Source organism: Dasypus novemcinctus, chromosome 9 (genome assembly GCF_030445035.2).
Source record: "Dasypus novemcinctus isolate mDasNov1 chromosome 9, mDasNov1.1.hap2, whole genome shotgun sequence".
NCBI classification, from domain to species: domain Eukaryota; kingdom Metazoa; phylum Chordata; class Mammalia; order Cingulata; family Dasypodidae; genus Dasypus; species Dasypus novemcinctus.
This window is the reverse complement of record NC_080681.1, coordinates 115,318,511-115,600,415: the sequence shown is the minus strand read 5'-3', so window position 1 is coordinate 115,600,415 and position 281,905 is coordinate 115,318,511. Positions and strand designations below refer to the sequence as shown.

Genomic DNA, 281,905 nt, shown 5'->3' with positions numbered 1-281,905 from the left:
TAAAAGCCCTAAATAACGGGAAGAACATTCCATGCTCATGCATTGGAAGACTAAATAACATTAAAATATCAATTCTACTCAAACTGATATATAGAGTCAGTGCAATCCTGATGAAAATTCCACCAGCATTTTTAAAATATTGGAAACACAATTATCAATTTTATTTGGAAGAGTAAGGGGTCCTGAATAGTTAGACACATCGTTAAAAGGGAAAGCAAACCACCCTCTCCAGGCTTTAAATCATATCACCTAACTATAGTGGTAAAAACAGCATGGTGCTGGCATAAAGACAGACACATAGACCAATGGAGCCATATTGATTGTTCAGAAACAGACCTTCATATAGTCTGTGGTTTTTGACTAGCCTGTCAGACCCACACAGCTCAGGCAGAACAACAGTCCATTCAACAAATGGTGCTGAAAGAACTGGATATCCATAGCCAAAGAAGGAATGAGGACCCCTATCTCACACCTTATCCAAAAATTAACTCAGAATGGATCAAAAGCCTAAAAATAAAAGCAAGAACCATAAAACTTCTAGAAGAAATTGTAGAAAAATATCTTCAAGACTTGGTGGTAGGTGGTGGATTCTTAAAGGAGATAAGAGGAGGACTGAGATGGACTACTGATGTTTAATGTATGTAGAAGTTTTAATTAGCTTTCCCGTAAAAGTGTAGACATGTATAGAGTAGATGGTAAGCATAATGAGTAATAGCTAGTTTATAAATGGGGATGTGGCTGAAAATTGTAGTCTAGGTATGTAAATGTCAGTTCCTAGAGAATAATCTAGGAACTGAGTAGCACAGTAAGCTAAGAGGTGGATGAGAATTGTGGTTGATGGTACAGGTGCAAGTGTCCTTTGTGAGCTAGAGCAAATGTACATCGCTACTGCAGGAAGTTGGGAATGTGAAGCATAAGAAAAATACAGCTGGAGTGTCCTATGGACTGTGGTTAGCAGTATTAATATAATATTCTTGCATCTATGTGAAAGCTGTACTGTGTTGATAATGAGGCAGTATAGAAAGTGTGAACCAGGCTCCAGGTCCCCCACCCCACCTCGGGGAGTTCTCTGGGAAATGCGCGTGGAAAGCATTGAACCTGTTTCTGTCTAATGTACAGAAGCCTTCCAAAGATGAGTGGGGCAATACCCTGGATGCCATGGAAGCTGCCCTGGTCCTGGAGAAGTCCCTGAACCAGGCCCTTTTGGATCTGCTTGCCCTGGGATCTGCCAACGCAGACGCCCATCTCTGTGCCTTCCTGGAGAACCATTTCCTAGATGAGGAGGTGAAACTGATCAACAAGATAGGTGACCACCTGGCCAACCTCCACAGGCTTGCTGGCCCACAGGCGGGGCTGGGCGAGTATCTCTTTGGAAGGCTCACCCTCAAGCACGCACGACTAGGAGCCTCTGGAGCCCAGAGGCCGTGGGGGAGGGCTCTCTTCCCCCAGCATCCAGGCTCCTGCCTGAGCCCCTCCAGCCAGGAGGCATCTTTCTAACTGCCATCTTGTAGCCCTCTAACAAGCCCAAGTGTAAACAATAAGGCGTTTTGCAGCAAAAAAAAAAAAGAAAGTGTGAACCAAATGTACAATATGGACATGGTAACAATCATGATATGATCTTATCTGTAGCAAATGTTCCACCACAGTGTGGTGTGTTGATAGAGGGGTGTTCTTTGGGAATTCTGTACATGTGCATGATTGTTTTATAAGTTTACAACTTCTGTCATAAAAAAATATATTTAAAAAATAATAGTGTGGGTTGGGCAGGGGGACACACCAAATGTGAGATAAGGATTATGATTAGTAGTAAGATTTTGACAATAGTCTTTCTTTCTTTTTTTTTTTTTTTAAAGATTTATTTTTATTTATTTAATTCCCCTCCCCTCCCCCGGTTGTCTGTTTTCTGTGTCTTTTTGCTGCGTCTTGTTTCTTTGTCCGCTTCTGTTGTCGTCAGCGGCACGGGAAGTGTGGGCGGCGCCATTCCTCCGCAGGCTGCTCCCTCCTTCGCGCTGGGCAGCTCTCCTTATGGGCGCACTCCTTGCGCGTGGGGCTCCCCTACGCGGGGGACACCCCTGTGTGGCAGGGCACTCCTTGCGCGCATCAGCACTGCGCATGGGCCAGCTCCACACGGGTCAAGGAGGCCCAGGGCTTGAACCGCGGGCCTCCCATGTGGTAGACGGACGCCCTAACCACTGGGCCAAAGTCCGTTTCCCTTGACAATAGTCTTTCATAGTTTGTAACAAACATCTCATGACAATACAAGGCATTGGTGGAGGGTTGATGTATGGAACCCCTGTATGATGTTATGCATGTTTGCTTTGTAAGTTCACAATTTTTACTATACACTTAATTGTTTATGTATGTTCATCTATAAAGTATATAAAGATAATAATAGGGTTGGTTGGGGGAAAATACTTTGGTTAGTAGTAATATTTTGACAATGCTCTTTTATCATTAGTTAAAAAGGTTTAACAACAATGCAAGTTATTGGTGGTAGGGTGAGTTATGAGAGTCCTGTATGATGTTATATATGTGTGATGGTTAGGCTATTGTGCCAACTCAGCCAGGTAATTGTGCCCAGTTTTTGGTCAAGCAAGCACTGGGCTAACTGTAATACAGGGGCATTTATGGACTTTAGTCACCATTGACTTTATTGCAGTCATAAATCATAGATAGCTGGATATAATTATATCATCAGGGAGATTGCCATCAGCAGTGAGTGACACTTAACCCAATCAGTTGACTCCCTTAAAGGGGGAAGTGATTCCAGCATTGAGAGAGAATTTCCCAGCTCTTCTTTGGACAGCCAGCATCTCCCAGAACTCATCAAGAACCTTCACTGGACTTTCATTGGAGCTCCTATTTGCAGCCTGCCTGTGGAACCTGGACTTGTGCATCCCCATGGTTGTGTGAGAGACTCTGATAAATCTCTTACTATTGACAGATATCCCTTGCTGATTCTGTTTCCCTAGATAACCCTGACTAATACAATATGTTTGTTTTGTAAGTTCACAACTACTACTATACAACTTATTGTTCATATATGTTTATGTTATGTATGAGCTATATACTTCAATAAATTAGTTAAAAAGTGAAAAATAAATTTAAAAAAGTGATACAGAAGACAGAACAGTTAAAATTGAAGAGAGAAAAGAACAAGGGGAGAAAAGAATGGAAACTATTGAGCAGAGAGGTGCTCAGAAAGTTGAATGATACCACAAAATGCAACAAGATAGCCATCATTAGAGTTCCAGAAGAAGAAGAGAATGGAAAGGGGCAGAAAGAGTACTGAGGAAATAATGGCTGAAAACTTCCCAACTCTCATGAAAGAAATGAATTTGTATATGCAAGAAATGCAGGGTACCCCCAAGTACAATGAATCCAAATAGACCTGCTCCAAAACACATACTGCTCAGAATGTCAAACATCAAGGATAAAGAGAAAATTCTGAGAGCAGCAAGAAAGAAGCAAATCATTACATACAAGGGATGCCCAATAAGACTTAGTGATGATTTCTCATCAGAAACCATGGCAGTGAGGAGACAGTGGTATTGTATAATCAGGATAGTGAAGGACACTATAAATTACTAAAAGGGTCAATCCACCAAGAAGAAATGACAGTCATAAATATCTATGCACCTAATTAGGGTGCCCCAAAATACATGAGGCAAACTCTGGCAAAACTGAAGGAAGAAATAGACATATACAATAATAGTTGGAGACTTCAACGCAACACTCACATCATTAGATAGAACTAGATAGACAATCAACAAGGAAACAGAGAACTTGAACAATATGATAAACGACCTGGACCTGACAGACATATATAGAATGTTGCCTCCCAAATCAATGGGTTATACATTCTTCTCAAGGATCAACCACATGTTAGGTCCCAAAGCAGGTCTCAGTAAATTAAATTTTCAAAATATCTGGAAAGATTGAAATTATATAAAGTTCCTTCTAGATCATAATGGAATGAAATTGGAAATCAATAACAGACAAGAAAGGGGGAATTTTGCAAATGTGTGGAGGCTTAATGACACACTCCTGAACAATCAGTGAATCAAAGAATAAATTGTAAGTGAAATTAGTAAATATATGGAAATGAATGAAAATAAGAACATAATTTACCCAAGCTTATGGGATTCAGCAAAAGCAGTGATTGGGGGGAGGGGGGGAAGAGCTAAAATCAAAGCTCTAACTGAACAACTGGAGAAACTAGAAAAAGAAGAGCTAACTATTTCTAAAGTAAGCAGAAGGAAAGAAATATAAAGATTAGAGCAGAAATAAATGAAATTGAGAATAAAATTTTTTTAAAAAATAGAGAAAATCAACAAAACCAAAGGCTGGTTCTTTAAGAAGAGCAATAAAATTGAGAAGCCCTTAGCTAGACTAACAGAGGGAAAAAAGAAGCAGCAAATAAAATACAATCAGAAATGGAAGGGGAGAAGCTATGACTGACTACACTGAAATAAAAAAAAGATCATAAGAGGCTATTTTGAGAAACTAGACAACCTAGAAAAAATGGCAAATGCCTAGAAACTCACAACCTACAGCAAGCCAAGTGACCGTGTGGTGAGCTGAGTGTCCACGTGGCGAGCCAAGTGCCCATATGGCAAGCCAAGTGCCCACACAGCAAGCCAGTGCCCACGCAAGTGAGTCACATAGCAAGATGAAATAAAAAGAGAGACGAAGGAGAGAGTCAAGGTGAAGTGCAGCAGAGACCAGGAATTGAGGTGGTGCAATTGACAGGGAACCTCTTTCCACATCAGAGGTCCCCAAGATTGAATCCTGGTGAATCCTAGGGGAGAAAGATGAGAAGAGAAGATAAAAAAGAGAAATAGATACAAAAGTTTACACAGTGAACTAGGCACAGACAGCAAAAACAGCAGGGCAGAGGAGGGGGAGGGGAAGGGGGAGGAAAAAAGATTAAGATTAGATTGAGATTGATTAGATGAGATTAAGAAGTTAAAATTCCTTTGAGATTGTGGGATGCAAAGTACAAACTATAACGTAAACAATAGACCATGGTTACTAGCAGTGCCTCAACATGTGTTCATCAAGTGTAACAAATTACCACACTAATTAACTAATGTTAATTAGTTAACATTAACTAATTAATGTTGTTAAAGGGGGAAAGTGTTTGGGGGAAGGGAGTGATATATATGGGAATCCCCCTATATTTTCAATATAACATTTACATAATCTAAAGCTTCTTTCAAAATAAGATCTTTTTTAAAGTTAAAAAAAGAAAAAGAGAAACAAAAAGGATTGTTGAGGGCTTTTAGAGTTTATCGAATCAGTAAGGCGTGGCTCAGGTTGAGTCCCTGCCCTTTATAAATACCCTTTATAAAAGCAAACAGATTGGTGGTTCCTCAGGAAGCTAAATATAGAGCTGCCATATGATCCAGCAATTCCATTACTAGGATTATATCCCAAAGAACTAAAAACTGTGATGGGAACAGACATTTGCACACTAATATTCATAGCAGCTTTATTCACAATTGCCAAAGGATGGAAACAACCCAAGAGTCCATCAGCTGATAAACGGATAAACAAAATGTGGTAAGTATATACAGTGGAATACTATGCTGCTGTAGGAAGAAATGAAATTGGAACACATATGATAATGTGGATGAACCTTGAAGATATTATGCTAAGTGAAATAAGCCAGGCACAAAAGGACAAATATTGCATGATCTCACTTCATGTTTAATATGAACTAAATATGAAGAATAAACATATGGAGTTAAACCTAGGGTATAGGTAATTAGGAGATAGGAGGAAGGCTGAGAAGGGGTACTGATGCTTAATGTATGTAGAAATTTCAATTAACTTGACTAAAAGTATGGAAATGGATAGAGATGATGGTAACACATAGTGAGTAGAACTAATGCAGTTTGTTTATGAATGGGATTGTGGCTGGAAAGGGTATTCTAGGGATGTAAATGTCAATTGAAAGAAAGCTAGAGGATAATCTAGGGACTGAATAATATAGTGAACCCAGAGATGGATAAGAATTGTTGTTAATAGTACAAATACAAGAATGTTCTTCTATGAAATAAAACAAATATACATCACTATTGCATGGTGGTAAGAATGTGGAGAAGCATGGGAAAATACAGTTAATGTATCCTATTGACTATAGTTAACAGCAATACTGTAATATTCTTGCATCAATGCCAAAGATGTACTGTATTAATAATAGGAGTGTATGGAAAAAATATACCAAATATGCACCATAGACCATAGTTAGTGGTAATAGTCTGATGATATTATCTCATAATCTGTAACAAATATTCCACAACAACATAGTGTGTTGGTGGAGGGTTGCTGTATGGGAATTCTACACATGTACATGATTGTTTTGAAAGTTCACAACTTCTCTAATAAAAATAGGGGAGCGGCTGCATCCCATGTACAAGGTCCCAGGTTAGATTTTTGTTACCTCATAAAAACAAATGAGAAAAAAAACAACTCTCCTTGAGGGACGGAGGTTGCTCAGTGGTTGAGCACCTGCTTCCCATGTATGAGGTCCTGGATTAATCCCCAGGAGCTCCTAAAAAAAAATATATATATATATATATATATATATATATATATATATATATATATATACACACACACACACACACATACATACATACATATATATATATATATAGAGAGAGAGAGAGAGAGAGAGAGAGTCAGAGAGTCTGTGTCGATTGAGATAATAATGTGGGTTTTTTCCTTCAGTTTCTTCATGTGGTGTATTATGTTGACTGATTTTCTTATGTTGAACCACCGTTGCACACCAGGAATAAATCCCTCTTGGTCATGACGTATAAGTCTTCTGATATGCTGTTGAATTCAATATGCAAGTATTTTGCTGAGAATTTTTGCATCTATGTTCATTAGAGAAATTGGTCTGTGATATTCTTTTATTGTCACATCTTTATCTGGCTTTGGTATTAGGGTGATATTGGCTTCATAAAATGTGTTCGGTAATTTCCCCCCCCCTCTCCCATTTTTTTGGAAGAGTTTAAACAAGATTTTTGAAATGTTTGGTAGAAGTCACCTGTGAAGTCATCTGGTCCTGGGCTTTTCTCTGCTGGGGGATTTTTGATGATAGATTTAATGTCTTTAAATGTGATTGCTTTGTTAAATTCTTGTATTTCTTGTAGTGTCAGTGTAGGTTGGTTGTGCATTTCTAGGAATTTGTCCATTTCATCTGCCTAGTTTGATGGCATACAGTTTCTCATAATATCCTCTTATGATCCTTTTTATTTCTGTAGGGTTGGTTGTAACTTCCTCCCATTTCATTTCTGATTGTATTTATTTGCATCTTCTTTTTTTCTTTGTAAGTCTAGTTAGGGGTTTGTCAATTTTATCAATCATCTCAAAGAACCAGCTTTTGGTTTTGTTGATTTTCTTTATTGTTTTTTGTTCTCAATTTCATTTATTTCTGTTCTAATCTTTATTATTTCTTTCCTTCTGCTTACTTTGGGATTGGTTTACTGTTCTACTGTTCTTCTTCTAGATTCTCTAGCTGTTCAGTTAAGTTTTTGAGTTTAGCTCTTTCTTCTTTTTTAACATATGCACTTAGGGCAATAAATTTTCCTCTCAAGACTGCCTTCACTTTATTCCATAAATTTTGATACATTGTGTTCTTGTTTTCATTTGTTTCAATGTATTTACTGATTTTACTTGCAATTTCTTCTTTGACCCACTGGTTATTTAGGAGTGTGTTGTTCAGCCTCCTACATTTGTGAATTTACTTCTTTCCTGTCTATTACTGATTTCCAGTTTCATTCCATTATGATCTGAGAAGGTGCTTTGTATAGTTTCAATCTTTTCATATTTATTGAGAGCTGCATTGAGTCCTAACATGTGGTCTATCCTGGGGAAAGATCCATGGGCACTTGACAAGAATGAATAACCCACTGAGTTTGGAGATAGTGTTCTATATATGTCTGTTAGGTCTAACTATGTTATCATATTCTTCAAGTTCTCTGTTTCTTTGTTGATTTTCTGTCTAGTTGTTGTATCTAATGATGTGAGTGGGGTGTTGAAGTCTCTAATGATTATTGTAGAGATGTCTATTTCTCCCTTCAGTTTTGCCAGAGTATATCTCATATATTTTGGAGCACCCTGGTTAGGTGCATAGATACTTATGACTGTTATATCTTCCGGATGGATTGTCCCTTTTATTACTATGTAATGGCCTTCTGTAGCTCTTATAACTTTTTTGCATTTAAAGTCTGTTTTGTCTGATATTAATACAGCTTCCCCTGCTCTTTTCTGGTTACTACTGGCATGTAGTATCTTATTCCAAACTTTCACTTCCAGCCATTTGTATTCCTGGGTCTAAGGTGAGTTTCTTGTAAACAGCATATGGATGACTCCTGTTTTTTCATTCATCCTGTCAGCCTGTATCTTTTGATTGGGAAGTTTAGTCCACTCACATTCAATGATATCACTGTAAATGCACTGTTTACTTCCACCATTTTATTCTTTGGTTTTTATATGGCATATTTTAGTTTTGTCTGTCTTTTTTCTGTTTTGGTATCCTCTCTGCTATTCTTTCTTCTATACTCTCCTCCAAGCCTGTCTCTCCTGTCTTTTTCTTTCATGTTCTAAGGCTTCCTTTAAGATTTCCTGCAAAGGTAGATTCTTTTTTGCAAACTCTCTTCATTTCTGTTTGTTTGTGAATATTTTATACTCACCTTCATATTTGAAGGACCATTTTTCTGGATAAAGAATTCTCAGCTGGCAGTTTTTCTCTTTCGGTATCCTAATTGCACCACTGTCTTCTCATCTCCATGGCTTCTGAAGAGAAATCTGCACTAAATCTTACTGGGCATCCCTTGTACGTGATGGTTTGCTTCTCCCTTGCTGCTCTGAGAATTTTCTCTTTATCTTTGACATTTGTCATTCTGAATAGTATGTGTCTTGGAGTAGGTCCATTCAGATTTATTCTGCATGGAGTACTGTGTGCTTCTTGAATGTGTAAGTTCATTTCATTAGTGAAAGCTGGGAAACTTTCAGCTATTTAATATACTTTCTGCCTCTTTTCCCTTCTCTTCTCCTTCTGGAACTCCCATGACATGTATATTGTTGTGTTTTGTGTTGTCATTCAACTCTCTGAGCCCCTGCTCAATTTTTTTCCATTCTTTTCTCTGTTCAATTTTACCTGTATTCCCTCTTCAATTTTACCTGTCTTTCTTCTATGACTTTGAGCCTGCTGTTGTATGTCTCATCTGTGTTTTTTATCTCACCTATTATCTTTCATTCCCATGTGTTCTGTTACTTTTCTGTTCAGGATTTCACATTTTTCTTTGCACTCACTTGATGTCATTTGTCTCTTTGACCATACTGTCTTTCAACTCATTAATTTGACTTTGGAAATTTGTGCGCATTTTGCTAATTAGTTCTCTCAAATCCTGTGTCTCCTCTGGGGCTTTAATGTATTCCTTTTCTTGGACCATGTCTTCCATTTTCTTAGTATGGTTCATAGTTTTTTTGCTGATGTCTAGGCACCTGATTCAAATGTAGTTTGCTCAGATGCTCAATTTCTTTCTCTTTTCTAGGGATTTTTTTGGCAGGAGGCTGTGTGTCACTATTGTCCTGTGATTCTTGGCTCTACCTGGAATGTTAGGCTTTTCTCTGCTATTTGCTCAAAATGCACTCTGGACCCAGTAATTGATTGCAGACCTGCTTCCTCATTTTTTTTGGATCCATCTGTCAGCTGTATTTTTTTTTTAATTTATCTCCCCTCTTGTTTATTGTACTCACTACTTTCTGTGTCTGTCTGTTGTGTGCTCATCTTCTCTTTAGGAGTCACCACGAACCAAACCTGGGAACTCCCTTATGGAAGGGAGGCTCCCAATGGCTTGAGCCATCTCTGCTCCCACTTGCTTTGTTTCTCATTGTGCTTCCTAGTTGTGTCTCTTTGTTGCATCACCTTATCATGCTAGCCCATTGTGTTAGCTTGCTGTCTTGCTCATCTTCTGTAGGAGGCACCAGAACTGAACCTGGAACTTCCTGTGTGGTAGGCAGACACCCAACTGCTTGAGCCACATCTGCTCCTCCAGCCTATATCTTTTGATTGGAGAATTTAATCCATTCACATTCAATGATATTTCTGTAACTCCGTTATTTACTTCTAACATTTTATTCTTTGTTTTTTGTATATCTTATTTTCATTTTTTTCTCTTTTGGTTACGCTTGCCACAATTCCTGCCATCTACACTCTCCTCCAAACCTCTCTCTCCTGTCTTTTTCTTTCAGGCTGTAAGCCTCCCTTTAATGCTTCCTGCAAAGGTGGATCTTTTTTTCTACAAACGCTTAGTTTCTGTTTGTGAATATCTTAAACTCTCCTTCAAATATGAAGGACATTTTTGCTTGAAAAACAATTCTTAGCTGGCAATTTTTCTCTTCCAGTGTCCTAATTATACTATACACTCTCTTCTTGTGTCCATGGTTTCTGATGCGTAATCAGCACTAAACCTAACTAGGCATCCCTTTTATGTGTATCTTCCTTGCTGCTCTCAGCATTTTCTCTTTATCTTTAATATTTGGCATTCTGAGTAGTTTGTGTTTTAGAGAAAGTCTATTTGGATTTATTGTGCTTCAGATACACTGCACTTCTTTGATATGTAAATTCATTTACTTCATGAGCGTTGGAAAATTTTCAGCCATTATTTCCTCAAATACTCTTCCTGCGCCTTTTCCCTTCTCTTCTTCTGGAACTCCCATGACACATATGTTGTTGCATTTTGTGGTATCACTCAACTCTCTGAGTCCCTGCTCAATTTTTTCCATTTTTTCCTCTCTCTATTCTTTCCTCTCTTCAATTTCAGCTGTTCTGTCTTCTGTGTCATTTATTTTTAATTCTATCACTTAGAGTTTGCTATTGTATGCCTCTCATGTGTTTTTTTAAAGAAGATACCAGGCATTGAACTCAGGACCTCATATATGGGAAGCAGGTGCTCAAACCACTGAGCAACACACACTCCCCTCTATTGTTTGTTTGTTTTTTTTAATTTTTAACCACCCCCCCCCTCCCAGATGGCTCCCTCCTCTTTCTGCTCATCTTCCTCAGGAGACACTAGGAACTGAACCTGGGGCCTCCCACTTTGGAGGCAGTTGCCAATTGCTTGAGCCACATCTCCTCCCTAATTTTTTGTTGTTGTTGTTGTCTCATGTATCACATCTTTCATTCCCATGAGCTCTGTTATTTTTCTACTCAGGTTTTTCCACAATTCTTTGTGCTCACTCAGTGTCTTCTTTTTTTTTTTTAAAGATTTATTTATTTATTTAATTTCCCCCCTCGCCTGGTTGTCTGTTCTTGGTGTCTATTTGCTGCGTCTTGTTTCTTTGTCCGCTTCTGTTGTCGTCAGAGGCACGGGAAGTGTGGGCGGTGCCATTCCTGGGCAGGCTGCTCTTTCTTTTCATGCTGGGCGGCTTTCCTCACGGGTGCACTCCTTGCGCGTGGGGCTCCCCCACGCGGGGGACACCCTTGCGTGGCACGGCACTCCTTGCGCTCATCAGCGCTGCGCATGGCCAGCTCCACACGGGTCAAGGAGGCCCGGGGTTTGAACCGCGGACCTCCCATATGGTAGACGGACGCCCTAACCACTGGGCCAAAGTCCGTTTCCCCAGTGTCTTCTTTTTTAAACTTTTTTTTTTTTAGGAGGTGCCAGGTATTGAACCTGGGACCTCATACATGCAAAGCAGGTGTTCAACCACTGAGCTACACCTGCTCCTCTCAGTGTCTTCTTGATGTCCTTTATCTCTTTAGCCATATTATCTTTCAACTCACTAATTTGACCTTGCAAATTTGAATGAATCTCACTGATTACCTCCCATGTGGTAGGCAGGAGCTCAATCACTTGAGCCACATCCTCTTCCTCTACTCATGGTCTTAATGTCAAGGATCTTTTTTTTTTTCCTCTCCCCTTTCCCTTCTGTTCCCTCCCCCCCCCCCCCCCCCCCCAGTAATCTGCTCTCTGTGTCCATTCGCAGTGTGTTCTTCTGTGTCCATTTGTATTCTTGTCAATGGCACCAGGAATCTGTGTCTCATCTTGTGTCATCTTGCTGCGTCAGCCCTCCGTATTAGTGGTGCCACTCCTGGGTAGGCTGCACTTTTTTTCACGCTGGGCAACTCTCCTTACGGAGTGTACTTACGCGTGGGGCTCCCCTACACAGGGGACACCTCTGCATGGCACGGCACTCCTTGCGCGCATCAGCACTGCACGTGGGCCAGCTCATGACATGGGTCCGGAGGCCCTGGGTTTGAATCTTAGACCTCCCATGTGGTAGGCAGATGCCCTATCCATTGGGCCAAATCCGCTTCCCTCTAGTCCTCTTATTTCTTCTTTTCTTTTTTTTCTAACCCTCTTTTAACCCCCTCCTGTCTTCCTCCTCAATATCCTAGCTTAGCCTAACTCCTCTTCTGTAGTGGTAAGATTTCCCAAATCCTACTGAAGAACCAATTGGTTTTGCAAAAATTAAAACAAAACAACAACAACAACAAAAGCAAAAAACCTTGCTCTTATCACTCAGACTTATGAGCCGGAATATGAGCCCTTCACCAATTAATTTACACGACTGCTGGAGGTCATGCCAAAATCTGTATAGACAAAGCCAACTGGAAAAATCCCTTAAATAACTTTTCAAAATGAAGAGGGGTGGACAAAATTGAAGCATTTAAGCTCACTGAGGAGCTTCGTAATGCCATAGGGTCATACCTGAAGCTTTCCCCCAGATTACTGAGGCAGGTTAGTACAGGGAAAGGAGGAGAAGACAGGCCACAGCTGAGAGCCACAGACAACATGGCTGCAAGGCCCCGCCCAGAAATTCCTACTACTAAAATCAAAGCAGGGGGCCCTGTGAAAACCTTGACCAGGAGGTCCCATTTCCTTGGAATCCTTTCCCGGGTCAAGGGGAAGCCCCAGATATTTCCAAACAGGCCTCCCCATTGGTCCCAGACAACCCCGAACAAAAGGCCTCCTCATTGGCCCACTGAAAGCTAACAGGTGGGGCAACCAATCAGGACAGCAACATTAAGAAGGGGGAGGAGTGAAGAGCAGCCTTAATAAAGGCAGATTCTCCACCCCAAACAGGCGCTCTGCCTAGAGGAGCCCACGTCAGTATCTCGATGCATAACCCTATTCTTTTCTCCCATTTCTCAATAAACTGCTCTTTTCTCCCTGTTCTCAAGAAATTCTTTTTACTGGACTAATTAACCAACATTTTCTTAAATTCTTTTATGCAACATAGCCAAGAACCTAGAGGAATCCAGCAATCCCCTGACTTCAGTACTGATTGGAAAACAATCCAACATATACCCAGAAACCTGATGACCCCAAACATAAATACTTCAGCAGTTGGGAAAAAAATTTTAAACAATTCTCAGGTCTTGAAGCTGCTGCTCTACTAACCCCTGACAGAAGGACCGGTTTCCTACTGATTTATTAAAGTTTCCATTTCCTTAGTTTTAAAACACCATCCCCTTTATGCATATTAATGGAAAACTTATCTCGCTTTATGCGTAATAATGAGACTATTGGATGATCCACACACAAGATCCAGGTTAAATCTTGTTTTTGAATTTCACTTTAGAACTAGAAAAACAGCAAATATATACACTGATGTTATGGAGCACAAACGGGGTTCTTTGCCCGATGCTCTTCAAAATGAACAATTGCTGAGACATTAGGGTTTCAAAGAAAGAAAGAGTTTATTGCAAGCACATAGCAAGGAGAGCAGGTGGCCTAATGCTTTAAGATCTATCTCCCCGAGTTTAAGGAGTTTAGGGTTTTTATGAATTCAAACAGGGGAATATGGAGTGGTAACCATCAGGATAGCAAGAAGACACAAGGACGAGACTAGTTTGGAATAAACATAAACAAGAGTGAGACCAGTTCGGAATGAGACTGGTGAGTTTCAGTGATTTCAGGTATTAACTTTTGGCTATCCTGTAATATACTGAAAAAGAAAGAAAATAGCATCTATGTACTGAAGCCAGGTTCCTCTGGGTTCTTGGCTATGTTACACAAAAGAATTTAAGAACATGGAAGTGTAGGCCAGTAGTTTACTGAGGAAAAGGGGAGAAGAGAAGAGAAACGGGAGAAAACAAGAGCTTACAGATCCCCAGGTGTAGGTGTGGGCTGCCCAGGTAGAGAGAGAGCGATTTGGCTGGTGTGGTTACTCTTTAAGCTACTAAGTATTCCTCCCCTTGCTGTTTGCTGTTCTGATTACCCGACTGGTCAGTTCCCCAGGGGGCAATGCTGAGGCCCCTGAAGGATATCCGGGCTTTCCCTTGACCCCCCCGGGGAAATCTCGTTCCAAATGGAGTTCTCGGGGCCAGGTTCTCGGGCGGCCTTCTGGAGGGTCTTTCCCTCGGGGCTGCAGGGGTGGTTCCATGGCCACGTGTTTCACAGCCATGTTTTCCTGCCAGGTTTTAGACTCATCTCTCCTTTCCCTAAACTAGCCTACCTGATAATGATTCAGTAATCATAATTATTTGTTCATTCTTAACCCTCAGTTAACTGATAGCTTGTATACTTGTGGGGTTGTTCATGATTTTGGAATGTTATGGAAAAAAAGAGGTTATTTAACCTCCAGTGGAGGAAAAAAACAAAACAAAGCATCTTTTATATAATAAAATTGCTAGATGCTATACTGTTAATATAGGCTTTGGCTCTAATCAAAATTCGTGCCCATTCTCAGGCAAATACAGAGGAAAGCACTGGCAACTACATGGCAGATTCAGCTGCAAAAAAAATGTGGTGATAAAGTCTAATTCTATTCCTGTTTCTATAATGAATTTTGAACCAAATAAGTCTATTGGAAACACTAAAAAACTTTCTCCTTGAGATTCCACAGAATGCTTCTCCTCAGAAGATTAAAAAAAAGAAAGGAAAAAGGCTGGTTGCTTTTATAGACCTGCAATCAAATCAAGGTGTAACCCTATTGGTAAGCCAGTCCTCCCTACTTGCCTCCAGGAAACTGTTCTGGAAATTATTCATAATATGTCTTACTAAAATACTGATTAAAAGTAAGTTAAGGAGAAAAACAACAACAACCAGAAAGCTAAGGAAAGCAGTGTGTCCAGAAACCATCCCCTAAGATAGCTGTGAAAATGTATTACAATTGTTTAAATTATTCCAAGCATAATCAAAGAAAACTTTTCCATAGCACTCAAGGATATTTTCCCTCAGCAGCTGGACCTTTTGAAATTTGACCCTTAGACTTTATTCAATTACTACCATGCCAAGGCAATAAATGTGGTTTTTTGTTTGTTTGTTTTTTGTTTTTATTTTAGGAGGTACGGGGGATTGAACCCAGGGCCTTGTATGTGGGAAGCAGGTGCTCAACCACTTGAGCAATTTCCACTCCCCAATAAATGTGTTTTATTTTTTATTTTTTCAAAGATTTATTTTATTTATTTCTCTCCCCTCCCCCCTTGTCTGCTGTGTGCTCTTCTGTCTCTCCTTGGATTCTAGTAATGGGGCACCAGGAAAATGTGTCACTTTTTTGTTGTGTCATCTTGCTGTGTCAGCTCTCTGTGTGTGCGGCGACGCTCCTGGGTGAGATAAGCTTTTCTCACGTGGGGCTGCTCTTCTTGCAGGTCGCACTCCTTGTGCATGGGGCACCACTACATGGGGGACACCCTTGCATGGCACAGTACTCCTTACACGGCAGCACTGGGCGTGGGGCTCACCACACGGGTCAGGAGGTCCTGGGTATCAAACTCTGCACCCTCCATGTGGTAGGCAGATGCTTTATCAGTTGAGCCACAATCGCTTCCCAATAAATGTGTTTTAATAATAATTGGTATGTACTCCCATTGGGCTGAAGTCTTTCCTTGTAGACAAGCTACTGTTGCTACAGATGCAAAGGTCTTATTGGAAAAAACAATAATTCCAAATTGGGAAATTCCCTCAGAACTTCACAGTGAAGGAGGAACCCACTTTACAAGACTAATTATGAAAACAATATGCAAAATATGGCCTATTTTGCCACATTTTCATTGGACCTATTACCCCCAATCATCAGGCTTAATAGAAAGAACAAATGATATAATTGAAACTCAATTAGTGGAGAATGGGTGTAGCTCAGTGGTTTGAACAACCTGCTTCCCATGTATGAGGTCTCAGGTTCAATCCCTGGTACCTCCCCCTACTCCTCACCACCCCCCCCCCCAAAAAAAAGGCCAATAGCTGAGTGAATGGAGTCCCTCAATCTACCATGGCAAAAAGCCTTACCTATAGTCTTAGGAAATCTAAAATCCACTCCTTTTAGAAAATCTAAGTTATCCCCATTTGAAATTATAAAAGGGGGATCTATGAAAATAAACTCTGGAACATATGAGTCCTGCCTCATAAAAGGAAATATGCTAACCTATTATCAGGAACTAATCAAAGCCTTAAAGAAAAAGAAACCATGGTAGAACAATCCTTTTGCAGCGTGCTCATAGGAGACGAAGATATTAGAAACTTCACCTTCAGCCTGGCAGCTTTGTATACTGGCAAAGACACCTCTGTAAAGATGTACTCCATCCTCTCCAGAAAGGACCTTGTCAGGTGCTTTTAACTAAACCATGTGCAGCTAAATTAGAAGGTATTGATTCTAGGATTAATATTTCTCATTTAAAGAAATGTCCCAGCCCTGCCTGGAAATCCATTCCTCCTGGGGACTTACAGCTCAAAACTACCAAGGATCAGAAGTAGACGGCATCTGATATAAACAGCTCTCCCAAGACCTGGACCAAGCCTGTGTAATTAATACTTAGTGTGATTTCAAGCTTAAGTCACCCCGAAGTAGTAGGCCTCTGACTTGAACAGCTAACCCAAGAACCAGAACCAGACCTGATTTTCACCAGAGTGAGATGAACCCAATGAACTATAATTTTCATTATTACATTATTAGCTGTATTACTTGCATTTATTCCTCCCTTACCCCTTTGTTGCACCCCAGTCCATCTCTATCCCTCCTGCATTGAATCCCACCCCCTTTTTACTTTTTATTTTTTAGGAGGTACCGGGGATTGAACCCAGGACATCATACATGGGAAGCAGGCACTCAACCACTTTGGCTACATCCATTCCCTAGCAACATCTGCTCCCCCTACCCCCTTTTTAAAAATTTTCAGTGAAGTAGTTCATTCATACATGAACATACATAAGCAATAAGTGTATAGGAGAAGTTGTAAACTTACAAAACAAGGCTCCCATACATCACCCCACCACTATCACCTTGTATTGTTGTAAAACATTTGTTAAAAACTATGAAAGAACGTCATCAAAATATTACTAACTATGGCCCAAATCTTACATTCGGTGTATTTTCCCCCAACCCACCTGATTATTAACACCCTGTATTAGTATTATATATTTGTTATAGTTCTTGAGAGAACATGCTTATGTTTGTTCTGTTAATCACAGTCCATCTTCCACCATAGGATCACTGTTAATCATGCCCATGCTTTGTACAACCCATTCGAAGTGTACACTCACGGCTCTCATTTTCATCACAGAGCTGTGCTATCATCACCTCAGTCAATTTTAGAACATTTTCATTACTTCAAAAGGAAAAACCCCATGCCCCCTTATAAGCCCCTATTGTTTCCCTTAGAATTAATATATCTTCTTGGTCATTGCTGCAAAAATTTTACAGTATTACTATTAAACATTGTCCATAAGTTACATTAGTTGTAATTTTCCCATGTGTCACCATATTCTTAACACTAACCACAATCTTCATCCACCACTGAAATCACTATGATACACATTCCCTCGATCATTCTCTAGTGTCCTTTCAATTGACATTTACATTCACAGACTTTCGGCCACAATCACATTTATATATCAGCAGTGGTAGTATACTCACTACAATGTGTTACCATCAACTCTATTCATTTCCAGACTTTTATAATAAACTTTATTAAAACCAATACATAAGTTAAGCCTCAGCTCCCATTCTCAACCCACATCTTATCTCCTAGTAACCTATACTCTAGTGCTTACCTTCATGAGTTTACTCATCGTATTTCGTTCATATTAGTGAGACCATACAATATTTGTCCTTTTGTATCTGGCTTATTGCACTCAATATAAGGTCTTCAAGGTTCATCCATAATGTCAGTGCCTCCTGATTTCATTTCTTCTTGCAGCTGAATAGTATTCCATTGTTTGTATATATCACATTTCATCTACTCATCAATTGATGGACAGTTGAGCTGTTCCCACATTTTAGCAATTGTGAATAATGCTGCTATGAACATTAGTGTGCAAATGTCAGTTTGCATCCTTGCTTTCAGTTCTGAATATACTCCTAGTAACAGGATTGCAGGATCATACAGCTGTTCTATATTCAGCTTTGAGGTACTGCCAAACTGTCTTCCCAGAGGCTGCACCTTTCTACATTCCCACCAGCAGTGAAGGAGTGTCCCTGTTTCTCCAGCACTTACACTTCTCTCTGTTTTTTAAAATTTTAAGTAATGACCTTTTTTAAAAAAAAGTTTAGTAGGTTTTATTTAAGTAATACAATTTAACTTCATTAATTTGAACTTTTCTAATTTAAAATAAAAAACCATGTAACTCTGGAAAGGAAAGTTTAGGTAATCCATGCAAGAATACAGAGAGAATGTGGAAGCTACTTAAGAGAACACATTATTTTGAAGCTCTCTACACATAGAAGCCACACAATAATTATTAAACTTCTAATGAACATTCCAAGTCTCGAGTTCTTCCTAACCACGATATACATATTAATTACTTTAAAAGATCCTTATTTGGCAATTCGGCCATTTTAATTCAAGCAGATTATTTGTGCATATGTTCTCCTTTTGCTGATGAAAGGTGAGCTGCCTAAGGGTATTCCTTCAGCTGTGTATTTCCCAGAAGGCATAAAACACTGTCTTATGCCAAATATAGTACTTGACAAATATTTGTAAAAATCACTGCATGATGCACTTGAAGCTTATTCAGTATATTATAATTGACATTTTTTCACTAATTTGTTCTGATCTTTCCTCACAGTTTTAGTTTTACTCCCAAAAAGGACACTACATACCCCTTTATTAACTTGTGCAAATTTAGTTTTAGTAAAAATACAAATACAAATATTTTCCATTTGCAATTGTTCATCTGTGATACTCAAAACCACTCCCTCACTTCTAGGACTGCTTTGGAACTTCAGCCTCATTTAAGGGAATGGCGCCCCCTGGAGCTGGGCAGTGCAACATCCTGTTCGTTTCTTTCTCTGCTTCAGGGCAAAGAAAACCTAATTCAGAAGATTCCCATTCTGCTAAGGACAGAGATGTACAATTCAGCACTATTTTTTTTTTAAAGAGTACAAAGATGCGGTATTCTGTTCAGAAGAAGAAAGAATAGACATCTAAGGTTTAGTTTATTCCTCCAGTATTGTCAGGAAAAAAAAATCAAACTTATTTTGTGGTATTTTAATGCCTATGTTACACTTCACTTCTCAATGAATTAAAAAAAAAATTTTTTTTTAAACTACTGGGGTCAGGGATTGAACCCTGGACCACATATGTTGGAAGCTGGGGCTCCACCACTGAGACACATTGGCATCCCTGAGTTGGTTTTTCATTTGTTTGCTTGTTTTTCTTGTTTTTAGGAGGCACCGGAATGAATCTGGGACCTCTTATGTGTGAAGCAGGTGTTTCCTCTTGAGGCATATCCACTCCTCTAAATTTTGAAATATTTATTTATAAGCTTATAACTGTCTTTGAAATTACTTGTTGAGCAGATAAATATTTTTTCAATACACATTTATGCTGCTCTAAGTAAGATATTCATAATTCTTTCAGTTTCAGTCTGAACATTTAACTTGTGGTGATAATATATGGGTTATAATACCAGATCTTCTAATTAGTTGTATGGCCCTAAACAAGCCATTTTGGAGTACTGCCTTCACTGAAATAAAACAGAGACAATCACAGCTTTTTTTTTTCAAACACAGCTTTAAAAAAAAAATGATTCATTTATTTATTTTCATTTATTTTTCCCCTCCCCTTGCTGCTTGCTTGCTGTCTGCTCTACAGAGAGCAGCGTGTTCTTGGGTCTGCTTGTCTCCCTTCTGTTGTGTCATCTTGCTGTGCCAGCCCTTCCTGGGCGTGTGCTGTCAACTCTGCACTGGCGAGGGCCAGCCTGCCTTCACAAGGAGGCCCTGAGAAGCAAACCCAGCGCCTCCCGTATGGTAGACGGGAGCCCAGTGGATTGAGCCACAGCTGCTTCCCCAACCACAGCTTTTTAATCTACCTTACAGTTAAGCAGACATAAGATTTACACAAAAACATTTTGCTAATGTCATTAAACAAACGTAAGGTAAAATGTTAGGTTTTAAACATCATATTAACTGTTTTCCAATATTTGGTTAACATTTTACAATTTAACCAAAATAAAGATTGCATACTCTCAGAACGGCAAACTCTCAGAACTGCAAAATTCAGTAGTTATACAAGGTAAATTAAAATAGTAAAGCTACTTATAACAATAAATCCATTCATCCATGCTTTCATTTAATTACATTAAGAAAGATACATTACAAAAATAGGTAAAATTTCATGAAAATATTCCTACATATTATTGCAGCTTAGGAGTTCTTGCCATATCGATGGACTGCCTGGCATCGGCCACTGCCAGGGACTGGAACAGTGTCTTGTCCACAGACTTGGTCCCACAGATTTAACAGCCCAACCGCGATTTGTCTGTTAGTCCAAAGGCCACATCAGGCAAGTCATTCTCCTCATCGCTGATGGATTCTAACTTCTCAAATATGTGCTCCTCAAAGACGAGGGGCCAGGTAGAGCAGCTCAGGTTCCCTCACACGCACCCAAACCATCAACAGCTACATTATTTTCACCCTCAACATCGAGCAGAGTCGCCGACTTTTCCTTTGGCTGTTAAAGTGTCACCACCTCGGTTTATAGAGTGGACTGTTACTTACCTTCTGCGCTGCAATGCGCAGGCGCCGACAGGCTCAGCGGGCGGCCGGCCCTGCGCTCCCCCGCCCCGGGCCTCTCGGTTCCCAGGACCCCGCAGACTCCCGCGCGGGGTCCAAGGAGGAGCTGCCACAGCCCAGCGGCGCCGCCTAGAGGCGCGGAGACGCCGCGCAGGAGCCGGGCGCTCCCGGCTGCGGCCATCGCCTGCGGACTGACCATTCATATTAACGTGTGAAATAGTACCTTATTGCAGTTTTGATCTCCATTTCCGTAATAGCTAGTGACGGTGAACATTTTTTTAAAATATACTTTTATTAGAGAAGTTGTGAACTTACAAAACAATTGTGTATATGTGTGGAATTTCCATACAGCAGCCCTTCACCAACACACTACGTTGTGTAACATTTGTTACAGATTATGAGATAGCATCATCAACAGACCATTACCACTGACTATGGATTATAGCGTAAATTTGGTATATTTTTTCCATATTCCCCTATTATTAATACAGTACATCTTTGGCATTGATGCAAGAATATTACAGTATCGTGTTAACTATAGTCCATAGGTTACATGTATTTTTCCATGCTTCTCTACATTCTTACCACCTTGTAATAGTGATGTTCATTTGTTCTAGCTCATGGAAGGACAGTCTTGTATTCGTGCTATTAACAACAGTTCTCATCCACCTCTGGGGTCACTAGGTTATTCAGTCACCAGATTATCCTCTAGCTTTCTTTCAATTGACATTTATAGCCCTGGACTACCCTTCACAGCCACAATCCCATTTATAAACGAACTGCATCAGTTCTACTCACTATAATGTGTTACCATCAACTCTGTCCATTTCACACTTTTATAGTCAATTAAAACTTCTATATGCTTTAAGCAATATCTACATTCTCAACCCCCTTTTTATCTCCTAATAACCTACACTCTAACTTTTAACTGCAAGCATTTATTCTTCATATTTAGATCATATTAGTGAGACCACGCAATATTTGTTCTGTGTGTCTGGCTTATTCCACTTGGCATAATGTCTTCAAGGTTCGACCATGTTATCATATGTGTCCCAATTTCATTTCTTCTTACAGCAGCATAGCATTCCATCATCTGTACATGCCACATTTTGTTCATCCATTCATCCGTTGATGGGAACTTGGGTTGTTTCTACGTTTTGCCAACTGTGAATCACGCTGCTATGAACATCAGCGTGCACATGTCTGTTCGTGTCACAGTTTTCAGTTCTTCTGAATCTATTCCTATTAGGGGAATTGCTGGATCATATGGCAGTTCTACAGTTAGCTTCCTGAGGACCCGCCAGACTGCCTTCCACCGAGGCTGCACTGTTTTACACTCCCACCCACGGTGAGGGAGTGTTCCTATTTCTTCACATCTTCTCCAGTACTTATTCTTTTCTGTTTTTCAAAAATAATAATGGCCATTCTATGCAGTGCAGGATGATATCTCATTGTTGTTTTGATTTGCGTATCTCTAATAGCTAGTGATAATGAAAATTTTTTCATGTGCTTTTGGGCCATTTGAATTTCCTCTTTGGAAAAATGTCTATTCAAGTCTTTTACCCATGTTTTAATTGGGCTGCTTGTCTCTTTTATCATTGAGTTTTATGATCTGTTTATATAACATGAATATCAAACCCTTATCCCCTTATCAGATATGTGGTTTCCAAATATTTCTCCCATTGAGTAGGCTGCTTTTTCACTTTCTTGACAAAGTCTTTGGAAGAATAAAAGTGTTTAATTTTGGGGAGTCCCACTTATCCATGTTTTCTTTTGTTGCTGGTGATTTGGGTGTAAAGTTTAAGAAACTACTGCCTACCACAAGATCTAGATCATGAAGACGTTTCCCTAGATTTTCTTCTAGGAGTTTTATGGTAGTCACTTTTATATTTAGGTCCTTGATACATTTTGAGTTAATTTTTGTATAAGGTGTGAGATAGGGGTCCTCTTTCTTTCTTTTGGATATGGCCCACCACCTTGTCTGTAGATGTGAAAGTCTATTTCCTTTTTTTTTTTAAGATTTATTTTATTTATTTATTTTTCTTCCCACCCCCTTGTTGTTTGCACTTGCTGCATCTGTTTATCTTCCTTGTTTCTTTAGGAGGCACCGGAAACCAAACCCAGGACCTGCGATGTGGGAGAGAGGAGCCTAATCAGTAGCACCACCTCCTTTCCCTGCTTTGACATGTCTCGTATTGCCTTTCCTCCTCTTGTTGTTTCTTGTTGTATCAGCTTGCTGCACCTGCCAATCATGCCAGCCCGCTGTCTTCTTTAGGAGACATCAGGAACCGAACCAGCACCTCCCGTGTGGTACGCAGGAGCTCAACTGCTTGAGCCACATCTGCTTCCCATGAGTTCTCAATTTTGTTCCATTGTCAACATGTCCATTTTTATGTCACTACCATGCTGTTTTACCACCGTGGCCAATCAATATGATTTAAAGTCAGGAAATGAGAGTCCTTCAACTTCATTCTTCTTAAAGACATTTTTGGCTATTCGGGGCCTCTTACCCTTCCAAATAATTTGATATTTGGCTTTTTACAACAAAGGCTGTTGGGATTTTTATTGGAATTGCATTGAATCTTTAAATCAGTTTGAATCCTGCCCCTTTTAAAACTCTTCACTCTTGCCTTTACTCTGTCTTCTTAGTCCCTTGCCATTCATCATCCTTTTTCCCAGCCAGACAAAAAGCTGACGACCTAGGCAATCTGTCAAACTACTGGGTCAGTGCTAGTTTAGATTCCACAGAAGGGCCACAGTTACTGGCTGCACCCATAGGCACTTATTTAGTCATATAAATCTCAGATCCTATAGAGACTAGATTCATAACATATTTCAAACTTTGCTAATACTTTTAAATTTACAGTCACTACAATGTCTCATTTGCTGTCTCATCTCCAGAATAATAGCTGCAACTAAGCCAGAGCCTTGATCTTGGTTATAAAACTTATTTCTGTAATGATGAAACTAAGCCTAATTATAATTAATGCCTAAGAGTTACCTCCGGAAGACCTTCTGAAATGTAGCCCGTCTCTAAGCCAAACTCGGAAGTAAACTCACCACCTGCCCCCCTAAGCGAGACGCGATTCCGGGCGTGAGCCTTCCTGGTGTTGAGGGGTTAATACCAAATGCTGATCAGTGACGCTTCCAGAGAAAGATCTTGGTCAAAAGGGGAAGCGTTAAATGAAACTAAACGAAATAGAGTTCCAGGGCTAAGAGATTTAAAATGGAGTTGGGAGTCATCCTGGAGGTTAGTTACTCTTACGCAGGTCTCAGCCAGGTATCACAAACTACCAAAATATGTAAAGCCTCAAGCAACAATGTTCCTCAAAACCCCAGGGACATCGGGACCATAAAAAATTTAAAAAAAATAAAAAGACAAGATAAAGAATTCAGTTAACTATCCAACCTAAAGAACAATTAGAGTACCCCAAATATCCACCAACCATAAACATCTTGACTGATCTTTCCCTTTAAATAACCTTTGCCTAGAAATGCCAAAACTGGACATTGACTGGGATTGCTACCTGAATCTGTGCTCTCCGAATTACAATTCCAAGACCCTAAATAAATGCCTTTGTTGCCTTGCAGCTTAGCTTGTTATTTCTCAGTCGATACCTCCCAAATTGGTTAAAAATCTAAGCTACTTTCTTGAGTTCTTTGTGTTTCCTTCCATAAGGTAATGTATATATCAATGCAGAAGAATTATTATTCTAGTAGGGTTAGCTAGTCAAAGAATCAGAGTCAAAGTAATTGCCAGGTTAGAAGGCCCAGATGCCTCGTTAATCAAATATTAACTACTGGATTTCCATTTCTTAAGAAAGTTGATAATAAATGTATAACTTTTATACATAAAATATTTGTTGACATTTACCATCTACCATGGGCGGCACGAAGGCCAGAAAATACAAATCTGAACTCGTCTAAGCATCTTGGATAATTACTATTTTCTGAAGTAGAAGACTGTCTGAAGATTATGATTTAACTTGTGTAGACCAGAGGGTTCTTTTTTTTGTATCAGTATGACACATATATTTTTGTTTAGATTAAATAACTGCTCTTTTAAATTACACTTGCTCATTTTTCATTCCAAGTTTTCTTATGCATAGCAGATTAGTACAGAAGTTGTTGTTGATCTGTTGCTATCAATAGTAGAAAAACATCACAAATAATAAAATGACGCCAGTCTTATATTAGTGTCAGTTAATTCCAATATAATTTGACTATTTTTCCCATCCACTTCATGGAATCAAAGTAAAGCTTTTGGGAGTTCATTTTGTCAAAAGTGAGACATATGATAATTGTAAATGCTATTTTAAATTCAGTTATAAAGTTCAACATTGAAGATGAAAGTTTATTGTTTGCAATAAACTTACTATGCTTACAAATTTTGGTGGGACACTGTCATGGTAAAAATAGTCTTGCTAAAGTAAAAAATCTATGGAGGGAATGGGTGTAGCTCAGTAGTTGAGTGCCTGCCTCCCACATGCAAGGTCCCAAGTTCAATCTCTGATACCTCCTAAAAAAGGAAATCTATGGAGCCAAGTGTACTCAAAATGGGTTGTAGTACACCCATCGTTCATAATTATATCCAATCTTCAATATTCTACCTATAAAATAGAAGCTGTAGTTGTCAATTTACAAACACTTAAATACATATAGAATAAATGAATTATAAAGTTTATAGGTAAGTTGAGGTTGAATGAATACAAAATCCTTCAGAATGTCAGTACCTACCTTCATTTGCTGTGGATAGGCTTTTAAAATTTGCACCTTTGAAAACTGCTTTGTAAATAAGACCAAGTGACCTCTAGTGATACTACATTTTTGTATATAAACCTTGGTTGCATTTTGTTCCCTGCTGCGGCCGGCGCAGCGCAGTCGAAACCGAACACGGCCTGCGCAGACCGGAGGCGGGGGAGGGGAGAGGGCGAAGAAATGAAAGACGCACAGGAGGGGACCAGGCGGGCTGTGAGGACTGCAGGAGGGCGGCAGCCACCTCAGGCACGCAGTTCAATCAGGCACGTTATTTTATACCTCGAGTGACATCAACACATCCAGCAGTTCTCAGGGGAAGCTCTTGTTTCTAGGTCAGTACGTATACAAGAGTTCTTCTTTTCACTAGCCCTCTGATAGCAGTTCTCCTGGAATTCTTATCCCCACTGAGCATATTTTGTTCAGCACACCACCTTTGCCCAGGGGCACCTCCTTCTTTATCTACATTCTTCCTGCGAACTTTGGAGCCTGCTTTGCAGGGCTCCCCACAATTCAAAATGAGCTAGGAATATTTAATCCAAGTATTCAGTGAATGGAAACTTCAGTTAGTGAAGCTTTTCAATAATGGTGATTACGGAAAACAAGTTTTCAAACAGGAAGACATTGACATTTATTCCTACAAAATGAAGGGAGAAACTGAACTTAATAAATAGTGAGAAATCAAATGGGGCACAAGATTTATTTTTCTTTGTTTGTTTTAGGATTAATTAAAAAACCCATCATTGCATTTTGGAGTATCCGACTTTTAAAATATTTGTTGATGCTTTTATACATGCAGGCCCTGTGCTTGGTGGTGGAAATAAAGCAGTCAGCCAGACTGACAAAACACCTACCTTCCTTGTGGGAAACAAAGGCATGTTGTTTCCATGGAAGCAAGTTACTTCCTTGACCACTGAGTCAAGCTGTCCCTTATGATTATCGGTGCGGAGCACGGTCTTGGCTGGGTAAGCACACCTGCAGGCAGAACAATACATATAGAACAGAACAACCTGGGTAACAGGATTTATGAGTATAGTTACTGATTCTTATAATAATAGTTCCAGTAAAGTTTGTTGGGTGTTCATCAATCATTAGTTAATATAGCATGAGGTAAGGGTAATAGGTAACTTGATTTTGTGCTGAATATCACGTAGGTTAGGGGTATATATACTAGCCCCCCAACTCAATAAACTTGTCTGATGAGCTTGAGAAATCAATGCTCTCAGATCCCCTGAACCCAATCTTTCTTTGTCTTTCATTCCCGATACCTCGGGTCGCCGAACAAGACTCCGACAGGTGGCGCCCAACGTGGGGCTCGAGGCAGAGGATTCATCAAAGTACGGCAGCGTAGGTTCTTCCACCTCTGGATCGGGAACGCGGAAAGCTGAAAAGCCTTTTTGAAGGTAAGGAGCGTCAAAATTAATTAACCCGGGTAAATTGCTGCTTCATATTATTAAGTTTTGCTTTCCGTTAGCATCAGGGTATGGGTAATCAACCAGGACGCTTGGAAGAATATTCACAGGTTTTGAAAACACTGTTGCACAGTGTAGGCGTCACAGTTAAGACTGCAGATTTGTTAGAATTGTTTGCTTTGGTTCAAAACCATTGTTATTGGTTTCAACTGCAAGGAAAGAATTTGATGAACGTTAAGCAATGGAGGCAAGTAATGAAAGAATTGCGGAGAGCATATCAGAAAGGAGAGAATATACCTGTATCAGTTTGGGCCTTAGGACAGCATATTGCTGCTGCATTAGATTCTTTGCAGTCTGACAAAGAGGATGAGATTGTTCTTTTCTCAAGGGAGGAAACGGCTATGAATGATACAGGTAAAGATAGGAATTCAGAGGAGGAACAGGAAGAAGAGGAGTTATTTGAAGTTAGAGATACAAATCCATTCTTAACTAAATCTATGTCGGAGCTAAATATTTCTAAGGTAAACATATATCCTAATTTGACTCATGAGGTTCCTTCTGCACCTCCGGAACCTGGAAAAGCACCTAGTGGACTTTTCTCTACAGACCTGCCTTATGTTCGTAGCAGCTTTAAGCCAAATCCTGTGCCTGTTACTCCATTAATGGGATGTCTTTTACTGGGATCTAGTCAAGGTGAGCCTCTGGCTATGCAAGCTGTAGCAGCTTTTCCTGTAACTATTCAACAAATTCCTCCTGATGCTCAAAACCCACAAGGGGGTGTCAAGTTTCATCCTGAGCCAAAAACTTTTAAACTATTGAAAGATTTAAAATGGGCAAAGATACTGAATAATGTCCTTGTTAGTGAAATCAGGCTTGTAAGAAAACTCTCTGTTAAAGTGTTAACTAAGATAAGGAAACTATTCTGGCAGCAACTCTGCAAGCCCCCTGCTGTCTACATGACAATGTAGCTGTGGGCTAGTGGGGTTAATAGAGTTAAGCCACTGAAAAAAGAGAAAAACATGGCAACATTGGTGTTCTGTTTCCATGCTAATTCTAACTGGGCTTATTTAACCAAGATAATAAAATCAGTACAAAATTTTTATCAAGGTTTAAAAAGGAATTTTCAGTTTTAAATCAATAGTTTACTCCTGAACTTCAAGTCTCAGTATAGTCTTACAGAGTAATAATCCAAAAATGTGTGTTAACGGTCTGTCTAAACTGCTAAATTAGAGTTTTAACTACATTTATGCTGCTCAAGTTATCTTAACTGATTGCTGATAACTAATAAAAATATTTCCAAGCACAAGCTTACATGTTACAGGTAACATGGATTCCAGAAGAAATCTGAAGAAGTGATATTTAAAATGTGATATAATGGAGAGCTTAAAAGCAGCTATACCAAGAAAGTAAGAATTTTGAGTTAACTGTAAACTGTATGTTTCTTTTACTGTGTTGTGATTGTTCTGTGTTTGTTCGTTCAATGTCAGTGTATATTTTGATACCTCCGGATGGTAATATAAATTAATAAAAATTTATAAAAGAGCTCTATTCAAATGGCCAAAAATTAAATAAGCGCTTATATTAATACATAAGTTTAAATGTTAATAAGGTCTCTACAATGATAAAAATTGTGAGTCTTGATTAACAAAATTATTCTAAGTCTTTTTATAAAAAGTTGTTCTTGCCTAGATTGAAATGAATAGCTTATTTTTCTTCACAGGATAATATGAAGGATGTAAAACTTAAATGAATATTAAAAAGGTTAAAAGTTTGTGAGAATGCTAATTGAAATTTAATAAGTTTTTGCAAAAAAGTGTGTTTTGCCCTAAAGTAGGATGGCTGATTTTCATAAACTCTTGGAACTTAAATGCATGTGGCAAGTTATAGAAAGTATTGTGGTTTTAATTATTATAAAAGAGTGTGTGTCACAAAAACAACCTCTTATCATAGATTAAACTAACAACACTGTAGTATGCAGCAATCCCAAACACTGCTAGTTGCAAAAGTTAATGTCCAGCTGTGTTGCTATCACTTTGTTTTAAAACTTGCTAAGACTTTCTTTAGTGTCTTCTTAGACTAATCAAGCCAGCTGCATTCCTCTATCTGTAAAAAACACAACAATAAACTTTTACAGTGCTTTTCAGGGCTATGTGCATAGCCCAACTATCTTGTACAGTATTTACTATAGTAATAGTAATAAAAAAGCAGCATAAGTTACTTCTTGAAAAGAGCAGGCTTGGCAGACTCCATTCACGTCTGCTCAGCGTACTGAACTTGCTGCCATCATTAAGGTATTAACAATATTTAAGAAACCTTTGAATACTGTTTCTGATTCTGAATATGTATGCCTTACTGTTAAGCATATTGAAACGGCTCATATCTTTGTTACTGATGAATTATCTCAACTTTTTGCTGATTTGCAACATCTCATTAGATTAAGACAGCATCCTATTTACATTACACATATACGTTCTCATACATCTTTGCCTGGTCCTATGACAGCAGGTAATGCTCGAGCTGATTTATTAGTGGGGTGTTTACAAAGTGCTCGTGATTACTATGCTTTAACTCACATTAACGCTAAAGGCCTGTGAAATAAATATCAAAAGCTTACTAGACTACAAGCGCAGGACATTATTCGTACTTGTCCGACCTGCGGACCCCTGACAGCAGTGCCTTTTCAGGCTGGAACTAATCCCAGAGGCCTGACTCCTAATCAATTATGGCAGAAGGATGTTACTCACATTCCATCCTTTGGTAAATTACAATATGTTCATGTTTGTATTGACACTTATTCTCATTTCATTTGGGCTACTGCTCAAAGTGGGGAACGGTTTCATCATGTTCGCTCACATCTCTGGTCTGCTTTTGCTGTGATGGGATGCCCTCTAAAGATTAAAACTGATAATGGACCCTCTTACATTAGTAAATCCTTTGCTTCCTTTTGTAAAAAATATGCTATTGAACATGTTACCGGCATTCCCCATAATCCTACAGGTCAAGCTATTGTTGAAAGATGCCATCATACTCTCAAGACTATGCTTTTAAAACAAAAAGGGGGAGATGATGGTATGATTTCACCTAAAGATCAATAGGCTAAAGCTTTATTTACCTTAAATTTTCTTAACGTTTATGATTCTGTGACACTGGCTGAATGTCATTTTGGACATTCTCAAAAATCCACAGAAATTGCAGACTCTGAGAATCAACCAGTATTTTGGAAAGATGTTTTAAGTAATGAATGGAAGGAAGGCAGGGTTAGAGTATGGGGGCGAGGCTATGCTCTTATCATTTCAGAAAATGGAGAAGAAATCTGGCTTCCGGCAAAAAGGATTAAACCTAGGACTGAAGAAGTGGAGTCTTCTACACAAATGGATCCTACTGATAGTGAGTGAAACCGGCAATGGTAATTACACATATTGGGCTTATATCCCTAATCCCCCATTACTTCGAGTGTTAACCTGGAAAGATCCTTCTTTTCCTGTCTATTTGAATAAAACTATTATATTTCCTGGACCCGTGGATGATAGACTACCACTTAAGCCACGAGAAGAAGGACAAAGGATTTATAATCTCCTTCTTCCATTTGATTTCCGACCTCTTTGCATTGGCAATTGCCCACCATGTATGGCTGTAAAAAGTAGAACTATGATCAATTTTAGCCATAATAATACTAAATCTTTGGTAACTTTATTCCCATCCTATCAATACCAAGAATATAAGTATCCAAGTTATAGTTGTCCTAAGAGGAATGCTGGTGATATGCAAAGATGGTATGAATGCCCTACGGGAAGAGGATCTGTCATTTTTAATGATTCCTATGGAATAGTTTGGGAAAGTGCCCCTATGGGGAATCCCAACAAATATAAGGACAGATTTATTTGGTATGGTATAAATAGCTTGGGACAACAAATTAGTAATATGCAGTATCCTTTTCATGATTCTCTTGATATGGATGAGAAAGTAATCTTTACCAAAAATAATAGTGATTGGAAAAATATAGGGAAATGGGTTCCTTTCCCATGGTGCAATAGCACTGGAATCCATGATCAAAAACAAATATGGAAAGTCTTCTTAGGAGTGGCATCTACTTCTGTATGGAAAGGTAATAAAAGTATGGATGGACAATATTTACAATTAGATCAAATTCATCATTTTCAATCATGTGTCAGAGACCCACATGTGTTCGTGGTAGGGAAGGCTACCATTACTGAAAATGCTTTGTTCTATAAGGATGGTGCTTTGTATACCTGCTTGTCTGAGAATATTTTACAGAATGGAAATATTATCACCATGGCTCGCCGAAGACGAGGAGTGTGGATCCCGGTGCAAATGAATCGGATGTGGCAGTCATCACCTGAAAGTCATCTTCTTTTCCACCTGGCTCAAGGACTGTTGAAACGATCTAAGAGATTTTTGGGACTTCTCATAGCTGGCATTCTTGGCCTCATTGGTGTCATCACTGCCGCTGCCACTGCTGCTGTTGCATTGCATGAGACGGTGCAGACCCAGCAATACATGCATGATTGGCACAAGAATGCAAGTGACTTATGGCATAGTCAAGAGCACATTGATGACGGACTTAATAACAGAGTTAGTGATTTGGAATCTGCTGTTTTACACTTAGGAGATCAAGTTTATAATTTGAATATGTTAAGAGGATTGAAATGTGATTGGAATGAAAGTAATTTTTGTATTACTCCTTTGGATTATAACATGTCTATGTTTCAATGGAATAAGATCAGAAATCATTTGTTAGGACATAAAGGAAATATGTCATTAGAAATTGAGGAATTGCAGAAAAAGATTTTAGAAATGTCTCATAATCAGATATACGTAGATAGTGATAAGGATATCTTTAATGATTTGATTTCACATTTAAATAAGTTTAAACCTGTTGATTGGTGGAAATCTCAACATTTCTTATCTGCCTTAGGAATAGGGATATGTGTATTAATCCTGGTGCTCATGGTTGTCTCTTGCCTGGGAAAAGGTGTTTGCCAGAGATTGCACCGTGTGGACACAATGGGACAAGCAAACAACATAGTACTTGCTAAAACTCTACAATAGTACCCCGAAGTCAGTGCGCTTGGCTGGTAGTCAGTGACGGGCAACTTGGCTAGCCTTTCAGTCAACCTAAGACAGGGACGTGGCCTTTCGCTGCCACGCTTCCCCAGGACGGGTAAGGCTGATTGTGCGTAGCCTCGACCTAAGACAGACACAGTCACCCTGACTAAAACAAAAAGGGGGAAATGTGGGAAACAAAGGCATGTTGTTTCCATGGAAGCAAGTTACTTCCTTGACCACTGAGTCAAGCTGTCCCTTATGATTATCGGTGCGGAGCACGGTCTTGGCTGGGTAAGCACACCTGCAGGCAGAACAATACATATAGAACAGAACAACCTGGGTAACAGGATTTATGAGTATAGTTACTGATTCTTATAATAATAGTTCCAGTAAAGTTTGTTGGGTGTTCATCAATCATTAGTTAATATAGCATGAGGTAAGGGTAATAGGTAACTTGATTTTGTGCTGAATATCACGTAGGTTAGGGGTATATATACTAGCCCCCCAACTCAATAAACTTGTCTGATGAGCTTGAGAAATCAATGCTCTCAGATCCCCTGAACCCAATCTTTCTTTGTCTTTCATTCCCGATACCTCGGGTCGCCGAACAAGACTCCGACATTCCTGACATGTACAAATTAGCTCCGAAGCAGAGCATATCTCATGTGTTCTTTTAGTATGATTACATGGAAGGCTGGTAATAGCAAACACCCCTGATAATGAGTTAAAGAATTTACAGGAAAAGATGGCACGTGTAGACCTGGATCTATTTTTGCTCTTTCCTGAGATGCCACTAAAGCAAAGTTAAAGGCTATTACATTTTTGTTCATTTTGTTTGTTTTATTCAGTTGAAATCACGTAACATATAATTTTAAAGTGCACAATTAGCGGTATTTATTGTATTCACAATGTTGTGCAACCATCAGTTCTCTTTAATTTCAAAACTTTTTCATCACCCCATTAAGTACCCACTACTTAATCACATACCTCCCTCCCCACAGAAGGTAACCTCTAGTCTGCTTTCTGTCCCTATGGATTTGCCTATTCTAGATGCTTCATATAAAAGGATCCATACAATATGTAACCTGGCTTCTTTCACTGAAAATATGCTTGGCTTTTTCACCGAGCATAGTGCTTTTAAGACACATCCAACTTGTAGCATGTAGTGGTACTTCATTCCTTCTTACGGCTGAATAATATTTCATTTTGTGTTTACACCACAAATCTGTTTATCCATTCGTCTATCCATGGACGTGTGGCCTGTTTCTACCTTTGGCTATTATGAATAATGCTGCTATAAACATTAACACACATGCTTCTGTGTGGACACATATCTTCATTTCTCTTGATAGATACCTAGGAGTGGAATTGCTGGGTCATATGCTAATTTCGATTCTTTTTCAGGAATCTGCACACTTTTCCACAGCGACCGCACCAGTTTACATTCCCACCAGCAATGTACAGGGGTTCCAATTCCTCCAGAACTTCCCATCACTTATTTCCTATTTGCTTGATTAAAGCCATCCTAGTGGGTATGAGGTAGTATCTCACTGTGGTTTTCATTTGCTTTTTCTTAATGACCAGTGATGTTGCATATCTCTTCATGTGCTTGTTGGCCATTTTTATATCTTCCTTGAAGAAATGTCTATTCATATTCTTTGCCCATTTTTTAATTGGGTTGTATTTTTTAAAAAATTTTTCTCCCCTTCCCCCCCACCCCATTGTCTGCTTTCTGTGTCCATTCACTGTGTGTTCTTCTGTGTCCACTTGCATTCTTGTCAGTGGCACCAGGAATCTGTGTCTCATTTTTGGTGCATCATCTTGCTGCATCATCTCTCCGTGTGTGTGGCGCCACTCCTGGGCAGGCTGTGCTTTTTTCGTGCAGCGTGGCTCTCCTTATGGGGTGTACTCCTTGTGCGTGGGGCTTCCCTACTCAGGGGACACCCCTGCATGGCAGGGCACTCCTTGCACGCATCAGCGCTGATCTTGGGCCAGCTGGACCTCCCATGAACCCTGGACCTCCCATGTGGTAGGTGGATGCTCTATCAGTTGAGCCAAATCCATTTCCTGGGTTGTTTATCTTTTAGTTGTTGAGCTGGAAGGTTTCCTTATATATTCTGGATATTAAGACTATTAGATATATGATTTCCAAATATTGTTAGAACCCCATTTTATGGGTTGTCTTTTTTTTTTTTCTTATTTTCTTTTAAATGTTACATTAAAAAAGTATGAGGTCCCCATATATCCCCCACCCCACCCACCCCGCCCCTCCCACATCAACAACCTCTTCCATCATTGCAGCACATCCACTGCACCTGGCAAATACATTCTGGAGAACTGCTGCACCACATGGACAGTGGTCCACATTGTAGTCCACACTCTCCCCCAATTCACCTAGTAGGCCACGGCAGGACACACAACGTCCAGCATCCATCCCTGCAGCACCACCCAGGACAACTCCAACTCCTGAAAATGTCCCCACCCCATATCTCTTCTTCCCTCTCCCGACCGTCAGCAGCCACCGTGGCCACCCTCCCCACATCCCTCCTACAATTTCTTCCCTTGCTAATCACAATAGTTCCCCAGCAGAACACCAGTAAGTCCACTCTAATTATGGATTGTCTTTTAACATTCTTGACAATGTCCTTTGATGCACAGAAATTTTTTATTTTGGTGAAGTCCTATTTATCTATTTTTATGTCATTGTTGCTCATGCTTTAGGTGAGGCAGAATCTTTTGATGGTGGTCCTATTTTTGTATTGGAAAAACTTATATTCTGTACTAGAGTTGAACAAAATTGAGAAGGTCTGTGATTTTGCAGCATTTCAATTAAGCAAAATAGCCAAAGGATTCAAACAGAGAGACAACCTACTTGATTAGCTTCAACTTGTAAAGTATTTCTCAGGAGCAGATGTGGCTCAAGCAGCTGAGCGGCGGCCTCCCACATGGGGGGGTCCCGGTTCAAAGCCTGATGCCTCCTTATTATTTCACATTTCTATATGAAAAAATTTAGCAGAATATGTTCTGCATTTACCTGCTAATACAGCACCTGTAAAAAGAGCATTTCTCAAAGAACATATAATAGTCTATGCAGTCTTTATACTCGATTAAAAAATCTGAGGATCTACAGCAGGAGTTAGCAAATTTTTTTTTTTTTTTTGCCAGGGACCCTGTCATTCCACCCCAGATTCTAATGTAAACATTTGTGGGCCTCTTTCTTACTGGTAGAGATCCAAGTAATCAATAACTTGTCCTTAAACTTCGAGAGTGAGAGGTGATCCTGGCATTTCCCAGACTGCTGGTCTAGTAAGAACTTCATCGTGGTGGCAGATACACTCTGGGAAATTTGTCTTACCAAGGCATCCAAAGCACTTGCCACTTGGAGTTTTCTTCCACCTGAGTATCTTCGTTGGGTGAGGAAGAAGTATTCAGAGGGTCTGTGCCAGTTTGAAGCTTTTTGTGGATTCCAGAAAGTTTCAGGTTCTTGGAACTAATCCATTCCTGTGGGTGTGGGACCCCTTGATTGGACTGAATTCAGTTGGTGGCTTGATTGGATTACTTCAGTGAGGCGTGACCCTGGCTGGGTCGGGTCCTCTTGCTGGAGTCGTTTATAAATGGAGGACTGAGAGCAGAGACACACAGAGAACAGCAGCAGAGACAGAGAAAGCCCCAGAGGCTGTAATTGGGCCTGGAAGAGGCCCCTGAGAAGCTGAAAGAGACAAGGCCAGGAGGAGAAGGGAGAGATGAGCCATGTGCCTGGCTGCCCACAGGTGAGCTCAGGTAGAAAGTGAGCATGGAGAGGAAGCAGAGCTCTGCAGAGACCAGCAGCCTTTGTGCCTTGCCACGTGGCAGGAGCCCAGGATCGTCAGCAGCCAACTTCTGGGGAGAGAGCCTCTCTGATGATGCCTTGATTTGGACACTTTCACAGCCTCAGAACCGTAAGCTTTTTTTTCCCTTGCAGGAGGTACCAGGGATTGAACCCAGGACCTCTAGAACTATAAGCTTTTCATCTAATAAATTCCCATTGTAAAAGCCAACTCATTTCTTGTATATTGCATTGGCAGCCTGTGGCAAACTAAAACAGGGACCATTGGCCTTTTCTACCAAAACAGCTATTAGTTTACAGATCAGAACAACAGTGAGATAGCTGCCACCTGTTAATATTCCCTCCTGATTATGCATCCAGGGATTGGAGAAACGACCAATACGTCCTCAGAGCCTTTGGATATTCTGTCTTCTATCCTATGTTCCCATTCTAACAGGGGGCCGTGTGTCCTTCTGGAGTCCCTGAGATCAGTGAAAGTTCAAAAGGCCTCTAAAGATAGGGTTTCTCCCTCCCGCTATTGTCAAGTCACTCTGGGCAACAGATATCAGTTCCTTTGCCAAAGAACTTGGGAAATATATTCTGCATTTACTGCTCTAGGTCTAGGAACTGGACCAGGTCTATAAATGAGGCAAGAGATCGTGATTTTCTAATGCAGTGGCTCAAATCAGCCTTTTGCCTGGCCACTGTTTTTACTGTTATTGTTATTCCTCTAGGAACACTATGGTATATTGACCACTGGCACAGCTCTCTGTGGGTCAAGTGCCTCAGGTTGCCATTCTGGCTTATATGACAATGATGCCTCCCTTGTTTTTAACAGTTATGTACTGTGATTTCCAAGTTCGATCATCCCCATTGACACCAGGGAGCACGGTTCCATAGCAGCCCCTTCTAGAGCAGTCTAAAATTGGCCTCCAGAGGAGCCACATGTAGCTTCTCAACAATGGCAGCGTCCTCTGTCGCCAGAGAAATCCTTAACATTTTTTTGACCATCACAGAAAGCTTTTATTACCAGAAGAGGAAATCAGGAAGTGCTGGAGGCCTTGCCTGGCAATGTTGGCAGTGCGTTTGTTCACGGAACTACCAGACTGTTTTACAAAGTGTCTGCACCATTCACATTCCCACCAGCAATGGACATTCCAATTCCTTTACATCTCACCAACACATATCCTTTTTCATTCTAGCCGTTCTGGTATCTCACTGGAGGATTGACTACATTTCCCTAATGACTAATAATGTTGATCATCTTTTTAATGTGCTTATTGGCCCTTTGTGTAATATATCTTCTTTGGAGAAATGCCTGTTCAAGTCCTTTGCCCATTTTTATATTGGGTTATTTGTTTTCTTTTATTAGTTGTAATAGTTCCTTACATACCCTAGACGCAATTCCCTTATCAAATACATGATTTGCAAGTATTTTCTCCCATTGTATGGGTTGTACTTTTACTTTCTTGATAGTACCATTTGAGCATATGTTTTTAATTTTGATGAAGTCCAATCTATCTACTTTTTTCTTTTGTTGCTTGTACTTTTGGTGTCATATCTAAAAATACAACTGCCTAATCTAGGGTCATCAAGATTTACACCTATCTTTTCTTCTAAGAGAGTTATGATTTTAGCTGACATTTAGGTCTAAGATCCATTTTGAGTTTTTTGTGTATTGATTCAGGGGGTTATCCAACTTCATTATTTTGAATGTGGTTATCTAATTGTGCCAGTACCATTCGTTGTTCCTTCCTCATTGAGTTGTTTTGGTACTTTTCTCTAAAGTAAATTGACAGTAAATGTAAGGTTTTACTACTGGACTCTCAATTCTACTTCACTGAACACATGCCAATCCTTTTGCAAATACAATACTGCCTCAATTACTACAGCTTTGTAATAAGTTTTGAAATTGGGAAGCATGATTCCGCCAACTTTGTTCTTCGATATTGTATTCTGGGTCCCTTAAATCTCCATATAAATTTTAGTATCAGTTTGTCCATTTCTGTATAAAAGCCAGTTGGGATTTGATAGGGATTCTATTGAATCTGTAGACCAACTTTGGGAGTTCATTGTCATTTGTTTTGTTTTCTAAATGCCCATGCATGTTTTAATAATAATATCTAACAGTGTCAAGTTAAATAAGTCAAACAATTAAAGCCTCTTTATAGCCCATAAAATATTACATAAAAGTTTCTTTGGTTTCAATAAAAGACTATTGTTTTAGAACAGGCAGCTAACAGCAACTGTGCAGTTAATTGTTTCATGAATAAATTTTAAAAGAGACTACTGCATGTCCTGAAATTCCTTTTTCTGTTTATAAAAAAAGAACTATTAAAAATGATTGACAAATTTTGGGTTAAAAAACTGTTAAAACATTCTCTATATTTAATTTAAACTTTATAATAGATTACATAAAGATGCTCATGAAACAAATACATTATTTGTTTTAGTAGGTCTTTAAATGATAGACTTATAAGTATACAAAGAACTATACAATAAAAAGTTTCCAAACGTTGATTATAAGAAATCAGGTGAATTTTACCATAAGCAATAAACCATTCCAAGCCTTCAAGATAGTTTATATAGCTACACCAGCATGGCAATAAACTTTTACCAAACAAACAAAAACAAAAAATCCTTTGCAGTTTGTCTGCTGAAAAAATAGAGAAAAAAAAAAAAAAAAGTGTATAAACCTCATGGAATCACAACAGTTAATATAATTTAAGGGAAAATAAAGGCATAATAAAAATTATGATGCTTAATGTTTTAAGAAGTAGAGTGTTGTTATTTTGCTTGGTTCTTTGGGCACTGCATGATTTAACAAAATAAAAACCCATGTAATCTTGCTATCCATCAGTTTGTGGAACCATTCAAAAAATAGTGCAAATAATGGGCATTCAGTGTATCATTTTCCACAAAAGGAGAGCATTTTTATTTTCATTGATGTGGATGAAGTACAATTTCTTCAGCAAACTCTGCAAGAATTGTTAAGGGGCAAAAATGAACTCTGAATTTAAAAAAACAAAAACAAAAAACCCCCACAAGATCCTAAGAAGTAAATAAAGATTCTATATCAACACACTGATATCAAAACATACATCCAGGGAAACAGATGTGGTTCAACCAATGGGGCTCCTGTCTACCATATAAGAGGTCCAGGGTTTGATGCCCAGGGCCTTCTGGTGAGGGCAAGCTGGCCCACGTGGAGTGCCGGCCCACACGGGAATGCGGCCACTTGCAGGAGTGCTGTTCTGGGTGGGAATACCAACCCGCGTGGGAAAGCCACCCTGTGTGGGAAAGCCACCCCGCGCAGAAGTGCCGGCCGATGCAGAGAGCTGGCACAGTAAGATGCAGCAACAAGAGACACAGAGGAGAGGGAAGTGTTTGTGGCTCAACTGATAGAGCGTCCACCTACCATATGGAGGGTCCAGGATTCGGTACCCAGGGCCTCCTGACCCATGTGGTGAGCTGGCCTACGTGCAGTGCTGCCACACACAAGGAGTGCCGTGCCATGCAGGGGTGTCTCCCATGTAGGGGTGTCCCACATGCAAGGAGTGCACCCAGCAAGAAGAGCTGCCTAGTGTGAAAAAAGTGCAGCCTGCCCAGGAATGGCACTGCACACTCGAAAAACTGGTGCAGCAAGATGATACAACAAAAAAGCAACACAGTTTCCCAGTGCTGCGTGACAAGAATGTAAGTGGACACAGAAGAACACACAGTGAATGGACAGAGAGATTAGACAATGGGGGGAAGGGAAGAGAAATAAATAAATAAATAAAAAGAGATACAGAGGAGAGAAAATAAGAAGACGTAGCACAACAGGGAGATGAGGTGGCACAAGAGAGTAATCACTTCTCTCTCACTCCAGAAGGTCCCAGGATCAGTTCCCGGAGCCACCTAATGAGAATACAAGCAGGCACGGAAGAAAACACAGTGAATGGACAGAGAGAGCAGACAACAGAGGGGACAGGGTAGGGGGAGAAACTTTAAAAACTCACACAAATCTCAACACCACATTTTAAAATATCTACAAAAAACAACCCTTGCTTACTTATTGGAGGTGTGTATCTAAATTCAGTAGCTTACCGATATCTTTATGGGGGTAGGCCAAAAAGAAACAGAAAAACCCACATTTTAAAAAAAATGTTTCTTTCTCATTTCTAACAATTTTTCCTGAAGCTGAATTTGACCAAGGAAGGGGAATCTATAAGCCAAGAAAATTGGTCTTCATTGTGATTTTCATTAAAGTCATCATCATCATCATCGTCTTCCCCTATGTAAGACACAGGCATCTCCACCCTGGGGCCACTGTACTGAGACCCACTGGAACTCGTGGCCAACATGCTGTCTGCACCACTGGTCAAGTCACTGGCAGAAAGCCTTGTGCCATTTGAAGTTGAACCTGATGATGTGACAAATACACCACTGATTGACCCCTGAGCCATTTCTGTCACATAAGGCTCCAGGGCTTTACGTACCAAACTTCTTGCCATTTTAAGGTTTTCAGTTGATATAAGGTCTTCCTGATTCTAGTCCACAAGCCATTTCCATTTGCTTTAATACTTCTATGTCATTGTGGATTTCAAACGTGTTGTCAAAATTAAACAGATAGTCAAATTTGTCATTAGCAATAGTGCAGTCGATCACTGTCTTCTTGCTGGTGCTCACGATGACGGACGGGAGGTGGATGATGGAGTTGGAGGGAGGCGCCGGCTGCTCTGCTTGGTGGTTTCTCTGCAGCAAATTCTTGAAGGCGATTTGCTGTAGATTAAGTGCTTGAAGTTGAGACCACTTCTGTTTTATTCTTTCAAGTCTTCTCTCTCTCTCTGCCTCTAAATTCTGACATTCCTGAGCCGAGTTAGCAGGCAGGCCAATCCATTGGATTCTTTCTTCTCCTTAGAGATAATGTTCATGGCATCATAGCCTTGTCGTCTTATAGTCTTCTGGTCATAAGCGGATTCAGTTGATAAAATGTGGTTATCAGCAACACTGAACTCCACAACCAATTCATCTGCCTCTTTATTATATGAAGCAGTGCCTTCCTCTGGACCTTCTCATAGACCTCCACTGAAAAGGGCCTCAGACCCTCGCCATTTTTCTCTCCTTTTCTTTTTAAATATTTCTCTCCCCTCCCCCCCACCCCGGTTGTCTGTTCTTTGTGTCTCTTTGCTGTGTCTTGTTTCTTTGTCTGCTTCTGTTGTTGTTGACAGCGGCATGGGAATCTGTGTTTCTTTTTGTTGTGTCATCTTGTTGTGTCAGCTCTTCGTGTGTGCGGCACCATTCCTGTGCAGGCTGCACTTTCTTTCGCGCTGGGCGGCTCTCCTTACGGGGCGCACTCCTTGCGCGTGGGGCTCCCCTATGCGGGGGACACCCCTGCGTGGTACAGCACTCCTTGCGTGCATCAGCATTGCACGTGGGCCAGCTGCACACGGGTCAAGGAGGCCCGGGGTTTGAACCGTGGACCTCCCATGTGGTAGATGGACGCCCTATCCACTGGGCCAAGTCCGTTTTCCCATCTTCTCTCCTTTTCTGTTGCATTTCCACGTGCTGTGCAATGCTGACATTGGACTGTCTGAAGAATTTGGGCAGTAGTTGCTTTCCAGGGCAACTGTCTGAAGAATTTGGGCAGTAGTTGCTTTCCAGGGGTGTTTGCTGTAGAAGGGTGAACAGCTACTGATACCACACCTTTTCCAGGACTAAGATTCTGGTCTATAAAGACCTTTAGTTCTCCATTGGCTTCAGATGGGTCGGCATCGCCTGCCCTGTTACCTGATCTGTGATATCAATTCTACAAATGCTCACCCTCCAGAGAAGAAACTGTGATTTTTCTGGAGGTCGGCTTCTTCCCCCAGCCACCCACCCACCACCCACTGAATGGCGGCAGCGGGCCCCGCAGCCCACCACCCAGTGCAGCGGCTACGATGAGGCGCAGCAGCGAGGGGGTGCAGGGCGGGGAAGGTTTACTGACTGTACATGTGCAGTGCACACAGAGCACCAGGCTCACTGTCATTTTAAGCAACTCAATTTTGGGGTGCTTTGTTGTAGAATAGATTACTGATATGCCACCTGTCTTGGGGGATGAAGGACATTTCATTTTTGCTATGGATGAAGGACAAAGGGGGTGACTTCTTTTTATGAAGAATAAAATTTTGTCTGTAGCTTTCTCTCTCTTAACAGTAAATGAGAAATATGTTCGAATGAAGAGTCTTTTGGATTTGTGCTTTTGCCTGGATTTCCAAGTTCAGCCCCTTGGATAGTTTCAAGAGACTGCTGAGTGCTGGCTGCTGCCTCCCTTCTGCCCAGCCCCTACCCAGGCTGGGCTCACTTTGCTGCACTGGGGGTGGTCAAACATCAACCACCAGACCTGGGATTTCTTCTCCAGCCAGGGTGCCTCCAGTTTGGAGTAGTGATTTGCTGAGGGAACCTGGCACCCTGGCGACTCTTGCCCCACACCTCACTCCCAGCAAGAGAAGGCTGAAAATCTTTTTTTTTTAAAAGCAGTTTTATTGAGATGTATTCACATATCATAAAGTTTTTCGAAAGTGTCCACTCAATGGCTTTTAGAATACTCACAGTGCTGTGCATTCATCACCACAAAAAACTTTAGAACTAAATTTGATTACTCCAACAAGAAAATTCTACACCCCTTCTCAGTCACCTCTCAATCCCTCTATCCCTCCTCAGCCCTACATAACCACTAATCTAATTCCATCTTTATATATAAATTGATTTATATTGATATTTTATATAAATGGAATCATACAATATGTAGTACTTTGCATCTGGTTTCTTTCAGGCTGAAAATCTTGTGGATCCCAAGATAGAAGGTTGGAGCTGAGCTAAGACAGAGACACTGCTAGAATTAAAGTGAGTGGACTAGTTAAAGCGTCCCACAGCCTCCTGGGAGGTTTTACTCTTTTCCTTAGAGGAGCATCTAATGTTAAATTTTGTTCAAACTGTTTGCTAAGTTATTTCTGAATGAAAGTATCAGGGTGTGGCAAGAGACTGAGGAGACCCTCAGGAGGGCGGGTGGCCCTGAGCCCCTCCCCGCCACCACCTTTCCCCTTGAAGGCTCCAGTTCATAGTTCTGCCCTTTCTCAGCAGGCTCCCAGGCAAGGTGGGAATCAACCTGGAAGCAGTAGAGGAGACAGGTTCGTGGCAGTCACTCCACGCCTGGGCGAAGCCAGGTCAAGAGCCTGCTTTATTCAGACAGGAAATGCCCAAGCGGTGCTCAGCCGCGGCCTTTACACATCACGAAAGCAACAGGGAGGGAGACAGAAATTTAAAAAAACATTGCACAGACTGAGAAAATCAGGAAAGACCACCTAAATCAGCTTAAGGCAAAAACTGGTCACAATGAAGGAATGGAAGGCATTAGAGAGAAAGCCTTTTCCAGACGGAGCCAGGACACACCTTAGCGGAAGTAGTTGGGACACTCGTGGGCAACCAGATCCCAGCCTTGATCAAAGGCCTCCACGACTGCAGGCTCCAGGGGCCCTTCGTCAGACGCCGTCAAGTTCTGCTCCAGCTGCTCCAGGCTGGACATGCCCACGATGACCGCATCTCCACGGGCACCCTACGGGGCGGAGGGATGGCCAGATTCCACGCGGTTCTGAGCACAGGGACTGCAGTCACACGCCCCGCCCAGCCCCAGCCCTGCCAAGACTTAGGATCTGGTGTTTGTTTATAACTTGTTATAACTTGCCTAGTTCCAGAGGAATTTAAGGTGATTGCGGCAGTTGTAGCTATCTGACGCTAAACCCTATATTCTTTTTCCTTGCTGCCACCGATTCAGCAGCTTCGCAAACTTGGCTTTATTAATCTCTGAGACTCAGTCTTCCCTGTTTAGCAGTGTGCTTATGGGAACGCACTTATCTCCCATTTATTGAACACCTACTATTCTGTTAGTGTAAAAGGGTGAAGCTGGAGAAGACATGGGAGACAAGAAATAGGAAACTCCATCTCCTGGCAGAAAGAGTAGTAGGACTAATGAGTTTTGAGTTAAGCTGTGTTAAATTTCTTGCCCTCCCCCTTAATAGCTGTGTGAACCCTTGTTTCCACATCACTAAAATCTGGATAATCGTATTTCATAAGCTAAAGAACAAACCCATGTTTGCAAAACCCTCATCCCAGGCACTTAGTTAACTGCTAGAACAATGGAAGGACTGCCCCTGAGAACTGGAACCAAGAAACTGCAGCGGAAAGACAAGAAGTCATCAGGTAAAGGTACTGCTGGCTCCCCTAAAAGGCAGAAACGGAAAGCCAGCGGCGGCCGGATACCTGGAGCTGAGAGTGGTGGTACATCCAGCGGAGGGCGGCCGAGGCCATGCTGGGGGCGCTGGTGCCATAAGCCGCCTGCAGGGCTTTCTCCACCAGGGCGATGGCCTGGAAGTGGTGCTCCTTCCAGAAGCTGGCACAAGGGGCGAGTTCCACAGAGGTTAGGATCATGGAACTCACCCTTGGGACCGCGGCAGAGCCAGCAGGGGCAGTGGCCCCACCCCACGCGGACCACAGGGGCCAGGTCCTCTCCCCCAGTGGTTCTGCTTTACTGGGGATCAGCACCTCCCAGGAGGGTGGTTCCTTCACCAGAGACATCAATGACGCCTTTACCGAATAATTCACAAAATCTGCCTTTAGCAAGTAGAACAGAAGCGGCTCGTACAGGAAGAACTAGCTCCCCAGCTCAGTCCAGGGAGCCTCCTCTCCCTCGGCAGGTGGTGAGTACTTCTCAGGGAAGAGCTGTGATTTGGCAGACTGGGTGGGCGCAATGTCCAGCGAGCCTCCTCTCCCTACTGAGGCCCCACGGAAACTAGAAATATCAGTGTTTGGTGTTTGCTGCAGGAAACAGGCGACGTGGTTCTGGGCAGCAAGGGAAGGCCCTGACTGCCCACCCCCACCACCCAGAAAGCAGCTGGAGGGCTTCTCCAGTCCGGATACGGGGGACCCCACCTCACCTACCCTGACACACCTGTCCCCTACTCACCGATTCCTGTAGATCTCGGCCCAGCTGTTCCCAAAGAAGCGGCCCACAGGCTGTTTCTTGTCCTTGTCCTCATACTTGTACTTGCCGGTCAAAAGGCCCCCTGCAGGAGGGCTGCAGTCAGGTCCCCTGCTCTGACTGCTCCGGAGGCCGCATACCCCGCAGGGCTCTAGGCTGAGGGAGGTGGGAACCCAGGGAGGGAGGACACAGCCCAGCCTCTTGTGGACCCTCCCTGCTTCCTGGGCTGGGTGTCCAGCGGGCCAGAAATGCGCAGAGGTGGGGACAGGAAAGCCCTCCCACCCCAGGGCGGAGCCTGGCCCAGGGCAGCCCATACCAGCCAAAGGGTTGTAGGCATAGAACCTCAATCCAAAGTGTCGGAGGCAGGGGAGGAGTTCCGTCTCCACCTGCCGGGTGGTGGCGTTGTACATGCCCTGCAGGGAGAGGGGTGGGCTGGAGAGGGTGACATGTTAGGGAAGGGACCCCTTCCTCTCTTAAAACCTTTGGTTCAAACCTGCCCGGTCTTCAACTATTTCTAAAATCATTCATGGTGGTAAGAGATGGGGAGGGGGTCTCGAGCCCAAGGAAGGAAACCAGGCCTGGAGTTTTTGTTACAAAAATGTTGATGAGCAGAAATGGTGGACTAAATACTGGATTTATAACCACAAGCATCTGACAAGGTCTCTGCCTCTAACAAACATTACAGTCAAGGTAAAAAAACAGACAAGAAGACAAAAGTAAGTTCCACGATCACAGTAGGTCCTCAAAGAATTCTCTGAACAGACTGGAGGAGGCCCTCTGGGGCATTCAGGAAAGGCTTCCCAGGGGAGGAACTGTCTGAGATCTGAGCACTTTTTCCAAGGCCGAGAGCTTGGACTATCCTAAGGACAAGCAGGAGGCACCAAAAGGCTTTCGGCAGGGGAGTGGCTGCTACAAGGGGACATTGGCTGCGGTTGGAGGCAGAGGAACCCGAGACCCCTGGAGGCTGGTGCCTCTTGCCTGGCCCTCACCTGGTACACAGTTGGCAGGACCCAGCCGTTGCTCCTGCAGAGGGTACAGATCTCGGCCACCTCCCAGGCAGCGTAGTTGGAGAGACCAAGCTCCACAAACTTGCCCTACACGGAAGGGGCTGCGGTTAGACCTCCCACAGCCCAGGGGCCAGAAAGGGGAGACTGGAGAGGGGCCCCAGGCAGAGGGGTCTGTCCCCAACTCCACCTGGGGCCCACACTGGTACCCACTTCCCCGGCTAAGGACAGGCCAGGAGAGGAGCCACAGACCACCTCCCGGAGCTCAGGGGGCCGCCCTCACCTCCTGGTGCAGCTGGTGGCAGGCGTGCAGGGTCTCTTCCACGGGGGTGCTGTGGTCCGGCATGTGCAGGTAGAAGAGGTCCACCCGGGAGCACTGCAGTCGTTTCAGCGATGTCTCCAGCTGGGCCCGGACACTGTCGAGCTTCAGCGACTTCCCTTCCAAAGGGTTGGCCTTGGTAGCGATTTTCACTTAGAGGAAGGTGGAATGGTTAAGAGACTTTTATAGCCATGTACCTGGGCTGAATTATGTAACTTTGCAAAGCCTCAATTCCCTAAACTGAAATGGGGGTGTCCTCCTGGGGAGGTCATGAGGATTAAACAGGGTCTATGAGCATTCCAGAGTGCGGGATCACGAAGTCAAGAGGCAAGAACAACTGAGTAAGCAGGAGGTCCTGCCAGCAATTCTGTGTTCAAGAGCATAAACTCCAGGGCAGGAAGCGGTGGAAAGCAGACAAGAGAAGGGCACACACCTGATCCCAGAGGGTCTCAAAGACCACCCATAGAATCTAGACATGATCATGCAGGCCGTGGCGTCATTCACAATTTTGTCAGGATGTGAACCTGCCAGCTAGGTAGAGTTGGAAATTCACTCTGGCTGCAGTGCCGAGAAAGAACTGAAGGAGGCAGGTCTGGAGGCAGGGAGGCCAGTGAAGAGGCTGTTACAGGAGTCCAGCAGAGATGCAGCCTCCTGTTCGTGGCCAGGGCAGAGGCCAAAGACAGATGAGCAGAAGGTAACTAAAGCTCCCTGCCCTTCCAGACTCAGGAGCTGTGCACATGCCTCTTGGAGGACACGGTCCCATGAGAACAGCCAGTGCCTGCCATCCAAGCAGTGTGGAGGTGTGTTATCTTAGCACCTTTCCCTCCCCTAGAAAGAATCCCAGCTGCCTGGACGGCTGGCTGAGCAGAGGGTCTTCTCTGCACTTCTCATGCATGGCAGCGTGAAATCGGCAGGTCAGGGAGGAGGCATCAGATCACTGGGATAAGGGAGAGAACAAGTTTCCCAGCTTCTCCTCCACATCTCTCTGTCCACCTCCCACCCCCACCCCGCCACCATTCTTGGTGTGAACTCTGCCTGCGATCTGATCTGAGGATTTTGATCCCATTAGCCTCTGAGCTCCCTGAGAGTGGGTCAGTCACTTTTCCCTCTATGGTCCCATGACAAGGGCTGGCACAGAGTGGCACAGTGCCTATGGCATTGCCAGAGTGCTCCCTGATAGCTACAAGTAGTACTGGAGAACAGGGCAAAGTCTAGGGCAGAGTGAAAGAGCTAAAGTGTAAAGAAGCACAGATCTCCCAGCGACACAGGACCGGGCTGGGGTGGGTGCTCCAACTGGGTCTGGGGTGGGGATAGCAATGGGGGGTGGGGTGAGAGGAGAGCGCAGGACCCCGTTATGGGCAGCTGGCAGGGTGGGAGGGGGGCTACACAGCTCTGGAGGCCGGTGGCCCAAAGAGGTGCAGCAAGAAAAGAATGGGGGTGGGAACCGAAGGGCTCAGCCAGGTTCCAGGGTGAGCCTCGGGAGTTCCCGAGCTGCAGCCCCCCCAAAGAGGGATAGAGGAAGAGGGTCAGGGTGAAGCCCCGTCCAGTTGTCCCGGGGTCCGAGGAGCTCTGAGGGTTCACAAAGCTGCAAGGTGGGCCACTAAGCCGTCTGTCCTGACCACGGACGGGCAGGAGCCGGAGCCGGTGCACCGCCGGGGCCGGGCGTTACCTTTGCAGTCACTGCTGCCCAGCCGCAGCCCCAGGTCGCCCAGGATGCTCTCGGACTGGCCGTCGCTGTACATTAAGGCCGTATCCAGCTCGGTGTGGCCGCGATCCAGGAAGGCGCGCACGGCCGCGGCGCTGGCGGGCGCGTCCATGCGGCGCCCCAGCTCCATGGTGCCCAGCACCGTGGCGGGCCGGACGGGGGCTCCTGAGGCGGCCCGTGGCGCTGGCGGCGCTGGTGGCGAGAGGGACATGGCTGTGGAACTAGCCACACACGGTCCGCCACGACTCGCGCAGCGGATAACGGCGCGGTTCACAGCCCGAGACGCCGCGCTCAGCATGAGGACGCCGCCTGCGCGCAGGAGCGTCTCAGGCCCCGCCTACCCCGGCCGGGGCGGAGCCGCCCGAGGAGGTCAGGGAAGGGGAGGAGCTTAAGGATGGAGGGGGAGGAGCTTGTGTCGAGAGGGGTGGGGCTTAGGGAAAGAGCGTGGGGGAGGAGCTTAGGCAAGGCGCTTGGGGAGGAGCTTAGGGAAGGCGCTTGGGGAGGAGCTTAGGCAAGGCGCTTGGGGGAGGAGCTTAGGGAAGGAGCGTGGCGGAAGCGGCGGAGGCGGGGAGGAGCGCATTGCCACGCGCGCACGCTCGGCGCCGCGCCCCAGGGACCTTATACCAAGTGCGCGCGTAAGAGGCGGAGCCGCGGGAGTGGCTCCCGGGGGCGGGGTGGCCGCTCGGGTCAGCTGACCCAGGGAGTGGGGACTGCGCCCCGAAGCCGGGCGGTCGCGGAGAATCTTGACGTGGTGAGCCAGACTAGGGGCCGGGGCAAGCCCCGCGGCTGGGCCCGGGACTGCTGGGGCGTCCTTGCCAGGTCTCCGCCCCTCTCCCCTCCCCAGCCTCTTCTCTGACTCGTCCAGGGCCTCTTGTCCCTTCCTTCTGGCACGAGATCCTGGGGCGAGGCCTGGCACAGCGGGTGGGTGTCCCCGGGGGCCCATGCTCCCGGCGCCTCTGTCCCAGGAGCTACCAGCACGGCCTCTTGGCCCCCCTGGCCGGGGATCGGCGCCTGGGTCCCTTGCCCACCTCCTGGCCCGGGCCGCCGGCCCCTCGGCTGCTGACGGCTTTGTTTTTCCCTGGGCGGACCGGCGGGGACCCAGTGCCTGTCCCGCGTCTGCCCTGTTATTATCCCCGCCAAAGAGGCGGCCGCGCTGGGCTGAGTCAGGAGGAGGGAGTTGTGGCTGAGACCCGCAGGACTGGAGTGGGTGGTTTCCCTAGGCCGGGACCCTTCTTCCCTCCCTGTACTCCCAGGTGTGCCGGGAGGGGAGCCCAGGGCCTCCTCCCGCCGAGTACCTAGGGCAAGTTTCCCAGTGTGTACATGGCCACTGTGAACTGGCCTGGGTTTGCAAGCGTGAGGACTGGTAGGCTTTAGCAGGTCTTGTCCGTTCAAGCCTTACTGAAGGCTTCCGTGTGCCAGGATCCTGTGTGGGCTGAAGTGAGAACAGTAAGAGCCAGCCCTATTCCCAGCCAGCGCCTCCCCTGTGCCAGGCACCATTCTAAAGACCTGGCCGGAATGATCTCTTTCACCTCTTGCGTTATCCCCCATTATACAACTTAGAATCCAAAGCTCAGGCACTTGCCCAGGAGTTTAGAGCTTTGAGGCATCAAGCAGGTCAGTTCCAGGATTGCTTTTTTCCCAACCCTTGGCCATGGGCACTCACACTAGATCTTTCATGCACTCATTGATTCATTCATTCATTCAATATTTTGTGAACCTTTGCTGGACAGCTAGTGCGTCTGGGCCATGGAAATTAGAAGTTTGCATCCAGGATTAGTGGAGAGGATTGGGTTGGAAGAGCAATGGCTGCTTCTAAGCATTCTTTAGGTGTGTGGAGGCGGGGAGGGGACAAGTGGCAGGGCTTGTCCAGCCAGCTCCTGTCGGCCTCTCTGAGAGTGTCATTTAGGCCTGCGTCTTGAGGGGGAGGAGGGCTCTGCAGGGGCAAGGGCAGATGCAGAAAGAAGCCTGGAGACCTGAGGGCCCTGGGATAGAGGGCAAGAATTTAGACTTCATTCTGGAGCCAAAGGAGAAACAAAAGAGTGTCATGGAAGAGTGAAGCTTTTCAATGCTTCAAGGGGTGAGGAGAGAACTAGTTCCCTTTCCTGACTCATTTTAGGATCAGAAGAGAAACTTGGGCATGGCCGGGAGATGCCAGCAACCCAACATTTCTCAAAGTGTGGCCCCGGACATCGGATTCTCCTGGAGATGCTTCTTAAATTCAGGGTCCCTCTGCTTTAGCCCAGAAGCACTGATCTGAAATTTTGAACATGCTCCCTCCCCCCCCCCCAACTGTGATTCCAAGCATTACTGCCTGAGTCCTTATCATCCCTGTGGATGAAGAAGTCAAGCTTTGATAGAACTGTCAACTGAGAAATAACTAATTAAGCTGCAGGGCAACAGAGGCATTTATTTGGGGTCTTAGAATTGCAATTTGGGGAGCACAGATTCAGGTAGCAACCCCAGGCACGTTCCGTCCTGGCATTTCCAGGCCAGGGTTAGTCAAGAAGTCTCTAGGTGGTGGGTATTTGGGGTACTCTAATTGTCCTTCAGGGTAGCTAGCTAACAGTTCTTTATCTGGTGGTTTGCTTTATGGTCTGTGTCCTCGGGGCTTTGAGGAACATCCCTGCTTGGGGCTTTGCATCCTTTGTCAGTATGTGACGGCTGCTGAGATCCGCAGAAGAGTGACCTCCAGACTGACCTCCCAACTCCATTTTAAATCTCTTAGCCATAAGGACTTTATTTTGTTTTATTTCTTTTAGCAATACGTCTCAGGGCGTCCTGGACCCCAAGCTGCACTCGGGCCCTGTCTGAGGACAGGGTTCCCCCTGTAAGCCAAGTTATAGTCCTTGAACCCCATCTCCCCCATCCCTGGGTCCCCCTCACTTCCTTCCTAACCTGGTACAAGACGAGTGAGAGAGAGGGGCTGAGAAACTGGACTCTCTAAACATCACGGCCGTTTCTTCTGTCTGGCACTGGACTGAGAGCTTTATGTGCATTTAATCTGTACAACACGCCCTGAGGGGCGAGCACCTACTGGGGTAGTTTTATAGATAGGCTCAGACTGGTTAACTCACTTGCCCAAGTCGCTCAGCCTCGGGCTCTGGCCCCAGGCAGCCTGTCCAAGCACAGGCCTGAAACCCTCCCCTTAGACCCATGGGCACTTCTCCAGCAGGCTGAGTCTGGGGATCTCTAGTAACTTGTCACTAATGCCAAGACATAAAAGCGTGCAACTGCACCCAACACAGAATCATGGCCCCGCTCCTCCCTGTAGGCTGAGACCAGGCGGAAGCTCTGGGGCCGCTGCTGGGGGTGACCTGATGTTAGATTTATGCTCTTGTAGAGTTGGGTTCACAGCTCCTTTCTAGTCACTTAACCGCTCTGGGCCTCAGTTCCTCATCTGTAAAATGGAGCAGTATTCCCTGGCTCTCCGGGGAGTTGTGAGTGCTAATCTGTCATCCACTGCAGCGGATCTTCAGAATCTCCAAGAGGAGGTGAGGAGGCAGGCCAGTTAGGATGGCTGGGGAACCAAAGGACTTATTTTGAAGGGGCTTTGGCATTGCAAAGGTACCGTTCACCCAGGGACTCTGTTAATTTGGGACGGTTTGCAAGCGCGGGTGGCAGTCACTGTGGTGGGTACTGGCAGAAGCTTTTGGCCCCCCTGTGCCAGGCCCTGGAGATACGGCAGTGAGCCGGGCACGGTGAGCAGAGCTGGAGCCCCCTTGCCCCAGCTCCAGGGCCTCTGCCTACAGCCAGTCACATTAGGCTGAGAGTCTGAGTTTCCCGGACTCTCAAGCTGACCCGCTTGCCATCCCTCCCCGACGCTCTCTGGACGCTGCAAGCTCAGCAGTTCTGTGGCTCAGCTAGACCTTGCCTCGCCAGGGGCTGGGGCCTCCTGACTTGAGCAGGAGCCGAAGGTGGCTGGAGGGAGCCTCAGCCAGGGTGAGGAAATCCCCTTTGAGCACAGCAAGAAAAGGGGAAGCCTACTTTCGGGCTCCATGAGCAGCTGGGCAGCTGCACCAGACCACAGGAGCGTGGGCCACACCCGCGGCCAGGAGCCGCTGGGACAGCGTGGCGCGATGGCTCTGAGCGGAGGCTCAAGTCACGATCCTGGGGTCGACTTCTGGCCCTGCTGCCATCCAGCTGGTTGGCCCTGGCCGGTCATGCATCACCACCGGTCTCAGGTTCCCCGTGGCTCTGTCAGGAGCCCCACTTCCTGGAGTTGCTGCGAGGACAGTGTGTTAATTCAAGATGCTCAGCACAGAGTTAGCCAAGGGCTCTGTCATCGGGCTGTGATGGTTGTCACCACTGGCTAGAGGTGGCTCCACTTCCTCTCCCTTCTCTAGAGGCACCACCCAAGCAGCCCCTGCTGCAGTCACTGTCCGGGCTTTCCTGGCTGGCCCTGCAGGCAGCCATATTGCTGCTTCGACCGTGGGGCCTGGCTCTGGACTCCGCCGGCAGGTGTCCCACTACCACGTGAGCTGGTGCTTTGGTGGGGAATACGGCCTTGAGCATCCAGCTGCCCCCAGCTTGTATCCCAGGCACCTGCGCCACTCTGGGGGCTCACATGGCCCTCGTCTCCACTTGCCTCACCGGACAAATGGGGATGGCCTTGTGGGTGTATTAAATGAAATAATGTGTTTCATGGGCCCAGCTTCAGAAGGCCCTCATGGAGTAGTTTACAATAACAAAAAATTGGATCTAAATGTCCAAGGGTTGGCAAGCAGACTTGGCCCAATGGATAGGGCGTCCATCTACCATATGGGAGGTCTGCAGTTCAAACCCCGGGCCTCCTTGACCCTCGTGGAGCTGGCCCATGCGCAGTGCTGATGCACGCAAGGAGTGCCCTGCCACAGGGGTGTCCCTGTGTAGGGGAGCCCCACGTGCAAGGAGTGTGCCCCGTAAGGAGAGCCGCCCAGCACAAAAGAAAGTGCAGCCTGCCCAAGAATGGCGCCACACACACGGAGAGCTGACACAACAAGATAATGCAACAAAAATAGACACAGATTCCCGGTGCTGCTGACAAGAATAGAAGCGGACAAAGAAGAACACACAGCAAATGGACACAGAGAACAGATAACTGGGGCAGGGGGCTGGGGGGGGGAGAGAAATTAAAAAAATGTCCAGGGGTTATAGCAAAAGGCGATATTATTGAAAGCTCAGTTCTACGTACCATATTTACAAACTCATTTAAAATCCTGAACCCTATGAGGGAGGCAGGATTAGCACCCCCATTCTTACAGGGCGCCGGGGCACAGGAGGGTTGAGTCACTCGCGCAAGGTGGCAGCGTTAAGGAGTGGGGAAGCTGCGCCTGCCCGCTCCCGCCCTGCGCGCACAGCCGGCTCTCCCTGCCCGTGTGGGCGCGGGTCCGCTGAGCGCTGCAGCCGGAAGGCTGCCGGCGGCGCCCTGGGCAGGGGCTCTGTCCGCATTTTCCTCTGGCTCAGGGGCTCCGTCGCGCGAGGTGGCAAGGCGGGGTGGCCCGTACCTAGGACTTGAAGCCCTCCTCTCTTCCTCCCCGTAGATCCCCCGTCTGCCTCGGTTCTCCAGCTCGGGCCTCCTGCGCAGCCCACCCTCTGCAGCCATGGGCTGGAAGAAGCTGGGCTCGGGCAACTTCTCCAGCTGCCCCAACGGCTCCCGCCAGTGGATCTGGGACGTGTTTGGCGAATGTGCCTGGGACAGCTGGGACGAGGCCAGCGTGGGCCTGGGCTTGATCTCCATTTTCTGCTTCGCCGCATCCGCCTTCCCGTGAGTAGCCGCGGTGGCAGGACCCGGGCGGGGGGTGCGGGGTGGGGCGGTGGCTCCAGGTACTGCCTGGGGAAGGGGCTTCGTGGCTGGCGTGGGTCTCTCCCGAGTCAAGGCATGTGGGAGCTCCTCCCCCACCCCCACTCACTGACCTCTGACTTGCCCCGGAATAGACCTGCGCTGAACCCCACTGTAAGCCAGGCCTCGTGCTGGGCAGTGTGGATACTGAGGTAAAAGTGACGACAGAGAAATAATTACCATTCCCTACTGTTTTTTGACAGTCCACTATGTAGCAGGCTTAATTCTAAGCTCATGACATATTTTTACCTCATTTAATTCTCAAAACAACCCTGTGAAGTAGATGCTATTGCTATCCACATTCTACAGATGAGGAAACTGAAGCCCAGAGAGGTTAAATTACTTCTTCTAGGTTGCACAGCTTATTCGGATGGGTCCAGGGAGGGGCCCTCTGTCCCCAAGGCTTTTTATAGTCTCTTGGTAAGACAGACAAGTGGCGAATACAAAATAGTGTGGCCACCGGGGTGATTGGGGCGTAGCAGCACAGTGGTTAAGGGTGTGGGCTCTGGATTCAGGCAGTCTGCTCTGACGCTGACCAGCTGTGACCTGGGCAAGTCACTCACAGCTCTGTGCCTCGGTTTCCTCGTCTGCAAGATGGGACGATCGTCCCCTTCCTCACAGGACTGCTCTGAGGATGGCAGGAGGAAGGGTGCAGAAAACACCTGCTCGGGGCCTTTCCAGAGACGTGCACGGTCCCCAAAGAGCTGTGGGTGGGGAGGCCTTGTTACACACTCCCGGGCTGCGGCCTGTAGGACAGGTAAGGGGTAGGGAGGTGGGAGGGAGGGCCAGCTCCTGGGAGCAAGCATTCCAGGCAGATGAGGCTGGGCAATGCTGAGGGCGCTGAATCCCCAGCACACGTGACCACGCCCTCTGTCTCTATGGATTTACCTGTTGTGGACTTCTCATGTCAGTGGAATCATGTGTCCTGTGGTGAGTGCTGCTTTCACGGGGCCTCGTATCTTCAAGGTTCAGCTACATTGTAGCTGTGTCTGTACTTCATTCCTTTTGATGACTGAACGTGTGGATGTGCCACATTCTGTTTATTCAATAATCAGTTGATGGACATTTGGCTTGCTTCCATTTTTTGGCTTTTATGAATGTTCATGTACACGTTTTTGTGTGGATGTAGGATCTCATTTCTCCTGGGCATACCTAGGAGTGGAATTGCTGGGCCGTATAGTAACTACGGGTGACCTTTTGAGGACCTGTCGAAGGAGCTATGCTGTTTTGCTATTCCAGCAGTGGTGAATGTTGGTTCCACTTTCTCTGATCCGCATCAGCCCTTCTTAGTGGGTGTGATTCTAGCCATCGCAGTGGGTGTGAAGTGGCATCTCTTGGTGGTTTTGATTTGCATTTCCCTATGACTAATGATGTTGAGGGTCTTTTCATGTGCTTCTTGGCCATTTTATATCTTCTTTGGGGAGATGGCTATTCAGATCCATTGTCCATTTTTAAACTAGGTTATTTGACTTTTTGAAAAATTGTGTTGTAATAGTTCTTTATATATTCTAGATACAAGTCCCCTATCAGATATATGATTTGCAAATATATTCTATCTGTGGGTTGATTTTAACTTTTTTTCTCTCAATTAATTGTACTGGATACATATAAAATTTTAAAAAATCATACAATATGCTACACAATATATATTTGGTTCATAACAACACAGTCATACAGTAATTGTCCTTTTGTGTCTGGCTTGCTTCGCTTAACATAATGCCTCCAGGTTCATCCATGTTGTCGTATTATTACAACTTCATTTCTTCTTACAGCTGCATAATATTCCATCATGTGAATAGACCACAGTTTGTTTATCCATTCATCCGTTGATGGACATCTGGGTTGTTTCCAACTTTTGGCAATCGTGAATAATGCTGCTATGAACATCGGGATGCAAATGTCTATTTGTGTCACTGCTCTTAGTTCTTCTGGTCATATACCCAGTAATGGTATTGCAGGGTCATGTGGCAACTCTATATCCAACCTCTTTAGGAACTGCCAAACAGTCCTCCACAGTGGCTGCACCATTCTGCACTCCTGCCAACAGTGAGTAAGTGTTCCTGTCTCGCCACATCGTCTCCAACACTTGTTGTTCTCTGTCTTTTTAGTAGGGTCCATTCTGATAGGTGTGAAATGATACCTCATTGTAGTTTTGATTTGTATTTTCCTACTCATTAGTGATGTTGAGCATTTCTTAAAGTGTTTTTTGCCATTTGTATTTCTTCTTTGGACAAATGTCTAGTCAAGTCTTTTGCCCATTTTTAATTGGGTCGTTTGTCTTTTTATTGTTGAGTTGTAACATCTCTTTATACATCCTGGATATTAAACCCTTATTGGAAATGTGACTTCCAGATATATTCTCCCATTGAGTTGGCTGCCTTTTCATCCTTTTGACAAAGTCCTGTGCGGTGCAAAAGTGTTTAATTTTGAGGAGGTCCCATTTATCTATTTTTTCTTTTGTTGCGCATGCTTTAGGTGTAAGGTCCATGAAACCACAACCAACTATGAGGTCTTGAAGATATTTCCCTACATTTTCTTCTAGTAGTTTTATGGTCCTGGCTTTTATATTTAGGTCTTTGATCCATTTTGAGTTGATTCTTGTATAGAGAATGAGATAGGGGTCCTCTTTCATTCTTTTGGTTTTATATATCCAGTTCTCCCAGCACCATTTGTTGCAGAGACTGTTTTGTCCCAATAATATTAACTTGGTAGGTTTGTCAAAAACCAGTTGACTGCGTAGGTGAGGGTTTATTTCTGGATTCTCAATTCTGTTCCACTGATCAATGTGTCTATATTTATGCCAGTACCCTGCTGTTTTGACCACTGTTGTTTTGTAATATGTTTCAAAACTACACATTGCTCTTCTTTTTTAGAATGCTTTTGGCAATTCGGGTGTACTTTCCCTTCCAAATGAATTTGGTAATTGCCTTTTCTAACTCTATAAAGTAAGGTGTTGGGATTTTGATTGGTATTGCATTGAATCTATAAATCATTTGGGTAATGTGGACATCCTCATGATATTTATTCTTCCACTCCATGAACACTGATTGTCTTTCTTTTTTTTTTTTTTTTAAAGATTTATTTATTTATTTATTTAATTCCCCCCTCCCCTGGTTGTCTGTTCTCTGTGTCTATTTGCTGTGTCTTGTTTCTTTGTCCGCTTCTGTTGTCGTCAGCAGCACGGGAAGTGTGGGCAGCGCCATTCCCGGGCAGGCTGCACTTTCTTTCGCGCTGGTGGCTCTCCTCACAGGTGCACTCCTTGTGCGTGGGGCTCCCCTACGCGGGGACACCCCTGCGTGGCAGGGCACTCCTTGCGCGCATCAGCACTGCGCATGGGCCAGCTCCACACGGGTCAAGGAGGCCCGGGGTTTGAACCGTGGACCTCGCATGTGGTAGACGGACGCCCTAACCACTGGGCCAAGTCCGTTTCCCTGATTGTCTTTCCATTTATTTAGGTCTTTTGAAATTTCTTTTATCATTGTTTCGTAGTTTTCTGTATATAAGTCCTGTACTTCTTAGTTAAAATTAATTCCTAGGTATTTGAGGTTTTATTACTATTGAATATGGAATTTTTCTCCTGATTTCCTCCTCAGACTGTTCAGTACTAGTGTACAAAAACATTACTGATTTTTGCATGTTGGTTTTATATCCTGCCACTTTGCTGAACTCATTTATTAGTGCAAGTAGCTTTGTCGTGGATACTTCAGGATTTTCTAAGTACAGGATCATATCATCTGCAAACAGTGAGAGTTTTATTTTCTCTTTTCCTATTTGGATGCCTTTAATTTTTTTTTTTCAATTGTCTAATTGCCCTAGCTAGAACTTCTAGTACACTATTGAATAACAATGGTGACAGTGGGCACCCTTGTCTTGTTCCTGACCTTAGAGGGGAAGCTTTCAACCTTTCCCCATTGAATACGATGTTGACTCTAGGCTTTTCATATATGCCTTTTATCATGTCCGGGGATTTTTCTTCTATTCCTATCTTTTGAAGTGTTTTTATTGAAAAAGGATGCTGGATTTTGACGAATGCCTTTTCTGTGTCAATTGAGATGATCATGTGGTTTTTTCCTTCAATTGTTAATGTAGTGTATTACGTTGATTGATTTTCTTATGTTGAACTAGCCTTGCATACCAGGAATAAATCCCACTTGGTTGTGATGTATAAGTCTTTTGATATGCTGTTGGATTTGATTTGCAAGTATTTTGTTGAGAATTTTTGCATCTATGTTCATTAGAGAAACTGGTGTGGGATTTTCTTTTGTTGGAGCATTTTTATCTGGCTTTGGTATTAGAGTGATGTTGGCTTCATAAAATGTGTTGGGTAATTTTCATTCCTCTTCAGTTTTTTGGAAGAGTTTAAATAGCATTGGTGTTAATTCTTTGGAAATTCTTGGTAGAATTCACTTGTGAAGCATTTGGTCTTGAACTTTTCTCTGCTGATAGCTTTTTATATTGGATTCAATCTCTTTAAATGTGATTGGCTTTTTAAGGTCTTGTATTTCTTGTAGCATTAGAGTAGGTTGTTTGTGCATTTCTAGGAATTTGTCCATTTCATCTAGGTTGTCTAGTTTGTTGGCATACAGTTTCTCATAATAACCTCTTATGATACTTTTTATTTTTGTGGGGTCATACTTTCCCCTTTCATTTTTGATTGGATTTATTTACATCTTCTCTCTTTTTTTATTTGTTAGTCTGGCTAGGGGTTTGTCAATTTAATTGATCTCAAAGAACCAGCTTTTGGTTTTGTTGATTTTCTCTATTGTTTTTTTATTCTCAATTTCATTTATTTCTGCTCTAATCTTTATTATTTCTTTCCTTCTGCTTGCTTTGGGATTCATATGCTGTTCTTTTTCTAGATTCTCTAGTTGTTCATTTAGATCTTTGAGTTTAGCTTTTTCTTCTTTTTTAATATAGGTGCAGACCTATAAATTTCCCTCTCAAAACTGCCTTCACTGTATCCCATAAGTTTTGATACGTTGTGTTGCTTTCATTTGTCTCAATGTATTTATTGATTTCACTTGCAATTTCTTCTTTGACCACTGATTATTTAAGAGTGTGTTGTTCAGCCTCCACACATTTGTGAAATTACTTTTTTCCAGTGTATTACTGATTTCCAGTTTCATTCCATTATGATCTGAGAAGATGCTTCATATAATTTCAGTCTTTTTATGTGTTGAGAGCTGCATTGTGCCCTAACATGTGGTCTACCCTGGAGAAAGATCCATGGGCACTTGAGAAGAATGTATAACCCCCTGAGTTTGGATGCAGTGTTCTGTATATGTCTGTTAGTTCTAATTCATTTATCATATTGTTCAAGTTCTCCATTTCCTTGTTGATCTTCTATCTAATTGTTTTTATCTAATGATGTGAGTGGGGTGCTGAAGTCTACAACAGTTATTGTAAAGATTTCTCCCTTCAGTTTGCCAGAGTTTGTCTCATGTATTTTGGGGCACTTGTTTAGGTGCATAGATATTTATGACTGTTACATCTTCCTGGTGGATTGTCCCTTTTATTAATATATAATGCCTTCAGTATATCTTATAACTTTTTTGCATTTAAAGTCTGTTTTGTCTGATATTAGTATAGCTACCCCTGCTCTTTTTTGGTTATTATTTGCATGGAATATCTTTCTCCCACTTTTCATTTTCAGCCATTTTGTTTCCCTGGGTCTAAGGTGAGTTTCTTGTAAGCAGCATATGGATGGCTCATGTCATTTTTTAATCCTTTCTGTTAGCCTGTATCTTTTGATTGGGTAGTTTAATCCATTCACACATTCACTGATATTACTATAAATGCACTATTTCTCCTATTTTATTCTTTAGTTTTCATATGTCATATCATATTTTTGTCTGTCTTTTTACTCTTTCGGTTATCCTTTCTGCTATTCTTTCTTCTATACTCTCCTCCAAGCCTCTCTCTGCTGTCTTTTTTTTTTTTAGATTTATTTATTTATTTATTTTTCTCCCCTTCCCCCTCCCTGCCCCAGTTATCTGTTCTCTGTGTCTATTTGCTGCATGGTCTTCTTTGTCCACTTCTGTTGTTGTCAGCAGCACAGGAATCTGTGTTTCTTTTGGTTGTGTCATCTTGTGTGTCAGCTCTCTGTGTGTGCAGCGCCATTCCTGGGCAGGCTGCACTTTCTTTCGCGCTGGGCGGCTCTCCTTACGGGGCGCACTCCTTGTGTGTGGAGCTCCCCTACTCAGAGGGCACCCCTGCATGGCATGGCTCTCCTTGCGCACATCAGCATTGTGCATGGGCCAGCTCCACAAGGGTCAAGGAGGCCCGGGGTTGAACCGCGGACCTCCCATGTGGGAGACAGACGCCCTAACCACTGGGCCAAGTCCGCTTCCCTCTCTGCTGTCTTTTTATTTTCAGGTTCTAAGGCTTCCTTTAAGATTTTCTGCAAAGGTGGATTCTTTTTTGCACACTCTCTTAGTTTCTGTTTGTTTTTGAATATTTTATACTCATCTTCGTATTTGAAGGACAGTTTTGCTGGATAAAGAATTCTTGGCTGGCAGTTTTTCTCTTTCAGTAAACTAATTGCATCAAATGACTGTCTTCTCGCCTCCATGGTTTCTGAGGAGAAATCCACTCTAAGTCTTATTGGATGTCCCTTGTGTGTGATGGTTTGCTTCTCCCTTGTTGCTCTGAGAATTTTCTCTTTATCTTTGACATTTGACATTCTGACTAGTATGTGCCTTGGAGTAGGTCTATGTGGATTTATTCTGATTGGGGTACAGAGTACCTCTTGGACATGTAAATTTATTTCTTTCATGGGAGTTGAGAAATTTTCAGCTATTATTTCTTGAAATATTCTCTCTGTCGCTTTTCCCTTCTCTTCTCCCCCTTTTCCCTTCTCTTCTCCTTCTGGAACTCCCACGACTTATATGTTGTATTTCGTGTTGTCATTGAACTCTGAGCCCCTGCTCAATTTTTTCCATTTTTTTCTTTCTCTGTTCTATTCTTTCTTCAATTTCAGCTGTCCTGTCTTTGGTGTCATTTATTCTTCTGTCATTTTGAGTCTCCTCTTGTATTCCTCAAATGTGTTTTTGATCTCACCTGTTGTGTCTTTCATTTCTGTGAGCTCTGTTACTTCTCTGTTCAGGATTTCAAATTCTTTTTTGCGCTTGCTCAATGTCTTCTTGATGTCATTTATCTCTCTAACCATATTGCCTTTCAACTCATTAATTTGATTTTGGAAATTTGTGTACATCTCACTGATTAGTTCTCTCAAATCCTGCATCTCTTCTGGGACTTGGATATATTCCTTTTCTTGGGCCGTGTCTTCTATTTTCTTAGTATGGCTTGTAATTTCTTGCTGATGTCTAGGCATCTGATTAGGATGTAGTTTACTCAGATGCTCAATTTCTTTCTCTTTTGTAGGGATCTAGTGGCAGGACGCTGTATGTTACTACTGCTCTTTGATTCTTGATTCGACCTGGATTGTTAGGTTTGCCTCTGCTAGTTGCTCAAAACTGGGCACTGGACCCAGTAATTGGTTGTAGACTCGCTTCCTAGGGCCTTGGGAAATGGAGGCTATAGAGGCTGGAAAAAGCCTCTCCTACTATTTTTTATTTTCTCATGTGCACTTCCTTGGTCTTCCAGCAGATGGCGCTTTTTGACAACTCTCAGTTCAACGCCTGGTGGGAGTGTATTTGTTGCAGCACAGATGGGATCAGTATGATAGAGCTTCCTGTCTGGAGTCTAAGAGCCTTGTAGTTCAAACTTTCTCTGAGACAGTTCTTCAGCCTTCTCTGGCAGCCCCCCTCCCTTTTCCCAGCTAAGAAATATTTCCACTCCCCTCTGAGTCCTCAACAATCAGTCCTGGTTAGAAGAGAAGAAGATTGGGAGGGCAGTTTATTTTTAACCCCTTGTGCAGGGCAAAGCAATGGTGCAGCCCCACCCAGCCTGGAAGGGCTCCTGGGACACAGAAGACCAAATTTGTGAGTCAAAAGCTGAGTCAGCCTTAGGCATGTCCCTCTCCCCTTTCCTGGGCAGGTACATCATCAATGATCAGTCCATGCTGGAAAAGAGGGACATTGTGAGAGTCGGATTTCTCTAGTCTTGGGTGGGCTCCCAGGGCAAACCAGTGTGTGCTGGTAGGACACAGCAGACCAAATTTGTGGGTCAGCCTTAGGCTGTGTCCCTCTCTCTCCCCTTTTTGGGGGTGGGGGTGGTGGTAGGTCCCTGGAGACCTTTGACTGTAGCCACATGCCCAGGGGCCCAGGAATTCTCGTGTCTTCAGTGTGGGGGAGGAGGCTGGCAGCAGCAGCCGCTGGTTGCAACTCACAGTCCTGTCATTGCAATTTCCCTCCTTTGTCCCTCTCTCCTCTGGGTAGTGTCCAGCCTTCGCCTGGTGTCCTAAATCCTAGAAGATATTTTTCTAGGCTGTTTCAGCCTGTCCTCTAGCTATATTTCTGGAGGAGAAGAGAGTCCCATGTCTTTTTAGTCCGCCATCTTCCTGGAAGTCTGACTTTTTACTTTCTTGATGTTGTCATTTGAAGTATAAGAGTTTTAAAATTTTGAATAAGTCCAAATATCTATTTTTTTCTTTCATTGCTTGTGTGTTTATTGCCATAACTAAGATGCTATTATTAATCCAAGGTATAAAGATGTATGCCTATTTTGTAAAGAATTTTACAAATTTAACTCTTACATTTAGGTCTTTGGTTCATTTTGAATTAATTTTTGTACATGGTATGAAGATGAGTCCTGCTTCATTTCAAAAAAAAATTTATTTAACACATATAATAAATAGGAACTCCCATTTTACCCATTTGTAAGTGTACAATTCAGGGGCATTCATTATATTCACAAAGTCATGGAATCATCACTACCATGAATTGCCAAAATTTTTTCATCACCCCATACAGAAGAAACCCTGTACCCAGTCAGTTTTTTTTTTAAGATTTATTTATTTATTTTTAAAAATTTCTCTCCCCTTCCCTCCCCCAGTTGTCTGCTCTCTGTGTCCATTCGCTGTGTGTTCTTCTGTGTCCGCTTGAATTCTTGTCAGTGGCACCGGGAATCTGTGTCTCTTTTGGTTGCGTCTTCTTGCTGCGTCAGCTCTCCATGTGTGCGGTGCCACTCCTGGGCAGGCTGCACTTTTTTCGCGCTGGGCGGCTCTCCTTATAGGGCGCACTCCTTGTGTATGGGACTCCCCTATGTGGGGGACACCCCTACGTGGCATGGCACTCCTTGCGCGCATCAACGCTGCACGTGGGCCAGCTCACCACAAGGCCCTGGGTTTGAACCCTGGACCTCCCATGTGGTAGGTGGATGCTTATCAGTTGAGTCAAATCCACTTCCTCCCATTAAGTATTAACTCCCCATCCTTCCTGCCCTCATCCCTGGGAGCCTCTAATCTACTTTCTGTCTCTACAAATTTGTTTATTTTAGATATTTCATGTACTCACTTTTGCATGTGGATACCCAGGTGCTCCAGCACCATTTGTTGACAGCTTTCTTCTTCACTGAGTTGTCCTGCCCCTCCTGCTGGGGGCTGACGTGTTTATTAGGTTACCCTATTCTGGTCCCCATATGAGGTAGGGCACAAGTAAACAGAGGAGCTATCATCCTTGCCTGGCAGGGCTTCCACGCTGGCACCCTTTAAAAGACATTCTGGGAGTCATACGGAAGAAGGACGAGAGACAAGTGGTAGGGAGCCCGCCCAGGAGGTTGTGGGAGTGGTCCTGTGAGCAGTGATGGGGCAGGGGCATGGAGAAGCTCCCGCCCTGGGCTGTGAACTTCCCCAGAGCTAGCGGAGCAGTGGGTTTCCCTTCTTGCCCCGGCACAGCATAGGCCTGCCTGGGTCTGGCTGATAAACCAGAGAGGTGGCTCCGAGGCCTGGGAGAGGGCCCTAAAGTGACAGCAGGAAAGGCAACCACCTGCCCAATCCCCTAGGACTCAGCCTTTCCTGGGTGTGACAAAATCACTTTCCCTGCAATTAACAGAGACAAGTCAAGTCACAGCTTCCTAGGAGGAGCTCTGTTAAGAGCCAAGAGGGGGCGCGCCAGTGGCGAAATCGGTTAGCATGCGGTACTTATAAGAGCCAAGAGGGGAAGCAGATGTGGCTCAAGCTACTGAGCCCCTGCCTATCACACGGGAGGTCCCAGGTTCAGTTCCTGGTGCCTCCTGAAAAAGACGAGCAAGGCAGTGAACTGGAGCCATGTGTGGCGAGCTGATGCAACAAGATGATGCTACAAGGAGATACAAAGTGGAGCGACAATGAGAGAGACAACAAAAACAGCAAGGAGCTGAGGTGGCTTAAGCAATTGAGCACCTCTCTCCTACATGGGAGGTCCTGGGTTTGGTTCCTGGTGCCTCTTAAAGAGAAGATGAGCAGACACAGAGAGCACACAGTGAATGGACACAGAGAGCAAATAGTAAGCACAAATGTGGAGCAGTGGGGGATAAATAAATCTTAAAAAAAAAAAGAGAGAGAGACAAGGGCTAAGAAACACCTAAAAAGGGAGGCTTAAAATACGTGGTGGCACCTGCCCATCCCTGGCTCACTGGCTAAACGTTTACTTACTAAGGCCTGCACGATGCCATGCCTGTGCTTGGCACCGTCCCTGCTCTCTGGAAGCGGGAATCCAGGAGGGATGAGGAAGAGGCACGGAGCCATGGAGGAAGGAGAGGGTGCCAGCCGTGCTCACTGCCAGGAGGCCCTGAGGGGGAGCCAAGTCCCCGAGATGTGAAGGTGGCAGCAGGTGGCAGGGCCAAAGGAGGGCAGGGCCGCTTCTGGAGACGAGTGTGGAGGAAGGGAAAGCAAGCCCGTGTGGGCTGCCAGCCTGGGCCGAGAGGCCGGGGGTCAGCCGAACCCAGGGGCCCGGGAATGCCCCGCAGGAGGACGTGGGCCTTGGTCCCCGGGCAGCCGGGGCTCTGAAAGTTTGGGGCAAGATCAGGGTTTTAGAAAGACTCTGAGAGGCGACCTGGATTGGCAGGGAGCCGGACTTGGCTGGGAGCCTGAGAGAGGGGCGGGCTGGGGGGCTGGGGGAGAGGGGGAGGGAAGGACCGCCCTTGGCAGAGCCAGGGCCTGTGGCTCTGGCTTAGGTGATGGGGTGGGGGTGAGGTGCCGCCTGCAGAGGATTATCATGGAATTGATAGTGAACGGCAGGCCGTGTGGCCGCTACGAACAAGGTGGGGCCTGAGGACCCGGGTTTGAATCCTGCCTCCAAACCTTCGGAGCTTGTCACCCACCCGCCCGGGTCCCCAGCAAGGGCGATGATGACAGTCCACCTCGGGGGCCCATGAGGTTGCCTGAGTTAAAGCTCACAGAGGACAGAGAACTACAGCACTGCGGTCTGCACTGGGCTCACGCTGAGTCTTGGCCTCATCCCCTGACCAAAGGTCCAGAGAGGGCCCCAGCACCCGAGACCTTGGGAAAGCAATGAGGGGGGCCAAGCCCGGCTTCCAGACTGTTCTAGGAGCCGCAGCCTTTTCCATTGCCCCCTGAAGGTGGTCGGGCTGTGATTTGGCCGGTCTCAGCACACCCCGGCTGCTCCTGCGGCCCACCCCCACCCCTGCCCCCACCCCCACATCCTCCTTCAGCCCTTCACCGTCCCACCCATAGAAGGAGGATCCAGGGTCCCTGTGCAGCAGCTCTCGGGGTCTGACACAGAAACCGCAGGACCCTCTGCGAACCCCAAGCGCCCCTCTGGGTAACTGCAGGTGCCGGGGCGGGACGTGGGTCTCCCTGGAAGGGTGCGTGTGCGCAGAGCTCCAGGGTGGTAACTCCCCGTAAGAGCCCCGCACAGGGCAGAGAGGGCCTGCGGGAAGGCTCGGCACCCGGGTGGTCTCTCCGTGCCCTGCCCCTGCTCCGCGGTCTCTGCCCCCAGCCCACCCCCGCCCCGCATGGACCCTCCGCGCTCGGCCTCTGAACGTGGGGCTCCCTCCTCCACAGCCAGTACGTCAAGGCCTGCAGGGCGGGCAACATGCACCAGGCCCTGTCGCTGTGGTTCCTGCTGGGCTGGCTCGGTGGAGACTCCTGCAACCTCGTGGGCTCCTTCCTCGCCGACCAGCTGCCCCTGCAGGTGGGCTGTCCCTGGGCGGGAGCGCTGCCAAGCCCGGCCGGGGCGGGGGCACCGGGGCAGGAGGAGGGGCCCAGACCCCAGCTCCCAACCCGCCCTCCCCCCTCGTGGGGGCCCTGGGCTGTAGAGAGGCCTCTGCCCTGCCCCGCTGTGTGACGGTGTTGGGCCTCAGTTTCCCCATCTGCCACGTGAGCACATCCAACCAGGAGATACCTGACGTGCTGTGGTCCTGACAGTCCCCAGAGCCAGCCCTGGGCCCTGGGGGAGGACAGGGGTTTCCACAGAAGCCCAGGTGCCCCGATTCTCCTGCGGCTGGGCCGACCTGGGCGCCACAGCTGGGACTCCACTGTCTCCCCAAGTGGACCGCTAAGTCGGAACTGCTAGTGAACAGGCAGCCCGAGCCGTCACTTCCCAGAGCCCTGCTCCCTGCAGCTAGTCACCTTAGCTCCTGTTTCCTCAGCCCCTGCCCTGGCCGGGCCCTCTGCCTTCCCAATGTCTAATTCGGCCAGGTAGCCACCAGGACCTCCTCCTTTGCACGGGCGGTCGGAGGCTCAGAGAGGTGAAGTGACTGGCCCAGGGTCACCCAGCTGGGTAGTGGCCGAGTGCCGCTCGGTTCCTGGGGCCTGGGACCACAGCCAGCACCCCTGCTCCCTTGCAGACCTACACGGCAGTGTACTACGTCTTGGCCGACCTGCTGATACTGACGCTGTATTTTCATTACAAGTACAAGAAACGCGTGTGTGAGTACAGGCCGTCCCTCTGGGTCCGGGGCCCTGGTGGCTGCAGGGAGGGCCAGGAGTTCAGGAGGAAGTGGATTTCCTATCGCGGGGTGAACGGGGGCGTCCCCAGGCCGGCGTATCTACAAGCCTGAGCCTTAATCTGCCTAGATAAGAAGCCTCAGCCGCAAGGGGCACGTCCCCAGCCAGGCGGCAGAGAGGCTGTGGTCAGAAGGGGCGGTAGACAACACGAGTGGAGGCGCCCCCGGGGCGCTTAGCCTGCCTCCCTGGCCTTTCTGCTTCTGCTGATCGCCCTGCTGACCCCACTGCTCTCACTGGAGGCGGGTACTGTTCTACCCATTCTGTGGATGAGGAATTGAAGCACAAAGAGGTTAGGACACTTGCTCAAGGTCACCCAGCTCCCGAGGGCAAGGCCAGGATTCAGATCCCAATCCGTCTGTGGCTACTCGCACGTCTAACCTCGGCTTCCCTCCTGCCTGTGTCTAGTGTCTGCCCCCATCAATTCCGTGCTCTTGCTCACCCTGGGGACGGCCCTGACCACCGCCCTGCTGCGCAGCCCCGGCCCCGCCGCCAGCCCGAGGGAGGTGTTCCGGGGACGGAGGCTCCTGTCCGTGGAGCCGGGCAGTAAGGTGAGGTGCGCATGCGCGGTGGGAGGCGGGGCGCGCCCCTGCCCCGCACGGCTGCCCTGTGGCGCAGAGGGGTCGCCCCCCAGGAGGGAGCGTGGGGACTCTGCCTGCGCCTCCGGCCCCTCCTATGCGCCGACCGCCCCGTTCCGCCCCGCCAGCCCTTCACCCAGCAGGAGATCATCGGCTTTGTCATCGGCTCCGTCTCCAGCCTGCTGTACATGCTGTCCCGGCTGCCTCAGATCCGCACCAACGTAAGCCTGGCGCCGGGGGCGGGGGGGGGGGGGGGGGGGGCACCGAGGGGGAGGAGCCAGCACGGGGCGGGCGTCTCCCTCCAGGAGGCCCGGCCCGCTCTCTCCCAGCCTCAGTTTCTGCCTCTGGGAAACGGGCACGATGGTGCCGCCCTCGAGGGGCACGTGTGGCCCTTGCGGGTCTGGGGGCAGGTGCGGTGAGGGTGCTGAGTGCAGAGGCCCGGGGCGCCTGGCAGGGCTGGGTGAGTCTGCGGAGGCCTGGGTGTCGTGGGGAGCACCGCCTCCTGCAGACCAGACGGGCCCCAGGAGAGGACGTGGGGTGGGGGCGAGGGTCGGCGTGGAAGGGCCTATGCGCGCAGTGTCGGGGGGCAGGCGGACACATGGAGGCTGCAGGCTGAGCGAGGAGCTCTGTGTGAGGGGCTGGTGCTCCTTGACCCCCAGTTCCTGCGGAAGTCGACCCAGGGGGTCTCCTACTTGCTGTTCGCGCTGGTGATGCTGGGGAACCTGCTGTACGGGCTGAGCGTGCTGTTCAAGAACCCCGAGGTGGGCCAGAGCGAGGGCAGCTACGTGCTGCACCACCTGCCCTGGCTCGTGGGCAGCCTGGGCATGCTGCTGCTCGACACCGTCGTATCCTGCCGGGCACGCGGGGCAGGTGGGGCAGCACCCCTTCCGGCCAGTCACTCCCCAGCGCACGGCTCCTGGGTGCCAGGCACCCTGCTGGGCACCAGGTCCAGTGGGGAGTGAGAACAGAGTGGCCCTTGCCCTTGGGAAGCTGATAGCTCGGTGGGGAGGCGGACACGGCACATGTGACTATCACGTGTTCTATTATGGTGGTTCCAAGTGCCGTGGAGAAAAACTGCAGCCAGAGTGCCTGGCCTGTGGGCTGTCCTGGTGCAGAGGGCAGCAACGGCCTCCACGAGTGACACCAAACCTGTAGCCTGGAGGAGGGGAAGTAAAGTGGGCAGAGAGAGGAGTATTTCAGGCCCAGCTTGTGCAAAGGCCCTGAGGAACAGGAAGAGGGGGAAGAAAAAGATCAGCTCATCCAGGCCATAGGAATGAGAGCTGGGATGTGGAGACACAAGTGAGTTAGCATCAGAAGAACCTGGGTTCCAATCCTGGCTCCACTGCTCAGTCACCATGTGACATGGCAAACAGTTGCTTTCTGGGTTTCCATGTCTTCACCTGCAAGGTGGAGTTCATCGTCGCTGCCTCACCTAGATAATGGGGTGACGGTAGAACAGGAATCTAGAACCACCCAGCACACCATCCAGCACCCAGGAAGTGCCCAGTAGTGTTTGCTGGATGACTGAGCACAGACATCGTTTGGGTCTCATTTGGGACCAAGTAAACATGGCCTTGGTTTCCACATTTGCACCTCCTGGGTGCATCAAGGGATGCAAGAAAAGTTTAAGCCTCAGTGTTCTCCAAAAGTCTCAGCTACTTGGTGGAACCCCGAGGTTGCCCTAGTGTGGGAGCAGGGCAAGATCCTGGGGCCAGGGTCAGGGGAGGCTGCTGGAGGGAGGAACTCAGCCCCGGGTGCAGAGGTGAGTCGGGTTTGGCTGAGGGAGGAGGGAAGCCACCCCTGCTGAGGCCCGGGCCCCCTGGGGCAGGCCCACCCTCGCCTCTGCTGCTTTGGCCTTAACTTCTGCCCTCCAGATCTCCATACAGTTCCTGGTGTACAGGAATGCTGCAGCCTCCTCTGCAGAGCGCGAGCCCCTCCTCCCTAGCTGACCAGCACCCAAGGCCGCGCCGGGATGACCGAGACCCCAGATGCCACGCCCAGGGCGCGAGAGTGCTGCGTGGACCCAGGCGGTGCTGCTGAGCCCGGGTCGGGCCTGAACGAAGCTGGAGGCAGGGCCAGTCGCTTCCCCCCATACCGCCAAAACCCTGTGGGCCGGCTGACGGGTGCTTGCTGGGAGCGAGAAGGCTCCCCTGGCCCAGCCCGGCCCCTCGGAAGGCTGGGATACACACCTCGCAGGTCTAAGGCAGCTGCCCGGGAGCTTCGCGGGCAGCCCCTGCCCACTACCACCTCCTGCCTGCTCGGCCGTGGGGGTTGGAGGCAGCCCAGCTGCACAGGACTGTCCTGTCTGCAGACAGCCCAGTAAACGGCACCTTCCAGGGAGGCCTGTGTCCAGTGCTCCTTCCCCAGGCACTTGGGGGTCTGGGTGGTCTGGGGAGCAGTGGCATTTGGGGGTGTGGGCCCCACTCTTCAAGTGCTAGATGGGGGCTGAAGGGTCAGGATGTGGGAGCTGCACAGGAGGAGGCCGTCTCTGCCGCCAGCCCCTGTCCCACCTCCCAGGGGCCTCCGGTGCCTTGATCTGTCCCCAGGGTGTCCCTGTGCCAGGCCCCGGCAGCTGGTGGAGGACCCCGCAGGCCAGCAGGCAGCCTCTGCGCCTTGTTGCTCAGGAAGACGCAGAGCCGTCCCGATCTGCTCTGTACCGTAACCTTGTCCAGATCTGCTTCTGCCCCTTAACTTTCTCTGTGCCTCAGTTACATCATCTGCAAAATGGGGATGGCAGTGGTACCGCATCATCTGTCCTCCTAAGGGTCGTCTGAGATGATGTCATTAGCGCTTAGCCCTGGTGTCTGGCACGAACTAAGAGCTCGCAGGGGTCAACTTTGATGACTTTTAGTAGGAGGAGAGGGATAACCAGGTAGGGATGACATGGTGAGATAAAGTGCCATGGAAAGTTGCAGATCAGGGACACCTTCCTGGAGGAGGTGACAGCCTGGAGGATGCATAGGAGGTGACCAGGGGGAGAGATGGGGAGTGTTGCCACTGGAGGAAGAGGAGGGTCAGAGTGGCAAGGGGGCAGGGTGAGGGCTGGAGAGGGAGGCGGCTTAGCCCTGAGCTCTCCTTCCCAACCTCAGCTTGTGGCTGGGTGCCTGGGAGAGCGAGCGGCCAGCTCCCCTCTTTGCTCATCTCCCCTGCACAGAGCCCAGCCCTCCAGGGGGCCAGGCGGGTCCCAGCAGCCCTGGGGGGCACTGGCGCCAGGGAGAGAGGCAGCACCGGCCCAGAAAGCCAGCCTTCCTTTCAGAAGCTTCCTCTTGCCACCCCAGTCCAAAGGAGGCGCGCGGCTGCGGGGCGCAGCCTCCACCACGAGGGGGCGCCGCGGCCCGCGTGGCCCCACACGTTTGCCGAACGCTGCCCTGGGCGCGGTGCGCAGGGCGAACCAGATCCTGGGCCGCCATCGAGGCGGGAGGCAGCCGGGCCTGGTGCAGAGAGCCACGCGCAGAAGGCCGGGTGGGCCGGGGAAGTGGGGCCCGCCGGCCCTGGAGGCCCAGCAGGGAGGCTCCCCGGGGCGCCGCCTTCGCAGTCCGGTAAGGGAGCGGCCTGCGCTTAGTAGGCCTGGAGGTGGGAGCCCGGCCACGCCGCGCCTGGAGGGGGGGCAGGAGCTAGCCCCTAAGCCTAGAGCCTTTCAAGGCGAAGCCGAAGCCCCAGGGCGGGATTTTGTTCACCTGGAGGAAGAGCCCCCTGGGTGCTGCCGCTGAGGAGGGAGCAGGGGCTGGGGGTGCCTCTGAGGTTCAGGTGGGCTGTGAGGGCGAGACAGGCCCACCTCCCCTGGCCCCGTGCCCTGGAGGTGCCCGCCAGGCACTGGGTGGGCCAGGCCGGGCGGGGGTGGTCTGTATTCCATGCCCATCCCGAGTCCTCCCAGCCGCCCCCTGAGGTAGTACAGTCCCGATGGCCCTTTCCGGAGGGGGAAAACAGCTTAGAGGAATTACGCACCTGGCCCCAGCTCACCTGGCTTGGAGGGGCAGCTGTTCGATGATCGGAAGGTTTCAGCAGCAGGGGCCATCCCACCCCCAGCTGGAGCTGGGGCTCCTCAGAGTCTCCTCCTTCCCCGGCTGGGGGTCCAGAGCTTGTGGCCAGGTGCAGTCCAGCTTCACCCTTGCTCTGCTGGGCTGGCGGTCCTTCTGGCTCCCTACCCGCCATCCCTGAGCAGAGACCTCCGCAAGGCCCTGGTCCTGTCCAGAATGCAGGTGCCCGCTGTCGGCCGGGATGTCCGGCTCCATCCCTGAGGTGACCTGGGACCAGGGGGCTCCCTCCCTGGCCTGCCTGAGCCCCAAGTGCTGGCCTGAATGTCCAGAGCCAGGTGGGGACTCGAGGAATTAACACAGTCCCTTCCTCAGGGAGCCCTCATCTGAGAGGGCAGACGTGACCCCTTCTGACAGAGGTGATGGCTCCAGCTTTCAGCCATCACCCAGCTTGCTGGGAGAGCTATGGTTCTTATCTCGAGGAGTCCCTCTCTGATAGGGGAGCCCCAGGTCTGATGGGGGAGGCATCTCCCTGGCTCTGGAGTGTGTCTGACGGAGGAGGCGCAGTCCTTGCCCTCGGGGGAGTCCAGCCTGCAGCTCCTCCAAACCTCGACTTCCCCAACCCCGTGGACCTGTGTCCTGGTGCCCCTAGCCTGGGTCCCTGGAGCCCTGTTGAAGGGGCTCATGACACATGCAGGTGTCAGGGGCAGAGATGAGGGTGGGGCACGGGCTTTGCAGTTGTGCACACGGCGCAAAGCCTGCTCCAGCCACTCGTAGCCGCAAACATCCGAAACCTGTTTCTCCATCTGCTCCGCGGAACCAGAATGATAACATCCACCTCAGCACGTGCCCCAGCACCTGGCCTGTGTCAGGGCCAGGTAAATCCTCGAGGCTGCGTTCGCTTATCCAGCACCTGTGCCCTTCCCAGGGACCCTCTCTGCCTAAGTGGAAGGCAGGCCCACCTGACTGGCCAGACTCCAGCACTGACTGCGCCCGAGTCACCAGGTACCCCAGGTGCGTTTCCTTGTCTCGCCTCTTGCTCCTTGCTGCAGGTCAAGGGATGCCCGGGTCCTCGCATCCAGGTGTGGCCTGGGGTCGAGGGCCCCACCGCAGCCCCCACCTCGGGCCTGCACAGTTCTGCCTGGAGGTTTCCCGGGCTCCGCAGGTGATGCGGACCCACACATGGCTGCCCTTGTCCAGGAGCACCTCTTCCCCTCGGTGCACATGGCCCCGCGGGCTGGGCCTTTCACCCGAGACCCCTCCCTTGACGGGGCACCATGGAACCGTTGCCTGTAAGGCTGGGCTCTGTCCACTTGTCCACACGCTGGGTCCCCCCAGCTGCAGGGGCAGGGTGAGCTGGGCTGGCGGCTTGCCCCCACCCACAAAGCAGGAGGACCTGGCCGAGCCCAGCTGCAGCACTCACTCCCCAGCCTCCCGGCCCTGGGCTCCCCTGGGTCCGCTGATGGACCCTGCCTTGTCGTGGAGCCACCTGAGGCAGGGCCTTTAGTTCCTGGGGCTGAGCAAGCGCAGAAAGCCCTAAGGCCGCCGCCTCCCCACCCATTCTCCAGACTTGGCTGTCACGGGCACTGAAGGCCTTTCACAGCACATCCACCCTGACCCCGTGACAACCCTGAGGGCACGGTCACCCTTACGTGCTCAGTAGTGGTTAGGTTTGGTAAGCGTCAGGCAGCCCTCCCATGGGCTGGTCATCATTGTACACCCCAGCACATGGTGCTCAATAAATGCTTGGTGAGTGAACAGTTCAGTTAGAGGGATCCTCTGTAGTGGAGGGCAGCCACATAAGCCACAGAGAGGGCAGGTGGAAGAGACATCCTCGCGTGGAACTCAAGGCTGCTGGAGGGAGGGGACAGACACAGGCTCTGGGGCAAGCAGCGGGGGCTGGGAGCAGCTCCATGACTCCCTGTTAACGGGGGGGGGGGGGGGGGGGGGGGGAGCTGCCTCAGGCTTGTGAGAGTTCCAGGATGCCAGCACCTGGGGCCCTGTGCCCAGAGGGGCTGAGCCAGGCACATGCTTTCCTCTTTGGGGTTCCTTGATTCCCAGGATCAAAGGGGAAGCCCTGGCAGAAGTGTGAGCAAACAGCCGGGAGAGGGTGGGCTGGCGGACACCTGGAGGGATGGGCGCTAAGGCTCCTCTGGGCATCTCCGGAGCAGGAAACCCTTCCGGTGGGAATGCCAACAGTTCTGAATGGCTTTCAGTCTCTCAAGACCGGGATTCCCTGGAGAGAACACCTTAACTGGCCAAGCAGGGGCCATGCAGGGGGTGACGGGTGCACCCTGACTGCACCGAACCAAGGCTGCACCGGATGGAGGTGGGGTGGTACCAGAAGGGAAGGTGCTGAGTGCCTGCTCCACCCTGCCAGTGGTGGAGGCTCCTCACTCTTGGGGGGCTACCCCAAGGGCTGTGCGCAGCAGTTGAGTAAATGATTTGAATGAAAGAAAAGTTTGGAGGTAAGGAGACTTGGAAGCTGCCACCAGAAGACCCTTGGGAAGGGCCCCAAGAGGCTGATTTGTTAAGGTAACAGCAAGGGGGAGAGGGGTGAAGGGTGAGGGAGACGGAACCCTGCCCAGCTTGAGCCCCAAGCAGGCTCCCGACTCCCCGATGGGGACATGTTCTGCAGCTGCTCAAACCCAAGTCTCACAGCCTTGGATTTCAGCCTTTTCTGTGGCTGCCTTACCTTTTTAGAAACGTTCGAGGGGCTCGCCAGCCTCCAGGTCCCTCCCACCAAGGCAGCCAAGGGAACAGGGAGTGAAGTGGTCAGGAGGTGGCTGGGGCTGCGAGGAGGCCCCAAGCATTCTGTGACCACTTGCTTCCAGCTGCAACCACCCAACCAACCCAGTACCAAGGCCTGTCGTCCCCAGGGCACTGGTCCCAGCTTCATTATCAAAGAACTAGTCTTGATGGTCTCCTTGGAGGATTCCAGAAGGCAGGTAGGATCAGGCCTGGCATACATTGCATACATTGCCACAATTTCTGGGTTTCAATTGTTTTGGCCACAGACAGTATGGGCTGGGGAAGGTGTTACAAGGAGTCAGACCTGCTTTAGAGCCTCTCCGGAGGCAGGAGGGAGGGGAGAACCGTGGACTCTGCAGCCGACAGGCCTTGGGCCAGTCACCTGTTTCCTCACGTTTGCGGCCGAGGCCTGTGGGGAGGAAGGCAGGCGTCTGCCCACACCCCTCTCGCCATCCCGACAAGATAAAAGGAAACCCCAGGGTGGGGACCTTCAGGGGGCAGGAAGGAGCTTCACGTCGCACACCTTGTGTTACGCGAGAGGCCCAGCTCTGTAGGGTGGAGACGCGGCCAGCCTGTGTGGAGAAGCCGCACGGCACTAAGCGAGGACCTCTCCTGTCACTCACTCCCTCTGCCTGAGGTGAGGAGGGTCAAAAGCCCTGCCAAGCTTGGCTCCAAGTCCCCACCTCGGGGTCAGTCCTCAAGGCCAAGGCCACAAATGCCGGGGAGAAATAACACAACAAAACCAATGCTTACTGCATCCCAGTTTCTTTTTATTTTTTTGTTTTTATTTTCCTTTTTTTTTTTTTTAAGTATGGAGGCTCAAGTATAAGATGTAGAATTTTTTTGTTTAAGCTTTACAAAAAAAAACAACAAAATAAAACAAAAACTTCTTTGCATTCCATAAAAATTGACAGAAAAGCACCTGGCCAGAAGAGCAGAACGGTCAGCAGATCCCCACCCCCACCCCAAACGTGCTCTCCGCCGGGCAGGGGCAGGCCTGAGCAGGACAGCGCTGAGGGCTGCCTCCCCTTCCTCCCAGAGCCGTCCCGTTCCCCCAGCCCCCAACCCCAACCCCAAGCAACTCCCAAACACACGTGGAATCAGATTTCCAGTTTTCCTTCTTTCACACACCAGTTATTTCATAAAATTTTTTTGTTTTACATTTTTTACACCAATGTAACAAAAAGGTGGGAGGGAAGGCAGACAGACAGTGTATTTTATGCCTATAAATGGAGGGCAGGAAGACGGGGCTGGGGGTGAACAAAAAACACAGTCTCTATAGAAATAGCCAGAGTTTCGATAGCAAAATGTGGTGGGAAACAGGCCTCAGAGATGGAAGAGGGTGTTTATCAGGTTTTATTCTCAGGGAGAGATGGCGCTGTGCGGTTGATGATGCAAGGTGTTAGGTGACCTGTTGGTGGGGGAGAGGAGGGGAAAGGGGAGCAGAAAACGAGTTTTCTAAGAAAGGAACCTAACGGGTGCATGGCATGTCTGGTTAGCGTGAAGCAGAGGTTTAACTTTGCTGCTTTCTCTTCAAAGCCTCCACCAGGTCGTTCTTAAGAGCTTCTTGTTTTGATTTGTCTGCAAACGTCTGCACAGACCTGTGAGAGAGGAAGAGAGTTGTTAGTGGCAGCTGTGACAGGCGGTGTGGCAGTCAGCTGGGGATGGGGGGGGCTGGGCAGTGGCTGAGCCTCTCTCCAAAAGCTCAACCTGCACCCTAGCCCCTTCCTGGGCTCTCGGGAAGCTCTCAGCCCACACAGACAGATGCTCACCTCTGCGCTGGGCTAGGGAACCCTTGGCTCTAGCCACCAGAACCCTAAACCCACTTTTCTGAGCACAGGGCTGTGTCCACTGAGCTGGGAGTTGGCTTCTGGACATGATGCAGCAAAGACCCTCTGCTTCAGACCAGCGGCCCCAGCTTCTGACTGGGAAGCTACCCTGTTTGGTGGGAACTCAGGCTCGGGGCTGCAAGGGGGAGGACCTTGGGATTTGGGGACCCCTCTCTAAAGCCTCCCCCTCCTTGTCCCACAAATGCAGGGGGCAAAGGCATCCTACCCCAGTGCTTCAGGAACCAGTCCATTCTGCCCGTCTGTTCCCCTCTCCTGCCCGTCCCGGCACACTGGGTGCACGACTGAGGCGGACAGAGGCAGGGCTTTTAGGCTTTGTGGTGAGGCAACATTGCCTGTTGACTTGGCCGAGAAATCCCCACAGCCTGGATTTCAAAAGGCAGCATGGGAAAGAGGTGACTGACCCTGAATCCCTGCTATCAATTCCTGGATTTGTGGGAAAAGTTAAACACGACTGTGTTTGCTCATGTGCATTAACACTCTTCAATAGGCTAAAACAACTAACATTTGTGGAGAGTTTACAACTTACCAAGTGCTTTTCACATATTCCCCCTAATTTAAATCTCACAAGCATCCTGGGGGAATCTTACTATTATTATTTATTTACAGATGAGGAGACTGAGGGCCAAAAAAGTGCCCACTCGTAATTCCCTGAATGATCCTTTTGTCAAATTTACAAAGTAAGTTGGGTTAACCAAAAACTTAATAATTTATAAGCTTTAACAGTTTCAAAGCAGTTTATACATTTTATAAATAGTCAATTTATAAACTTTTAACAGTTTCAAAGAAAAAAGGATGCTTAGAGGAACTGCTATGGAAAGCATGCACAATGAGAATCTTAAATTTGATATATGCTGACTGATAAAGAAGGAGAAAGAAGGGTCAAATTATTAACCTACCAAATGCCAAAAATAGGTAAAACAAAATGGAGGAGGGATTTGGAGAAGCAACATCAGCCATGTTAAATTCTGGCTATTGAATCCTTAGAACAATCATGGAAAGAGTCCTCAAAACAGTAAGAGGTTGGCATAGACAACACTTTGAAACAATGTGTATAAAACTAAAGTCCCATGAGAAATGCTGACATGTAGTGGATGCCACTCTAGGAGGCGTTTCTCTGGCAGAGGGCCCTCGCCTGTTGGTGGGACCACCCCTGGCCCCAGCACGAGTCGCCCTCCAGCTCCTCCACCCACTCGTAATGGCTCCCTGGCCTGGGTGGGGCTGGCTCTTCTGGGAAAGAGGCGCCCAAAACTCAGGTGTGGGCTATGCCCAATCCCCCAGCAGCTCCAAAAGAGAAAGTTCCAATCAGAATCAGGCATGGGACAGGAGATTAGGCTTGGACAAATGGGAGGCACAAGGAGCAGTCAAGAGCTCAGGAAGATCACTCACTGCCAAGCAGCCTCAACCCCACACCCGAGGCACTGTGCCACTCAGTGTGGGAAGGGGCACCTGCCCAGAACACATGGGTGCCCAGCTGCTCGACAGCCTCCAGTGAGCAGCCAGGGAGCGGGGCCAAGGGAGGGATCTGGAAGACTCTAGCCCCACCCTAAAAGCTCCAAGAGTGAGGAGAGGGCCACACCACCACAGAGCTCTCTGCAACACTGTCATGGGCTCCACTGGCCACACTCTGTCTGATGGCCCCAGCACGGGTCTGAAGTCGGGGCACGCAGGTGAGACTGGCTCGCCACCATTCCGCGGATGCACTCCTTTTGGGAAATATGGAAGAACGCCTCTACCCGGTTCCGTAAGTGCTCGTCACCTCACCTCCACCCCTGGATATCCCGAGCTTCTCCCGAGTCAGGCACCTGGGATCCAGGCCTGGGAGGGAGCTCCTATCCCTTGGGCTCTACAGCCCCACCCAGCTGGGTTTCTGAATATCTTATTTTTAAATCAGTGTTCTCCTTTCTGGGGATGTTGACGCTTTCATCATCTGTATTTGTCACAAGCTCAATTTCTTACTGAGAAAGGGGCTTATTTGTTTTCTGAATCCTTGGTGGCAAAGGTGGGGACAGAACGCAGCTACAAATTCACCAGATTCAGAGTTACTTCCTAAAGATGTGGGTGAGCAGGGGGAGGGCACAGGGCCACTCTGTTAGCGCCGAGGTGGCTTCTGCTTCTACTAGGGGTCTCCAGGAGGAAAAGCTGAAACCACCCAGTTTCCCCACACCCAACCTCTGCCCCGATGCAAAGCACATACCACACGCACAACACGTTTCCACGTTAGGTGGGGCTGAGACTACACATTAACGTGGCTGCTCACCAGGCACGAGCGGAGGCGGAGGGTTAGTGGTGTTTAAATGGCTACATGGCAACAGCCAGACCAGCGGGGGTCTCGGCGGGTTGGTGAGTCCTGTTTAGTGGGGAGGGTGCTCGCGCCTCTCAGGCAGGGTACCTGGATCGGCTTAATTATCAGGCTGGATGTAGATCTGGCGCTGGGTCAGCACTTGAGAAAGCTCCCTCTGCAACTGCTTAAACTTTTGGTTGTCAGGGATAGCGTCAATAGATCTATAGAGAGTGTTCAGAGATGAGTGAAGCAGAAGGGAAGAGAACAGGGAGAATCTGGGCATACAGCTGAGGAGAAAATAAAGGGCAAGTACACATGGCAGAAGAGAAGGGAGCAGTCGCCAAGGCCCCTGCAGCCCACGGGCTGACGGCGGAAGCCCTAGCTGGCCAGGCCTGCCCTGGGGCCGGCACCTGTCGGGGGCTCACAGGCACCGTCCTGCAGGCAGGGAGGGCGAGCGCCCTGGAGGGGAGGCACCCTGAGCAGTATGGGTGTGGGGGTGAAGGGGCTCAGGCGCAGGCCTGGCACTGACCACAGGCTGGCACCCCGTCACAGGCCAGGGCGCTCTGCGCACAGATGACATAGGAGGCTCGAGGCTCAGGAGCACGAGGAGGGAAATGTTGCCAAACCCACTGGGGCCAGACTGAGTTCCCCAAAGCGGGTAGGGTGGATGAGCAAGAAAGCAGAGAGAGAACGTCCCAAAGAAAACTCTTATATTTTAAAACGGTTGAGCAGGCAACTTAATCTCCCTCAGGGACAAGTTCACAAGGGGAGGGGGGCAGCTCCCAGAGGTCAACACCACGAAATGGGATCAGGGTGCTGGAAACCAAGGGCAGAGCGAGAACTCTGGACTCATGCGGTGGTGGCGGCCTGCAGAATGCTTTACAGACTTTTTACCATCACATCTCATTCCTCGACTGTATGAGATGACTGGTCCAAGGTCACAGTTCAGAATGACAGGCTTGGATGAGAGCCCGGCCTCCTGACTCCAGGGCCAGAGCTTGCTCCATGCTGCCCACACTGTCCTCCCAACGGGGCTCTGGCCTTCTCCTTGGAGACCGGCCTCCTGCTCTGCCCTCCGTGGTCCTGAGGACCCTGGCCATGGCCAAAAGAGCCCTGGCAGAGGACACCAGACAGACTGGGACCCTTCCAGAAGGCAGCAGGTTGTAGACCCATTTCTGTGCTATACTGTCTCAGAGAAGACTGGAATGCCCGTGGCTTGCCCCCCTCGTGGGTATTAATGTCTGGTTTGGAGGTCCCCTCAGGGCCCAGAGCCAAAGGGGCTGGGCAGATTCTTTGGATGGGGCAGAGCCCAGGATGAGGGCACCAGGTCTGCAGAGGTGACTGTGCTCCAGAAAACTAAGAAGGGGGCTAAGAACCAATATCTGAGAACGCCAACTATGTACCTACGTATGAGGTTCTTCACCTCTGGCATCTCCATCATCTGCCCTATAAAGTGGGTACTTTAGCCCCATCTTACAAAACCCACCTTTTGAATCCCTATCATTTCAGCTCCAAAGCCTGTGCTGTTGGGATACATTACCTCAGACCATTAACGATGTCCTTTGTTTTTCCAAAGTAGATCTCATTCAGCGTACTTCTGATTTTATTCTCCATGTCCTGGAAAAGGAAGTTGGTCAGACATGAGGGCTAACAGGCACCCTGGGGTCCACACCCTCCAGCCTCCCCTGAGCTCCCTCCTGCAGCCCTCAGCTGTGACCACGGGTTGGTGCATGGTTGCTCCAGAGCAGCCAGCAGAGCCACTCCCTAATGTGTGCTCTGAGGGCTTTCCCGTGTCTGTGCATGGAGGAATTCAGTACCCAGGTACTGGCAGCCAACTGGGACCACTACTGGGAGCTGTCTAAACCACATCACCATCCTTCAACCTTTGCACCAATTTTGTGAACAATTCTATGAAACTGGAGAACACCTCATCTTCTTCCAAAACAACGTGGTGACAAGGAAAGGCTGAGGAGGCTGTGCTGTAAGTTCCTCCAGAGCCTCAATGGAGTTCCAGGGACCTGTTTCCTCTTAGAACTCAGGTCTCTGTTCACACCCAGCCAACTGGGGGAGAGAGGACTAGCGCTTCTGGGAGCCAATGATGGAGAGGAGTTTTCTGGGAGCAGAGGTGGGGGGTGGGGGTGGGGAAGGGTGCCTTTGGAGCCTAGAGCCTTGCCTGCATCCGAATCAGATGGCTCAGAAAATACCAGGCCAGAGCAGAAAGTGAGAAGGGCTCCACAGGCTGCTATGGAGTTGAAAGGAAGCAGGGGCAGAGGCCGCGATGCCACATGCTGTGTGTAGGGGTGAGAGTGCACTAGAGCCCAGAAGGCCACTCACCTCCACCAGGCGCCCAATGTTGGCTATGTGTGGGGAGGAGTCGCTCACAGTTTCATCTTTCTCCATCTGCAAAAGATAAAAACATTCCTCTAGGGTCACGGAAAGGCAGGAGCGCCCTGGGAATGGCGGCGTCTCCCCACAGCACGGCCCAATTCCAAAGTTTGCAGAGAGCCAACTGTTTCCATGGACAGCTCTGGGGAGCCAGTGCAGGTGTTACAAGGCCACTTTTCCAGCCAAAGAGAACAGAAGCTCAAAATGACTTAAATTTCAAGAAGAGCCCAGCCTGCAGAAGCCCAGAGCCCCCATGTCAAGCAGAGTTTCCTGCTGCTGCCCTTGGGAGAGTAGATACCCCCAAGCCCACAGCAGGGAGAACCAAGGTGGCCACGCTTGACAGGCACTGGCTCATCAAAATTCTGCTGGCTAGGTTTGTCTCCATACACCACTCACAGGCACGGCTGCCCACCCCCAGATTCAGGGCCTGACACAGGGTGCAGCCAACGGACCATGCTGCTGCTGCTCCCGGAATGCCTCCCGTACAGGACATGATGGAATGGTCACCTTAGGAGGACGGCAGGGAAGGACTAACAGCTCTAACAGACAAGTGTACTCGGAGGCTCAGAGAGGTGCAGTGATTTGCCCAAGGTCCCACAGGTAGTAACGGCAGAACCTGACTCAAACCTGTTTGTACGTTCAGAGTCTGGATTCTCTCCGTTCTGTGAAGCTGTGGGGTCAGCTGTATGACAGTGGGGGAAGATACGCAAGGAGTCGCAATCCAGGCTCTTGGATTACAATGTGGTCGATATGTCCAGGTGAGGAGGTCCTGATCCGATAAGTGAGACTGAGCATTAAAGGAGGGAGGCCGAGGGAGGGAGGAATCAACGATTCCTGATGTGAACACTTGTTCAGGGATTCTGTATTTTTCCCCCCAATTGTTTCCTATGTTTAAGTGTTGCCACAAGATTACAAATTCCTAAAGGACGTATTGATCTGTTTTATATCCCAGAGGGTGCACAAGAGTGCTAAGCACATAAACACTCAAAATTATTAAAATGAAAATAAGGCTATGTAGCTACTATCACTACTGTTGTTAAAATAAATGCAGAAGCTGAAATATGTTATTAAGAGATAGGGTGAAAAGGTAAGAAGAGTATCAGGAAGGTTAGAGCTCAAAATGAGTTCAGGTTAGTAAAGAAAGGAAAGGAAGGCAAGGGAAAAAGTGACATCACCATCACAGCAGATGAGATACTCCTGAGATCCCCCCACCCCCAGAGAAGCTTTAAACAAGAAGCAAAAACTGGCAGAACCAAACTTCTCAGAGATCCATAAACAGTTCAAGCATTTCAATAATGGGCTGAGTGCTGAATCAAGAAAAAGGCAATTTAAATATGGTAGGGGGAAGCAGATGTGGCTCAGGTGACTGACTGGGCTCCCGCCTACCACGAAGGAGATCGCTGGTTCAGATCCCGGTGCCTCCTAGACAAGACAGCAAGCTGGCGTAACGGGCAGGCACAGCAAGCTGACACAGTAAGAGACACAACAAGAACATAATGGGAGACCCAATAAAGCAGGGAGCAGAGGTTCCCAGTGCCTTCTGGAGAGGACAGTGAGCCGACGTGTTGGACAGATGTGACGAGCTGACGCAACAAGATGATACAACAAGAGACATGGCGAGGAAAAACAGAATGAGACACACAACAAAGCTGGGAGTGGAGGTGGCTCAAACAATTAGACACCTCCCTCCCACACTGGAGGTCCCAGGTTCGGTTCCAAGTGCTGCCTAAAGAAACAAGAAAGATGAACAGACTCAGCAAGTAAAAAACAAGGGGATGGGAAGAAATGAATTTAAATAAATAAGTAAATAAATGGTAGGGGACAGAGAGGTACAGGAACATAGTTTGTATATGTCACTGAAGCTAAGTTGGTACCACACCAAACAAGACTCTTAAATAGATTTGGGATGTTAAATTTAAGCTCCCGGGAAACCAAAAGAAAATACTGGAAAAATCTGCATAGAAAAGGAGAGTGGATGTGGCTCAAGCAATTGAGCACCCACTTCCCACACAGGAGGCCCTGGGTTTGGTTCCCGATGCCTCCTGAAGAAAAACACAGACAACAAACAGAAAATGAGCAAAAAAACCAATGAGCAAATAGATCAGGGAGCCATCCGGGGATGGGGGAAAACAAGTAGGGGCGCGGTTACAGCTCAAGCAGATGAGCGCCCACTTCCCCCGTAAGAGGTCCTGGGCTCAATCCCTGGTACCTTCTGAAAAAAATAATTAAAAAAGAAGAAAAAAAGAAAAAAAAAGGGCAACTAAATACCAAAACAGGCAATAGTAGAAGAACTGAGAGACAAAAAAGGTGTAAGTCTTACAAAACTCAAAGAACAAAATGCCAGAAATAAGTCCTACATTATCGATAGTTACTTTAAATAAATTCCCCAGTTAAATAGCAGAGGCTGGAAGAATGGATAAAGAAAAGCATGACCCAAATATATGCTGTTTACAAAATTCACCTGAAATTCAAAGGCACAAGTTGAAAACGAAAGGATGGAAAAAATATTTCATGAAATAGTAATTAAAAGAGTGGGGATGAACAAAAAAAAAGTGGGGGTGGCTACGCAAATACAAAACAAAACAGATTTTAAAAGGATCAAATCATCAAGAAGAGAGGACAATTCTAAACATACATATACCTAATGAACAGAGCTTCAAAATATATGAAGCAACCGTTGAGAGATTTGAAGGGAGAAACAGACAGTTCTACATTAATAGTAGGAGACTTCACTATACCACTTCGAATAGACAGACATATGGAAGAAATCACAAGGGAAATTAGGAAATATCTTAAGATTAAAGAAAATCAAAACACAACATAGCAAAAATGTTGTGTTCAGAGGGCTATTTATAGCTCTAAATACCTATATTGAGAAGATCTGAACTCTGTCAACTGAGTTGACTTTAGTCAACTCAAAAAATAAGAGCAAACTAAACCGAAAATGAGAAGGAAATAATAAATTAGAGAATGCATAAATAAAACAGAGACTAGAAAGAATCAATGAAACCAAAAGTTGACTCTTTGAAAAGATCAATAAAATTAAAAAAACTTTTAGCCAGACTGATAAGCTCAAAAGAGCGGATTCTCTAAAACCAGAAATGAAAAAAAAAGAGGAAGAGGGGCATTACTACTGAATGTAAAGAAATAAAGGTTATAAGATGATATAATGAACAAATGCATGTCAAAACAATTAGATAACCTAGAAATAAAAAATTTCTTAGAAACAAAAATTACCTAAACTCACTCAAGAAGAAACAGAAACCTCAACAGACTAATAATAGGAGACTGTATCAGTAATCAAAAGCCTCATAACAAAGAAAAGTCAGGACCAAATGGCTTTACTGGTGAAGTATACCAAACATTCAAAAAAGTGGTCGCAGGGGAGTTATACCTGCTTATTAGATGATGAAGAATGTTCTAAATGAAATTGTTCTAAAATTTTTTTGGATGATGAATGCACAACACTGTGATTATACTAAAATCCACTGATGATACACTTGGATAGATCATATGGTGTATGAATATATCTCAATAAAACTGCTTAATAAAAAACTAATTGTGAAAGAATAGCCAGAAATAGCAACTATGTACAGCAGGGGAAGCAAAAAGAGATTGAGAGGTGAAGAATTTTCTTTTCTTTTTTATTACTGAAATAATGAAAAATCTCTAATAACGGCTTAAGTGATGAATGCACAATTTCCTTCTCAACTCTTCCAAAAAATTTTGAAGGAACACTTTCTAATTCATTCTATGAGGCCAGCATCAGCCTCACATCAAAATCAGATAAATATATCACAAGAAAGAAAATCACCATCAATATCACTTATGAATATAGGTGCAACAAAATACTACCAAACTCAATCCAACAGCACATTAAAAGGTCTGTACACCATGATCAAGTGGGATTTATAACAGGAATACAAGAATGGTTCAACAGAAGAAAAATCGATGTAATAATACACATTAACAGAATGAAGGGGAAAACTTACATGATCACTTCAATTAATGCAGAAAAGGCATATGACAAAATGCAGAATCTTTATTGATAAAGATTAAATATGAAAAAGAAAGGCATTCGAATTGGAAAGGAAGAAGTAAAACTATCGCTATTCACAGATGACATATTATTGTATACAGAGAGTCCCAAAGACTCTATAAGAAACCTACTACGGCTCATATATGATTGGAAGACTACTATTGTAAGTTATCAATACTATCCAAAGTGATTTAGAAAGTCAATGCAATCCAAATCAAAATTCCAATAGCATTCTTTGCAGAAATGAAAAAGCTAATCATTAAATTCATATGCAGGAGAGGCAGATGTGGCTCAGCTGATAGAGCATCCATCTACCATAAGGAGGGTCCAGGGTTTGATCCCCGGGGCCTCCTGACCCGTGTGGTGAGCTGGCCCACGCGCAGCGCTGATGCACGCAAGGAGTGCCATGCCACGCAGGGGCGCCCCTGCATAGGGGTGCCCCACGCGGAAGGAGTATGCCCCTAAGGAGAGGTGCCCCGTGTGAAAAAAGCGCAGCCTGCCCAGGAGTTGCGTGCGCTGCACACACAGAGAGCCGACACAGCAAGATGACGCAAGAGACACAGTTTCCCAGTGCCACCAGATAATGCAAGCAGACGCAGGAGAACACACAGTAAATGGACAGAGAGAGCAGACAACAGGGGGGAAGGGGAGAGAAATAAATAATTTTTTAAAAAATAATAAAAAAGTAACAAAATCTTAAGAAAAAATTCATATTCAGGACCCCAAACAGTGAAAAACATCTTGAAGAAAGAACAAAATTGGAGGACTAAAATTTCTTGATTTTAAAACTTATTACAAAGCTACAGTATTCAAAACAGGTGGTAATGACACAAGGACAGATATCTAGACCAGTGACACTAGAATATAAACACACACATCTATGGTCAACTGATTTTTTTTTCATTGTAAACTCTCCATTTATTCTTCTTCTAGTCTTTATTTTCTGATTTTGTAGTAATACATAAATTGTTATATATCATTTCACATAAAGACTTTTTCCTGTTTTTAGGATTATTTTGTTAGGAGAGAGCCCCAGAAATGGAATTATAAAACAAATGAAGTTTTTTTCTTTCATTGTGGAAGAAAAACTGATTCTCATCTGCAGTATCCTGACTAGAAATGAGACCAGTGAAAAAGCAACTCTAGCACCTTCTAACAGCCCTGCTGGCATTCAGCTGTACATCTTCTCTCTTATCTTGGGAAGACTGAGGTGTTTAAGGGGAGTTGGGTAGTTTTTTTAAAGTAATGTTTATTTTCATCATAGTAATAAACTCACGAAGCTTAAGAAATCAAAGAGAACTACAAGGCTTATGATGAAAAGCTGTGGCACCCTGCCTGATCCTTCCCCATCCTCAAGGCCCCAGCTTTAACTTTTTACTATTTCTTGGGGTATTAACCTCCATATTATGAAATGATATCCTTTAAGTGCTTCTTTTTGTACTAAAACACAAAATGCTAAAACTTTGTGCATTATCTATTAATTTCCTATTGTTGAAGACAAGAATTTAGAGAGCTCTTCCCTGCCACACACATCCCGTGCTCTAGTACCCCTCACATGTGCAGGTATACTGGCACACCCACGTGCACAGATGCATACACACATCCACTTCTCTAATCTATGTCACATCATCTCTAATCCAATCTCTTCTAATCTGTTACACCCTCTCTTTTGGAAAGCAGAGACTCACAGGAAAAAGCAGCAGAGAGAGACAAACCCTGAGAGGCTAAGAGGCCCTGGAGGCAAAAGGCTACTAGAATCAGCAGAGAGGCATAAAAGAGCCCCCGCCCCCAGGCTGAGAGAGACCTGGAGGAGAGGGCAAGGTCAAGTCATATGCATATGCCACAGCTGAGCTTGAGGACAGCGCTTTGCTTGATGCCTTGATTTGGGCAGAGCCTCTATTACGCCCTGCCATGTGCCTGATGGCTCACAGCCGACCTTCGAGAGACAGCATCTCTGATGATGCCTTGATCTGGACATTTTCACAGCCTCAGAACTGAAAGCTATTAACCTAATGTACATTCCCATTATAAATACCAACCCACTTCTGGTATTTTGCTCACAGCAGCCTTTAGCAAACTAAAACACTGGGTCAAGAAGTAAACACTTCTTAAGGAGCCATAAAACTGTTATACACAGCAGGTGTACCACTGCATTTCCACCAGCAAGGCATAAGCATTCCAGTTTCTCCGCATCCTTGCCAATATTTTTAAATTTTCCTTTTTAAAATAACAGATCCCAGTGGATGTGAAAATGGTATCTCATTGTGGTTTTAATTTGCATTTCCTATAATGGCTAATGAAGTTGAGCATTTTTTCATGTGCTTACTAACCATTTGTCGTCTTCTTTAGAGGAATGTTAATTCAAATCCTTTGCCCATTTTTAAATCAGGTTGTATGTCTTTTTGGTGTTGAGTTGTAGGAGTTCTTTATATATTTTGAATATTAAACTTGATCATGATTTGCAGACAATTCTGTAGGCTGTCTTTTCACTTATGTGATCATATTCTTTGATGCACAAAAGTTTTTAATTTTGATGCAGTCCAATTTATGGAGTGTCTTCTTGCTCGTTCTTTGGGTGTTGACATTCCATCACATTTGCTATATTCTGGTTTTAGAAGCAAGTCACTAGGTCCAGTTCACTCTTAAGGGGTGAATACGGGGGGGGGACGACGACGACTTTAATTAATAGTATAAATATAAAAATGTGCTATCAGCAATTGTAACAAATATTCCACACCAATACAAGGTGTTAAGGTGATACACAGGTATCCTGCATACTATACATGATTGTTCTGTAAACTCACAACTTCTCTAATAAGGAAAAAAAAGGCCTCAGTCTCCCTGGTATAGTAAAGCTGTGCTTCTCAAACGTCATTGTACATACAAACCACCTGGAGTTGTTGTAAACATTCAGCTTCTGATTCAGTAGCTGGTGCTGGGTAGAGAGATCCTGCATTTCTTACTGGCTCCCGGGACATGCCCAAGCTTGCTGGTCCAGGACCACATTTTGAACTGTGAGGTGGTAGACGACAACCAAGGTGCCTCTTGGCTTGCTCTGAGGAAATTACATTAGGCTCCTCTTCTAAGACTTGCAATAGCTTTTCACTTCCATTCTTCCTAGTGGTATCCTTTTTTTTTTTTAAAAAGAAGGTACCAGAGATGGAACCCAGGACCTCATATATAGGAAGCAGGCGCTCAACCACTGAGCTACATCTGCTCCCTAATCAGAGTTGGTTTTTTTGTTTGTTTTTGTTTTCAGGAGGTACCAGAGATTGAACCCAGGACCTTGTACATGGGAAGATAGAGCTCAACCACTTCAACTACATCCATTTCCCTATCCTCTTTTATGATTTCTCTTCTGCTTTCAAGACTGTTCAATTTAGCCACATTTTACAGAAGCGGCGGTTGGGGTATCTCCAGGGCCGGTGGGGTGGAGCGGGCTGCTGCGTGTTACATGTCCACCTGTGGCTCAGTCCCATAGCACCCAGGGCCTCCACGCACCTGCCCTTCTGGATTCCTCCAATGCCACAGTGAGGCCCAGTGGCTGGTCAACTGATTTTTAACAAGGAAGCCAAGTCCACCCAATGGAGAAAGAATAGTCTCTTCAAAGAATGGTACTAGGAAAACTGGAAATCAACATGCAAATGAATAAAAATGGACCCTTACTTCATACTATATATAAAATTAACTCAAGGGACCAATAGCCTAATTATAAGAGTTAAAACTACAAAACTCTGAGAAGAAAACATAGATAAATATCTTTAACACCTTTTTTAGGTAATGAACTCAGACTTTTTACACCAAAAGCTTGAGCAACCAAAGAAAAAAATAGGTAAGTTGTCTTTAATTTTGTGTACAGGACATTATCGAGAGAATGAAATAACTGTATGCCAGAAAACTAGACAACCTAGAAGAAATGGACAATTTCTTAAAAACAACAACTTATAGACTCTAGAAGAAATAGAAAATCTTTAAAACACCCAATTACAAGTAAAGAGATTGAATCAGTTATCAAAAAACTCCCAATAAAGAAAAGTCCAGGACCTGACAGCTTCACAGGTGACATCTATCAAACATTACAAGAGGAATTCACACCAATCCTGCACAAACTCTTCCAAAAAATTAAAGAGTGTGGAGGTCTGAAGCTGTATGTTCTCCAGAGGAAAATATGTTCTTAAATCTAATCCATTTCTGTATGTATAAACCCATTTTAAGTATGATCTTTTGATGGGGCTACTTGAGTTAAGGTATGACCCCGCCTCATTTAAAGTTGGTACTTAATCCTATTAACTGTAGTCCTTTATAAAGGGAATGAATAAAGAGAGAAAGCTACTGAAGCAAAAAGTTGAAAGCAAAGAAATCCTGAAAAGGGAGAGATCAGTAGATGCCACCATGTGCCTTGCCATGTGGTAGAGGAGCCAAGGATCACTGGTACAGTCTTAGGGGAAAAAGCATCACCTTGATGATGCCTTGATTTGAACATTTTCTCAGCCTCAAACTAAAAGCTAATAAAGTCCTACTGTTGGGAAGTGGATGTGGCTCAAGCATTCGGGCACATGTCTACCATATGGGAGGTCCCAGGTTTGGTTCCCAGTGCCTCCTAGAGAAGATGAGCAAGACAGTAAGCTGACCTGAAGGGCTGGTGCAGCAAGCTGATGCAACAAACAGATGCAACAAGAAGTCACAAAGAAGAAACACAATGAAAGACACAACAAGGTAGGGAGCGGAGTTGGCTCAAGTAATTGAGTACCTCTCTCCCACATGGGAGGTCCCAGGTTTGGTTCCCAGTGTCTCCTAAAAGAGAAGACAAGAAGATGAACAGATAGAGAGCACACAACGATAGACACAGTGAGCAGACAATAAGCACAAACAACAAGGGGGGAGGGCAGAGAAATAAATAAATAAAATAAATCTTAAAAAAACAAAACAAAACAGCCCCACGTCCCCCGTGTAGGGGAGCCCCATGCGCAAGGAGTGCGCCCCATAAGGAGAGCCGCCCAGCACGAAAGAAAGTGCAGCCTGCCCAGGAATGGTGCAGCACACACAGAGAGCTGACACAACAAGATGACGCAATGAAAAGAAAACACAGATTTCCGTGCCACTGACAACAACAGAAGCAGACAAAAGATGACGCAGGAAATAGACACAGAGAACAGACAACTGGGGGGGGGGGGGGGAGGAGGGGGGAGAAAAAATAAATAAATCTAAAAAAAAAAAAAACAAACAAACAGCCCCATTGTTTAAGCCAACCCATTTCATCCTATCTGCTTAAAGCAGCCTAGAAAACATGAGGGCACACACCACCTAAACCCATTCTTCAAGGCCAACATTATTGTAGTAACAAAGTCAGATCAAGATACCACAAGAAAACTACAGACCAATATCCCTATGAACACAGATGCAAAATTCCTCAACAAAATAATAGCAAACCAAATCCCATTGTTGGGAAGCGGATGTGGCTCATTAAAAGAAGTATACACCCCTATTAAGTGGAATTATTCCAGGTATGCAAGGATGGTTCAACATAAGAAACACAATTAATGTAATATACCACATTAACAGAATGAAGGGGGAAAACCACATGATAAAATCTCAAGTGACACAGAAAAGGCATTTGACAAAATCCAGCACCTCTTCTTGATAAGAACACTGAGAAAACTAGGAAAATAAGGAAAGTTACTCCACATTACAAAGTGCATATATGAAAAACTCACTGGTAAATCCTACTCAATGTCCTAAAATCATACTCAACCATCAAAGACTGAAAACTATCCTTTCAAGGTCTGGGAAAAAACAAGGATGCCCACCGTCATTTACCATTATTCAACACTGTACTGGAAGCTCTAGTCAGAACAATTAGGCAAGAAAAAAAAGTAAAGATATCTAAATCGGAAAGAAGAAAAACTCTTCATTTGCAGACATGATACTACATCCAGAAAGTCCCAGCAAATCTACAACAAAGCTACTAAAGATAATAAGTGAATTCATCAAAGTGGCAGGATACAAGGTGAACATGCAAAAATCAGTTGTGTTTCTATAAACTAATAATGAATAACCTGAATGAAAAAATTAAGAAAAAAATCCATTTATAAAAGCAAATAAAAGTAACAAATATCTTAGAATAAATTTAACTAAGAATGTAATGGACTTATACATGGAAAACTACAAAACACTGCTAAAAGAAGTCAAAGGGCTAAATCAACAGAACAACATTCCATGTTCATGGAGTGGAAGACTGAAAATTGTCATGGTATCAAATCTACCCAACGTGATTTACAAGAGTCAACATAATCCCAATGAAAATTTCAACAGCGTTCTTTGCAAAAATGGAAAAGCTAATCATCAAATTTATTTGGAAGGGTAAGGGGCCCCAATAAGCCAGAACCATCTTTAAAAAGAACAGTGAAGTTAGAGGACTTATACATCCTGATTTAAAGACTTATTATTACAAAGCCACAGTGGTCAAACAGCATGGTACTGGCACAAGGATAGGCAGGCCAATGAAATGGAATCGAGAGCTCAAATACCAACCCACATATTTATGGCCAAATGATTTTTGACCACTTAACTGGGAAAGAATCATTTCTTCAACAAATAGCATAAGGAAAACTGAATTTCCATTTGCAAAAAAAGGAGGGCCCCTACCCTCACACTATATATGAAAACTAACTTGAAATGGATCAAAAACTCAAGAGTCAGAACTCCTAGAAGGAAATGTAGGGAAGCATCTTCAGGATCCTATGTTAGGCAATAGTTTCTTAGACTTTATACCCAAAACATAAGTAACAACAGAAAAAAGAAATAAATGGGACCTCATCAAAATTAAGAACCATTATGCATCAAAGGACTGAAATATGAAAGTAAAAGGACAACCTACATAATGGGAGAAAATATTTGAAAATTGCTAACAGATAAAGGTTTAATATCCAGAATATATAAAGAAATCCTTCAACTTAACAAGAAAAAGACAAATGACCCAATTAAAAAATGGGCAAAAGTCTTGAAGAGATATCTCTCCAAAGAATATTTACAAATGGTCAGAAAGCATATAAAAAGATACTCGACATCATTAGCCATCAAAGAAATGCAAATTGGAAACCATGAATGATGAAATCTCATTTCACACCCCTTAGAATGACAGCTATTAAAAAACAAATGGAAAATTACCCAGGTTTATACCCAAAAGAACTGAAAACAGGAACTGAACATATATATTTTCAAACAGATGTTCTCAGTAGCATTATTCACAATAGCCAAAAGATGGAAGCCACCCAAGTGTCCATCAACCATTGAATGGATAAATAAAATGTTGTGCGTCCATACAATGGAATATTATTCAACCATAAAAAGGAATGAAGTTCTGATACAAACAAAAACATGGATGAACCTTTAAGACATCATGTTAAGTGAAACAGGCCAAACACAAAAGGATAAACATTGTAATAAGTTCACTGATGAGAAATAGTTAGAATAAGAAAACGCACAGAGTCAAAATCTAGAATATAGGTTACCAAGGAGTGAGGCAGGGATAGGGAATGGGAATTTAGGCTTAAAACATACTCCTATTTTGGGATCCTATTTGGGATGATCGAACTGTTTTGGTAATGGATGGTGGTGACGGTAGCACAACACTGTGAAAGTAATTAATAGCACAAATATATATCTGAATGTGGTTATAAGGGTAAATGTTAGAGATGGTAATAGAAAAATAAAATCCACAGAATTCTGTGGATAAAATCCACAGAATTGTACTACACAAACAGTAAATCCTGAGTTAAACCATTGTAAAATGTACTGTCATCAATTGTAGCAAATGTTCCACACAAATGCAAGGTGTTAATAATAGTATGGTATATGGAAATCCTGTATTTTATCCATGAGTGTTCTGTAAACCTTTAAATTCTCCAATAAAAAATGGCAATTTTCTGATTTTGATTAAGAAAAATGGGCAAGAGATTCGAATAGACACTTCTCCAAAGATGATGTATAAATGGTAAAAAATCATGAAAAGCTGCTCAACGTAATTAGCCCTGAGGGAAATACAAAACAAAACCACAATGAGATACTACTCCACACGCACTAGAATGGCTGCTATTACGAAAATGGAGAATTACAAATGTTGGAGAGGATATGGAAAATTGTATATCTGAAACTGGATAAAATGGAAAATCTTAGGTTGTATATATTTTACCAGGATTTTAAAAAAACCCACCATATAAATATATAACACAATGAACCCTAATATAAACTGTAGACTATAATTAACAGTGTAATTATAATACTGTTTCATCAACTGTAACCAAGGACCATACTTATGTAAAATGTTAATAATAGAGAAAACTGTTTTTGAGGGTGGGGTATGTTGGAACATTGTATGATTTTTCTGTAAGCCCACAGCTGCCCTAATTTAAAAAAAAAAGGACTTGAACAGACATTTTTCCAAAGATAAAAAAATGGCCAATAGTACATAAAAAATACTCAGCATCATTAGCCGATAAACGCAAATCAAAACCACAATGAGGTACTACCTCACACTCGCTAAAATGTCTTGTTACTAAAAAAATGAAAACAAAACAAAACAAAACAAAAAAAAACAACAACCAACTGTTGGCCAGGATGTGGAGAAATAGGAACCTTCATACACTGGTGAGAATGTAAAATGGTGCAGCTGCTATGGAAAACAATTTGTGCACCAATGTTCACAGAAGCATTATTCACAACAGACCAAAGGCAGAAGCAACCCAAATGTCCATCAACAGATGAATGGGAAAACAAAATGTGGTATACATCCATACAATGCAATATTATTCAGTCATCAAATGAAGTTCTGATGGAGGGCTACAACATGAACGAACACTGAAAACATCACATTGTGCAAAATAAGCCAGACACAAAAGGACAGACTTTTCATGATTCCACTTACATGAAATAACTAGAATATGCAAATTCATAGGGAAAGAAGGTGGGAATACAGGTTACCTGGGATGGGGATAGGGAAGAGATAATGGGAATTAATGCGTAAAGGATGCAGGGTTTCTGTTTGGGGTAATAGAAAAGTTTTTGCAATAGATGGTGGTGAGGGTAGTACAACAATGTGAATTTGATTAATCCCAATGCATTGTATGCTTGAGAGTAGTTGAGATGGGAAATTTTATGTTGTATAGTACCGTGATTTAAAAATAACAGACAAAAGGGACACAGACAATTAAAACACAATACACCAACCCAGAATGCCTCTAATAAGAGAAAATGTCCAAAATATAAGAACTGAAAAAACTAGAATATGGACTGTATGCTTTATATTGATGTTAAATTTCTTGACCTTGATAACTGTACTCAATGTTTATATAAGTGAATATTCTTGTTCTTGTAAATATACAATGAAGTATTAAGTGTTCAAAGAGCATGACAGATACAACCTGTTTAGAAACAAATTAGATATAACAAATGTGGCAAAAGTTTAAATGTTGGTAAATCTGGGACTCTGAGCAGGTGGTATACTGGAGTTCTATGTATTGGTTTTGAGTTATTTCTCCAACTATCCTGGTTAGTTTGAAATTAATAAAAAGTTAAAAAAAAAAAAGAGGCAGGAGGTTTTCTTCAGAGCCAGAGCAATAGGGCAGATGCTTGGAGTGGGCAATGGTGCTTTCAGAGGTTACAGACTTCTGCCTCTTCCAACATATTTTAACTTGTCTTCTCCATGAGAGAATGATTACCATATTGGGAAAGGTAAAAGAGACCCAGTTAAGAGGGAGCTCAAGTCAAAAATGGGCAAGTAGATAACAGGACGGGACCAAGTCACTTTAAAGAACTCAGTTTCTGGGACACTGCCATCCTTGAAATATTGCAGTGCGCTTTGAAGCACCAAAACAATAGAACAGAGTAGGGGCTGGCTGTTTTCATGAAGAAGGAAGAGGACAGTCTAAAACTAAACACTAGTTTTACATTGATCTGGACAACAATTTTTGCTGGGACTGTTGGCACATTTTGAAGTCAGTGATCACTAGAAGGCAGCAGTACTCACCAAGAAAAATTTCTATCACAGGAATCTCTAATTTCCTATTCTGATAGGGATGCTGAGCTGGGAGAACAGAGAACTTCTCTACTAAGGTAACACCATCTACCAGGCCTGTGGTTGGACTGGTGGCTCACTCAGACAGAGCTTCTGCTGAGAGTGCTGGATGCCACGTTCCTGGGGGCCTCTGGGCATCCTGTGGGTCCAGGACTCATAGGAAGGCAAAGCTGAGAAGGTCCATCCACATCCTACTGACAGCAGAGCCAAGATGATCACAGCACAGAAGAGCGCAACTCCATGTATGGAGGGCTTGCCAGGGGGCAGATACCTCGTTCCACCAAACCTTCCTAAGACCTACTTTACACCCAAGGAAACTGAAGCTTACAGATGTCAAGTAACCCGCCCGGATCACACAGTACTGTTAGACTCCAGTGCCATCACTCTTCCTATGCTTACTGTATTTATCGGGGCAAATGGGAACCAGATACTCAGGCTTAAACACTGATCTCAGTACAAAATGGGGAACAAGTGAGTTGTCAGCAGGCCCTTGTGAGTGACATTAACTCATGGTTTTAGGTGACTTCAAGCTTGACTAGATTGTGATGTGGCTGCTATGACAGCTTTAATGCAACCTTAGAGTACATGAATTAAACTATTCCTAGTGCCCAGGTAATGGGCAGTGGTCCTGCCCCATCACATGAGGAAGAGGCTGCGGATGCAAGGTCCCAGGACTTGTTCAAGAAGCAGGAGCCATCCTCCAGCTCCACACTGCAGAGCTAGATTCTGTTTTGGGCCGTGGGTTTGAAGACACTCATGGACAAGTTTGAGTTACTTAAAAGGCGTGAACTACTTGAGCCCCAAGAAATGGGGAAGACTGGGGCTACTTAAGCCTGTGAAAGTACAGGCTAAGGAGATCCTAGCAGCCAGAGGAGATCTTAGCAGCCAGCACTCTGTAGGCTTGAGGCCTGGCAGAGGGCACATGTGGGATCAAGAGGGCAAGAGAATACTCCAGGATGAGGGACTTGGGCTCAGTACAAGGCAGGTGCTCATACAGCAATGAGCTCCAGGCCTCTGGAAGTGTCTGAGGAGAAACAGAGCAGTCATCTGTCAAAGACACTCCAAAAAAGTGTTCTGGTTTAGAGTTGCCTGTGGCAGTTTTATACTATTTATGAATCCCCAAAAGAAAAAGATTATGTTTGTACACTGGTCTGTTCCTCTGTGTGTGACACCTTTTGAATGCATTAGATTTAGCTGACATGTCTTGATTAAATTACCTGTTAAGATTAGGGTTTTCATTCTACCACATTAGGAGGCCATGACTCAGAGATGAGTTCCTGCCCCCTTGGAGAGCTGACATAAACGGACACTCACAAAAGACAGGGAAGAGGAGATAGTGCTATCATGTTTGATCCCAGGGCCCTGGGGAGAGATAGGCCCATTTGCCTGACAGTTTGCTGCTCAAGAGAACAGAGCAGCTAAGCAGCTGATAAGGACTGGAAAGAAATGAGCCTATTGTCACAGAGGCTAATATAGGAAGCCCTGAGAGACCAGGCAGAGACTGCCCACCATCTTGCTTCAACAAGTAGCAGATGACTTTGATGAGAAAGCAACCTTGAGGAGGACTCTTTAGGGCCTTGGGACTTTTACCCCAAATAAATACCCTTTATAAAAGCCCAACAGACTTCTGGTACTTTATATCAGCACTCCTTTGGCTGACTAATACAGTGCCGGTCCGGAATCCATGGTCTCTAAGGGCTTTTCTTTCCAAAATTATAAAAGAAAATCTCATCAGAAAAGAGGTCTGGTTCTGGCCAAACCGTTTTGCCAAGGACTGGTCAAATGGGAAAGAGGGAGAGAAATGCTAGAAGGATCTGCCCCCACCACCCTAGGCCCTGCGCTCTTCCAAGTACTCTTTGGCGAGTCATGCAGTGGAGATGGGTGATCCCAAGGAGTCTTGATTCACAGGCTCCAAGGAAATAATGTGTCACAAAACAAGAGGTGTCAGAGTGCCCATGAACTTGCAAACGATGGCTACTCTCCACTATTTCAGGCCTAATAAATACTCCACCCTGGGCAGTGTTGCTAGAACATCACCCTCTCTTATTAAATCCCTGTTGCCAAGACAACTGGTTTGTGTGCATGTTGAACAGGAGTTGGTGAGCACATTCAGCTGTCTCCTCCCCAACTCCATGCACGGGGCAGATTCCTGGCAACCCCAGGGAAGGGATAAGGGCTCTGAGGAAACAAGGGCACAATCTGAAATGAGCAACAAGCACCCAAAGTGGGGCCAGGACAGTCGGCAAAGGGCTCTGGACCACCAGTGTAAGTAAAGTCACATCAGCAATTCAAACTCTCTTGGTTATTATCTTTATGCTTCAGAATCAAGAGCCACCATCCAACAAACAGCCAAAACTACTGCTGTTCAAGGTAGAAGGGGTTTGGGGTGGTGGCAGTGGAGGGCAAGTGAGAAGACCATCTTTCCCGATGTGCACTGCCTTCCCTTAGGAGCACAGCTGATGCTCTAAGAGAACACAAAGGGCTTCTAAGCTGGTGGCAGGAATTTGAGGCCAAGGAAAAGGCTCAGCAGGGGTTAGGGGAGGAGAGGTGATCTTGGCGCACAGACCTGTTTCCACAGCCTCCTAGCCCATACCCCCTGCTGACTCCCCTCCAAACCTGGTCAGGGTCAGTTTGTTGGCAATGCTGACCCACCAAAAACAGAACGATTTTTGCAATGCATATATTATTACATTGTTATAAAAGTGGCTGCCAAAAGGAAAACATTTCTAGGTGATGTGGCTGCAGATGTTCCACAAGATGAGTCTGAAGTCAGAACTCAGCCTGCTCGCCCCAAGCAAGTACCTGCAGCGCCCTTGCTCCCCAACCCTTCCGTCATGGCCTAGGGAACACCTGCGGCACCCTTGTTCCTCCCCATGGCCTTGCAATGATGATGGCCCTGGCAAGAGTTTGGGAAGCAGAGGGCCACTGTCTTCCAGAGGGATGTACCAGATCTCCCCAGTGCCATGAGGCATCTTCAAGTGGGTTTGGCCAGAAGGTGTGTTGCTCCAGAGCCAAAGAGGCCCGACTAGGTCTCAAACCTCCATGTCCCTCCCTCATACTAAATGAGCTTACAAGCATAAAATGTCTAGAACAATGCCTCGCAGAACGGCAGTTCTCAATGACTGTCAAAAAAATAGAGCTCCATTCCCAGGGTTCTTCCAGGCTTTGGATGTCAGGCAGAAGGCAGTGGCAGCAAACGGTTACCAAGCTCTGCCCTGGACATGAGGCTGGGTTGGAAGCCAAAGGCCACAAAATGGCAGTCAGCCAGCCTCCCAAGGAAGGTAGTTTGTCCAGTTTAGGAAAATTCTAATTGAGACTAAAATTACAAATATATGTAAGAAGATATAAGGTCTACTTTTGCAAGATAGGTGGTCATAGCAGTAAGAGCTATTGGGCTATTAAGCATAAGTGATTTTTTATTTCTACTCTACAACCACCTTTCAAAATGGGCATTATTAACTCTACTTTATGGTAAAGACACCAAGTTTGGAGAAGTGAAGTGGTTTGTCCAGGTCACACAGCTAGGGATGGAGCCAAAGTGAGGGCTGAAACCAAGGTCTAAATGATGCCAAAATCTGTTTCCTTCCACGAGGTCCCTCTGCTCAATTTCATCCATGATCTTTATCAGAAAAATTAAGGACAAATCACAATCCCATGCTCAGAAATTCTAAGCAGGGCTCATCCCGGCCTCATGCCCCATCCTCTCTCCTGCTCCTTTCTTTGCAGCGGGGAACAGATGAGGCAGGCAGTCTCATGCCAACCTAGGGTTTTACTGGTCACTCCACCCTGAATCATCTAACAAAAACGACACTTCCCCTAGAAGCTGCTTTCTCAAGCATCTCCACTGCTCTGTGCCCCCAGCTTAGGCAACAGCACGGAACACAAGGAGCATCCCAGGACTCCTTACCCCTCCAGAGGAGGTGCTCCCGTGAACTGTCATGAACTTGACTTGGCCCACACTTTCTTTCCCCACATCTAGAAAGAAGGGCCACAGGCTTCTTCCCTTTGATAAGAACACATTTATCAAGCTCAATTACTGAGCACAAGTCAAAGAGTATTTTCCTGCTCTGGCACAAGGTGAGTGCCTCTGCTGGTGTTTTACTGCTTTAATGTATATCACAAGGTGAATCCTGCTGACTGGAGAGAGCTCAGCCTGCAAATGACTGGCCTCCTCTCCCTACACGACAAAACATTCCACCTTCGGTTTTTAAATATCTAGAATCTGGAAAAAAATATCAAACAAATTTCTGCAGGTCTCTTCTCCAGATTGGAAACCTTGAATCTCTTTCCAAAGAATTATGGTTTTGCCTCTTTCCCTTGCCTCCAGCAGCTGCACAGAGTGGCCCTGCACTGCAACTTCTTTTCAACAGTTGGTACTGGACTTGTAGCTTTTTTTCCCCTCTAGCTCCACGACCTTCCCACTGGGCCCTAAATGGCAATCTGCCAGAGGGCATCTTCACCCTGCCTCACTTGGATCTGTCTGGCCAACCTTGGCAGGAGGGTAAGATTTAGCCATGATGAGCTTCTAAAAAGACTGCTGGTTACCTTCTTTCTGAAAGCCGTGCAGCTGCAGGGATTTGCCAAAACACTTTATTTCATCTTCCAGCTAACATCCTTAAAAGGCATTTTTGGGGGCGGAGGGGAGGAAGCCAAAGTGGAGATGATGGGTGAGAACTATGAGGGAGCAAAGCCTGAAACGCAGGTGGCCTGAGCCAGCTGTGGTGTCTCCACACCCTGGTGAGTTGTGACCAGGTGTGAAACATGGCTCAAGTAATTTATCATTGTGAAATTTATTTTGAAACAAAATCAGTGAGAGCAGCAGTCCATCTCATTCATTTGCCCTCCCATAAGTCATCTAAGGTAAGGAGGGGATTTAAGGCGAAGACTCTGGAAGTGCTCATAGCCTGAAATGTCCAAGGGAAGGCAAGCCTCAGTCATTCGGACATTCCCAAGATGGGACATGGGAAGCAGGAAAATGAGGGAGCCAGTGGGGTCCGTGCCCCTGTACAGAGAAGAGTCCACCAGGCCGAGGTGCCCCGAGCCACCTCCAGGGTATGGTGGTACCGATGTGTAACTCCCGTGGGCCAGGCGTGCAGCCAGGAGCCCCTCCATGATCTTGGCCTGTGTGTGTGGCCTTGCTGAGCAGCACTGTGGCTCAGCGAGACACTCCAAAAACAATGTCCTTCCTTCTTAACACATGCAGAGCAAGTGTGAGTATGTGACTGTGACTGCAACAGGGCCTAGATCCTAGAGGAAAAGCCTTAAGCTTGGGTCACTGCAAGAAATACCTAATGAAGTTACTCAAGTAATGAAGACTTATCAACCCCCCACCACGGCTCACCTCTAGGTGGTCACCAAGCCTTGGCTAATCTACTCCAGAATGTCTCCCCTGCACCTGTCCATCCTTCTCCACCCCTACAGCCTTTGTCCCTCTTCATTTCAGTCCTCATTTCTCCCCTTGACACAAACCCCAGCTTCTTTTATGACCTTGCTGAGCTCGTCTCCTCCAGCCCTCCTGGGGCTGCCAGGGTCCAGGCCCTCATCGCCTCTCCCTGGGCGATTCTTAACAGCCGGTTCCTGACAGCCGAGCCTCCACTCAGCTGGCCGAGTGAGCTGAAAACACAACCTGATTGGATCACTTTCTCCCTGATCAGATCACTTTCTACCTAAAACTCTTTTTTTACCATCTTTATAAATTGATTTATATTTATATTTTATATAAATGAAATCATACAATATGTTGCACAAAGTATTTATAACACGGATGAACCTGAAGGGACACTGAGGGAAACAAGCCAGACACAAAAGGACAAATACAGTATGACTGTGTTACTATATACCTAAACCTCTTAAAATCCCCCTCACTGGCTCTGGCAACGAACCATTTCTCATGGAGTCAACTTGCTTCCTGAGGAGAATCCACCTTAGAGCCAATCGAACGCCCCAGAGGAGGAAACCCAAGGTGTTGCTAGGCATGCTCCCTGCTGTTCTATCCTGAGGGCTCTGCAGCTTCAGCCCTGCTCACGGAGCCTGTTTCTGGGGCTGCCGCTGTACGGCAGCCGCCCACACCAACGACCAGGAGGAGGGGCAGTGAGTAGTGTCACTGTGTACCCGCAGAACAGTATCCTGCCTACCCTGAGCTGAATGTGACTCCACTGCTCCATTTCAATGTTTATTCAGCATCTACTGAATGCCAGACTCAGGGGACATATTAAGACCCGGAAAGTATGGTGTGGTAGAAATGAGCACAATTTTTTAGCCAGACAAATGAGTTCAAATCCAGGCCCTGCCTCTTACTAGCTAAGTCAGCATGGGTCATGATTGAACAGCTTGGTCCTCTGTTTCCTCACCTGTTCACTGCTCACTGCTGGCTCAGTTTCCCTGGAACCCCTGTGTCTCCTATTCAAGGAAACTAGACTTTTCCCAGGACTCATCTGGGATACACAGCTAAGCCCCACAACCCTCGTTTCCTGTTTGCACAGAAGCTGCGCATCATTAGCTTAGATCTAACTAATTGCTTCCCTCTCCCTCCCTTTACTTACATTGGAAACCAGCCCCAGCTTTAACGTACCTCAGATGAATTATGAGATCAGCCATTAGAACGATGACAGAAGCATGAATTTCCTCATTAAAGCCCCAAGAGCAAAAGGAAATCCAAACAAGGCACACGGCCCCCGCCAAGGTGTGCTGAGGACAGCCACTCATCAGGCCTGCGTTTGGTTTGGCAGGAGGCACTGCACACAGCAAGCTGGAACCAGACCCTGGCCATGGGCTGACAGCTCTGATTTAAATTATTAGGAAGGCAGAGGATTAAATATTTGTCCAGGTCACTGTAAACTGGGTGGAATTATAAACAATTCAAAGCAGTAAGCGATGCAGGAAGCAGCACCCGGATACAGATTTAGGATTTTCCACCCCTTGCCCAGGTGGCAGGGTGTGGGGAAGGCAGGCGTGGAGCCAGTCGCCTGGGGCTTCGGCTGCCCCTCCCCACTCAATGGTTACTGGAAGACAAGAGCCTGTTTCCAGACAACTCTGCCCCAGTGAGCAACAGTGCTTGTTCTGGGATGGGGGGTGGGAGAGCCCTCCCAGAGGCCAGAGGAGACCCCAAGATCCATTCTGCCTTGGCCAACTCTGACATGAGAGGCAGTGGAGGTTTAGCATGGAGAGACCAAGGCTTCTCCATGAATCCCAGGCACATTGGCAGACTGAACACATTTGCCTAGCAACCATTTTTCAAATATATGTAGATGCTGCTGAGGTGCATAGAATACAGATTCATTTAAGCTACTAAATCTATCCATTCTGCCATATATTTTCTCCACCAATGGCTATTAAAAATATACTTATTATATGGCAAATGGCAAAAAAATTTGGGGGGAGAGGGGGTGTTTGTGAATTTCTGCCAATACCAACTTCTCTGAGGGCAAACCACTTTTTCTTCTGAAGCCAAGTTGTACCTAGTCTGTACTTTCACTTTCCCCTATACACAAAGGCATTCCACAGCAGTGTCCTGGCATGGGGCTGAAAGCCTTCCCTGGGGATCAGCGCACCAAGGGTGTTAAAACTTGGAACTGTGAGGTCAAGACATGCCTGCTGGGGAGTGTCTTCCAGTCCAAGCTGTGTTTACTTTAGCTGCAGCCTGCAAGGAGGTACGTATGTTGGAGATGGACTGGCTGCTAATAGTAACTAAGAAAAAGATGGCTAGGGCAAGGTCCACAGCAGCATGTATCAGATTTTAATCTGCATATAAATTACCTGGAGACTCTTGTTGAAGTGTAGTAGATCCTGACTTGGTAGGTCTGGATGGGGGCCAAGATTCTGCATTTCTAACAAGCTCCTCAGTGATGCTGATCTCAGGCTGGCCCCAGGACTGACCTGGATGATGGAGCTGTTCCTGATCACGAGATGGGAAATGAAGAGCACTGCTTTTCACCACACAAAATAAGCATGAAGGATGGAGATGTGGTGAGCCCAGGAGAGGATGACAAGAAAAGAGCATGGCCAGACTATGCTGGAGCTCTCTGAGCTTAGTCTCACCCTAATAACAAGACATAGAAGTCTTCTTAGTCGAAATGCGAATAAATGCAGAAGAGTTCATCGCTAAATGACAAACTAAGATTCAACCTGTCACAGACAGACCTGTACAAGGACAGAACGGGGAGTCCCTGGCTCCAGAGGTTCTTGTGAAAAAGATGAGGGTGGGGTGCCAGCAGAAGGCCACTCAGTCCACTGCACACTCCTGGGAGGCCAGCCAGAGCAGACACAGGTTACAGTCTAGACGCCGCTTTTTAATGGAGAATGACATAAAAGGAATGGACTGTCTCCTCAAGGGGCCAGATCTCTGTCCCGTCTTCCCCAAGCAGGGCAGGTAGCTGCAGAAGGTGTCCCATAGGGTTGGAAGGTTGAACTAGATGACCTCTGAAATCTCATTTCAAGATTCTGTGATTCAAGCAGCCTTTTGACTTCCTTGGTCAAATGCAGTCATTTTCTCTTTATGAGGTGATCAGTATTCTGAGTTTTGAAAAGTCTCCTGCTTGGGCCTACATGGAAGGTTCTGATGAATGTCATGCAGTTCCATCCTTGTGGCCACTGCTGTGTGTGGGCTAGAGCTGAGCCGAGGGCGGGCGTTCCACAAGTGTTTCTTGGTTACCAGTCACCGCCAGCATCTGTCACAGGGAGGTGGTTTGGGGTTACTGGGGGTGGGAGGGTGGGGAGACATGCTTAAAGGAGGTGATTCTTCTGGATCCTCTCAGTTCTTCTTTCAGCCTCTCCCCTCTTTTCTGGGAACTGTGGCTTCTGTCCCAACAGCTGCCGCCAACTATGCAAGCTGACTCTCTGGCTTGGCCGCTGGTTGCTCTTTATGCTTCCCACTCACATCCACAAGATTCACATATCCGTTCTCTCTCTGCTGGTATCTGACGTCTACTGCCTGCCCATGTCTATTCCTTCCTTTACTATGAAAAGTGCCCATATTTTCCTTTAGGAAATCAATTCACTCTGTTTCTAACAACCTCTCACAGACAGTCACATGACCCAAGTCTGGCCAATCATACCATTTCACTGCCCAGCCTCAGGAAATGATTCTGTGACGAACAAGCAAGCCAATCCAGGGCAGTGAGGCATTCCTGGGGTTTTGGTAGACCTGAGAGAGAAGAGCAGCTCTTTCCCCCAGGACTGCCAGAGATATGGAGACGAAAGCCAGAGGCTGCCAGGTGCTATCATGTGGACAGAGCACGATAATGGAGTCCTGATAGACATCATCTGAGCCCTAGACACAGCCCCACTCAAGCTTGCACTTTTCAGTGATGTGGGCTGACTTGTTTCTATTTTTTTAAGCGACTTAGAATTATACTTTGTCACTTGCAACCAAGAGTTCGACACATAATCTTAGTCAGAACTGAGACGTTAATTTATTTTAAAGTGTTATCAGAAGCATGTGCTTAACATCACTGCAGCATTTTAATGGAAACACCTTGACCCAAAGATAAAACCTCCTGTGAGTGAATCTCAGGAATTGAAATCAGGCCTGTGAGGAGACAGTATAAGGCACAGAGGCTGCCCCAGGACCCTTCTTGTGCAAAACGGCACACTCATCATCTCTGTACAAGGCCAGCACTGAGGCTGACACCTGTGGGTGTTGTCAACTGGTTATAAAAGGGCATCTCTACCTGTCTGGTAAGGCTGCCTCCAAGGTTCATGGTGCCAGAGCCGGATTTGTTGGTTTGCAGCCACAGCATCACCGTGGAGGTCAACTTATAATGGGCAGTACGACCACTGGATTTCTCCTGGAGTGGATGAGACAGAAATGAGAGAGACAAGGAACCTTGGACACAATCCCAAGTCCTGAGGAGAGCCTGAACTGGTGCCTTGAAGGATCATTCTAGCAGGTTCCTTTCTGAGTCATTATCACAATACCTTTCTAATAAACTTCCAACTGGTTTTCACAAGGGGAGAAAATCTGCAATCACATATATTAAGTTCTTTTGGGATCCTTATCATCATCAATGAGTACTGCAATCTTGACTTACCTTTATCCAAATGGCTTGGGGGCATTTTTAGGTAATAGCAGAGGTTTATATTTCAGGATCCTCACCCCCACCCCAAGGAAGCAACTGCTAGAGGACAGGGCTGCACTGTTGCATGGAATTTGTACTTGAAGGCTCCAGGCCTTTGGTTGCTGGGAAGCTGTACCTGCACTTCCACCACATGGATGGAATCCCAGCAGCCTTTGATCTTCTTTGATCCATCTCCAGCCTTCTTTATGAGGATCACTCCAGCAAAGCCATGATCCAGATCCCAGAGGTAGACAGAGGAGACGCCACCTTCAAAATACCTGCAGGAAACAGACCCATGTACCATTAGATACTAAACCTGCCAAATTATAGGTCGTCAGCCCAGGTCCCAGGGGCTATCCTTCAGCAAAGATCCATGTGAATATTTGCCTGGGACTAAGGACCCTTCTTGCCATGTCCCAGGATTGATCCTTAGATGTGTCCTGAACATCCTTTGGGGTGTGTGTGCTTGTGACTGCATGCACGCACAGCATCCTTGGGGAGGGAAGAGAAAGATACGGGCTTAGCAGTCATAAAGATGAACTTGAATCTGAGCTCTACCGCTTACACTAGCTTGTGATCTTTGAACCTTTGGCAAGCTCACTGAACTTCTCTGGGCTTCAGATTCCTCACAGATAAAGGATCTGGCACCTTGTATGACATACAGCAGACACCTAGTAAATGGTAACTACTACTATTGATATCATTAATGTTTAATTTTTTAAAAATCTTTTTGGTATGGCTATCTTACAGGGGACATAAAGGGGGAAAAGAGCCACAAACGCCTCCCACCCCCAGATCCGTCTGGAGCCCGGACAGACCGAGGCTTTTGTGGGTCACTCCTGGACAGCATCTTGCTGCACAACCCCAGCTAGAAGTGAAGGGTTATGCCTAGGATGGAGCTCTTTCCTCAGGTCTGAATCAATATGGAAAAATTTCCTAATTAAGATCAAATAGAAGAGGGAAAGAAAAGGCCAGAGGAGGAAGGGAAATCAGTTTAACATCCCAAATCCAAAAGACCCAAGTCAAGTGTGGTTGCAGGCTGCTGTGGTAGATAGAGATCCAAGGGGCTCAGAAACCAGGAGTGGAATATCAGCCAGTAGACAGATACATACGCACGCCACAGTACCTCAAGTTCTGCAGACAGCTAACTAAAACCTTGCAAAAGCCCAACTCTGGTGGCTTAAAACATTCTTTACCGACAAATCTGCTGCCTCTCTGACCCTGACACCCTGCATCAAAGCTGCTGCTCATGGCAGGCATGTTCTGGGAGCACATGGTGAGGGAAGGCACCTCTGAACAAGGCCTTACACCCCAGCTACCGGTGAGGCCAGCAGCGTGGTGCCCAGGTGGCCATGGGCGTGGAAGTCAGAGGCATACTGGTTCCAGGCTCAGCTCCTCTAACTGTTAGCTATGTACATGCATTTACTTACCCAGCAATTTATTAAGGGTTACCAGCGAGCAGCTGTGTGAACTTGGGCCTCTTTGTGATATAGGTACAACCATACCTGTTTCATAGGGTTGTTGAAAGACTAAAACAAAATAATATAGGAAAGCAGATGCCTGACCAATGTTTACTATTGTTGTTGTTATTTAAAAGCAAGCACACACACACACACCCCTAATAACATGTCTGTGAACTGTAATTCAAAATGTGCCTGTATAATTACCAAATTTATTTGGGCAAGAAAGTACACCCAAAAAGCCAAAAGTATTCTAAAAAAGAAGAGCAATATGGGAGGAATTTTGCTGCCTACCTTGAAACATATTACAAAGTGACACTGGTCAGAACAGCATAGTACTCGCATAAAGATAAACAGCAATCAGTGGAATAGAATTGAGAATCTAGAAATAAACCCTCACTTCTACAGCCAACTGGTTTTTGACAAACCTACCAAAGCCATGTTAATGGCACATAAGGGTCTCTTCAACAAACGCTGCTGGAAGAACTGGACAGTCATACCAAAATAATGAAGGAGGACCTCTATCTCACTACCTATACAAGAATTAACTCAAAATGGATCAAAGATCTAAACATAAAAGCCAGGGCTATAAAACTAGTACAAGAAAATGTAAGGAAACATCTTACAAGACATTGTGGTAGGTGGTAGTTTCTTGGACCTTATGTCCAAAGTACAAACAACAAAAGAAAAAATAGAGAAGTAGGACCTCCTCAAAATTAATCACTTTTGCATCCCAAAGGACTCTGTCAAAAGGGTGAAAAGGCAGCTGACTCAATGAGAAAAAATATTTGGAAATCACATACCTGATAAGGGTTTAATATCTATGATATATAAAGAGATGTTACAACTCAAGAATTAAAAGACAAACAAGGGGAGTGGCCATAGCTCAGTAGCTGAGCAGCTGCCTCCCATATATTAGGTCCTGGGTTGAATCCCCAGTACCTCCCAACAAATAAATAAATTAAATTAAATTAAATTAAAAACAAAATCAAACAAGACCAATGACCCAATTTAAAAAATGGGTAAAAGACTTGAATAGAAGAAATCCCTTATCCAAAGAAGAAATACAAAAGGCAAAAAAAATGTGAAAAAATGTTCAATATCACTGGCGATTAGGGAAATGCAAATCCAAACGACAATGAGGTATCATTTCACACCTATTAGAATGGCCACTACTGAAAAGACAGAACTACAAGTATTAGAGAGGATGTGGAGAGACAGGAACACTTACTGTTGGTGGGAATGCAGAGTGGTACAGTCACTATGGAGGACCTGTTTGTCAGTTCCTAAAAAAGTTGAATATAGACTTGCCATGTGACCCAGCAATAGCACTACTGGGTATATATCCAGGATAACTGAGAGCAGGGACCCCAATAGACATTTGCACACCGATGTTCACAGAAGCAATATTCACAACTGCCAGAAGTTGGAAACAACCCAGGTGTCTATCAACCAATGAATGGATAAGCAAACCAGTATATACACACCATGGAATATTATACAGTGATAAGAAACAAAGTCGTGACGCATTTGACAACATGGATGAACTTGAAGGACATAACAGTGAATGAAGAAAGCCAGGCACAAAGGGACAAATACTGTATGACTATGCTACTACGAATTAAATATATTGTGCAAACTCATGGAGTTAACTAGAACATGAGTCACGAAACAGAAAGCTGAGGACTAACTTGTGCAAAGTTGGTAAAAAGGATGTATGTTAATCTTTGGAAATGAAGAGAAAAGGTGAAAGCATAATATAATGTTTGCAAGTAGTACTACTGTGTGGGTATGAAAGTTGTTTAAAGGGAAAATCTAAGGTCATATATATTACTAAAATGAAAGCTAAAAAACATAACATGGGTTTGTACAGCATAGGAAAACCTCATGTGAAATATGAATATGGGTCAGGTTGCATATATAAGACCATCTTTATGTGAAACTGAACTAATGTATGTTAATACTATAAGATGTTAATATTAAACAAAAAAAAAAAATCCCCCCCAAAAAACCATTATGCTAAGTGAAAGAAACCAGACACAAAGTACTACATAGTGTATGATTCTACTTATATAAAATGTAACTATAAATTTATAAAGATGAAACTGGATTACTGGTTCTGTAAGGCTGAGGAAGGATAGAGGGATTGAGAGATAACTGCTAAGGGGTGTGGAGTTTTTCTTTTTGGAGTAATTGTTCTAAAATTTTTTGTGGTGATGAATGCACAACACTGTGATTATACTAAAAGCCATTGATTGTACACTTTGGATAGATCATATGGTATGTGTACATATTTCAATAAAAATGCTCAATAAATAAATACACGTTCAAGACTAGCCATAAATAGCAGCTATGTACAGCAGCGGAAGCAAAGAGAAACTGAGAAGTGAAGAATTTTCTTGTTTGTCTGGTTTTTTAGAAAAAGTGTTATGGAAATAATGAAAATGCTCAAATAATGACTGAAGTGATGAACACACATCTGTGATTATACCAAATACCATTTGTAGCAGTTTGATATTATGGATGAATTCCAAAAAGAAATATTGGATTATGTTTGTACACAGATCTCTTCCTCTGAGCATATAAGAGTGTATTGAATTCAGAGGTTTTACTTTTACTTGATTAAATAATGATGAGGCTTTGATTGGGCCACATCAGTAGGATGCTGAGTCCCCGCCCACGAAGGGGCAGGAACTCACAGAGAAACTGCCCTGCAGAGAAGGTAGGTTGGAGTCTTGAGGTGAAGCCCTGGGATTAAGCACACAGAGAAGCTCGGTCGTCAGGAAAGTGAGAAGGCCCCAGGAAGAGAAACAAGAAATTCGCTTAATAATCTACAGCTGACCTTGTGGAGATAACAAAGCAGCTGAGCCTGGAGAAAGGCAAGCCCCAAGAAGAGAGGAGCCCCTGCAGACTTCAGGAGCCATCTTGCTCCTACACGTGGCAAAAGACTTTGGTGAGGGAAGTTAACTTACGGTTTATGGCCTGGTAATTAAAAGCTTCTACTCTTTATAAAAGCCAACAGATTTCTGGTATTTTGCATCAGCACCCCTTTGGCTGACTAATACACCATTGATTGTACACTTTGGATGAACTGTATGCTTTTTTAATATGTATTAATAAAATTGATGTTTTTTAAAAAATGTGCCTGTATATACATGTGCATGGGGTAGGAAGTGGGGTCTGATTTTCATACATGGTAAAATATTAATATTTAGAGAATCCAGATGAAAGGTATACAAGAATTCTTCGTACTCTTTCTTGTAATTTTACCATAAGTCTGAAACTATTTCAGACTAAAAAATGCTTTAAAAAGGAAGTACAGGGAAGCGGACGTGGCTCAACTGATAGAGCATCTGTCTACCATATGGAGGGTGGTTCAGGGTTCGATACCCAGGGCCTCCTAACCTGTGTGGTAAGCTGGCCCATGCGCAGTGCTGCCATGCACAAGGAGTGCCATGCCATGCAGTGCCTACACGGGGGTGCCCCACACGGAAGGTATGTGCCCCACAAGGAGAGCCGCCCCACGTGAGAAAAGTGCAGCTTGCACAGAGAGCTGACGCAGCAAGATGATGCAACAAAAAAGAGACTCAGGGGAATCGGACTTGGCCCAGTGGTTAGGGCGTCCGTCTACCACATGGGAGGTCCGCGGTTCAGACCCTGGGCCTCCTTGACCCGTGTGGAGCTGGCCCATGCACAGTGCTGATGCGCGCAGGGAGTGCCGCGCCACGCAGCTGTTAAGGAGAGCCGCCCAGCGCGAAGGAAGAGTGCAGCCTGCCCAGGAATGGCGCCGCCTACACTTCCCGTGCCGCTGACTACAACAGTAGCGGACAAAGAAACAAGACGTAGCAAACAGACACAGAGAACAGACAACCGGGGTGGGGTAATTAAATAAATAAATAAATCTTTTTTTTTAAAAAAAAAATTAAAAAAAAAAAAAAAAAAAAGAAGAGACTCGGTTTCCCAGTGCCGCCGGATAATGCAAGCAGATGCAGAACACACAGTGAATGGACAGAGAGAGCAGACAACAGGGGAGAAGGGGAGAGAAATAAAAAATAAATCTTAAAAAAAAAAAAAAAAGTACAATGGCAATGTTAGAGGAACATGATGTATGCCAGCTGTTCTCAAAGATTTAGAAGACAGAGAATTTGCCAGATAGAAGGATATAAAAATGTGGCAAAATGCTAATGGTGAGTCAATTGGTTATCTGGTTTGAGGGTAATTAAAGAGACAACCAGACCAAAGAAATAAACAGCCCCCCACTCCCCCGTATGTGCTCACAACACATAGGGTGCCCACAGCTCTGTTTTTACCTTGCTCAAATCCACTGCAGACCCCCCGAGTATCCAAAGGATCTGACGCCCAGGTCTGCTGCCCAGCCCCTCCCTCCTAGGGCTCCCTCAGGCAGTCTGGGGCCAGCCCTCTGTATTGCCACTACATCCTGTCCTCAGTTGCCTGTCAACACACTACCCATTGTTATTAAGCTGTCAGATTAAATTCCCAACTACCTCCCCACTGGAGAGTCTGCTCTGTGAGGGCAGGCCTGTCAGAGCCCAACACCACAGACACTCTGTGACTAGGAGTTGAACAGACGCATCAAGATGCCAGACCCTGTGCTAAATGCCAGGTAAACAATGGCAGGGGGGCGAGGTTTGGCTATAGGCAAGTCAAACAGTGCCGTGCGAAGACCTAAAGCACACATGAGTGAGGAGACGTGCCTGTGGGGGCACCACAGTCCAGGGCCTTTCTTGATGACCTCCAGGATGCCAGTCAATGCTGGGCACTCAAGGATCCCACTCAGGAAGATTCTTTCTCTTTTCCCAGGGAAGAGGCAGGTGAGTGTACAGGTTGAGGGCCTTCCTGGCCAGGACTGGCTCTGGTGGGAGCTGGGCCACACCGAGCCACTCTGGAATACTCCTGGGGGTACACAGGGATGGTCTGGTCACCCCTGAACTGGAGTCCTTGCTGGACCAGAGGTCCACAGCTGGAGCTCTGTGAGCCCTTCGGCTTGTTCTCCTGGGTTCTGGAGTCAGCTCACAAATTAACTCTGAGGCACACAAAACTGAGGGAAGAACAGCCCGCAACAGATTTGCTAATCCCATCCCCGTTGGCAACAGACAAGCTTGGTTACAGCACATGGTTTTTCCTTTCCAGTCGGCCTGTAGGGAAGGCAGCACCACATCAAAAGAGAAAAAACAACTTAAAAACTGTGGCTTTTCTTGTGCTGGCAGAAAGGATGGGCCGCTACTTCCTTCCTTTGGCCGTCCTGGGATGAAGGCCTGAGGCCCGGCAGGCATTTTCATCCTTCCGCTCCCTCAGTCTGTGGCCCTGATCTTCGTATGGCTCCAAAACCCAGAGCCACAGTGTTGATCTAGTCAAAGGCTTGCCCTTCTGTGCGCTGGGATCCCGGGGAGGGGCCGGGGTAGGCTGTCCTTGGAAGGCAACCAGGTGAAATCCAGGTGGCTTGACAGCCCGTGCCGGTACCACCCAGCAACCAGTTCAAAAGCACCAGGTGGCCTCAGGCTGACCCCAGCATGCCCAGCCCTTAAAATTTTGTTTTCTTCCAGAAAAATAAAACAACGGCATTAACATTTTACAAGGTGGAACTGGTCATTTCCACTCCAACGTCCCACCCCGTGGCCTCGCTCCCACTCTGGCAGCTTTTCCCTGGCATCCTCAGCTTCCCTTGTGGGCTACATCAACCAGGCCCAAAGTTTCAAAATGCTAGAGACAAGGAGGTAAAAAGGCAAGCTCAGTTCTGACCTCCATGCAGGTCACTATTCTTTTCTGCAAAATTTAAAAAATATATTGCAAGAACATTATTTTTAAAAAGGAAATTTAAAAATTAGCCCACAATACGATGAGTCAACTTATCCCATAAATCTGATCTTTCCAAATTCGCTTCCAGTCTTCATCCAGATGCGTAATTTTTATATAACTGCAAGTACAGCAATGGTACTATGTTGTGTTCAGCTTTTTTCACTTGGCATAGACTCACAAGTACTTTTCCATGGAGCCACACGATCTCCATAATTGTTTTTAATAGCTGGGATAGTATTCCACTGAGCAGTATCCTAATTTACAATCAAGTAGCCTTTCAAAAAAGAAATGAGGGCAGCAGAGTGACAGGAGATGCCGGTGGGCTCTGACGCTCATTCAGTTCCCCCTTGAACTGGTGCCCCGTGTCGAGGTGAGGCACACATGCTGTAACTCGGACTCCACTGGTACAGCGCAAACCCCATAACTTAATTCAAGAACAGACTTGTATTCTGTTCACCAAGAGACATCTCCAGGGACCTGAGCAACCACGATTTTCAACTGATGTTTTCAAGGCCAAGGGATCTAAAGAAGGCTGCTCCAGAATCACCCAGAAACACCAGCCTCTCCAGCAAGAGCCATCAGGGCCACTGTGAATGGGCACACAGCGAGGTGAGTGCAGGGCATACAAACAGCCCCCCATTACATGGTTTATGGCTCTGCTCTGTGAGTGAAGCATTAATTAAAGAGGGACCTCAACAAGTTTTTGAAAATTTCTTCTTACCTGCTGTACTTTGATCATAATGACATGAAACAGGAAAAAAATAATTTTTATGTGGTACACATTTATGAGTTTTTACATAAAGGCTTTTGTGGGTATTTTAAGAATGTGCTAAAATGTTGTCTGAAACCACATAAAGCCATCTAAGGAGTCGCCCGCCAGAACTAACAGCACACACATGGAAGCATTTTAACTGGCCTTTGTATATTTAATGAGTCAAATAGTATTAATATTGTTTAAATGCTCACATGCTATTTCAATAAGGAGGCTCTAGCGTCACCAGCGTCTCACTCTTGGGCACTGCACGTCAATGTGAATGAATGATCCAATGCGGCCAAGCATTGAGAGCAGGGTACAAGAGGAATTAACCCATAGACTCTGCATGGTAATGTCCAAAAACTCAGCTCTTCAAGGAGGAGGATTACCAATCACCACAGCTCAGGTGACTCTGGCTCAAGAGGGGAGGCCCAGAGACTTCCCGCAGTGAGATCTCCAGTCAAGTTTGTAGCAAAGACATCCAAAGATGAAAGAACAGGCTTTTTTCAGTCTCTGCCACCTAAATGAAAAGTCAAGGCAGACACAGGGCTGCAATCAATGCACACAGTGAAGAGGGTAAGGGACCTTCTTAAAATCAGGGTTCCTATCAGCAAGGTAACAAAGGAGACGATAGAGAAGTCACCTTGGAAAAATCTTGAACCATTAAGTAGCGGGGCCTCTGAAAAGTCCAGGCACATCAGGAGTGAGTAAAATGACAGATCACTCCAGCAAACAACCAGAGAGTCAAGTTGGAGTCACTTCTTTGCTGGTATCCACTGAAGAGCTAACTCCAGCTGAATGCTACCAGTTCCACAAAGAGCCCTGAAGCCTGGCTTTCAAGCCTTCCTAGGAGAGATTAATATTTTCTAAGGCAAATAGAACTGTAGCGAATTCAGACAGCTGGGACTAAGGAGATGAGGTCATTTTGGGTTGACTTCATTAAGTCCCACCGTTTGAAAAGCAGTAGGTTGATTACAAAAGCCAGACACAGGTTTCATAAGATCAGGTCCTCTGAATGAGATGAGCCAAGAGCAAAGGACGAGACCCTCCAATAGGGATCAGCACAGTCAATTACAATTAAACATCTGGTGGAGTTTATTGTCAGTTAGATCTCTGAACTTGGATCAGCTAAAAATACAGTCCATTAGTCATTTTTATGAGTACTGTGTAATTTCTCCCTGGGAATCATTCTTCCAGTTAAATAATGTCACAGTCACACACACAGATTCTATGTCCACAAGACTTCAGGGTGTGGGCCAGGGGAGGGGGAGAGGTAGGGGAGAAACATGAGACTTCACACTCAAAATGATCTACTTCACAAAAGCAAGAAGAAAAGAAAATATTTCAGCTCCAAAAGCTTATGGAGTTTTGGAAGCTGAGGTGTGCATGCAGACTTAGGATGGAAACTGGTTTTGGGAATCTGAGGTGTGACTGTGAATTCCCCATCTTGGCCAACACTGGGCTTCAAGTATAACATGGAGGAAGGGACTGGGATGGACTTGAAGTTGGCCTTTACTCCTTCCTTTCAAAGCAGCTCCTGGGAGACTAGCCGACTTGTAGTCCTCATACAGAGGCCCCAAAAGGTAAGGAGCCAATGCCACAATCCTCCACAAAAGAGCTCAGGCCAGGAGACCTGCTGGGAGCATGGCTTTCTAGTATCGGCCAAGAAACAAATTCTGTGGTTCTTGGGTTCACTCAGACATGGTCTTTTAATCATAATTGGGCTGGGCCCCTTCACTGAGACTGGGCTCGTGCACAAGTTTCTAGTAGACTTGGATCTCTTGGCCTGACATATGTGCAATGTGGAAGTGACAGGCAGTCTCCCACAGACCCAGACAAGTTGGGGGGTGGGGGGAATCAGCAAGGTAAGGCCTACAGATGCTAGAATGTGAGGATGATTTCTTCTGCAGTTGGTATTATTAAATAAAGTCAAGAGGGAGGCAAGGGATATTTATTCAGCATCAATGTGGTGCCAAAGACTGTTTACTCAATTGTAAAATGAAAGCACCGGATCAGAGGCTCGCTCGGGTCTCTTCCAGCTTCTGGTGGCCACAGCAGATCCTGTATGAATGAGGTAGACTCTGAGCACAACAGGGCTGACTCCTAACGTCTTAACCACCAGTGTCTAGGCTCTGCTCATACACTTCTGTGGCAGGGCAGGGAACACATTACATTCCCAAGGTAAATGCTTCCATTTTTAAAATTCAAATAGTTTTTCTGGATAATGAGCAAAAACGTCTACCTACTACCTCCAGAATCACACAAAACAAGAACTTATAAAGCCCCTTCCTCACGGACACCCTTTAAAATATCCAAAAACGGCTTGTACAAACCCCTCTTTACTAGCCAGTTCTTCTCTGGTTGCTTTGTTCTTTATCATAAAGACCTAAGGCCTCAGGCTTGGTTCTCCTCCTCCTCCATATAGCCCAGGCTGTCAGTGTTCTTAAAGGTACCTTGACTACGGGCTAACAACGCAGAGGAGAGACTGTCACGTCTCACAGCGTGGAGGCTACTGCTCCATCAGGGAACTCAAGACCAATTAAATTCGCTTTCTTGGCGATCATACCTCACTCACACTGACCTATTACTGAGTTTTCAATTGTCTTAAATTATATATTTTTTTCTTATGTGTTGCCATGAAAACTGTCTCCCACATTCTATACCTGAGAACCAGGTACAATGGAACCTGGTTATGTTTCATTCTCATAGATGTGGCTTCACCATTTCAATGTAAAACTTACCTTTTGGGATTCTCAGTCTATAATAATCTGTCTCCTCATCCAAGTCACCTTACCGTGGACGTATTTACATATGGGAATGTATATGAAATTAGGATGTAAGACAAACAGATATGTAACCAAATTCTGAATTGTGTGTATCAGTTCTCTGTACCTTATAATCCACAACTTTCTAGAAAGAGTACTGGGGGAAGTGAAGGCTTCTATGGAGAAACTGACCGTCACCGTAGAAGAACGGCTATGGTCTGGACACTTCTTTCAAGTTGGAAAACAGTACAAAGATGGGAATGTCTATGGCCTTAATTTTGACTGGAGTTGAGGGGAACTGTTGGGGAATATGAGGGGAGGAGAGAGAGAATGGAATAGATGAGGTAGAGTTAAAATGCCCATCGAAGAATTCAGACTACAGATATTTTAAATGATGCAATTAAAACAAGCTGAATTCCTCTACTATCCAGTGCTAAGGGCCAAACTGGTAAGATTCCATGAGATTCTTCCTTATCACATCTTCTCTCACATGCATGGTTGGTTCTGCTTCTGAGACCTCACTACAGAGTAATAGCAAAGCTTGTGATAAATGGTGACAACAAATAGTATTTATGCTAACTGGTACCTGGTCTCGACAAAAACAGGGAGGTAATGCGAACACCACTAATTCAAACACCTAAAAATTCCCATGCTTGATGACTTATTTCATGGCAAAGAGTGGGAGAATAAACCCAGAGGCAGAGCCATTTCACTGGCAGCTGAGGTTCTACCCAAAGACAATATCCTTTTTCTATCCTTCCAGTCCAAAAAAGAAAAATATCCCCAGTTACCAAATTAACTGTTTGTTTTTCTGATCGCCCTTAACATCCTTACATTTAAAAAAAAAAAAAAAGCCCCCCCCACAGGTGGAAACAATTCAATTCCACCGCTGGAGAAAAGAAAAACCTCCAATTTGTTTGGAGAGACATCTAAAACCTGGCTCCTTCCTTGTAGTACAGACCAACATTACCTTATCATTGGCTCCAAACTGGCCACCATCAAGAATCCAAATGATTCTTTGTCCACCAGAAGGATGCAGGTGCTGCCCACCAACTCCACTGCTGGAAAGCTAGCAGAGAGCTGCAGAAGGCAGGTGGACAGCAACAACTTTGACTTGTTGGGACCTGCAGGTTCTCTTCCTTATGGGGCTGTGCTAGCCTCCCTTCAAGGGTGCATCTGAAGAACAAACTCGTAGAGATACTATGAAGACTGCAGGAAATAAAGCCCCTAAAGTGCTTGCCAAAGTGCCTGGCACAGAGTAAGCATGCACCAGTTGGGGGCTACCAGTTTTTCAGAAGGTGCTTTCTCTCTAGGTTGAGAAGGGAAGAAGAAAACCTTGACATGTTCTGAACTGCCCAGAAAGCACTGTGTCAGAAATGCAAAGGACCACATGCTCTGTGAGCACAGTCCCACTTCTACAGCCCTGGGGACTAAACTTGGCTCTGCACAAAAGAGACCAATATCAACACTTGGCTTGTGGGCTGAACACGGCCAGCTCTTACGCTGAAACCTGACTGCTCTTGTTTATGTGTTCAGACCAGCTGTTTTCACCTCAGTTACGGAAAGTGTCCCAGAGCCTGCCTATGGACACGGGACAGGTACTCTGCAGAAATTCCTTCCAGTACACACAGGTGCAACAACCCCATGAGCAAACATACCATTCAGCTTAGGTATGTGTGACTTTAATGCCAGTTGCACTTAGAAGTGCACCTCTGGACTGCTGCTGCAGAGCTTTATGGCCTCTCTTTACAAGGTGTTTTGTGTGTGTTTTTAACTTAAAGAGAAATAATGAAGCCTTCTGCAGCAAGCAGCACTTATCTGGAAACAATAATGCTGCTGGCGGGGCTGCCAATCCAGCTCTGAAAAGCTTTCAGGAGGGCCAAAGCGAGGCACCTGACCAACTCGCCCGCACACCACACCCTGACCATCTCCTGCCCTCTGGATGGCCCTGCTTAGCCCACCTCACAAGGCTATCAACAGACAAGGCATTCGGGAGTTTCAAAGTCAGCACCACCGTCCAGAGCTGCCATTTGTGAGAACCTATTCTGTGCCAAACGCTTCACACAAACGATGGCTAATCTGTTTTACAGTTGAGGAAACTGAAGCCCAGACAAAGGAATGCACACAAATCACAGAGCTAAGTGGGGAGTGGGATGAGAGCTCAGGTCTGGCTGGCCCCGGAGCTCATGTTCTGTACTCTTGCCAGGCTGCCTGCGCTCCCTGAGATAAGAGGGCTGTGGTAGGAGAAACCACCATTGTGCAGGGTGAGCCACATGGGCCTCAGCAGCCCCTGGTTCAGCCTGTGAGGGTGAACATGGTGAAGTTAAAAGTACGCATGAAACCTGCCACCGTAAAGCAGGCTGCCTCAAGGTAGAGAGGAAAAGTCAGAGGAGGATTCCTGGGGGGTAGGAATCTAGGGCATGCCAGTAAGCATCCTGAGCTGGAAATTCTAAAAGGGAGGTCCCTCTGCCTCAATATGGCAGCTGGAGGCCACTGGCTGAGCCTCCGTAAGACTATCCATCCTTGGTACTCTCATAAAGCAGCTTCCTGGAAAGAAGGATCTGCCAAGAGCCCTGGCAGCAGCCTGACCAGTGGGGAGAGATGGTCCCTGCTTTCAACACAAAGCGTCTTTGCCCCAGCACATGGAAGTGCAAAACCCAGTGTGACTGTGTGCCACGTGGTTACAGGAACCCAAGACTTCTGGAGGAATCAGAGTCCCCAGTGCTGATGCACGGATCACATTTGTAAATGAACTTGTTTTCCACACACTTCTACTTGCCACTTAACTTTCCTTTCAGCACATGAAAATCAGCCAGTGTGTGCCAAGGCGACCCAACCCTGGACTGCAGGCTCAATTTGTCAGATGAAGGGACACTCCCTGTTACCAGGCCTGTCTAGACCCATTCGTTAGGAACTCCAGACACTGTTGCAGACACCCCTGTACTTAAGAGCAGTGGTCCCAGGAAAATTTGAAACTCAAACTGCAACAGCAGGAAGCAGACCCAACTTGACTCCCCACAAAGGCTGTGAGGGCTTCTTGTCTCGTCCCCAGCCCCAAATAAAAGAACCCCAGCAAATGGTGCCTGCTGGAGGATCCTCCTAGAGAATTTTCAATCTGGGAAAGGGTCCTACCTCTGGACGTAGGGGAAAAAGAACACAGGTCCATCTGGAGGGGCAGGGGTGAGGGTAAATGTGCTTACTCCACTTAGGGCTTATACCACTTCCCTGTGAGGTGGTGGCTCCAGGGATGAAAGGGTCTGGCTGCTGCTGGTGGCAGAGAACAATGGTAACCTTAACCTGCAGCTCTCACTCGGCCTGACTGAGGAAAGCAGCTCCAGGCTCTTAGCCAACGGCTGGCTCTTTCCACTCCTGGCCTCTCCAATCCAAACTGCTTATAGAGGGATTTCTTAAAATGCCTGAGCCTGTCACACCCCTGAAACCCTTCAGCCTCTTCCCAAAGCACTCAGGACAACATCCCAAACCCCAGCCTTACAAGGACACATCCCCTCTCCCCTGCTGTCACGTCACACTCTCACCTTCACTTACTGACCACGATGACACTGGAACCAGCCAAGCTCTTCTTGTCTCAGTACTGTGCCAACACTCAGAGCACTGCCACTGCCATCCTCCCCACCAGCTTACATAGCTCTGCCAGGGGACTCCAAGACACCCTCAGGTTCCCTGATCACTAGGAGGGCTCACAAGACTCAGCACAAAGTTGTCCTCCTGGCTAATATTATAGCAAAAGGACCAATGCACAGGCAGCCAAGGGAAAATCCAAGAGTCCTCTCCCAATGGAGACACACAGGACACACTTGGTTCCTCCAGCAATGAGCTACAACAGCACATCTACAATACTGTCTACAGGGAAGCTCATTTAGAGGGTTGGTGCCCAGGGAGTTAAGCAGGGGCTGGTTATGTAAGCACCCTCTGCCTAACCTATAGCAAAATTCCAAACCTGCAGAAGGAAATCAGGTGTTTACCATTAACCATTCCATCTGCACCAATGGTTTAAGCATACTGTACCATTCGCACTAGTGAGGGCGACGGGAACTCTCCTGAAACCCAAGTTCGCAGATGTCCCCAACCGTGCAAGCAGGCCTTTGTGAGGACAACGGTCTCTGGCCTGCTATGTCCTTTTCTCAGCACAACGGCACACCCACTACTTTCCCCTACAAGACTTCCCTAGACACCGTCATCTAAGTCATCCCTCTCTGCACTTCCCTATCTCAGTTCCCTGTTTTTTGTTTCTGTTTTTATTAGAGAAGTTGTGGGTTTACTGGATAAAATACAGGATTCCCATACACCACCCCACCCACCACTACCTTGCTTTGGTGTGGAACAGTATCCTGTTTTTGTTCCTACAGCACTTATCAAGTTCTGCAAGTACGGTGTTCATTTATTCACCTGTTCCTGTGCATACCTCCCTGTCCCCAATTAAAACATGAGCCCCGAGAGGGCAGGGACTGGGTCTGACAACTTGACCCTCGTGTTTCCAGTGCTAAGTAGTCCCTGGCATGTGGCGAGTTCTCAGTAAACACATGAGGAGTTATTTATTGAATGGGCCACAGGAGCCTTGTGGACAGCACCTCACCAAGCCTTCCACCCCCAGCCCCACAAGAAAGGCAACGGGATTTTTTTTTTCTTGAGGTACTGGGAGCTGGGGATTGAACCTAGGATTTGGTATGTGGGAAGCCGGCATTCAATCACTGAGTCATACCGGCTTTCCTGAGTTGGTTTTATTGTTTGTTTTTGTGTTTTCAAACCCAGGACTTCCCATGTGGGAGGCAGGAGCTCAACGGTGTGAGCCACATCCATTCCCCACTTTTTTCACAGAAAGGTTAATTAATGTGCCCAAGTCACTAAGTAAGGGCAAATCTCTTTAAAAATCATTGCCTGCCACCTTGCAAAAAGCTTTGCCACCAGCTTTGGACCCTGTAGTATGGGTCAGCCCCACTCTGCCATCTCCGTCACCTGCTCTCCATACTTCCACTACTTTGATTTCAGCAGAAAATATCTCCCTGCCACCTACAATTTCCAACACAACTGAATCACTGAACTTCCTTGGCACAGTGTCAAGTCCAGAGGAACGGGGACCCCCAGGAGTCCAGGGCCCAGTGGAGATGCCCATTGGGAAGACAAATGGGGACATGTAGTTTCAAGGATCCAGGAAACCAAGGCCACACACTGATTTTCACACACAAATAAGGATATCCTGTACTTCCCAGGCCAGTGTGGCTTAAATGACATCCAATAAGGACGGAGAACAGAAAGCAGGGGTGGAAACAACCACAATTCTAAAATGGCCCCAGAAAGGCGAGAGGAGTCATGGAGGTCCATCTAACCAAACACTCCAGCCACTGCTGGAGAAGCCAGTGGGCTTCTGGGACTGCCATATGGAGGTCAGCATATTTCACTCTATAAACTTCTTCTACACAAGAAGGATTGCTTAGAAAAGCTAATTAAGGTTTCTTTTTTTTTAAAGAGGTACCAGGCCAGGGATTGAACCCAGGTCCCTCATACATGGGAAGCAGGCACTCAACCACTGAGCCACATCCGCTTCCCCCAATTAAAAGCTTTTGAAGATTACCCAGACCCAAAGCAAGAAGAACACAAAACGCCTTCCCACTCTGCTTCTCTACCCCAGACTCTGGCCTTCATTACGCTTTGATTTCAACCAATTGCACAGCCACTAAAATGAACTTATAAGGCCAATATATTTCAGCCACATGTTTGAAGGTATTATCTGTTCCAAGCTAAGATCCACGGATCACAGAGCACAGGGCAAGACGTCTGGCACAGATGGGAATAATCATCTTTGCAAGAGAGCAGTGCCAGCCCCCTTGGTTAGAACATCTGGTCTCAGGCAGAACCTGGGCTGACAGAGGCAATAGCAAGACCCAACATGAAAGCTAGGGTAGAAAGGGTTTCCCATCTTCTTGCGGAACCTAAAAAATCCAAGTACTGCTCTTAAGGTTCATTCAGCCAGGTCGTGGCTCATACCAAAAAGGAGATGTTTCTCTGGTAGCTCTAAGTGCTTAACCTACACTGAAGACTCCACTTCCAAGTCTCTCTAAGAAAGATGGATCGTTCAGGTCAAGCGATGAGGTTTTGTGATAAGCTATATGAGGCCTGGGCTTAAAAAAGCAAAGGGTCAACTTTGCTGAGAAGGAACATTAAATGAACCCATGTACCAGTCACCAAAAGTCTCCCTTTCTGCTGCCTTTCCCTACCTCTAGGGGTTAAACTCTATGACATTCCCTGGACTGAGACAGGTCCATGATCTAAGAGGTAGGAAACCATCTCGAGGGCTTGGGAGGGAAGGTAAGAGTGGCACAGATGTTGGGGACCAGGTGGGAAGATACAGGGGAGGAAAGCGATGAAATTCAGAGGACTTACTGCACCCAGTCCCAGCACTCCAGCAAAGCAGCTTACATCTCCTAAGCAAACTATTTTAATCTAGCAACAGGATTGTTTGGGTAGTGCTACCAACAGCTGCTTGGCAGTTATTCTCTGGGGTAAAATTACTACCACGCTCTTTTTTTCTCCCACTGATAATGGTAATGAAGGTCACCAATACATATGGGAAAGGGGCTGCCAGGTAGAAGGCAAGAAGAGATTTGACAGGGAAGCTCTGAGGAGCAGAGGTGAACAGAGGATTGGCAGACTTCAAAGGGGGTTGGCAAGACACACAACTTGCCTCCCAAGGCCACCACTCACCTTTTGCTCACCTTGGGGAAAGAGCCATACACTATGCCACTTTTAACCCATACTGAAAAAAGGTATGCACAGGACAGGGGAGAGGCGGAGGCCACATGCCCCAAGTTACAACCCAGAAAGGCCTGCCAGTCAATCCACCCTGGCCCCAGCTCCCCCATCTGCCCATTCCAATTTGAGGTACTGATGATTAATTCCAATTCCTTGCAAAGTCAAAGCCTTTTCAGACCCAGGCATCAGAACCTAGAGCAGGAAGACAGACTCCAAGTCTTCCCCCAGGATGCTAAAGAAGATTTTATCTCTTGTGGCAGAGAGAACCCTCTGGGGAGATGGTAAGCACTCTCTCTCCAGAAACGACTGGCGCCTGCTTTAGGACGCCTGGCAGAAATTATGTTTCTGCTCTATGCCTCTACACACTCAACAAACTTCTCTTTCACTGATGTCTCCTTTCACTCATCTTTCATTTATCAGATGACAATGAAAGTTCTCAAAGACAGCAAAGTTTTTTAGAGAGAAGCCAATGGGGGGGGGGGGGGGGAGGTGGGCATGAGGGAGGCAGGCAGTGACCAGATAGGGCACCCAAGGCCTCTTTTTCCTACTTCTGGTCAAATCTCCAGTACTTTAAGATGATGATGAAAAAGATGAATCTCTGTGTGAGCAAAGCTCAGTGTGCCTTCCGAGTAGAAAGTGGGGGGTTCTTCCCACTTCCAGTACATAAAACAAAGAAGTTCATTCAAAGTTCATTACAGCACAGTGTCCACAAGAAGATCCTGAGTCCTGATGTGGCCCGAGCATGGCAGCTTTGTGTCATTTGAGAAGGTGGGTGGTCAAGAGGCTAAGCACAAATCAAACATGGTTTTTTAAACTATGCAATACGTTAAAATTCAAGAATTCAGAAACATTTGGGGTCACCAGGAATTAAAGACAGGGTTAAAATGGGTGAGGAGTCTGCTCTTCAAATTGTTCAACCACTTGTGGGGGGTGGGGCAGGTCAAATCTTATTCTGGAGTGGGGTGCCCTGAAAACAACAGCTGTACTTATCAAATCCTTCTGTGCACAATGGTGTGCCTGGCCTGCTCTCAAGGTGGTGGCTTTTTCAGTCACTTCTTTTTCCTTCTGGCAGAGGACGCCTTTCTATCCAGGCCAGGGACAGGATACAGGCTGCCGTCCTAACCCCTCATGTAGTGCCACCGAGTGACCAAGGCCAGTAGCCGCAGGGCAGTGCTGGGAGGAATACCTCAACTTATAGAGTGACCTTTGCCCACATGAAAGAAAAATGCTGATGATCGAAGAAACCATGCCATAGCTCTGTGGCTTTATTCACCGGGGGTGAAATGCATCTTTCGATAGGAAGGGAACTATGTGAAGAAGCAGCAGAGATGAGGGATAACGAGAAAAGCATGAACTGCTCCCCACCCCCCGCCCCCGCCAAGCTGGTCCTAGAAATCTAGTGTGGTCACTGGCCAGTGCTGCTCAAGGCAGAGGCAAGGCTCCTACTTCCTTAGCTGACTCCCCTCAATGCCAGGAGGGAAAGAGCTCACAATCCAGATCCCTTCTCGGCCACATTATGGCCACCAATAACCTCACAGGGCACTCTAAGCATGGGATCATCTGAGGAGACGAGCAATGCAGCAAGTCTGGGTTTTTTTTTTTCTTAAAGAGATTTTTTCTTGTGATTTTTAGACAGAAATGGGTTGGCTCATCATTACATGTGGTCCACTTGGCAGAAGGTTTCTCACATATGGTCTCCGGAAGGAGCGGTCCTCAGTATACTTTAATAACACTGGGTGCCCCACATGACAGATGTAGCTACCATCCCTTCCTCAGTGGCCTGTGATCCCAACCACATGGGGCGAACCTGGCCTTCCTGTACACCTCACCTATGAGGGAAGGAAGGAAGGACTCCCCTGCCCTCCACTGTGAGGGCCACCTGGGGGTTTGTGCTCTTCTTCTGCTTCTCCCCTTTTCAGCGGTGTGCTGGTGCTGCTGGGGAGAGAAGGAAGAGCATCCTCCAGGGCTGGAATTCCACCAGCACAAACTCACACAGAACCTCAGTGACCTGGGGTTGTCCAGTTCAATCTCCCGCCTCTAAAACCCAGGGCAGGAAGCCATCTGTCCTGTCTGCCCTCTCTTACTATGCCCAGACCAGTTCACCTTCAGAGAAAAGTGCAGGTAAACTCTCAGAGACATGGAGAAATATGGTCATTAAGACTCAAAAGCTGCATTAAAAATGTACATATCACCAGGAAGGGTTGCACCTTAAGCCTTTTCGAGAGGCAGTATAAAGAGTTAGACCTAGAGTTTGAATCCCAGCTCTTGTATATTTCAAGCTATGTTAACCCGGCCACCCTAGATAACTTCCCTAAGCCTGTTTCATCATCTGTTAAATGAGGTAATTCACACTCAGCCTAGTGTTATTTTAAGAATTACTGTTTTGAAGAGTTCTTAATGATAATGGGGAAAATGCTCATAAGCAGAATGAGACCCCAGATACCTGAATCACTTAACTAAGGAAATAACAACCTAAGCTTTTAAGTCTACAAAAAAATCAGAACCAGCTCCCTACCTCAAAATCTAAACATGTAGCCCAGTAACAAAAATACAAACGCAGCCTCCAAAGAGAACACGGGGTTGAGGCCAGGATATCTCCCTCAGGCTTAGGAGACAGTGGAACAGATCAGTGCCCCACGTGGGTGGAAAGCTAGCTAATGCTTTCAAAGGAGAAACTTTCCACTTCCACCTTCAACATAGCTGAAAGACTCAGACTGTATTCCTGATGCTTCCTGAGATGGGGGTGGGGGGCGGGACGGACTACAAAAATGCACTTAGAGAAGGGGCCAAGTATGCAAATATGCCCAAAGCCAGCTTCAAATTCACATTCCAATTTTACAGAGACTGCAGATGTGCACTAGCTGGGAGCTGAGGTGAGTGTAAATTTTCAGAAGCCAAGCATGCTTCTGCCATGGAGCCCCCTGCATAGCCAGCCCCTCTGCCTCCTTCCTGACATCAGACCTCAGTTCTAACGGAACCCTGTCCAGAGGCCCTCTGTGAGCACAAGTCCACCTAAAGCAGCAGGCCACTCCCATCATGTCACCCACTAGAGCTTGTGCTCTTATCTATGAACAGTTTTTGGATGCCTGGCATTAGGTAAGAATGGTTGTTATTTTATTTATTTTTAAAGGAGCTTTAGATTACATTGAATCTATGTTACATTGAATTTACATTTACATTTACATTTAGATACATTGAATTCAATGTTACATTGAAAATATAGAAGATTCCCATATACCCCACCCCCTCCCTCTCCTACATTGCTCCCCATTAATCACATCTTTCATTAGTGTGGTATATTTGTTGCAACTGATGACGGATGGTTTTATTTCCTAGCTCCACCATGTACTGGCTACAAGAACTTGGGCAAATTACTTCACCTCTCTGAATCTGTCAACTCATCTGTAAAAGCATTCCTCTTGCACAGGAATGCTGGGAAGATTAAATGAGATAAAGACTGTGAAGTAACGAACACAGCGCCTGGACAGTCACTTATCATTGTTATTTAATTATCAATATTATTACTATAGTACAAAGCTGATTCCACTTGGAAACTACTGCTCAATAGCTGGATTGGCTTCTTGTCAAATAGCAGTATAAACTGAGACAGCAAAAAATAAAATAATTAAAACTACAATAGAGCAGTAAGTCAATTTGTCAGTATCAATGGAGAAGAAGCTGTATTATGATGATGGGACATTCTAGATATAAGAATCCTTTAACCATAGAATCTTTTTCAATCATGAAAACCCATCATTTGTGGAAACTTCCTAGCTCTTCATCTTTATATCCTGTGGCCTTGTATAGTCACCAAATCTTCCAGAGCCTCAGGCTCATCTGTAAAAAGGGGAAAAAACCACCTTCCCCAGAGGATCTTATAATGATTAAAGGTAATGTATATAAAATACTGGCACACAATAGATACTGAGAGTAATTTTTATCATTCTTATAAATAAAGTATTGCATTCGGGTATATTACACAGTGATGCAATTAGAAACTACCAAAATATTTAGGGTCATATATTCATGGTTTTTATATCTCATTCATCAGCTTTAAGTGTTGTAGGATTTCTGTTTGTCAGACTGAGAAGAATCACTTTTCCTCTGGGAACCAGCTTCTAAGAAAACTTGCTTATTGAATGTGTTATGTCAAATCTGCTATGAACTGGAAACCATTCCAAATGTCTGCAAAGTGGAGTCCTGAAATTCTTACATGAATAAAACAGCATCAGCCTTATGATAACAGTCTCAGTTGTTTCAACACTTGGTTTCTCTTACCTCCATTTTCTTGCCTATATCCTAGATAGGGGTGGACAGCCCAAGGGCCAAACATAGCCTATCTCAAGGCCTGAAAGTTAAATATGGTTTCTACCTTTTTATTAAAGGATTTAAAAAACAAATAAAATATAGGAGGGAAGCAAACTTGGCCCAGTGGATAGGGCGTCTGCCTACCACATGGGCGGTCCAAGGTCAAATCACGGGCCTCCTTGACCCGTGTGGAGCTGGCCCATGCACAGTGCCGATGTACGCAAGGAATGCCCTGCCACGCAGGGGTGTCCCCCGCGTACGGGAGCCCCATGCACAAGGAGTGCATCCCATAAGGAGAGCCGTCCAGCACGAAAGAAAGTGCAGCCTGCCCAAGAATGGCGCTGTGCTCACGGAGAGCTGACACAACAAAAAAAGAAACACAGATTCCTGGTACCCCTGGTAAGGATAGAAGTAGTCACAGATGAACACACAGCAAATGGACACAGAAGAGCAGACAACTGGGGGGGGGGAGGGAAGGAAGGGGAGAGAAATGAAACAAAAAAAACAAACAATAAAATATAGGAGTGGATGTAGTGCAAGTGGATGAGCACCTGCTTCCCATGTACAAGGTCCTGAGTTCGATCTCCATTACCTCCTAAAAACAAACAAACAAACAAAAACCTACTCTCATTGGGGAGGAAATGTAGTACAGTAGTGGAGCACCTGCTTCCCATGTACAAGGTACTGGGTTCAATCCCAGTACCTCCTGGTGGGGTGGGAAAAATGTGTGTGGCCTGCAAAGGCAAAAGTGTTTACCATTTGTTCCTTTTTTAAAAAATTTTGTAGACCCCATCCTAAATAACTAAATTTGCAGTTAAGTAGTATTACATATTTTACTATTTTGCTTTATTTTCAGGATAGAACATAATGCTGCTGAGTCTAAAACAAACACTTCAGAGGAGAACCCTCTCAGGAACCTCTCCTTGGCAAGAATGATCGTTCTTTTTTTGGTTATTTGGTGTTGGAAAGCATGATTAGATGAAGTGGAAAAGGAGAGTGAAAAAAAGGAATCTAAACAGACCAAGCAAAAGTCCTTTCTTAAGACGGGGCTGAGGCGCCAAACAACTCAAGAGTCAGCAAAATTTTAGTTAAGGGAAGGATAGCCAAGGTCCTACCCACCATGCAAGGACCTCAAGGAGTCCCGCCTTGGCGACTAGTCTGGAAGCAGGGATCGCTGAGCTCATGTCAGAACTGAGTCAAGAGGGGCCTTTGGAGACAGACCTGAGTATGATTCCTGGTTTTGCCTTTACTTCTTCATCTGAAAAATGGGAACTAAAATAGCTACCCCCACTGATGTGAGATAAAGAGAATTTATACACATTTGAGGCAATGTGTGTAAATGTGTATAAAATTTCTAGCACTGTTTTCAGCACCCAATACCCACTAACACACGTCATGACGCAAATAAACCGGCAATCAGGTCTGGATATGGTAACAATGCAGTGAATCACCTCTTAACTGACCCAATTATCAAATTCATGCCCAGCACCTTGCTAAGGATGACTGAGAACTTTAATTAGGTGAGCTAGGTAAGAGGTTCAGGGAGATGGCATGGCCATCTCATTTATGATTTTACTCCACAAGACCACAAGAGCTATAGCACCGCAGGGAACAGCAACTCACAGGTCTCGATACTGGTCAAAGGCATTATTGGCTTCCACCTCCAGCTTTCGCAGCCGAGCAGACGGCATGGCCCCATCTTCCAACGGTGGGTCATACTTGTTACTCCATGGTGACCTAGAGGGATGGAAGGAGTAGGAAATGTGATTCATTCCAGGGAGACTGCCTGTGGGCACTGAGCCAAGCTCCACTTGTCTGAAATCTCAGAGGCAAAGTGACTACCTATAGCAAAGATTTCCCCAGGCCCTGGCACAACAAACATGGCTTTCAGAAGGAGATAGACTTGGGTATAAACCTCGTGCTCCACCTCTCCCCAGCTGGATACTTTCAGTAAGTAGCTTGACTTCTCCAAGTCCAAAATTCTTCACGTGTAAGATGGCACAACTATTTGCTGCCCACAGGACGGATCGTGAGGTGCAAAGGGGAAAAGTTTGTCTAGTGCCTACAGCAGAGCCTATCATAAGCCAAGTGTTAAGCACTTTCCCTTTTTCTAATTTTCCTCTTTTTTTCACCATTGCATTGATTGATCAACAAGCACCTTCTCCATGACCTGTTGGCAGGTCTAGATAAACCTTTATTCTAAAGACCTTCTTGCACAATTACGCATTAAGGAGAGCTGTCAGCTACAGGCAGTAGGCAAGAGAGACAGCTCCATGGGGAAATAATGATTATGTTTAAAAAAAACCTTAGCGATTGCCTTTTCCACGTGAACAGAAGGGCAGCTTTCCCAACATCCAGGGCTGTGTGCACATATAAAGGCTACTAAGTAATGAGAACCAGCTTCTCTTTTTCCAGCCCAAAGACTTGCTGCATTTTTAAAGATGTGTTTTGCCACATCAGGAAAGCATTTAAGCACAGAGAAAGAAATGGAAAGAGGGTTAGAAGGGAAAGACCTACTCGTTAATTTCTGCAGGTGGGGTAGAGGGCTGGGTGTTCAGAAAAAGAAACAATTAAAAAGGTGAGAGAAGAATGAAAAGGAGAAGGAAAAGACAATACGGAATTTAGAAAAAGACTTCTACACTCTTGGATTTAAATACCTCAATGCTTTCATTGTTAACAACCCAAATTGTCTTTCCCATTTCCCGTTGACAAACAAACCTTCACATCGAGGACACAAAAGAACCCTCAGATTTGGGGACGATGTTAAAAAAAGGGAAAGATATTAGCACCATCTCCTGAACCTCAGTTTTAATGAATTCTGTGCACAAAAACCTTTCTTCTTGGTAAATGATGCTCCATCAGGCATCAAAGTCAGCAAATCATGGCAGATATGGAACCGGTCAGTTGCTCACCTCTTCTATGACCACATGGCATTCAGAAAGCAGCAGTAGGGAAGCGGACGTGGCTCAATTGATAGAAAGTGTCCATCTACCATATGGAGGGTCCAGGGTTCGATCCCCAGGGCTTCCTAACCAGTGCGGTAAGTTGGTCCACGTGCAGTGCTGCCACGTGCTAGGAGCGCTGTGCCACGTAGGGGTGCCCCACGTGCAAGGTGTGCTCCCCCCACAAGGAGAGTCACTCCGTGTGAAAAAAAGTGCAGCCTGCCCAGAAGTGGCGCCACACACATGAAGAACTGATGCAGCAAGATGACACAACAAACGAGAGACACAGATTCCCAGTGCTGCCTGATAATGTAAGCGGATGCAGAAGAACACACAGCAAATGGACACAGAAAGCAGACAACGGGAGGAAGGGGAAATAAATAAATCCTTAAAAAAAGAAAGAAAGAAAGCACCACTAGCTGACCCACCTGGGGTGAAAAGTAACCGTGCCTGATGTCTCAGCAGGGTGTCTTCAGGCAGCAGCCTCCCCTGCCCTCCCCAAAGCTGCAAGAATCTTTGAAGGACATTATTTCCAAGATGACCATTTCCCCCCAGTTACCACCCTGTTGGTAGAGACCGCCAGAAGGAGATGAAACCTCCCTTCTGCCCCTTGGCCAGCAGCCAGCTCTTGTGGTCATACTAGACTGTGTGTACATTGTAGGAAAAGGGTTTGTGAACAATCTGGGACACCACTGGGCTCAGGAGACAGATGTGAAACCAACACTGGGCACCTTCCCATTCTCGCTGAGAGGCCTCTCCCTTCCCCAGCACAGTTTTCATGTCATTTCGTTCTTGTGGCTTACCTTGTCCTTCCCTCTAATACAAGCTGCCCAACAGTACTTTCTGCATTGCACTGCCCAAAATGGTAGCCACTAGCCTCATGTGGCTACTGAGTACTTGAAATATGGCTAGTGTGATTAAGGGACTGAAATTTTTATCTTAACTTAAATTTAGATCAACTCCAGACCGTAAGTTCCAAGAGGGCTAGGGCCTTTGCTGTCTTGTTTTTCATTATTTGCCCCAGCACCTCCAACAATACCTAGTACTCAAGCATGTACTTCACATACACACAAAAAAAATTGTTGGAAGAATGAATTCCTCCATCTCCCTCTAGCCCCAAGGCAGAAGTCACCATTCCTCCCCCCTGTTCCTGTACCTGTAACATTCTTACCCTTCGCTTCCCTTCCCTTAGGACTACAAGCCTTAAGAACCTGTGCTGTTTGCCTTTATGCCCTTGAACCTAGCACAGAGTCAGGGCTCAGTAAGTGCTTGGTGTGGCAGACTGAATCATGTCCCCTCAGAGACATGTTCAAGTCCTAATCTCCAGTCCTGTGGGTACAAATTCATTTGTAAATGGAATCTTTGAAGATTTTATATCAAGATGAAGCTAAACCAAATCAGGTATGACTGGAGTCCTGTAAGCACAGAAAATATGGACACAGAAGTACAAGCCACAGGAGGATGCAGAAACTGATGGCCACTGGTCAGAGACTGACTGCCAGCAAGTCACCAGAATGCTATGGACGTCAGAAAAGGCATGGCCTGCCGATACCCTGATTTTGAACTCCTAGACTCCGAACTGTGAGCCAAAAAACTCTGTTGTTTTAAGCCTACCGGTGAGGGGTGTTGGTTGCAGTAGCCCTGGCAAACTGCAGCACTTGTCTGGCTGCATCCTTACAGCATGGGGTGAGCCTTTCTGCCGATGCTCATCGAGGCAAGCAGAGATGAAGTACCTTTCTGCTTTTTCTTCTGAGTGACACCTAAGTATGAACAAAAATCAACTAAAAAACCACAAAAGCCTACAAAGGACTCTCAGCGTATCTCAGACAAAACGAAGCTGAAACTGCACTCACCACCACTGTTTACTTGCAAAGTAGGCTTGCGAGAGGGGAAAGAATCTGACAGTGAGGCCTCTGACTTTTTTCTCCCTGCAAGCTGCCCTTCAGGGCTCTCCTCAGCACACTCTAAGGCCTGACCTTTGTATCTATGTTAACCACCACCATCTTCCTGTGAGCCTGGAAGACCCACCCCCACTGGCTTTTATTTAGAGTCGACCTGATTAGACACAAGAGCCCATCTCTCTTGCAGACCAGGGGCCTGGAATTTTCAAGAAGCCTGTAGCTCACATTTCTCCTGGCTCACAGATGACAGTATGTCAAGCTGTTAGTCCTGGAGCCAGGGTAATTGTAGCTGGGGGAAAAAATCATAACATTACCCAGAATATTCTTAGTGGAAGGGGCATTCACAGCACATTTAAGACTTAAATGGAGGCCATTTGAAAAAAGACAGATGGCAGGAACGCTTAGATTTCAAAAGTCAGCCCTCTCATTTCCCCCAGAGAATGCTTTTTGTTTCAGCTAACAGGTTTCAAACAGTGCTGCTGGCACCGGTCACACCATAAGGATCTTATTTAAGCAAATGATCAAACACAGGATGGAAATGTGTGGAGAAAATCAGACGACCATGAAGTTTTATTATCAAGAAGAGGAAAAAGGAAAGAAAAGTTCTCTGCCTTGTTGTCACAGACCCCTCTTTCAGCTGAGATGCCCCGGGAGCGTGGACAGGAGGCTGCAGGGCAACCTGGACGGGCTGGAGGTACCAAGTCCCCAGGGAAAGCCTGGCCTTGGCAGACAGGGAAACGACTCCATCCTTCCTGGGCTCTTGGGGGAACAGCTGCTTTACACAGCAAGCTGGGGTTTATAGGTGAGGATGTAAGCCACGTGGGAAATGATGCCTTCTAGGCAGAGGCAACGTAGGTGCAAAGGCCCTGGTGTAGGAGCCTATCCGGGATACTTAAGGAAATATCGAGGAGGACAGTGTAGAGTGGGACAGAGTGGGCATAAAATGAGTGGGGGCAGGGTGGTGGGGGGTGGTGGATGAGGTCAGGAAATGGAGAGAACTTTTATAAGAATCACATGGGGTGCTGGTTAAAATACAGATTCCCAGGTTTTACCATGAGATTTCTGAAGGTCTGGGTCAAGGTCCCAGAATCAACTGGATGGCTTTTAAAAAAAAACTTATTTATTTATTCCTCCCCCTCGCTCATTGTTTGCCCTTGCTGTCTGCTCTCTGTGTTTGTTCGTTGTGTGCTGTGTCTGCTCATCTTCTTTTCAGGAAGCACCAGAAACCAAACTTGGGATCTCCCGGGAGGCACTCAATCATGTGAACTACCTCCGCTCCCTGCTTGTGTGTCTCTCATTGTGTTTCCTCGTTGTGTCTCCTTGTTGCATCAGCTCACTGTATCGCTTGTCTTCTTTAGGAGGCACCAGACACTAAACCCGGACCGCCTTACAGGTGCCCAACTGCTTGAGCCACATCAGCTTCCTTGGATGTTTATTTTAATGTAGATTCCTGGGTCCCACACAAGATGTATTAAATAAAATTCTTCAGAGCAGGATCCAGGATCTATATTTCTAAAAACCTGAGGGTGACTGTGATACCACACGTCATTTGAGAATCACTGCCCCAAGGCTAATGTTAAAACTACAATTCACTATCGACTTTTCGTCATCTCACTGCAGGCTCTGAGGCCAAAAGAGAAGTAAGCAGTCTTAATGTCCATGGCTCCTACCAGCTAGGACAACCCTGAAGACTGGGGAGGGAGGCCCACTCTACCTGGAGCCCTGTGGGAACTCACACAAGCCTCACATCAGTACAGGGGTTGCTTCAAAGCCTCCCTTCCCACTAGAGACCAGGAAGAGCCTAATGGACCAGCCTGCGCTACAGCTGAGAGGCGGCCACACGGCTGCCATTCTGCAGAAGGCTGTACGCTGATGGAGGAAGCACCATGGAACAGAGATCATGACTGCCATCCCAGGGGTGAAATCGGCCATGAAGATGTAGGCACAGTGCCAGCCAGAGGTTCTTGGAGTCACCAGAGGCCCAGGCCCCACATTTATATTTTAAACAGGCTCTCCACGTGATTCAGATGCAGAAGCAATGGAACAGAACAGTGTTTCTCAGTATCAGCACTACTGACATCTGGGCTGGACAGTCCTTCACGCACTGAAGGATGTTAAGCAGTACCCCTGGCCTCGACCTACTGAACACAAATAGCACCCATTCCTCTTGTAGCTGTAACAAGCAAAATTGCTTCCAGGGTTGCCAAATGTCTCCTGGGGAACAAAGCTGGCCCTGGTTAAGAACCCTGGTGTAGTCCAGCAAGGACTTGGTTAAGAGTAAAGAGGTCTGTGCCTTCTTTTGGGCATGGACAATTCACTTGGGTGGTCACTTTCACCTCTGCACTTTGCTGTCTGTCCCATGGACGAGATGGATTAGGTGAATGGCCTGGAGCCCCTTCAGGAGCCACCCTGGATGAATCGGCAGTACTCAGGGACCACTTTCCCCAATTCTGCTGTCTTTTTGGGTTACGAATTAGGCTTTCACAGAAGCTGTGGAAAACAAGCTCTACAGTTAACAAATGGGAAAGGGGTTGTGGAAGCCAATGAACTGGATCTTCTCTAAGGTCTCATTTAGTTCTCATATTAGGGTTTCAAAATTCAGTATTCACTTACCCCACTTCCCGCCTCCCTTCCTCCCTTGACTGTGAGACTCTGAGGTGTGGGCTCTGTGTGTGGTTCTTGAGTGAGCTGAGCCCAGCTGGCTGCTCAAGGCCTTGATTTCCTTTATGGTCTCAGGATTAAAAAAATAAACAAGCTCCCTGGCATCCAAACGCCTCGGGCATGAGTCACAGGCAGCAGGGTGTGGTGAGCACAAGGTATTCCCTACTGTGCACCCACATATGCTTGCTTCAAGGTGGACTAGGAGGGAACATCTGTATATTCCCAGTGCAAAGTCACCAAAACACATACTGAGGGTGAGCAATACCCAGAGTGTTCTGGAACATACCCAAATCACTACATTTTCAATATCTTTTTAATACTTTGTCATGAAAATTTTCAAACATATAGAAGAGGAAACATTTTCCTGTGAACACTCATATACTCACTACCTTGCTTTTACCACTAACATTTTACTACATTTTAAGATACAAGCCATTAAGAAAGTTAAGAAATGTGAATAATTTCACAAGATTAGAAATGGGGTATCATAGTCTTAATGCTTAGTTGAAAGTTTCTTCTCTAGATCAAAGGTAAAGACAAGGTTTCCCTCATCTGAGATGCCCCCACAGCACCACAGGCCCTTGTTCACACTCCCATATATAAAAGGACCAGCTATGAGGACTTGTCCACGTCCCGGGTAAACACTAAGTACAGGCAATTTCTGAAAAAGCACTGAAGCCCCAAGTGCAGGGATCTTCTCACCGTTTGCTGGAGGAAAGAGTACCAGCAGAGGGCCCAGAGAAAAAGCAGGCGTGCACGAGGGGCTTTCACCTGGACCAGCTGGCCGTGCAGTCGCAGGCGTTCCAGCATCAGCTCACCCCAGGCTGATCTGTAACAACCCTTCCCTTGGAGTGCAGGTCTCAACATGAAGAAAACCGTGTGGCTGTACAGGGAAGGGCCACACACCTGCCCTTTCTAGTCTCTGTCCTCCTCCTTTACAGTTCTTTCCCTTTTCCTTCTGTCTGAGCTTTAGGCCTGGGAAGTGATACCAAAGGAACACGAATGAGGGAAAGAGAAGAAAAATGTTCTGAAGCTGGGTCCCTACTTTACTCCCACTCTTACAGATTTCTCTTCCCTTCATCAACAGACCTTTGAATTTGGGCACAAAGGCTATTCTAGGCAGCAGGGACACAGGATGAGTACCAGGAGAGCTGGGTCATGGCCCAGAGCACATTCATCATTCCCTCTAGCCTTTTCATTTTTACAAAACAAATTCTCTTACAAAGCCAGGAAAACAACACAGGGGACAAGGGGTGCCAGGATCAAGGGAATGAGCACAATCCCCTAGCCATGTGACAGACGTTATGGGAGCGTCTCCATCACAGCCCTCACCATGCACACAGCCCCATGAGCCTGTGAGTGTCACGCTGCTACTCATTTTTATAGAAGAAAAAAGGGAGGCTCAGGAAGTTAAGGAGTACTCCCCAGGTCTCACAGCTGGGAGAGACAGGGCCTTTGTTTAGACCCCAGTCTAATTCCAAAGCTGGGATGTTTTCATTTGTTCAAACATTTACTGAATGCCTACTGTGTGCCAGAAATGACAATATTCTAGAAAAGTCAATGAGCTGCTACTTTTCAGAAAAAATAATACAGGCAGACGCCTCAGGCCTGTCGTAATTCCTCGGCACCGACTCTGAGATCTGGGTCTAGGAGAAGATGACAGGCCCCAGAGCTGGGGAAAGGATTGCACTCCACCCCATGTGGTCAGCTAGGCACAGGGAGGATGCCCTGGACAGCAGCTTCCTGTCTCACCTGGAACTCTAAAGCCACACCCATCAGAACCTTTAGCAAGGAGAGAGGGCAGCCCCAACCACCATCTCTGCTGAAAGGAGTTGACAAAGGAGACAACAGTTGCCCTCCAGCCAGGGCCTGGGGCTAACAGCAGCACTAAGGCAAGGGCCACTCAGACACACAGGCTCCAAGGGCCTGGGGGCTCGCAGATGGGTGATGAGCCTGAGGTGGCACAGTCTGGTCCATGAGTTTCAGCTGGACAGAACTGCAGTGACTATCAGCAGTGTGACCTTGGATAAGGTCTCTGCGACTCTCTGAACCTTGACTTGCTTAATTGTAGAATGGGGACACTATGAATTACCTACCTTCCAAGGCCTTCGTCTCCTGCCACCTCACCACTTCTTCCACCTCTCCTGCATCAGTGACCCCGCCCTCGGACCAAGAGACCTGATCTACCCCAGGGCTATATTGTCCTCTCCAGGCAGGGGATGCCTACATTTACATCTCCCATCCAGACCTCTTCCGAACCCCAGACTGTACATCCACTGCCTTCCTGACATTGCCAATTCCACCTAATGGACTCCTCAAACTTAAACTGTTCCTGGACTACTTCCTCCCAGAGTCTTCCTCCCCTAGGTAAAGAATCACCCCCACCTTCCAAATGCTCAGACCTAAAGCCCTGCAACTGCCCTTTATACCTTTCATTTTTCCACATCTGATCCACCTGCAAATCCTACTGGCTCTACCTTAAAGCTTACCTCCAACCTGACCACCTCTCACCAACTCCACTCAAGGTTGGCTTACATTAGGTCAAAATAAATTCTCTCTATTTGAAGCAAGGAGGGAGAGATGATTACTGGACAGTTTTCTAGACTCTTAGAGAGTCAGTATTTTCTGTAAACCTACAACTTCTCTAAAAAATACATTAAAAAAATACATTTCTAAAAAATACATTAAGAAAAAATCAACTAAACCTTTTTAATTTTCACCAAGTTCTATGTTAATCAGCACTTCACATTCATTATTTCTTTTATCCCCACTCCCATCCCAATAATGCTGACCTAAGTTCTATGACACTTAGCCTCGCCTCAAGACCCTGCCACCCCTCTGACCACACCTCCCACCTTTGCCCACTCTTTGCCACTCTTCACCTTCTCTGACTCTGGCCCTCCTGGCCAGGCTTGATCCTGACAAGCTCATCTCCACCCGGGGCCTTCACATCCGGTATGTTCTTCTCCCAGCTCTTGCATGATTGAACTTTTCATCCTTAAGTCGCTGCTCAAACATTACCACTTAAGGGAGAGCCTCCCCCATCCATCCATCCTATCTCTCTCTCCCTTTGTCCTCTTTATTTTAATAACAATTTTCACAATCTGGTAGTATACTATTTATGTATTTGCTGTCTGGCTTCACTAGAATATCAGCTCCTTAAAAGAAAGACTTAGAATAGCCAAGCCAGGCACATAGTACATGCAGCTTATAGAAAAATGCTATTGTGCATTCTGCTGACTGAATAATATGATTATTTCCATTTCATAGATAAGAAAACTAAAGACCAGAGACATTAAGTAATTTGTCAAGGGTTCCATTGCTAGTAGGTGGCAATGCTGTTTGGAACCCATACCTGCTGACCCCAGATATTTTTTTCTGATTCTACTTCTCAGATGCCCTCCTCTGAGGGGTACATAAGGCTCAAGCTTCAATGTGCAGTCCAGGCTCTGTGACATCCCAATAAACCTAAAGAAGACTGTGTTCTTCACAGCTTTCCAGGCACTCTCTAGTTCAGACAATCTACTGTGGAAACAATGGCCTGTTTAGGGACTCCCAGTCTTTTTTTTCAAGGGAAGAATTCCTGGACATTCTCTACCTCCTAGTTCAGACATTACCCCCTTCAGGAAGCCCTCCTGGAGTCAATCACAATCTCCTCTGTGCTACCCCCCTGCCCTGAGTGAGCTCTGTGCTGGCTGCATGAGTTATATCACACAGTAATCAGTTCCGGAGTGTGCTTCTTGTTCTAGACGGGATGATCACTGAGGACAGGGGAGGGCAGGGTCTAATGTCAAGTTTTTCAGCTCTAAGCGCAGAGACAGAAAAAGAAAGGAGAGTTGCCTATTTTGACAGAGCTGCCTTCAAATGTCCCTTAATCAGAGAGACCTTCCCAGCCCTCAGGAGGAAGTCAGGACTCCCATCATATGCATACCCTCTACCTCTCCCTTTGCAGGACAGGGCTTAAATTAATTATAATTAAGCAATTAATTGTGCTTTGTAACAACACCTCTCCCACTAGACTCCAAGATCCCCAAAGGCAGGACAAGGGCCTTGCGTTCACTGTTTATCTCCAATGCTTGTTGGTGGCAATCTGCAAATATCTGTTGGTTGACTGGATAATGAATGAATAAAAAGGAAGGAAGGGAAGGAGGACAAATGGAAAGAAGGATGGGTGGACTGCCAGCATGTCAAAGTTCAGAGATCTCTGTGCTGCCACAGAGGGTACAGTGACTGCCTAGGGGAGTGGCCTGATGTGCCTGCTACGTTTCCAGGGCAAGAGCTCACCTATAAGAGTCCCCATCTCTGTTGTAGTCACACAAAAGGTAATCTTTTCCCACCACCTTGTCTCTGGCGATTTTCAGAGGCTGATCAACAGAAGACAGGAGATCTTCACATAGACTGGGGACCTGGCAGAAAGAAAGGAAAGGGGAGAGATGAGGGGTAAAATAACACATCAAGTTTGGGTTGGCTAACGAAAACTGTAGCCACAATATGGTCAGTATATTTAACATCTGGCCCTTGGGCCCCTGCCAAAAGTGTAGGCCTGTTCTTTTCTTTTCCACATGTGCCTGACACCAACTGTGTCTCTCTGTAAAGAAACCTGTTCTTGAATTACAGTGGAGCGTGATTTCCAAAACAGCCTTCCTTCCAAAACTGCATGCAACTTTAATTGCCTGGTCGCCAGGGTGGTCTAGTAAATTTAAGTATGTATATGCTTGGTAGTGGTCTCTGGTGGGCAGAGCAAAACCTGAAGTCCCGAGAAGAAGGTAAACATTTCAAATGCACAGGAATTTAAAGAACTCTGGGAAGAATAACCCGTCCGTGCTGAAGAACTCCCACAGGCTCACGTGCTGGGTGGAGTTTCCAATACTTTCCAGGCACCTGGCCAAACATCACCAGGCTGGCCCTGAGAGTCAACCCTATCTGCCGCAAATGTAGCTTCACACTAGCTGTTCCGGCTGCTGTCCAGTCAGCTACTCTCTGGATGACCCACCTGGGGGGGGGGGGGTGCCACACTGAGAAAGATGGCCCCATGGCCTGGGGCAGGCAATAGGGCTGAATCCCAGGGACCATACTGCGGACTGATACACTGCCATGCTTCTGGCCTCCTCCTCCCAACTCAAACATCAATTTCCACCAAAATATTCCAGGAAGGGATGGTAGCACTTTTAGAAACGGATTCCTTCAGGCTTGAGTCACTTCCATGCTATATTTTCAATGTGCTGACTTATTCGTTTCGTGGGCCTGGGTTTATGGAGGCTCCACCACATCGTTTACCAAGAAAATAGCTGCCAAATGCACCAATGATCCTTCCAAATAGGAAAGTCATATTGTGTGGCAAAGACAACCAGAAGAGAGCTCGGCCAAGGGGTGGACAGAAACAGCAGTTCCTGTGCTCTTAAGACCCTTACCAATATCAGAAAGACAAGGATGGAAAACTCTGCCACCACAGAGACCACCCAGCCTTCATGGGCCTCTCGAGGCACCTCTGCTGACCCTAGGGTGTTTCAGAACTCAGCTTGGAACGCTCTGTCTGGCACAACTAAAAGCCACTACCCCTTCATGTAGCTCATAAATCTTGGCCCAATGAAATGATCTGTTTCTTATACATGGAGCAGCATCAGTCATCTAGTCCCCCAAGGGATATACACATCATTACCCCTATAGACAACCTGGTTAGGTTAAGGATTCCTTCTCTGTGTACCACTCACCTGTGTAGTATTTTCAACATTAGTTTTGGTGATGATATCAAACCATCTACTGTTTTCCAAGTGACTGCCACATATCCTGCACTATACTAGGCCCTTTACAGTTGGTATATTGCTTACCTGAAAGCTCACACTTATCTCATGAAGTAGGTATTTATTAGGGAATTGAGAATTAAGGCTTGGAGCCATTAAGCTGTCCAAGACCCACACAAAAAGCAAGCAGTGAAGACAGAAATCAAACCCAGGGTGGTGTAACTCCAAAGTCTCTGGGTTCCTTCCATTATGATGCTAGTTCTGATTTAATAAACAGTTAAGGGGAAAGGCAGTATACCCCAAAAGCATATTCAGGTGGCAAATAATCCCTGCTGCCACCATCCCTACTCAGCTATGGACATCCTTCACCTGGAGGAAAAAGTCCTGGTCAAGACGAGGCAGATTTTAACAGTTTCCACCCAAGGCAGCTGGGATCTGGAAGTGGTCTTACTTTACGGTCAAAGGCCCAGTGGAATGACCCTGAGCACTTGTGTCCTGCCTATCACAGTGCAGCCTTTCCCTACTCTGCTGGGCTCCTGCTTCGATTTACCTGTTGAGCCCAGACTTTTCCCCTGAATTCCAATTCCATTTGACAATTAATAGCCCATTTGAGCCTGGATTACGGGAGGGATGAAGCACACAGGCCATGAAGTTAAACTCCCTTACTCTACTACTTACTGCACATAGCCTTGGGCAAGTCATTTTACTTCTCTATTCAGATTTCATTTCCTCATCTGAAAGATGGTGATTATAAAACCAATCCATTCAGGTATTTGGGGAGATCACACGAGATAATATGTGCCTAGCCTACAGAAATGCTCACATGTTGGTAATGAAGAGTGCACCCGTGCTCTTTCTCTGTATTTAATACCATGTGCATCTTAGATAGCAACCCAGCCCAGGTCAGACCTGAATTCACTATACTGCTTTAGACACCGGATAAAAATGGACCCTTGAGGGTCAGAGTTGGACTGATGGCTTGATTTGGACATTTTTCTTAGCCTTGAAATTATAAGCTTGTAAATTAATAAATTTTCACTGTTATAAAGCAAAAAATAAAATAAAAAAGACCCATGAGAAGTTCATTCCTCTTAATCCCAGTTCTGCTGGAGCCAACTGTCCCATCTCACCCCCACCCAGTTATGTTCTTGGCAGCTAAGTCTACCCAACGTAGAAAAACTTTACAGAATGATGGAATTTGGTATAAAATAGGCTTAACTTCACTTTGAGGTCAATTCATTGGTCCAAAGTATTCTTTTTTTAAAAAAAAGATTTATTCCTCCCCCCCTCCGCCCCCCCCCCCTCCCCCGTTGTCTGTTCTCTGTGTCTATTTGCTGCGTCTGCTTTGTCCGCTTCTGTTGTGGTCAGCGGCACAAGAATCTGTGTTCCTTTTTGCTGCGTCATCTTGTTGTGTCAGCTCTCCATATGTGTGGTGCCATTCCTGGGCAGGCTGAACTTTCTTTCGCGCTGGGCGGCTCTCCTTAACGGGGTGCACTCCTTGTGTGTGGAGCTCCCCTACGCGGGGACACCCCTGCGTGGCACGGCACTCCTTGCGCGCATCAGCACTGCGCATGGGCCAGCTGCACATGGATCAAGGAGGCCCGGGGTTTGAACTGCGGACCTCCCATGTGGTAGACGGACGCCCTAACCACTGGGCCAGATCCAAGTATTCTAACAGTTCCTAGCACAACTGAAATCATTTGTTCTTTTATTTGTTGTTGGTCTCCCTTCCTAGAATGTAAAGGCTACCAGGGCAGGGACTTCAGTTTTGTTCAATATTGAGTTCCGAAATGCCTATGAGAGTATAACAAGAAGGAAGGGAAGGATGGAGTCTTACAACATGGAGTCTCCTAAACACAAATCAACTTTGTTTTTTATTAATAAATTTGTGCACAATTTTACCAAAAGAATTCATTCCCAAAAACTAAATTTTGATGGATATCAATGACCATTTTCACTTGCAGTTCTAAACAGGCATCCTCAAATATGAAACATGAGGTAGGAAAGCACTAAGAGAACTGGAGTTTTATTCAAGCCCTGGCATTTTTACCAAAATATGACCTCAAGGGAAACCAGAGCAATGGTGGAAAGATTACATTATATCTCCTCTGGAATAATATTATCTCCATCAAGGGGACTGAGAAGCACAAAATACATGGTGTGCCCAGAGATTTGTACCAGAACAGTTGTCCGAGGATGTCATTATCCAGCACCGTACTGATCCCATCTTATATCCATCCCATCTCCCACAGTTCTGTTTGAGCCCTCGCAGCCGCACTGCCCTACTCACTGCTCCCTGAACATATAATTTTGTGCATGCTGTTAAAGCCACTTAAAAATCCTCCCCATTAAGGGTTGCTGGATAAAATGCTGGATGGTCAGTTAAATTGAATTTCAGATAAAGTACAGATAATATTTTAGTACAAGTAATGTGCCAAATGTTACACGAGACATGTATTTTTTAAAAAAGATTTACTTTTTATTTATTTCTCTCTCCTTCCCCCCTACTACCACCACTCCCCCTCCACTGTCTGCTCTCTGTGTCCACTCACTGTGTGTTCTTCTGTGTCTGCTTGCATTCTTTGTCAGCAGCACCAGGAATGTGTGTCTCTTTTTGTTGCGTCATCTTGCTGCATCAGCTCTCCGTGTATGTGGCGGCACTCCTGGGGGGCTGTGCTTTTTTCACGCGGGGCGGCTCTCCTTACGGGGCACACTCCTTACATGTGGGGCTCCCCTATGTGGGGGATAGCCCTGTGTGGCAGGGCACTCCTTGTGCACATCAGCACTGAGCGTGGGCCAGCTCACCACACAGACCAGGAGGTCCTGGGTTTGAACCCTGGACCTCCCATATGGTAGACAGACGCTCTATCAGTTGAGCCAAATCCGTTTCCTGAGACATACATTTTTATTCACTAAATCTAGTTCCTATTTTAGTTCTTCTCTTAAATCCTACAAGGTCCAGTCCAAATTCCATTCTTTTATCAAGATGTCAAGTTCTTCAGAATTCCTGCAGTAACTCTGATGTTGACTGAATTCTAAATGCTTTGGGGGCAGCTTTTCTAATAAGAGTCCTTAGCTATCATTTTACTCCTTCCTTACTGCTTAAAATTTCTCATTATGTGTTGCATTCATGTCACAGAGGGCGAAGAGTAGTCCCCAGACCCAGCACAGGTCATATGTACACATGGTGGGTATTCCATTAACACTCACTGCATTCCACAGAAGAGGATATTAATCCTGAGTTCTAAGGTCACATTACAGAACCAGAATAAAAGGAGTTTTTCTTTGCAATGGAACAAGTTGATCAGTTAAAAACTCTGTTCTTCCTACTCCCATTCCCACCCATCCCTCCCCTCACTCCCTAGTCAAGTGCTTAGAACAGTGGAAGGAATCATATTAAATCTCATGGATCATGAGTTTGTTCAGAGATAGAAATTAAAGGACAGGTAAACAAAGCCAAACTGACTCTGGGGTACATGTGTCACTTGCTCTGCTGCCTCTGAAGCCAAAAGGGGATGGATGCTGGTGAGAGTGAGTATAGTGACTACACACAAGGGCCACATGGGTATTGTCCAAACTGCCCATGTGAACTGCTCAACAGCCTTAGTAAGGAATGCTCAGATACATGGAAGGAGTCAGACCAACTAAGGCTGCTAGGGGTATTTATGTCTAACTCCAAGCAACCTGGAATAATAAACTGTACTGCACTGGTCAGAACAATGTTCCCCTTCGTTGGGGTGGAAAGATCCAGGACTCCACCAACCTCTCCAATACCACAGATGAACATAGCCATACCTCAGAGAGCAGAAATGGCCACACCCTTCACCCATGCATCATCAGCGGGCACACCTGTGCCCAGGGTGCTGCTGGAAAGAAAGGGGGCTAGAATAAAGTGAACTGAAGCAGGAAGAGAAAGAACCCCACAAGGTAGAAGGTAAGGGAGAGGCCAGGACACCACCGACAACTGCCTCAGACGACAACTTAATAAAGGTGTAACAGCCAACACTACTGCATGCTAGGTGCTGTGTGCAAAACCCTCCCTGCATCATTTCCTTAATCCTCAAAACAACCCTACATGCAGATGTGATTACTATCCCTATTTTAAAGAAGGGGAAAACAAGGGCTTAGAGCAATAATTTGCCTCAATGTCACAGAGCTACCAGCCAATGGCTAAGAAAAGACACATGAAATAGAGAAGAAAGGAAAAGAAAAACTTAAAAAAAAAAAATTATACTCACTCTTGTTACCCAAAGTGAATACTTTTCTACTATCTAACCCAACAGCTGATCACATGAAAAGAGATACAAATCAGAAGTTTCCGGCCACAAGTGAGGTTTGTGCCTGTCCTGACATATGGTTCTACTTTGCCTCTTCCTCTTCTCCATTAGTTATTAATGTTGAAAAAAACTGCTCAACCAGAAAAAGAAACTTGAGATGAACCCTTAAAAAAAGCACAAAAGCCAGACCTGCTCAGCTCCATGGATAATCTAACCCACCGTGCCCTAGTCTTTAAAAAGTGCACCCTTGTACCTTTTTTTTTAATGGTCAAATGAACACATTCCATCTTTTGATCGGCCTGTTGGCTGAGAGCCTGCCACCAGAGATAAGAATCGAAAACAGGCTCTGTTCACTCGATTGCACACTCAGATGAGTAATGCTGGTGAAATCACGGTGGGGAGGGCCCTGGCTAGCTCCACATCCCCCCTTCATTAGAAGCACATACTCCTGGGGAGAAAAAATCCAGACACCAGAGCTCCTGTGGCCAGCAGAGGTCTCTGTTTACAATTTGTACCTTATATTTTTTTTCCAGGACGCCCAACTTTTTCTTTCGCTTTCCTTCTTCCTTTCTCCCTCTCTCCTTCCTTTTTAATAAAAAAGAAAAGAAATGTATTCCTAGCAGCACACACACTGGTGTCAAAAACGTTACATATAGTGTGGCATTCTGGAACACACCAACCTCAAAATCAAAAGCTCAAATCCTGGCTTTGCCATTTCCCAGCACAGTGTACCTTCCCCTAAATCCCAGGAACTAGGAGTTACAATAACTGCCTTCAAGAGAAATTCCTTCCATTCAAAAAATATTGAGTGCTGTGCCAGGGGCTATGTAAGGTACTAAGGATTCAGCAACAGACAAGACGGACAGAATTTCATCCACACAAAGACATATTCCAGCCACCAAAAAGAGTCAAGTCTGGGAGACATCTACAAGTCGTCAGTGTTATGACGACAGAGAGGCTGGGGATTCAGTGGTCTAGGAGGTAGCCTAGAGATGACCTGAGTGACCAATGAGCTAGGCTGTGAAGACTGGGGGCAAGGAAAGTGGGGGAGCAGTCCAAAGAGAGGGAAGGTCAGCACAGAGCCTTTCTGCACCAGAAGGGTATCAACATGGCAGCACAGGGACCAGGTGAGGCTGGAGAGGTGGGAAAGAGCCAGGTGGGGCAGCACCGTGTGAGATGGGAAGACACTGGCACGTTGTTTTTTCTTAAAACTTTAAAAAAGTTTTAACTTATTTATAATAGTTAATACATTCACACAGGTCAAAATTCAAAGAGGCACAAGGGCACGTGCAGGGAAAAGTCTCCTTCCCACCTCCTGGCGGGGGGGCTTAAGGCTGGCTGTTCCCATCCTGGTAGGAGGATGTGCTTGAGGCCCAGCTGCCTCACCAGGGCTGGCCTGCTGCAGTGTGGCTGGCTGGGCATTCTCAGGCATGAGGACGGAGCACAAGCCCTGGACTCTGCCCGCTGGGTCCGCTCCTCCTAAACACACAATCTAGATGCGGGACTCTCCTTCCCTCTTCCTCCACTGCCACGCCTCACTGCCAAGGAAACACAAGCCTTCTCTCAGGTGGCTCCGTTACAAAGACCTTAGTTCACCGTGAAGGACACTATGAGCCATGAAAACAAAGTTTTCATGTTACCCAATCCCGGAGTTTTGGACCAATTTTACAAAATGCCTCTCTGAGCCGGCTGTGTATTTCAAAAGTAGCCCCCTCCATTGATAAAGCATCTCCAATCTTGGCACCAGGTTTTTCTTCATGCCCAAGCCACACTCAGATGGGAAGTAGCAGACATTCCCAGAGGCTCCGGCAAGCGGCATAAATGAGTAACCAGGGAAGGAGTGGAGGGGCCCCCACTAACCCCCAGTGCCCTTGCTCACCCTAGAAGGGATCAAAAACATGTCACTACCGGATGAAAACAAGCTAACATTCATCAAGCACCTACTCTCAGTCAAGTGCCAATGCCCAGCATTGCCCCATAATCCAGTCAACCACCTTCTGAGGCAGGAATGAGCGCCCCTTCCACTTTGTGAGTGCGAAAATCAAAGTGCAGGGTGGCTGTATGCCCAGGTCACACAGCAACTCTAACTTCCAAACTTCTGATCCACCTTTTCCAAAGGCATGGGATCCACCAGGCCAACAAGGCATGCTGCTCCCACCCTCCAGTCAGGCTCAGAGAAGAGGGGATGAGAAGAGAAACAAATTGGGTAGAAGTAGAGGACTGCAAGGTCCAAAGCCTCTCCCCTTCCAAATGCCCAAACAGTGCAGACACGAGGGAGCTCAGTGGGCTCCTCCATCGCCCCCACATCTCAAGCCTGCCCCACTTCTGTTTCCACTTCTGGACAGTGGGCTCCCTTAGGCAGAACTGTGAGCCCCACCACCCAGCACAGAAGCGGGCATGACACTGGCACTTTGTACTTACTAAACCAAAGGCCTCTTGGCATTCAGGAAAGAAGAGGCATGGCACACCTCATCCCACTCCACCCCCACCAACACAAGCACTGGGTGCTATCTCCACCCCCTTCTAATTAGGCAATCATTTCACATTTTAAGTAAAAGAGCCCTTCTAAAAACAATGAGCCCATTTTACTTACATTATTTTAACATGACACTGAAGCTATTCCTAAAAAGGAGAGACTGCATTTCTTCTTTGAAGATGCCGTAAATTCTAATATGTACCAAGAGTTGGAACACCATTAAATGTATAAATTAAGTGTAAGAAGCAATTTCCCAATTTCAGAAACATTAAAATGTGGTGAAATAAGGAAGTGGACTTGGCCCAGTGGATGAGGCATCCGTCTACCACATGGGAGGTCCGGGGTTCAAACCCCGGGCCTTCCTGACCTGTATGGGGCTGTGCCCCGTAAGGAGAGCCGCCCAGCGCGAAAGAAAGCACAGCCTGCCCAGGAGTGGCACCACACACGCGGAAAGGTGACGCAGCAGAATGACGCAACAGGGGGAAACACAGATGCCCGTGCTGCTGACAACAATAGAAGCAGACAAAAAGAGGAATGCACAGCGAATGGACACAGAGCAGACAACTGGGGCGGGGGCGGGGGGTAAGGGAAGAGAAATAAAATAAATCTTTAAAAAAAAAATGTGGTGAAATAAATGAACCTCAGATTTGAGACACTGATACCCATCAGAGTAAACCCTCCCTCTCGAAAGGCATACAAGTGTCAGCTGGACTGTAGTTAAAGGAGGTCTAAAACAAACACATCTGGCCAACAGAGCCAGCACCAGGAAATCTTTCTTGACCTACAAATGTTTTATTCTACTTAGAAATGGGGTTTGCATAAGCCATTTAACAACAAAAAGGCTTTTCAAGAAGCAATAGCCTCTTCCCTCCTTTCTTCTCTTAGGCAGGTGCTCCAAACCATCCCTAAGATAAATGAAAAAACAAAAGCAACCCTCATGGGCTTGGCTTCAGCCATCTCATACTCAAGACTTGCCTTTTGGAAGTCTGCAGCCTGGAATAAGAGGCCAGAATGGTTTTCTAAAGGAAGGGCAGGAAGGGGCAGAACAAAGAGAAGACAAATTGAAAGGAGAAATTATATTCAGGATATTGAGTCCACCACAGGCACATATAAGGCTCCTGTTGTCCGTGTGTAACCCTAAGCTTCCCTGAAGCAGATGAAGAAAGCGCTCAGGGCCTAATTAAATTAACTTTTCCCTGGCCATGAGCACAACTGATCACCTGTGGGGGCAGCTAAGCCATGATCTTTCCCAGGTGCCTGCTCCTTTTAATTAAGGACTGGTCCCTGAGGGATACAACACACTACACAAGCACCTTTGAAAAGTCAAAGAGGTGGAAAACTCACCGGATATGTCGTCTTGGTCTCAAGGCTGAGAACCGCAGGCAGCCGTAAGCCAGTAGTATCAGAGGCTGCCACATACAGGGCAGGCAACTAACTGCCTCAGTCTAAAGAGCAGGTAGAGGCGGCGGACTGGCCTAGTGGTTAGGGCGTCCGCCTACCACATGGGAGGTCCGCGGTTCGGTTCAAACCCCGGGTCTCCTTGACCCGTGTGACCCGTGTGCAGCTGGCCCACACGCAGTGCTGATGCCCGCAAGAAGTGCTGTACCACGCAGGGGAGCCCCACGCGCAAGGAGTGCGCCCCGTAAGGAGAGCCGCCCAGCGCGAAAGAAATGCAGCCTGCCCAGGAATGGTGCTGCACACACCATTTTGCTGACACAGCAAAATGACGCAAGAAAAAGAAACACAGATTCTCGTGCCACTGACAACAACAGAAGCAGACAAAGAAGACGTAGCAAACAGACACAGAGAACAGACAACTGGGGTGGGCGGGGGAAGGGGAGAGAAATAAATAAAAATAAATCTTTAAAAAAATTTTAAAAATTTTTAAAAAGAGCAGCTAGAGGCTCACCCTGACCCAGTCCAGAACCCCACCGCAGTCTCTTCATGCTCTCACATTAGCCCCTCACCCCCAGTCCACCATCATCCAGACATATCCTTCCTCCTCCCCTAATAAACACTAAGTTATCTTTCAAGGCCCGGCATAACCACAGCTGCCTCTTCCACAAGGCCTTTCAACCCTCCTTAGCAGAAACGATCACCCCTCACCTGTGCTCCTAGAGCCCTGGACAGGATGGCCTGGAACCTCACAGATTCACGATGCAGGTGCCTTTCCCTAACGGGAGTTAGAGAGTCTAGGCTACCTCTTCCATCTCCACTGTGCCTAGGGCAGTCCTGGCAGGACTGTAAATATTGGCAGGATCATGTTGAGATGTAGAAGACAAGGGTCACTAAGGTTGTGTCCTTATTTTTTTAAGCCAGTGTCTCAGTGAGAAGCAAACTCCCCCAGTGTTCTTCAGTGCCTGTCCAAGAAATGGTATTATGGGTAGTTGGCTAGGTAAAATAGTGAGAGAGGGACCAACCCATTACCTGGGGTGGTATTTCATCCTGGTGACCAGCAGCCCTCAAAACCAGATGGAGGGGAGCAGATGGAGCTCAAGTGGTTGAGTGCCTACTTCTCATGAATAAGGTCTCAGGTTCTACCCCTAGCACCTCCTAAAAACAAACAAATGAAAAAACCAACTCTCACTGAGGAGTGGATGTAGCTCAGTGGTTGAGTGCCTGCTTCTCATGTACAAGGTTCTGGGTTCAATTCCCCAGTACCTCCTTTAAAAACAACAACAACAACAGAAACAATAAAAATGAGATGGAAATACTCAAGCTCTCCCACCCTGGGGGTGTAGACTACTACCCTGCACAGACCTATGGGACTGGCCCTGCCCATCACACTCCACACGAGCACCTCCCAAAGCCCAGCCATCAGCCTTCCAGCAAGAGGGAAAGTAGCTGCAGTCCTTCCTGGACTTCCCTCAGGCCCACCTGCTCAAGCTGTGTTTCCAAAGTATTATTGTACTTACTGCATCCTTAAATGACTCCAACCCTTTTGGGAAAAAGACCAAGACTATGTACAAGACATGTTTCAAAGCATGTGACACATTCTCATTTTTTCCCATGGGTATTATTATTCCAAGTTTTCAGTTGAAAAAATTGAGGCAGAAGTGGCAAAGCCAGCATGCAATTCCACCTCAAAGGCAGAGTCCTTGACCACTAAGCCAACGTGGCCCCTAGCATGTGGCCTGGCAAATAACCCAGGGTCAAAAACACCTAGTCTGAAAGAATCATCATCTCAATGGTGACAGCGAAGCACTTGACAAAACTAGAGTTTTTGCCTGATTAGGTCCCATTAATCACCAGTCCTAAAAACTCCCCTAAAAGCAAAAACAGTAGGGTCTCACTGTAAGAAGATTATAGAAAAACCAATCCAGTTTCCTCAACACTAGGTACGAAGGTTTATGCTGGGACGCAGGCTTTATAAAACGGGTGTGTGTAAAACCTCCATGTCTAAACTTACCTTAAAATCATGGATAAGCTACCATGGAAGTATAAAAAAAGAAAGATTCTATTAGGGAAATCTCTGAGAAGAACCAATAAGCTACTGACATCCTTGCCCTAGACAGGGCAGAAACATTGTTTACTACTGACGGGGTCCATTCATCACAGCTAAGGAGAGACCACTCAGGGCCAGCTGGCTTGGGGGTTAATAGGTATGTCAACAGAGAAGCGAAGTTCCAGGGAAATCATGTGTTCTGTTCAGCAGGAACAGGGCAGCTGTGGCTAAATGTGACAATAAGGAATTGTAAAGCCAGACCAAATGCTGCTGAGGGCAACTTGGGCAGCTTGTTCAAAATTTGAAATCCCACAAACATCCTGAAGTACACGAGGATTTCCCCTCTTGAAATCAGGAGGGAGAAAAACATTTCTAGAGTCAGTGCACACAGGCGGACCAACAAGCAATTGTGTTGCTGTCTACTGAGTCCTTTGCACATCTCACCCCCAGGGAACTTACAGCCACCCTGATAGGTTCACAATGTCAGGACAGAACAGAGGGACTCAGTAAGTAACCAGCTTAGTCACACAGCCTTGCAGTCAGACGCAGAGCCCTGGCTCTTTCTACCCCTTACTCTACCCAAACTCTTAAGACCACAAACTCCTAAACAACTGCAAAAGCCTAACAAAGTTCCAGGAATACTTCTGGTTTCTTTCAAGTCAAACTGTCTGTGCCCTTTGTGTATCTGGGGCTCCGGGGGGAAGGGGGGGCTGGCTCAGGAGACAGCACCAATGTGCCTGCCATGTCAGGGAAATCCAGGACATGATGGTTGGAATCTTCATCTGGTCTTCCACACACAAAAAAAACACCATCCCAGCTGGCCACAACATTCACACTGGATTCCTTCCACTGGATGGGTGTCTCCTTAGGTGGTTGGAATTTCACTGAGTCATCCAGAGAAAATGACCATGCATGGACAAAGAAAAATCTGTAATTCTTCCTAGCGGAAAGTAATCAAAGCTACTCAGGAACAACTGATGTGTCCCCTTCCTTGGCTGGGTCTCTCAGGATCAAGGACTCTACTGTTCCTCAACTAGGAAGTAAAACTCATCTGTGCCTCCAGATAAAATCCATTAGATTTTATTAGGAACTAAATAGTGTCCACACACTCAAGGAGCTCAAGCTCTAGGGTACAGAGTTGGGGACACAGATGAAACGTGACTATGCCACGTGCTACGGACAGTGTTAAGTACCGGATGCTATGTAAATTAAGAGGAGACCTCCCAGTTGAAATTCTCCAGGTGTGGGGTGGGGAGGGGCAGGGGAGACTGGGGAAGGTCTTGGAGGAGCCAACATCTGAGCTGTGTTATAAAAAGTGAGCCAAGTATGCGGCAGTGTAGGCACCAAAGTCTGGAATTTTGGGGACAACGGAATTGTTCGGTATGACACTGCAATGACAGATAGAGGCCATTACACGTTTTGTAAAAATCTATAAAATTGTGTGGTGCAAAGTGTAAACCATAACGTAAACTACAGACCATAGTTAGTAGCAATGCTGCTATATGTATTCATCAATTGTAACAAATGTACCACACGAATAATGTTGTTAATGGGGGGAAGTGTGGATGGTGGAGGGTATATGGGAAACCCCTATATTTTCAATGTAACATTTATGTAATCTAAAGCTTCTTTAAAAATAAAATTTTAAAAATAATAAAAAAATAAAAGCCTGGAGGACTGAGGATCAGAAAGGCTCACTGGGCACATGCTGGCTGCTGATGGCTGCAGAGCTATGTGAATAAACTAAAATTCTCTGCATTGTATACTTGGAAGCGGTGGGTTTTATGATATGTGAACTACACCTTAACAAAGCTGTTGTTTAAAAAATAAATAAATGAAGCGAATCAAGAGAGAAGGGTATTCCAGGCTGAGAAAACAGCATGGATTACAAGACAGTCTGAGGGACAGCCACGGAAGTGTGAAAAGGTATATTCATTGCAAGTGTGAAAAAATTTAACTGGGGTTTTCAGCAGATAGGGATATTTTATGTGACCTCAGTTTAGGTTAGGGCATCAGGAACTAGGGACAGTGTTTTTTTTCTCTTTCCTCTCAGCTGTAGATATCTTACTCACTCTTACAACCCTGAGCTTCTCCTGTGTGAAAATAAATTAATACAGCACATCACCAGGGGTCATCCCTGGTCCAGAGGCCAGACCTGGGTCTGCAAGAAAACTGGAGGGCCCACAGTTGCTCTCAAACAGATGAACTGAATGATATCAGTTCTTTGGTTTTCTAAGGAAGAGACAAGGTACCTTCCTGGGGGTGGGTGCAGAGGAAGGGGATCTGCGTGACAAGAATAAGAGGAAGTCTGAGCCCACTGCCTTCCTTTTATCTCTTTTATCCAAGTTCTGAAAAAGATTTAGTTTGCAGAAGGGGTTCAATTTTAAAATGTTTGGCAACCATTAAACTAGATGCCCTGTAAGGTTAATTTTAATTTTTTTCTCCTCCACCCTGCTGCTTTTACTGTCTGTGTCCATTTGCTGTGTGATCTTCTATGGCTATTTCTCTTTTGGACTTCTCATTTTCTCCTCTAGGATTTGCCAGAATTTGATCCTGGGGTCCTCCAATGTGGAGAGAGGTTTTCTCTGGTTCCTGGTTTCTGTTGTGTCTCGCCTTGATTCTCCTCTTCATCTCTCTTTTTGTTGCATCATCATCTCGCTGTGTGGCTCGCCACAAAGGCCTATCTTTTACCAGGAGGCCCCAGGGATTGAACCTGGGTCCTCCCATATCGTAGACAGAAGCCCAATCACTTGAGCCACATCCGGCTTCCCAAGTTTAATTTTAAGATCCTACAGAGTTTCACAGTTCTAGACTTAGGATATTTACTTATCTCTATAACCAGCCAGGAAATAGCTTTTAGAGTTAATCAAAAGTTTGTGGCATTCTTCCTAAAATAAAACTAAAAAAAAAAAAACAACACAAAAAGCATTTACTTGAGAAAGGCACTGTGTGAGATTAAAAAAAAAAAGACTAATACTCCTGCTCCCAACCCCGCCAGGCTCACAATCTCAGCAGATTGACAGAAACGGCTGAGTAAATTATTCACAAGACGAGGAAAAAGGGAAAAGCTTGTAACCACATAAGCTTCTTCCCTGAATTCAATATTCAAATTAAGATTTGTATGCAGAATCCATTTTTCCTCCTCTTTTCTCTCTGAGGATTGATCTCCTGCCACCCCTCTACCACCACCAATTCACCAAAAGGAAACCTAGTTTCTTCCTACTACCCATGGCATAGATCTTTGTCCATTTCATGTGTGCCCTTGCAGTTAGCACCCTCCCAGCATGGTATCAGGTCATGGCAGAGGGGTGGTGACAGACCCACACCAGGTACCCAAGGCTCCTCCAGGCATCCTGGCCCACAATTCTGGCCTATTTCAAAAAGCCAGTCAAAACAGACTGGGCATGTCAAGTTCTTCTCAAGTATTTTTCATTTGTTTCCAAATCAAATGTGTTCTAAGGAGGTGACCCAGGCACCCTGCATCCAGGGGTAGTGCTGCCAGCCCCTCTCACACAGAGGATGGCTTTCAAACAGCCCTTGGAAAAGGAAAGGCAATGCCTGCTGCCTCTGCCTTGGGAGAGTGAAATCTCTGTCCAATGCATTCTTCCTTTTTTTTTTTCTGAGGGGAGCCAGGGATTGAACCCAGGACCTCTTACATGGTAAGCCAGTGTTCAACCACTGAGCCACATTGGCTCACCTGAGTTGGGTCTTTTGTTTGTTTGCTTGTTGATTGTTTTTGTTTTTAGGAGGCATGGGAACTGAACCCAGGATTTCCCATGTGGGAAGCAGGCACTCAACCACTTGAGCCACATCTGCTCCCCTCTCCGATTCATTCTTTTTTTTTTCAAGATTTATTTTTTGTTTCTCTCCCCTTCCCACCCCCTTCACCCCAGGTGTCTGTTCTCTATGTCCATTCGCTGTTTTTCTGTGGCCACTTCTATCCTTATCAGCGGCTCGGGAATCTGTGTTTGTTTTTGTTGCGTCATCTTGCTATGTCAGCTCTCCATGTGTGCAGCACCATTCCTGGGCAGGCTGAACTTTCTTTCATGCTGGGTGGCTCTCCTTATGGGACACACTCCTTGCGCGTGGGGCTCCCCTACACCGGGGATACCCCTTGCGCACATCAGCACTGTACATGGGCCAGTTCCACACGGGTCAAGGAGGCCCGGGGTTTGAACTGTGGGCCTCCCATGTGGTAGGCGGATGCTCTATCCATTGGGCCAAGTCCACTTCCCTCCAATTCATTCTTATGGCTCACAGTTCTCCTCAACCAGAAGGAAGGATCTAACTTAAAGAGATATTCCTCAGACCCTTCTTGATGAAAGTTCTATACATTTCAAAGAACACTGTTCTCTGGTGTCCAACAGCAACAGGATTCCATAAAGTCACAGAAACGCAGGAGCTAGATAGACATTCTATGAAAAAATCCTAGTAGGGCAAGGCCAAGGAAAGGGTCCAACACACTATGCCTCCTGGTTTCAGTGAACAAGAACCAAGTATCTTCTTTACCTTTAGAGCACATACCCTCCTAATACCTTATTCTGCTCATAACCTATTTCAGAGTCTCCCTAACTTTTCTGACCTCACAGTACTGCTGCCCACCAAACAGAACAACAGGAGCACTAAGCTCTTTTGTTCATTTTTCCAGGAGTCCAACCAAAATGATAACTCTAGTGTCTCACCCATCTAGATCTTCAAGTCAGCTAAAACAGCACAGATGCCAGGAACACCCCCCTTGCCATCTTCCAGAGCCAGGGCGAGACAGGCACACCAAGGTCAAAATGACCAAAGAGCATTTTTACAAATAATTCCAAACAGATTTAAATTTTAGGCAGAATGAAAATCAAAAAAGGTAGAGAGTTTCCCAAAACAAAGCAGGGGCTGCTGCTTTAAAGTTTTTTGAGGAGACATGCTGAGTGGCAAACATTTTAGAAAGATGAATTTTAAACACAAATACAAAACAGCAGAGATTTGAGGCAAAAGAACTATTCACACAGCTGGAAGGCCCTTTAATTAGGGAGAGATCTGCAAAGCCCATTGAACCATCCATAAATATACCCTTTGTCTCTGGAATGGAAAGAATGTGGAAACTAGTGGGGTAATCAAGAAAGAATGAAATATGCAGTCTTACCTCTTAGCCACCTTATCAGTGGTCCTAGGTGACCCCTTAAAGGCAACAACAGAAGGCCATCTAGCCTGGGAGAAGTCAGGCTAAATGCTCTCCTTTCTTAGGCTCCTTTCCACAAAAAGCAAGCAGGAAAGTTCTATCGAGATGTTCAAAGGTAGAAACATAACTCAAGGGGGAAACTAAACAATCTCTTCAGATCCAGGGTCTCTGTTTTTTGTTTGCATGTATTATGTGGCATTTTCACAAGTATTTCCAGTGATGCTTAAATTCCCTGCACACAGGCAAATGATGTAATAAACAGAAAAATGATATTATTCTCCTGCTCCATCCAAAAGAAACAGCTGCTTATTGACTCTCAAGTGATATAAGCACAGGCAATAGTTTTCCCCAAACAACCTGCCCTCAAATCCTCACCTGTTTCTTGGCAAGGGACCCATTAGAACCAAATCAAAGCCCAACCTTACTAGGCATCAATTCAAAGGCACCAATTCAGGACAGAGACATATCTGCAGCTAGCTCTTCCTGTCACCTCCTTAATGTGTGTCAGACTTGACCTATTCTAAGTATTTTCTGAAATCCCCCCACCAAGGTCAGGCTCAAAGGTTGCTCTACAGTGCTTCTACACTACTCTGAGCTCCTCTCCGTCAGAATCACTGTGTTATATAGCTCTGTGCATCCACCTCTCCCATGGACTGTGGGCTCTTTAAAGACACAAATATTATTGGAGCACAGTGCTACAACCGAGGCTCCAGCACTCAGCAGGGTCTTAAGCATTCACTGAGCCTCCAGTATGAACCAGACCTGAGAATACAAAGGTGAACAAAACAGACCAGATCCCTGCCCTCTCAGAGCTCCATGGGTAGCGAAGATGTTGAGTCACCAAGCAACTCCAAGGGCAAAGGCGAAAGCCATGTCTGGGGAATGAGGAGGTGGGACAGGAAACTGAATTGAGGCCCAAAGAGATGTCTGAACGATGAGCAGGAGTTAGCACAAGCAAAGTTGGTGCGGAGGTGTGTTTCCAGTAATGGCAGCATGTACAAAGATCTAAGACAGGACACAGGGCCCTGGGGTCTATGAGAAGAGGCTGGAGGATGGGTGGGGCCAGATCAAGAGCTCAAGAAAAGTAAAATGAGTTTTCTGGTCTTGATCCTTGATCTTGAGGACAGTGTGGAGTCAGGGATGCATGGGGTCATTGTCAGAACGGCATTTTAGAAAAGTCATTCTGGCTGCAGAGAGCAAGACTACAGTGGTTGGGGGCTACAGGCAGATGGGGTAGTAGCAATAATGTTCACTGAACTGCTCTAATATGAGGACTTCAACATACTTTCATCTGACAGGCTAGACAAAGGTGGTCAGCAGGCTGCCACTGGCCTCCAACAGCCTTAACTGCACCTAGTACCCTTCTGGTCCACCTTTCTTCTGCACTCCCAGATGTGGTTCATCCACACGTCAAACCCATTGCTTTAGTGCCTACAGCAGCAAGACCCAAGAGTTAAAGTTCTAGAGGTAATGGAATTAAAAGCACACTATTACTGTGCAAAGAGCTGAGCAGACCCCACTCATAGCCAGAAGACTTCCAGAAGCAGTCACCTACCAACCCAGCCAAAAACTAAAAAGCAGGCCAGTAATGACAAGGGGTACAATGCTCCTTGAAAGGACAGCTGAGGGAAACAGATATGGCTCAACCACGTGGGCTCCCGTCTACCATATAGGAGGTCCAGGGTTTGATGCCCAGGGCCTCCCGGTGAGGGCAAACTTGTCCACGCTGAGTCGGAATGCTGCCCAGCGCAGGAAAGCCGCCCCAGAGAGCTGGTGCAGCAAGATGATACAATAAAAGACAAAGAAGAGAGAAAATAAAAAGATGTAGCAGAACAGGGAGCTGAGGTGGCACAAGAGAATGATCACCTCTCTCCCACTCCGGAAGGTCCCAGGATAGGTTTCTGGAGGCATCTAATGCGAATACAAGCAGACACAGACCACCACACAGCAAATGGACACAGAGAGCAGACAATGGGGGTGGGGATAAATAAAATAAATCTTAAAAAAAAAGAAAAGGAGGGCGGCGGACTTGGCCCAGTGGTTAGGGCGTCCGTCTACCACATGGGAAGTCTGCGGTTCAAACCCCGGGCCTCCTTGACCTGTGTGGAGCTGGCCCATGAGCAGTGCTGATGCGCTCAAAGAGTGCCGTGCCACGCTACACAGGCGTGTCCCCCCGCATAGAGGAGCCCCACGCGCAAGGTGTGTGCCCCATAAGGAGAGCTGCCCAGCGCGAAAGAAAGTGCATCCTGCCCAAGATGGTGCCGCACACATGGAGAACGGACACAACAAGATGACGCAACAAAAAAAAAAAGAAACAGATTCCTGTGCCGCTGACAACAACAGAAGCGGACAAAGAAGACGCAGCAAATAGACACAGAGAACAGACAACCAGGGGGAGGGGGGGAGGGGAGAGAAATAAATAAACCTTTAAAAAAAAAAAAGGGCAGCTGAACTGTAATGGAAAAGACAATTCAACCTGCTCCTGTTAATGAATTTTTCCTCCATTCATTACATGTTGCCACAAAAGCCCATAAGGAAAGTTCACCATCATCAACTTTTTCTTCATCACAGCATTTTTCTACTAAGGACTTGTCTGCAAGCAGCATAATAATCCTCTCCATTACAGATGAGGAAACTGATGAATAGTGAGATTAGGTAGGTGGCTGAGGGTTTTCCAGTCCTGGCTAACTCATCACACTAGTGATCTTAACTGAATCCCCATGATTTACTGTCTCCGAGTTTTAGCTCCGCGCGGTGTCTTTGTGTCTCCTCTCTCTGCCTCAGATTACACAGCTCAGAAAGTATAACAAGAGTCCTCTCCTCTCAGAGTTTGGGGATGAGTGGCTCACTGGTTCATTAATATTTATTTCATATCACTGATGTGGGAAGGCATTGTGCTAGGGTCTGGGGATATAGGTGAGCATTATTATACTCCAGCAGGGTTTAGGAGCCAGAGGGCCCTTGGGTGGTAAGAATGCACACAACTAATAAGAAGTGCTTTAAGCCAACCCCTGCTGAGTAACACATCTTGTAGGTGCGGTTGCACCTAACACACAGGGTTTGGAGGAAGGTCACTGTGACAAGTATGAAAGTAGGGGCGAGGAAGTATTAAGTAACTTTAAAATGCTTAACACACAGTTGCTCTACTCCCAACTCATATTTAGCAATACAGTCAGAAAGGAAATAATCTACATGTATAAAGGATAACCATGGGACGCAGATGTGGCTCAAGTGATTGGGCTTCCACCTACCACATGGGAAGTCAGGGGTTTGGTTCCCAGTGCCTCCTGGAGAAGGCGAGCTGGTGCAGCAGGCAGGCGCAGTTAGCTGGTGCAACAAGATGATGCAATGAGAGAGACACAAAGAGGAAAGACAATGAGAGACACAAGAAACCAGGTAGCTGAGGTGGCTCAGGTGACTGGACACCTCTCTTCCACATGGGAGGTCCCAGGTTCAGGTCCTGGCGCCTCCTAAAGAGAGGACAAGCAAACACAGAAAGCACAAAGCAAACAGACACAAAGAGTAGACAGTTACTGCAAACAAAAGGGGTGGGGAGGGGAATAAATAAAATCTTAAAAAAAAAAAGGATAATCATTTCCAGCCTGGGACAAATCTTTTTTGATTTTGTTCTGAACTAAGGAGTGCTATTTTAACTCCCAGTCAACAGTAATTAACTGTCCCTATACATTCCAGGAAAGGGGGTTGGGAGGGAATAAACAATAATTCAGTATCTCCTGTATTTGGCTCTAAAGTTCTCCTCTGAGTGGCCTGCTTGTCTTTAGGTACTTATTCCAAAGCCTCCAACTAACAAAGCTCCTACCATCACCATTTGTAACATCCACTCATGTCTGAGCATGAGGGTTGCAATCACATAAAAGGTATAGGAACTAGAACTCTGGATTTTCACAAGGGCTGTCTCTTGTGTGCTAAGCATGGAGAACTTGGTTGGAAAGCATTTGCAAAGAGACTAATTTCTGGTCGGTATGGAGCTGGCACAGCCCCTGCCAAGGTGCACTCCCATAGCCCCTTTGTGAGGCCTCTCACAGGCAGGTTCCCTGTGCTATGATTGACGGGGCCTCTAATGAACCTTAATTGTGAACGTGACAGGACCAGGAAGGAAGCACCAGATGTGGCAATGGGGCAATCGCAAACCATCTGAGTGATGAACAAAAAGTGTCTGGTCTAATGAGGGCCAATGACCCCAGAAAGGAGGAGGGCAGGGTTATTACTCAACTCTGCACCCTTTCTACAGCTCTGCAACTCCTTGATGTAATACGCAGTGCACAGCCTCTGGGTGTACTGGAAAGCACCCCCATTTTTACCCCCCAACAACAACAAAATGAACAGGGATGGAACTGCTTCTTGGTGGTGGCAGCCTGAATGTTCGGATCATGTGTTCATTACCATGGATGCTTCCATCTGCATGAGAACTGATTTTTAACAATTGAAGGCCAGAACAGGATGCCCTTTTCAGTGAGAAAGGAAAAGCTACTCTCTATGAAGACAGAATGACTTCTTGCCGGTGCTAATTATTGTGATGAGACCTGCATTCAGAATCAGCTGTCCACTGGTGACCTGCAGTGACAAGGAGAAAGCTGTTCCTGGAGAAGCTGTGGGCACAGGCAGCATGGCGGGAAAATAATGGGCTTTGAAGCCAGCGGGTCTACAGTTGATCCTGGTGCTGCTGCTTACTAACTAGCTGTAAGACATTGACCAAATATTAAACCGCACTGCTTTCCTCATCTGTAAAATAGGAACACAAAGACTAACCTTGTGGTGTGTGGTACAGATAAACAAAATACATAAAGTACATGGCATACAATAGTTATCTGTTAAAAACCAGGAAGCCAGCAAGGTATTTTGTTCATTTCCACAATGACTACAATGTAAGAAGTAAATTTGCAGAAGATCAAACTTGTATAAAACAAATTCTTAGAACCCCACACAGACAGCTACTACATGCCAGGCACTATGCTAGAAACCATACATTCACTATCTCTAATTCTCAAAAGTAGTGTCTTCATGACCATCTTACAGATGAGGAAACCAAAGCTCAGAGGTCAAAAAGCCAGAAAATGGAGAAGTGAGAAAGTGGAGAAGATGTGAGCTGAGCTCCGGCCTGTATTTCATGATGCTCTGCCGTTTCACACCCCATGCCACCTTAAGGGACATTTCAGGCATCCAATCTCAGCCAGTTTTCCTGCAAACACTTGAACCAAGAATTCTGTAGAACCTCGATCCCTGAGTATACTAAAATAGCCTGGCAAATAAGTGGGGTGAGGTGAGGGACATGGTGGGGGCAGGGCAAAAAGATACAAAATAAGTTAGCACTCTGCTTCTAGCCCATCTCAAACTTGGTTAGTGGAACCTCCCAAGCACTTTCTGCACTAAGGGTCTTCATGAACAGGATAAAGGCCCCCCACTATAAGAAAAAGACAGGGTCAGGAGAGGCCCACAAGGCAGGCGATGGAACACATGACAGGGACATGGACTTGGGGGTTCTCAAGCTAGAAAAAGGGGTACCTAGAAGTTACACTAGCAGTGTGGGGAAAGGTGGGAGGAGAAAGATTAGAGATGTGAGTTCAAAGCAGGATAAGAGGTTCAGAGAAAGCAGAGGGGTCAACAGACCAGCAGTCTTGAAGGTGGAAGGGTAGGTTGAAAGGAAGGAGAGTGCGATAAAGCCAGAAGGCTGGGGACCAGTGGACAATAGAAAAGGGACCTAAAGATCCAGATCTCCCAGGCAGCCCATTCTGGATGATGTAGAGCTACTGATGTTCATCTGCATGGTGAAGTGAAGGCGATGAGGTCAAATGCCCTGTGAAATTACAAATGTCAGCTGGCTTGTCCTTGGACACTGAGGTCAACCTTAAGACCCTTCCCAGACCATCCAACCATTTCATTTCACTTTCTCCCTTGAGGCTTCCAAAGAACTCTGAATGATAACTACTTGGAAGAGTTATGCATTCAGGGAAGAAAAGACAGGAGAAAAGTGCCTGCCAAATCAATCAGGAAGAGGAGTGGAAAAGACCCACCCCACCCAAGGAGCCCATCCCCTGCCAGAGCAGACCATGAATCATGTTACTAGATTTCCCTTATCTTTGTAAAATGACAAACATTATTAGTCATAAAACCAGTCAGCCACAGTCTTGACTGACCTCTGGGCTGGGCATTCCTCTACTTGCTTTAGGGTTGAGGGCAGCAGCACTCTCCAGCTTTCTGATCAGGGATCCCACTTCGATAGTTCAGGGAAGTAGGGGCTGGAAAGGGGGAAGGTGATGGAGAGGACGTGGGGGAGTCAGACAGTTTTTAGGACCATTTAAAATGTTTCAATGAAGAGCCTCTTAATCTCATTCCTTCCAGGTTAAATAAACCAAGTCTTGGCACTCATGCACTGGATTACAATACTCCACCGTAGAAAGCGGAGGCTGGGACTGTGTTCACCTGTGAAAACAGGAAGGCTGCTTGGGCATCAAGGCACAGCCTATAGTTTGGCAGAAACCAGATATAAGCAAACAGGTCCTAGGAAGCCAATGAATAAAACCATCAGCTAGCATTTATTGAGTGCCTGTCTGCCCTCACACAATAACGCTTTATATACATTCCTAAATCCTCATAACTGCCCCAGGAATTAGGCTTTATTCTCCTGATCTTGCAGATGGGAGGAAACTGGGAGGTGAAGCGACCTAAGGTCTCAAAGCTGGAAGGCAACCAAGAGAGGATTCAAATCCCCATCAGCCTGGCTCTTCCCACTAAAGTGAGTAGAGTCAAGGCGCTGGAGACTGACGCCAGGGGAAGATCTGCTAGAGGCCCCTGCCTGCTCTGCTGTCAGCCATTTTATCACACGGGGCAGGTTATATGGTCACAGACCTGATAGAAACTGATGCTGCTTCTTGCCAGCAAAAAGGGATCCTGAGAGTAGTGACTTCAACATAAGGGTATCCATGGTGATGTTCCTTCAGTTCTAGGCAAGAGAAATCAGATTCTGAGACTCTGCCTGGCTGTCACAACACAGAGGAGCCTGAAACCTTGAGAGACAAGCCAATTACAGAGCAAGTCAGAGCCAGACCCTAAGCTATGACCCAGGTTTCCTGATTGCCAATAAAATTTGCTAAGACACCATCTTAGCAAATTTATACATAATGCTTTCTTTCTACTGATATTTTCCCTCCTATTGAAGGAGCCAGAAGTTGTCTGAGGTAGCTCTCTATCTGCAAAAAAATCTAGGAAAATTTTCTTTCTACTTCATTTTACCAAACAGTTATGAAAACAAAACACATTTAGGGCTAGTGGCCAAAAATGGTCTAGAATCCAGATCATCTGATGTGTAGGTTATGGACTTTTCCAGGAGACCAATGGTTCCCAAAGTGTAGTCCATGAAAGAAAAGTAAGGTAGAGCTAGGATTAAAAAAAAAAGTAGGAAAAAAATCAATGTCATCCTTGCTGAATATACAATATCTTTAAAATTCAGAGATAAGTCTACCAATATAATACTATCACGTCACATATCAAAAGCAGAGGTTCAGAACAGATGTGGTTCAAGTGGTTGAACTCCCACCTCCCACGTGGAAGGTTACGGGTTCAGTTCCCAATGCCTTCTGAAAAAAAACCAAAAATGAACAACAAGCAAAACTAATGAAAAAACCAACTCAGGGAAGCCAATGTGGCTCTGTGGTTGAGTGTGCTGGCTTCCCATATACAAGGTTCCAGGTTTGGTTCCCAATACAATACAATACATACATACATAAATCGAAAACAACAACAGAGGGTCAAAGAAAATTGGCTGAGAGCAAATGACTAATAGTGGGGGAATATAAACCAAATGAAAAAACAAAGTTTTCACCTGCACTTTCCTTTGTGCCATGTTCCCAACAGGTGATTTAATGTGAAAAGCAAATGACTGATATTCTATTATTGATGTTCTGCTTTTGTTTTATATGTTCATGGAAAGTAGACACTATAGTAATATTGTTTAGGAAGCCAATAACCCTGGTACATGTCCTAAGGAGAACGGAGGTCATAGATATCCACTGAATCACAAAGGGTCTCAGCTTTCAGGGCCTTCATTTGGCCACATTACCAAAAAGCTGTTTGTATTTTTTTCATGTCCAACTTCAGAAGACAGCAAAAAAAAAAAAGATTTTACAAATTAAAAAGAGAGGAAAAAAAGAAAAGGAGGGAAGGAAGGAAGGCTGGTTCTGTTTTTTTGTTTAACTACAGGACTTCTCAATAAAATGCCAATATGGATGGTGAAGCTCCTAGAGGAATAGGTAACTGCTGCTGCCATGTTTCTTCCAGTTGCGAGATCGATGAGGCCTTTTGGGAGATTCCTATGACAGAAGACCAAGATGCCATGGTAAAAGCCCTACACTAAACATTACCTTTGAATTCAATATGCAACTGTCTGTCAGATTAAAACAAGTAGTGACAGTCAAAGGCCCTTTAGACTATCTTCACTTTCAAGACTTCAGAGGTGCCCACCAGAAGATGGAAGCAAATGCTTCTGCAAACATGTCCAAGTCAGCTCTCCCAGGGAAGAACCTATCCCAGAACCGATGATGAGGAAAGTATGCGAAAAGGAAGGAGTGGTTTGTTACTGCTATTTTATGAAGAATAAATCGAAATTTGGCACACTATTCAATAACACAGCCCCTGAAAACAAATGCCAAAAACAGGACCCTTGACACAGAGCTGATAGTCAAACAGCAATCCAAGAGTCAGTTTCCATAATTACACTGGTCACTGTCTTTATCCCTCAAAAGACTCAGTGTCAGGCTGAGGTAACCAATTTCATTAGAAAGTCAGGAAATGTGTAGGTTAAAGCACAAAAAGAAATGTAAACCACTGCTGAGCAGCAGGAAAGCTATCAGTGAAGGAGACTTGCTCAACCTGCCCTGCTTCACTGTGTACTTTGTGCACTCTGCTAACTGCTAGTAAGGACAAAAAGTCTTGTGTATTAGGCATTTGCATTTCTTCCTCTGCACCTGGCTTTTTGTTTTGTTGTTTGTGTGTTTGTTTGTTTTAACATAGTATTCCTACTTTTCTTTATTGATGGGAGCAAGAAAACACAGTGGTTAAGAGCCCTTTCTTCGGACTGCCTAAGTTCAAAGAGTGGCTCCACCACTTTTTCTGGTGACCTGAAGCCCTTGTGTCTTCATCTGTCCAAAGGGGAGGGTAATAGTAATAACCTCAGAAGGTGTTCTTCCAATTGAGAGAAAGATGTCCTTTGCCATAAGATACAAATATTTTCCAGATTCTTGCCTTTTAATTTGTTTAAACTTTTAAGGTAAATTTGGCACTTATTCATATGACTATAAACTCCTCCATTTCCATATCAAATACCATCTATTTTTCCCCTCTTGTTCTTTCAATGTTCATTTAATATTTAAACTAATCCACTGGGAACTAGTACATGCTGCAATAGATATTCAATGTGCTTTCCCCCCCAAAATTATCAGTTGTTTCAATGAATACAACTGCTAATATATTTTAAGTTTTTACATTATATCTAGTCTATTTCTGAGCTTTTAAAAAAAAAAAAGATATTTATTTAATTAATCCCCCCCCCACCACCCGTTGTCTGTTCTCTGTATCTATTTCCTGCATCTTGTTTCTTTGTTCACTTCTGTTGTCATCAGCGGCTCGGCAAGTGTGGGCGGCGCCATTCCTGGGCAGGTTGCACTTTCCATCATGCTGGGCGGCTCTCCTTACGGGGTGCACTCCTTGCGTGTGGGGCTCCCCTACACGGGGGACACCCCTGCATGGCACAGCACTCCTTGCGTGCATCAGCACTGCACATGGGCCAGCTCCACACGGGTCAAGGAGGCCTGGGGTTTGAACCGTGGACCTCCCATGTGGTAGATGGACGCCCTAACCACTGGGCCAAGTCCGTTTCCCCTGATCTGCTCTAAATGCTCATAAAATACCAGTCCTTTCTAATCACTAGAGTTTTTTAATGTGTTGGATTTTTTTAAGATTTATTTTTTATTTGTTTCTCTCCCCTTCCCCCCCGTCCCAGTTGTCTGTTCTCTGTGTCCATTTTGCTGCATGCTCTTCTTTTGTCCGCTTCTATTGTTGTCAGTGGCATGGGAACCTGTGTCTCTTTTTGTTGCGTCATCTTGCTGTGTCAGCTCTCTGTGTGTGCGGCGCCATTCCTGGGCAGGCTGTACTTTCTTTTGTGCTGGGTAGCTCTCCTTATGGGGCGCACTCTTTGCGTGTGGGGCTCCCCTACACAGGGGCAACCCTGCACGGCACAGCACTTCTTGCGTGCATCAGCGATGCGCATGGGCCAGCTCCACACGGGTCAAGGAGGCCTGGGGTTTGAACTGCAGACCTCCTATGTGGTAGACGGATGCCCTATCCACTGGGCCAAGTCTGCTTCCCTTTTAATGTGTTTTAATATCTATTTGGTTAAGTTGTTACCCAATTTTTCCTCCAGAGATGTCTGGCCAAATTGCACCTGTGAATGAATCTGGAGAGAATGGGCAAATTCATGGCACTGAGTCTTTCCATCCAGGGCCATTGCTGGTCCTCCACTTGCTTCTGCCCTTAGCCCAGAGCTCTATCCAAAATCACAGCCTGCTTGCTTCTTGGCAAGTTTATTCCTGGGGTCTAGGGTTCTTCTGCTATCATAAATGGCATTTTGGTCTGGCATCCCCCCCTTAAATATTCTAACTGGTTTTATGCTAGGGTCTATGATGATTTGGGTAATTTAATTTGAAGCCAGTACCACATTACACTGCACTAATTTTTCTAAAAAATTTCAAGATTTGTTATCTTAACTGAAAGAAGAGATAGTGACATACTATTTACAGTTGGGCAGAATGCTTTTTTAAAAGTACTTTACCCCAATCACACATATAATGAGGCAGGGTTGGCTGTGGAAGGGGCTTCACCTCTGCACTGCTGATCCAATTGAGCCCACCGTTCCCAACAGCCAGGCCAAGTTGAATGAAGCAGCAATACAATTTGTTTATCAAATTCAAATAAAATAGTATCTGTACAGAGAGCTCTATACTAGGAGAGGCAGGAAAAGAAGCACTTTTAACTTCCATGGTGATCACCTTCCCTTCACTAGCCCTACAAACTTTTATAGTTTCACTTGAAAAGATCATTTAATTTCAGCAGGACATTTTTTTTTTAAAGATTTATTTTTTATTTATTTAATTCCCCTCCCCTCCCCCGGTTGTCTGTTTTCTGTGTCTTTTTGCTGCGTCTTGTTTCTTTGTCTGCTTCTGTTGTCGTCAGCGGCACGGGAAGTGTGGGTGGTGCCATTCCTGGGCAGGCTGCTCCCTCCTTTGCGCTGGGTGGCTCTCCCCATGGGCGCACTCCTTGCGCGTGGGGCTCCCCTACGCGGGGGACACCCCTGTGTAGCACGGCACTCCTTGCGCGCATCAGCACTGCTCATGTGCCAGCTCCACACGGGTCAAGGAGGCCCGAGGCTTGAACCGCGGACCTCCCATGTGGTAGACGGACGCCCTAACCACTGGGCCAAAGTCCGTTTCCCTCAGCAGGACATTTGAGAGATGGCACAGTGTGATATTTTCATTTTTCACTAATTCAATGGAAAATGCATTGGAATCAACAGCTGGGTCTGAGTCTCACTTAAGGCACATATTAAATATGGGATATTCTGACAAGTCACTTCCTTTCTCCATTCCTCAGTGTCCTCATCTATAAAACAGGGATCCTCCCACTTACTTTACAGCTCTGGCTATGAGGATGAAATGAGGGGATGGATACAATGTGTTAATAATTAGGCCCATATCAGGAGTTCTAACATCTAACGAATCTTCATCAGAGGTTTGTATTTCTCTATGCCATTCACTAAAAAAAAAAAAAAAAAATTAATGGGGAATAAAAGAGGGGAGAAAAAAATTCCAAATCTGAGCCCAAACAAAAAATTTCTATTTTGAACTTTGTAAATCACCACAGAAAAATAACAAAAGTATATTAGGCAACTCACATTAAAGGTGATGGGAGGGAAACAGACTTTGACCCAGTGGTTAGGGCGTCCGTCTACCATATGGGAGGCCCGCGGTTCAAACCCCGGGCCTCCTTGACCCATGTGGAGCTGGCCATGCGCAGTGCTGATGCGCGCAAGGGTGTCCCCCGCGTGGGGGAGCCCCACGCGCAAGGAGTGCGCCCGTGAGGAAAGCCACCCAGCGTGAAAAGAAAGAGCAGCCTGCCCAGGAATGGCGCCGCCCACACTTCCCGTGCCGCTGACGACAACAGAAGCGGACAAAGAAACAAGACACAAGACGCAGCAAATAGACACAGAGAACAGACAACCAGGGGAGGGGGGGAATTAAATAAATAAATAAATCTTAAAAAAAAAAAAAAAAAAGGTGATGGGAGACAAGCAAATTCCCAGAGCACCTGGCTTTGGAGAACTTCAAGCCCCAGGCCATAATAGGAGACATGCTGTTTCTGTTCTAGGGCTGTTCAGGACGAGTGCACATGTCATTAGAGGCTCCTGGAAACAGTCGTTGCTCCCCAAGGCGTACACAGACACAGAAAAAGCATATGGCCTTGAACTTTCCTCCATTCAGTCATTTCATTTCAAGTTCTAATTGTCTAGGCTATTTTTGCAGGTGGCAATTCATTTCATTTTTAACTGGATCAAATGAGAGGACTACTATCCTGCATATAACAGAACTTATCAAAATTTCAACTAAGTTCTGGCCCTATCAGGGAGGGAGTAGGTCACGGAGGGCATCCCAGAAGGAACCATTTCCTCTTTCTAAGCTAATCACATCATTTCATCAATTCGTCCCAGTGTAGGCGGGCTGCCTAGCTGCCACCATGACCCAGAGGCTGCACCATTAGGTGGCTGGGTCCTCACCTTAGTCAAGCGGTGGGGTGGTGAAGGGCCACGCCTCTCTGGAGAAGCAGCCCTGGGCAGGGAACAGAAGGCCAGTTGAGCATCCGAGGGCTAGGGTCTGCTCTGCTGGTCTTCCTATGTGTTAGTCACAACAGCTGCAGTCCATTCAAAGAGCTAAACATGAAAGTCACAAAAAGGCTCACCACAACCTTCCAAGGAATGGAGTTCATTAAAATTTTGCTGGAGGCCTTTGGTTGGAATGCTTTTTCCCCTTGTAAAACGGGAACTGCAGCACAGTGTCCCTGTAGGAAAAAGCTCAGAAACATCAGTACAGCAAAGACTACGCAGGGGATGGTGCATAATTACCAATTATTTGATCCACTCTCCTGCTCTTGCTCCAGAGACAATATCCAGCCTCAGAGAAAAAACTTCCAGGCAGCCTTTGGGACGAATGGGAGAGTGGAAGCCAAGTTCCCCCAAACTGACATAACTTCACAGGACCTTCCCAAGGCACCAGAGAATGGGATCCATGCCGACCCCCACTCCCTGACTTGGTGGGGCTCCAGAATAATTCTCCACATGGCACATGCCCCATGCATCACTGGTATGAGTCACACAAAGAGCTCCCTGGAGCTCAGCTCCTGGGCTTTGGGGCCCAAGCAGAGGGAGACTAAGAGCCACTGGGAGCCCCAGTGGCCACAGAGCCCAGCTAAGCTTCTCCAACCAAGGTCAAAGAGCACCACCACGCCAGCAGGGCATGGCAAAGCCCCAGGGCCAATAGCACGCAAAGTCCCAGTGACGTCAACTTGATGCAATACAGAAACCATTATTTTCCTATTAAAATACCTTGCATATTATGAATTGGACTGCAATTGTTTAAAAAGATAAATCAGGAAAATCTCTGTTCAAGGTAGCCATTTTTAGATTTGCCCTCAAAACTCAAGATACTTTGGGGAAAGAATCCAAGCAAGACTGAGGCACACATCAGAAGACCAGTTAAAAGGTGGTTATCAACGTCATAGGAATGGGCAAAAACTTGTTAGTAGCTGGGCCCAACAATTAAAGAGCCTGTAACACTTCCACTCAAAAGTAAAAACATATACACCTGTTGCTCATCCTGTTCAATACATATATGGGGTGCAAAGCTGACCACAGGCATGTCCTCTTTCTTCCAAACACCCTCCCTGCAATCCCCACTAAAATGCCAACTCTGCAGAGCCAGGCCTTTCATTTTGTTCATCATCATTGTAATCCCAGCACCGAGAACTGTACCTGGCACACAGTTCAATAAATACTTGTACAAATTAGAACTTAATTCTACAGTTCTTGATAGTCATCGTTCTTCTTGGACCTTATTAACTGGAGAAGGGCCAATGGCTGAGAGAGTCCTCCAGCAAGGTCATTCTTTTCAGGGATCAAGTTTTAGGATCTCTGCATTTCTATGTGTGGGAAGAAGCCAAGGAAGAAAGGCTGAGAACAGTGCCTGACTCAGAGGAAATGCTCAATAAATGTTGCCTGAATCCATCAATTTTCCACCTACTTGTGCTGAGACCCCTTTAGGGAGGAAAAGACATTTTAAATGTTACCTTTCAAACAGAGGAGGAAAAAATGGCTGATATGAGGTTGTTTCAAATAGAAATAAGTCAAGAAGAAATGCAAACATCCTCATTTCAGAATACAGATAAACCAAACACAGCATGCCCTCAATCACTTGGGGACAAAACAAAATTGTATGCTTCCTGTCACATAGCTGTCACTGGGAAAATAATTTCCAGATTTCACTGGTTCGACTATTAAGAGAAACAGACATCCAATAGATACCTGATATGAATGAAATATATTGTTTTCTTTAATTTCACCAAGTAATCACAATTTTGTGTGAGCTTGGCTCCAGGAGCTGCTTCACTGAGAGCACAATCACAGATACTGAAGCTGTAGGTCGCCACTTTGTCTACTGAGACCCCAAATATGTAAATGTACTGCCTGCACCCAAGCCCTTGGATCTGTTAAATGGGAGTGGCATAGGCCTTGCACTTGCTCCAGACATTAATCTGCCTAGACAAGGGATGGAGAGAATTTCTGCAAGCTGTTCAAAGTGCAGGTACTGCTGAGGCTGACAGAGCAAAGCCCTGAACCCAGCTGGCCCTTTCTATTTCTGGAGGGCTATTCTGGCTGCTAAAAAGAGGCATATGCTGAAATGAAAAGTGATCAAGTTATCAACTCCCTGGTCAAACAGTCAGGCTGTCTCTTCCACCTTTAACCCATAAAGCCTGGATGTAAAGGTTTGGGTACTTTCCAAGCTCTGATGTTTTCCACTCACTTGAGTAAAGTTTGGGGACACCCAAGAGCTGGGCCTACAGGAAAGAAGCGAAAGAAGGAATAACAAATGAAATGATCAATGATTTGCAAGCAAAGGCTTTTTTGCCTGGTTAAACAGATTTAGGGCTATTTTTGGTTTGCTCTTAAAAAGGTAAAGGACGGATGGCCTGCTGGGTGCCAACTTGTAGAAACAAACTCCTTCCTCAGCTCTGGGCTCAAAATGTACCCTAGTCGAAAAGATTCAACTCTTATTGCCAGTGTGCAGAGTCAAGCTATAGAAGGTCAAAGTTTAGGAAGTCAAAGGGGTATATCTTAACATCACATGATTCTTGGTCCACAGATGTGGGTAATTTTGAAACAGCTAAACATTTTGACTGGCTTCACTCTAGTGCAATAAGATTAATATATAGGGAAGCAGACTTGGCCCAATGGATAGGGCATCTGCCTACCACATGGGAGGTCTGCGGTTCAAACCCCGGGCCTCCTTAACCTGTGTGGAGGTGGCCCACGTACAGTGCTGATGTGTGCAAGGAGTGCCCTACCACCCAGGGGGGTCCCCCGCATAGGGGAGTCCCATGCACAAGGAGTGCGCCCCAGCGTGAAAGAAAGTGCAGCCTGCACAGGAATGGCACCACACACACGGAGAGCTGACACAACAAGATGATGCAACAAAAAGAAACACAGATTCCCAGTGCCGCTGATAAGGATAGAAGTGGTCACAGGAGAACACACAGCGAATGGACACAGAAAGCACAGCAGACAACTGGGTGGGGGGTGGGGGGGAAGGGGTGAGAAATAAAAATAAAATAAAACAAATCTAAAAAAAATATTAATATGTAATAAAATGATACTCTGACCATCTGCGAAGGAAGGTCATTTCCCACCTATCAGAGCATGCATAATAATCCCAAGGCAGCAAAAGCTCTGGTGCTGAAAGAAAAAATAATAAAGAAAAAGAAAGCTGATCTGGCAAGATAAATTGGGCTGCCTTGGCTGGGCTGCCAAGCATATGCCACAATTCTCTTTATTACTACTCTGTAATCGGACCACTAGTGGACCGGATAAATTCCCCTACAGTTATCTGGCTCCAACATCTAAGCAAGGCCATTCCTTCACGGGGTATGCTGGCAAATCCTAACATTCTTGTCAGTCTTAAAACTGGAGACTTTTCTTGAAAATAACTACCTCCCCTTCATTATTTTAGGCAGGTGAGCATGGGAGGAATGACTGCAATTTGCATCAAGCAGTGCATTAGCTGCCTGAAAAAATCTGACTTATCCCAGATAACACTAAACAAAGGCCTGCATACTTTGCTTCTAGATGGACTTATAACTGGGTTTGTTTTCTGAAATTATAGCTTTGGGAAGAAACTAAAACTCTATATGAACTTCAGAGCCACAACAGTACAGTCAACACAAGCCAATCCTCACCAGAATTTTGCAAATTCAGTTAAAAAAAGAAGAAAAAACTGTCATTCCTGGGGAAAAGAGGAAGAAAAAAGACACTGATGATAGGAAAACATTCAAAGAAGTAATATCTAGGATTGGTCATAGAATTCAGTTCAAAAGCAGCCCAACTTTCCTTATATACACATATATATTTTAAAGCTAGACAATTAATCAGAGAGGCTTTTGAAGCATGTCAAAAAAAATTTAATGAAGAATGCTTTACCAGATCCTAATTCATTGAAAAGTCATGCTTTGTTTCCATTTTGACACTCATCATATGTCAATTTAAAACAAACATCCCCCAAATACACAAACACACACAAAAAACTAATGAGAACACCAATTCCCCAAACCACTCTGGATGACAGGAATCTATCAGGGTCTCTATGTCCAACAGTATAAGGTAAATGGGACCCAAGGCTGACCTCCATGCAACTCCAGGAAGGACAAGTCAGTGCCTCTCAAGCTTTCCCATGAAGTGACTCACAAAAGTGAACTGCTAATGCTAAATGGCCTGGCTCTACAAAGAGAATTTCTTCCAACTCTCTAATTTTATTTATTTTTTCTGGGGATTACAATATACCTACCTAACATCATTTAACAGTCTACTTAAGAGTTAACAGGGAAGTGGACTTGGCCCAGTGGTTAGGGTGTCCGCCTACCACATGGGAGGTCCGTGGTTCAAACCCCGGACCTCCGTCACCCGTGTGCAGCTGGCCCATGTGCAGTGCTGATGTGCACAAGGAGTGCCCTGCCACGCAGGGGTGCCCCCCCGTGTAGGGGAGCCCCACGTGCAAGGAGTGCGCCCCATAAGGAGAGCCGCCCAGCGCGAAAGAAAGTACAGCCTGCCCAGGAATGGCGCTGCACACACGGAGAGCTGACACAACAAGATGATGCAACAAAAAGAGACACAGATTCCCGTGCCGCTGACAACAACAGAAGAGGACAAAGATGATGCAGCAAATAGACACAGAGAACAGACAACCGGGGCGGGGGGGGGGGGGGGGGGGGATAAATAAATAAATCTTTAAGAAAAAAAAAAAAATAGTTTACCTTTTCAAGTAAACTGTAGGAGCCTTACAACTAAGTAACTCCCTCTACCCATAGCTATCACATGTATTACTTCCACATACATTAATAAAGTCAGAAAATGTTACATTTTCTCTCAACAGTCATACAGATTTTAAATGATTTATGAGGAGAGAGTATTATATTTAGCCAGATATTTACCATTTATGGTGCTGTAACTTCATTCCTGAAGTTCCAAGTTTCCATCTGTATCATTTCCCTTCATCCTGAAGAACTTCTTTAGGAGCATTTCATGAGAGGTCTACTACTGACAAATTCTCTTAGTTTCCCTTAATCTGAGAATGGCTTTATTTTTCTATTCCTGAAGGATACTTTTTCAATATATAGAGTTCTGGGTTGACACTTCTTTTCTTCAGCATTTTATAGATATTGTCCTCTGTCTTATCTTTTTCTTTATGATTTCAATTGCTATAAATTTTTAGATATTCCCCCTCTTTATTAAAGAAGTTGTGGGTTTACAGACCAATCATGCATAAAATACAGGATTCCCATGGCTCATCCCACCACAAACACCTTGCATTGGTGTGGAACATCTGTTCTACAGTTGATGATAGTATATTTTTATAATTGTACTATTAATTAAAGACCATGGGTTCACTGTTTATGTAATGTAGTTCTACGGATTTCTTTTTAATAATTTTTATTCTGCTATACAAACTAACATTTCCCCTTTTAATCACATTCAGCTATATATTTCAATACATAATGTTGTATTTTTTTAATGTATGTGGATTTTAAATCATTTTCCAAAATATATCAGTGTTTTAATATAAGCACACTGTAGACTACTAATAAATTAAATTATTCAAAACTTTCTCCCCAAACAGGTAAAACTGACACACCTGGAAGACATAGCATGTTTAATCTATCACTTTGAGGATAAGTGATTTGACCAGAAGGTAACTAGCAAGGAGATTATCCAAAGGAGCAGAAATCAGAATTCTTATTGGCTGTCTGTGGCATTTTCCTTACCATGCCTAAATGCAAGCTTCTAGAAACACTGAAGACAAGGTGTGGGGAAGGAGGGAGCAGACTGTAATCAACCTTAGAACTCCTATCTTGGGTTTTATCAACACAGAGCATTCTGTAAAAAAAAGGTAACCATATGAAATTCATCTTTTTGTCCAGAGGAGTCTCATAGCCCAGTGGTGCCGTCTGGCTTCTGATTGGAACGAGTTTCCTTTATGTACTAAATTCTGCACAGAAAAACTACCCAGAAGCAAGCAATTACAAACCACGGTCCCAAATGAAACCATATGAACAGGGTATATACCAGGTCGATCAGGTCGCTGAGGTTTTTCTCAATTTGCTGTGGAGGCAGGCGCCTCATTAAGTCCAAGGCACAGTCCAGCTGCTGATCACTCTGTGAAGAGAAACAAAAGTGCCTAAGTCATTTTTACCAATACAAACATCAAAAGCTCCATTTAAGAAAAGCATTCTAACATACAGAGGAGACTGTCAGGTATGTGGTTGACAGTATAATGCTGAGAAAACTTTTTCAAAAATATAATAAGGTTACCTATTTAAGACGCTTAAAGGGGATAATCCGACACAGGACAGGCTCCTAGGGAGTATGTGAATGCTCATTTTGCCATAGTGGGTTATATCACTGGATAGAGACCCATAAAATAAGAGTGAAGGTATACCCACATCCTGGGGAGGACTGATGTTCTCAAATAGAGGGAATTGTATCTCTCGAGAAAAATGGTGGCTCCCAGTGCATAAGGGCAGTTGAGCATGTCAAGCCCTCAACACTGTTGCAAGTATCTCTGAACATGGCCCTTCAAGCAATGAAGATTGACTGTCACTGTGGGCCCTAAGGGGAGGAGGAGAGAGGTACTGAATAGATGGAATCAGTGTAACTCTGTGGGCAAGAGAAGTGTTCCACAAGAGTATGCAAGGATGGATATAAGACATGTTAAAATACACCAAAAATATAAGGGGCCGAAAGGCTAAAATGTAAATCATAATGTAAAACATAAGATAACTAAAAATTTAGAAAATTGTAGTCTAAAATATAAACCACAATGTAAACCCAAATGTTACCTTATTTGAAAAAAAAAAAAAAAGCATTCTTTCAGGCTTGTAGTTTTCTAAAGCCCAAATGCCACTGTGACGGGCCCTCCGATACGCCTCCATGAGCTCAAGGCCCTGCTGCAGGCTGACTAGTCCCTCTCTAAAAGCAATCTCTATATCAGGCAGAAGGATTCAAAAGATCCTGAAACAGGAGGAAGTAGGATGGAGAGTTCAGAAAGCTCCCCTTCTGAACCTCCTCTCAAGCCTCAATGGTTTTGTTCTACTCAGCAGACCATGGAAGATGCAGATGCATTAACTCCCAAATGGTTCTACAGGTGAGCATGTTTAAGTAGTTGATTAGGTTTTATCCTTTGCTATACCCTAGACATAAATGTCCGATGCCATCAGAAATAGGCCCAGTTTTTGATGAACTCCAAACCAGGAACAAAGACAGGCAAAGAATAAGTGGCAAGATGCACACAAAGGTTCAAAGTGCTTCATTCATTCAACTAAAGCTTGGTAAATTTTCCGAGGTGCCAGGCTCTGTGCAAGCTAGATTAACACCTGGACCCCATCACAGCCGAGAAGCTCAGCTGGCAAAGTGGACTGCAAGTGCAATAAACTGTGGCCACTGTGGCCACAAAGGACCAGAGGGAGAAAAGTGATTCTCATTTATTGAACACCGTTTTTTGCCACACATTGTGCTCTTAACAATGTCTTCCTCGTTTAATATTTATACTGAAAATATTTGAGAAATGGCCACCATAAAAATATAAAAAACAATAAAGTAAAGAAGAGACTGAGTGGAAGCTGGTAAAGTGCAAAGTAAATTCAGCACACAGTGGGCCAGAACACCAAAGGCTGGACCTTAGGAGGATAAGGGGAGAAAGGTGGCCCAGGCAAACTGGTGAGGACCTTGGTATGCAGGTAACAGCAAATAAGGCAGATGGCATTCCCAACACCACCTAGCAGAGACACATGATCTGATTTTTTATCCTGCTCAATTTCAGGATTTTTAAAAGCCCAAAATCAACGAGCTAGAGTTTTCATAAAATATATAAAATAATCCTGGAAATGCCACATTTGGCTGTAAAAAAAAAATACAACCTTAGAATATTATATTATCATCTACACTCCAGGTATATTGAACACAAAAGGCTGTGGGGGGCAAGGACCCCCTTGATAGTCACCACAGAAATTAACTGGAGCCAATTTCATTTTCAGATGATATGGTGCGTATGACGAGCTGTTTAAAAAACAAAAACACAAAAAATGTGTCCCTTGCTCAAGATAATTATTGGTGACAATTTATTCTGGGACAGACGACAAACTGGCTACCCTGCAAAGAAAACACACACACACACACCAGAAACCCTAATTCTTGTTTTGCTTAACCAAACATTCCAGCAACCACAAACTCCCCATGTGTGCCTTGTGCTTCTAAGCCAACATGTGTCAGCCAAGGCCACGGGGTGACACAGGTTTGGCCTGTTGGCACAGGAAGATATTTTAACACCACATCTGGGATAGAGGAATAGATACGTTGATTTACCACCAGAGAGCTCATATTTGATCCCAGATCTGCCATTCATTATCCTGTGGTCTTAGGTAAGTTTCTTTTTCTTTTTTAAGAGGTACCTGTGATTGAACCCAGAACCTCATACATGGGAAGCAAGCGCTCAATCACTGAGCTACATCTGCTTCCCAATGAGAGCTGGTTTTTCATGCGTTTTATTTTTCAGGAAGTACTGGGGAACAAACCCAGAACCATGAACATGGGAAGCAAGCGCTCAACCACTTGAGCTACATCTGCTCCCTTTGGGTAAGGTTCTTAACCTCTGAGTCTCTATTTATCCAAAAATGGGTACAGTATCTACCTCACAGGAGTTACAATGATTTAGATAATGCATAGGAAATGTTTAATCCTTAGTAGTATATATTTAATGATTGGGGGCGTTTTCTTTCTGTGCATGTTTGTGCACATATGTGTCTGTAAATATAAAAGTCTTAAATATATATTTTATAACATTACCCCCACTCACTCAAACCCTGAAGTCATTCCTGTCTCTTTAAACTATAGTTATAAAAGTGTCCAAACTCCACACAGAGCTATGTATTTTCTTAGCCGTGCAAGAATAGAAAACCCTAAGTGATTCACGTCAAACCTGTTAAAAACTCTAAACCAGTGTTTTCAACCAGGGATGATTTTGCTCACCCCCATCCCCCACCCCCAGACTTCTGGCAATACCTGTAAACACCTGTGATTGTCACAACGGGGGAGGGGGAGGGAGGTAAGGGGAAGACCACTGATACCTAGTGAGTGGAGGCCAGGGATGCTGCTAAACATCCTACAATGCAAAGGACAGTCCCCGCTACAAAGAATTCCCAGGCTAGAGTCAAGTTTGAGAAACCCTGGTGTCAACAATCATTCGTAACATTTTGGAGGTTGCGGACTCCCAGAATCTGATCAAAGGCTTCTCTCTCCAGAAAACTGCACATGCACAGCAATAGTTTACAAAGAATTCTAATGCACCAACCACTCACAACCCTGAACAATTTCTGGCCCTTGGAAAATTTTCTCACCTGAATATTAGTAATTTTCTTTAGAACTGAAAAGGCAACTCACATATAAATAAGCCTAGCTGATTTGAAACTTTAATCCAAAACATACTGGGATACAAACAGGATTAACTACAATTTGAATAGTGCCTAATGCAAGATTTTAGGAAAAGAAAATACATAACTTGACCAGAAATGGTCACCATAAGAGACACTGTTTTAACTGGTTCACACCCCAAACCCAAGGGTGCTTCCATCCTGACAGGCATCCATCTAGCAGTATCTACTTGAAACCAATAAAATACTTATTGCAAAACGGTCCAACCTACATTTTTCTCTATTAATCTTTAGAGAAATTGTGTGTTTACAGAACAATCAATGCATAAAATACAGGATTCCTATACACCACACCCCACCACCAACACCTTGCATCAGTGCGGAACATTTGTTACAACTGATTAAAGTACATTTATATGCTTGTACTATTAATTATACAGTTCATGGTTTAACTAATTAAGTCACCTGTTTGTGTAGTTCCAAGGAGCTTTTTAAATTTTCTGTTACCACATATATACAATATAACATTAATTTTAATTGGAAATGTTTGACTACAAATTTCTAGGGCAAAGGATGTTTAACTATCATTAAATTAGTAAATGACTAAATGCTTCCCATAAGTGAAGCAACATGGGAAAGCTTAATGACAGCTTGTAAAAAAGTTAAAATTAGAGTTAACTGGAGCCATTCGCTTGGGAGTCATCCCAAGCCCTACGGGGTCCAAACAGGAAAGGGCATGGGAGAATGAGAAAACATGGGTGACTTAAGAGCTACATGCAACAACACAGTGACCCTAGAAATAGAATGCTGTCACTTCTATAAGGCTCAAAAACAAGAAGTACTGAACTTTATTATTTAGACATACATGATGAGTGTGTATGTATCTGAAACTAATACATCAAGACTTAAAAAAAATTTTTTTTTTATTTCTCTCCCCTTTCCCCTCCTCCAAGTTGTCTGCTCTCTGTGTCCATTTGCTGTGTGTTCTTCTGTGACCGCTTCTATCCTCATCAGCGGCACCAGGAATCTGTGTCTCTTTTTGTTGCATCATCTTGCTGCGTCAGCTCTCCGTGTGTGCGGTGCCACACCTGGGCAAGCTGCACTTGCTTTCGCGCTGGGTAGCTCTCCTTACGGGGTGCACTCCTTGGGCATGGGGCTCCCCTACGCGGGGACACCCCTGCATGGCAGGGCACTCCTTGCATTCATCAGCGCTGCGCAAGGCAAGGTAAATTCAAAATTCAGAAAAGTAGCAATAATGGTCACAAGGGAAGAGGCTACCAAGGGTGGCCTCTTCTTGCAAAGATTGGTGGCTAAGGGCATCAATATATCATGATGTTTACAACATATTTTTTAATGTAATAGCAAAAAATACAAACAAGAGCATGCGACTTGGGATTCAAGAGTTTAGGACCCAAGTCTGCTCTGTCTGCACAATGTCTGTGCAGCTTGGGCTGTTCACTTAACCATGTGGTCTGGGACTTGGACCAGATGGCCTCTTAGGTTTCTTCTAGATGGATCATGCTAGCCATCCTCCTCCAGCTGCAGACACACCCTCCACTGGGTTCCATCTGCCCTCACCTTCAAAACCATCTTCCTGGTTTTGCCTTGGTGTTCAAACACCACTGTCTTCTAAAGCCCCATTCTCATGCACTGAATGTGACCTGAGGGCCAGGCCCTGAACAAGGCTAAATGAATGGCACTCAGTCCCACCCCTCAAGGAACAAATTTTCCACAAAAGAGTAGACAGTCTCAAGGCAGTGTGTGTGTACAGTAACAGGACACAGAAGGTCCAGAGCAACAAGGCAGAATTCACAATGTATTAATTTGCACTTCAGGTGTCAATTACTTCCCTAGGATTTCCCTCCCTCTGGTTCCTCCCCCTGACCTCTGGCTTTCTAATATTTTGTAAACGCTCACCCCATGACTAAAAGCTCTCCTTCTAGAGGGCTCCTTCAAAATGCTAACTGATCCTAGGAACCGTCTTTATAAAATCAGTTTTACCAGTTCTTACTTCCACTTGTAGTTTTCCAAGTTGACAGGTAAATAGCAAAAGAACCATCATTTCAACTTCAGTCTCCAGAATTCTCTGACTGCTCAATTCATGACACAATTATTTTTTGAGCGTTTCCTAGGTAACAAGCACTGTTTTTGATGAAGAATGGTGACCGTAACAAGTCTGCATGGAGCTTATGGTGTATTAAAAAATCAATAAGGAAAGGGAACAGATATAGCTCAAGTGTTGAGTGTCTCCTTCCCATATACAAGGTCCTGGGTTCAATCAATCCCTGGTACCTCCTAAAAAACAAGGAAGAATCTAGGATATCAAAGAACAAAGAACAGACAGTTACTACTTGAAGCTGTCCAGGCTCTAAGAAGTAGTTAGGTTTTTATTTTTCAGTATATAATCTGAGGTAAAAATGTTCAATTTTGTGCTAGTTTTTCTCACTACTTAAAAAGAAAGCACAAAACAGGCTTAAATCCCTGCAACAAAGTAAAACTACTATAAATACAAAGTAGAACAATTTTTCAGAATTAGTCAAATAAAATTCTTCATCCTAGAAAAATTCTGCTCAAGAATTTAGACACCTGATACGTTTGCATATAGTAAAACTTGGCCTATTAAGTGAACCAAAAGGGCAAAGTCTGATTTGGAAAAATCAAATAAAATGTAGGCAATTCCTAGATGGGGATGTTGGGATGCAAAGGGTGGAGCATATCCCAATCCACTATAAGCTCAAAGTTTAGGTTATAATAAAGATACACAGTAAGTGGTACAGGGAACCCCAAAAGATTTCTCAGAAGAAGCAGTAGGTGAGCTATCACGGATGAGTAGGAATGCACAAAGCAGAAGCAGAGGGGCCAGCCAGGCAGCAGTGCAGCAGCGTGAAAGAAGGTATAGAGAGGAATGCGTGCTGCCCAGCTCATGAGCGAGGTGGGAGGGGCAGGAACGGTGCAGGGATAGGTGGGCACGGCAAAGGGGAGGTCACTCATGTGCCATCCTTCACGTCGAGGGCCAAGTTACACCCAGACCATGCAGAGGACCCCACGCTCCACAGATCTTCAGTCCCTCATTTTTCCCAGCACAGTTTTGTTTTTATCTACTTTATAGACAAGGTTTCTGTGCCATATTCTTTGGCCTTTTAAAATGTTTAAGCCACTATTCCATGAGGGACTAGGAACTCCTAAAAGATTTTTCCACAGGGAAATGACAGGAACATGGCTGCATCTTAGAAGGCTAAATAGATTATATTTTCCTAAAATAGTCCTAACAGTATTTCCCACCCCACATACTCTTCTTACAGTATGACTCTGACACTCCTCCCATTGAGAGGAGTCTCCTCCCCTTGGAACTGGAGAACTTTTGTGACTGTTTTTATCAACAAAGTATATCAGAATTGATCCTGGGTGATTTCCAAGGCTAAGCCATAAAGGGCAATTCTGTTTCTCCATGCTTGCTAGAACACTCATGCGTGGAGCCCCAAGCTGCAACCAAAGAGTTAAACTGCCCCAAGGGTGCCATGTGAAGAGATACAGAGACTATATGGAGAGGTACCTGACCAGTCCCCAAGTACTCCAGGACCCCACTCTTCCAGCCAGAACCACCTAACCAAGCTTCTCCTGAGTTCCTGACCCACAGACACCTTCGTATATTGACATGATTCTTGTTATTTTAAGTCTATAGGCTTGGGGTGATTTGTTACTGCAATAGTAACTGATATGGAAGGAGACAGTCTGACCAGAGAGAGGACCAACGACAGGAAGGCCAGCAGAGGGGCAGTATGGGCAGAGAGGAGGGGGACAGGCAGAAAAGACAGGACTACTCACTGCAAACTGGGAGGAAGCCCAAGAGGGCTCAGACCACAGAGGTTTCTACTTAGCTGGGACCACCACATCCATTAGTGTGTGTATGGTTTGCGTGTCCTACCAAACAACAGTATCTATAATTTCAAGAACAAGCAGTAACTCAAATGCAAACAGTATTTCCAAGCCCAACTCCCCCTTGGCCTGCTCTAGTGACTGGTTAAGGCAGAGCTTTACTCCACAGCATCTGTCTACATATAAACAACCATCGAAAGATTCGAGACCTTTAAAGTAAGACCTTTACTCGTTTACATTACTGAGAGGCTTAGCAAACACCTACCTACATAGAGTGCACAAAGGTAAACTTGGCTGGAGCCCAAGATGATTTATCACAAAGTTGTAGAGTCTAACTTAAAGATGGTTTGTCTTGCATAATTTTTTGTGACGCAACAAGCAACTTTGTTTAAAAGCTGACTCTGTTTTTAGGAACAATTTGTGCTGGGGGCTATTTGGAGAAAGATTCACTGGGCCAGTCCAGCCAACAACTCATCTTTAGGTCACTCTGGAAACCTGCACATTTTGGTTTAATAAAAAGAAAAGTGTTTCTTCCACTGACTGCCCTCTGGTTCTATCCTTTGGGAGGACAACAGTGATGACAGCCACACATGGAGGGAGATGCTTCACCACACACAAACGCAGGCATTCCCTCTGGATGACTTCTTGTTCTCATGGGAAAATCCAATACTCCATATCAAGTGAATCAAAGCCACAGTGAAAAGTCCTTTTGGCAGACCAAGACTCCTTCAATCTTTTGAGGTCTACTGTATTATCATTATAGCTAGGCTAATGTCATTTTTTAAAAACTGAGGTGGAATTCACATAACAAAATTAATCTTTTTAAATGAACAATTCAGTGCCTGGGTCAATGTCATTTTCATCACAATGAAAGTATAACCACATTACAAGTCTCATCTTCAAAAAACCCTCTACCCTTTTTATTTTTTTGAAGGTTTTTAAAGTAACATTTTTTTCAAACTTTTAATTGTGTAATACAGAAATCCTCTAGCCTTTTAAGTTCATCTGAGTCCTGCCCGACCCTTCATTTTACAGATGAATAATGAGGTTCAGAGAAAGTTCTGCAAGGTCACACAGTAAGTGGCAAAATCAGCACTTGAACCTGGATCTTCCTGTTGAGAGGTTTTCTATCACACCTCATGCTATCTTCCCACTTGATTCATTCACTGAACAACCATGTGAGTGACATGAAGGCACTGGGGACCCAGGACTGAACTAGTCAGACATGGTCCTTGCCCTCAAGGAGCTTAGGAACTAAGGAAGAGGACAGCCAGGGAAAACAGCAGGAAAGAATGACTCTATGATTCCCATTCTACACACAGTATGGCTGACATTATGGCCAGTCCACTATCACTGAGGATTTGGGAGACCCTTCCCAATGACTTTTCCAGATCACCAAAAGATTAACTTTTTTAATCCTAAAAGATGGCAACCTCTCTAAAATGTATTACATAGTCCATGTTTTCACACTGAGGACAATACAAAGAACAAAGGTAAACCATTTCTGAAGAACATTTGAACATTCATTCCTCAAACAGTCCTGTGTGCTGTCCTTCTTCAGCCTTTTGGCTTCTTCTGTCAGGCTGTCAGCTATATTTCCTCATCTATTATGTTGCTTCCAATTGGCTACGGGTTGGGAATGTAGAAATTTAGAAAATCATTCCAGTTTAAAAAAAAAAAAAACTTTAAGGGAAGGAATAAATCACTGATTCATAACTTAGGGTCCAGAGTCAGGGGCCCACAAATAGGTTAAAAGGGTTTGTGAGCACCCTGACATTGTATAAAGATTTATGTGTATATAGGCACATTTTTTTCAAGGTTGAGGGTCCACAGCTGTCACCCTTTTCTCAAAGAAGTCTAAGATTCTAAAAGCACTGATGTGATATAATAATAACTCCTATTTTCCCATTTAACCTGCTGGGGGAAACTTAAAAAATCACCTGTTTTTTAAAAACAAACAAACAGGCCTAAAAATCACCTTGCAGGGCCATTGAGAATGAGACCATGTCCAGCACAGTGTCTGGACCCCAGAGGTATACCCCATGGCCCAGCCTCCATAAATGGTAGGGTCCCTTCTATAGAGTAAAGCACATGGCTGACCTGCTAGTTCTTTTGCTTAACATTTTTTGGGTGCCCAAGGGCCCTTCTCCCCAATTTTTCCCTTACTTGGTGCAGGCTTTCCATTTAGGCTGCCAAGAGTCTCTAGAAGGGTAGGTGGAGTGTGATTTCAGTTTCCAAGTCATTAAGCACAGACAAAAGAAGGCAGACTTCCACAGCACTCACCACACACAAATCTCCTGCCCCGTATATGCCGGAGTCCGTGGAACCAATGGTGAGTGCCCTCTGGGCAGAAAACCTAAGAGTTGACCAAAATTCCATATTCCGTCACTAAACATTTTCTTCTCTGTTTTTCTGTACTTTATTTATCCCCTGCTCCAGCTTTCTTTCTGAGGCCATGTGATCCACTTCTCCAGCCCAGGATACTACCAAGAAATATTTCCACCATTTAACCTTCTCCCTATTCACTGGTATTTCCAAACCTGCTGAAACTGGACAATTGGGACAGTCCTAGGAGAGTCCCCAGACTACCTCGACTCCCTACCCAGCAATGAGAAAATTTCTAAGTGCCTCTCCCTGGTATATTTATTCCAGAGCAAAGCTTAGCAACCTACATACAGGCTCTGTGTCAAACGCTACAACAGCCGTCAGCAGATTTTTCCCTTACACATCCTCTTCAGGAAGTGAAAGATCCGAAATGAGTCACACTCATGAGTTGGAGCCATACCTTTACTGTGGTCTGGATTTTAAAAAAAAGTAAAGAAAGAAATTTGGTAACAGATTCCATTTTTACAGCCCAAGACTCTAACTGCAGAACATTATAGAATGGTTTCTCTGCAGGGATCAAAGGTTATCTGGTGAACAATTTGGCAAAGTAGCAAAACTTCTAAATAAGGAGTGAGCAACCTGGGACCCAAGAGGGGTGACTCTGAGTGCACATTTTAATTAGCACAGCCAAGTCAATGCTCAACAAGACAAGAGGGAGTTTATCTGGTGTTCACCTACTTCTCCTATAAAGCAGGTGGCTGTTCTCCCTGTATCCCCCACCTCTCTCCACCCCTAACATTCGGTTGGTTGCCATACACAAAGCAGAAGAGATGGCCTTATGCAGGGGAAGACCCCAGAACAGATGACAAGTGACAACCCCTCTGCTCTGGAGCTCTCTGACAGATTTCTCATGCACTGTTCTTGGCTCTGCTAATGAGCCAGCTGAGTGAACCAGAACATTTTATCTTGGGAATGCCTTTCTCTGCCTCTCCAGTTTTAAACACAATCATGTGTCAAACTAAAAGGAACCTGAGAAACTGACTAATTGACTCCTTTCTTAAAAACTGAGGAAAACTTGATGTCAAGACTCATCCATAACTAATTAAACCTGCCACTTAACCAAACAGCAACCAAACCAGGACCAGAAAACAAATCTCTTTATTATACAGTTTAGTGTTTACCATCTGCTTATGGTTTAGCCACAAGTCAAAATTTAAGAATGGGGCTAGATATATGGAAAAAAAATTTTTTTTAAATAAAATTCTACATTATTAGAATTAACAATGGTATTATATTATCAAGAAAGTTTATATACCTTCCGATTTTACTTCATTTTCCAAATTAATCATTTTTTAATTAGAATACCAAGCATCCAAAATGCAAACCCATTTTAAAAAACAAAGGGAAGGAAACTATCATCTGCTAAGGGTCCACCACTTAACAGGTACTGCACATGCAGTTGTTAGAAGAGCCTCACAACAGCTCTAGGCAGTGGGTACTATTACTGGCATCTTACATAAAGGGCTAAATGGCTTGCCCAGAGCCAGAGCACTGAATGCCAGTGAAGGATGACTAGCATGCCTCCCAAGCCCATACATACTCTAGAGAATTTAAAAAGTGAGTCACTGTTCCCAGGCTGGCAAATTATGGACAATTCTATGCACCACATTCTGCATCTCCTGTCACCTTTGCTTATAACCTCCATTCCCAAAAGCACTATCACTGACAGGTGGATTTCTCTAAAACACTAATGCCTTTTTCAGAAGTTTCTCTAGCTGATGGCTTCCTGGACCCCTTCAGAAGACCTGCAAGGCGCCATTACCTATTGTCTGATCATTAATGTCTCACAGATGTCTACAGCTGCTGCCTCTGCAGGATGCTGGCCAGTTCCAAGTAACAAACCACTAATCCCTCCACTTTGTCAACTAGCACTTACAAACACAGTAGGGGCAAGCCTCAGACATTCTCTATGGATTCCATATACACTGTCCATTTCCACCTCAATGGCACAAGAAATTCAAGAAGCCTTTCTCTAAAGTCAAAGATGATTAAAGCAGAGTGTCCCTGTGTTCCAAACAAGTAAAAAAAAAAGTTTGGAAAAACACTGTCCACATGTTCATTGACCAAGGTTAAGAAAAGTAAAGTCCCCTTTTCACAGCAGAGCAGCCAATTCACATAAACCTTCTACCAAATAGATTTAAAAGATGGGCTGGATGAAATCCACAACATTTGGACAGGGTGTAGTCCAATAAAACACTGCACACAGCTTCCAAAGGTCCAGCAGGGGAGACTTTGGGTTCAATTTGCAAAAAGCTAACAAGCCTTGATGTGAAATTAGCAAGATTTAAAGAATTTGGAAAAAATAAACGTTTCCATCAATCCAAATAACTCATCTAGGAGGGGACAGTGCTGCTTTTTGGCTCATGTTCAAAGGAAGGCTTAAAGGGAAAAACAACAATAAGAAAGACAATGTTTACCCATCAAGCAAAGCACTTGGTCCTTTTCTTTCCTGGGTTCCTGGCTCCAAGGGAAATGTGTGTGAGTTAATAAACAAAGAAGACACCATCCAATCTCTAATTGTCCTCTCTGTTTGCCCTATCTAACTCAAGAGCAACTGTTTATTATGGTAGTACAAAAATTGAAACAACAAATAGTTCAGAATCCTGCAACAACAACCAGTTCTCAAGCATCCCCAAACATACCACCAAAGCTTTAACATATTTTGGTGATGAAAAAGCATAATGAGACATTTTACCAACCTGCGATAATTTGCAAATTTAGCACAAGTCTTGTCATGATGCTCCCCACTTCCAGTTCCTGCCAGGACCCACAAGGCATGGAGATGCCTTGAAATGAGGTCATTCTGGCTTCAATTTGTAAGACCTAAATCAGACCACCTTGTAGGTCTGTGGGTGGCAGAAAGGACCTTGGAAGCAACTCAGACCTGGGCTTAAATCCTGCCTCCCCCACTTCCTAGAAATAGAGCACTGGACAAATCCTTCAATTCCCTGAGCCTCAATTCCCTCACCTGTTCAATGAGAAGAAGAATAACAATACCACCTATCTTACAGGGTTGTTTTGAAGATAATATCAGACAGTACATGTATTCACACTAGCACAGTTCCCGGAACACAGTAAGTGTTCAATAAAAAGACAGATATTATCACCATCCTCAAGCACAGAATTTAGTTCCAGAGGGCACAAGTTCCTAGCATACTTTCCTTTATGGAATTTTAAAAAACAAAAGAAACCCTCCACATATTTCAGTCAACATATCTGAAGGCATGCAAGTAAGTGGGTAGCAATAGAACAGAGCCTGCAAATCAAGTCAGCCAAGGTCACTCCTTTATGGTTCTTCAGGGCTAAACTAGAGTGATTTTTACAAGTAGAAACGCTACTCCTCCATCAACAGGCAAGTTTTCCTATAGCTAGTGAACATCTTGCCAACAAGAGTTTTGCAAGCTCAAAACCTCCTTCTTTCCTTCCATCCACAATTGAATACTGACTGCTATGTTTCAAGAAAATTGGCAGTTAAAGTCTTCTGCGTGGAGCTTAAAAGTCCTTCAGGAAGCAAAATGAATTAAAGAAAGGGAAGCAACAAGTCCCAATTACAAAATATCTTTTTGATAACCAGAAATTAAACCCCAAACATTGGACAGTTATTCATTATCAGCATATCCGATGCTTCCATCTAATGCATGTTCTGCCATCTACAGCATATTAATACAACTACCACTACAGCACAGTCACTGTATACTTACTCCACAGCAGGCTCTGAATTAATGACTTGAACTTCATTAATAAAAATAACAGTTAAAATTATTAAGGCACTCACTATGTGTCAGGCATTGTTCTAAGTGCTTTCTATGCCAATATTTCCATTAAATATTAAAAAACAATCCTAGAAGATAGTGGTGGTATTATTTTCAGATGTGGAAATGGAGGCACAGAGAGAGTGGTGGGGTTACACACTTAATTGGCAGTGGAGCTGGGATTCAAAGGTAGATCTATGTGACCCCAAAGCTTAAGTGCCTAATCACTACCCTAAAATCGCCTGGCAGCCAAGCCATCCAATGTCACCATGCCCTCCTCTTGTCCTAAGAACCACTACCACCTCTTTGCTTTAAAGTCTTCAAAAGAAGAGGAGCTAGTCATTCAGCATTTACTTTTAAACAGATGAGTCCTGAGGGAGGCAGTACAGTACTCTAGTACTCAAGTTAAGGGAACAGGTTCTACAGAGATTGTTTGTGCTGAAGTCCTGATTCCACCAGGTCCTAGCTGTGTGACCTTGGACAAGTTACTAGCTGTGTGACCTTGGACAAGTTATTAAATTCCTCTGAGTCTCAGGTCTCCAAATCTATAAAATGGGGTAATAACTACCTACTCCACACGACTATTTTAAGGATTAAGTGGGAGTAATCCATATACAGCACCTAGTTCACACCTGGGACACAGACACTGCTCCATAAATTTTATGTTTTCAACAGAGAAAAGGAGAAAAAAAAAATTAAAGGTAAAAAGACAAAGATTTCAAAATAAAGGTCTCTCTGGCCTTCTGCCAACCTCTAGAATACGGCGCCAGACTTTGTGCATTCCCAGCATGGCAGCAGCTGGGAGTACCAAGAAGATGTTGGGGCCTGCTGAGCCTGGATGGATTGTTTGATCAAAGGAAGGCTAGTTATGCTCAGTGAACGAGGCTGAGCATACTTCGACATACATCTCTACAAAGTGCAAATGCAGGAATGCCTCATATGGCAATTCTTTGTTAATCTGAATGCTCAATTTCTCAGAACAGCATTTTCACCTTCCATGGCAGTAAAAATGTTTCTCCTCCAGACATACAAATCAACTGACTGACGGCTTTCATAAAAAGCATATATTCTCGCAATAAGGAACCTTAAGTCAGTAAGGCTTTCATGAATTTAAGAAATGTCACTGGCTCAGGCCCCCCACAGCCTGCTTCTGAGAGCAGTCCAGGGAGAAATTTGAGAAGGTGCTAACCAACGCCCTGCCATTATTGTCAAGGGCTGGGACCTGACTACCCTCATCACCTCCAGTTAGTGTTATGTCTCAGCTACAGGTGAAAACAACAGTCAAAGCCACACAGTACAACACTGAGCCCAGGAGAAATACTTTTTTAAATAAGTTTTTGAGTGGGCTGTGTGTTAAGTTCCAATGAAGGAAATAAAATGGTAATATCAGTTGTTTCCAGTCTTTTGGTCACATGAATGAATAGAGAATGCAAAGGCAGCTGGCCGAAGAGGCTTGGGCACATTTATTGCAGTTTTACTTAAAAAGTCAGAGGAAGGAGAGAATCTCGACAACTGAAAAGCAATTAGAAACTAAACACAATGGGCAGAGAAGAGGATATGGCTCAAGCAACTGGGCTCCCATCTACCACACAGGAGGTCCAGGGTTCAATACCCAGGGCCTCCTGGTGAAGGCAAGCTGGCCCACACGGAGTGCTGCCCCATGCAGGAATGCTGGCCCATGTGGAGAGCTGGCACAGCAAGATGACACAACAAAAAGAGACACAGAGGAGAGACAATAAGAGACTTAGAAGACCAGGGAGCTGAGGTGGTGCAAGAGAATAATTGCCTCTCTCCCATTCTGGAAGGTCCCAGGATTGGATCCCGGAGCTGCCTAATGAGAGTACAAGTAGACACAGGAGAACACACAGCAAATGGACACACAGAGAGCAGACAATGGAGGGAGGGGAAGAAATAAATCTTTTTTTTTTTTAAATAAAATAAAATATAATAAAGCTATTCATTCTAATAGCAGATGAATGAAAAAACAAACACACACATGCAATGGGCAGTGAAACTCATTCCAGGTACTGCCACAGCAAGACACCCTTCTAATCTTCCAACCCTAGGAATGTATTCTCCCAGTACTCCCGCCAGCCCCAGAAAACCAAATAAACTGTTTACCAGGGACCTCAGTAAAGACAGCTTCAACTCATCAGTGGGAGAACGTCATGACACAAAGAGAAAACATCTTTACTTTAGCTTGCCAATTTTTTAAATATTTAGCTCACAAGTTCTGTGACCAAAACTGATGGGAGGTGCTGTAGGAGAGCTTGGGGGTGGGGGTTGGGGGTTGTTTTGCTAGGCTCTTTCCTCTAACTTGAAGGTGGATATCAAGTCACTTTCCCCTTCTAACCTTAGAGTCCCAAGAGAACGACAATGTTTGGATGGCCTACAAATGCTCAGCTTTCCGGCAGTACACCAGACAGGGACTCCATCTATCCAAGTATTGTTCTTACCTCCCACCACCTCCCACGTCAAGGGAGGGGACCAGGCACGTGATTCTGAGGTCACACTCCTCACTTAAAGGGTCGTGGGAATGCTTACTAAACACTTGTTAGCCTCTGCCAGCTGGAGTCGCTGCTTAATAAGAGGCTGGAAAACTAGGGACTGTAGTATCAGACACAGGAGGAAGGGGAGAGCATGCAGGCAGATGTTACATGTTTTCATCAAAACAAACAGAAATGATCAAACTGTACACTTTAAATATGCGCAGCTTAGTGTACCTCAATTACACCTCAATAAAGTTAGAGAAAAGAAAAGAAGAATAGAAAGCCAGGCCACTCTTCTACCACTTCAAAATATCCTGCTGTCCAACAGCTTTGAGAAAGCAGGTTTGTAATGAGAGACTCAAATTAGGCAGTAAACTTGAGGAAACCCAGAGCATGCTGAGTGCAAGACAAGGAAATTTTGCATCTCAGTGCCAGGCAGTTCACCAAGGTATTCTGAAGAAATGACCACAGATGCTTCCCACCACTCTCCAAGGACTCTGACGCTAAAGAAAGGCTATGGGACTTGCCCAAGCCTGTACATGACACCAGATTTAACCTTGGATTTCCATTTTCCTATGCTGCTTCATTAATGAGATTCTGCATAGAGAATAAAGTGACCATGTATATCTGCACAAGTTACTATTTCAGCTCTCAAACACATCTATGTATTCAAAGAGGTCAGGTACCGGGCCTGACTCCCCACCAGAGGCAAGAGGCTGTGGGCGGTAGTCTTCTGGTCATCAGTGAGGGTTGCTTGCCCTGTCTCTTGGGGTTTCCCCCATAACCAACAACATGCAACTGCCCAATTTTGGAGCTGTTCTCCAACTGGGTAGAATAGCTTAGCTAATCCCCACAGGAAGATTAAATCCAGATCAAGGCACTGGGGTACGAATATGTTTCCAATTAATAATGGAAAACACACTTAATCAGCCAGGATTCATTCTTGCATGTGGCAAAAATCAGCAAGTTCTACCTAAGACCACAAAAGTTTAAAGAGGTATGGAGCATGGTGGCTCAATCCCAGGTAAAAGATACCTGCGGCAAAGAGGTCTTCCGGTCATGGATTAGCCCACTTGAGAAACAGGAATCCTATCTCTTGGAAGGTATTCCAAAAACTTCCAGATGGAAAGGTAAGATAAAGTTCAAAACTGCCCCACTAACAAAGTGTTCTACATTTAAAGAAAAAAGTTTTAAAACTGTCTTAGACAACTACAACCTTCTTCCTGTAGCGTACAACCAGACAACTTTGTATAAATATAGGAAGAGATGGTATCAACTGGTTAAGTCTTTGAGCTAAAGGTCTTTTGTTCTTAAAGAATCATAGAATCTCAGAGTTTTAGTGACCTTGCAGTCACAACTCCCCACTTACAAGATCAGTAAAGCAAAGCGTCTTTCAGCCTCTGACCATTATCCATTATCAGAGGTGGAAAATATATGCCAGGGCAACCTGTTTCCACACAGCACTGGTTGTTAAAAACTCCATTCATCTGCAACTTCTACCATCTGAAAGTCCTTCTGTCTTCCAGAGCCAATCCCAAATATGCCTAAATTCTTTGCCATAAAACATCCCTTCAAGTGCCTGAAGCAATCCATCACGTTCTTGTTCACAGACCAAGTTCAGTCCGTGTCCTGCAAATGACACCATTATGAGATGGAGCTCCCCCGGGGTTAATGCACTTATTCCCTGCATGCTTAGTACATGCCACTCGTTTTAGATCTCACATCTTATACCTGTCAAATTTCCTCTCGTTAGATCCAACCTTTGGAGATTTATTTTTTAGGGAATCTAGGTCTGACCACCCATTTCTCCCAGCCTCTAGCCACATCACATCCTTTGCCCAGGCAAGAAGGCAGAATGTGACCAAAGCACAGCGCAGCAGTGGGCTGCTACTAAGTTTTCTCACAGCTAAAGTAAAACATACAGTGAATAGTGACAAGTTCAATAAACTGCTTAAAAAGTACTGGAAGGCACAAGCATTCAGGAAACACTCACTAAATGATACATTTTGTAATGATATGTGTTAGAAACAGATGCTGGAGGGAATGATGTAAAAAGAATTTGCTCTCGTATGTAGATTAAGCATTTCTTCTGAAATCCAACACCCATAAGCCCAGTTCGACCTTTCATCACAATGGAAAGGTACCTTCAGCCCATCATTAGGCAAACACTGGGTCCAAAGTAAGGAGGTACCACATTGTAGGATGTGTAGTTTGTGCAACAATGAATAAAAGAAGTCCTTTTTACATGCACATTGAGGTCCCCTAGGCAGAGTGACTCAAAATTAGTGTCTGGAGAGACACTGTATTTTAACTCAATTCAGCTAATCTTCTTTAGTTCATCCTTAAAACAGGCTATTACATTAAAATCATGTTATTAAAGAGTATTTAATAAAATTAGAAAATATACATAACATAATAATAAGCAGGGTTAAAAACTCTTTTAAAGAGCAAATACAAGTTAGTTCAATATATACTGTGCTGGTGTCCCCACTAGAGCCCAGGGTCTACACCCTCCCTGCAATTCACACTATGGGGACATGGGACCCTTTGGTGAGCTGAGTGTACAACAGTCAATTTATTTGAAGATTTTCTCAGAAGAAAAGTGTATGTGGGGGGTGGGGGGTATATACTAGTACTACATTTTTTCTGGGACTTGGCTTTGTTGCCCACTGAGGCCAAGGGAGAGAAGGGTTTCAGGGTAGCACATGCAAGCCCTATAAACCTGTGGGAGTGGGATGAAGCACATCCATTCAACTTCATGCATTGAGCTCCTGCCATGTGTTAAAAAAAGGTCAACTTGGGGATGATAATGGGCATGGTCACCACTACTGAAAAATATCCACCCAGTGAGGTTTCAACACACTCAGAATTCTAGAACTAAAGAGAGGACCATTTCAGACACACTCATGCACACACATACCCAACCCCACAAGCTCCAAAGTATGGGAGAGGCTATGTGATGCTGGTTGAGGGACGACTCAATGGTGGATCCCAGAGCACAAAGAAACAAAGAATATGGCAATGCCAAGTTATTTAAGAGCACATAAAGGGTCCTTCAAAATCATCACAGTGGAGGAATTCTGTTCAACCAAGATGATGCCATAAGAAGCTCCAGGATGCCATTCCCCCAAAGAATATTTGAACAACTAGCAAAAACTGGCATAGCCATCTTCCTTAAAACTCTGTAAAACAGCTAAATTGTAGTTAATGGGCAAATGCCAAATCAAAGAAATGTGAAAAATGGTAGAAACTCAGTGTACAGCCAGCCTGTACTCCCATTGCAGGTCCCTGTCCTTGTTCTGGAGGGAGCAGGGTAACCCCTATGTCCAGACTAGGGTGCCTATACATCAGTGCCCCTCTATCCAGCAGCAGCCTAAAACACTGAACAAGGAGTCTTGTCTCAGACTCACCATCCAGAACTTAGCCTACAGGTAGAAGCAGCTTAGAGACAGCTAAAGCAGTGTTAAACATTTGGTCACAGAGGCCTGGTGCAAAGAATTACCTACTTAAAGACATACAATAGAGCATCCTGTGTGGGGTAAAGTCTGTTTCACAGGGAGTAGTGGGAATATTCCAATTCCTGTAAAGAGGGGAATTACTAAGGCTACTTGCAGCACAAGCTCTGATTAAGACTCAGGTACAAAAAAGAAAGAACCCGGCACTTCACCTCTGCCTCAGGCTGATCTTGATAAGAGGGCTATACACTCTGAAGGTGAACACCAGCCATCACAAAGACAATTTGCAAAGACTGTGAAAAGTTGTTCTTTGCCTTCATTTGTTTGTTTTTGTTATCTCCTGCCACTCAAGGAAATCTCCATCACTAACTGGACACAAACTTAAAGAACAGACAGCTCAGGGACTAAATCACTAAATTCCAGAGTTAATATACAGAAAGGTACAATGTGCAACAGAAGATTACAGATGGGAAGCAGATGTGGCTCAAGCGACTGGGCTCCCGTCTACCATATAGGAGGTCCAAGGTTCGATTCCCAGGGCCTCCGGGTGAAGGCAAGCTGGCCCATGTGGAGTGCTGGCCTGCACGGACTGCTGGCCTGCACGGGGAGCTGAAGTAGCAAAATGACACAACAAAAAAGAGACATAGCAGAGAGACAGTAAGAGGCACAGCAGACCAGGGAGATGAGGTGGTACAAGAAATTTAGTGCCTCCCTCCCACTCCGGAAGGTCCCAGGATCAGTTCCCAGTGCTGCCTAAAGAGAAGACAAGCAGACACAGAAGAACACAGTGAATGGACACAGAAAGCAGACAGTGAGCTCAAAAACAACAAGGGGGGGGGGGGGAGTAAATAAATCTTAAAAAAAAAAAAAAAGATTATAAACAAAGAAATAGGAAATAATGGCCCATCCAAAGAACCTAACTATAAAAGTTACAACCATAAAACTCATAGAAGAAAATGTAGGGAAACACCTTCAAGATCTTGTAGTAGGCAGTAGTTTCTTAAACCTTACACCCAAAGAACAAACAACAAAAGAAAAAATAGATGAATAGGACCTCCTCAAAATTAAGCACTTTTGCACCCTAAAAGACTATGTCAAAAGGCTCAAAAGGCAGCCAACTCAATGAGAGAAAATATTTGACAATCACACATCCAATAAGGGTTTAATATCCATGACAGGGAAGGAGACTTGGCCCAATGGATAGAGCGTCTGTCTACCACATGGGAGGTCCACAATTCAAACCCCGGGCCTCCCTGACCCGTGTGGAGCTGGTCCATGTGCAGTGCTGATGCGCACAAGGAGGGCCGTGCCATGCAGGGGTGGCCCCCGCAAAGGGGAGTCCCATGCACAAGGAGCGCGCCCGGTAAGGAAAGCCACCCAGCGCAAAAGAAAGTGCAGCCTGCCGAGGAATGGTGCCACACACACAGAGAGCTGACACAACAAGATAATGCAACAAAAAAAAAAGAAATACAGATTCCTGGTGCCACTGATAAGGATAGAAGCAGTCACAGAAGAACACACGAATGGACACAGAAAGCCGACAACTGGGGGGGTAGGAAGGGGAGAGAAAAAAAAATTCCATGATAAATAGAGATCATACAACTCAACTCAATGACAGAAACTACCCAATTAAAATATGGGAAAAGACTTGAAAAGACAATTGTCCAAAGAAGAAATAAAATGGTGAAGAAACATATGAAAAAAATGTTTTTCAACATGACTAGGGATTAGGGAAATACAAATCAAAGCTACAATGAGATATCATTTCACACCTATTGGCTACTATTAAAAAGTTGGAAAACTGTAAATGTTTTAGAGGATGTGCAGAGAAAGGAAAGTTTATTCACTATTGGGAAGGTAAAATGGTAAAGCTATTGTGGAGGACTGTTTGGCAGTTCCTAAGGAAGTTGAATACCTGTCACGTGATCGACAACACTAGGTATATAACAAGAGCAACTGAGAACAGTGACACAAATAGACATCTACACACTAATGTTCATAGCAGCTCATTATTCACAACTGCCAAAAGGTGGAAGCAGCCCAGGTGACCATCGACTGATGAATGGATAAACTGTAGTGTATACATATGATGGAATATTATGCAGTGGTAAAAAGAAATGAAGTCATGAAGCATATGACAACATAGTTGAGCCTGGAGGGCATTACATTGAGCAAGCCAGACACAAAGGACAAATACTGTATGACTGTGCTATTATGAACTAAACATACTGTGCAAACTTATGGAGTTTATAATTAGAATAGAGACCACCAGAAAATAGAATGATGATAGAGAATGGAAAGTCAAAAGTTAATATGTGCATAATTGGTTAAAAGTTTGTAAATCTTTAGAAATGAAAAGTGAAAGCACATCATAGAGTATATAACTAGCAGAGCTATTATATGTATATGGTAGTGGCTGAAAGGGTAAGTCTAAAGTCGTGTGTATTAGTAGAAGGAAAGCTAAAAAATGTAATGGGGGGCTGTACAGCATAGTGAAACCTCATGTAAAATACAAATATGGGTGATATTGCATACATAAAACTGTTTTTACAAAATATAAATACAAATATAATAGAGACAAGGAAACAATAGTAGCTAAGGTATGGCAAGGAAGCACAGAGGTTGAGAAGTGATGAGTTTGTTCGTTTTTATTACTAGAATTATGAAAATGCTCTAAAATGATTGAAGTGATAAATGTACACTCTGGATGGATTTATGCTTTATTAATATGTATCAGATCTGTTAAAAAATTAAAATGTGCAACATGCAACGAAAGATTAAAAAAGAAATAAGAATTTTGATTCCAAAGGAGTAAGATGAAAATTCAGAACAATCAGCAAAGAATACTGGATGTTGGACATACTAGACAAAGACTTTAAAATAATGATCTTCAATATGCTCATGGAAATTTTTAAAAATCATGAAGAACTAAAGGATATCATGAAAACAATGAGTGAAACAATAAGAAAATCTCAATAAAGAGAAATTTTAAAAAGGAACCAAAGAGAAATTATCGGTGTTGAAGAGCATAATACCTGAAATAAATGTCCTTAGAGAGCTTCAACAGCATATTGGGGCTGGAAGATGAAAGAATCAGTGAACTCAAAGACGAGACAATTGGAAAGATATAGGCTAAGGAGTAGGAAGAAAAATAAATAGAAAAAAGTTAACAGCAGAAGAACCTGTGGGGACACCATCAAATGTATCAACATACATATTACATAGAGAGAAATGAACAGAAGGAATCAAAGAAACAATGGCAGAAAACTTCCCAAATTTACCAAAAGACATGAACATATATGTTCAAGAAGCCCAATGAACCCCAAACAGGATAAACTCAGAGAATTACACCCAGACACATAGCAATCAAACTGTCAGATGACAAAGATAAGGAGACGGCTCTGAAAACTGCAAGAGAAATGCAACCATGTTATGAACAAGGGAGCCCAATAAAATTAAGTGTCTATTTTTCATCAGAAACCATGGAGGCAAAAAGGCAGTGGGACAAAATATTTAAAGTGTCAAAAGAAAACAACTGACAATTAAGAACTTTATATCCAGAAAGGTTGTCTTTCAAAAATGAGAGATTAAGACATTCCCAGATAAAACCTGAAATCTGGGAAACGGACTTGGCCCAGTGGTTAGGGCGTCCGTCTACCACATGGGAGGTCCGCGGTTCAAACCCCAGGCCTCCTTGACCTGTGTGGAGCCAGCCCATGCGCAGTGCTGATGCGTGCAAGGAGTGCCGTGCCATGCAGGGGTGACCCCGTGTAGGGGAGCCCCACGCGCAAGGAGTGCGCCCGTAAGGAGAGCCACCCAGGGCAAAAGAAAGTGCAGCCTGCCCAGGAATGGCGCCGCCCACACTTACTGTGCTGCTGACGACAACAGAAGCGGACAAAGAAACAAGACGCAGCAAACAGACACAGAGAACAGACAACTGGGGGGGAGGAAATTAAATAAATAAATCTTTAAAAAAAAAAAAAAAAAACCTGAAATCTGTCACCACTAGAACTGCCCTACAAGCAATGCTAAAGGGAATTCTTCAGAATAAAAGAAAAGGACAGCACCAGTGGATTTAGGTAGAATAAATAAAGATCTCCAATAAAAGTTCTAAAATGAAAATGCATAAAAGAATTATATACCTTGATCAAGTGGGATTCATCCCATGTAAGCAAGATTGGGTCAACATAAGAATATCAGTGAATATAATATACCACAGTAACAAAACAAAGTGGAACAGGAAATGCATGATCATCTCAAATGACACAGAAAAGGCATTCAACAAACCCCAGCACCCTTTTTTTTTTAAAGGAGGTACCACGGATTGAACCCCACTCTCCATTGAGCTACACCCGCTTCCCAGCACCCTTCTTGATAAAAACACTCAGAAAACTAGGAATTGAAGAAAACTTCCTCAACATGATAAAGGGCATATATATGAAAAACCCATAGCTAACATCAAACTTAATGGTGAAAAACTTAAAACTTTCTCTCTAAAATCTGGAATAAGACAAGGATGTTCACTCTCACCACTGTTATTAACATTGTCTAAGAAGCTCTAGCCAGGGAAATTAGGCAAAAATAAATAAATAATAAAAGGCATCCAAATTGAAAAGGAAAAAATAAAACTTTCCCTATTTGAAGATGGCAGGACCCTATAATAGAAAATTCTGAGAAACCCACAACAAAGCTACTAGGACTAAAAAACATATCCACAAATTAGCAGGGTACAATATCAACAGGCAAAAATCAGTAGAGTTATTCTACATTAGTACTGAACAATCTGAAGAAGAAATCAAGGAAAACATTCCATTAACAGCAGCAACAAAAAGAACAGAATATCTAGGAATAAATTTAACCAAAGATATAAATGTCTTGTACACAGAAAAAAAGACATTGCTGAAAGAAATTTTAAAACACCTAAATAAATGGAAGGATATTCCATGTTAGTGGATTAAATATTGTTCATGGACTAAATATTGAGGCATCTAAACTCTACCCAAAGCAATTTACAGATTCACTGCAATCCAAATAAAAATTCCAACAGCCTTCTTTGCAGAAATGGAAAAACAAATTGTGAAATTTATATGGGGGAAGCAGATGTGGCTCAAGTGATCGGGCCTCTGCCTACCATACGGGAGGACCCGGGTCTGATCCCTGGGGCCTCCTGGTGAAAAAGAGGAGAAAGCATGCCTGCAAGGAGAGCCAAGTGCCCACGAGGAGAGCCGAGTGCCCACACATGGGTGCCCATATGGCAAGCTGAGTGCCTATGTGGTGAGCCGAGTACCCACGTCACAAGCCAACGGCCCGCATAGCAAGTCAATGTCCATGCAAGATGACGTCACAACAAAAGAGAGACAAAGGGGAGAGCCAAGGTAAAGTGCAGCAAAGACCAGGAACTGAAGTGGCACAACTGACAGGGAACCTCTCTATTTGAGAGGACACCAGGATCAAATCCCGGTGAATCCTAGAGGAGAAAGACGAGAAGACAAAAAAGAGAAGGAGATACAGAAGATCACATAGTGAATGGACACAGACAGCAAAAACAGCAGGAGGGGGAGGGGAAGAAGAAGAAAAAAATTTATATGGGTGGTTAAGGGACCCCAAATAGCCAAAACTATCATTGAAAATGAAGGGAAAAGTTGGAGGACATACTCTTCCTGAATTTAAAAACCTATTACAGAGCCTTGATAAATGACTAACCATTTGAATAAAAATATGAAGATGGCTCAATGTTTTTTAAAAAAACCTATTACAAAACTACAGTAATCAAAACAGCATGGTATGGGCACACGGACAGACATAAAGACCAATGAAACTGAACTGAGGGTTCAGAAGTAAACCCTAACCTCTATGGCCAATTGATTTTTAACAAGGGTGCCAGGGCCACTCAATTGAAAAAGAAGAGCCTCTTCAACAAATGGTGCTGGGGAAAACTGAATAATCACATGCAAACAAAAGAAAGTGGACCGCTACCTTACACCATATATAAAAATTATCTAAAAATGGATCAAACACCTAAATATAAAACTATGAAGCTCCTAGAGGAAAACACAGGGAAGCATCTTCAGGACCCTGTGGTAGACAACAGTTTCTTAGGCTTTCTACCAAAAGCACAATCAACAAAAGAAGAAAACAGATCAATGGGACGTTATCAAAATCTAAAACTTTTGTCCATCATCTACTTCATGTCATCATGAAAGTAAAAAGACAACCTACAGAATGGGAGAAATACTTGGAAATCACATATAAGTTTTTTTTTCTTCACAGGGAAGTTAGGCTTATACAACAATCATGCCTAAAGTTTTAATGTCCAGAATGTATTAAAAAATCTTAAAATTCACCAAAAGGAAAACCCAATTAAAAAATTTAAAAAGAGAGCTGACACAACAAGATGACACAACAAAAAGAAACACAAATTCCCATGCCACTGACAACAACAGAAGTGGACAAAGAAGACAATGCAGCAAATAGACTCAGAGAACAGACAACCGGGGTGGTGGGGGGGAGGGGAGAGAGAGAGAAATAAATGAATGAATGAATGAATGAATAAAGAACTTGAATATATATTTTTCCAAAGAAGATATACAAATGACCAATAAGCACATGAAAAGATGTTCTACATCGTTAGCCTTTAGGGAAATGCAAAATTCAAAACCTTGATTACATGGTCTGTGGTTAACAGGACAAATATGGGAAGGTTCTCTCATGAAATATAATAAATATATAATACTAGTACATGGTGTTAACAATACGGTGATTTATAGGGAAAATACACCAAATGTAAGCTATGGACTATAGTGAGCAGTAATATTTTGATGATGCTTTTTCATGATTTGTCATAAATGTTCAGCAACGCCAAGTGCTCGTGGTGGGGTGATGCATAGGAATCCTGTATGTTATGCATGATCATTTTGTAAACTCAGAAATTATCTTTGAAAAAACAAAACCCACAGTGACATACCATTTCATACCCACTAGAATATTACTTTTTAAAAAACAGGAAATAACAACTATTGAAAAGAAATAGGAATACTCGTTCATTCTTGGTGAGTATATAAAATGGTGCAGCCACTGTGGAAACAGTTTGGCAGTTCCTGAGCATGTTAAGCACAGTACAGAATTACCATATGATGGTTGACAGGGAGTTATACAGGGCATATGTCCAGGGTACATGGTAATGTTTAGATATACTCATAGTGGAAACAATTAAAAACAACAGCTGGGGGGATACTGGGTTCCTGGCTGGGGGTTCTCTGTCGTGGTCCCTGGGGGAGCAGCGGCAGTCCCCAGGTGCAACGGTAAAAACCAGGAAGGAATGAGGGCCCAACAGTGGGCTCCTGATACTAATAGCTATGCTTGTGAGCCTACACACCTGCAATAAGAACAAGGCCTAGAGTAGCAGTGTGCCTGGGAGTTTCCTCCTGACAGCCTTCATGTTACTCAAATGTGGCCACTCTCAAAGCCAAACTCAGCATGTAGATGCAGCGCATTCCCCCCAGCGTGGAACATGACACCTGGGGATGAGCCTCCCTGGCACCGAGGCATCACTGCCACATACCAGCTGAAGATGCAACTAGAAAATGACCTTGAATTAAAGGTTCAATGCGGATGAGCAGAATATCCCTGTCTACATATAATAACATGACTTCAAAATGCTGTTTGACCTAATATAAGGGGGAAGTGGAAAGGAGAAATGAGTTTATAAGGCTACAAGTCTCTAAAAAAAAAAGAGTCTGGAGGTTGTCAGAAGGAATGCCCTTATGCACAACTGAGCAGAGTCTAAGAGACAGATAAAGTAGATACAACCCAAGGTATTGGTTCTTTTGAGGGATAAAGAGACCCACGGGTTCTATGGTCATGGCAGATGGGGTTCACTGCCATGTCAGATGGCCCTTCTTTGGAGCTGGTGTTTCTGCGTGATGGAACTGGACTCAAAGGGGATCTCTTTTCACAAGACTTGCATGCCACTTTACCAGAATTGTAGTTGGTGCTGGGGTTTAAGATATATTTAGGGATTTGAATCTCTGGACTGACAATATGATACCCAGGCCCAGAGCCTCAACAGACTTCAGCTCCTACACTCTGATTTATTGGACTTACCCCACTCAGCTAACATAGAGTTGAAGAAGGTCAACTACCACACCATGGAGCCTAGAGTGCCTACAACTGAAAGCAGGAGGAGTGCATCCAGTATCCATGTGGAATCTAAGCCCCCACTTGATGTGCCCACAGATGTGCAATGGACACAACCAATCCAATGTCCACAGAGAAAATGTGGCATGGGTGTGGGAAGGGTGGCCATGGTGGCTGCTGGGTGCGGGGAATGGGAGGAAGAGATGAGATGGGGAGGCGTTTTCGGGATGTGGAGTTGTCCTGAGTGGTGCTTCACGGTCAATTACGGGATATTGTAGATCCCCCCAAGGCCCACTGGAGGGAACGTGGGAGAGTGTGGGCTATGATGTGAACCATTGACTATGGGGTGCAGTGATGCTCAGAGATGTACTTACCAAGTGCAATGGATATGTCATGATGATGGGAGAGAGTGTTACTGTGGGGGGAGTGGGGGGTGGGGGCGGTGGGGTTGAATGGGACCTCATATTTTTTGAATGTAATATTTTAAAAAATAATAAAATAAAAAAATTTTTAAAAATTAAAAAAAAAAAAAAGAATTACCATATGATCCAGCAATCCCACTTCGAGGTATTTACCCAAAAGAATTGAAAGCTGGGATTCAAACAGATATCTGCACACCCATGTTCATAGTGATGTTATTCACAATAGCCCAAAAGGTGGCAGCAACCCAAGTATTTATCAGTGGATAAATGGATAAGTAAAATGTGCTATATATACACCATGGAAAATTATTTGGCCATAAAAAGGAATATAGTTCTGATACATGAGACAACATGGATAAACCCAGGAGACATCACACTGACTGAAATAAGCCACACACAAAAGGACAAATATTGCATGATTTCTGTGATAGTTTGAAGATATATGTACTCCAGAAAAGTAGGTTCTTAAACTTAATCTAATTCCTGTGTGGATATGGACTCATCGTAAGTAGGATCTTTTGGTGAGTAGGATCTTCAATTAAGATACAACCCCCCAAAACAAACAAAAGATGTGACTCTCATTCAGGTGGGTCTTAATCCTCTTACTGGAGTCATTTATAAGAGAATGAAATTTAGACAAAGAAAAAGCCACAGAAGCAAGAAGCTGAAATCAATGAAACCCAGAAGAAGAGAGAGACAGGGATGTGCCTTGCCATGTGACTTCTAGGAGTCCATGATCACTGACAGCATTGCCTTAATGATGACTTTTTTTTTTCCCTTTTTTTAGTTAGGCCAGTAAAAAGAATTTATTGAGAACTTGAGAACTGGGAGAAAAGAAAAGAATTACACCGAGATATTGATGCAGGCTCCTCCAGGCAGAGCAATAATGCCTTGATTTGGACATTTTTCTCAGCTCAAAACTGTAAGCTTGTAAACTAATAAATACCCATTGCTAAAAACCAACCTAGGGGAGTGGAGGTGGCTCAAGCCATTGGGTGCCTTCCTCGCACATGGGAGGCCCCAGGTTTGGTTCCTGGCGCCTCCTAAAAAGAAGACAAGCACACAATGAACAGACACAGAAAGCAGACAGTGAGCACAAAAAAACGAGGGGGGAGAAATAAAAATAAATCTTAAAAAACAACAACAAGCTGGGGACAGGAAGCAGATGTGGATCAGGCAGTTGGGTGCTCACCTCCCACATGGGAGGTCCCAGGTTCAGTTCCTGGTGACACCTAAAGAAAACAAACAACAAGCAGACATGGAACAAAAACAACAAGCAAGACAAGCAGAAAGCAAGCAGAAATACATACACACACAAAATGAGAGGGTAACAGATGTGCTCAAGCAACTGGGTGCCCACCTCCAATATAGGAAGTCCTGGGTTTGGTTCCCGGTGCCTCCTAAGGAAGAAACGAGCAGACAACAAGAAAAACAATGGGTAAAAACAAACAAATAAAACAAACGAGCAGTCAATGAGCAAAAAAAACAAGCAAAGAGACGAAGGAGCCATTTGGTGGGGGGTGAGGGCATGGGCAACAAAACTGGGGAATGGGGGAAGCTCAGGGGTTGAGTGCCTGCTTCCCATGTATGAGGTCCTGGGTTCAATCCCGGGTACCTCCTAAAAATTTTTAAAAAATAAAAACACAATAACCCATTTTATGGTATCTGCTTGAGCTTCAGCAAACTAGAACAATTTCACTGATAAGAAATAATTAGAATACGCAAATTCATACAGTCAGATTCTAGAATAAGTCACCAGGTGCTGGGGTTGGGTAGAGGTATGGAATGGGGAATTAATGCTTAATTGGTACACAGTTTCTGTTTGGGGTGATGAGAAAGTTTTGGTAATGGATGGTGGTGATGGCAGCATAACACTGTGAATGTAATCAACACATCAAATTATATATTTGAATGTGGTTTAAAGGGGAAATTTTAGATTATGTGTATATATCACTAGGAAAAAAAATTTTTACAAACCATAGGGGTGTACAACACAAATATAACAATATTTCATTAATTGTAACAAAGGCATCACACTAATGCAAAATGTTAATAATAGAGAAAACTCTGTGTGTGAGGATGGGGGTGTTATGGGCACTCTTTATTTTCAGTATGACTTCTCTGAAAACCTGCAACTTCACTAATTTAAAAAAATGAAATAAATGCAATACACAGATATCTCCAAATGACACCAGTATGGGGCAGTTTTGTTTTCTTTAAAAGCCTTTTCTGTCATTTCCAATCATAATGGGCATTCATTATTTCTTAATCGTAGAAAAAGGCTTTAAATTTTTAAAAACAATATTCAAAAATAGCTAGAATTAGGAGAATGCTGTTCAGAGAATGAAGAGTCCCAGATTTGCTCACTAAAATTAAACCAGGGGAAGCAGAAGTGGCTCAAGTGATTGGGCTCCTATCTACTATATGGGAGGTCCATGGTTCGATTCCCAGGGCCTCCTGGTGAAGGCTGCTGGCCCACACAGGAGTGCTGGCCCAAGTGGAGAGTTGGCACAGCAAATGATGCAACAAAAAGAGACACAGAGGAGAGACAATAAGAGACACAGCAAACCAGGGAGCTGAGGTGGCACAAGAGATTGAGCACACTCCAGAAGGTGCCAGGATCAATTCCCAGGGCCACCTAAAGAGAAGACAAGCAGACCCATAAGAATGCACAGCGAATGGACAGAGAGAGCAGACAAAGGGAGGGGAAGAATAAATAAATAAATCTTTAAAAAAAAAATTTAAACCAGGGGAACAAATGTAGCACTCAAGTGGTTGAGCACCTGCTACCCATGTACAAGGTCCTGGGTTTGATCCCCAGTACCTCATAAAAAAAAAATTAACTAAACAAAATAAAATTCAACCAGGTGATCTGATTCAAACTAATTCAACCTGGGAGAGGGTGGGGGAGGGTGAAGAGGAAGAAGGATAGAGATGAAACAAGATTGGCCATGAAAGGTAATTGTTAAAAGTTAGTAACAGGTAAATGTGGGTTCATTTATTATATAACTTAAGTTTCCTCTAATGAATTTTTTAAAGAACTTTTAAATCAGGCAACAGTCTCTCCCCTAAATTAAGCTCGTCAGCACCTAGGCTTCTAAGGTCTTTATGAGTCTAATGTTTAGTGGACATCAGACACTTTCTCTCTCTCACACTGCATCCAGGGAAGCTCCCTCCTAAGGGAGGAACAAAAGAAAACCCTAAACGAAGCTTTGCAGCAGCTCAGTTGCTTTGAAGGACTGAGAAAACACAGGGTTCTCAAAAATTACCCAAAACCCTTTTCTTTCATTGGTTTCCTGTAAAGACATCACCAGGCATTCTAGGATCTCAACTCTGGTTTGTTTTCTCTAAGAAAGTTCCATTGCTTCTGGCTTCATAGTTTGGCTGCATTCTACACATTACAAAAATATTAATACAACTCCCCTGGCTGTGGTAACTAACTACACTAACTACTCTAATCATTATTCGTACTCATTCCATCAGTGCACAGAAGGGTAAAGGTGTAGATGTCTAGCATTAGGTTCATTTGATGCCTTTCCCTACAAAACTTAAAATTATAATCTGTAGCAGTCTGATATTACTGATGAATTCCAAAAAGAAATGTTGGATTATGTTTGTAAACTGATCTTTTCCTCTGGACATATTAGATTATATTGGATTCAGGTATGCTTGATCAAGTAACCACGTAAACCTCTTGTTCCAGTAGGGCATGGCAAAGGACAGAGTTGGGGGCTTTTAACGTTGGAGTTTTGATGTTGGGAGTTTGATGCTGAAGCTGGAGCCCCAGGGAGAGAGACAGAGCCGTTCGCCTAATAGTCTACAGCTGACCTTGTGGAGAGAGGGAAAGCATAGAGAGCCTCATAGTCTATAGCTGACCTTGTAGAGAAAACAGAGGCACTGAGTACAGAGGAACCCAGGAAGCGTGAACTCTCGCAGATGTCAGCAGCCATCTTGCTCCAACACGTGAAAATAGACTTTGGTGAGGGAAAGAACTTATGTTTTATGGCCTGTTATCTGTAAGCTGCTACCCTAAATAAATACCCTTTATAAAAAAAACAACCAATTTCTAGTATTTTGCATCAGCACCCCTTTGGCTGACTAATACATACCCTTTCTCTGCAATAAGCATGTCTTACTTCTATAAAATGATTTTTTAAAACTCCATTCCTTATTTTAAAATAACTAAGATGCTGTATACTAGAAACCACACTAATACCACTTAACTTAGGGCTCAAGTTTAAGGAGACAGAATACATTTCTCAGATAAATTTCTGATCCACAGCCACTTTTAAAAACAAGAGGCCAGGGACGTGGATGTGGCTCAAGCGATAGAGCTTCCGCCTACCATATGGGGGGACCTGGGTTTTATCCCTGGGGCCTCCTGGTGAAAAAGAAGAGAAAGCATGCCTGCGCAAGTGCAAATCCTAGAGGAGAGAAAATGAGAAGAGAAGACAACAAAGACAGCAAAAACAGCAGGGCTGGAGGAGGGGAAGGGGGGAAAATAAATAAATAAATCTTTAAAAACAACAACAACAAAAAACAAAAACAAGAGGCCAAACCAAATAACTGAGGTGACACTGACTGCCTTCAATGTGCCAGGCACTGTTATCAGGTATTTCACAAAGGAGAAAAAGGAGATGTAGAGCGGCTAGGTAACCTGACCAAGACCGCATGGAAGGCATGTGGTGGCCATAAAACCCTCTCAGGTAGAGTTCAAGGTTTTTCCCCTTTCTGAGGCCAGAGATAAAATGATGAAAGCCATGGATCCTCTCTCCAGAGAAATGCACATACACATAAAAGTAGAAATAGAGTTTTGTGGGTCCAGGGACCTCTCATGTCTCCCAAACACCTCAGGTTAAAAACCTCTTCAGATTTTTGATCACTGAACTGTGTCAACTCTCCAGTTAGGAGAGGCCTCAACCTCTCTCTTCCCTGAAGTGAACACATCTCGCTAGGCCTGCCTCTCAAAGAGGCTGTTTCCAACACCCACTGCCTGGGACTCAGATATCTCAGGGCCCCTCCCCTACCCCTTGGCAACTCTGACTTGAATGTGATTAAATATCTTTTGGGAAAAACCTCCTAAAACAACTAAAACATTTCTCACTCATATAAATACACAAAGCTTTATGGAAAACTAACAATGAACAAAAAGGAAATAGTTAAAGAAAAAAGGGGAGGGGATAGAGCGCAAGTGTCCGGAGCCTGCTGCCCATACAGGAGGTCCTGGGTTTAATCCCTGGTCCCTCCTAAAAACAACAAACAAACAAACCAACTCGGGGGAGGGGGGAGCTGGTGTAACTCAGTGGTCCTGATACCTCAAAAAAAAAAAAAAAAAGAAAATAACTTAAACCTATCTAGATTATAAATAGAAGATTCTGTTAAGATAAACAACATTCTTGCTCCCAAGGACATCCCCATCTTCATCAGCCCTTGGCTGGCTTTTCCACTCATGTCCCTGCCACTCTGCCTCAAATCCCGACCTGACATTAGGAAGCCATCTCCTGGGAACCTGATCCTGATCCAGGGCTAAAGCACGCAACTTCAAGGGGTAAGTGAAATTCAGGGAAGAAATCTAGAAAGCAATTTTGCAAAAACGGTTATAAATTGTGTGGGGAGGGGGAAATTAAGTACAAATCCTTGACTAAGGAATTCTGCAAAGATCGTACATAACATTTCTACCCAAAGATATACTCATCTCAGCATTATTTGTAATAGCAAAGAGCGAAAACTTTAATGCTTAGCATAAATTAGTAAATGATGGTATAATACAAGACAAACCACTACACAATCATTACAAGGAAATTTGCAGGTGTTTCAAGTCCAATGGGGGAAAAAAAAGACTTACGTGGCGTTAATTGGAAAAAGCAGGGTAAAATTTTTTTTTAAGTATAAAAGCTGTATTTAAAAAATATGCTCAGAGAAGACGGGAAAAATACAAAAAAAGTGAAAATGGTTTTTATCAATAAGGGAGGAATTCTGAGTGTCTATTATCTTTTTCTCTTTATACTTTTTAGCATTTTCCACAAATGAAATGCACTTTTTTTTCCTTTACCCTGTTCTTCTGGTAACGCTTTTTATGCTCTCTTAACTTTAAAAAAAAAGATAATTTAAAAAATTAAATTAAATTTTAAAAACTTTAAAAAAAAGGTAATATAGGCTTTATTTTAGGTTTGCTAAGCTGTTCAAAGCAGATACCACAAAATGGGTTGGCTTTTAAAAATGGGGATTTATTAGCTTACAGGATTACAGTTCTGAGGCTGAGAAAAATGTCCAAATTAAGGCACCATCAAGGAATGCTTTTTTCCTGAACACCAGCTTTGGGTGACCCTGGGTTCCTATGCCAAATGGCAGGCGTCTGCTGGTTTCTTCTCCCTTCTCTTCAAGGTTTCACTGCTTTCAGCTTGCTTCCATGGCTTTCTCTCTCTCTCCCCCTATTCATCCAGTTTATAAAGGACTCCAGTAAGATTACGCCCCACCTTAGGCCACACCTTAAATAAAGAAACTTCATGAAAAGGTCCTTACAATAGGTCACACCTATAGGAATGGATTAGCTTTAAGAACATGATTTTCAGGGGTACATACAGTTTCAAACCACCACAGGCTCTAGGTAGAAAATTTAAGCATGACAGATATGATAGTCCCCTGACATTCCCACCATCCAGGGGTAATTTTAACCGAAAGATAACTATCAATAATAATTTAGTTCCCATTCTTTCAGATAATTTCCAACCAGCACTACTTTTAGAATCAAATAAATTCTTTTAAAAAGTCTGTACGATTTCATTTCTATGAAATGTCCAGAAAGAAGGCAGATTAGTGGTCGCCTGGAGCAGAAGCTTTGGGGGAGCAATGGAAATGTTCTAAAATTGCATTGTGGTAATGGGCACACAACCCTGTAAATTTACTGAAAATCACTAAATTGTACACTTAGAACCAGAGACTTTATGATGTAGAAATTATACCTCAATAAAGCAGTTTTTTAAAAACCACACATAACAAGGAGGGTAGAGGGGGCTGGAGGGTGAGACAGCTATTGGCTGCCCAGCTCCCCTGGTGAGCTGCCCTAGGACTCCTGACTCCATCTTCGCCAGCTCTGGCTCGCTGGGGAGGCAGCCCCTTGCTTTCTGGCCTGTCCTTCTCAGAAGCACACAGCAAGAAGGCGTGGCAGGAACAGAGGAAGCCAGTGGCCTCACAGCAATCACCTGGGCAGACAGCCCTGGGTTTAGGACCCAACAGAGAAGTTCACTGGATAATGTGAGGGGTCAGTTCCCATCTACAGCAGGCACAGGAAAAGCAATTGCCTAGGGAAGCCATTGAGTAAGGTTTGGGCTGAGCTGCCAGGTTTGCTTCTAAGAAAGTGGTGAAAGGAACAGGGCACTGACTGATGTGCCCAGATACTCTAAAAAGTTCAGGATGTGCTGTGTCCTGTTAATTTAGAACACACTACTCTCATTCAATAGAAATTTTAAAGCTACCCATGACAAGATGTTACCATTATACTTCCTGGAAGTTAAAAAGAAAAGTAGGACAAAAAGCCATTTAGGAAGAGAAGGTGAATAGAAGATTACACAATACATAGAAGCACGGTAACTATAGAATCTGATTATGTCTCTTTACCATAGAAAAGCCATTTGGAGGCGTAAAAGGGTGTGAATGGGTACAATTCTTTTAGAAAGTAATTGGAAATTACGTATCAAAGGCTTCTGAAGTGTTCGTAACTTTCTAGAAATCTACCCTAAAGAATCAGTCAAGCCTGTGGATAAAGAAGTCCTCTGATGCAGAAGCTGGAAATAACCTCAATATCCAACAAGAGGGAAACAATCCAATATCCTATAACCATTACAACATCACAGAGTGCCCTTAAAAACTGGGAAATTTTTATGTTAAACTAGCAAAATTGGATATAAAAGTTCATCTCAACCTCATGCCTAAATACTGGAAAGAAATGATATATGAAAATGTGTGCAGGGAAATGGATGTGGCTCAAGCAGTTGAGCACCTGCCTCCCACATGGGAGGTCTCACTTTCAGTTCCTGGTGTCTCCTGGGCAAAAAAAAAAAAAAAAGGCAAACAAAAATGAAAAACCAACTCAGGGAAGCTGATGTGGCTCAGTGGCTGAGTGCCGGCTTCCCAAATAAGAGGTCCCGGGTTCATTCCCTAGTTCCTTTAAAAAAAAAAAAGTATGCATTTTTCTTTGGGAAGGGTGACTGATTTTTTTTCCCTCCACTTACCAAAATTTTTCTAACAGTATTTCCCAGTCTCTCAAAATTCTATGATTCATCTGCCAACTGGATTTTGTCTACTTTATACTCCAGAGTTTGTATTATATACAAAAAAATTGACTTTATGTTTTCTAAATATGAAATTCTAATATTGAATGCTTCCTCAAATATGGTCCACAAATACCTTTAAAAACCATACAAGCTTAAATCCAGGTTAACTATGATGTGACAATGAGTGCCTACAACCTGCAAGGCACTAAGATACACATTTTTTCTGATTTCCAATTATATAAGGGCATGCATGATTTTTAAAATTACTTTTAAAAGGCTACATATGGGAAACGGACTTGGCCCAGTGGTTAGGGCGTCCGTCTACCACATGGGGGGTCCGCGGTTCAAACCCCGGGCCTCCCTGACCCGTGTGGAGCTGGCCCATGCGCAGTGCTGATGCGCGCAAGGAGTGCCGTGCCACGCAGGGGTGTCCCCCGCGTAGAGGAGTCCCACGCGCAAGGAGTGCACCCGTAAGGAGAGCCTCCCAGTGCGAAAGAAAAGTGCAGCCTGCCCAGGAATGGCGCCGCCCACACTTCCTGATGACAACAGAAGCGGACAAAGAAACAAGACGCAGCAAATAGACACAGAGAACAAACAACCGTGGTGGGGGGGAATTAAACAAAAAAATAAATCTTAAAAAAAAAAAAAGGCTAAATAATTTTCAAATTAATAATTTTCTACTTTTCTTGCCCCTCCCCCAAATTACAACGGCCATACATGAGATTACAGTGAGCGCCACCAGGAGATGTGGGCCTCCCCAGCCCTCATTGAGAATAACCTCCACTACAAGTACATAAAGCCTCATCATCTCCAGGGAATAGGGGTTTTATTGTTGTTGTTGAAATATACTGCCAAATTTTGAGCAGCCTAGAAAGAGATGCTGGGCCAGACCAGACCAAATCCTTGAGAGAATCCAGCGTCACCTAAGAAGCTGGAACCACAAGATCTCCTATGCCTTAAGAGTGTTTTGTGGATGTAGCAATCCAGTGAACAGATTTTAGCTGGTTGGTTAAAAGACCTTCTCCAAGGATGTCATCCTAAGAGCGAAGGTGCAGAGGCATCCAGCCAGACTTTGGCTGAGAGCCAGCAGAGGAAAAGAAAGCTAACCGGTCCAGTTAAACATAGCACCAGAGGCTGCTTCTCCTCTGCCTTGGTGGTCCCAACTGGAATGCTGTGCCATGCTGATGAGCTGGCATCATCTAAGCTATCTACACATAACTGTAGTTAAAGTATCAAGTTTGCTTTATTTTTATGACTTAGAAGAAATTCAGTGTTCACTCTCTAGTTATGACACACACTTTCGGTACAGGAGAAAAGGGTGGGGCCTCTGTCTTGCAGTAGGTGGGCACACAAGTGAATCTCAGGTATGGCAGGGGTGGGTTTTTCTTTTGGAGGGTTAAGAGCTGACTAATCTATCAACCAGTCAAGTGTTCAGGGGCTATGGTCTGTAGAAAGGGCAAGCTAAGTAATCTCCAAGTAATCAAGTGAAGATTAGAGAGGCAGCCTTTTTCTTAAATAGCAAGCAGGTTGGTGCACACTGGGGTAGCTCCAAAAGTGAAAGAAAATACCCACAATGCCTACTTTTTATTTTTTTTTCCCCCACCTGAGAGAGGGATTTTTTCCTTTCTCAAAAGGCAGAACTTTATTCCTAGTTGTAAATCAATTTGAATGAGCTATCTTCTCTCCTCCCTTCTCCCTCTACCCTTTGAGGTGAGAATCTGATTAACAGTTTCCTACTTTTGCTGGCCCCATTGAAGAGTATTTACGGACTGACATTAAAACCTTACTTCCTGGGAAGCAGATGTGGCTCACTGACAGAGCGTCCACCTACCATACAGGATGTTTAGGGTTCAAACCCAGGGCCTCCTGACCCTTGTGGTGAGCTGGCCCACGTGCAATGCTGATGCACGCATGGAGCGCCATGCCACACAGGGGTGTCCCCCACATAGGGGAGCCCCACACACGTTGTGCACCCCACAAGGAGAGCCAACTCCTGTGAAAAAAGCGCAGCCCACCCAGGAGTGGCGCCACACACATGGAGAGCTGACGCAGCAAAACAATGCAACAAAGAAGAGATGCAGTTTCCCGGTGCCACTGGATGATGCAAGTGGTTACAGAAAAACACACAGCGAATGGACAGAGAGAGCAGACAATGGGGAGGGAGGGGGAAGGGGAGAGAAATAAACAAAATAAATCTTCAAAAAAACAACAACAAAAACCTTACTTCCTACTAAAATCACCTTCTTACTCCATAAATCCCACAGGTAAAAACTCCCAAACTGTTTCCTCTCTGAACGATGACTCAAACACTGGGTACAGCTGTGACAATTTGGACCAAAGAAAGATGCAAAATGTTGTTCCACATCACTTACCTATGATACGTATCTTTTTTTTTTAATGGAAAAAGATTAACATGAGTTTACTTGTGGCAACCAACTTTACTCCCTGATTGGCAACAAAGCTGTCACTTAGCCAACTCATTTCAGGGGCGGTGGGGGGGGGGGGTGCGCAGATGGACAGACAACTGTTGCCAGTGTCAGTCAATCTAATCACTGCCCTTGCTCACATCCAAAATCTCTCTTCCCTCCTTGAGAGGTAGATTTCATTAACTTTGTTATTTTCCCGACAGCTGCCCTTCACATTATTTTTCTATTTTTTTAGATTTTTATATATTTATTTAATTTCTCTCCCCTCCCCCGCCATCTGCTCTCTGTGTCAATTCGCTGTGTGTTCTTCTGTGACCGCTTTTATCCTTATCAGCGGCACGGGAATCTGTGTTTCTTTTTGTTGCGTCATCTTGTTGTGTCAGCTCTCCGTGTGTGCAGCGCCATTCCTGGGCAGGCTGCACTTTCTTTAGCGCTGGGCAGCTCTCCTTACAGGGGCGCACTCCTTGTGCATGGGGCTCCCCTATGTGGGCGACACCCCTGCATGGCAGGGCATTCCTTGCACGCATCAGCACTGCAAATGGGCCAGCTCCACACGCGTCAGGGAGGCCCGGGGTTTGAACCATGGACCTCCCATGTGGTAGGCGGACGCCCTATCCATTGAGGCCAAGTCCGCTTCCCTTATTTTTCTTTTTTAGAGGTACCTGAGATAGAACCCAGGACCTCATAAGTGGGAAGGAGGCATTCAACCACTTAGCTACATCCACCCCCAAGGGCAGCTGGTTTTTTTTTTAATAAAGATTTATTTATTATTTATTTCTCTCCCCTTCCCCCCTGACCCCGGTTGTCTGTTCTGTGTGTCTATTTGCTGTGTCGTCTTTGTCCACTTCTGTTGTTGTCAGTGGCACGAGAATCTGTGTTTCTTTTTGCTGCGTCATCTTGTTGTGTCATTTCTCCGTGAGAGGTGCCATTCTTAGGCAGGCTGCACTTTCTTTCGCACTGGGCTGCTCTCCTTACGGGGCGCACTCCTTGCGCGTGGGGCTCCCCTATGCGGGGCACACCCCTGCATGACACGGCACTCCTTGCGCGCATCAGCACTGTGCGTGGGCCAGCTCCACACAGGTCAAGGAGGCCCGGGGTTTGAACTGCGGACCTCCCATATGGTAGACGGACGCCCTAACCACTGGGCCAAGTCCGCAGCCCGCCAGTTGGTTTTTCATTTGTTTGTTTTGTTTTTAGGAGGTACTGGGGATTGAACCTGGGACCTCACACACAGAAAGCAGGCAATTCATGAGCTTCCCCCGCCTTCACTTTTAACTCATGAGTTACAAGGTTCAACCCGAATGACCACATAGCCTCCTGCTGATCCTCTTCTTTCGCATGCATGTCACCCTTCTAGGTTCTGGATCACATTTTCTGGGCTAGCCATGGCCTGTGTGGGAGAACACTGTATCCTGGAACTTAGTGGGCATGGAAGGAAACAATGGCTTAATAACAATTACTGTAAGGCCAAAGAAGACTGGGGAAGTGGAAAGAGGACATGACAAGCCGCAGCTGCTCCAGGCAGCTCCTCCAGGCAGCTCCTCCAGGCAGCTCCTCCAGGCAGCTCCTCCAGGCAGCTCCAGGCTGCCCATGACCCTCCTGACTTCTTCCATCTGGCTTCCTTCTGAACCGAGCAGCTGGCCAGGTGGTTTGCATTTGCAGCTTTACCACCACAAAAACTCCTGACCTTGGGATCTATGTAAGGCCAAGATGCACAATGTACATTTGTGTATTACTGACCAGGATGGAAAGGTTAAATTTCCCAAAGCTGGAACCAGTGGTAAAAGAACAAAGTGGGGCCTCAATGCTTAAAAACCCTGACAACAGCCAAGGAACAGGAATGTCATGGCCTGGCAAGACATATATCAAAGTCTGGCACTGGAGTTAAGGAAACAGAAGATTCCTACATGTCCTGAGCTCTATCTCCAACTCAAAACACTAGGACATTGCGGGGAAGCCAAGGTGGCGGCAGAGTAAGGAGCTCCTGGAGTCAATTCGTGCTACAGGGCAGGTAGTAATCACCCAGAGCTATCTCAAGCACCTGTTTGAGGGCCCCAGGAGACCAGAAGAGCATCCTGCAATGTCCTTGAAAGTATAGGAGGAGGAGGCTGCCCATCTGCAGAGAGGACACATGAATAGAGCCCTCCACACTGCAGAGGTCGGTGCCCGTGGTGAAGCCATCTTGGGACCTATTCCATGGATGGAGTTGGAAGTTCCATTTCCCAAAAAACAGGGGAGGAAGACACAGTGTGGCAACTACTTCAGTTACTGATTAGTAAATTCTGCTAGTTAAAGTATAATCCTAGGAACAGCTAAACTTTGAGTATGTACAGGTCAGAAGGAGGCTGATAACTGCCACTTTGACTCCACCCCCAGCATGAGGGGAAGCCAGGTGGAATGAAAATAACAATGCTGGTAAGGACTGGCTTTTTTCCACTCAGGTCGGATTGCCGGTCTGGCCTAAACCCCAGCCCTACCTCCGGCAGGGAGGAAGCTGGGGGAACTGGACCATTTCTCTGGGAAACTGCAAGACACACCACAGAGGCCAGTGCCCATCTTACTCTAGTGGCAAGCCACCTCATAAGCTATCCTGTGGCTTGAGTTAGAAGCTCCATTTCCCATAAACAGTGGAAGAAGAGACACTGTCCATCAACTTAAGCTACTGATTAGTAGACTTGACTGGCTAAAATATAATCCTAGAAACAGCCAGGGTTGAGCCTGTCCAAGTTAGAAAGAATCTGGAAGCTGCCATTTTGCCTCTGGCCCTGGCATGAGGGGAAGCCAGGCGACTGAAAATCCAGTGAAGTTAGGGACTAGCTTCTTTCCTTCCAGATTGACCTGTAGCCCAAGCGTAGCCTCATTTCCAGCAGGGAGGAAGCTGATGGGACCTACCTGCATCAGGCTCTCTAGGCAACTGCAGGTGCTCTCCACCAGCACAGACTGAATAGCCGGACACCTGGGACTACATCCCTGCACCCCGTAGGACAGGAGAGGAGCTGGGCATCCTCAGCCTCTCCGGGCAATGGCAGGAGATTCAGCCCACATGAGCTCACTGTTGAGTGCCTTCGAGTCCACCTCTCCCTCTGTCTCCCCATAGAACAGGAGGGGGCTGGTGTTCCCTCAGCCTCTCAGAGGAACTGCAGGCGCTTTTGGCCTGCACAAACCCGACTATTGGACACCTCTGGCTCCACCCTAATCCCCAATAGGACAAGTGATGAATTGTATTTGCCCAGCCTCTGGGTAACTGCAGGTGCTTTTGGCCCTCACAGCCTGGACCGGCTGTACTAGAGGATCCACCCTCACCCCCTAATAGGAAAGGAGGGGGCTGGTATTTCCACAGCCTTTCTGGGCAACAGAAAACACTTTTGGCCTGCATGACTGGACTTTTGGATACCTATGCATCCACCCCCACCCCCAACAGGATAGGAGAGGACTGATGTCTCCACATTCTCTTTGGACAATGGTGGATACTTTGGCCTACAGGGAATGAACTGTTGGGTGCCTGTGAATCCAACCCCATGCCCTAATAGGATAGGAGAGGGCAGGTTTTTCCTCAGCCTCTCCAGGCAATGGCAGGTATTCTTGGCCTAAAAGGACTGAACTGTTGGGCACCCGTAGAACCACCCCCACCACCCAATAGGATAGGAGGGACTGCTGCCTCCTCAGCCTCTCTAGGCAACAGTGGGTACTTTCAGCATACAGGGACTGAACTGTTGGGCATTGGTGATTCCCTAAAGGGCAGAAGGGACAGTACTCCCTCAGCCTCTCAAGACAACTACATGTATATTTGGCCCACACAGATTAAAAAGTTGGGCACTCCAGAGAGTCCATTCCTATCCCTAGCAGGGTGGGGATCTGGTGCTGCATCAGTTTACCTGGGCAACTGTAGTCATTTTGGACCCTTACAACATAGATTGATGCCCACAACTACAGCTCCATCCCTACGCAAGGTAGGGCAGGAAGGGGTGTGAACCTTCATCAGTCTCTCCAGATGACTACAGACAATCTTGTCCTGCCCAACTTGGATTGGTATACATGGTTGCAGCTCTGTCCCTACTCCTGACAGAGGAGAAAGTGGGAAGAAGCTTCACCAGTCCCTGGGGTAATGTGGGCAGCTTCAGCCTCTGTAGCTTACAGCACCAACTACATCCTTGGCTCTTACTACATAACCAGCAAGGAAGAAAAGACAAGAAAACCCTAAACTAAAGGGAGAAACTACACCCAGAATAAATACATCTAACAAGCCAGATGCAAAAACACCAACAAAAATTACAATCCATATCAAGAAACAGGAAGATATGGCCCAGTTAAAGAAACAAGATTAGCCTGCAAATGACATAAATGAGTTGAGACAACTAATCATAGATGTTCAAACAAATCTCATTAATAAATTCAATGAGATGGCTAAAGAGATTAAGGATATTAACAAGACACTGGGGGAGCACAAAGAAGAATTTGAAAACATACAAAGAAAATAGCAGACCTTATGGGAATGAAAGGTGCAATAAATGATATAAAAAAATATACTGGAGACATTTAACAGCAGATTTGAGGAAGCAGTGATCAGTGAGATCAAACACATGGCCTTCAAAAGCAAACATACAAAAGAAATGATGAAAAAAAATGGGAAAAATTGAACAGGGTCTCAGGGAACTAAACTACAGCAAGAGATGTACAAACATAAATGTCATGGGTCTCCCAGAGGGAGAAGAGAAGGAAAAGGGGCAGACGGAATATTTGAAGAAATAACGGTAGAAAATTTCCCAACACTATTGAAGGACATAGATATCCATGTCCAAGGAGCACAACATACTCCCATCTGAATAAATCCAAAGAGATCAACTCCAAGACACATACTAATCAGAATGTCAATGTCAAAGAGAGAATTCTGAAAGCAGCAACAGGAAAGCAATGCATAATATAAGGGATACCTGATAAGATTGTCAATTTCTCACCACAAACCATGGAGGCAAGAAGACAGTGGGATGATATATTTAAGATATTGCAAGAGAAAATCTGCCAGCCAAGAATTTTATATCCAGCAAGATTATCATTCAAAAATGAGGGTGAGATTAGAATATTCACAGATAAACAGAAACTGAGAGGGTTTGTAACCAAGAGACCAGCTTTGCAGGAAATATTAAAGGTGTGTTACAGCCTGAAAAGAAAAGACAGGAGAGAAAGGCTTAGAAGAGAGTCTAGAAATGACAACTGTATCAATAACAGTAACTAAAAGTGTCAAAACTAAAATGACAAATAAAACACAAAGATCAAAACGAATGAAATAAGAACTGCCTTTACAGTAATAGCATTGAATGTTAATGGATTAAACTTCCAATCAAAAGACACAGGCAGAATGGAAAAGAAAATATGAGCCATCTATATTCTGTCTGCAAGAGACTCACCTTAGACCAAGGATACCAAGGGACTGAAAGTGAAAGGTTGGAAAATGATATTCCATGCATGCCGTAACCAAAAAAAGCTGGGTAGCTACACTTATACCAGATGATACAGACTTTAAAAGCAAAACTACTATTAGAGACAAAGAACATTACATATTAATAAAAGGGATGATTCACCAGGAAGAAATGACAATCATAAATGTATATGCACCTAACCAGGATATCCCAAGATACAAGAGGTAAACACAGGCAAAACTGAAGGGAGAAATAGATATCTCTACAATAATAGTCGGAGACTTCACTACACCACTCTCAGCACTGGATAGACCATCTGGGCTGAGGATGAATAAAGAAAGAGAGAGCTTGAATAATATGATAAATATACTAAACCTAATAGACATATTCAGTACACCTGTACCCCAAACAGCAAGACATACATCCTTTTCAAGTACTCATGGATCTTTCTCCAAGATATACCATATGTTGGTTACAAAGCAGATCTCAATATATTGAACAAAATATAAATTATACAATGCACTTTCTCTGACCATAATGGAATAAAGTTGGAAATCAAAAAGGGAAAATTCACATATACGTGGAGATTAAACAAACACTCTTAAATAATGAGTGGTTCAAAGAAGAAATTTCAAGAGAAATCAATAAATATCTTAAGACGAATGATAATGAGAATACAACATATCAGAACCTATGGGATGCAGCAAAAGCAGTGTTTACAGGAAAATTTATAGCCCTCAAGGTTACATTAAAAAAGAAAGAGCTAAATTCAATGACTTAACTACACAGCTGGAAGAACTAGAAAAAGAACAGCAAACTAATCCCAAAGCAACTAGAAGGAATGAAATAACAAAGATCAGAGCAGAAATAAATGAAATTGAGAACGAAAAAAACAATAGAGAGAATTAACAAAACCAAAAGTTGGTTCTTTGAGAAGATTAACAAAATCAACAGACCCCTAGCTAGACTGACAAAGAAAAAAGAGAAGGCGCAAATAAATGAAATAAAAAATGAAAGCAGGAATATTACGAATGACTCCACAAAAATAGGAGGATACCATGAACAAATTTATGCCAAAAAATTAGACAATAAAGACAAAAATGGAAAAATTCCTAGGAATGTACAATCTACACTGGCCCTAGAAGAAATAGAAGACCTCAATAAACCAATCACAAGGAAAGAGATTGAAACAGTCATCAAAAAGCTCCCCAAAATGAAAAACCCAAGACCAGACAGTTTCACAGGTGAGTTCTACCAAGCATTCAAAGATTTAATACCAGTCTTATTCAAGCTCTTCCAAAAAACTGAACAAGAAGGAACACTACCAAATTCTACTATGAGACCAATATCACCCTAATGCCAAAGCCAGATAAAGATATTAGAAAAAAGAAAATTACAGACCTGTTTTTCAAATGAACACAGATGCAAAAATCTTCAATACAATACTTGCTAATCAAATCCAATAACATATTAAAAGAATTATTCGTCATGATCAAGTGGGTTTTATACCAGGCATACCAGGGCGGTTCAACACAAGAAAATCAATCAGCATAATACACCACATTAATGAATCAAAGAAGAAAAATCACATGATATTCTCAACTGATATAGAACAGGCATTTGACAAAATACAGCATCCTTACTTGATAAAAATATTACAAAAGACAGAAATTAAAGGAAACTTTCTCAAAATGATAAAGGCCATATATGAAAAACCCACAGCTAACATTGTATTCACTGATGAAAGACTGAAAGCTTTCCCAATGAGATCAGGAACAAGACAACGATGCCCACTGTCACCACTGTTGTTCAACATAGTGCTAGAGGTTCTAACTAGTGCAATCAGGCAAGAAAAAGAAATAAAAGGCGTCCAAATCAGAAAGGAAGAAATAAAACTTTCACTATTCACAGATGATATGATCCTATATCTAGAAAATCCCAAAAAATCTACAACAAAGTTGCTAGAGCTAATAACCATTCCACTAGAGTGTCAGGATAGATCAACATGCAAAAAATCAATGGTGTTTCTAAACACTAGTAATGTGCAATCTGAGGAGGAAGTCAGGGAAAAAATTCTATTTACAATAGCAAATGAATCAAATATTTAGGAATAAACGAAACCAAGGATGTAAAGCACTTATATATTTAGAAGACTATAATGCAAGCTAAAAGAAATTTTAAAAGACCTAATTGGAAGAACATTCCATGCTCGTGGATTGGAAGGCTAAATATCACTAAGCTTTCAACTCTACCCAAATTGATATACAGATTAAATGCAATCCCAATAAAAATTCCACCTGCATTTTTTAAAGAAATGGAAAACACAATTATCAAATTTATCTGGAAAGGTAAGAGGCTCCGAATAGCCAGAAACATCTTAAAAAGGAAAAGCAAAGTTAAGAGGATTCTCACTTTCAGACTTTAAATCATATTACCTAGGTACAGTGGTAAAAGCAGCATGGTACTGGCATAAAGACAGACACACAGATCAATGGAACCAAACTGATGAATCAGAAACAGACCCTGACATCTATGACCAAGTGATTTTTTTTAAAAAGATTTCTTTATTTCTTTATTTCTCTCCCCTTCCCCCCCACCCGTTGTCTGTTCTCTGCATTTATTTGCTGCGTCTTCTTTGTCCACTTCTGTTGTTGTCAGCGGCACGGGAATCTGTGTTTCTTTTTGTTGCATCATCTTGTTGTATCAGCTCTCCGTGTGGGTGGCACCATTCTTTGGCAGGCTGCACTTTCTTTCACGCTGGGTGGCTCTCCTTACAGGGCACACTCCTTGCGGGTGGGGTTTCCCTACACGGAGGGCACCCCTGCGTGGCAGGGCACTCCTTGCGCGCATCAGCACCGCACATGGGTATGGCCAAGTGATTTTTGACAAGCCTGTCAAACCCACCCAGCTGGGACAGAACAGTCTAGTCAATAAACGGTGGTGGAAGAACTGGGTATCTATAGCCAAAAGAAAGAAAGAAGACCCCTATTTCACACCTCATACAAAAATTAACTGAAAATGGATCAAAGACCTAAATATAAAAGCAAGTGCAATAAAGCTCCTAGAAGAAACTGTAGGGAAACATCATCAAGATGTGGCGGTAGGTGGTGAATTCTTAAACCTTACACCAAAAGCACAAGCAACAAAAGAAAAAATGGATAAATGAGACCTCCCTATTTAAAACACTTCTGTGATTCAAAGGACTTCATCAAAAGGTAAAAAGGCAGCCCACCACTCAATGGAGAAAATATTTGGAAACCACATGTCCTGTAAGAGTTTGATTTCCATTCTATATAAAGAGATCATACAACACAACAATAAAAGAGCAAGCAATCCAATTAAAAAATGGGGGGAATCAGACTTGGGTCAACGGATAGAGCGTCCGCCTACCACATGGGAGGTCCACAGTTCAAACCCAGGGCCTCCTTGACTGGTGTGGAGCTGGCCCACATGCAGTGCTGATGTGCACAAGGAGTGCCATCCCATGCAGGGGTGTACCCTGCATAGGAGAACCTCACGCACAAGGAGTGCACCCCATAAGGACAGCTGCCCAGCGTGAAAGAGAGTTCAGCCTGCCCAGGAGTGGTGCCACACACACAGAGAGCTGACGCAGCAAGAAGACGCAACAAAAGGAGACACAGATTCCCAGTGCCACTGACAAGAATAGAAACTGACACAGAAGAACACACAGTGAATGGACACAGAGAACAGACAACGGGGGGGGGGGGAGAGAAATAAAAATAAATCTTTTTTAAAAATTCTTAAAAAAAAAAATGGGCAAAAGATTTAAATAGTCATTTCTCCAAAGAGGAAATACAAATGGCCAAAAAGCACATGAAAATATGTTTTATATCACTAGCTATCAGGGAAATGCAAATCAAAACAATGAGATATCATCTAACACTGCACAGAATGGCCATTATTTAAAAAACTGACAACAATATGTACTGGACAGAATGTGGAGAAATAGGAACACTCCTTCACTATTGGCGGGAGTGTAAAATAGTGCAGCCACTGAGGAAAACAGTTTGGTGGTTCCTCAGGAAGCTAAATATAGAACTGCCGTATGATCCAGCAATTCCTCTATTACTATTCAGAAGAACTAAAAATTATGACCCAGACAGACATCTGCACACCAATGTTCACAATGGGGTTATTCACAATTGCCAAAAGATGGAAACAATCCAAATGTCCATCAACCAATGAATGCATAAACAAAATGTGAAATAAACATACGATGGATAACATGCTACAGTAAGAGGTGAAATTGGGACACATATGATAACATGGATGAATTCTGAAGACATTACACTAAGCGAAGTGAGTCAGGCTCAAAAGGACATATATTGCATGGTCTCATTAATATGAACTAAATATAAAGAATAAACACATGGAGTTAAAAACCCAGAGTATAGGTTATTAGGCGATAAGAGGAGGGTTGAAAAGAACTACTGACGTTTAATGTATGTAGAAATTTTAATTAGCTTGACTATAAAAGTGTGGAAATGGATAGAGCTGATGGTAACACATAATAATGAGTAGCAACTGGTATATAAATGGGATTGTGGCTGAAAAGGGTAGTCTAAGGATATGAATAATAGAAAGAAAGCTAAAAAACAATCTAGGGACTGAATAACAGTAAACCCAGAGGTGGATGAGAATTGTGGTTGAGGTTACAAATGCAAGACTGTCCTGTGAGCTAGAGCAGATGTACAACACTATTGCAGGGTGGTGGGAATGTGGAGAAGCATGGGAAAACTACAACTGGTGTGACCTATAGACTGTGGTTAATAGCAATACTATAATATTCTTGCATCAATACCAAAGATACACTGTGTTGATAATGGAGGTATATGGAAAAAGTGTGCCAAATGTATGCTATGGACCATGGTTGGTGGTAACTGATGATATTATCTCACAATCTGTAATAAATGTTCCACCACAGTATGGTTTGTTGGTGAAGGTGTGTTGTATGGAAATTATACATGTGTATGACTGTTTTGAGAGTTCACAGACTCTGTAATAAAAATTTTTTTTTTTTTTAAATAAGGTGAGTTGAGGGAAAACTATACCAAATATAAGATAGAGACTATAGTTAGTAGCGATATTTTGACCATGCTCTTGCATAGCTGGTAAGAAATGTTTCACAACAATGCAAAGTGTTGGTGGAGGGGTGATGTATGAGAACCCTGTATGATGTTATATTTATTTTTTAAGTTCACAATATTTACTATATACTTACTGTTTATGCATGTTCATGTATGAACGATGATACAGTTTAATAAAAAATATATTAAAAACAAACACTAAGACATTGGACCTTGTCTCTAGGCTGTATGCTCAAGATAACAAAGAAAAAGCAGGTCTTCGAAGCAAATTATAAAAGTTACACAACAGAATATATGAAGCAGTTGCAAAACCAGACACTGGCGTGCTTCCCCAGAGGCGTTCTCCAAGAGGTCTACACAGAGTCATCCCAAAGCGGGATCATGCTCTGATGGTGCCGCTGACTCACCGAGAGGTAAGCCCTGCTTTAAGACACCAAACGAGTATTTCAGGCCCCATCCCTCAAACCCCCAAACAGACTTCCTTGAGGGTTAATCACACGGCAGAAATTTTTTTTCACTTTTTAAAAGAATTCATTACATGGTTCCTTAGGGTGTGGACCTGATACACAAAAAGTCAATTTACTCACTATAGCACTGCAGGAGGTCTAGAGTAGAAGAGCAAAGGCCACCTTGACTGGATCCATTTCAAAGGAGGAAGAGGAAGAGGATTCAGAGGTTATGGAGTTTCATGGGATCATTTCACAAAGAAGAAAAATGAACCAACAAAAAAGAAGATCTGGCACAAGAACTCATGTGTCCATCTTGATCTAGCCTTTTCCTTCACCCACATGCTGCATCAAAGCTAAACTTTAAGAACTGTTCTGTCATACTTTTGCAATGTCAGCCGATTTATTTTGGCTTTGGGGAGAAGGATAAAGTAGCAAGGGGGTGGAAAGCATCTAAAATGTGGATTTATACACCAAGTTTGTTTTGGAAAAGACACGTCAGGATCCACAAAAGGTTATGAAAAACCCCAGCAACATCACCACCAGTTTGTCTTTGCAACAACAGAAAGGGATGTTAATTATTTGTAAGAATTATCTTTGCTATTATATGACTCATTCCTGCATGCTAGGACTGCTCTCATCTGATGCCAAGGAAAGACTCTGCTGAATTATAAAGTCTGAAAAAGTTATCGTTGCCCGATACATGCGACACTGCAGGGCAAACTGATATGCACCAAAATCAATGCTGGGAGGGACTGTTATTGCTTCTCTCATTATTACCAGCTGTTCCTATTTCACTCTGAGGTCTTAAGGACATTTCAATCCAAGAACTCATCAACCTCAGCAGCTGAGTTGCTCAGAAACAGTCTTACAAGAGTCAGGACAAGTTCCCAAGGAAAACACATGTTAGCCTGGATCTGGAGACTGGAGTCATGGGCAAAGGAAGGGAAGTGTTGGGGGCAAGGGACAGAGACAGGAGAGGAACAACACAGGGAAGATTACGGATAAGAGAAAAAGAAATTACTAACACAGATGGCATAAAAGCAGAACTCAACAATCCTAGAACTGGTAAAATCAGAAAACTTTTTTCCCCCATTCGCAACCAGGATGTGGTTGAAGGATGGAGAATAAAGTATAATAATAGATAAAATATTACCACCACCCAATGCATGTGCAGCACCTAAGAATCTGCAGAGTGCTTTCACCTGAGTTAAAGGGCCCTTAAGCACAGCTAAACAGGAGATAATCCTATTCCCACCACACAGATGAGGCACAGGTGCTCCCAAGGGCCATACTGCTATTAAATGACAAGGCTGAGATGAAAAGGTCAGCAAACTTCTGCACTGGAGAGTTTGGAAATACTAGGAAATAATGCATACCCAAATCATTTCATTACTATTGCCTCCAGTTCTTCTGGATGTCTTTCTTTTTTTTTTTTTTTAAAGATTTATTTATTTAATTTCCCCCCCTCCCCTGGTTGTCTGTTCTTGGTGTCTATTTGCTGCGTCTTGTTTCTTTGTCCGCTTCTGTTGTCGTCAGCGGCACGGGAAGTGTGGGCGGCGCCATTCCTGGGCAGGCTGCTCTTTCTTTTCACGCTGGGCGGCTTTCCTCATGGGCGCACTCCTTGCGCGTGGGGCTCCACCACGCGGGGGACGCCCTTGCGTGGCACGGCACTCCTTGCGCGCATCAGCACTGCGCATGGCCAGCTCCACACGGGTCAAGGAGGCCCGGGGTTTGAACCGCAGACCTCCCATATGGTAGACGGACGCCCTAACCACTGGGCCAAAGTCCGTTTCCCTCTTCTGGATGTCTTAATGGCACCTCACCCACAATACACCCAAAACCAAACTCAGATTTCTGCCACCAAAACCTATCAATAACAAAAAGATAATAGTTAACTTGTTTTGAGCATTTACTATGTGCCAATAATAATGCTATGAAGTTTTTTTTTTTTTTAAACTTTTTCTTCTCCTCACCCCCTGCCCCCATGGCTCCCTCATCTGTTTGTTGTCTGTTTTTTTCTTATTGTCTGATTTGAGGGAATTTGCCCAAGCCACAGCTGGGAAGTAGGAAATCCAGGCTGTCTGATTCCAAACTCCCGCTCTTAACCATAATGTCAAAAGTGGTAAAGCAGCTGTGGCTCAAGCAATTGAGCTCCTGTTTTCCATATGAAGGGCCCGGGTATGATTCCCCAGAACCTCCTGGTAAAAAAAAAAGAAAAAAAGTGCCCCAGACCTGCACAGTGCAGGGAAGTGCAGGCTCCTGCGTGGCAAAGAGATGCATCAAAAAGACAATGATGCAACTACATTTTTTTTTAAGTGACTAACTCATTTCAGAAAGTCACCACAATTTTCTCCAAACTACTTAAAAGTATTCTTTCAAGTAGTAGAGTGTAGAGGCTGTAAAGCAAAAGTATAAATGCTTTCAGATGACACATCTGAGAAAATCACTAAACCATTTTTCTAAACGATATTTAAAATGCCCCCACAACATAAAAGCTTGTCTGGTGAGAAACTGCAAACATCTGTAAGAACCATAAAAAAAGATAAAGCCCGTGGTAAAGGGAAGGAGAGGGGGCTGAGAGGATTGAATTAAAACTGAATTGACAGGAACCCTATCCTGCAAAGAGGAAACCAAACTGGAAGCCCAAGCAGCCAGGAAGCAGAGGGCCCAGAAGAGCTGACAACTCGGGTCTTCATAGGCCAATTAAATGCCTCCTACCTGGAGAGCAGAGCTAAAGGAAATAAAGGTGTTCATGTAAGAAATATGATGAGCCAAAGTTGTTCTGAGTACGGGTTAATAAGAGCAGAGACTGGCAACAGAAGCATCAACTCAACACAAGCATTTGCTAACCAGGGCACCTGGGACCCCAAGGGCTCCTATCATCAAAGACTACAGTGGTTTCCATTTGTTTTATACATAAAATTAAACCTTATTCTCTAAAAGAGGACAATCTGAAAGGACCTCGGCACAGGCAGGTGTGCCAGCAGGAAATGGAGATCAAGTAAGCAGGGCTCCCTTGCTGAGCTACATAATAGCTAGGGCCATTACGCAGCTTCAATTCCTCGAGCAGACCTAATGGTTTAACTTATCGTGAAAAAGACTGGCGATTTACAAGTAGATCACCCATGGCATATGCACTGCCACCTGTCACAGCTGGGCTTGTCCATGGATCTTTTAATCTGGCCAGTTCATTCACTCTATCTGCTTGCCACTGTGGGCATTTGGATTTTCATTCCTTGCTCTCTAAAAGTCAGAGGGGAAGCAGATGTGGCTCAAGCAGTTGGGTGCCCACCTACCACACGGAGGTCCCAGGCTCAGTTCTCAGTGCCTCCTGAAGAAGATGAACAAGACAGAGAGCTGATGCAACAGGTTGGCACAGTGAGGTGACACAACAAAATGATGCAATGAAGAGACACAACGAGGAAACACAATGAGAGGCACAACAAGCAGAAGAGTGAAGGCTCAAGCCTCCCTCCCAAATGGGAGGTCCCCGGTTTGGTTGCTGGTGCCTCCTGAAAAAAAAAAAGACCAACACATGAAGAGCAGACAGCAAGTGCAAAACACGGGGGTGGGGGGAAATAAATGATTAAGTAAATCTTTTTTTAAAAAAGTCACTGAAGAGCTACTGAGAGAGAAAAGAATAGCACCAATGCACAGAAGTATGGCTCACCTGAAATTCTTCCAAAAGGGCTGGCAGACTCTGAGGTCCACCAACACCATTAATCCAACACCACAAAGGCTACCAAATTCTCTCTCTCCAAGCCATGAAGTTCACAATCTCAGAGCAAGTTATTTACATGGACAAAAGTAAATAAAAACCAATTTCCTGCATTTTATAGCACCACCCAAGATTCCAAGGGTGTGGTCACATGCTTAAAGTGTGGATTCTTAGATGCAAGGCTGTTATTTTAAAAGCACCCAATAACCCACTCCTACAGTAAATGGCACAAGTTGAAGAGAGGAACAAGAACTTAGAAAAGCAAACAAAAGAATTACAAAAATAACCTTTGTATACTAATGAGCCTCTCAGAAGAGGGTTAAGTGCAAATCCAACGCAGTATAAAGTATCCTGTTAGAAAACAGTAAAAAAAAAAAAAAAAAAAAAAAGCCGGTTTCATAAAGAGGCTGGGCTACAGTAACATCTTCCCAACGACACAAGCCTCAGGAACCCAGTCTTGGACTCCCTTAAATTTACATGCTCAGGAAGCAGACTTGGCCCAAGAGATAGGGTGTCCATCTACAACATGGGAGGTCCCTGGTTCATACCCCGGGCCTCCCTGACCCGGGTGGAGCTGGCCCATGCACAGTGCTGATGCGCACAAGGAGTGCCCTGCCACACAGATGTCCTCTGCGTAGAGGAGCCCCGCAAGCAAGGAGTGAGCCCCTGCGCCCCATAAGGAGAGCCGCCCAGCGTTAAAGAAATTTCAGCCTGCCCAGGAATGGCACCGCACACATGGAGAGCTGACACAACAAGATGATGCAACAAAAATAGACACAGATTCCTGGTGCCGCTGATAAGGATAGAAGCGGTCACAGAACACAGCGAACCGACACAAAGAGCAGGCAACTGGGGGGGGCAGGGAGGACAGGGAGAGAAATAAATAAAAAATAAATCTTTTTTTAAAAATTTAGATGCTCTTCAACCATAAATAAACTGCCTTAGATGGAATCCAGAGCCATCCCAATCCACCCTAAACTCCACTGTACAGAAAAGTGTTTAAGTCAGAGCATACTCCAAAACTCACAGGCCTGGCCTGACTTTCTGCATCAGACCTTCCAACCAGAAGACATCCTCAAAGACTAAAAGACAGAATTTCATTGGGGCTGGCCATGCATTTCATTTGGGCAAGGGGGAAACAAAGCAACCTATGACAAGAACACAGGAACCTAACACCCAACACAAGACATTTTAAAGGGAAAAGGAAAGGTGATCTTAAGCCCCAGTGCAACTTCAGCAAGACATGCTGCTACACAAGACATCTTTGTTCCTCTAAGTCACCAGAAGGTAAGAGGCACTAATCAGGGTCATTATATTCACCTTAACAGGGCACTCTGGAGGCTTTTCATCCAGGAAATGGAATAATGACCAGCATTCCAGACTATTACTTAGAAATTAGCTCAAAGTGTGTGTAACATGGGGGGTGCTGGGGGTGTTTAGGCAGGAAGTCCCAGCAAAAAGGCTGCCCTTCTATGTGGTTGGAACTAAAGCACAGCAGGAAAGCAGCAAACCAAAGGGGAATTAGAGCCATTCACAAAGGGAGGGGCCTCTGGATTAAGGGACTCTTTAATACTTTAATTTCCTGGGGTTTACAGCTAATTAAACCCCTTACCCATACTGTAATGTGATCAAATTTCAACTGAGTTCATGGAACAGGTAAAGGTGGCTGATGACACAGAAATCATCAGTGGACCCCGGGGACTGCAGACAAGGCCCGCAGCACTTCCTTCCAGCCTGATCTGCACTAGTTAGGCACCTCTAATTCTCCAAACGGTGGCATGGAGGCCAGCTGGACACCCACCAAGTGCATTTGGGGGGGTTCTTTTCTTACACTACCTACTGATAACTCTCTAATTTAAGACATGCAAATACACATGTGCATGCGAAGACCTAAAAGGTGGGGGGATATAACAGTCATTAAGTATGAACAGCAAACTCATAGGTGGATAAAGGGGGTTCAAATGGAAATGAAGGGAGAAAAACACCCAAAGCTAGCAAGAAAGCACTAAACTGCCACTAGTGTTGCTGGTGGCATGATGAACTGGCAAGACATGTTTGGAGAGCAATTTGACAACATCTATCAAGAGTCGTTAAAGTGCTCATACCCTGACATAATATTACTCCTAGTGACGCATCCCAGGAAAGAACCAAGTATAGGGAGAATGGAAAAGGATCACAACCACTACAGTCTTATTTATAATGGAGGAAAACAAAAAAACAAAAAAACTGGAAGCAACCTAAAGGGTGACCATCAGGGTACACTGAATAATACATCTATCCAATATTCTCTGGGGAGTACTGGGCAGCCATTCAAGAAAAGAAGTCATGAAGAGTTCTTAATAGCGGGGAAAAGTCTCAGGTTATATTAATTTTTAAAAAGCAAAGTATGTAACTACAGGTACTCTATAACCACAACTAATCCAAAACTGTAGGTATATGAGAAATAGTTATAAAAAGGGAAAATTACTACAAGTGACTTTTTTTCTTTCTATGACTCAAACTTTCCATAACGAAGCTTTATTAAGCTGAACCATATGAAACTGCTGATGGACAACCTTTTTTGCCAAAAATGGCCATTTCATATGGTTTAACATAAAACTTTTACAATTAAAATGTTTTAATAACTTGAGGAGTTCACACCAGTTGTCCCTATTCTTTACTACCATCCACCCTTTTATATAAAGAGCCATCTCCACACATACTTGGGCAAAAAGCAGAACAGGCTGAAAGTTGGTTGTCAGAATGGTATAATCCAAAAGAGAGGAATCCTTCTGAGAAGATGTGAAACAGCTGATAGAAATACGGTCAATGGAAGCCCATCTCAACATATTTAAGCCCAAGTCTCAACAACCAACACAGGCAGCTCTCTACCTCCTCCTACATGATGGGACCTCTAAGATCTGAACTCCAAGGAACAGCCCTGCCCCAGGTAGGGAAAGCCAGGGTGCAAACAATGCAGATCGTCTGGAGGAGGGAGCAATGGGAGGGGGGGGAATACTCCCCCTCCTGGATTTTCCATCTGGCTCCTGCCTGCCCTTCCAAAGGCTTCCTTCATCATCAACCAGGTCCCACTTCTTCAGGAGCCCGAGACTTAGAGGAGTGCTTCCCTTTTCTGGCCTCAGGTGAAAGCTAGTTTTAGTCAATGAAGTACCCCAACTCCTCAAGGCCAGAAAAAGAGATTAGAAGGATGGAAGGCACATAGTGATAAAAGCAAGGTAAGGAACTGTCAGTGTGGGTGGAACCATTTTAAAATACTTTTAAGTATATGCATAGAAAATCTATGCATATGTACAAATATGTATATCAAACTCAATCTATGCATATGTACGAATATGTATATCAAACTCTTAGCAGTACCTCTGGGGTGGATTTAAGGGGTGGTTTCACTTTCCAAGTTACACATTTCTACGTTATTTAAATACGATTGTTACTTTTACGGTCAGAAAAATAAGGAGATCAAATAATTTTTAAAAAGAAAATGAGAGGCTTGCTTTGACTTATTTTTTTAATCTTCCATCCACTCTTTGCTCAGCTCCAGCCCCTACTTCCTAGTTCCCAAGTGGCAGAAGTTCTTCATTCAAAAAAGGGAAAAGGGGTTGGGGGAAAAAATACTACTTACTGGCTGATCACCAGGGGCCAAGCCCTGTGCTCAAGTGCCCCATCCACATCCTTCACTCTTCTGCGGAGCTGATGAAGAGTGTACTGCTCCTTCCCAACAGCTAGGGCCACGTGCAGGCAAGCCAAGTACTCAAGCTAAAGAGTCCATCACTGCCACAGAACTACTTTGTTGTGACTTGCTATGAGCATATTGTCTGAATTGTTTTACTGGCCTTTAGGAACCAAACAATCATCTCTAGGGAAGGGAAAAAGAACTGCACTGGCCTCAGTTACTCTTCAAAACAATTCCATGAGGTGGGTTAGGGTGAGCGTCCCTGTTTCAAGGATAGGAAAGGAAACCTCATCCTCATCATCGATCAGAAAGTTAAATTCCAGGAAGTTCGGGTTTCCTCAGTCTTACTCCTGGGTCCCCAGCACCCAGAACAGTATGAGGCTCATGGGAGAGGCTCCAGAGGTCTGTAAGGCAGATAAGAAATGAATCCTTGCAGGCTCAGAGGGGAAGTGACTTGCACCAGGTCACCCAGCTAGAAGGCGGTTGGGGAGTCAACTTTCTAACCCCAAACCAATGAGCCTTGCCACGAATGTCCATTGCTTTGTAGCACACAGGGAGCAAAAGAATGTGTCAGGACTAAGCTCTGCCTCTTCTCCCTTCCCCAACCTATCACCTTTCTCTGGAGCTCCTGGGGAAAGCCAACGTTCACCCAGTCTGAGCCAAGCACAGGCACCCAGAGGGCATTCTAGTTGGAGCATACCTGAAGCAGCCCTTTCAGGGATGTGGATGAGGTGGGGGGGAGAACGAGCATTTGCCAGATGACCGGGCCTCTGTGCACCCCACTAACTTTGGACTCAGACTCAAACCCTAGGGTCAAATCTCTTAACAAAAAAAAACACAAAAAAACATGATTGGACTTTTACTTAAAATAAGTGCTGCCAATGTTTAAAGAAATGGAACCTATTTTTCAAACAGCCACTACATAAATATAGATTTAACTAAAGATGAACTTAGAATGAGGCAGACCTGAGTGGGACTCCTAATTTTACAGTTAACCGAGCAATAACTACAGGTAAATCAACCTCATTGAACCTCAATTTTCTCATCTGTGAAAACAGGATATCACCTAGTTTTTTTGCAACAAATGAAAATTATTTCATTTAAATGAACGAATGGCTTTACTTAAAGACCTGAGTAGTATTCCTAGCAGTGTTCAATAAATAAGTGCTATTAATTCCATTAAAGACAGGATCAGAAAAATGCCTACACTAGAAGGGACTTTAAAAAGCCCATCTAATCCAAGTCCCTCATTAAAGATGGGGAAACTGAGGCCCAGGGAGAGTAGGTATGGTAGACAACTTTTGATTATCCAATACAAGCACTTACCACAGTGCCTTCTAAATAGTGAGTACCCAGTGAATGTGCTGAATAAATAATACCACATATGAAACAATACATTTACCTAATCGGCTTAAAGTAAAAACAGGTACAACTTACTGGTATTCCCAATGGTTTTGATCTAGAGTAACTTTTAAAATGAAAGAAAACCTCTCACTGGGAGTCAACGTCTGTCTCAACCTGTGCTATCCAATTCAAATTATTTAAATTTTAAGCTAATTAAAGTTAAGTAACACTAAAAGTTCAGCGACTCATTCACACTATCCACATTTAAAGTATTCAACAACCACATGTGGCAACTGGCTGCCATACTAGAGAGCATGGATACAGAGCATTTCCATCATGGAATCAAGTTCAAGTGGACAGCACAGTTCTATAAGATAGAAGACATCATTAAACAATGTATAATTTCTGTCATTACAGGGGATTTGGCTTCCCCAATCCTACTGTCTATTAACAGCACTTCAAGATTAGAAGGAAAAGACCTCATTAGTGTTCTTTTATGCAAATCTGCATATTCTTTCAAGTTCTTATCTCCCTCCAAAAATTCAGATCCATTTATTAGTGGGGGGCATTTGGGGTCCAGAAGGCCATGGGGACTGGGAACAAGTAAAAGTAACTATGCTTTTAATAAAACGTGTTCTGAGCATACCTAACTTGCACTATTGTTCTTCAAATCAGCAAACTAAACGTTCTTCAAAACAAGCCCCCAAACAGCACTTAAAAAAGGGACCATAAAACAGTGGGTGTCTTACCTCTATCTACTAAACACCTGTGGCTGTGCAACAGGATGTGATTTCTTGGCGGTTATGCACAAGCCACCTTCCTTTCCAATTCAATTCTGAAGCCAAAATACTCATGTGACTCCTACCTAGTGCCCAAGAGCTTCACGTTCGCCCCCTTTCATTGTCTGGAGAGGAAGAAGTCCTGACAGATGGAACGTGAATGGGAGAGCAAAAGTGCCAGGAACAGTGGCCATTGTGCCCACCTCCACCACCTTCTCAGAAATCCCAGCAGGCTGGTACCTCCTTCCAGGAGGAGCCCTTAGCACTCAGCTCCTGAGACACCCAGACACATCTTCAAGTTAAGGACCCCATTGTTTAGTGGTAAGGCTCTTTGCAAAAAGCAAAGATCATGAAAGGGTGTTTACCTTCTATGTGAAAAAGGGCAGAAAATTAAAACACATATTTATATTTGCTTGTTACATCTAAAGAAGGAAAGAGCAAAACACATATCCATACAACTTAATTCTGAAGATTTATAGCAGAAACATTCATACTATTCCAAAACTGGAAGCAACCAAAATGTCCATCAACTAGTGAATGGACAAATGGTTGGCAGAGCCATACCACGGAATACTATACGGCAAGAAAAAGAAAGGAAGTATTAATACACACAACACAGATGAACCTCAAAAAAAAAAAACCATGCCAAGTGAAAGAAGTCGAACACAAAAATACTGTACAATTCCATTTGTATGAAATTCTAGAAAAGGCAAAACCATACTGACATAAAAGTAGATCAGCAGTTACCTGGGGGTGGAGAAGGACAGAGCACAGAGGGGCGCAAGGTGACTTTTTTTTTTTTTTTTTTTTAAAGATTTTATTTATTTATTTAATTCCCCCTCCTCCCCCGGAGTTGTCTGTTCTGTGTCTATTTGCTGCGTCTTGTTTCTTTGTCCGCTTCTGTTGTCGTCAGCGGCACGGGAAGTGTGGGCGGCGCCATTCCTGGGCAGGCTGCACTTTCTTTCACGCTGGGTGGCTCTCCTTACGGGTGCACTCCTTGCGCGTGGGGCTCCCCTACGCGGGGGACACCCCTATGCGGGGGACACCCCTGCGTGGCAGGGCACTCCTTGCGCCCATCAGCACTGCACATGGGCCAGCTCCACACGGGTCAAGGAGGCCCGGGGTTTGAACCGCGGACCTCCCATGTGGTAGACGGACGCCCTAACCACTGGGCCAAGTCCGTTTCCCCAAGGTGACTTTTTAGGGTAAGGGACTTGGTTCTATAGTGTGACTGTGATGGGGGCTATACAACTGTACACTATTACCAAAAATTCATAAGCTGTACACTTACAACTGGTGAATTTTATTGTCTGTTAATATTTTAATTAAAAAAAGAGCAAAAGCAATATGGAGATCCTAGAAATATTAACGGAGGCGAACAGAGAGAAGGGGCTGGGCATGTGAGGAAAGGACAAGGAAAGGAGAGAAATTTTTTGTTTTATTTTACTTTTTTTAAATTTTTTAAAATAAGGCACCAGGGGGTTGAACCCAGGACCTCATACATGCCAAGCAGGTGCTCAACCACTGAGCTACATCTGCTCTGTACATTTTATAGCTTCTCTATTCATATATTTACTTTTTTTTTAGAAGTTAGCAGTCTTTATTTATTTATTTATTCATTTATTTATTTCTCTGCCCTTCCCCGCCAGCCCCATTTTCTGTTCTCTGTGTCTATTTGCTGCATCTTCTTTGTCCACTTCTGTTGTTGTCAGTGGCACGGGAATCTATGTTTCTTTTTGTTGCATCATCTTGTTGTGTCAGTTCTCCGTGTGTGCAGCACCATTCCTAGGCACGCTGCACTTTCTTTCACGCTGGGTGGCTCTCCTTACAGGGTGCACTCCTTGCACATGGGGCTCCGCTACGCAGGGGACACCCCTGCATGGCAGGGCACTCCTTGCGCGCATCAGCACCACGCATGGGCCAGCTCCACACGGGTCAAGGAGGCCCAGGGTTTGAACCGTAGACCTCCCATGTGGTAGACGGACACCCTAACCACTGGGCCACGTCCGCCACCCATATATTTACTTTTGAACCTTGTGAATGAATCACCTATTCAAAAATCAATTCGTTCAAAGCCAACCAAAGAGCAGAGCTTTGCGCTCTGGCACAGTTGGCATTATGTGATACACCACCAGAATGCCTGCTGGTGGGTTACAGGCATGAAAAGCTTAAACAGGGAGGGGATGGAAAGTCTGGATCCATCCAGAGCAGACTTTAGAAACCATCTCTGCCCTTCTGTCCCTGTGTTAGAGAAACAACAGCTACCAGTTATGGAACACCCACTACGTCTGGGGTGCTACCACCCGTTCTATACCTGTTACCTCAGTAATAATGATGAAACCAACAATATCAGTGGAACTTTAACTAGTTACATGGTAGGAATAATGAATAGCATTTTACTTGCCTTAACTCATTTAATTAACCTCAAATAAGCCCTATGATGAGGAAACAGTCTCAGAAAGGTAACTTTTAGCACATGCTAAAAGTGAAGGAGGAGACAACCAGCAAGATGATGAGAGAGTAAGGAGCTCCTAGAGTTAGCCTGTGTTACAGGGCAATTAGTAATCACCCAGAGCTACCTAAAACACCTTTTGGGGGCTCCAGGATGCCAAAAAAGCATCCTGCAACACCCCTGAAAGAATGGAAGGAGGAGACTGCCCATCTGCGGAGAAGTTTCGTTAAGTACAGTGCTCCACACCAAGGAGGCCAGTGCCCATCCTCCACTGGCGGCACAAGCCACCTCAGGAGTTGTTCCACTGCTAGAACTGGAAGTTCCACTTCCCCAAAAACGGGGGAGGAAGAGACAGTTGGACACCAACTTCAGCTACCGATTAATAAATTTGGCAGGCTAAAGTTTGAACCTGTCCAAGTCAGAAAGAGGCTGGTCCGCCATTTTAACTGTGCCCCCGGTGTGAGGGAAAGTGGGGCAGACTGAAAATCACAGTGCTGGTAGGGACCACCTTCTTTCCATCCAGATCAGATTGCAGCTCTATCACAAGCCCCAGCCCCACCTCTGGCAGGGAGGAAACCTGGGGGGACCTGCCCCAGGCTCTCCGGGAAAAACAAGCCATGCCACAAAGGCTGGTGATCATCCTACTCCTGGCAGCACAAGCTGCCTCAGGAGCTATTCTGTGGCTGGAACTCGAAGCTCCATTTCCCAAAAACAGGGGAGGGAGAGACAGTTGGCCACTGACTTCAGCTGATTAGTAAATTCAGCTGGCTGAAGCATAATCCTAAGAACAGCTAAAGTTTGAACCTGTCCAAGTCTGAAAGAGGCTGGTAGATGCCATTTCAACTCCATCCCCGGCACGTGCCAAAGCTGGGCTGACTGAAAATTACAGTAACAGTAGGGACAGGCTTCTTTCACCCAGACTGAACTGCAGCCCTAGCCTAGGCTGCAGCCCCACCTCTAGCAGGGAGGAGGCTGGGAGGCCCTGCACCAGCCTCTTGAGGTAAATGCAGGTACACTTGGCTGGCATAGAATGAAGAGTTGGAATTCTACCAGGGTAAATGCCATCACTGTGGACCGCATGGCATAAACTACTGCAGCTCCATTCCCATTCTGGGCAGGGGAGGAAGGAACATGAAGCTTCATCAGAACCTCTGGGCAACTAGCGTTTAGACCTACATGATTTGGATTATTTCAGACGGCTGTGCTTCTGTCCCTATCCTTGGTACAGGAGAAAATTGGGAGAAGCTTCATCAGTCCCTGGGGTAATGTGGGCAGCTTCAGCCTCTGTGACTTACAGCACCGACTACATCCTTGGCTCTTACCATACAACCAGCAAAGAAGAAAAGGTGAGAAAGCCCTAAACTAAAGAGAGAAACTGCACCCAGAACAAATAAATCTTAAAAAAAAAAAAAAAAAGAAAGAAAGAAAAAATACATCTAGTAAGCAAGATGCCAAGGCGCCAAGAAAAAATTACAAAACACAAAGAAACAGAAAGCTATGGACCAGTTAAAGTAACAAGATAAGCCTCCAGATGACACAAAGGAGTTGAGACGACTAATCATAGATGCTCGAACAAATTTCCTTAATAAACTCATTGAGATGGCTAAAGAGATTAAGGATATTAAGACGATATTGGATAAGCACAAAGAATTTGAAAGCATACATAGAAAAATCGCAGATTTTATGGGAATGAAAGGTGCAATAAATGAAATTTAAAATATACTGGAATCATATAATAACAGATTTGAGGAGGCAAAAGAAAGGATTGGTGAGCTTGAAGAAATGGCCTCTGAAAGCGAACATACAAAAGAACTGATGAAGAAAAGAATTGAAAGAGTTGAACAAGGTCTCAGGGAACTAAACAACAGTAAGAGAGGTGCAAACATGTCATGGGTGTCCCAGAAGGAGAAGAGAGGGGGAAAGGGGCAGAAGGAATATTTGAAGAAATAATGGTAGAAAATTTCCCAACCCTATTGAAGGACATAGATATCCAAGTCCAAGAAGCACAATACACTCTCATTCGAAAAAATCTGAATAGGCCAACTCAGGGACACATACTAATCTGAATGTCAAATGCCAAAGACAGAGAATTCTGAAAGTAGCAAGAGAAAAGCAAGGCATAACATATAAGGGATACCCAATAAAATTAAGTGTGATTTCTCATCAGAAACCATGGGCAAAAGAGTGGTATGATATATTTAAGATATTGTAAGAGAAAACTGCCAGCCAAGAATCTTATATCCAACAAGACTGTCTTTCAAAAGTGAGTGTGAGTTTAGAATATTCACAGATAAACAGAAACAGAGAGTTTGTAACCAAGAGACCAGCTTTACAGGACATACTAAGGGGCATGCTACAGTCTAAAAAGAAAATACAGGAGAGAGAAGCTTGGAAGAGAGTCTAGATATAAGTAAAAGTAAGTAAAAGTCTCAAAAGAGAGGTGAAAATAAAATATGACAGATAAAACCCAAAGGTCAAAATGGGTAAAATAAGAACTGCCTTTACAGTAATATTGAATGTCAGTGGACTAAACTCCCCAATCAAAAGACATAGACTGGCAGAATGGATAAGAAAATACGAGCCACCTACAAGCTGTCTGCAAGAGATTCACCTTAGACCCAAGGATACCCATAGACTGACAGTGAAAGACTGGAAAAAGATATTCCACGCATGCAGTAACCAAAGGGGAAAAAAAAAGCCATATACTACCCATACTTATATTAGATGAAATAGACTTTAAAAGACACTAGTAATGTGCAATCTGAGGAGGAAGTGCAGAGAAAAAATAATTTACAATAACAACTAAAAGAATCAAATATTTAGGAATAAATTTAACCCAATGATGTAAAGCACTTATATTCAGAAAACTACAACTCACTGTTAAAAGAAATCAAAAAGACCTAAATAATTGGAAGAACATCCCAGGCTCATGGACCGGAAGACTAAATATCATTAAGATGTCAATTCTACCCAAATTGATACACAGATTCAAAGCAATCCCAATAAAAATTCCACCAGCATTTTTTAAATAAATGGAAAACATGATTATCAAATTTATGTGGAAGGGTAAGGGGTCCTGAATAGCCAGAAATATCTTAAAAAGGAAAAATGAAGTTGGAGGACTCTCACTTTCAGACTTTAAATCATATTACCTTACTACAGTGGTAAAAATAGCATGGTGCTGGCATAGAGTCAGATACATAGACCGATGCAACCAAACTGATGGCTAGGACACAGACCCTCACATCTATGGTCAAGTGATATTTGACAAGCCTGCCCTTATACAAAATTTAACTCAAAATGGATCAAAGACCTAAATATAAAGGCAAGAACCATAAAGTTTCTAGAAGAAAAGGTGGAAAAGTATCTTCAAGACCTGGTGGTAGGTGGTGGAGTCTTAAAGGAGATAAGAGGAGGACTGAGATGGACTAGTGATGTTTAATGTATGTATAAGTTTTAATTAACTTTATTGTAAAAGTGTAGAAATGTATAGAGTTAATGGTAAGACATTACAGTACATAACAGCTGTCAGAATGTGGCTGAAAGCCAGGTAGTCTAGGGATGTAAATGCCATCTGAAAGAAAGCTAGAGAATAATCTAGGGACTGAATAACACAGTAAATCCAGAGATGGATGAGAATTGTGGTTGTGGCACAGATGCATGAGTGTGCTTTTTGAGGTAGAGCAGATGTACATCACTACTGCAGAGTGGTGGGAATGTGGAGAAGCATGGAAAAATACAACGGGAGTGACCGATGAACTGTGGTTAACAGTAATAATGTCATATGCATGCATTCAGGCATCTGATTACGGGGGAGTATGGGAAAACTGTGCCAAATGTATGCTATACCTAGTAATAGTCTGATATTATCTCATAATCTGTAGCAAATGTTCCACCAATGTGTGATAGAGGGGTGTTGTAAGGTAATCCTGCACATGTGCATGACTGTTTTTTAAGTTTACAACTTCTGTCATAAAAATATATTTAAAAAATAATAATAGGGTGGGTTGGGGGGGGAAATACACCAAATGTAAGATAAGGACTATAATTAGTAGTAAGATTTTGATGATATTCTTTCAACATTTGTAACAAATGTCTCACAACAATGCAAGGTGTTGGTAATGGGGTGATCTATGGGATCCCTATACAATGTTATGCATGTTTGCTTTGTAAATTCACAACTTTTACTATATATTTATAGTTTATGAACGTTCATATACAGATATATAAAATAATAGGGTGGGTTGGGGAAAAATACACCAAATATAAGATACTTTAGTTAGTAGTAATATCGTGAGGAGGATCTTTAATTATTAGTTAAAAATGTTTCACAATAATCAAGGTATTATTGATAGGGTGAGCTATGATATCCCTGTATGATGTTATATATGTTTGTTTTGTAAGTTCACAACTATTGCTATACACTTATTGTTTATGTGTGATACACTTCAATAAATGTTTTTTAAAAATTTTTAAAACGAGGAGGGAAGCGAATATGGTTCAAGCAGTTGAGCACACGCCTACCACACGGGAGGTCCCGGGTTCAGTCCCAGTGGCTCCTGGAGAAGACAAGCAAGACAGCAAGCTGATACAACGGTAGGTGGGGCAAGCTGACCCAACAAGGAAACACAAGAGGAAAGACAATGAGAGACACAACAAAGCAGGGAACTGATGTGGCTCAAGCAATTGAGTGCCTCTCTCCCACATGGGAGGTTCCAGATTCAGTTCCCAGTGCCTCCTAAAAAGAGAAGATGAGCAGACACTGAGAGCATACAGCAAACAGAGAGCAGACAGCGAGCGCAAACAATCTGAAGGGGAAATAAGTAAATAAAAATAAATCTTAAAAAAAAAAAAAGTGGAGGCACAAGAACTTAAACCCAGAAGCCAAGCTTTACATTTATATCCAAGAACAACCCTGCTACTGGGGCAGAGGCAACACTAACCACTACAGTCCTGTAAGCTGAGAGCCAGACTCCAGGACAGATCTGTGCTCCTGGACTCCTCTCACAGCACAGCACCTGCCAGGAGGGTCTGATGTTCCTGCGAGCCAAAGGAATAGCAGGAATCAGGATCCTGCCTGGCTCCAAAGCCCTTCCTCCCGGCACTCTCTAAGCGGCTCCCTTGGTAATCAGCAGTAAGGGCTGAAACCCAAACAAAAGTAAGCCGCACGTGTAAAGAGAAAGGTTCTTGAGCAGCAATATTCTTAAATCTGCATTTCTTTGAGAAAATGAAGTACGTGTCCAAGTAAATATCCCACACTCTCTTAAGGCCCAGGTGCTGTTAGAGGGTGCTGGGTAACCTCAGAAATGCCACTGAAAAGTGTCCTGAAATTCTTGAACCCACAGGGACTCTGGCACTCATCTAGCCCAACATACAGAAAAAAATGTGGCCCACAAACAGGAGGGGTTAGTTCAACACCACACAGCACAGAAGTAGCCAAGATGTGAACTGGACTCAGGGCTCCCGACTCCTGGTACAGTGTTCTTCCTGGCCCTCCAGCATTTCCCAGTGTGGTGGTGTGCAGACCACTGGGGACTGAAAGGTTTTGGAGGGAATATGGATAAATGCAATTTAATGGCTACCCATTTTTAATATGCATAGAAATAATATAACTACACATCAAACGTGATTTTGCAGATGTTTCTACTTAGGCTAAAGCAGATTGTGATGTTAGGATGGAGCCAAATTTAAAAACAAACTTCTAAATAGTAATAAAGGTAACATACCAACAGAGCACAAACATTCTGCTGGCCATGTAAGGAAATCTGTACTACATCATACTGGGCTCACTCCAGCAGCGGGCTAAAACAAGAAAGAACTGAAGGAAAAGATAAAACAGAAAGGAGAATGGGGAGAAGGAGAGAAAGAATCGAGGGGCAGAACCCAGAATTGTCAAGCAGCCACGAGTCCTGCCCGGGTCCCTGCAGATGACTCATGTCTTACACAGGGGACTATCCCCCAAAGCACTGGACACCTACGTGAGAGGTGCTCCCTTCCCCTAAGTTTATCTACCTAAGCCAACTGTCTTCCCCTCCAAATACACTAAGGTCGAAAGACCCAAACACTATGAATCGGACCAGGCAGGGGAAGCAAACGTCCTGGGTCCTAGCCACCTTCAACTTCACCTTAGACTACTGGCAAGATGGCCTCCTTTATTCCTGACTGTTCAGACAGTTGTAAATGTTTAATCCATTCCCTTGCCTCAGTGATGCAGATGTTGCAATCAGACTCTCTCCTTCCTATTTTACTGCATGCTTCCTTCAGACTCCCTGTACAGGGAAGCCAGAGGCCCCCCTCAGAGCCTTCCCTCTCACAAAAGCCCAAATTACCAGGCTGTTTCAGTTTAAAACACAATTCGGGTCCATATAACACCTTGTTATGCCTCCCCACATCTGTTTCCACACCAACATCAGACGCTGGGAATGGAGCTTGAACACAGCAGGGCAGCTGTAGGGCCCACCCTACAGCTCCTAAGAACAGAACTTTCCTCTAAAATCCAAGTCCACAGAGGTCCTTATGACCAGGCTGGAGCCAGACCCACTTCATGAGAATGGAGCACGCGCCTGGTTTACACAGGAAGAAAGTGACTCACAAACACTCAAGTTTTACCAGAATTTAAGAAAGATTCGCACATTTATTAGAAAAACACATATCAAGTACTTACTTATAGGAATTATGCTCCTCCCCCCACCAAAAAAAAAAAAAATCTATTGAAAAATCCCATTAAAACCAGATTTTAGAAGCATCATCACTGCAACTGGCAACACCTTATGTCCCACATACTGGGCCAGGAGGGCACTTTACAAGTATAAATACATGAATAGGGAGAGAGGGTTTATACCCTCAAGACACAATCTATGGGAACAAAGTCATGACTTGCAATAAACAAATACGAGTAAAACAACAACAAAAAAGATGCTATGCAAAGACCCTCATTGCAGTGTGACGTATAAGGAAAACTCAGACATTCCTACTAGTCCAACTATAGCGGAGTAGTTACATAAATTGCACTACCTCTAATCAGTTCAATAAATATAAAAGTCACAAAGTTTTACAGAGAGTTTAAATAAAAATGGCAAAAACAAAGGCCCAGACAATATGAACTCAACTACCTGAAAAGCTTTTAAAAACTATGAACAGACAAAGACACTGAGGCAATATACCAAAGGTGCTGGCAGGGTAAGATTAGGGGTGACCTTCTTTCTTCCTTCTCTATTTTCCAACTTCTCTTTAATGAACATATTACTTTTATAACAAAAGAAAAAATGAACTTTTAAAAAAATACCATCAGATTACAGAGGGATCCCTTATGGTGGGAGAGGAGTCAGGAAGGTCCAGGGTCACTACCACTGGGTGCTCACACCAGACTAGATGATCATCTAGCTCCTCCACCAGGCTGTGAGCTCCTTAAGGTTGGGTGTCCCTGGGACCTGGCACAGAGTATGGCACACAGGAGGCAAGCAGTGAACAATGATAAGTGGAGTACGCGCAGTGGGGTGAAAGCAGCAAGTAACAGTTAAGGAAAAAGAGTGAACTGCTAAAAAGCATGTGAGCAAAGGCTGTGTTGTAGGTCAGGGAAACAAGAGGGCGCCAAAACTAACCGGGTAAAATCCTTGATGACACAGGATATAGGACTGCCTTTATGATGTAGCTCTTGCCCACCTGCCCAGTGGCATCAGGCTCTCCCACCCTCACCTAGTTGGCTCCCACAACTTTAATTTATTCCCAATTTCTCCAAATATGCCATATTCTCTTGGACCTCTGAGTTTGGACACACACAGTTCTTTCCCCCTACTCAGTCTATTGTCACCCCTTGCCATCCTGGGAAATGCATCCTCTCATCTCAGCTCCAACAAAGCACCCCTCCTCCTGGACCCCAGGCCTTGATTCTCTTTAGCCGGCCATGCAGGAGCCTTCTTCACTGCACCTGCTGCACGTGCACTCACCCCTGACAGTAATTATCTTGCATTCTACAGGACTCCACACTCAATGAACTCCTTGGAGATACAGTAGTCAGAGAAGGCTTGGTGGAAGAGGTGGGAGGGAGACAGACCCTGAAGGATAAGTAGGTAGGATGAATGCAGGCAGCCGGGAGGACGATGCAAGCTGAGGCCCAGACAAGAACAAGCCAGGCACTGGTGGTCATCGGAGGTGTCTGTGGCCCACAGAGGAGCATCTTTCACATCAATAGTGATAATGTTTACTTCAACATGCTTTAATGTGTGTACTTCTGTTTATGGCAATTGATATTGGTTTTCTATTTATGGTAAAGATAAGGTTTTTTCCCTAAATTTAAGTTAAAAAGTGAGGCCATTAGATATGTTAGTAAGTAACAATTCTGGCATAGAGATGGATATGGCAAAAACCGTGATGGCTAACCCCTAGAATAGGACATTTTTGCAGGAAAGCAAAGGGTCCTCTCAACTTGGCCAGGACAGGAAGCCAGGTTGAGTACATGAGGCTTGGTAGGCAGGAGAATGAGGTCAGATCAGAGGGGCCTGGAGGACAGGTAAAAAGGTAGAAAGTACTAAGGCCACTCTTATCCAAGCAAAGTCACTGGAAGAATGCATGGAGAGTAACTGTTCCCTTTAGCCCTACAACTCCACTCCTGAGGACTACCTTAAGGAAGAGACCCAAAAGAAGAAGAAATACACACACACACACACACACACACATAAAGACAGCCACTGTAACTGAGAGAAAGCACAGTAAACGGCTTGCAAATGGCTTATTTATTCCTCATAACAACCCTGGGAGGCAAGTACTCTTAATACAAACACTTTACAGAATTGTGAGGACAGAACAGACTGACTTGGTATTGTTTTACTCAAGAGTGTGTCACAAACATTTTCCACACTACAACAACATATTTCACATTTCACTGTTTTGACATATCACCATTTTTCGGCCTGTTGTTAAGACATCCACTTTCTCTAATTTCCTGCTACTGCTCACTTCAACTCAGGACTCTTATGTACTCCAGGGGACCTGGACTGAATCCTGACTCTGCCCCTAGATTTTTTCTTTAACTCAGGGTATTGGCTTACTGAGTTGGTTACCCCAGCTGCTACAAAGATCTCTCACAATGTCATATTGTAAAGTGTGGTCTTCCCAAGCATCACTGGAGAAGCACTGTTCAAAGATGAGTCAAGCAGGGCTGAGTGTACACAGCAGAAATAATGGCCTACTCAAGAGTGTAGAGGCTAGATTCTGGAGTGTTAGATACAGGACCCCACTCCCAGTTGTGGGACCTGCACCAGCCACCAGCCCCATGTGAACAGTAAAATGCCACAACACAACAGAGGTTAAGGGCAAAGGCTTTTAAGTCAGACTAGATGGGTTGAAGTCCTGCCTGCCATTTACTAGCAATGTACATAAAATCTTTAGGACTCCATTTTCTCATATGTAAAATTCACAGGGTCCAGTGAATAGGATAATAATTCTGGGAACTAAATAGGATAATGCTATAAAGTACTAAGTACTTAGTAACCAATGTTACAACATTCCTCTCCCAAGGCCCAATGAATGCTTCAGCTGATTTGGAATTTGGTTGTACCTGTTCCAGTACACAGTTTATCACCGAAAGCTTTTAAATCATTTTTTCTCTTTCCTTAGAGATGCTGGTGTATAATGGAATTCAACTCACAAAAAAGAATTTTATCAGTTAATCCAATGTCTCACAAGGATGCTGGAGTTAAGATTCAAGCCCAACAAAGCACCCTGAGCTCATCATTACAAAGGAACAGGACTTGACAGTCAAGCACCCTCTATGTCCATGTTCTACCAATTAGTCATGTTATAGGAGGGCTCTTCCTTAGCAGCCATGGTAACCAGTTATGTCATCTGCACCAAATCAATATGCACCAAACATATACTGCAGAATCAAAATAAAGCAAGCTCCTGGGGAAAATTCCCAGGATACTTATGTGTGCTCTCCATCCACAATTCAGTAAAGCCCAGAAAACAATGTCTATCAACACAAGGAGGAAAAAAGCCTATAAAGTCAGCGTTGTGGTAAGCACAAGGATATGGGAATTTTAGCTAGCAGTTGGATTAAACACCTCTGAAGGGCGTTCTTTAACGGAAGGAATGATGAAATCAAGATTGTTTAGGACAAGGGTTCTTAACCTTTTGTGTTTCCCAGACCCCTCTACCAGTCAGGTGAAAATCAAAGACCCCTTACTAAGTCCACACTATATTGTATATTATTTAATAAATAAATCACACCTGCACAAACAAGTCCCCACAAGAATAATGTTGTTGTGTTTTTGAATTTCAATTCAAGTTCACGGACCCCTTGTTAAGAACAACTAACTGGTGTAGGAAATGTGATGCTTGAACCTATTTATCAGGAATATCACCTGGTGCAAAATAAGATTGAAAGAAGAGAAGCTGCCATGAGCCAAGGACATGGTGCACCTGCTCACTTTTTTTTTTTTAAGATTTATTTTCTATTTATTTCTCTCCCCTTCCACACACCCCCCTCCAGGTGTCTGCTCTCTGTGTCCATTCGCTGTGTTTTCTTCTGTGACCGCTTCTATCCTTATCAGCGGCACTGGGAATCTGTGTTTCTTTTTGTTGCGTCATCTTGTTGTGTCAGCTCTCCGTGTACGTGGCACCATTCCTGGGCAGGCTACACTTTCTTTTGCACTGGGTGGCTCTCCTTACGGGGCGCACTCCTTGCGTGTGGGGTTCCCCTATGCGGGGGCCACCCCTGCGTGGCAGGGCACTCCTTGAGCGCATCAGCACTGCGCATGGGCCAGCTCCACCCGGGTCAAGGAGGCCCAGGGTTTGAACCACGGACCTTCCATGTTGTAGGCGGACGCCCTATCCATTGGGCCAAGTCCATTTCCCCCTGCACACTTTTTAAACAGGTGTTATCATCCACGGCTCAGAGCTCGAAGCTCTCTGAGGTCAGGGACTTCCTGCAGTACCTTTGAGTGCCTTTACTCCTTGGAAAGGTGGATTATCTACTGGTTAGGTAGGCAGCAGACTGTGGCCTCTCTACTCATTTCTGGCTCAAGCTGTGGTATGACAGAGGCTGAATGAGGTTTAAGCAGGTCCCAAGGTCTAATGCCAGCTTGGTCAATGACAACTATTATCCCTTGTATGCTCCATTATTTCAGTCTGCCTGGGCATCAGATGTTCACAGAGAAAGGGAAAGGAGGGGAAAAGACTATACAATACTCTGGGCCCCAAAGGTGATTCCAAATCTGACTATTAGTTAGAAGTTAGTAAGTGGGAAATGAGGCTCCTTTTTAAATGAAGAATTACAATGACATGCTCCTTCTTCCTGTATTTTAAGATTCAGTTCAGGGGAACAAAAGTAGCTCAAGCGGTTGAGCACCTGCTTCCCATATATGAGGTCCCAGGTTTGATTACCTGGTACCTCCTAAAAACAACAAACAAACGACAAACAAATGAAAAAACCAACTCGGGGAAGCCAATGTAGCTCAGTGGCTGACCACCGGTTTCCCATACCAGGTCTCAGGTTCATTCCGCAGCCCCGGTACCAAAAAAAAAAAAAAAAAAGATGCAGTTCAAGTCATCAAAGCAAAACCAGGAGGCAGCCACCTAATAAGTCTTCTTTGGGCTAAAGGATTTTAGAACCAACATAAAGCACTTTCCTTGGTATATAACAATGACATCTTGTATGTGTAAATAAATGGACCAGGTTCCAATGAGCATATGAGGGCTGGATTTGGGAATCAGAAGGGACTGGGTATGAAGGCCACTCTGCTCCTTAAAGCTGTGTGACTTTGCACAAGGTAAGTTTTAATTCTCAGGGTCCCCATTTCCCATGGGGAGGGAGGGATGACAAGGGCTACTGTAATAGTTACATGAGGTGGTGTCTCAAGCACTTAGAGCACAGCCCCCTGCGTGATAAACCCTGTGACCACACCTGCAGAGGCCTGCTCAGCTTCAAGGAGTGGCCCAAGAACAAGCACCAGGAAGCCCAAAAGTCAAGGCCTCACCTTAGTGTGATCATTACTACCTGCGTTTCAGATTCACAACATCCCTTAATGTAGGAAATTTTAATATCCAGACCATTTTTTTCCCGGTGGAATGGTGCTATTTTACATGATGAATAATGGAATTACTATAGGTAATAATGAGCACGGGGAAGAGGACCTGGCCCAATGGATAGGGCATCTGCCTACCACATGGGAGGGCCGCAGTTCAAATCCTGAGCCTCCCTGACCCATGTGGAGCTGGCCCATGCGCAGTGCTAATGAACGCAAGGAGTGCAGTGTCATGCAGGGGTGTCCCCTGCGTCCGGGAGCCCCGGGCAAGGAGTGCGCCCTGTAAGGAGAGCCGCCCAGCGCAAAAGAAAGTGCAGCCTGCCCAAGAATGGCGCCACATTCTTGGCTGACACAGCAAGATGATGCAACAAAAAGAAACACAAATTCCCGGTGCAGCTGATAAGGATAGAAGCCATCAAGAAGAACACACAGCAAATGGACAGAGAGAGCAGACAACTGGGGCGGGGGAGGGGGTGTAAATAAACAAACAAATCTTTTAAAAAAACGAGCATATATTAAACAGCCAGGTGTGTGGCCCTGAACTACAGTACTTTATAAACGTTATTCTTATATAATCCTCTCAACTTCCCTGTGAGGGTTATATCCATTTTACTGGACAGGAAATTGAGGCTCAGAGAGATGAAGTAATTCATTCAAGTGCACACGGTTAATAAGCAGCCAAGATGGGGTTTAAATCCAGGCATCTCTTTCCACTTCACTATAGCAGGCTACCTTCCAACATACAGTATTTTTTTTCATTTTCCTTTATCTCATCTTCTTCATATACACCTAAACCCCAACACTCTATTTGCTTTCAAATCAAACACATGCCCTTAGAGTCAAGTATTATAATCCCTGAGGCAGTTCACAAATGCAGTATCGGTTAGTAGAAGCTGAGAGCACCTATGAAATCTGCCACCTTCAGTAAAGGAAAAAAAAGACCAGAAAATAAACAGTTCCTGTAGGGCATGGGGATGGGGTGGGAAAGGGGGATCATCCAGACACACTACAGCTCTGGTTCCCTCAAATGTAACCAAATGTAACTGGCGTTCCAGGGCTGGCCACCCATGCCAGGAAAGAGAAAAAAAATTAAGCCATTTTCCAGAAGAGTGACTTTTATTATAACCTAGAACAAAAGCACCATTTCAAACAACTTATTCACAGAGAGACAGGTACATGCTCGCAAGGCACAGGGCTAACAAGGGTTTCCAGTGAGCTGAGAAGCAATGTCCCCCTCTGTGAACTAAAGCATCCATGCAAATCCAAACTCCGAAAAAGAAGAAAGCAAAAGGAGTCTCCACATTTAAAGTTCTTTCAGCTCTAACAACATAGTAAGGACCCATGTCACTGATAACAGCCTAGTGTTACTACTTTTTTTTTTTTAAGATTTCTCTCCCCTTCCCCATCCCACCCCCAGTTGTCTGCTCTCTGTGTCCATTTGCTGTGTGTTCTTCTGTGTCCACTTGTATTCTTGTCAGTGGCACCGGGAATCTGTGTCTTTTTGTTGCATCATCTTGCTGCATCAGCTCTCTGTGTGTGTGGTGCCATTCCTGGGCAGGCTGCACTTTTTTTGTGCTGGGTGGCTCTCCTTACGGGGCACACTCCTTGCGCATGGGGATCCCCTACGCGGGGGACACCCCTGCATGGCAGGGTGGTCCTTGTGCTCATAAGCACTGCACATGGGCCAGCTCACCACACAGGTCAGGAGGCCCTGGGTTTGAACCCTGGACCTCCCATGTGGTAGGCAGATGCTCTATCCATTGAGCCAAATCCGCTTCCCTAGTGTTACTATTAATGTTAATAATAAGAGTTAACATTACTGTGTGTCTGGCTTTACCTGTATTAACTCATTTAAGCCTCACAAGACCCATCAGAAATACTTTTCTTCTCACCGTTTCATAGACAAGGAAACTGAGGCACAGGGTGAAGGAACTTGCCGGAGTCCCTGTGGCTGGGCTCTGAGCCCAGGACATTTGGCTCCAGAATAGGGCACTGCACAGCCCCTGGGCTCAGACGGGGTTGCATTCGAGGTTCTAGGCACAGCTAGTTGAGTGACTTTGGGTCAAGTGCTCAGCACCCAAGACATGCAGAGCTGTCAGTAAACATCAGTTGCTATTAGGATTACTGTTCCCAACAGGCCCCAGTTCCACCAAGGACACCACTAACGGCTGTCTAAAATGCCAGAGGTGACACGAGCAGCTAAAGAATGTGCTGTCCCAATAGTTACCTCCTTCTGTTCTTGTCACTACCACATGAAGTGCCTAACACTGACAACATCACAAGAATTCCAGTCCAAAGGGAGATCTGGACACTGTCACAAAGCTTCACAGTGAACTTGTCCCTCTCTAGCATTCAGTCTGTATTAGGCTGAAACATACAAAATGCTGATATTCAACTTTTTTTCTTCTTTATTTTTTTTTAAATGTTACAGTCAAAAAATATAAAAGGTCCCCACCTACCCCCTACCCCTCTCATCCCACTCCTCCCACCATCAACAACCTCTTTCATCATCATGGCACATTCATTGCATTTGGCGAATACATTTTGGAGCACTGCTGTACCACATGGACAATGGTTTACATTGTAGTTTACACTCTTCCCCAATCCACCCAGTGGGCCATGACAGGACATACAACGTCGAGCATCTATCCCTGCAGTACCACCCAGGACAACTCCAAGTCCTAAAAATGCCTCCACATTATATCTCTTCTTCCCTCTCCCTACCCTCAGCAACTACCATGGACACTTTCTCCACATCAATGCTACAATTTTTTCCATTACTAATCACAATAGTTCCATAGTAGAATATCAGTAAGTCTACTCTAATCCATACTCTGTTCCTCTGTCCTGTGGACCCTGGGATGGTTAGGTCCACTCTACCTCTATATCAAAGAGGGGGCTTAGATTCCACATGGATGATGGGTACAATTCCCCTGCTTGCAGTTGTAGGCACTCTTGGTTTCCTGGTGTGGTGGCTGACCTTCTTCACCTCCCTGTTAGCTGGCCAGGGCAAGTCCAATAAAGCAGAGAGTAGGAGATGCAAGTCTGCTGAGGTTCAGTGCCTGGCTGTCTGTCACATGGACAGTCCAGAGTTTCAGGTCTCCTGAGTATACAGCAACCCCAGCGCCAACCACAGGTTCAGTAAAAGTGACAGAAGAGGCATGTGTAGAAAGGTCACATCTGAATCTAAGTAGCAAAAGAATAGATAAATGGGACTTCCTCAAAATTAAAGCCTTTTGTACCTCAAAGGAATTTGTCAAGAAAGTGAAAAGACAACCTACCCAATGGGAGAAAATATTTGGTAACCATATGTCTGATAGGAGACTAGTATCTTGCATATATAAAGAACTCCTATTATCGCGAAAATAAAAAGACAAACCACCCATTTTAAAAATGGGCAAGACACTTCTCCAAAGAAGAAATACAGACACTTCTCCAAAGAAGAAATACAAATGGTTAAAAAGCACATGAAAAAATGCTCAAAATCACTAGCTGTTAAGGAAATGCAAATTAAAACTACAATGAGATACCATCTTACTCTCATGAGACTGGCAGCTATCAAAAAAACAGAAGACTTCAAGCGCTGGAGAGGATGTGGAGGAATGGGAACACTCATCCACTGCTGGTGGGAATGCAGAAGATCCAGCCATTCTGAAGGAATGGTTTCCCAATGGATGGGTTTGGCGGTTTCTCAAAAAAACTATAGATTTGCCATATGACCCAGCAATTCCACTGCTGGATATATACCCAAAACAAAGACACAAACCGATATATGCACACCAATGTTCATAGCAGCACTACTGACTATTGCCAAAAGCTGGAATCAACCCAAATGCCCATCAACAGATGAATGGATAAATAAAATGTGGTATATATATACAATGGAATACTACTCAGCGATAAGAAGGACTACAGTACAAACACATGCAATAACATGGATGAATCTTGAGGATCTTATATGCTGAGTGAAGCAACCCAGGCATTGAAAGACAAACACTACATGACCTCACTGATATGAAATAAGTAAACCAAGCTGTCTCAGAGAGCTAGAGACTGGATGATAGGCTTAAAGGAAGTTGGAGGGGGAGAGGAAGGTTGTGAGCTGACACCTACATGGGTGAAATCTGTGATAAGTTGGAGGTAAATATTTGTACAGGGAAGGGATAAAATGGGGGCATAGGGATACCTTTGGGTGGGGCTTTGCAGGCTTGAGGGGTAGGGATGGGAGGTTGGGTCAGATGGCCCAAGAAATTGGGGGGATGGTGGGGGGAACATTTGAACATAGAAGACTGTCAGGCACGTGGTTGAAACTATAACATTGAGAAAACTCTTTAGAAAATATAATAAGGAAGGTTACCTGTTCAGATGCTTAAGGGGGGGGCATCTGACACAGGGCAGGCTTCTAGGGAGTGAGTGCTCATTTTGTCATAGTGGGTGATATTCATATTTTTGATGTAGGAAAACCAGTTTCATATGGCTCAATCTAACTGGGGAAGGAAGGATTTAAAATTTATTAGGGAAACGGACTTGGCCCAGTGGTTAGGGCGACCGTCTACCACATGGGAGGTCCGCGGTTCAAGCCCCGGGCCTCCTGACCCGTGTGGAGCTGGCCCATGCGCAGTACTGATGCGCGCAAGGAGTGCCGCACCACGCAGGGGTGTCCCCCGCGTAGGGGAGCCCCACGCGCAAGGAGTGCGCCCCATAAGGAGAGCCACCCAGCACGAAAGAAAGTGCAGCCTGCCCAGGAATGGCGCCGCCCACACTTCCCGTGCCGCTGACAACAGCAAAAGCGGACAAAGAAACAACAAAAGAAACAAGACGCAGCAAATTACACAGAGAACAGACAACTGGGGGAGGGGAGGAATTAAATAAAATAAATCTTTAAAAAAAATAAAAAATAAAAATAAATAAAATTTATTAAAGACCTACTATTCACTCATTCATTCAACACACATTTATGGAGCAATGATATACAGTATGAGAGGCAGTATAACATTGTTACAGCACTCACAAACAACTCTGAGAGACTGAGTTATCATTATCTTCCCTCCTAAAATCAAGAAAAGAAAAAAACAACAACACTTAGGCAGAGTGGGTTAACCAACCCAGCTCACTCAAGGTCATGAGAACTACTAGTCAAACGGGCCAGGATCATCAGTCCCCTTGGAAGCCATGCATGTGGGCCCTGCCCTATACTGTAAGTGGTCCCTAGGCCTGGGATGAAGCTTCACAAAAAAAAGCCAAGGGACCCTGCAAGGCTTTGTCAGCCAACAGTTATCAGGGGCTGTACCAATGGCTGAAACATGCTGCTGGCTTTTAATTTTTCCCTTTTTTTTTTTTTTTTTTTGAGGTACCAGCACTGGAGATTGAACCCAGGATTTTGTAAATGGGATGCCAGCACTCAAGCACTGAGCCACATCAGCTCCCCTGAGTTGGATTTTTCATTTGTTTGCCTGTCGTTTTGTTTTAGGAGGCATTGTGAACTGAACCCAGAACCTCCCATGTGGGAAGCAGGCACTCAACCACTTGAGCCACATCTGCTCCCCAGGTGGCATCCATTTAGTAGTCAGAAGCCAGGGACACTAACATACAACACGATGCATGCAAAGAGCTGTCCCACCACAAATGCCAGGCTGCATCCACTGACTCTAGGCTAAGACCTATCTAACACTTTAAGGTTTAGCAGGTACCTTTCTAAAAACACTTTCATTTCAACACTTGCGCCAACTTCTAAACTAAACCCAAACTTCTGCAGTCACCCTGGCTGGACCTCCAGGTGAATGTCTCTGGGCCTCAGTCTCCTCATCTATACAATGAGCATTCCGGTGAGACCGTGCCTGAGATAGGCAGGGCAGTAGAATTCAAACCAGCTTCCGCATGGGAAAGGCCTGGGTCTGAATATGACCTGTCACAAAGGAGCTAGAGCCCTTCAGTAAGTCAGGAAACCTTTCTGAGCTTCCGCTTCTTTATCTGCAAAATGAGGAAACTGACCTCATCGCGTTGGGGTTATAAAATAAAACGAGAATGACTGTAAGCATCCAGCAGAGTCAGGGTATAAAGGTGTCTTGTAGTGACTTAGCAAATCAGGTGTGAACACTTAATCATCTATGGAATGAAGATTGCTGTTCCAGGGCCACCTCCCGTTCCTGCACCAAGAGTGCACTCGACAAGACCAAGTCAGAGAACTCAAATCTAAGGGCATCCTTGGGGTTTGTACCACCCCACGACTGAAACAGATTTCAGGACAGGAGCTGTGTGGCAGAGGATACACACTGAGAAAACAAGGTGGAAAAATTCTCAACAGAGCAAAGCACCTGAACGGGCCAAGCCTGGCCTACTGCTCTGTCCTGGACAGAGTTCCTCAGTGACCAGTCCACACCAGCCCCAGGGACCATAACACACAGACTGAAAGTTCACAGGGCAAGACGTACTCGGCAGAGAAGCAAAAGACTGACAAACACAAAGCCAAAGATGGCATACGAGAAATTCCAGAGTAACTCCTTCTGGGATCACAGAGCCCTAAAATGAAGACTTTTCCCTGGTGTGTGATGGAGAAAAGCTCCTCCTCCCAGTTTCTAAGCACAAAATTGCATGCAAGAAGCCCACACATGGGAAACCATGGAGAGCCTAGCAGGGCCAAAGCCTCACAAAGAAAAGCCTTGAAGAGCAATGCCAAAAGTGAACAAACTATACCTGAACTCTCTACTGGCCCATCACAGATACAACTGGGGAGGAAACTGCATCTTTAGTCCAACCAAGAAATGGTGCTGGCTAAATTCTAACAGAAGGCTGTTTGCTATTCATTTACCCCAATAGAAAGGATCCAAGCAAAACTATTTTTTCAAAACCTTAATATTTTAAAGTTATTTCACTTGGTAAATGTAAAGAGTTCTCTTGCTGAATCTTCTTATAGAAATCTTGGCAAAAAGAAACCCAAATACTGCTTTTAAAAAAAGAAAAAGATAAAGGTCTCAGACCCTATCCTAACTCAGAAGGGTCCTGCTAAGCCCAGCACTAGAAGAGGAAGCTCTGCAGAGCCTTTTAAGCAGAGGGTGGAGAAGTGCAGTCTGATCGAGCAGTAATGCCACTTGCATTCTGCAGTGTGATAAGAACTTTGGGACCAGAAAACACTGGGCTGGAACCACTGAAGACTGCTTGCCTTGGGCAAGAGACTCGACTTTTAGGGGGTCTCAGCAGAACAGGGGGCTACCACCTGCCACCTAGATTGACTGGGAGGACAAGTGAACCACCGTCCACCTACTAAACCCCCAGATTAGTAAAATAATAACCACAGTAACAAAGCAACGCTCGTACTGCACTCACAAGGCAGCAGAGTCCTACCCTGTACCCACTGTCTTACACCCTTCACATGCAGACTCCTTTACTCCTCACAAAACCCCTATGTGGCCAGTGAACTGGGACCACTAGGGCTGTGTCTTGGAAGAATCAGCACTACTGGACTGGAAATTTATCACTAGAAAGCTAAAGATGAAGGCTCCTTTTCCCAGATTTCTCAAGATGTGTCACAAGTAGTCTGAGGGAAGCGGACCTGGCCCAATGGATAGGGCATCCGCCTCCACATGGGAAGTCTGTGGTTCAAATCCCAGGCCTCCCTGACCCAGGTGGAGCTGGCCCATGTGAAGTGCTGATGTGCTCAAGGAGTGCTGTGCCACGCAGGGCTGTCCCCCACATAAGGGAGCCCCACGCGCAAGGAGTGCACCCCGGAGAGCCGCCCAGCGTGAAAGAAAAGTGCAGCCTGCCCAGGAATGGCGCTGCATGCACGAAGAGCTAACACAACAAGATGATGCAACGAAAAGAAACACAGATTCCCGGTGCCGCTGATAAAGATAGAAGTAGTCATAGAAGAACACACAGCAAATGGACACAGATAGCAGACAACTGAGGGGAGCTGGGGGAAGGGGAGAGAAATAAATAATTTTAAAAAAAGAAGTAGTATGAGTGGAAACAGGAGTAAACACAGAGAAAGGAAGGTGAGCTGGCCACCTGTGCTGTGGAATTCCATGCCACAGCACATTGCTGGTTCTGCATTTATCCCTGGGTCTATCAGGATCTTAGATCTATTTGTTTCCATCTGCCTCCTCCATTTAACTTTAAGACTCAGATTCGACATATTGTAACAAGTCTGGCAGCTCTGTGTTTGTAGAATGAATGACCTGATGATGGGAGGGAAAAAAAAAAAAAAACAGGCAGAGAGCCTGGTGGTCAGGAGCAGAGGCCTTGGCTTCCCACCTGCATAATGAGGAGAATAAAAGACCCTGCCTCCCAGGGTTGTGTTGAGTATTTAATATTTATTGCAATATAAATAAAATAGTATTCACTATTACAGTCACCACACAAAGCTGTCCACCTTGTGGCTCTCCTCTCTGCTGCCCTCACCACGCTGGGTTATCTTCAGCATTTCAGTATGCCCAAAGCCAAACAATGTGCAAGGTGAGCTGAACCTGGTGCCACCCGCAGATCCAGAAGGGCTGCACTGATGGATCACTGGGCTATCCAAACTGAAACCCCTGTTCCGTAAGAGTATCAAGGCTTTGCAGACACACTATCTAGGACTAAAGTGACCAGAAATAGTTGTTGAATCAATGATAAGCCATCCAGTCACAATGCCTAAAGAAAGAACCCGGGGGGCAGAAGCCTCCATTAGGCCTCGTAAGTGGTAAATCACTGAGGCTCACACAGCCTTCCTGTCTTTATCAACCATCCTTTCCTTTCTATACCCTCAGCCACGCAGTGGCCGGACCCCCATAAAGTCCCAGCTGATGACTATGAAAGTCTTACCCCATCTCTTTCACCTCCCCAGTCCTTCTTGCACACCACAGCCAGACTACTCTTCCTAAAATATCACTAATCTGCCAGCCTCCTCCAATTTCTACCTGCCTGGTCAAAAATTTAACTGGCTCCACACTGTCCCAGACCAAGTACAAACTCCTTAGCTTAGTAACTCGGGCACTCCACAACTCACCCCTGAGACTGAGGCACCCCCACTCTTCTCATCTATTCCCTGGTCCCCAAACTCACAAGGCTGACCTTTGTTCTTGTTCCAGGAATGGAATGGTCTCTCCTTGACTGCACTCCACCCCTATCCTCTCTGCCTGGACAAGGTCTTCCCAGCCTTCACATCCAGCCCCCAAGCTGCTGAGCAGTCTGCAGGGCTTCTGGGAGGAGGAATCGGAGCCAAGCCTGCAGGATGGGTACGGCACAGCACAAATGTGGCCCTTGTTCAGTCTTTTCCATTACTACTTCCTTCCTGCTGCCCTTAAACTTTTCGTTTTGTTTTTACTTTTTCTTTTTTTGTTGTTGTTACTGGGTTTTTTGCACGATTAACATTTGGGACTCATCTTGCCTTCCCTCCTGGATCAGAAGATGCAGATCACGGCTTCTACTTGTTTTCCTTACTCTCTGGTATGCAAAAAAAGACAAATAACCACAGCTACCACTTACTATGTACCAGGCACTAGATTAAGTACATTTTAAATTTCATTCCTTTCTCTGATATTCCTGTAAAAAAAAAAATGTTATTCTCACACAACAGATTAAGAAACTGAGGCTGAGAGAGATTGGACTCCTTGCCTAAGAGCACATACTGAGTGGCAAAGTCAGGACTCAAACCCAGGTCTGCCCAATCCCCACCATGCTCTGTGAAGCAGCCACCTCTCAGCTCTCTGCTCATTCCCTCAGCGTTTATGAAGCACTAAGTACCAGACAAACCTGTGCAAAGAGCAAGGGTGTTTAACAGAAACCACATGGACAAGTTCTCTACTCACACTGAGCTTGCATACTGTGTCCCCAGCCCTGTCCTTCTTATTACAGGTCTAGAAGAGAGCAAGGACTCCCAAATTGTAAGGACACAGACAAGGCATCCAGGCCTGAAATACAGCATTAGACTATGGCAACACAGGATGTCCAGCTCACAAATGCTTTCTGTGTTAAAACAGACTCTCAGGCTGTCTTAGGGAAGTTCTTTTTTTTTAAGATTTATTTATTTTTCCCACCCCTCCACCCCCCCGTTGTCTGCTCTGTGTCCATTCGCTGTGTTTTTCTGTGTCTGCTTGTACTCTTGTTAGGCGGCTCCAGGAACCAATCCTGGGACCTTCCAGAGCAGGGGAGAGGCAATCATTATCTTGCACCACCACTTCAGCTCCCGTTCTTCGGTCTCTTATTGCCTCTCCTCTGTGTCTCTCTTTTTTTTTTTTTTTAAAGATTTATTTATTTATTTAATCCCCCCCCCGTTGTCTGTTCTCTGTGTCTATTTGCTGCGTCTTGTTTCTTCGTCCGCTTCTGTTGTCGTCAGCGGCACGGGAAGTGTGGGCAGTGCCATTCCTGGGCAGGCTGCACTTTCTTTCGCGCTGGGCGGCTCTCCTTACAGGCGCACGCCTTGCACGTGGGGCTCCCCTACGCGGGGGACACCCCTGCATGGCATGGCACTCCTTGCGCGCATCAGCACTGCGCATGGGCCAGCTCCACACGGGTCAAGGAGGCCCGGGGTTTGAACCGCGGACCTCCCATGTGTTAGACAGACGCCCTAACCACTGGGCCAAGTCCGTTTCCCTCTGTGTCTCTTTTGGTTGTGTCATCTTGCTGCACCAGCTCTCCATGTTGGCTGGCACTCCCACACGGGGTGGCACTCCCACATGGGCCAGCACTCCGTGTGGACCAGCCTGCCACGCAGGCCAGCCTGCCTTCACCAGGAGGCCCTGAGCATTGAACCCTGGACTTCCTATATGGTAGACAGGAACCCAACTGCTTGAGCCACATCTGCTTTCCAAGGAAGTTCTTGATTCAAGGCACAGTACAAAGCGAAGAGAACTTCAAATAAGCCTTCAAAAGGCAGTGAGAAGTATAAGAAAAGCATCTAGGTCTGGAATCAGAAAACCTACTCCCTCCACGTAGTGGCTGCAGAAAGACTAACCACACACTCTTTTGAGCCTTGACGGTAAAATGCAGATAATAATAGTTAATACTTATATAATTATGTGCCAGATGCCGCACAAAGCTCTTAAGTACTGTTATTACCCCAAGGCTGTCCGGCTCCCAGGTCCTAACTTATTATGCTATGCTAACTCCCTCCAAAGCTTGAGCCCTCCTCATGGGCTATTGCAACGAGAACCCAGTAGGATAAGCTCCTAGCAGAGCACATGGCACGTGGTGCCCTTTAAGCAGTGAGTCTCCACCTCCCAACAGTGAAACAGTCTGTAGAAGTCTAGGATTGCAAACAGCATTGCTCACGCTGGTCCCAGCACAGGTGATCCTCCAATTGCTTCCTTTGGGTTTCCTGTCCACCCTCTCTGGTAGTAAATGGGACAAGGTCCACTACTTAAGGGCCCTGCTGTTCATCTACCTCTGAGAAATAAAGTGGGTGTTCACATGGGAGTCATGCAGACCAAGATCTGAGTCCCAGGCCTACAACTCACACCAGCCACTTTACCCCTCAAGTTTCTGGTTCCTCATAAGTAAAGTGGAAGCTGAGATATCACCTATGTCACACTCCTAGATCACAGCAGAGCCTCAATCAATGGTAGCTCAGAAAGGCTGGACTCCCCTGGCACCACAAGGTTATAATCCTGGACAGGAGAGAGCTTCTGGTGTGAATGGGAAGAGACTGTTTGCAGTGTAATTCAGAAGCTTGCCCCATGATGGCAGATACACTGGGAGTGAAGCTTGATAGCAGCCCATTCTTCCTCTGAAGTCTCCTGTCATGTTTCATACAAATACATGTGTGCGACTGCATTAAACACGGCTTTTTCCCTTTAAATTTTAGGTTAAGTGACACTCCCAACCCCACTACAATGTAAGTCACAAAGGCACAGATCCTTGTTTGTCTTGCTCACCACTGCAGCACTAAGTCCAGAGCAGGCACTTAATAAATATTTACTGAATTAATGTTACCCTATAGCTTTAGGCACACAAACCCCCTCCCCAATATGCCTCTGTATTTGCCTACAGGAAGCATTTCCCAGCCTGGGAAGCAGGATTGCACATCACCGATATACCTGCCCAAGCACCATTTCCCTTTGCAATCAGGCATCTGTCCTCTTCCCTCCCCCGTGGAATGTATAAGTAGTACAGGACTTCAAAGTTAAAAATAAGAATATTTGCTTTCAAGGGTATGGCTTATCATCTCTTTAACTATGGATCATTAGTTACTTTTTTCAAGATCCCACCAAAAAAGAGGTCAATTGAATTTAAATTAATAGAGCTATATATACATGTGGGGTCTGGGGTGAACTATGTATCTTACCCAAACCTGGAAACTAGCCAAGACACATTTGTGTCAACTGTATTGTTTCACCTTATAACAATATGGCAGACCTCTAACAGCGCCATCAGACAAAGCCATCTGGGAGCTGGACTGGCAAGGCATAAGGGGACCACGCCAGGACCCTCTACTGCACCAACTCCACCATCCAGCACCAGAATCATAATTCTATATTAGAATGGTAATTCCAAACATAGAAGCTAGAGTTGTGTAAAGAAAAGTGCTTTGAAACTGTAAAGCACTTTCAAACAGTGGTAAGATTATTAACTGCTAAGGGAATACAAATAAATCCCATTTGCCTATGCATTCTTAACTGAAAAGGAGAAACTAATGCCAACAAAAATCATGGAATTCATTCCAAAGTCCAACGCATTTCAGATTATCAAACCATTATTTCCCTTCATGGGTAATTGAGATCTAGCTGTTTTTTCTATTGTCAAATCTTCTGAAAATAAAACCCACAGTAGTCTTAATTCATTTACCTATGAGGCAACTCCACACCGCCACTTCCGTCCTACCCCAACTGTTTATACTGGTTTTGTGAGTCAGATATTCAAGTAGAGGGTAAATTAAGCAATAATCAGCCAGAAATTATTTACAACCCTAGGGGATACTAAGAAAAAGTTACTGAGAGAATTAGTGTGAAATCTAAGTGGCCAAGTTAATGGAAATAAAAACAAATATCCTAAAAGACAGTTCTCCAAGCTATTCCCTTCAGTGTCAGTTACTGTTCCAGGCCTTCGGGATACAGCCACGGAAAACATGAGACCAAAATCCCTACCCTCAAAGAGCTTTTATTCTCCCCAGGCTATACGTGCAATATCCACTTCACTAGTAAATGAGATCTCCTCTGCTAAGGACCTGGCACCCAGTCAGCAGACAATGCAGCTTCCCATCCCTGGGTATCCCATTATTAAGTTTTTTAAACAGTGTCATTTATATCTTCTGACACATAGGCAGTTTGGCACAATGGGAAGAATGCAGCCTGGAGCCAGCTAGATGCACTTCCACTGAATGCCAGTGACTCTTCCACTGACTGGGCAACACCGTGGATAAGTTACTTCACGCCTTCACACCCTGAGCCACAGTGTCTTCAAACCTCACATAGGCAAAGCACTTAGCACTTAGTAGGCCCTCAAGAAGTGTCAGCCCTTTGACTCCACCCCTTCTGAAGTCTTTCCAGATTGGTCAAATGAGAGCCAAGTAAAGGTTTCTTCAGAAGCCCCATGTGTCATCACGGTTCTCCTGGGACATTATGGGCATTTTTCTATCACATCTGGAGAATCGGGCATCCAGGGGCCAAGGTAAATGCCCCAACCAGCTTGATATGCTTCCCGGAGCAGCCCCACCTGGCCACTCCGTCCATCCTCCCATCCCTCCATCAATCCTCCCCTGCTTCTGCCCTAACAGCACACTTAACAAAACTTCAGTCCCCTTTTAATGTCCTTAACCCAAAACCATCCTGGAGAAGTCCTTCCCCACCTTCGCCCTAGCCTGGGCCCAAACCTCACACAGTTGGCTCTTAGCCAAAGAAAAAAATGACATCTGCCACATTTTTAGTGAGTATACAGGAAAGCATCAAGAAAAAAAAAATTAGCCAGACTGAATTAGTCACACTAATTCAGCAGCAACAACCCTTGATTAGGGAGATCGTCAATACCCTTTCCGGCCCAAAGTCTACAGACAAGCATGTGCATCCACCCTGCACTAGGGATCTGTCCAATGCAAAAGGGGGGGGTTTCACATCAGGGCCCCAACCTAGCAGGTGGATGGCCTTAGCTCTGTCAGTCCACCCTCCACAGGTTCCTCAGCCATGGGAGACAGAATCCCTCCAGTCCTTCCAACCTGGGTGCCGGGCCTGATGGGGGGCCCCTAGGGGCCTCTGTAAAACATAGGCCCGTCTGAAAGGCCAGGCACCAACTGCAGTCATTACCAAAACAAACACCAAGCATGGAACTAACTCTCTTCCTCTGAGTCTCGCTCACCTGATCCGACAAACCTCCATAATCAGCAGTTCCCACCCTCACGAGCTGACAGTTCAGGGGGAAAGGGAGGCTGCGCCTGCACGGCTGCATCGTGTCCAGTCCATATGGTGGGCTTAGGGCCTGGCCCCCTCCCCAAATACTACGGCCTCACAACGGCGATTATGCGCTCATCCCAGTCCTGGTGGCCCCCCATCCCCGTCCCTTCCCTCCCACTCAGGCCCTCCTGCCGCCGAGGCAGGATGCTCCTCCCGCACCTCACCCGCTGCCCGGGGGCGGCGGCCGGGGAAAGGGCTCGCAGCCGCGGCCTTGGAACACACAGATGCCCGCCCTTCCCTCGCTAGCTGCCGGGCGACCTCCCCAGAAGGGGCAACCCGCAAACCTGAGAAGGCACAGCACCGGGACCACCCCCAACCGGGCTGGAGCGCTGCCCTCGCCCGTGGCCGGGACAGAGTCTGCAAAGAAGGTTCGCCTGACTGGGAGACTAGGGGCCACCTGGGTGGAGGTGGGCAGAGCAGAGAGCAGGGCCCTGGTGGGAGAGTAAAGTCGAGGGCAAAGGGGTGGGGGCAGCCCTAGGCCGCACTAAGTCTTAGAAAGTCGGAAGGGGGTGGGGCGAACTACAGTGGTGGGGGAGGGGGGAAAGGGCCTAAGACCGTGGAAGGGTAGAGAAGGTTCAGGCTGAGGCCACGAAGGGGGGGGGAACAAACTAAGACCGTGGAAGGGTAGAGAAGGTTCAGGCTGAGGCCACGAAGGGGGGGGGGAACAAACTAAGACCGTGGAAGGGTAGAGAAGGTTCAGGCTGAGGCCAGAAAGGGGGGGGAACAAACCCAAGCTGAGACCACTGAATGGAGGAGAGTGACAGAGATCCAGGCTGAGTCGAAGTACCAGAGGGCGGGGGGAAGAGAGAAGCGGCCTGGCTCGGACCATGGGGAGGGGGGCCTAGCTTGGGTCATGGGAGACAGAAACGACGACCCGGCCTGGGCCGTAGGGAGAAGGGAAAGGAACCTAGCTCGGACACTGGGGAGGAAGCAGGGGACCACGCCGGGGCCACCGGAGCGGGAGGTGCCTGGCCTGGACCACGGGTGAAGCAGGGTCTGCCCTGGGCACAGAGGCGCAGAGGGGGACTCCAGCTTGAACCAAGGGCAGGAGCTGGGAGGGGGACGCGGGGTTACGGCCCCCCCAGCCGCCGGACCGACGGCCCCCTCCGGAGCCTGGAGGGATGGTGTCGACCCCAGGGTCCGGGACCCCGCCCCTCCCCCACCCCTGGGAACCCACCCCTCAAGGGCCGGGGACCCGTGGGCGGAGGGGGACGCGAGCTCCCGCGAGGCCGCCGGGGCTGGAGGAGGGAAACGTCGGGTCTTTACCATGGTGGCGGCGGCTGCGGCGGTCCCGGTCCCGGCGTCTGTGGCTCTCCCCCCCGCAGCAGGGCCCAGCCTTTCCACTTCCCCGGGTGCCCAGGAGTGAACATCCGGGTCAGCGCCCCCCTCCCCCCGCGCCGGGCCGCCGCCACCTTCCTTCCCCGCCCCGGCCCAGGGCCGGGCCCGCCCCCCACGCTGCCAGCCGTCGGCCAATGAGTGCGCAGGGCCGCGGCGATCGCCAAGTATGGAGCGCGGCGCGGGGGGAGGAGCGCCGAACGAGGAAGTGGGGGCGGGGCCTAGCGCGGGGCGGGGCCTACGCTTGGGGCGGGGCGCAGCGGCCCGGCAGGGGGTCCTGGGGCCTGGAGGGTGGGGCGGGCAATGGGCTGGGCGTCGGGCTGGGCGGCGGCCTCGGTGGTCTCCTGCGCTAGCCGCCGGGCGGCAGAGGGGCCCCACCCGGGCGGGGATGCGGAAGGGGAAGGCGGGGAGCAGTCCTCCTGCACGCGCTCGCTCCCGCGGCGGCCCCGGAACTGGTGCCGACTGACGGGCCAGCCCAGGCCTGAGAGCGCGGTGAGCTGTGGTGAGGAGCTTGGGCTCTGAAGGGCGCTTGGGATGGAATCCGTGCGCTGCCTTGCACTTGAGCCCGAACTTGAAAGACAGACCCTCGGCCGCACCGTTTATTGAGCACCTATTATATGCCAGACCTTGTTAGGCGCGAAAGATAACTGACAGGTAAATGAAAAAAGTCCCTGTCCTGATAGCTATCTATCTCTACAGGGCAGTTGTAAGGACAACACAGTCAAAGAAATTAGAAAACTGGGCTCAATAAATGTTATAAGTATTTTTAGTCACGCCACAGAGAACAGCCCATTTGCCCAATGGGGCTGCCTTACAGAACGACTCAAATTCTTTTTTTTTTTCCCTCTCCTCATTGTACAAATATTTGTTGAGTTTGGTTTAGAAGGAGGAAACTTGGAATAGTGGTCCTGCTAATAATACCTTACCTCCCTGGCTTTCTGATTGTCTGGTGAAAATCCAATCAGGTCATTTGTGAGAAGACTAACCTTCTGTTCAAATGGCAGGAATTAATACCAGGGCAGGCTCTATCCTAGGCCCCTGTCTTCAGGGAGCTCACAGCTGAGTAAAAGTTTACACAGGTAGTCACTGGCATTAAAAACAATAGAGGCATCGGTTATATGGTTTATGAATACTATTTCAGTGAAATTGGCTAAAAAAATTTTTAAAACAATAGAAGGAAATAAGTTCTGCAAGAATCGTACAGACTGCAATCCAGGAATTCAGATAAGCGAGTGGTACCTAAGAGTTCCATCACTCAACAATATTTATTGAGCACCTTCAAGAAATCCACTTCACAGAGCAGGTGTAGCTCAGTGGTTGAGCTTTGCATGTACAAGATCCCAGGTTCAATCCCCAGTACCTCCTAAAAAATTAAGTAATTAATACACCTACCATTAGTAACAGATGCAAGCACTGGAGGGGAAGAGCAGTCAACAAAACAGTCCGTGTTGTCATGGAGTTTGAATGTTAGGGGGCAGCTCGTGATTAGTGATGTGGAGAAAAATCGGAGTAAGGGAATGGGAAGGCAGGTGAGCAAAGTATGGCCATGTTTTGGAGAGAAGTCAAGGAAAGCTTCACTGAGAAAGTGATATTTGATCAAAGAACTGAAGGAAGGGAGCAAGCCATGTGGATATCTGAGGCACCAGGGCCAGCAAGGGGCAAGGTCCCAGGGTGAATGTATCTGCATGTTCCAGAACAGCACAGAGGCCAGTATGACTGGCCTAGATTGATCAAGGAGAGAAAGGTGGGAGCTGAATGTGGGGATGGGGGAGTGGGGAGTGGGGGGTGGGGGATGGGAGAGGCAGTGGCCGGTTCTGACCAAGGAAAGATTGGTAGGCTGCTGTGGGCTGAATAGACTTAGGGGGACTAGGGCCATTAAAAAACTATTTCTAGTCATTTTTATTTATTTATATTTTTAAAGATTTATTTATTTATTTATTTATCTCCCCGCCCCCCCCCCCCCAGTTGTCTGTTCTCTGTGTCTATTTGCTGCGTCATCTTTGTCCGCTTCTGTTGTTGTCAGCGGCACGGGAATCTTGTGTCAGCTCTCCGTGTGAACGGCACCATTCCTGGGCAGGCTGCGCTTTCTTTCGCGCTGGGCGGCTCTCCTTACGGGGTGCACTCCTTGTGCATGGGGCTCCTCTACGGGGGGACACCCCTGCGTGGCACGGCACTCCTTGCGCGCATCAGCACTGTGCATGGGCCAGCTGCACACGGGTCAAGGAGGCCCGGGGTTTGAACCACGAACCTCCCATGTGGTAGGCAGATGCCCTAACCACTGGGCCAAGTCCATCGCCCTTTATTTATTTAGAAACACTTAAATGGTGCTTCTTATGTACTGAACACACTTAAGCACTTTACAAATATTAACTTATTTAATCCTAGTAGCAGAGGCACAAAGAGCTAAGGGCCTGCTCAAGGTCACACAGCAGAGAGATGACGGTGACTTGGACCAGGGTAGCAGTTGCAAGTGATCAGATTCTGGATCTGGTGCTGGACGTGAGAAGAAAAGAGGCAAAGATGATTCTGAAGTTTTTTGCTTGATCAACACTGGAAGAATTTGCCATTTATTGATCTGGGGAAGACTATAAGAGGATTAGGGACTTTTTTTTTATTGGAAGTGGGGGTGGGATAAGAGTCAGGCTGGGGCAAGTTATGTTTGAGATGCCTATTGGAGATGTAAATGGAGATATCAGGTAAGAAGAAATGGGAGTCTGGAGTTGGGGGAAGAGTTGGGGGCTGGTGATAAACTTAGGAGACCCTCAGCTAATAGGTAGTATTTAAAGGCACTTAAAGCTGTATGACGTCAGGGTGAGCTCATTCAGGGAATGAAAGTAAAGATAAGAAGTCAGGAAGATAAAGAGGAACTAACGAGGAGACTGAGAAGGCGAGACCCAGGAGGCAGGCAGAGAATAAGATTGGAAAAAAAATAGTCTTGTTCTAAAAACATTACTGTATTTTCTCATTTAATCCTCATTAAAACCCTCTGAAGGCAGTACCACTATTTTTCCCAGTCTACAGTTAAGGCAACTGAGTCGCAGAAGTGGTAAGTAAGTTGCCTAAGCTCACACAGCTAAATGAGTTAAAAGCTAGGCAGGCTGGGACTAGAGCCCACACTCACAAACCTAGGGTTGACCACATTGCTTCCCTGCTCAAAAACTTTTTGAGAAAGCCTATATCCTGTCATAACCCTCTGAATGGACTGGGAGAGAGTGTAAACTACAACGTAAACCGTAATCCATGCTGTGTAGCAGTGCTCCAAAATGTATTCATCAAATGCAATGAGCGTGGGACGTGAATGTGGCTCAACTGATAGAGTGTCCTATTACCATATGGAGGGTCCAGGTTTCAATCCCCAGGGCCTCCTGACCTGTGTGGTAAGCTGGCCCATGCACAGCGCTGCCGTGTGCAAGGAGTGCCACACCATGCAGGAGTGCCCCTGTGTAGGGGAGCCCCATGCACAAGGAGTGCGCCCCACAAGGTGAGCTGCCCCGTGTGAAAAAAGCGCAGCCCACCCAGAAATAGCACCATACACGGAAAGCGATGCAGCAAGATGACGCCACAAAAAAGAGACACAGTTTCCCTATGCCGCCAGATAATGCAGACACCGAAGAACACATAGCAAATGGCACCGAGAGCAGACAACAAGGGGGATGAGGAGAGAAGTAAATAAAATAAATCTTTAAAAAAAAATAAATGCAATGAACATGTCACACTGATGAAAGAAGTTGTTAATGTGGGAGGAATGGTGGTGGGGTGAGGAGGGGGGTTTATGGAATCTTCTTACATTTTTTATTGTAACATTTTGTATGATCTATGTATCTTTTTAAAAATTGTTTTAATCTATTAATTTAAAAAAAGAATTCTATATCCAGCAAAACTGTCTTTCAAAAATGATGGAGTGGTTAAAACATTCCCAGGTAAACAAATGCTGAGGGAGTTCATCACCACTAGATCAGCCCTAAGCAATTGGGTTCCCTCCTGCCACATCAGAGGTCCTGGGTGCAGTCCTGGTGCCTCCTAAAGAAGATGAGCAGATGCTGCACCAGCCACAACAAGCTAGTCACTGCCTCCTGGTGCAACGAGCAGATACCACAAACCAGCAGACTCCACAGCCCACGGGGAACAGATGTGGTTCAGGCCATTGGGCACCCTGGTTCGGTTCCCAGTGCCTCCTGGAAAAGGCAAGCAAACAATGAGCAGACAGACGAGAGAACCATCTGGGGGAGGGTGTATAAATAAAGAAAAATAAAGTAAATTAAAAAAAAAATAAGGTGTTGCTTTAAAAAAAAACTTGTTGAAGGGTCTCACACTTCTTAGTAGGGCTTGCAAGGTTATCTGCAGCAACTTAATTTGCACAAGTCTACCCTTCCCACCCACCCCCACATTGTAGCTGTGTTCACTGTCCTGTCTCCCCCTCCCCCCAACTCTCACTGCCCTTTGCTGCCTCCGTGCCTTTGCCCTTTGCTCAAAATGTTTTTGCATCTAGAAAAAGGGCCTCTCCAGTACCATTCCTTCCTCCTATGAGAATCTTGACAATTATTCAAGCCTGAGCCCAAATGATGCCACCTCCTCTAGGAAGTCTCTCCCATCACCCTAGCTAGAATCAGCCTCTCAGCTGTCCTCCCCTAGTATTTTATTTCTATCAGTGGGACCATTTGCTGTCGAGTTACAATCACAAGCTTTGGAACCAGTGGAGCTGAGATGTGAGCTCTTTGGGAAGTAAGGACGAAAAGTGCCTAAGGGGACGTGGAGGTCAACTCCTGACAGTAAACAGGGAGTGTGGCAGGTGGAAAATCTGGTAGCATGAACTTCAAGGGGGTTGGAGTTTCTGAAGGAGGAGGGGTATCGACGATGTCTACCCACAGCGCCTTCCCTGGAGGTGACCACAGTTAGCACCGCACAAGGCCATGCCCGCGTGTACGCAGCGATGGCTGATTGATCTCGGGACCGGCCCCGACCTACAGGCAGCCGGTTCATGGTCTGGCCAGTGACCTGTCATCACTAAAAGAGGAGCTGGGCCAATCTCTTTGGAATTCTTTCTTGGGAATCGAAACCATGTAACACGAAAAGAATTTGTCAGTTAATAGAAGCTGATGCAGACAGTAAAGGAGGGACGAAGGCCACCAGAATAGACGCATGCAAGCTGAAATCTTGAAGGAATTATAAGCAAGCTGTGGACACCAGCCAGTAGAAGAAGGGAGCAGACACCAACAAAAGCAGGAAGGTGGCCCTGCGAGAGAGATGGAGGATCCTGTCCCCGCGCTCTGTTCTCGTTCCTGAGAATCTCAGTATGAGCTAACTTAACCGGATCTCTGTTCCTGGCCACACAAATCACCTGTCTGCAATAGCCACCCCCCCACACCCCCTGTGGTCTAGCCAGGCGAAGGGCCTGACCCCAGGCTGCTGCTCTCCTGCCTGCTGCAATCTTAACCATTCTTTGAGGCCCAGCTCACATACTATTTCCATTTAAAAGAGCAAAATCTTTTTGGAGCATCTAGTATGTATAGGAAAGACCCTGTACTTTCTGCTGAAGGGGAGCAAAAACGAAAGTTTTCAGTGCAGAAGACAGACAAATACAAAAAAAGCTGGAGTGTGAGGAAGAATGTTACATTCCGCCCCCCCACCCCACCCCATCTGCCCCGGGAGATGGCTCCCTTGTCTGTTTACTGGTTGTTTTTGCTCATCTGCTCGTTGTTGGTTCTGGGATTTTGTTTTGTTTTTTGGTGAGGTTTTTTTTTTTTTTGCTTTTTGTCTGTTTGTTTTTTCTTTAGGAGGCAACGGAAACTGAACCCAGGACCTCCCATGTGGGAGGCAGGTACTTAACTGCTTGAGCCACATTCTCTGCTCTTTTTTTTTTTTTTTTTTTTTTTGCTTTTACTCATTGTCTGCTTCTTGTTTGCTTGTGGTCCTGCTCGTTGTTTTTGCCTTCTGGGTTGTCCATTATTCTCCTTTAATGACCAGAGAACTGAAGCTCAGAGGAAGATTAAGCAGTTGACCCAAGGTCCCATAGCAAATGAGTTGGCTGAGCTAGAACTCCAATTGGCCCAACTCATCTTTTAATGATGACAGGTCCTTAGCCAGGCCATGGATTGCCCTGATCAACCCCCAGATCAATCAACCACTGCTATGGACGTGGTCGTGGCATTATGTGGTGTTAAACATGCCACCTACAAAGGGCTGCGGTAGGCAGGCAGGCACCATAAATATTTTCAGTACCGTTTCTCCTCCTCTTCTCTTTCTAAAACCCCAACCCTCTTGATGCTCTTACTATAAGATTTTCCCAGCTGCCACCCTCCTTTTTGCTGTCCTGAACTGACCTCCACCTCCCCTTCTGCACCTTTCACGGAGCCTTCCACAACCACAAGCATAATCCACCCTAAATCTTGCTGACTTCTCACTGACCGACTTTTCTCTACCAATGGGCTTTCCCTTCCTCTCCTTCCCCAGGCACACACTCCCATGGTCTTAGCCTGAACTTGCTGTCACAGGTAATTGTGCTACTTCAGAAAACATGCTCACAAAGCTCTCACATCTGACTTTCACCTCCTTACACTAGTATCAGCACACGAGCATTTCCTCCACCTTGCTGAGAGAGACCTGCGTGCCTTTGACCCTGCCGTCTTCTCACATTTATCTCCCCACTTGTGCTCACTTGTCTCCTTACCCAGCTTAGTAATGATCATTATACTCACTCCCTTGCAAACACCCATAACCTCCATAACCGATCCCACTTTTCCAACTAATTTGCCCAACCCTGGTTAAACCCAGCTGTTCCTTTGTGCTAGGACTGCACAGGGACATCCGACCGTGGCTGGAAAGTCCAAAGTGACTGGCACCACAAATTTCAAATGAGCCCACAATCCTGCCTAGCAATCCTACTCTATTCAATTTCCCCACACTCTGAAACAACTTTCTTCTTCTTTGAACTTCCTTTGTCCCTTTCTCCTCCTTCACTCTAAGCATGACCTTGCTTCATACTTCCCAAGGATAATAGAATCAATCATATGGAACCCTCTCATCTACCAACATCCCTATATCCTACCCGCTTCCTCAGCCCTCATCCCTTTTACAATGAATGAGGGATTTGTGTTCCTATCAGATATCAGAACCAACTCCCCACTTGCTCTCTGAATCCCATCCCTTCTCTTTCCTCAGACACCTTTCTCCCATCTGCTTAAAATGATATCTCCTAAAAAAATTTTTTTTTAATTCCTTGGTCCCACGTCTCCCTCCAGTCACCTCCCCCTCACCTTCACATTAAAATTCTGTGAGTTGTCTGCACCTGCTGCTTCCCCATCCTTAACTCCAGTTTCTCCTCAGACCACTCTGGTTGGGCTTCTGTCCCCACCTGTCCACAGATACTGCTCTTGTCAAGCTGACCTAGGAACTCCCTGTTGCAAAAGCAAAGGTCATGCCACTGAATTGTACTCTTAAAAATGGCTAAAAGGGCAGCTTTTCTGCTTTACATATTTAAAAAGGCAATGGTCACTTTGGAGTGCCATCTTACTGCTCACCTCTCAGCATCTGTTCAGCTGGCCAGTCCCCTCCTTCCCAATACACCTCTCTTGACCTTCGTGACTTTACCCTCTCCTGGTGCTTAGCCTTCCTCTGAGTTTCCTTTAATGGCTCTTCCGACGGCTAAGTTCTGGAACCCCTTCTTTTCTGTATCTAGATGTTCTTCTGTTCACTATTGCTCTTCAGTACGTGGAACAGAATAGGTGCTCATAGAAGGTATGTGAATAAGATCATAGGATCAGCATCATACGATTATTGTGTGAATAAATGGACCAAGAGTGAATAATGAAGTAATGGCTACTTTTTATTGAATCCTCCCAACAATCCTGTCAGCTGGGGGCTTCCATTTTATTGAAGAGGAAGTTGAGGCTTTGATGAAATGCCTTGCCTAAGGCCACCCAAATAATAAGTCGGTAAGTCAAGTCCTGACTTTGATCTTTCTGACTCAAAGCCTTTTCTCAGAATCACTAAACTGAGATCATATGTAACAAAGTGTTTTGCCACTGCATTCCAGCACACAGTCTGGCAGCTTACACAAAGTAGGTGCCATGTCTGCACAATAGGTACAGTGTGAGAGGGAACCTTTGAACCAAATAATATCACCACAGGAATAGAGCTGCAATCTCGAGGTCCTCAGAGAAACTGCTTCCCACTGTGTGCTGAATCATGATGCTCATCAGCTAATACAGAACAAATTAGAGCAGGTATTACCCAGAAGTTTCCTGACATGGTTTCTATCTTTCTTTTTACAATTAAGTCCCCACAGCTGGAATTCTTGGGTTAGTAAATGCACAATTATCCTAGGGGGGCTGCAGAATTGCTTGGCTCCTAAATCACCTCTGATTTAACAGGCCCAAGCCCGTGCCAGCTCACTCTTTCCTGAATCGGGAATCTTCTTGGTTACTAGCAGTGGATTTAGATGTTCTACTGTGTCTTTGGAGATGCAAGAGAACCCTAAAATAAACCAGCTTTTATCCCCTTGCTGCAGTGAATTCTAAAGACAAGGGGTTTAAAGTTTAAATGATACTCCTTGAAGATTCTAATTCCATATAGTAAAGCTGCAGTGGGATTTAATTCAGGGTCTTTGCTCCCGAGAGTACAGAGGAAGGAGAAACATGTGGTAATTCCATACCCCTCACCTTCATCTGGTTTAGAGGTCACTTGTGGAGAATCTTCCAGGCATGCATACCAGTCCCTTCCTACAAATTAGCCCTTCCTCATTCTCAGACACTTAATTTGAGTGGGCTAGGTGTCTCCCCAGTTCCAGGGGAAAGAACTCTGATTGAAGAAGCCAAAATATGATCTTGGCTATAGTAATTGGCTTGAGTTTGTGCCCTTTACCTAATTGGGCCCCAGTGCTTTCTGCAGAACACTAATCAAAATAAATTCTGCCCCAAGTGGGGAGGCCCATGTTCAAGTACATTTGGGAACTGCTATAAACAATTTTCCCTCGAGAATTTTATTTTCTTAGGAACTTTACACTTCAACTATCCCCTTTTTCTCCAGATTATTCAACTACTCCCTCTCAACTAAATGATTACTGTGGTTTTAAACACGTGTAAGTGCCTCACATCTTATTAAAAAGCAGCAGCAGCAGCAGCCTGTGTGAATCCCACATCCTCTCTAGCCTACAGCCCTATCTCCTGCCCTTCCTTCACGGCTACGTAATTCCTCTACTGAAATAGCACCGAGATCACCTCTAACCTCCGTGTCAAAGATCACACGGACATTCTTCAATCCTCACCTCTTTCAGCTTTCCAGCAGCAATGGGCTCTGCTGGCTACTCCACGCGCTTCCCTTGGCTGCCATGACGTCTCATGCCTTCCCTGGTTTGAATCCCACTTCTAGAGCTGCTCCTACTCTTTGTTCTTTACAGACTCATCTCTTCTACAAACCACTGAATGAAGGGGATCCTTGAGACTAAGGCCTGGGCTCTCTTCTGCTCTACTTTGTGTTCTCTCCGTAGGCAATCTGTCCAGGCCCATGGCTTCAGTTACCAGCAGGCCTCTGCCGTGAGCCTGCTCCTGGAGCTGCTGGGAATGGAGACTTAGTAATGGGGGAATGAGGGGAGGGGGTGAGGAGAAAGTGGTGCTGAAGAATACAAAACAACAGATGATCACTACAGGCATTCCGGACATGCTAAAGCAAAAGAACAAAACAGGCTACTTTGGGGTCTTAGGAATTTCTGTCATTATCAGAAACCTAAGCAGAATTGAATGCAGGCAAAAACAAAAGCAAAAAAAAAGTTGATTTCCTTTGAAGACAGAACCCTGTGGTTTGTAGAGGCAGCCTCAGTTAGATGCTTAAATCAACTTTTTCCACCCCTCAGCATCTTGAAAGAACATGTAGCAAGGAAGGGGAAGGTAGACAGACCACTAGTAATCCTCTTCTTTCTCAAACATCCCCAAAGTCTTCAGTGCCAAGAGGATACTTTAGTTTGAAGTTTGACACAATCATTACATGGGGTTTTGTTTTTACTTTTCTGAAAGGTACCTGGGAGAACACACAGCTGCCTTCTGCTGAAACTGAAGTATTTGCATCCTGACCATCTAAGGGGTTTTGCTCAGAGTTATAAAAAAACCTCTCACATGCAGGCCAGCTGTTGGGGTTTTTACATGCATGTTTGTGAAATTTCATGTTTATTGTTAAGCTGGAGAACCACCCACCCACCAGAGCCAGGCTGGACTCTATAACATGACTAAAGCTGACTCTTCCCTCAGACTCAGGATAATTGTCCTCTCTTCCTTCAGACAATACTGTCTGGCATTCCGCTCAAAAGCTATGTTGGAGCCTTCTGCTCTGTGTTCCCATGGAAACCCTGTATATAGCACATTTTATCAAATCACCTTTTTGCTTGTAATTTGCCCCTACTGCTCCATGGGTCCTTTGAGGCAGGGACTGTAAGTCATATCCCTAGCAATTAGAAGAGTCACTAGGATATGGTATTTTAAGTATGAAGCTTGTTAGATTGTGAGCTGGGGAAAGTTCAAGCACAGTCATCTAGAATGCAAACCTCTGTCTTCCTCAGTTGTTCCCAAGCTCTCATTCCTCATTCTAATCAGACATTGCAGTGTTCCAAGTGAAATTAAATCAGATGCAGAACTGACATAGGAGCTGATAAAGATAAAGTGCTAGGACTTAGAAGCAGTTTAGTGAAATTTAGATTGAATAAAAGATCATAGCAGGGTGCCTAAGACTTACCTCCTGAGAGCCTCCATGTTGCTAAAACGTGGCCACTCTCTAAGCCAAACTCAGCATGTAAAAACATTACCTTCCCCCCAGCATGGGACATGACTCCCAGGAATGAGCCTCCCTGGCACCGAGGGATTACTACTAATCACTAACTGGTGATGCAACTAGAAAAAGACCTTGAATAAAAGGGGGAAATGGTGAAGACAAATGAGTTTATATGGCTTAGAGTCTTCAAAAAAGAGTCAGGAGGTCATCAAAAGGGTCATGCCTCAGCAGGATCCCAGAGACAGTCAAAGTAGATACAACCCCAGGTACTGGTGCTCCTGAGGGCTACGGAGACACACAGGTTCTACAATCATGGCAGTTGGCTCTGGAGTTCAGTATCTTGTCAGTAGGTCCCACTTTGGAATTTGTGTTCCTGAGTGTGATGGAGTTGGACTCAGATGTGACCTTTCTACACATGCCTCTTCTGTCACTTTTACTGAAACTGTGGTTGGTGTAGGGGTTGGTGTATAACCAAGAGACTTGAATCTCTGGAATGGACATTTGCTGGCTGGGCCCTGAGCCTCAGCAGAGTTGTAACTCTTAGGATGTTAAAAGCACAAACTAAGAAAAAAAATTATAAATTGAATTTGATTAAAATTCTGCTCTTCCAAAGATACCACTTAATAAAAGAATTTTAGAACCATATAAACCATTATTTAATACACAGGACTTTAATTTTTTAAATAGAAAATGGCATTGTCTCCACTGTAAGCTTCAATCCTTCCAAATAATATACAAATATTAGCTTCATTGCTTTTATGAAAGCTTGTTCAAGTGAATCAGTGGCAGCAAAAGGCATAGTATGAGGACCTTTGTTGAGGCATTCACTCCCAGAACCAGCCTGGACCTGTTGACCTATTTATCTAAGGAAATCAATGTCACTGTAGCCAGAAAGACTCCAAACTGTGGCCAAGAAAAGAAAGCATGAGGTCAATGGCAGAGAAGGGAGGCCAAGTATCTGGTCCAGCAGGTAAAATGATCCTGCAAGTGGGGAAATGAATCATGGAGTCTGAAGCTGGGCAGATCAGGAGCAAACTCAAAGGGGAAAGTGGAGGGCAAGGTGGGTCATCTGGAGCAATACCAACATGGCAGGACTGGTATCATAGGTGCTACCTGACTGACAGGTTAAAACTGACAGGCAGGATCAGATGTATTTGACCTAAGATCCTGCAACTTGTAGCCCAGGTCAAAACTGTATCTGTTGAGAACACTCTGAATGCCAAAAATTTCTCAGTCAGACATCATTGCTTGGACAATTGCCATTGTAATTGTGTTGGGTTTCAATAATCTCAATGAACTTTGTCATTCCCTGCCCTACACTACCCGTGATGGCTGCGGGTCTTGTAATGCTTACAGGCTACATGTATACATTTTCCATTTCCTCTTCCTGGGTACAAACATATTATTTCCCAGCCTCCCTTGAGTTAGGATGTGATCATGTGACTGGGTTTTGACCAATGGAATGTGTGAGGAAATGATACATTCCACTTCCAGGCATGGCCATAAAATTCCCCTTGTAACTTCTCTCTTTGTTTGTCAGCCAACTAAATGTAGAGAATGCGGGAGGACTCCAAGATGGAAGAGACCCTTCCATGGCAGTCCACTGAAAACATCCAATTAGATTGTATCTTAGGGGGGAAATGCACTTTTATTTTATGAAGCCAGTAAGAGTCGAGATTATTTGTCCCACAGCTAGCATTGCCCTAATACAGGTCAAAAGAGCTCTCCCTGATAGCGTCCAATATAACAGGAAATGTTTAGTATGATAAATTTAAGCAAGAGCTCCATAAAAACTGTGACGGTCCCACAGATATCTCAAAGTAGAGCCAGTACTTCCTCGAAGTAGTTGAGGAACCAGAATTTGAACTGAGGTGGGTCAGATCCCAAAGCCTGTGTTTTTTTCAGTCTTCTACTTTACACCATTTAAAGAGGTGTTTTCAATGTTTTGAGTGATGATCATACTGATGATAGGCTCTCAGGCTCTGGGTAATTACTCTCTGGAACATCTGTGCTATATATTTCTGTAGCATTTCTACCACTTCCCACAAGCCACTGTGGGTGAATATAATGACACCCTGCAATCCTCACTTTTATATCAACATTATCCCTGAGCGTTCAAAGGAGGTTAAAATTATTATTTTCTCCAGCCTGCAAACTGAATGTGTGCCAGTGTGGCCAAAGACTTTTGGTTCCGTGCCATAAATGTGTAGGTCTTCTTTCTCTATCCACTCCTTCCTTCCTAACTCGACTGCTCCAGTTGTAAACTGGGCTCTACGCCTCTCTTACCTGAATAATTGTGTCTTCATCCTTCCCACAATGTTGAAAGAGGAAGTGATTGAACCTCCATACCCAAATTTCCTCAGCTCTAACGTGGGGATATGATATTTACCACCTTGAGTTGTGAAATTTGAATAAGATCAGCAATCAACTGCTGGTGTATAGTATGCTAGTCATTTTTACAGATGGTCTTCCTCTACTTTCCCCAACAATCCTCACTTTGTTATCAAAAGTCAAATGATTCTTGGTCTTTTGTAAATATATTTTCTAGTCCTATTGCATTGCCCATGTGTTTTATACCAGGTTATCTATATCAGCTTTCTAGTTTTTTATCTTAAACCTACACAGGAAGAAAACCTATGGTTGCTAAGTATTCATAGGCCCAAAGTACCATGCTATTCACTCATAATCTTCCAACCACAATAAGAAATTAACCGAGCACTTCCTGTCTTGTGGGCTCTATGCAAGGAGGCCACTGGAATAAGAACATATATGAGGACACTATATGACAGGGGCTTAACAAAGGCCTGGTAGGGAGCCAATGTGGCTCAATGGTTGAGCACTGGCTTCCCACATAAAATGTCCTGGGCTCAAGCCCAGCCCGGGTACCTCAAACAAACCAAAACAGAAAACAAAGGCATGGAGACTTATTATTCTTATTAAAAATGGCATTTTAAACATCTGATTACAGAAATACATTTCAGTGTAGAAAGATTATAAAATAGAGAAAAACATAAAAATAATACAAAAATGCCCAAGAAATAACCACTGTTATCTTTTTAGAATCTGTCCTACTAGTCTGCTTTCTATTGCACATAGATACATGTTTTATAAAAAGGGGATAATACTACACGCACATTTTTGTAAAGTAATTTTTCAGGTTTTTTTAAACATAGTACATCATAATATTTCACACATTGTTACAGATTCTTCTGTGGCATCATATGTCAGGGTGGCTTAGTACCACTTTTTGGATGGATCATGATATTTTAAGCAATCCCCTAATATTGTACAGTTAGGTCATTTCCAGTTTTTCACCTTGTAAACAATGAAATCCTTGTATGTATTCCTTTGCTCATATCCCTAACTATTTTCTTAGGACCCGCAAGTAGAATTTTGGATCAAAGGAAGAGCACATTCTTAAGTCTTTTGCTACCTAGAGCCAAATTGTCTCTAGAAGGGTTGTACAAATTCACAACCCTCCAAGCAGTGTATGAGGATGTCATAATAACAGCTTTTGACCAAGATGATGTTTATGAGAAAGAAAAAAAAAATCAAAGAGATAAGTGTTTGCTAAAGGCTCATCCCACGCCAGCTGTGTTTCTTGTCGACCTCCATAGCCATGTTCCTTGGACCAAACGCTGAAGGGTCATTAGACCCAGAGTTTATTTAGTGCCTCTTTCAACACCCTGAATCTTTGACCCAGGTTGATTCTGAAAGAAAGGGGATTTCTGGTAATACAGTTTCCAGTTTGGAAACTCACCCCAAGCACTTCCAACCCTCACCCCAGGGAGGCCTGCCTCTATGGTTTTAACTGCTGGGAATCAGTCAAAAAGAGATGCTGGCTGAGTCGGAACTGAGAACTGAAGTGCTTACAAGAAACAAAAGAGCACAGTAGGGGTGAAAAAGTCATGCTCCTCAGTACAAAGGAAAAACCAAAAACAAGCCAAGGGTTTGGAATTTCATTCTGACCTGCTCTGATAATATCACTATGGTGATGGTCTCCATAAACAGTTGCAAAATAGCAAGATGAAAAAGAACGAGCAATTTCCACCCAGGCGATCTGGAGTTATTTTAGGGATCAAGGCAATGTCATCTGGGGTAAATATGGAATGCAAAATCTGTTCTTGTAATAATCATCCCCTTCTTTTGTGTGGCTAAACAAAGGCCTGGCAAATAGGTCGTTTGTGCTGAAGGAAGCACTGACCCAACATCTTCAGAGCTGAGGAGAAGGAAATAATGGTTATTAACAGATGCTGGGATTATTCTTCTCACACCCTTGGCCTCGGAGACTCTACAGAGCCTGGTGTGGAGTCCAAGGGTGGATCAAGGGTGATGTCCTTGGAAGGGTTGGCCTGGTTAAGAGGACCCCAGGGAACTGAGTTTGGTTGGCTGCCCCTGACCTTGATCCCGGGGCCAAAGGGTGGAGGGAAGAATCTTCAAGGCCACGTTCTGTCTCTGGGGCATCAACATCTGCTGAAGATGACATTGGCCCCTGTTAGCCTCATGCAATTCTCTTTGAACCCCTGATTCAGGGAGCCTTCATCCAAGAAGTAGAACTAGCTATTTTTTTGCATTAAAAAAATTGTTTTTTAAGTAGTACACTACCTAAACTGAACTCCTTCCTCACCCTGAAATGCTTACTCTTTGTGCTTTAATGCCTTGCTCTCCCCTTATCCACTCTGTTGGCGTCTCTTCTTCAGTGCTAAATTGTAAGCTCTACCATTGCCTCTAGCAACCACAGAGACTGCCACAGTGCCTGGCATACAATAGGTTCTCTATAAGCATCAGCTGACAGGAGCCGAATCAAAAATATCATGCCTACCGCAAATGGACATTTCTCTAGCAGCTCTGAGACAAAAGCCAGTTATTCATTCATTTATTCATTCAACAAATATTTTCTGAGCACCTCCTAGGAATCAGAACCTCTGCCAGGGGCTAGAGTTACAGGGATGAACAGGATCCCAGGACTCTGTCCTTATGGACATTACTTTCGAGTAGACACTACTGTCTGAGTAGTGCATTACAGAGCCTTCTTCTCTGACCACTGGACATAAAATCACACTCCCCTTGTAATTTTTCTTCCAAAAAAGTATATAATTTATATTCATTTCTGTATATACTTATACAGAAATATAACATATCTTATATACTTATATACTTACATATTTAGGCACATTTTCTGTTTATCAGTCTTCCCGCACAAAAAACGTTTCCTTTTTGAGGGCAGACACTTCATCTATACTCTACAGACAGTGGGTATTCAACAAACATACCTCAAATCAATTTGTTCAACGAACTCCCCAACCCTCTAGGAAAACTTTCTGGCAGAAATCTCCAGGGAATGAGCTGAGAGGAACTCCTGAGGGCTATAAAAACCAATGACAACCATTCAGGGCTTTACAGTTTACAAAGCAAGCAGGTGTGCTGTGATGGGCATGGGGCATCACTCTCAGAGTCCGAGTGTCCTCCTTGTAAAATGGAAATAGTAATGCCTGCTGTGGTGGTTTGGAGCTATCTGTACCCCAGAAAAGCATGTTCTTAAACTTAATCCATTCCTGTGGGCATGAACCCACCGGAAGTAGGATTGTTTGATGCCGTTACTTCAGTCGAGGTTGGCCCAACCCAATCAGGGTAGGTCTTAATCCTGTTCCTGGAGTCCTTTATTTATTTATCTATCTATCTATCTATCTATTTATTTATTTATTCAGGTATCAGACCAGGGATTGAACCCAGGACCTCATACGTGGGAAGCCAGCGCTAAGCTACATCGGCTTCCCTTCTGGAGTCCTGTAGAAGTGGAATGAAAGTCAGACAGAGAGAGAAAGCCACAGGAAGCAGCTAAAGGTCGCTGGAACCCTGAAGAGAAGGGAAAGGCCAGGAGAGGCCGCCATATGCATTGCCATATGACGGAGGAGCCCAAGGCCAAGGATGACAGGCAGCCAGCCCCAGAACAGAGTCTGCTGGTAGAATGCATTGCCTTGATGATATCTTGATTTGGACTTTTTCCAAGCCTCAAACGGTGAGCTAATAAATTCTCATTATTTAAGCCAACCCATTGTATGGTATTTTCTTGAGCAGTCAAGGAAATTAAAACACCTACCTTTGGGGACTATTGTGATTACTGGATGAGATAATGTGGATAAATCACCCAGTCCAGCATCTGGAGCATAGTAGCTACTCCATACTTATTGTCACTTTATTATTCGAGCTTCCTAATTCTGTGTGGAGATTATTACCACCATTTAACTGACAAGGAAAACAAGACTCAAAGAAGTTAGGTAATCTGCCCACAGTAGCTCAAGCAGGACTAGACCCATCTAGAGATGGAATTCCAAGCAAATACAGAACTTTATCTACCACCCCACAGCTCTGCCAACTCTGGCAAGAAGGAGCATCATATAAGAGCATCCTGATTCTTTCCTATTGATTCCTCCTTTGCCCACACTTTGACTTTCCCATTTTCAATCTGTTACCCTCCTACCCCCGCCCCCATCACTGTGGGAAGAGAAGTGCTCTGGGAGAAACAAGCGTGAGGAGAGGATTGTGCTTTAGGTTAGTAGATAAGGAACAAATCCCCTGGGGGGGGGTCATAAGGCAACCAATCAGAACAACAAGCAGCTGGGCCCCCCCCCCCAACACTAGCAAGAAGGAGGAGGAAAGGTCTTCAAAGGCCTAACCCAGGGCCACACAAGACTCATCCTGCACCGCGTCCGCAGTCTGTGTCTCAGATTGGTACTGTTTCTCCTGTTTCTTAATAAAACAAACTCTTTACTCCCTTCCTTGCCTACCCTAAATTAAAAAAAAAAAAAGAGCAAATCCCCTCCTGCCCACTTGTTGGATTCATTCCGCGGTGCTTCCCCCTGGTTTCCCCACAGCCCACTTCCCTACTGCCTCAGCAGCGCTCAGCCCTTCTGGGTCCACGCCAGCTGGGATTCTCATCCAGTCAGATGTGCTGTCTTGTGACACTTATTAGGATAACAAATCAAGAGATTATTCACGAGTGGGAAGTCCTCAGACCTCTGATTACCCTCTGAAGACTACCAGTAATTGAACTTCCTAAAAATAATTACAATAGTGTTAGTACAACTAATAACGCATTGACCATCCCCTCGGTGCTGGGCAGTGTCAGAGACAATGTACAGATATCCAGCCCTCACTTTACAGACAAAAAAGTTGCAGCTTGGGGATTTGAATGATCCTGTCCAAGGTCACGTAGCTACTAAATGGTGAAGTCCCAGCATTTAAACAGGTCTGTCTATCTTTAATATCACACTCTTTCTGCACACAAAAATACGGAAGAAAATGTTATATGCACCAAGCCACCTGTGACAGTGTGAAGTTATTTTATGAATCCCCAAAAGAGAAAGCTTATGTTCTTGAACTAATCCATTCCTGTGGATATGGGGCCCTTTTGATTGGACTACGTCCGTGAGGCATTGCTTGCATTGGGTCTCTGCTCTCTAACTTGGAACTTTATATAAATGGAGACACAGAGAGAAAGAGACAGAGATAGAGAAAAGAAGCCACTGTTTTGATCCTGCCATGCGAAAGAGGGAGAGGACTGTAGGAAAGCAGAGAAGCCCAAGAGGCTGAGAATCAGCAGAGCAGAGAAGCATGGAAAGAGGCCTCCATGGTGCTGGGCCCACGGAGTGGCTCAGGGCTGAGGAGGTGAGCCCTGCCGTATGCCTGATGGCCCACAGCTGACCTCCAGGAGATGGTGAGCCTCGAGGGGAGGACGGGGTCCTCAGCATAGATCACCCGCCATCTTGCTTCTCTATGTGGCTGGACACCAGGATC

The 281,905-nt window shown here is 45.0% G+C and overlaps 3 protein-coding genes and 2 pseudogenes across 6 annotated transcripts; 1 reads left to right on the top strand and 4 right to left on the bottom strand.

The window, feature by feature from the left end:
- Nucleotides 1–20,018: 20,018 nt before the first annotated feature.
- LOC101434995 (adrenodoxin-like) lies at nt 20,019–21,160 on the bottom strand (annotated as a pseudogene).
- Nucleotides 21,161–40,108: 18,948 nt separating this feature from the next.
- LOC131279881 (transcription factor Dp-1 pseudogene) lies at nt 40,109–42,031 on the bottom strand (annotated as a pseudogene).
- A 473-nt stretch (nt 42,032–42,504) lies between these two features.
- Nucleotides 42,505–48,643, bottom strand: LOC101443346 (aflatoxin B1 aldehyde reductase member 4). The gene is made up of 7 exons (XM_058304248.2): nt 48,012–48,643; nt 46,307–46,494; nt 46,009–46,113; nt 45,336–45,432; nt 45,005–45,104; nt 44,302–44,431; nt 42,505–43,597 (listed from the first exon to the last, which is right to left on the bottom strand). The coding sequence occupies exons 1-7, from the start codon at nt 48,343–48,345 to the stop codon at nt 43,436–43,438; spliced, it is 1,116 nt and encodes a 371-aa protein (XP_058160231.1). The 5' UTR covers nt 48,346–48,643; the 3' UTR covers nt 42,505–43,435.
- Nucleotides 48,644–48,679: 36 nt separating this feature from the next.
- SLC66A1 (solute carrier family 66 member 1) lies at nt 48,680–69,630 on the top strand. Its single transcript, XM_004457442.5, has 8 exons — nt 48,680–48,798; nt 53,567–53,790; nt 65,771–65,900; nt 66,556–66,637; nt 67,121–67,263; nt 67,419–67,511; nt 67,950–68,135; nt 69,165–69,630. The coding sequence occupies exons 2-8, from the start codon at nt 53,627–53,629 to the stop codon at nt 69,237–69,239; spliced, it is 873 nt and encodes a 290-aa protein (XP_004457499.1). The 5' UTR covers nt 48,680–48,798; nt 53,567–53,626; the 3' UTR covers nt 69,240–69,630.
- Nucleotides 69,631–74,764: 5,134 nt separating this feature from the next.
- Nucleotides 74,765–263,435, bottom strand: CAPZB (capping actin protein of muscle Z-line subunit beta). 4 transcript variants are annotated; one of them, XM_058304251.1, is made up of 10 exons: nt 263,285–263,433; nt 174,129–174,218; nt 138,358–138,479; nt 128,193–128,306; nt 104,834–104,975; nt 104,311–104,427; nt 80,481–80,546; nt 79,687–79,763; nt 78,255–78,367; nt 74,765–75,616 (listed from the first exon to the last, which is right to left on the bottom strand). In XM_058304251.1, the coding sequence occupies exons 1-9, from the start codon at nt 263,285–263,287 to the stop codon at nt 78,265–78,267; spliced, it is 834 nt and encodes a 277-aa protein (XP_058160234.1). In that variant the 5' UTR covers nt 263,288–263,433; the 3' UTR covers nt 74,765–75,616; nt 78,255–78,264. The 4 variants fall into 4 exon arrangements, with proteins under 4 accessions (XP_058160234.1, XP_058160232.1, XP_058160235.1 ...); XM_058304249.1 differs by lacking the exon at nt 263,285–263,433 and adding an exon at nt 261,924–262,028; XM_058304252.2 differs by lacking the exon at nt 78,255–78,367 and having other exon boundaries at nt 263,285–263,435.
- Nucleotides 263,436–281,905: the final 18,470 nt, after the last annotated feature.

Excerpts from the sequence above, each read along its gene's own strand:
- LOC101443346 (XM_058304248.2), bottom strand. The coding sequence starts at position 48,345 with ATGCTGAGCGCGGCGTCTCGGGCTGTGAACCGCGCCGTTATCCGCTGC. Across the intron at positions 45,433-46,008 it reads TCCTGCCAACTGTGTACCAG|GGCATGTACAACGCCACCAC; the intron begins GTGAGGGCCAGG and ends CTCTCCCTGCAG. Across the intron at positions 45,105-45,335 it reads TGCCTACAACCCTTTGGCTG|GGGGCCTTTTGACCGGCAAG; the intron begins GTATGGGCTGCC and ends GCCCTCCTGCAG.
- SLC66A1 (XM_004457442.5), top strand. The coding sequence starts at position 53,627 with ATGGGCTGGAAGAAGCTGGGCTCGGGCAACTTCTCCAGCTGCCCCAAC. Across the intron at positions 67,512-67,949 it reads TGCCTCAGATCCGCACCAAC|TTCCTGCGGAAGTCGACCCA; the intron begins GTAAGCCTGGCG and ends CTTGACCCCCAG. Across the intron at positions 68,136-69,164 it reads TGCTGCTGCTCGACACCGTC|ATCTCCATACAGTTCCTGGT; the intron begins GTATCCTGCCGG and ends TCTGCCCTCCAG.
- CAPZB (XM_058304249.1), bottom strand. The coding sequence starts at position 262,013 with ATGCAGCCGTGCAGGCGCAGCCTCCCTTTCCCCCTGAACTGTCAGCTC. Across the intron at positions 174,219-261,923 it reads ATGGAGGTTTGTCGGATCAG|AGTGATCAGCAGCTGGACTG; the intron begins GTGAGCGAGACT and ends TTCTCTTCACAG. Across the intron at positions 128,307-138,357 it reads AGAGATGGGGACTCTTATAG|GTCACCATGGAGTAACAAGT; the intron begins GTGAGCTCTTGC and ends CCATCCCTCTAG.